Below are 288,358 nucleotides of genomic sequence, written 5' to 3' on the forward strand. Positions count from 1 at the left end.
TCAAACTTTTAAATTCACTTCGTTTCTCCTTTTCCCATGGTTCATGAATCTCTCTCATAAAACTCTGTGTTGAAACGTGCATCCTCACAAGAGAAACTCCTCATCGCAACCACGTGGTTAGTGGTAAGAGGACCCAGTGGATAGCCCTCTCAAAAACAGAACAAGGATCAAGCATGAAAACAGGAAGAAAGTGAACTGAACTATGAAAAAAAAAATAGAAACAGTCAACGGTCCAAGGACAAGAAGACCAATATACACTCCTGGAAATGGAAAAAAGAACACATTGACACCGGTGTGTCAGACCCACCATACTTGCTCCGAACACTGCGAGAGGGCTGTACAAGCAATGATCACACGCACGGCACAGCGGACACACCAGGAACCGCGGTGTTGGCCGTCGAATGGCGCTAGCTGCGCAGCATTTGTGCACCGCCGCCGTCAGTGTCAGCCACTTTGCCGTGGCATACGGAGCTCCATCGCAGTCTTTAACACTGGTAGCATGCCGCGACAGCGTGGACGTGAACCGTATGTGCAGTTGACGGACTTTGAGCGAGGGCGTATAGTGGGCATGCGGGAGGCCGGGTGGACGTACCGCCGAATTGCTCAACACGTGGGGCGTGAGGTCTCCACAGTACATCGATGTTGTCGCCAGTGGTCGGCGGAAGGTGCACGTGCCCGTCGACCTGGGACCGGACCGCAGCGACGCACGGATGCACGCCAAGACCGTAGGATCCTACGCAGTGCCGTAGGGGACCGCACCGCCACTTCCCAGCAAATTAGGGACACTGTTGCTCCTGGGGTATCGGCGAGGACCATTCGCAACCGTCTCCATGAAGCTGGGCTACGGTCCCGCACACCGTTAGGCCGTCTTCCGCTCACGCCCCAACATCGTGCAGCCCGCCTCCAGTGGTGTCGCGACAGGCCTTAATGGAGGGACGAATGGAGACGTGTCGTCTTCAGCGATGAGAGTCGCTTCTGCCTTGGTGCCAATGATGGTCGTATGCGTGTTTGGCGCCGTGCAGGTGAGCGCCACAATCAGGACTGCATACGACCGAGGCACACAGGGCCTACACCCGGCATCATGGTGTGGGGAGCGATCTCCTACACCGGCCGTACACCACTGGTGATTGTCGAGGGGACACTGAATAGTGCACGGTACATCCAAACCGTCATCGAACCCATCGTTCTACCATTCCTAGACCGGCAAGGGAACTTGCTGTTCCAACAGGACAATGCACGTCCGCATGTATCCCGTGCCACCCAACGTGCTCTAGAAGGTGTAAGTCAACTACCCTGGCCAGCAAGATCTCCGGATCTGTCCCCCATTGAGCATGTTTGGGACTGGATGAAGCGTCGTCTCACGCGGTCTGCACGTCCGGCACGAACGCTGGTCCAACTGAGGCGCCAGGTGGAAATGGCATGGCAAGCCGTTCCACAGGACTACATCCAGCATCTCTACGATCGTCTCCATGGGAGAATAGCAGCCTGCATTGCTGCGAAAGGTGGATATACACTGTACTAGTGCCGACATTGTGCATGCTCTGTTGCCTGTGTGTATGTGCCTGTGGTTCTGTCAGTGTGATCATGTGATGTATCTGACCCCAGGAATGTGTCAATAAAGTTTCCCCTTCCTGGGACAATGAATTCACGGTGTTCTTATTTCAATGTCCAGGAGTGTATAACTCGAAACAGCAACGGCGTCGTGCTTAATTGATCACGGTGTTGGACTGCAACGACGCGGATGAGTCGTGTTCAAACCTCACTTGCACCAATTTTTCTTCATTGTTCGCGGTATTCAAATTTGTGTTAATGTCGTGGTGTAACGTCCGTTTGCCACAGCGGAATGTAATGAAGGGACCTATAATGACACTTGACTCTGTACAAATACTCTATTAGCTGCCGAAAGGCACTTGCTTTCAAACGGGAACTGTAAACGATCGATGACAAGGTGACTAGTCAACCTAATCCTCCAGCGGAAAAAACGTCTCGTGTGTCACACACGACATTAGTGAGAGTACATGTGTCTTGTGATAGCAATCTCTTACCGACGCACGTAATTTGTACGACTGCTATGTGTGTGGGACGTGCCTCCTTGCCCGATTTAGGTCTTCGAATAAATGAGAATGTGATCACTTCCAAGGGAGTGAAGAAAACAGAATAGTTTATCAGCTAAACTGTAACAAATGAACGCAACAGTTTGCCGGCCGCGGTGGCCGTGCGGTTCTGGCGCTGCAGTCCGGAACCGCGGGACTGCTACGGTCGCAGGTTCGAATCCTGCCTCAGGCATGGGTGTGTGTGATGTCCGTAGGTTAGTTAGGTTTAAGTAGTTCTAAGTTCTAGGGGACTTATGACCTAAGATGTTGAGTCCCATAGTGCTCAGAGCCATTTGAACCATGTTTTGAACGCAACAGTTTCACAATCACACACTTTCTCTGTGCTTTGCCAAACCATGTTTTTAAGGTTTTTGAAGTTCCGTTCCGTTTTCGAAGTTCCGACTCCTGCAATTCTTTGTTGTAATATAGTTCAGACACATTTATGTGTTGTTTTCTTTTCTGTGAGACGTCTATGTGGTATCTCGCCTACTCTCACACCTCATCACGTTTACTTGCGACGGCAAAGTATTCTTATTAGGCGCTTCAGTCTGGAACCGCGTGACCGCTACGGTCGCAGGTTCGAATCCTGCCTCGGGCATGGATGTGTGTGATGTCCTTAGGTTAGTTAGGTTTAAGTAGTTCTAAGTTCTAGGGGACTGATGACCACAGGTGTTAAGTCCCATAGTGCTCAGAGCCATTTGAACCATTTTTATTCTTACTACATGACTCATATTCTATAAACAATGTATAGTGTGACAACTCCCAAGATTACAGATTCGTAGTTTTGCGAAAAATGAAAATAAATAAATGAAACGAGGGATGTTTGAACCAGGCTCGTCTACTTTGCAGTGGAACACCGTGACCACTTAATTACGACGCTGTGGCTCTTCCGAGTTCTTCGATGTTGTACTTGTTAAGCTTGGACCCTTCAGAGTTACTGTTTTGATTGTTTTTTTCACAGTTCATTGCATCTTCTTGCTGTTTTCATGCTAGATCTGTGTTCAAGTTTTGATGGGATGTCCAATGGGCAATCTTACCAATCTGAGGGGTATGCGATGTGGAATTTCCCTTCTAAATCATGCTCTGCTACTATAGAAAAGACTTGCGCCAGCCAACCCTAACATCACCGTCTTTGGCACATCAGTACAATGGACACTCACAGCTAACTTTATTGATATCATCCTCGATCGGCTGCTCAACAACAAACATCCATGGAACGCAGCCTATAAGTGTAGATATGTCTCTAGTCATTGCTACAGTAGCAGAAGAAGGCGTTGAGAAGGATCCGTCACTTCGCGCCGGACGGCCATTCTGCTGCCTACACGCGGAAGCATAATCACAGGAAGTGCTCCACAGATTTCAGGAGCAATATAAGGAACTTCAGCAAGCGCAACAAATTTTGGAGAGTGCGTTAATTCGCAGCCTTGGGCGACAGAATCCACGTATCGACCGCTACAAGTGCTCCGTGCTGCTACCAGTGAGACAGCAGTGCCATTACGGTATGACCTGATAGCCACAGGAGATAGAAAAACGAAGGGCTAATCCGTTTTTATGTCCTTACTTCACCCACCATGTGTTATTTTGCTTTTTAGAACAAGTGAATTTAGTCCACTCCAATACTTGTTTCACGGTGGAGGTGGAAAAGTATGGTTGTCTTCTCTTCCTTGGTGTAAGGTCAGGAGTAAGGTAGATGGTACGGTGACACATGCCGTTTATAGGAGGCCTACTCACACGGACTAATATCTGCAGGCTGATAGTTGGCACCATCCGGCTCAACGTGAAGGGGTACTTCGTACCTCGGTTCACAGTGCCCACGTCATCCCGAACCCTCAGAGTTTGTCGGCTGAGTTACGCCACCTCGAAATCACCTTTCGTCAGAACGGTTATAGTGAAAGAAAGATCAGACGTGCGTTGCGCTGTCGACCAACTGTGCACCGGGTGAGTGTTGATAATACCGAGGCTACATAAAAGTCTACGGCCTTTTGGCGTTTCGCAGGAGGCATTTCAAACAGCATTTTGCGAAAATATAATGTGAAGTATGTTTTTCGATCACCAACTAAGATCAGGGTGCCTTTAGGTTCCGTAGAGGATGATCCTGATTTGCGTAAGGTGGGTGTCTACCGTATTCCTTATAGTTGTGGCACGTCATATATGGGTGCTGTGGAGGACCGGCTTACAACAACTGAGCAAATCCGCCATTGCAGAAGATTGTCTTGACACCGGTCATCCTATGGAATATAGCAACACGAAGATTGTGGCAAGCACTTCTATCTATTGGGATGATTTTCCTTATTAAGGTAGCTGTTGAAATTAAAGTAGAAAGTAACCATATACATAGGGATGGTGGGTTTTGTTTAAATTATAAATATATAAATAAATGAGCTGTTGAAATTAAAGTAGAAAGTAACCATATACATAGGGATGGTGGGTTTTGTTTAAATTCTGCGTGGAATCCTGCTCTCTCCCTTGTCAAGAAACAGAAGGACACAGTTTATGCTAACTCACCATTCGATTATTAATTTCACTAACGGTAACTTCTGACGTCGGTCATCTTTGGTTTTTGATGGCGCTAGTGTTTACAGTGGTTAGTGTGGTGTGTGTGTGTGTTTGTGTGTGTGTGTGTGTGTGTGTGTGTGTGTGTGTGTGTGTGTGTGTGTGTGTGTGTTATATTTACTCTAGACGATAACATTTCTTGCAGAGACGTTACTCGCTACAGTCCTGCCTTGAAAGTGGCGGGGCGTACTCCTGTCGAAATATCGGCGGTTGTCGACGACGACAACCGGCTGCATTTCTCTAAGTTATTTCAACATTGTATGTGGCGTGAGAAAAAATCAGCACTACACCCCTTATTCTATTGATAATCCTAGCCCTTTGTTATTTTATCTTTCATGGCTACCAGGTCATACTGTAATGGCACTGCTGCCTCACTAGTAGCAGCACGAACCACTTGAAGCGGTCGATACGCGGATTCTGTCGCCCAAGGCTGCGAATTAGCGCACTCTCCAATATTTGTGTCGTGTGCTGAAGTTCCTTGGCTTGCTCCTGAAATCTGTGGGCCACTTCCCGTCATTATGCTTCCGCGTGCAGTCAGCAGGGGTAGGCGTGTAGCGGGATGTGAAATCTTTCTCGACGCCTTCTTCTGCTGCTGTAGGAATCACTACAGAAATATCTACACTTATATGCTGCGTTCCTTGAATGTTTGTTGTTGAGCAGCCCACTGAGAATGACACCAAGATACTTAGCTGTACTCGTCCATTGTACTGTTGAGCCAAAGAGGGTGATGTCCATTGTGGTTGGCGGAAGTCTTTTCTACAGTAGCAGAGCATGACTCTTACAACAGACACTCCCCATCAAATACCCCTCAGATTTACTGGTAAGATGGCCCATTAGATGGCGCGTCAAAAACTGAACACAGATCAAGCATGAAAACAGGAAAAAGGTGCACTGAACTGTGAAAAATAAAATCAAAATAGAAACAGTGAATGGTCCAAGCTCAACAATTACAACATTGAGGAACGCAGAAGAGCCAAGCCGTCGTGGTTAAGTGGTCACGGTGTTAGACTGCAAACTGCACGGACCGTGTTTAAACCGCCCTCGTATCACTTATTTACTTCCTTTTTTCACAACATTATGAACTGTCCATCCGGTCACTGGAATGTTTGTTCTCTTCCGTAATCTTGGCATTTGTCATTGTTTATAGAATGAGTCATGTGGTAAGAATACATTACTGTCGCTTGAAAATGTGATGAAGAGTGAGAGTAGGCGAAATACCACATAGACGTCTCACAGAAATGAAGCCGTTCGGTGTGGCCGCGTGGTTGGAGGCGCCATGTCACGGATCGCGCGACCCCACCCGTCAGAGGTTCGAGTCCACCCTTGGCATGGGTGTATGTGTTGTTCTAAGCGTAAGTTAGTTTAAGTAGTGTGTAAATCTAGGGACTGATGACCTCAGTAGTTTGGTCCATTAGGAAGTCACACACATTTGAACAGAAATGAAACGAACAAATAAACGGATGTGAATTCTATTACAACAAAGGAATTAAAAGTGTCAGTACATCCAATACGGAACGCAACTTCAAAAACGTTAAAACATATGTTTTGGCACAGCACAGAGAAATTGTGTGTTGTGAGGCTTTTGCGTTTTTTGTTGCAGCTTACGTGATAAACTTACAGAAGAATGCTGAAGATTAGATGGGTAAATCACATAACTAATGTGGACGTATTAAATAGGATTGGGGAGAAGAGAAGTTTGTGGCACAACTTGACTAGAAGAAGGGATCGGTTGGTAGGACATGTTCTGAGGCATCAAGGGATCACCAATTTGGAATTGGAGGGCTGCGTGGAGGGTAAAAATCGAAGAGGGAGACCAAGAGATGAATACACTAAGCAGATCCAGAAGGATGTAGGTTGCAGTAGGTACTGGGAGATGAAGAAGCTTGCACAGGATAGAGTAGCATGGAGAGCTGCATCAAACCAGTCTCAGGACTGAGGACCACAACAACAACAACAACGTGATAAACTATTCAAATTGCTCTGAACACTGTGGGACTTAACATCTGAGATCATCAGTCCCCTAGAACTACTTAAACCTAACTAACCTAAGAACATCACACACATCCATGCCCGAGGCAGGATTCGAACCTGCGACCGTAGCAGCAGCGAGGTTCCGGACTGAAGCGCCTAGAACCGCTCGGCCACAACGATAAACTATTCTGTTTTCTTCACTTCCTTGGAAGTGAACGCATTCACATTCATATGAACACCTATATCGGGATAGGAGGCACATCTCACACACTCACCAACGTATAAATTAGGTACATCGGCAAGAGATCCCTATCGTAAGACACACATACTGTCACCAATGCCGCGATGACTCATCAGACGTATTTTCCGGTGTAGGATCCGGATGACTTGTCACTTTGTCATCAAACGTTTGCGGTTCTCATTCGAAAACCACTTGATAACGTGTTAGTTGTGTACAACAAATAGGAGGTACGTAATATGGAGGTTGTCGCAAACTGACTTCACAACATGACACATACACAGTTTTGAATATAAAGAGGAAAAAATGAAGAAACTGGCGCGAGAAAAGTTTGAACACAGCTCGCTCCCTATGCAGTCCAATACCGTGACCACTTAACCAATACGCCTTGTTGTTTCCAACGTGCTCTATGTTGTACTTCTTATGCTTGGACCGTTCACTGTTCTATTTTGCTTTTCTTCTTGTTTTCATGCTTGAGCTGTTTCAGTTTTTGACAAGCTGCCCACTGAGCCCTCTCATCACCAAATCTGATGGCGATGCGATCAGGAGTTTCCTTTGTTAGCTGCGTAGAAGAAAATGCGGCAATCTGCCGTTCAGTTTTAGAAATTGCTACAGTCTTCTTGGAGGCGTCTCTGAATTCGTAGTGGCAGAGACCACAAAGCTTTTTTAAAGATCCTTCTCATTTTCTATGTAACGTGGGCTGTTTGAGTAATGATCCTTGTGGAATCAGGGACTTTGCAGCCAATTACCAGCTTGCAAAATCCATGATTGAATACCGGTGATCGCGAAGTATATTTCTTACAGTCAATTACTGTACGTCTAATATACGTTAAGCTCTACCATGAAAATACGGAGGAAACAACTGAATGTGATCGGTGCTCCCATGTTGCTGAAAACTGTGCATATTAACTAAGGCACCTGCAAAGGTTGCCTGCGAGAGCTGAAGTGGAGAGCGGATAAACAGCACTTGGCTTCACTGTGCACGCTAGTCTGTTTGCAGTTAAAACCGCTTCCTGGCGCAAGCCACGTGACGTGGCTGTGAGGCCCTGCACGGCAATTTCGCTGACCGTACATTGTCCTCCCGGGCGCTACTCGCTAGAGCTGCTGAGATCCTGCAGCGCATTGAATGTGGCCCTTTTGAACTCATCGATTACATATTCGTATGATGGTCGTTGCACCTAGAGGAGCATTAGGAGAAATTAACACGGAACGTTGGACAGCAGTGTACTACGGGAAAACATTCTGGCGCTGTCGAATTACGACACGCCTGACAGACGTTTCTGCTTTTTACAACAGGCATAAGACGATTTTCTCTCGAGTGACAAATATTCGAGTGCCATTCCTGAATGAAAAACCCGCCACGGAACTCTCCTTATATGCAGGATGTAGATGGCGTAACTCGTACCTGCAGTAGCGCTGAAAATTCGCGTATCTCAGCAGGCCTGTCTGACCTTTGTTGTATGCTGGCTACCCTCGTGGTGGTCCAATTTCAATTGCCAGCACTATACTTCTAATAAACGTTCACCCAGCCAGGAATAAGCACATCCCAGAATGTGGAAGATGGTTCAATGCGAGGAAAATTAATTTAATTTAAAAATGGACAGATGAGAATTACTGGTGTTTAATATTCTACAGACAACAACGTTACTACAAATCCTGCACAAACTATTGTTGAACAGCGGTGGTGAACTATATTCGCTGTGTTCTTATCAAAGAAACTAACCCAGAATTCGGCTTCAATAATTTAGAGAAAACCACGGAAGAAGCAAACCAGATTAGTCTGCTGGGGATTTGAAGGTATTTCCTCCCACAGCAAGAGAAACATTCAATCAAAGACGATTGTAGATGGGGCTCTTTTTCGCACTGTGCTGAGTGTCAAGCAAGATCTACCAACGAATTTTCATGAGGCTACAATGGGTAACATTATTTGCAGTAGTTATCCTGCAACTTAAAGTAAAGAAAAGAGAAAGGCCAAATGTTAATTTCGTTGTAAGCGTTCCAGGTGTGTCTTGCAGTTAGAAATTTTTAAGACATTTGTCGAGAGATTCTAGTTTCGTCGTATCAAAATAGTGAAGGTCCTCACAATCCAAGGAAGGTTGTACGAAGTCAGTTTTTTCGTCAAGAGACATATGGAAAAACTCGTAGAAAATGCTTACAGTTCCCACTCTGAGAATAAAGCAACACAGAATTTCGTTCGAAATTATGGAAAGGAAGAACACATTTTTGTCTCCCGTCGTCAGCAATGCCACCAGAGGCAAAAAATTTGGTACAGAATCTCATAAAAAATTTACCATTTTATATGTAAAACTAATTCATGGTAATGATATTACCGTTTGTTCACTGATACAGCGCCTCTAATAGTTCCTTCCATACAATGGATCGAACGTTCTTGGTGAATAGCGTAACAACAGCACGATTCGTGACATATCTTCGAGTGCTTGCAGTGGGGTTCTGTTAGTAAGCCAGTCCTCCTAGACGTTGCAGGGATGAGGTGAGGACGCGTTACTGAATCTATCGAAAAACATCAGTCGCTGGTTAACTTTCTTTAACTGACTGTGATCATACTTCCCATGAATTTCTATTTCTACCGACAGGTTTGACTTAGCTTCGCATAGGAATACACTTTCCAAATGTTCCATGGAACTCCTTCAAAGCTGAAGGAGTCGTCATCGCTTTTCCCCTACAACTGAACGGTGTACGCTCTATTTCAGGACTTCTCATCCTCCGCATTCCTCTTTTGCGACTATAGACTGGTCTCCACACTCCAATGGTGAATCCATATTTCATCTACAGAATACAGCCCCACGACAACATAAAGAGCCTTAACTTCTTCAGATTAAGTTTGGAAACGCCCACCTTTCAGCGGTCTTGATCTGATGCATGGAAACAAATTATAATTATCAGTACTGCACGTAGATTGTTCACACGCAGTACGCACTTCATGAGAAAATCTAATGAAAAATTAGGTACACCACATGCCGAGCATGGCTTCACAGCCTAAACACCCACTTCGTCTCGATGTTGTGTGTTGCTAATCGGAGAAAAGTGTTTCGATTGTGAAGCATTCCCCACATTGCTTGCTTCTTTGGTTACACCCGACCTGTCACGAGTATTGCCCTAGATGATAATGATGACGATGATGATCATCATGATACGATGGTGTGGGCTCACGATAGAAAGGTCTTTAGCATCCGTACGAAAGTGTTACGAGGCGAGTGTCGATACAATACAGTTGACAGAATTATAAAACTGCCGCGCGGGATTAGCTGAGCGGTCTAAGGCGCTGCAGTCATGGACTGTGAGGCTGGTCCCGGCGGGGGTTCGAGTCCTCCCTCGGGCATGGGTGTATGTGTTTGTCCTTAGGATAATTTAGGTTAAGTAGTGTGTAAGCTTAGGGACTGATGACCTTAGCAGTTAAGTCCTATAAGATTTCACACACACAATTATAAAACTGCAACTACAGCTAAAAATAGCGAAAAATCCGCAAAACATGTTGTAGACACGTACGCACATACACACAGAGTGTGGGAGCGTTATACGCCGACTTTAATGACGTTCTTATCGGACAATAATTACGAAATACACAGAACTGAGATTAACTGAGACGCTGAATCAACCAAGTGTCTCCTACCTGACGTTGGCACCTCGCTGTACTACAGATCGGTGTGACACCACAGTCTGTATTACAATAAATAAAAAAACTAATATTGCCACTGTTTTATTCTCTTCCCGTTTGCGCATGTATGACATCACAATATAACGAAAATTATGTATAACTGCCTTAGTTTATAGAAGAACAGTTGAATGCATGCTGTGTGATGTCAGATAGAACAGATACCATCTTCATATAGTTACGTCTAACCGGCCATTGACCTACTTCTTCTCTGCTGGAAGCACACGCATTGCCCGATCTCTTACGGAACTCGGTAAGATTGTCTGCCGCGAGTAATGAGTGTAATGGGCAGGGGTACTACGAATGTAGTGTGTGGACATTAAGTTGGGAATGTTAGTCTCACAGAGAGCGTGCAAGGGATAAATCCCTGCAGTCGCACTTTCCTCTGTGCCCTCGGTGGCTGAGATGGATGCCGGCACGGTAGCTCAGCGTGTTCGGTCAGATCGCTGGTTGGCCTCTGTAATAATAAAACTGAGTGAAAGGATCAACAACGAACTTGAAAGGATGTCATGTGACGTCAGCAACGACCAAACACAAAGATGAACAACGAACAAAATAAAAAAAAGAAAGAAAAATGATGGATAGAGCGTCTGCTACGTAAGCAGAAGGTCCCGGGTTCGAGTCCCGGTCGGGGCACACATTTTAAAATGTCGCCGTTGATGTATATCAACACCTGTCGACAACTTAGGGTCTTGATTTAATTATCATTTCATTTCTTTACCATGGTTGGAGTGGGGAAATGCACCCTGAAACCGTCGCACTATTCTCCTTAATGACAGACTGTCACACAGCACGTCAAACAATTGATTGTTTGATGGAAGACACACCGAATTTATAAATCATTGGCCGTATTCACCTGACTCACCACTTATTACTGTCCCCTTATGTCAAACGAAATGTCTGCGACTTTCAGCATTTCAAGAATTTATTGATCCTTTAAAAACCGTGCTTTTGTAGTACCAACACTAGAGTTAACAACAGAAAAGCACAAGAAGAAGCGTAAACAGTGTTAAAGGGGAGTATTTTGAGAAAACATACAAGCTGCTTATTTTTTAAATGTCTGGGTAAACACTGAACAGGGCGCTCTCGCATCTCACACTCGTTCAAATGAGATGCGTAACATCCCAAAAACCTCAGGAAACTTTCTGTGTAGCTCTTCTCTATGCCAGTAACAGGCGAGACTGTGCTGAGGTCAGGCGATGGACTCACTTTCTGCAGCACAGTAGTTCATATTCTGTCCATGTATCGGATTCCCGTGATTTCCCTAAATCGGCTAAGGCGAATGCCGATATGTTTCCTTTTAAAATGTAAGTACAATTTCCTTCCCATCCTTCCCCAGACCGCACTCGTGCTCTGCCTCTAATCACCTTGTCGTCGATGAGACAAACTTTAAGCATCCTACCTTTTTTCCAGTACAGTAATGTGAGTTTCATTGGCGATTTCCTCGGAACGTAACGAAACTGCGCAGTTCCTTCCTTCAATTATAAATTATTTTATCGCTTTATAAATAGTGCCTACTACACTGAAGCAACTTCTATATTTCCTACTACAGTTTCTTTAGATGTAGCAACATCACTGTGAACGTTCAAAAACTCAGTCAGCTTACGTGTTTTTGATATGACAGTTTTTCCCCGTTTTTATCTTTTGCTTTTAACATTTCACTTCCAGACGCATAATGTCGGTTGGTATCTCTAAGGCGACTGCTTATGCTGGTTACCTAGATCTGCATAGAAGGGAAAATAAATTACAGAATAAAATGGAATTCTACTATTTAATCAGATGGCGTTACACATCGGTATAATAATTTGCATTTGTTTTGTATTGCCGGCCGGGGTCGCCGAGCGGTTCTAGGCGCTACAGTCTGGAACCGCGCGACCGCTACGGTCGCAGGTTCGAATCCTGCCTCGGGTATGGATGTGTGTGATGTCATTATGTTAGTTAGGTTTAAATAGTTCTATGTTCTAGGGGACTGATGACCTCAGGAGTTAAGTCCCATAGTACTCAGAGCCGTGTTTTGTAATGAAACCAATGCCAAATGGTTGCTTCACGTTGCCAACAGAGATCGCGGATAAATGCAAGGTAAGTACGAGGCCAATGCTGCAGAATACTCTTTGTAAAACTGAACTTGGATTTAATTCAGACCCGGTGACTCATTTGTTTTCAACTCTTTCAGTTGTTTCTCAATGGCAGGATGCCTATTACTATGTCCTTCATACGAGAGTCTGTGCGATGTTTAAACGACGATATATTTGTACGATTCTCTTGCGTAAACGTTTTCCCAAGCGCGAAATAACTTCCTGTCTTCTACTTTCACACCATACTGGTCAAGGAGTGACTGAATAGTTGCCTTCGACCCACGTAGCAGCAGAATTTTCTCGCGTTCTGTGCGATGTTTAAACGACGATATATTTGTACGATTCTCTTGCGTAAACGTTTTCCCAAACGCGAAATAACTTCCTGTCTTCTACTTTCACACCATACTGGTCAAGGAGTGACTGAATAGTTGCCTTCGACCCACGTAGCAGCAGAATTTTCTCGCGTTCTCGGCAAGACTTTTACTGAAGTGGTAGTTGTATCCCTTGCGCACCTATCATTTTTACAGACGCACTAACTTTTGCCTGTCGTCATTCACGTGTTATGTTGTGAACCGAGAGCAGAGTGCAACAGTCTTTGCTTCCTAAGCATTTTCCAAAAGTTATTGTTAAACCACGGTGGGTCTTTCCATTCTTAATCTACTTACACCGAGAGCGCGATTTACCGTCTGTTTAAACTTTGCCCATAATTTCTCTCCATCAGTCGTACGAACTAAATGATGTCCATTCATTATGTAAGTGAGATACTACAAACTGCTTATGTGCTCCAGAAGGAGATTTTCACTCTGCAGCGGAGTGTGCTCTGATATGAAACCTCGCAGAAGAGTTTCTGTGAAGTTTGGAAGGTAGGAGACGAGGTACAGGCAGAATTGAAGCTGTGAGGACGGGTCGTGAGTCGTGGTTCGGTAGCTCAGATGGTAGAGCACTTGCCAGCGATAGGCAAAGGTCACGAGATCGTGTCTCGACGCGGCACCCAGTTTTAATCTGCCACGAAGTTTCGTTTGCTTATTTACTCTTTTCAGCAAAAATACTCTGCAAGCCTTCTTGATTGTTGTATTAATTCTAGCAAGCGTCGTCGCTATGACGACATCATGAACACTAAGCCCTGTGTCTATACTGACACCCTCGTTAAGGTTAGGCCTGTTTGCAGCTACAACGATTAAAATAATTCCATTGCACGTGGATTGCCGAACTACCTGCTCAAGGCAGTTTTCCGAAAACGTGTTCAAAGGTGCTTCGTAAGACTGTCTGTTCGTAATGAATCCATAGACATCCCAGTCTATGCCCGGTACGTTAAAGTCGGCTCCAACTAGTATTGCATGATCTGGGTATTAACGCGCTATTGACTGTAGATTTCCTTTGAATGACTTTAAAACTGTCACAACGGAATCTGGTGGTTGGTAAATCGTCCAGCAATTAAGATGATTTCACGTACATCTGTTCTACGCTGCCGAATAACTTCACTGTCACACTCAAATTCGAGGTCGATAGAGAGTCAGCTAGAATGAAGACTCCACCTCCGATGGCACCCTATGGCATCTAATCTGTCTTTCCAATTTACATTCTCTGGCTAGCTAAATATCTCAGTACTTTCTACTTTGGGTTTCACAAGCTCTTGGTCCCGAGAATAATTTGAGCGCGAGAAATTTCATCTAGGACAGTAGATTCTGGAACTTCGTCTCGAATACTTCGACAGCTCACTGATAAAAAATTTTGACAGTTGCAGTTTCTTTACTTTGAACGCGCTCTTATTCGCTACCTGCGTGTCCACTGGCGAGTGTTATCAGAGTACATCCAACTACAGCCTAGTCTAAAAAAACCTTGTGAAGTCCATGCATCTCATCTAAATATGGCTTCAAAAATTAGATTGAGATTTCGTTTTTCTGCACATGAAATTAAAGGTTCTGCGTTTGAGTCATTCAAGTTATACTTCCACCGGTCGAGGTGGCTGATGAAGTCACCCATGTAAATATCTGGACGTAGGTGTTTACGGGGAACATGAGATAGCCACTGAACTGCTGGAGGTTTGTAGATGTTTACAATAATTAAATCCCCAATTTTTGTAGCAGTTTCGTAGGTACCGTTAGACATTTCTGTAGAGATTCTCTACTGTATAGTGCACGCACACTGATCAGCCAGAACATTGTGACCACCGACCTACTATCGATATAAACCAGTCCAGGTGACAGCAGCGCCATCTGGCGAAGAACGACTGCTAGTTAGTACTATCGCAATTCGACCGTGGGCAGGTTGTGATGGCCCAGAGGCTTGGCACAAGCATTTCGGAAACTGCACGACTTGTCGGGTGTTCGAGGAATGGTGAGTGTCTTCAACGCGTAGAGAAAATAAGGTTAAACTGTGGTGTTGGCAGAAGAGCCAACACCGTGTTACTAGAGGAGGCCGAAATGCACGTGTTGTAGCTCACGCAGGCTGGCGTGAGGAGGGAAGAACTATGCTAATGTGAGGGCTGGAACATGACAAGGATCACCTGGATACCTCATCCCCGCTCCATCCAATCCAAAGCCCGCAACTGCCTCCGACTCCTCAAACTCCTCTCTGGCCGGACATGGGGTTTGCGCCCCTCTACCATCCTCCACACCTACAAATCCTTAATGCGTCCCATCCTCTGTTATGCCAGTCCCGCCTGGATATCTGCTCCCACCAAATTCTATAATTCCCTCCAGATCCTTGAGCGTCATGCACTCCGCCTCGCCTTCCGTATCCGCCTCCCGTCCCCCACGCGGATCCTCTATGATCTCATTCCTTTCCCCCATCTGCTCCTATTCCTCGAACATATCCGCATCCTCTACACCTCCCGCCGTCTTGAACCCCCTCACCCCCTGGTTGCTCCTCTACTCTCCCATCCCCGCCCCCTGCCACGTCTTCACTGTTGTGTCCCCCCTACCCTCCATCTCTACACCCTCCATCTCCTTTCCCAAGGTGGCTTCCGTCAACTCCCCCTCCCGGATGATGCCCTCTCTCCCTCCATTTATCCTTCCTATCAACTCTGATCCTCACTCCCCCTCCTTTCCTCTGTCCTTTCCCTGGGCTCCCTCTTCCCCCACCCCCTTCTGTCCTGTTTTCTCCCCACTAAACCTCTCCCTCCCTCCCTTCTCCCCCCAGTCCTTTTGTATTTCCCTCCTCTGCCTACCCCACTCCCTGTCGCGTCTGCCCCCCACCCCTCTTCTGGGTCCTCATCCTCCATCAGCTCCTTTCCCGGTTCCCCCCTTCGCTTTTACTCTCCATTCCCCCCTTTCTTTTGTTTTCCCATCTTCTGTCCAGTTTCCCCCCACCTGCTCTCGACTGTGGTGTCACATTTGCCAACTTTTTAGTGCAGTGTTCCAGTGACTATTCAGTGTTGTTTGTCTTTCTCGTGTTGCGAACAGAAACCATGCTGTCGCTAGGTGTGAATTTTATGTCTTTTGCGAACAGAATCCAGACTGTCGCCGTGTTTTTTAATTGTCTATTGTTTTCCCTGTCTGCTTCGTATGTATTTTTATTAGCATCATCATCCCTCTGTTGTTGTTTTAAGTTCCATGATTTCTTTTCGCCTTGTTACTCTCTAAGTCTCCGATTTTATCGCCTGTTTTGTTATTATTTGTTCTCTTGATCTTTGTCACAAAATCTGTCGGCTGAAGAGCGGCATACTAAGCTGCTGTCAGCCCGCCCCCTTCGGGGGGAATTGAAATTCAATAAAAAAAAAAATGACAAGGAATGAGAATTCAGAAAGCGGACGTAATTAGTTTGATACTTAACTTTAATCCATTAATGATGAACGTCGCTCTTGACGGTACATGAGTCACAATATTATCTCTTCAGAAGACATAGTAACTATGGCGCCTTGCTAGGTAGTAGCAAATGACGTAGCTGAAGGCTATGCTAAACTGTCGTCTCTGCAAATGAGAGCGTTTATAGTCAGTGAACCATCGCTAGCAAAGTCGGTTGTACAACTGGGGCGAGTGCTAGGGAGTCTCTCTAGACTAGACCTGCCGTGTGGCGGCGCTCGGTCTGCAATCATTGATAGTGGCGACACGCGCATCTGACGTATAGTAACGGACCGCGGCCGATTTAAAGGCTACCACCTAGCAAGTGTGGTGCCTGGCGGTGACACCACGGAAACCACGTCCAGACATCGTGGGGTTGGACGGCGACCACTCATTACAGATGTCGAACGTCGTAGGCTGAGGATAATAGGCGGAGAACTTTGGCGGAACTGACATCAGACGTTAATGATGTGCAGAGTACAAGTGTGTCTGAACACGCAGTACACCGAGCACTCCTAACGATGGGCGTACGCAGCTGACATCCCAAGCACGTGCCAATATCAAAACACCATGATATCGGCAACTATGACTGAAAAGGGCACATGACTATCGGCACAGGATGTTGGGGCAGTGGTAGAGCGTTGCACGGTCTGACGAATCCCGGCTCGCATTCGAGAGGACGACGGTTCAATCCCGCGTCCGGCCATCCTGATTTAGGTTTTCCGTGATTTCCCTAAACCGCTCCAGGCAAATGCTGGGATGATTCCTTTGAAAGGGCACGGCCGACTTCCTTCCCCATCTTTCCCTAATCCGATGAGACCGATGACCTCGCTGTTTGGTCTCTTCCCACAAACAACCCAACCCAACGAATCCCGATACCTTCTTCAGCATGTCGATTTGACGGCGTGAATCCGTCATCTTCCAGTGTAACAGTTCCATAACATCTGTATTGCGGGACGGAGACAAGCTGACAGCGACTCCGTTATGTTCTAAGAAGCATTCACTTTGGCATCCGTGGCTTCGGTGGAACTCGTGCACGGCACAGTGAAGGACAAGAACTATCGTACATTGGCCGCAGACCACGCACACCCCTTCATGACGATTATGTTTCCCAACTGCAGTGGCGTTTTTCAGCAAGATAACGCGCCATGTCGCAAGTCCAGGAGTGTGATGGAGTGGTTCGAGGAACACAGTGGCGAGTTCCAGTTGATATCCTGCCCCCAGCTCATTAGTTCTGAAGCCGATCAATCGCATCTGGAATGAGATTGGACGTGGTGTCAGAACTCATCGCCCGCATCACAGGAATTTACGGGAATTAAGTGAGTTATGTGAACAGATGTGATGACAGTTCCTCCCAGCGACCTACCGAGGCCTCATTGCTTCCAAGCCGCGACGCTTCTCCGCTGTTGTCCGTGGCAAAGGTGGACATACCGGCTATTAGGTAGGTGCTCATAGTGTTCTCGCTGATCAATGTATGTGGCAATCCCGTCAGGTGGATGGTAAGTTGGGCCAAGGAGGTGGTATCATCGTATTTTACCCCTTGTCTTTAGTTGATCCTCATCACACGGATAGCGATGACGCCACCATCATTTTCCAGGCATAGTTTTTATAAATATTGGCATTTATGTTTGTACTTCTCTCTATACGAGGGCCGTTTGAAAAGCCCGTACAAAGTCCGAGAGATGGCACTACCGGCGCGTATCGAGGTCATGTTTAGTCAGTAGCATCTTTGGAAAGAACGCACACCAAGTCTCAGCCATATTGGTCTATTTCTTTGTGCTTGACATTCGTGTGAATCAAGGAAGTCGAGTGATTGTCAAAAAGTGGATGGAAAAGAATTTCGTGTGGTAGATCTTGCTTGATACTCAGCACGGTGTGACACAGAAGCCCATCTCCAATCGTCTTTTTACCTTTTAGATATACTTCGCCATCGTCGTTCAATAGGAGTTTGTAATACAGACGTCGGCGGCGGAATGTCAACCGCCAAATCCAAATGTGTGTGAAACCTTATGGGACTTAACTGCTAAGGTCATCAGTCCCTAAGCTTACACACTACTTAACCTAAATTATCCTAATGACAAACACACACACCTATGCCCGAGGAAGGACTCGAACCTCCGCCGGGACTAGCCGCACAGTCCATGACTGCAGCGCCTTGGACTGCTCGGCTAATCCCGGCGTCAACCACCAGTAATTCTCTTCTGTCCATTTTTAAATTAAATTTATTTCCCTCTCCTAAAACCATCTTCGACATTCTGGGACGTACTTATTCCAGGCTGAATTAGAAATATACTGTTGGCAACTGAAATTGTGGTACCACGCAGGCATTCAGTCTGCAACAAACGTCAAACTGGGGTGCTGGGATACGCGGATTTTCAGCGCTGCTGCAGATATGAGTAACGCCAACTACATCTTGCATATAAGGAGAGATTCCGCGGCGGTTTTATCATCCAGAAATGGCACTTGAATGTGGGGCGTTCGAGAGAAAATCGTGTCATGCCTCGCATAAGAAGCAGAAACGTCTGCCAGGCGTGTCGTAATTCAAAAGCGTCAGGATGTCTTCCCGTGGTAGACTGGTGTCTAACGTCCCGTGTAATTTCTCCTAGTACTGCTCCAGGTGCGACGACTTTCATGGAAATATGTAATCGGTGAGTTCAAGAGAGCCATTTTCAATGCCCTGCAGGATCTCAGCAGCTCTAGTGACTGGCACCCGATAGGAGACGTACGGTCAGAGCAATTGCTGTGCCGTATCTCACAGCCACGTCACGTGACTTGAATCAGGAAGTGGGTTTGACTGCAAACAGACCGGCGTCCAGAGTGAGGCAAAGTGCTGCTTATCCGCTCTCCACCTCAGCTCTCGCAGGCATTCTTTGCAGGTATCTACTATAAATTGTGTGTATTTGAATTGTCGTTTAGTGTCATAATGTACCAGCTTGTGAAGTATTTTCCTGCCGATTCTGTGATTCCACACGGGTCAACACTCAAACAGTCCGCGTCACGTAGAAAATGAAAAGTCAGCTTCTCTGGTATTTTCCTGCCGATTCTCTGATTCCACACGGGTCATCACTCAAACAGTCCGCGTCACGTAGAAAATGAAAAGTATGTTTAAGAAAACTTTGTAGTCTGCAGCCACTACGACGCGATTCAGAGACGCCCCAAAGAAGCTTGCAGTGATTTATGGAAGTGGACAGCAGATTGGGACATTGGGTTCTACGCAGTTAACAAGTGAAACTCCCGATCGCACCATCATCAGATTTGGCGGTAACAGGGCTCAGTACACAGTCCGTCAATAACTGAAGACAGATCAGGCGCGAAAACAGGAGAAAGGTGTACTGAACGGTAAAAAAGAAAGCAAAATAGAAACAGTGAACGGTCTAAGCACAAGAAGTATAACATAGAGCAGGCTGAAAAAAAAAAACATGACGTCGTGATTAAGTAGTCACGATATGGGGCTGCAAAGGGGCCGAGCCGTGTTCAAATTCCCCTAGCGCCAACTTCTTTTTCTTCTCTTTATTCAAATTTGTGTCTGTGTCAAGGCGTAACGTCCGTTTGCAACAGCGAGGTGTAAGGAATGGACCTCCAGACGTAAGTACCTCGTATGTGTTCTGCGCGAGTAGAACGTTATAAAGTGGCTTTCGAATGAGAACTGCAATCGTTTGATGACAAGGCGATAAGTGAACCGGATCCTCTGCCGGAAAACACGTCTGATGAGTCATACACGGCATTAGTATGTGTGTCTTATGATAGGAATCTCTTATCGACGCTCTTAATTTATACGCGGATGAGTGACGCGCTATCCAATGCACCATATTACCAGTAAATCTGAGGGGGGTAAGATGGGGAGTTTCCCTTGTGAGAGTGACTGTCTTCAGATATTCGTATGAATGTGAATGCGATCACTTCGAAGTAAATGATGAAAGCGTAATAGTTTATCACACGCTGCAACAAAGGAACGCAACAGTTTCACGATCACACAGTTTCTTTGTGCTCTGCCAAACCATGTTTTTAACGTTTTTGAAGTTGCGTTCCGTTTTGGAAGTTTTGACTCCTGCAGTCCTTTGTTGTGATATAGTTCAGACCTGTTCATGTGTTGTTTTCATTTCTGTGAGACGTCTATGTGGTATCTCGCCTACTTTCACACCTCATCACGTTTACTTGCGACGGCAAAGTATTCTTACTACACGACTTATATTCTATAAACGATATATAGTGTGACAACTGGCAAGGTTACAGAAAGAGCACAAATATTTCAATGACTGGATAGACAGTTCATAATGTTATGAGAAAAAAAATAAAGACAATTATGCGAGGGAGGTTTGAACCCGGTTCGTCCACTTTGCGGTCTAACACCGGGACTGCTTAACGACGACGCCTTGGCTCTTCCGCGTTTCTCGATGTTGTTCTTGTTAAGCTCGTACCGTTCACTGTTTCTACTCGTAAAAAAATGGTTCAAATGGCTCTGAGCACTATGGGACTCAACTGCTGTGGTCATAAGTCCCCTAGAACTTAGAACTACTTAAACCTAACTAACCTAAGGACAGCACACAACACCCAGCCATCACGAGGCAGAGAAAATCTCTGACCCCGCCGGGAATCGAACCCGGGAACCCGGGCGTGGGAAGCGAGAACGCTACCGCACGACCACGAGATGCGGGCGTTTCTACTCGTATTTTGATTTTATTTTATTTTATTTTTTTTTATCACAGTTCAGTGCACAGTCATCCTGTTTTCATGCTTGATCTGTGTTCTGTTTTTTACGCTCTATCGAAGTACCATCTTACCAATAAACCTGAGGGGTGTTTGATGGGGAGAAAAGACTTCCGCCAGCCACACTGGACCTCACCCACTTTAGCACAACAGTACAATGGACACGCGCAGCTAAGTATCTTGGAGTCATCCTCAATCGGCTGCTGAACAACAAAGACTTCCATGGAATTCAGCCTATAAGTGCAGATATGTTTCTAGTGGTTGGTACAGCAGCAGAAGGAAGAGTTGAGAAAGATCTCACATCCCGCAGGACGTGCACCCCTGCTGCCTACACGGGGAACCCTAATGACAGGAAGTGGTCCACAGATTTCAGGAGCAAGCTAAGGAATTTCAGCACACAGCACAAATATTGGAGAGTGCGCTAATTAATAGCCTTGGGCAACAGAATCCACGTATCGACCGCTACAAGTGGTCCGTGCTGCTACTAGTGAGACACCAGTGCCATTACAGTACGAACTGGTAACCACGGAAGACAAAGAACGAAGGCCTCGGATTAGAAAGGGAATAAGACGGGGGGTGTAGTCCCGAGTTTCTCACGCCATAGATAATGTTCAAATAACTTAGAGGGATGCAGCCGGATGACGTCATCGACAACAGCCGATATTTCGGCGGGTACAAACTCTTCCATTTTCAAGGGAAAATTGTAGAAAGTAAGCAAGGAAGTTTACAACCTCAAGTAAAGATAAAAAACACACACACAAACTACTGTAAACACTAGCGCCTTCACAAACCAAAGATGACCGACCTCGGAAATTATCGATAATGAAATTAATAAGCGACTGGTGTGGTACCATAAAATGTGTCCCTCTGTTTTTTGACAAGGGAGAGAGCAGAATTCCAAGTAGAATTTAAACAAAACGCACCATCTCTATTTATATGGTTACTTGCTACTTTAATTTCAACAGCTTCCTTAATAACACCATCCGAATAGCTGGAAGCGCATGCTATAATCTCCGTGTTGTTAAATTCCATAGGATGACGGGACTCGTGACAAGAAAATGTTGTGCAATGGCGGATTTGCTCGCTTGTTGTAAGCGTGTGTAACACTTACGCTCAATACTCCGGTCCTCCACAGTACTGACTGTGCAATATATGACATGCCACAACTGCAAGGAATACGGTACACACCCGCCTTACACAAACCAAGATCATCATCTACGGAACCTAAAAGCACCCTGATCGTAGTTGGTGATCGAAAAACATACTTCACATTATATTTCCGCCAAATCTGTTCGACATGCTCCCTGTGTGAGGCAAAAAGGCAGTATACTTTGGTGCCACCTCGGAGTAGTCATCATTCGCCCGGTGCCCGGTTGGTCGATAACGGAACAGACGTCTCAGCACTCTTTCACCATAACCGATTTGACGAAAGACGACATCGAGGTGAGCTAACTCAGCCGACAACGTCTCAGGGTCCAAGATGACGTGGGCCCTGTGTTCACGTGTAGCCGGATTGTGACAACTACCAGCCTGCAGATACAAGTTAGAGTGAGTAGGCTTCGTATAAACGGCATGTCCCACCACTATACCATCCGTCTTCCTCCTGACCAAGGCATCAGGAAGAGAAGACAGCCATCGTTTTCCACCTCCATAGTAAAACAAATGTCTGGGGGACGACTGAATTCAGATGTACTGAAAAGAAAAATAGCACATGATGGTCAAAGCAAGAACATAAAAGCGGATTAGCACACGCAACAGTGCCTTAATTCAAGGGACAAATTCCTGAGAATGTACCTTTGGTACACAGAATTTTATGAAAGCCAATCATGAAACGTGAGAAGAGGGGGAAAAGAAGAGAATCGAAGTGATTGAGATCTGCTGCTACAGGAGGATGTTGAAAATTACGTAGACTGGTTAGGTAAGAAATGATGAGGTTGTTCGCAGGATTGCCGAGGTGAGGAATATCTGAAAAAACAGTGAGACGAAAAAGGGACAGGCTGATATGAGATGTGTTTAGAAATCGGGGAATGAGTTCCATGATAGGTCTAAGGCGCTGCAGTCATTGACTGTGCGGCTGGTCGCGGCGGAGGTTCGAGTCCTCCCTCGGGCATGGGTGTGTGTGTTTGTCCTTAGGATAATTTAGGTTAAGTAGTGTGTAAGCTTAGGGACTGATGACCTTAGCAGTTAAGTCCCATAAGATTTCACACACACAGTTCCATGACACTTGACGGAGTTGTAGAGGGGTAAAATGTAGAAGAGGGTACAGATTGGAATAAATCCAAGAAATAACTGAGAACGTTATGTGCAAATGCTACTCTCAGATGAATAGATTGGCACAGGAGAGAAATTTGTGGCGGCCGTATTAACTCATACAGAAGATTGATGAATCGCCCCAAAAAGTCAGCTAAAACAAGGCACGTGTCTCCGCTTAAACTTTTATTTACTAATGCTGGAGACATCATCGCAGGCTACTAAACCTCCGACACAAGTTTCAGACTTAAAATAAGCTCAACACGCCGAACTGTTCATACGTATCCGCGCAACGGTACGATTGTGACGTCATGAGAACGGCTGCCTGACACCGCGTAGTCGAGTTTGTTACTGAGCTTATAGCAGGGAAGAGTTGGCCCTGTTCGCTATATTTATTACAAATGCCATCGAAGTGTGGTATGTGTAAATGAAAGAAAATCAGCCTCAGACCGATATTTCAGGTGCGTGCAGAGCCTAGTATAATTGAATGCATGCCCCGTAGTGTCTTCGCGTATGGGTGACTGGCGCACGGACTCTGTCTGGCCTTGAGGTGGATCCGCCACCGTTATCGCAGGCGGCGTCTGACGCGTCACGACGCACGCCGCGTCCTCCTAGATTTAAACGCGGCTTCCGGGTGACGGCAGGACAGTCTCCTCCCGGCAACTGCGGCGCAGTTCAGACCCCGGACAGTGCAGCCGCCACCGCCGGCCCAGATACCAGACGCTGCTTGCCCGTTACAGGTCGGTGTGTGTTTGGCTACCGGTACCCTGTGCGCTACATCTAGCATGTCAGTATTTCACACCAGTGCTCTCACTTTTCATTCTATGTTCTCGTTACAAGTAAATTCGTCGAGCCGGCCGCTGTAGCGGAGCCGTTCTAGGCTCTTCAGTCCGGAATCGCGCTGCCGCTGCGGTCGCAGGTTCGAATCCTGCCATGGATGTGTGCGATGTCCTTAGGTTAAGTAGTTCTAAGTCTAGGGGACTGATGACCTCAGTTGTTAAGTCCCATAGTGCTTAGAGCCATTTGAACCATCGTTTTTGAAAGTCGTCCACGTCGAGGCGGAAGGCGATTATGGGTGAAGACAGTAGGACCCTAACTGGTAATGTCTGCTTTGGTGAAGGTCAGAGCAAGAAAGTAAGTGTGTACCGAGTGACAAATGCTCTCTCCCATCATGACGCTCACATATTTAGGATAAATGAGACAATGCCTCAGAGTATTTATACGTGTCAGTGGAAACCAGTTCGAATAACTGATAAGCCAGGAAAAATGCATTTAAGAATAGTTTACAAGAGACGTTCTAGGATAAAATGTATAATGAACCAAATGCTAACATAAAATTTAATTCATTCCATGCTAAATTCATGTCATTATTTGAAAAAGCTTTCCTTATAAATTAATCAGAAAGGACATGAAACAACAACTTAAAAAACCATGGATCACTAGAGGGATTATACACCGAGGAGCCAGAAGTCGAGGGGTACCTCCCAGTATCGTGTAAGACCGTCTTTTGACGGACTTTGTGCTCAAAACGGGGTGGAATTGCCTCAACAAGTTGTTGTAAATCTGCTATAAAAATGCTGCTTGTACAGCCGTCTAGTAACTGCGAAAGTGTTATCTGTGCAGGATTTTGTGCACCAGCTGACCTCTCCATTACGTCCCATAAACGTTCGATGGGTTCCATTCGCTCGAATTGTCCAGAATGTTCTTCAAACAAATCTCGAACAACTGTGGCCTCGAGACACGGGCGTAGTCCTCCATAAAAATTCCATCGTTGTTTGGGAACACAAAGCTCATTAATGGCTGTAAACGGTAGACGAACATAGCCACTTCCAATCAATGATCGGTACAGTTGGACCAGAGGACCCAGTCTATTCCATGTAAACATCGCCCACACCGATACGGAGCTACCACAAGCTTGCGCAGTGCCTTCTTGATAACTTGTGTCCATGGCTTCGTGGGATCTGCACCACACTCGATCCCTATAATCAGCCCTTACCAACTGAAATCGGGACCCATCTCCCCAAGCCACTGTTTTCCAGTCGTGTAGGGTTCCACTGATTTGGTCACGAACCAAGGAGAGGCGCTGCAGGCGGTGTCGTACTTTAAGCAAAAGTACTAGCGTCCGTGGTCTGCTCCCATAGCCCATTAACGCCAAATTTCGCCGCACTGTCATAACGCATACGTACCTCGTATGTCCCACATTTATTTCTGCGGTTATTTCTGTGCTTGTCTGTTAGCACTAACAACTCAACGCAACCTATGGATGACAGACTGAGAGGCATTGGCACCTATAGCAACATGACAGAAAGTTCATCCTTTTTGCTTCAAACAGACCGCCCTTGCAACATGTACTTAATTCAGATGCCGCAGTCTATGCGCCCGGTGAAATACAACGTCCACAAGTGATATCTACCATCTGTGTAACTCACTAGAAAACACTAGTGCACCGGTAATCACTTCCTTCTGAGGAGTTACCTAACACTGTAGTGCGCAACACAGCGAATACATAGCGAATGATTTTAATTGTTGTCTACAGTTAAAAGCGAAGATCTCACAGCATGAAGTAAGACCACAAGTAACCCCTGCGTCAAAATAGATTTAACATATCGCAAGTTTGTAGACGTTTTTCTCTAATTATTTTGAAGAGCAAATATTACGTATCTATTCACAATAGCTATATATTAAAAGTAGATGTATAAAATATGCCTGAATTCGATGCACTGTTGCGTCATAATTTCGAATCAATCGGTACAGAACTTTAACAGCTTTAATGTCTTGCACTAACCACATTTAAACTTTTATATAAATTTCCGCTGTAGTTATTACATATGGGGTGTAACAGGTATAAGTGCAGACATTTGTATTGGAGACTGAGGACTGTGTAGCACACAACATTACATCAGTATTTACATCATTTGCAGACTAATAATTATAGCTATTACAAGTTGTATGTTTTTAGGTTGGCTAGTATATCCGAGTACGTGTGGCATCAATAAGGCACTAATGCTTATTTTCCTCTGGGCAGCACGTCAGATGTTACAATGTGGACGTGTTGACGCAAAACGGTTTATCTATACTGGCAGGAGCAGTCCACTTGGTGGTGCAGTTACGCGGTGCAGAAAGCGTCAGATCGTAAATTTTGTAATGTGCTTGTGGGACGAGTGTTTGACGCAGAGAAACATAAACAACATATTGTGTGCGTATGTATCAGTGTACAACATGTAAAAATGTCTTTACTTATACCCGTTAGAGCATGTGTATTTATTTATGGTAGGCATCGTCTATATTATAGTATGCAAACACCATTTTGCGCTAACTGTCGTTTGACTGTCTAAGGGAACGCTCAAGGCATGATTAGTGTAATCAAAGGAACAGAGGTAGTCATTTTGATAGAAGTCTTGATAAGGGAGCACTTTTGTCAGGATCGGTTCATCTCAGAACAGCCAAGCAATTGACTGCTGTTTATTTTCCGGCTCGTACTAACACATACATAGATTCAGGTGATTCAACTTTATGGTGAGCTTATCACCAGGTATAAAGCTTGTCTAAAATTGTCTACAAGCGGAGCTGAAACGAGGATTAAATCTTTTTGACCGTTGATGGGGTGACAGTACGGGCATACTCTGGGCGTGGGTTGCAGCCAAGCAGTGTAGCGTTTCGTCAGACCGAAATCTTGCTCAATAGCGACCCAGCACTGTGGGAGATGAAGAGCCTTCGGGAAGTTTCCAAAGGGCTAATGTATGAGACAGGTCTTCCACGTTAAAAGGCCTCCTTCGGCCGCATACAGGAGTTAATTTTTGCCGTAACATACCTCCCAAGGAATTGTTTTTTGAAATCACTGGAACAAGTTGGCTCTGGTAATTTGAAAATAGAACACTTGTATTAAACCACAGTGTAACTATAATTTACCGCTGTACCTGAACGTGACAAAGGCTCAAATGGTTCTGAGCACTATGGGACTCAACTTCTGAGGTCATCAGTCCCCTAGAACTTAGAACTACTTAAACCTAACTAACCTAAGGACATCACACACATCCATGCCCGAGGCAGAATTCGAACCTGCGACCGTAGCGGTCTCGCGGTTCCAGACTGCAGCGCCTAGAACCGCTCGGCCACGAACGTGACAAAGGAAGATGAACGTCGGTGTGATGAGAAGAGGCATGGTAGTCTCCGTCTGTGTGTGTGTGTGTGTGTGTGTGTGTGTGTGTGTGTGTGTGTGTGTGTGTGTGGGTTTCTGTACCCAACATCAGTTGAGCTTCGTTCCAAAGTTGTGCTTGGTCGAAATCGGTAGCCTTCTTGTCAACAGCGTTTTGTTTATGATTGCCAGCAACATCAGCGATCTAGTAGCATGGCGACGTCTCGTGTCAAGTGTATCAATGCCGTGGTGTACGGTAAGGTGTCGAAGTTTAGTGACTGTAGGAAGTTACAAGACGATTTAGACAAAATTTTCAGTTGGTGGGATGAATGGCAGCTGGCCCTAAATGTGGAAAAATGTAAATTGATGCGGATGAATAGGAAGGTCACACCTGTAATGTCCAGATACAGTAGTACTAGTATCCTGCTTGAAACAGACATATATTTTAAATATCTGGGCACAACGTTGCAAAGCGATGTGAAATGCAACGAGCATGTGAGAACTTTGCTAGGGAGGGCGAACGGTCAACTTCGGTTAATTGGGAGAACTGCGGAAAATTGTGATCCATCTGTAAAGGAGACTGTATACAGGATAGTGGTGCGACCTGTCCTTGAGGATTGCTGGAGTGTTTTGGAGCCGCAACTGGTCGGGTTGAAGTAAAACATCGAAAAGGTTCGCTAGATTTGTCACCGGTAGGTTCGAACAACACGTAAGTGTTGCTCCAGGAACTCAAATGGGTACCACTGGAGGGAAGGTGCAGTTCTTTTTGAGAAACACTATTGAGGAAATTTAGAGAAGCGGCATTTGAAGCTGATTGCCGAACGATTCTACTGACGCCAACATAGATTGCGCGTAATAATCACTAAGATAAGATGCGAGAAATTAGGGGTCATACAGAAACATATAGATGGTCGTTTTTCCCTCGCTCTATTTTCGAGTGGAACAGGATAGGAAATAACTAGTAGTGATACAGGGTACCCTCCGCCACGCATCGTGCTGTGGGTTGCGGAGTGGCTGTGCAGATATAGATATGTAGATGTAAATGTAGATGTAATAAATAACTTAACGAGTGTTTGAACATGAGCATCTGTATAATTTGCTTTGACGAAATCTTGTTTATATTAAATCTTGTCGTTTTGATGGTTTCATTAAATGAGATAGTTTTTTAAAAACTTGACTTTCAGAACATTGCTTAGTAAAAATAATTTCGACACTCGACACTTGTGATTTTTAAGACCTGCATGTGGCAGAGGCTGGCGGGGTCGGGGAGGCGTCGGGTACGGAAAGGCGCGAGGCGGTTGGGTGGATGGAGGGACGGAAGGACGTAGGGTGTTGGGTGGTGGAAGGGGTGCGTTCTTGCACCTAAAATTTTATTGGTTACAAACAGTCTCGGTTGCAATTTTAGTTTTTTTTATTTTTCAACGACGCGTTTCGCCTTATTTAGGCATCTTCAGGTTATCTAAATAGAAGACAGAGAATAAGTACATCTATTTAACAATCGCGATCGCGTTGCGCAGACTTGGATAACCTATAAGCATGTATAAACAGATCACCTATTGAAAATATAAAGAGATCACCTATTGAAAGAGCAAATATCTTAATTTGGTATTTCTTAAGAATCCTTTAGTCAGTGTAGCAAAGAGCATCGTCGAATATGTCAGGCCTACATTGCCTTCGTTAAACTCGGTAAAAACTATAAATATAAAATAGTAAAATCATTACCTTTTCTAGATGGACGCGAGAGGCACCAAGGTCTGCATAACGCGTTCCAGTTCACAGGAGCCAGTAACAGAGTAAGAAGGGGGCTCAGGTAGTAAGCATAATGCGCCCCAGCGTCGTGTGCCAGTACTGAAGCCTCTAATACAGAATCACCTCAGGAGGTGGCGCTGCGACGCAGCAGTGACTAAAAATGAGAGATCGTAAACTGGATATACATATCCACTAAAACTTTATAAACGTAGTGCACATAAAACATTGATAAGATGGAATTACTAGGGGCAACAATAGCGCTTAACTTACCCTAAAACTTTGACGAAGTAAAATATAAATGAAGACGGTAAATTTAAAATGAGAAAACAAGGTGTATAATAGAAGACACAGATGCAGTACATAAACAGGTTTTTCGTATCATATACCACTAGAACGAAAACATTAAAAACACAGGACCGTAATTTCAAATAAAGAGGCGGCCCTTATAACACTCAATACTGCGTCATTCGGAGCTAGAACATCTAGCAAGAAAACTTTTTTGAATAAAATACAAGTAAAATTGTTAGGCTTAAAAAATACACACCAACGTGGAAGACGGACGTTATACGGGTAAACTTGCCCCCCCCCCTTTTTATAGCTACATTGAAATGTGCAACGTCATCATTTAAAGCGACAAACTCGCAAGTATCCTATTTGAGTAAAAAAAAAAAAAAAACCTAATGGCTTTGCTAAGAATACGACATAAGACCAGAGAGGAACAGGGCTCATATTTAGGCAGGACTACGAGGTCTCCAGGATTACATTAATAACACTGATTTCATAACTTCTAAAAAGGCCTGATTGGGGCTAATTATTTGGCCGTTAAGGAGAGACAAATCTTTGACTTCCATATGCCTAACTATTTCAGTTTCTTCCAAAACGTTTAACTTCTTACTCTTTTGCGCAAAATACAAAATCTTAAGATTTTGTACTTGCGGAGGACTGTGCCTTTAAGGTGTTAGGCAAAGGCAGAGCTCTGTTTTACCTGTCCCCATCTATTAAGATGATGTTCTTGCGATCTAATTTTGAAGGTTCTGGCTGTTTGTCCAACATATCCTGCATTACAATCGCGACACTCCAGCAGATATACCCCCGATGCCAAAAGGTTGTTCTTTTTAGGTGATTCATTATGTATGTACATAAACTGGAGATTGGTAGCCGCGGAAAATACTATACGAGAGCCCACTCCCCGGAAAAGTTTTGCCAGTTCATAACTAAAATTGCCCATAAATGGCAAAGAAATGTAATTGTGCTCCCCGACAGAAGGAGCATTGGGTGAACTCCGAAGAGGCATCGTTGTTTTGTCTTGGTATATCAACGAGCGCAACACGTATGGACTGAAAGACCTAAAATTTTATAAGTTAAGCACTGACCGTACATATACACCCCCTAGCCGGCGGACTGGGTTATCGGCAAGACACTATTGGGGTACGGACTGACACCTGCCGCGTGTGTGGGCTTGTCTCATGACTCCGCCCGCCACTCTGCTGACTCAAACAGGCTGCGTGTCAGAGACAGCTGTCTGACATTCCCAGCCACCAGACCGCCTTCAGTCCTTCGTCGTCTCCACGAGACTCCCCTCCGAGGATCCTGCCGTAGCGTCACGGTACAAAGCGAGGACCTCGCGGCGCTGAGCCGCTGGGGTCCGACGCCATGGGACGCAGCGCCACAGCCGTCGGTCCTGGGTTCGTCGCCCCGAAGTGACTGCCGCTCCCTCTGGGCCGGTCACCCGCCTGCTCCGCCACGGCCACCTCACTCCAAACGCTGTCAGGCAATGCTGACTCGGAAACAGCCGGCCGCCCGGAATGTGGTGACGGCCAAAGCCCCTCGCTACGGGTCTGCCTCTTCGAGAAGTGCTTACAGTGGACTGCTCAGAGCGGCGTGCCTATGTGTCACGTTCAACGTCCGTCGCCTCTGGGCCACTGCGATACGTCTCCTTAGGGTTAAAAATAAAGGCCTTTCACAACATTTGGCTACCTTCTGCACCTTCACCCATCTCCAGCAGAGCATCATTCGTGCACTCCATTCTCACCCACATCATTATAAGTTTCCACGTCGTACGTAGCTTGCTATAAGTCCAATGGACGTTGACGCCGTTCCCCGCTTTGTACTTTTTCTCCAGGCTCCAGATGGCGCTGCTCCTGGACTCGTGGATCGCCGAGTTGGTCGTCGTCTTGTCGGCGGCCGTGCTCGCCCTCTACCTCTGGTTCTCCAGTAGCTACAGGTACTGGAAGAACAAGGGGGTGCCGTACGCAGAACCTACAGTTCCATTTGGAAACTTCTGGAGAAACTTTTTCGGCCACGAATGTATTGCTCAGACCATGCAGAACATATACAATCAGCAGCCAAGTAAGAAATTAAAATTTTTGTCAGTGATAAACAGACTATAATTATATTCATTATTTGTTAAAAGAATCAGGGACATAATATGTGATGATGTAGACGTGCTCTGTGCGTTTCCAACGTTCCACTTCCTGTCCGCAACTGCGTGTTCGTTCTGCTGCTGCTGTGGACGCCACAGACTGGTGTCTGAGGCGGTCGGTAGCCTCAGAGTGACGGACTGGTCTCTCTTCAGTGTGCTGCTGTGGAGACCGAGGTGGCTGGCTCAAGGGCGAATGGTTCAGTTGTCTGGTCATCACCAGAAGCTGTTGGGGAAACCTTTCTGGAAGACCTGGCAGGTAGCAGCACCTCGCAGCGAGTGCAGTTAGCGTGTAGGAAGAAACGCGTGAATTCTGTTGCTGACCCTGCCTGGCTGGAAGGGCTCATTGTTACATAATTTCGTGGAGCTACCTGGAACTCGCCAAAGTCGACTGCAAATGCTTATGGCATGCAGGTGGTGAATACTGAACCCTCACGGACGGATTTCGGAAGTCGGCAGTCAGTCCCTAATGAAGCTGTTGGCCTCTGCAAAAGGTTGTGGAAGAGTTAGCAAGTTGCTGTGTATGGGCAACGCCTTCTTCATTCTGCTCTTTCCAAGGCGACTACGACGGTTTAGCCAACGCATACACAGTAGGCAGAAAGAGGCGGCTTAGCAAGATGTGGAGCCATCAGCGAGCTGGATGGGGTCTCACCGACGTGTGTAACACTTCATAGTAAGTTCCGTTATTTCCGGTGGATACCTGAAGCGCAGTGTTTAGTGTTTCTGTGTACCCCCCCCCCCCTAACTTTTTTGACTTTGGACCGTTATGCGATTTTGTTTATACAGCAGAGAGCGGCACGAGAAGCTGGTAACCATTTTCAAATGGAACAATGACGGTTTGTGGTGCCCGTTGTCCAATCCAGCGGACGGAATTATCATCGCACTGATTCGCGGTATGGTGTAGGAGAGGTGACTGTCTTAACCTGATGAAGCTGGCTCCCCTTTCTGTAGCACGAGTTTGGGATGTGCGCAATGCGGAATATGCGGTTGTCAGCGTCGAACAATTAAAAAATTCAGGAAAATTTGTAATTTCGCGTCAGTGGTGTATTGGAGAGAAATGCGGTTGGCACACCTGCACACGCCTGTCTTTAATCTGGAACTACCGTAAGTTTCATTGTTGTATGTCTGTTAGTTATTGTTGAGTACTGTATTGAGTAGAACGTTGTGTCGCACAGTTTGGGAACTTCGACATGTCAGAGATAGAGGAGCTCCGCGTCTGCATTGAATGTTGCGTGCAACTCGGAAAACCTTTACAGAGACTCGCCAAATGATGCAGGAAGCCTACAGTGATGAGTCCTTATGCCGTACCCGGTGTTAGAGATGGTTCATAAGGGGGGTCGAAGTTAAAAATGAGCCTCGTTCGCCGGCCGCTGGTGGCCGAGCGGTTCTGGCGCTACAGTCTGGAACCGCGCGACCTCTACGGTCGCAGCTTCGAATCCTGCCTCGGGCATGGATGTGTGTGATGTCCTTAGGTTAGTTAGGTTTAAGTAGTTCCAAGTTCTAGGGGACTTATGACCTCAGCAGTTGAGTCCCATAGTGCTCAGAGCCATTTGACCCTCGTTCAGGACGCCCTTCACGTCTACTGACGACGCTCAAGTCAGGAACTTCACGAAATCGTGCGTTCCAGTGGAAGACTGACTGTCCGAGAGACCGCAGAAGAATGGAACATTTCAGTTAGATCATGCCATGAAATCCTGACACAACATTTTCGAATGCATCGTACTGCAGCTAGATTCGTCCCACGACTGACTCAAGACCAGAACGACTTTGCCTCGCAACGTGTGAAGAGCTTTCGAATCGTGAAAATGAGAACATGTTCCTCAAGACAATCATAACTGGTGACGAGACATTGGTCTACGGTTATGATGTTGAGACCAAGGTTCAGTCTTCATAATGCGTCGGAAAAGCTTCTTCGAGACCACAAAAAGCTCGTCAGGTCAGGTAAAATGTCAAAGCCATGCTGATAGTTTTCTTTGACTTTGAATGATTAGTTCATCATGAATTCGTGCCGCAGGGACAAACTGTTAATCGATGGTACTGTCGGGACGTGTTAAGATACCTGCGAGAAACTGTGAGAAGGAGACGGCCTGAAATGTGGAGAGAGAATTCACGCCTCTTGCATCACGATAACACAGCCGCACATTCATCCCTGTTGGTGCGTGACTCTTGCACAAAAACCGAAATCACTGTGCCGCCTCCTCCGTACCCTCCAGACATGGCCCCTGTGGACTTATTTTTATTTCCAAAATTAAAAACCCCTGGAAACGATGAAGATTTTCAACGATAGACCAGGTAAAAACAAATTCGCAGACGGCGCTTCGCGCGATCCAGCAAGAGGCGTACCAAGACTGGTTGCGGAATGGAAACGGCACTGGGAGCGGTGTATCAGTGTATCAGTTGTGGAGGAGAGTATACCGCAGGAGACGATGCATTCGAAAATGTTGTCCCCTAGAACTTAGAACTACTTAAACCTAACTAACCTAAGGACATCACACACATCCATGCCCGAGGCAGGATTCGAACCTGCGACCGTAGCGGTCACGCGGTTCCAGACTGTAGCGCCTAGAACCGCTCGGCCACTCCGGCCGGCACCGAAGGAGATCACGGACAGTAAGTGAAAGGTAAGCTCTTCACATGACTATCTCTCCCTCATAAACACACACGATCTAAACATTACGGTCTTGAACATATACGTCGTTAGGTTGGCAACAAGTAGGTAAACACACCAAAGAGGAGGAAACACGTAATGATGCCGCAATATTTACGTTGTTAAAAGCGCAGTGTTCGAAGAAATAATTATATCGAGTGGCATAATAACAACAGGACACCACAGAAAAGAGGAAGAAACATAGTAAACAGTGTGAAAAAGGTAGGAACTTAAAATTATGCTTATATATCGGTAATAAAGTGGTAGACAATCTCCAGACCAGATGAGAGGAAATGTTGATCACAACAAATCGTAAGTAATTACTTTTTACATAAAAAATCGCGACGTGAACTGTTTGATAATCTAAAAATAACAAAACTGTATCGTTATAGATCTCACTGATGATGCCTTATAATAAGAAAAATGCGAAACGTGTCTTGGAAAAATAAATTAATTGTCAGCAGGAAAAGGCGGTTTTATTTACGAAACAAGTATTAAAGAGAATTAAACTATAGAGATAGTCATTGTAGTCTGTTACGTAATAATGACGCTATACACATCTTTTGCAGTTTATTTTGAGCTGAAATGAGTTTTCTAATAATCAGAATGAACATTCCGAACCATAACTCACATTTTACTGTAAACATAATGTCAGATAGTGATCTCCAAGTGCCATTGTTTGACACTTCATTTGTTAAGATTCCTTAAAGGGGAACGACAGGGTGACGGACGAAAACATTGCTCAAATTCAGGATTCTTTTTTGCGTACTGGAACGTAGTAGACAAATGTGGTTTGCTGCAATGAATGCGGCATAAATTGAAAATTTATTGGGTATTTTTTTAACGAAAAATATTAATGTCTTTACTGTGTAATGGTGATTTTCCAGAGGCAGCTCTGAAAGGAGGCAGATCGACGGTTGTTGCTGTAACTCCGGTTGTGGTTAACTGCAACCTGAAATTGTCACCCTGATCCTTACAGATGTAATTTTAGTTCATCATACGGATTCGGAAAAAAATTTGGTGAATTGTACATATTTAAAAAAAATTGGACATTTTTGGACCCCTCTTTTTTGGCCGAATAAAATACTAAACATCAATTTACAAAAAAACGGCTACGATAGAGTGAATAAAATTAAATTTGCTTCGAGGGAGTCGAAAAATTATTAAAATCAGATGAAAATTGTAGCGTGGGCGTAGTCTTTAGAAAACCGCGTTTAAAGTTAGACAAGTATTTATCGTTTAAAAAAACGGACAAATCTTGATACTTAAGGGATATCATCAATTCCTGGTCCGTAATAACGATCGCTCCAGCTAGTGGATGGCCGCTTGAGAAAACCGCCTTTAAAGTTTGACAAGTATTTATCATACAAAAAAGGGAGAAAGCTTGAAACTTAAGGGATAGCACCGATTTCTCGTCAGTAATAACTATCGCCCTGGCTAGTGAATGGCCGCTTTCTCCTACTTTGACCTAATAAGCCCTCACTTACGTCCTCAAAGCCCTCTTCGTCGCTGAGTGCATCGCCGCTGGCATCTCTGTCTTCACAGAATCGGCGAATTCCGTCGCCAGTTTTGATTTGAAGGTCATTTACCACGTTCATTAATGCGGAATGATCTACACTGAATAGACATACGGCCAAATTTGAAGCGACGTTGACAATTTCGCTTCGGCTTCATGTTATTTTTGGAGCGCATCTCCAAATAAGACTATTGAAAGTTTCGTTCACATTTCGAGTAAAACCGCACAAACAACGCTACAACCAATGAGGTTTACTCAAATCGGTATAAATAGGAAGCGTACGCGTGGAACCGGACCTCTTTCGCTGAGGCCTGCAGTGAATTCTGGGCTTCAAACGCTCACAGAATCGTAACTTTTTAAAGTTCACGCATAATATTTTGGGGAATAACTCTTCAATCTATATACCTTCTGATACCGCAATAAAAAAAATTCCAGTTTTTTCGACTGTCACCCTGTCGCTCACCTCAAGCCATTTTGAAGTTATAACTTTTAAAAGTAGCTGGCAGGTCTATAGTTTCCACCGTCGGTACCTAATGTATTGTATGTGTACAGAGGGGGTGTTTAGACGAACCTCCTCGTCTCGTTTCGTTTCTCTTTTTCGTGTGATGCTGCTGCCTGTTCCACACCCTTTATTAGTACGCACACTTGCGCAGCAACTGTGAAGTAACCTGCGACCTTTGAGTCTTTTACCCCCCCCCCCCCCCCCTGGCCCCAACCTCACACTGAATTGCAACGTCCACTCTCCTGGAGAAAATCGCCCGCTACAGACCCCTTGTTGTTGGCCACGTGACTGCCGGCTCACCTCGCGGTCCCCGCGTATTCACCAACAGCAACAGCACGGCCCAGGGGGCCGCCTGCTGCTGAGGGAGATGGACGACATCACACGCCGCCTCCTCGGGGACCTGTGATCACGAGCATAGAAGTAAGTGCACGGTTTTTCCCCGTGGCGAAGGCCCGGAGGGCGTCTTCCCAGTCTCCCCCAAGCCTTGGGTACCTACCGCGCTTAGCGCAGCACCAGTCTCGCTGCCGCTTTATCTGTGTCTGCTTGTTTACTCACTTCATCTCGTCTCTTTATCAGGTTAACTTTAGATTAGCTACATGTCAAGTTAGTAATAACCTCGCCTTACAGTAGTCGACGGCAGAAGGCAAGACCAAGCTTTGTTTAGTGCAGACCGGACAGAAGGTGTTTGACAGTACTCCACAGTACACGACCAACGCACGTGACACGGCATTGTACAGTCATACTCCGTTACTAACTCTGCATATTCTTAGCTTCTGAAATGGTTAGTCATCATGCAAATATACGTTATCGAAGAGTTTGCTCAGATGAATAAGTGTCAATAAATAACGTAGCTCAATTCTGTCAAGAAGAAAAACGAAAATGTTAGATTCCTATTAAAAAAAAATTAAAAATAGAACATTTCTGGTTGAGAGAGAGGACATCGCAGCATGGCGAACACACTTTCATAGAATGATGAGAAAAAAGAGGTGTTCGGGTAAATTTCAATTCCTGTCGGAACCCATCCAGTTCTTAATTCTGAAAACTTAGTACATTTCTCCTTCCACATCGCCCTGAGTCTCTCGACTTTGCCAGTCATGCCTACTGACTCTAGAACGCTGTACTCTGACGTTTCACGAATTGATTTTCCATTCGCAGTTTTACTTAGAGGAGCATGTGGCATTGCTTTCGCCATTTTCCAGTGTGCTTGTGTGGATACAGAAACTTCTTACATGCATTTTGTGACCGTATCTGTGAAAGAAATTGCGATGGATAGCGGCTGCAGAGCTTTGATGACCTTTCTAGCTCGAAGAAAGTAATATGCTGCAGTATTTTTCAGGACCTTAGATCTTTGTCTCCTTCGAGTAGGTGGCTAACTACTCACTTTACCTGTGTAGTTAAGATATTGTGCAGAAGATTAACAACACTTCACTGTTTTCGGAGCAGCCTGCTAAATTAATCACATGTAGCTTGATCGTTAGACGCCACAGTTGCTGTACTAATATTTGGCATTTAAAATATCGTAACGAGACGGAAACGTAGGTCCGTATTAAGAGGTGGATGGTATCTGCCGTAATAAATCCTTAGAGTGCCGTTATACGTAACTTTAACACACGTACAAGATTTCATGCTGCTCACTGTGTACTTTTATTCATACTTTTTTTTTTTTTTGCATCACTGATACTCGCCGACTACCATTCCTACTTCCGCCACCTGCATCAAGATCTATCATGTTCTAGCACAGCGGGTCTGCTTTGTTGTAATTCAGTGTACTGAACAACTTCATCACGATAGAGCAATTTTCCAAGCATTTAGCTTTTATAAGGACAATCGCCACATGGAATTCGCAGTTCGTGCTGTACTGAATGTTATTTATGTATACAGATACGAAATTTTTATAGATGTTTTTTTTGCACTCGTTTCACAACGTATAACACATTTTGACAGGTGACTTTCCATTATCATTGTTTTCTGAATTATACGAAAATTTTTCTGGCGGAAAACAGGCCTTGAGATTACATTTGTTGCACTGTCCAACAAGCCACCCGAACCTGTAACAGGCTTTCTAGAGGAAGTTATAGTACTTACTGTGCACCCAACTACCACAGTAAGCTTCTTAGAACAGAAATCAGCCGGCCGCGGTGGTCTCGCGGTTCTAGGCGCGCAGTACGGAACCGTGCGACTGCTGCGGTCGCAGGTTCGAATCCTGCCTCGGGCATGGATGTGTGTGATGTCCTTAGGTTAGTTAGGTTTAAGTAGTTCTAAGTTCTAGGGGACTGATGACCACAGCAGTTGAGTCCCGTAGTGCTCAGAGCCATTTGAACCATTTGAGCCAACAGAAATCAGGTTACTGGCCGAAGGGAATTCCATGACAACTGTTTGTCCTCAGCAGTCGCACGCTCCTCTGCCATTTAGCACTCATTGACATTTTTTTCTACGTTTGTAAAGATTTCTAGTGCTGACGCTATATCGATTTAGAAAAGATATCTGAATGGTGCGAAAAGTGGCAGTTGACCCTCAATAACGAAAAGTGTGAGGTAATGAGTGCTAAAAGGAACTCGTTAAACTTCGGTTACACGATAAATTAGTCTAATCTAAAAGCCGTAAATTCAACTAAATACCCAGGTATTACAATTACGAACAACTTAAATTGGAAGGAACACATAGAAAATGTTGTGGGGAAGGCTACAGAAAGACTGCGTTTTATTGGCAGGACACTGAAAATATAACAGACCTACTAAGAAGACTGCCTACACTGAGCTTGTCCGTCCTCTTTTAGAATACTGCTGCTCGGTGTGGGGTTCTTACCAGATAGGACTGACGGAGTACATCGAAAAAGTTCAAAGAAAGGCAGCACGTTTTGTATTAACATGAAATATGGGAGAGAGTGTCAAAGAAATGATACACAATTTGGGCTGGACATCAATAAAAGAAAGGCTTTTTTTCGTTGCGACGAACCTTCTCACGAAATGCCAATCACCAACTTTCTCCTCCGAATGCGAAAATAGTTTTTTGACACCGACCTACATAGGGAGGAACGATCACCACGGTAAAATAAGGGAAATCAGAGCTCGTACGGAAAGATATAGGTGTTCATTCTTTCCGCGCGCTGTACGAGATTGGAATAACAGAGACTTGTGAAGGTGGTTCGATGAACCATCTGCCAGACACTTAAATATGATTTGCAGAGTATCCATGTAGATGAAGATGTAGATGAAGCCAAGATTCCCGTTACCTGCCCACCTAACAGATGAAGCAGAGCTGATAATTCACCATTGACGGGATACCAGGGTCGCCGAACCCATGCCAAACATAGTCTTGCCAAGTTTACTGGGACTCTCGTCACAGAGCACGTCTGCATTTAGAAATGTCACGCACTCGTCATGTCGTCTTAGCTGTGGATCTACTTAAGACTGAGGGTCAATACGACAATAATTGTGGTAGGATCTACGTGTTACTACCCAGAGGTGATATCTGTCGTTAATTTAATTCGTAACTGTACTCTGTTTTCGTTTCAGAAGAGAGGTACGTCGGGTTTTACGGATTCCATCGACCACTGCTGCTTATCCGTGACCCTGAACTCATTCGCCACGTCCTTATCAAGGATTTCGGGACGTTCCACGACAGGGGACTGTTCATCGACGATGAAGAACCTCTCAACAAACATCTATTTTTCTTGGCAGGAAAGAAGTGGCGCCAGCTGAGAATCAAATTGAGCCCTACGTTCACATCCGGCAAACTGAAGGGCATGTTTAAGGTGAGCTGTTGTGCGACCCGTGGATAGCCCTTTTCTGTTATAGATCAAGAATCCTTGATGCAAAAACTGTTTCTTGAAAGCTTGAGAATTTTTCCTTGTGTGGGGAATGCTGGCAAAGCGCACAATTTGTTTGAACATTGTTGGAGCCTATAGGTTCAGAATCGATCATCGCTCCTTTAACCCTTTCAGGCCTGAATTGTTTCTGAAGGAAGGAAAAATTTTGTTTTACGTGGTAATGCTCTTAGGCGATTTTTTGATGGTTTTAGAAGGAAAATTTTTACAAAAATATGTACCCATTTTCAAAACATACTTTGTAGACTTGGCTTCATTTTATGGACTAAAATAACTAATCATGAAAGATTCTCTGTTGTAGTAAATAAAATGATCATTTAGTAGTTACCATGCAAAATAACAACAACAGTGGAATACATCGAACCAACCACATCTGCGTATTCCAGTGGTGACGAGCTGGTGCACATTGCTACTTTGACATGCTAATATTTTCATAGTAATGCCCAACAGCTGGCAGCGCTCGACCATAATGAGAGGGCTGAATATTCCCAAATGTGTGCCTCAGGATTCCACTGGGGGAAAGTACTTCTTTTTCAGCGATGACACATTAAACATTTAATGTACACAATGGAAGCCAATGGGTCTGAAAGGATGAAGACATCGTTATTTAATAATAATACCGTTTAGTTACCTTGGGTCTTCCCCTTACATATCCATATTTCACAATGTCTGCGTTTGAGCCTAGATCTCCATTTTCTGTGATGCTATTAGATGACATGGAGGTGATCAGCCACCATTCAACGGATAAAAGTATACAGTAACGTTTCAGCACACGTTGGAAGTCTATGTAGGATTACGACAGAAAATCACCCTCTGTCCCCTCACAGTTAGGTTGCCATATAGTGTGTAATTTTCCCATTCTATGCATGTACGAGACTCAAAAAGTCTTAACAGTCAATCGAAACGGATATGAGATGAGGACTGAACTGCAGTCCAGGATACCGGCTCAAAACACTACGCCATCTACTCGTCATAATAACGACGTGATAGCCTGCCAAAATATTATTTATATACTGTATGTTTAGGCTGAAGGGCAATTTAGTGTGCAGACAATTTAGTACAGAATATGGAGAGTCACTTCCTTTGCATGCAACTCTTTACAACATTTGAACTGGGTTATATGCTTGTACTAGCTTTAGGGTCAGCACAAGAAAAGTAATGTACATAATGTTTTTATAGCATGTTGGAGAATGAGTATCCGAAGTAGGATTTCAGCTCTATTGTCACATCTACATCCATACTCCTCAAGCCAGCTTACATTGTGTGGCGGAGAGTACCATTTGTACCCCTGTCATTTTTCCCTTTCTCTTTTGCATTCGCAAATAGTGCGAGTCAAGAATCGCTCACTATAAACTTTCTTATGAGCTCCGATTTCTCTCCTTATGGTCATTTCATGAGACATATGTGGGAGGAGGTATGACGGCCATCTCTTCTTGCACTGTACTGTACTGGTCCCTCTTAATACGAACAGTGATGCTCTCAGTGATACAAAGTATATATTCTGGCGCAGTTCACTAGCGCAGGTTACATACATTCAGGAGCAAACTCGATTGATTTATGACCCCTCACCCTCCCCTTAACCTATTGTTCTGTTAATTGATTTATGACCACTAGTTATCATCCATCATTCTGAGAAACCCTCTCCACCGCTTCCCCTCTCCCTCCACCTCCCCAACCCTCTCGAAAATCCCTCGACACTAGAAGCATACCTTTGATATCGAATACCTTAGTTGCACTAGGTGTTGACAACTGTACTACATACGTGGCGAAAAGTGATGTCATGAACACATGAGCAGAAGTGACACAAAATCGGTAAAATTACGAAAATTGTCGGAAAATACGCATGAATTGAGGGAAAATACGCCAAAATGCGGGGAAATGGTTCAAATGGCTATGAGCACTATGGGACTTAACATCGGAGCTCATCAGTCCCCTAGAACTTAGAAATACTTAAACCTAACTAACCTAAGGACATCACACACATCCATGCCCGAGGCAGGATTCGAATCTGCGACCATAGCGGTGTGCGCAGATCCAGACTGAAGCGCCTAGAACCTCTCGGCCACATTGGCCGGCTGTGGGGAAATTCAGAGAGAGTGAGGGAGTACTTACATGTCTGCTTGATGCTGGAAAATTGTTGTACTTAGGAACAGGAATGTGGCAGCAGGAGGAATAAGAGAAAAAGTTTACATGGAAGCACTGGGAACCAGAGAAACAGTTATTTTTCGTAGACAGCGATAAGACGGCTGGAATAGATTGTTTCACGTGGATGACCACTAAATGTTGAGTAATAAATTTATGTATGTCGGATCACAAGGCCAGGTGTGATCCCAAAGTTATTGGCAACCAGCATATAGATATTTATAACGTGACCTTAGCTAAAGTGCCTTGTATTACCTGGTGGGGGACTGTGATATACATCTACTGAATGGATTAATGTTTGACCTCGTGCAGAGACTGTTTAGGTGTTTTAAATTCTAAGAAACGATATTTATAATGTGTTTCTCTGCATTCTCCACCAATCACAGCTATTCTGTGTCAGCTAACAAAAACCTCACAAACAGTTTCTGTATGGCTTGTTTAAGTTGACTACTGTCTTTGACGTTTTCAAGGAAAATAGAATGATCTACCTCTAAACTGAGATGGATCTGCATTAAAGGATGATAGACAGTAGATAGTGTGATCCGTTGAGAGGGATTGTAATGAGGTAGATTTAATGATAGGCTAACGATGAATTCTGGAGAGAGGGAGATATTTCTGCAGGTCATTTATCTCGCATTTCTCTACTTTTTTCCATTGTTATCTCGGGATGCATTAGTTGTGGCTCAAATACAATACCATGTTCTACATGTGACTTAAAGAGCTATCTACCTGCTGTCGTTCACAGCAAACCTCTCCATACCACAGTCAGCTGAGAACTTCCAACACATGTGTGATGAATCATGTCCATCGATGGAAACCCTATTTCACACACCCTCCTCTAGATGAACGAAGATGTACACGAAGTACTCCATTTCTCTGCCACATCATGGATATAAATCGAGTCTTCAGTTTCATGACTGTAGTGATTCTAAGTTGGTGACAGGGGTTTGTGAGCTACTGCAATCTCTGTGTACACATTTGCTTGACAGATTTTGTTGGTGTTGAAGAGATTGTATTATGTTTATGGAATTAGAGTAGCATGGCATGTAATTTTACATGTTAAACAATGCTCCTACGCATTTGTGTTTATGTTCTGTGATCATTTCTCTCTTCCCAGTAGCTTCTTGATAATGAATCCAAACACTACAAAAATTCTACAGATTTGTTGGCACAAGTTATCTACACAAATGTTTCAAACTCCTTCCATCTGGAGTCCCATCATGCATAATTCAAATGTTTCTTCTTCTTAATAGTCTGTTATATCCCCACAATTCTCTCAAGTGTATCAGGCTCACATGTATTATATACCAAAAGTAGTGCTAAACTCCCTAACATGCAAGCATCTAGAGGGATTGTGTGTAATTGGATGAGTGATATGAGTATATACCGATTACCAGTGCCAGGTCTCCATAGGTGGCGAAGGGGGCAGGGGAGGGGGATGGTAGAAGGGTTGTGGAGGACATCTTGGTCTTTGTGTGTTTGCATACATTAGTTCACACAAACATGACATAACCACTTGAAATGGAGAGGGAGAGGGGAAGGAAATGAAGCTGGTATCAAATTTCAAAGGAATGCCACTACCTGATGCTTCATATGCAGAAGATTAGTGTGGTCCAGCAGCTTCGGTAGTCCCTGACCAGTGGCATTCGTGGTGCGTTGAAAGTCAGTGACATGATCAGGAGTTTTTTTTCACCAGATTTGCTTAGTGCGATCTGTAACAGTGTAATTATGTGTGGTGAGTCTTTCATGGCACTATTCCTTGCGCAGTTAGATTAAAAAAGCGCAATATATTTTTAAATATTCCACATTGCCTTGTCACTCACAATTTGTTTAAATAGAATTCCATAGTGTAGTCAATTTCTTGACAATTTCTTTAAATAAATAAATTATATTTCATACATTGCCTTGTATCCTCTATATTGTTCAAACAAACAATATATAATCTATTGCCTTGTCTACCAGAAGCTGTTTAAACAATATTCTATACACTGTAAATGATTTCCCACAAAATTCTTTAAATAAATAAACTATATTCTGTACCTCACTATGTATCCAATAAATTATTTTAATAAATAATATTCCACACATCGCCTTGTCTGCCAGAAATTGTTTAGACAGTATTCCATGTATTGCAATTGATTTCCCACCAAATAGCCAATCAATCAGTATTTCCAGAAGGGAGCGGTACCCACAAAGGGAATCTGTCCCACACAAAAGGTTATTGATTTAATTAATTAGTCAGTCAGCTTAATAGAGCAGAATGAGACTATTTGACTAACTCAGCCCTGAAAGTGTGCTTGTTTCAAAGAGGGTAAGGGGGTGAGGGATGGGGGATTTCCCATAGGAGGAGGGTTAATTAATTTACCATTAGTCATTAATTTAATATCAAAGGTGTGCTTGTAATGTGAGGGGATTTCCCAGAGGGGTGGGAAAGGTGGAGGGGGAGGGGAGGGGCTTCTCAGGAGGATGGATTATCCACAGGTGGTCATAAATCTGTTATAAGAACAATAGATTAAGGGGAGGTGAGATGGTCATAAACCAGTCAAGTTTGTACCTGAATGTATGTACCTTGCAATAACAGAGTGCGCGAGAACTTACATTATCCTACTACTCACATATCTGTCATGCACACACCCCAACTGAACGAGGCCCTGGAGAAATATGCCGCTCTTCTTTGGATCATCTCTCTCTCTCTTCTGATGATCCTACTTGGTAACGGCCCAGACCTATCAACAATACCTTAGAAATGGTCAAACAATAGTTTTGTAACCCCTACTTTCGTGGTTGAATTACGTTTCATTAAGATAGTCTCAGTAAATCACAGGCCTGGTGCCGGTTTATCCTACAATCGCTTTTCTATGGTCATTCCGTTATAGGTCGAACCACAATGGGTCTCTTCACTTAGTTCTGCACAATACGCTACATTTATTTACATTCAGTATCAAACTCCAGTCTCTGCACCAATCTTTGATCCTCTGCAGATCTTCCTGCATTTCGCTACAGTCTTACGGCATTACCATCTTCCTGTAGGCCACAGCATCGTTTGCAAATAGCCTCATGGAACATCCAACGTCATGCCCAAGACTAAATTCAGGGTGATTCTGCTAAAAGGCCACAAAGTGTAGCAAACAATACGTGAGAAATTAGGAAGTAAAAACGATTACGTGGGTATAGTGGAAATCTTAAACGATCTTTTGACTCTGTAGGTTTCAGTCATTGAAAGCACACCTAAGATACCAGATAAGTGGGAATTTCTTGTCTATACAGCTGTTTGAACTCCGCCACTAAAGAGGACAGTGGGGTGGAGCACCATCACGTAGTGGCAACATTGCCCTTCACACCACCAAAAGAACATCCTCCTGCAGGATCATACGCAGGAAGTGCAGAATTCTGTACACCTCGCCTGTGAAGCGTTGATTTAGGATCACAGGTCCAACAGGGCAGTCGCCAATTATCGCCATCCTTACAATGAGGCTGACCTAGTGCTGTTGCTCTTATTGCCACGGTACCATGGGGATTCTGTGTAGCCACAGGTGTGGACTCGCTTCAAACTAACCAGTGGATACTGTGGTGTCACTTTCGATCTCGCTGTCTCCACATGCTCAGGGACCTCGCTCATTGGTTGAGTCTACACAACACATTACAGGTGTAGGAAAACCATTGGCATTCGAAACAGCTTTCATTCGCCTTATTTCTACAAAATAGTATTATACCATTATTCCTAAAAAACCCTGGCAAGCTCAGGTAATAATGATCACGCTCTCTTCCCTCGAAAGCAGTCAGCAAAGGCTTAATACTATTGAGATGTGGCGACTGTGGTGGCCAGGGGAGATGTGAAATTCACCCCCCCCCCCCCCCCCTCTGCTCACAAAACCAGTTCTGGACAATACAAGCTCTGGGAATGGGGCAGTATCATTTAGTACAACATCATCATTGGGGAACAAGCATTGTACCTTAGGATGGATCTCATAAGCAAGCAGATTCTTTGCCTGTAATGCGACCTTGCAGAGGAACCATGGGGCCCATAGAGTAGGATGATATGGCTACGCAAATCATCGCTGAACATCCGCCAAGTTCCATACATGGGACACAAACTTGACCAGAAGTTGGAGGAGGTTCGAGTCCTCCCTCAGGCATGGATGTGTGTATTGTCCTTAGTATAACATAGGTTCAATTACTTTAATTAGTGTGTAAGCCTTGAGACTGATGACCCCAGCAGTTTGGGCCCATAGTCCTTACCACAAATTCCAATTTCTTATGGCTCCATGATGGTACATTGTGTGCCACTGGGAATGGGGATTTTGGCTTGACCGCACTCAGCAAGAGAGTCGTAAAAACCTCTATAAAACCCTCACTCTCAAGGTGTGCTGCGCTCTGCTGATGACATGCAACGTTGTTGAGGTGGAATGGTTGTCAGTGGGCAACCACTGAGGAACTGTCACACCTCAGTTGTATAAGGCTTATTCAGGCCAGTGGGACTTCATTTGAGAGGACCCTTACTATTCTAGTTGCTCATGTGACCGAGGTGGAACCCTTGAAATTTTCTCCTCCACCACCCCAGCAGAACGGATGGGCCACTTGCAGCTATCAACACCCAGTCTCTACAGCGGTCGTATGAGGTGAACCCCAAAATTCTAGATTTCTTCAGGGTGTGCCAGTCTTTTGTAGCAGAACATATGCTTTGGCTCAGAATGTGTTTTTCATACTTAAACGAAGAAAAGGAAGCTTTGAGAAACTTCTCACTCAAACCAGCTTAGAGAGCGTGGCAGATACTTTAAAATCTGTCAAGTGGATCCATAATGGGACACTGTTGGTCGAAACCTCTAGTTTCAAACAACTGAAAAATAGGCAGAACGCGAAAAGCCATGGATAATATGCCACTGAAACCGAGCTATACACCGCTCTGAACTACACCAAACTGTTGTGTCACGCAGGGATCTGATGAGCATTGCTAAAGAAACATTAAAAGCTGAGTAGACCCAAGAAGGTATTGGTGACATTCAGAATATCATACAAAGGATAGCTGGTGATCTCATCAAATCCACTCTTTCAGCCTCACTTTCAGTAGTATGAAGTTACCAATGTGTGTCAAGGCATGTTTTCTTCATGTAAATGTGCGGCCTTATCTATCCAAGCCAGTGCCCTGTTTCAAATGCCAGCGCTTTGGGCACACTACACTGGACCATATGTGAGAAGCTACTTGGTAGAACCACGCACGAAGTAGGAGTTTCTTCTCCTTTGAAATGGTTAATTGCTTTTGGGATCACCATGTCTGGAGTAGGGACTGCAGCATATATCTTGAGAAAAAGAAGCCGGCCGAAGTGGCCGTGCGGTTAAAGGCGCTGCAGTGTGGAACCGCAAGACCGCTACGGTCGCAGGTTCGAATCCTGCCTCGGGCATGGATGTTTGTGATGTCCTTAGGTTAGTTAGGTTTAACTAGTTCTAAGTTCTAGGGGACTAATGACCTCAGCAGTTGAGTCCCATAGTGCTCAGAGCCATTTGAACCATTTTTGAGAAAAAGAAGGTACAAAAGTTTAAAACTATAAAGCGCATCGCATATGGTGAGGCCAAAAGATGCCTAAGGCCTGCTGCCCCCCATGTCCGTTACCTCTTTTGCTTCAGCTCTTAAGAAACCTTTTCAGAAAACCAACGCTGCCATGCAAGGGGAGGTTGTTAGTGTCAGCACTAGTACTGCGTTTGTCAGCTCACTTCTGTTGAAACTCCTGTCACAGGAATTTCCCATGTGGTTGTTGACAGGAAACGCATTTTAAAGCATCATTCCCTGTATTACAGGGCTATATCCTCCATGGCAACGATGACTTTACTGGGAAATTAGACAGGGGTCTATGCTTGTCAATAACATGCACCACTCCTTTCCCTCTCTTGGCTGCTGGCCTGCAGGCAGTTACAGTTGAAATTTTGGTGTGTCAGAAGATCACTGTTTGTTTGCTGTATTTATCTCCACAAGATGCAACACACACTGAGGCTTTCACAGATCTTATACAAAAACTCCTCCGACCATTTTTCCTAGTGGGACACTTCAATGCCCATAATTTACTGTAGGCCTTGACTTCTGCCTGTTCTCAGGTGTGGGTTTTGGAGAGCCTCATGTCGTCTCACGAACTATGCATCTTCCACACAGGCACTCCCACTCATTTCCATGCTGCTACTGGATCATCCTCAGCCATCAATCCCTCTTGCTATTCTCCAGTCCTCGTGGACCCTGTTCAGTGGGAAGTTGCTGATGATCTTCATTGAAGTGACCACATCCCACTCTGGATTCATCTGCCGGATGGAGCTCTCACTGGAGGGATGTAGCCATGATGCATGAGCAGCAGAGTCAACTCGACATTGTTCAGCCAGCTAGCTATGTTTGAACACCGTGACTAAATACAGGAATGGGAGGATAAAATGACCTATTTGATTTGCCGTGTTGATGACTTCTCCATTCCGAAGTCCTTTGTCATCTTAGGAGGTAACCTGTCCCTTGATGAACTTATGAGTACCCTTCAGTGATCCAGGTCACACGTGTGACTCTGTGCTATGTAAGTGCCGCTCAACGGCAGAAAACCTCGCAGCATTTCGATTAGCAAAGGCCAAGGCTCGAGGCATCATCAGTGAGAGCAAGGCAAGGGTATGAGAGGTTTTCATCGACTTTCTATACAGCTCACATGCTCTGAAATAGTATGGGCAACCATCAGGAGTATTTCCAGTTGTAGGAACAGAAGTGTCTCCAAACAAAAGGTGGAGGCATTGTGCAGACGGTGGCAGAGCATTTTGCACTGATTACTGCCACTACCAACTAGAATACAGTGTCCCATTGTTACTGTGCCACCATTGAAAGGATCGAGTTAGACTTCTGGTCCACCAATTCAGAGTCCTACAACTGTGCATTTTCCATAAGCACTGACTGTCGCTTATGATACAGCACCTGGTCACCACCAAATCTAATATAGCGCGCTGCAACACTTACAGATGTTGTCAAAGGAAATCCTCTTATAATACTTTCATTCCAAATGTCTGTCATGCCAATTATCGACTAGTTGCGAGAGGAAATTTTATCTCTCCTTAAACCAAGAAAGAAACAAACGTGTACCAGCAGTTACCAGAGCATCACCTTAATGAGCTGTGTAGGAAAGACGCTAGAGCACATGGAGACCGGGCAACTCCTTAGCAATTCTCATTGTGGATTCAGGAGATCTCAATAAACGGTCGACTATCTGATCCAGCTAGGGGCGGAATCTAGCAGGCTTTCCTATGTACACAGCATTGTCTAGTGGTACTTTTTGACGTCAGTGAAGTCTGTGACACTACCTAGAGGCGCAATATTTCCAGTAGCTACACTAATGGTGCTTTTGTGGCCAATGTCCCTCTTTAATCAGTCCTTCCTCCCAAGACAACATTTTAGGTACAGCGTTGGTGAGATCGTGTCAGTTTTGTGCAGGAAAATGGTTTTCCCAACGCACTGTTTTAAGTGTCACCCTCTTTCCAACAGCTAACAGTGTAACGTCCAGAGCAAGAGTTCCCTCCCAATGCTCCTTATTTGTGGACGAGTTTCCGATTTCTGCTCCTCTACTAGTCGTCAGTTGCCACTCATGGTGAAGAGATTGGAGATATGGGCTGCAGAGACTTGGTTTATATTTTCTACAGAGAAGTGTATGTGTTCATTTTAATCGTTCTCCTCGTCTTTTTTTAATTTTACGTGAAATGCGTATGTGGGACATAATTCACCCTTTTAAGGACTCTCTGATGTTTCTGGGCCGCATTTTGTACTCCAAACTGTCCTGGTTACTACACCTCAACGACCTGAAGGCGAGGACCAGAAGGCACTGAATATCTTGAAGTGTCTTAGCCACAGGTCTTGGGAAGACCGACACTATGTGCACTATGTGTCGGACATAGTCGGATCAACCTTTACAAAAGTACATTTCCATCTGAGACTTGAATAACTCTTCAGTCCTGCTCGATAATGTTGACTGCAGCAAGTAGGGACACGAACTGGGCAGAACACTTTCATTCTCGGCTCTATATTGACCTCTGTGCAAGGGCACTGCTGTGCTGAGAGAGAGGGCGCGTCTTCGATAGCCTTTCTCATGTGTTATTGCCGATTGCAGTGAGACATCGCAAATGTGTGTGGTATCGATTTGTGTTGCCGACTTTGGTGTGGCGCCGGGAACTTTGGACGATAGCTCATACCGTACAGTTGCTCGTACAACTATTAATGTCACTTTATCAATCATCCATAGAGTACCTCTAGATTTACTGCAGTACAGGACAGGTTGTACTACTGCTTATGTTTTTAATACATTCTTTTATAACATTTTAAATCAACACCACAATTATGTGGCTGTATTTGTAAACAGGGAACTCCATTGTTTGCTCTGTAGCTTTCTCTGAGCGTGTCCTCAAGATCCGCCTTCCTGCACCCTTCACTGTTTTCAGCGTGGAATTATGCGCGATCTTGCAGGTGCTGGAGCAGATGAGATGTGTCTAGAGTGCTAAATTCCTCAGTGCCCTTCACCCTCTGCAATGTTTGTACCAAGCAGATAAGACAGTCGACAATATTCAAAATCCCCTCCTCCAACTACAAAGGCCTCCGCCACACACCGTAAGGTGGCTCGCGGAGTATAGATGTAGATGTATAGATGTAGAGGTGTCTTTCTGCTGGGTTCCAGGGCACAAGGGTATTTCGATGAAATGAAAGGACGGATGGAGCAGCTTCTGAAGGGTTTGAAGTGGCCCGCCACAAATTCCTCTCCTGTGCCTAGCTTATCATCTCTGAGAAGCACTTGTAGTGCATGTCCTCAATTATTTGGTAGATGTATTCCAATCTCGGTTTTCCCCTTCAGTTTTTACCGTCTACAGGTCCCTCCAGTACCATCGAAGTTATTCTGTGATGTCTTAACGGATGTCCTACCATCCTGTCCCTTCTTCTTGCCAAAGTTTTCAATCTATTTCTTTCCTCGCCGATTCTCTGTAGAACCTCCTCTTTCCTACCTTATCAGTCTACCTAATTTTCAACATTCCTCTGTAGCACCACATCTCAAATGCTTTCATTCATTTCTTTTCGGTTTTCCCACAGTCCATGTCTCACTATTATAGAATGCTGTGCTCCAAAATACAGTCTCAGGTATTCCTTCCTCATATTAAGGTCTAGCTTGTAACAAGCAGACTTTTCTTGGCGAGGAATGCCATTTTTGCCAGTTGGGTTTTTATGTCCTCTTGCTCCATCCGTAGTGGGTTATTCTGCTGCCTAGGTAACAGAATTCCTTAACTTCGCCTACTTTGTGATCACGATTCCTGATGTTATGTTTCTCACTGTTCCCATTTCTGCTACTTCTCATTACTTTCGTCTTCCTTCGATTTATTCTAAATTCATATTATGTATTCATTAGACTGTCACTCCATTCAGCAGATCATGTAATTTTTCTTCACTTTCAGTTAGGATAACAATGATATCAGCGAATCTTATCACTGATATCGTTTCACCTTTAATTTTAATTCCACTCTCGAAACTTCCATATATTTCCTTCACTGCTGCTTTGGTGTATAGACTGAACAGCAGGGGTGAAAGACTACATCCTTGTCTTACACACTTTTTAATCTGTGTACTTCGTCCTTGATATTCTACTCTTATTGTTATCTCTTGGCTCTTGTACATATTGTATATTATCCATCTTACCCTATATCTTACCCCTATTTTTCTCAGAACTGCGAACATCTTGCACCATTTTACATTGTCGAACGCTTTCTCCTGGTGGACAGATCCATTGAACGTGTCTTGATTTTTCTTTAGTCTTGCTTCCATTATCAGCCACAACGTCAGAAAGGCTTCCCAGGTGCCTTTAGCATTCCTAAAGCCAAACCGATCGTCATGTAACACACGCTAAGTTTTCTTTTCTATTCTTCTGTATATTATTATTGTCAGCAGCTTGGATGCATGAGCTGTTAAGCTGATTGTGCGATAATTCTCGCACTTTCTGGTTCTTACACTCTTCGAGAGTGTGTGGATGATATTTTTGCAAAAGTCAATGGCCAGACTCATACATTCTACACACCAACATGAATAGGCGTTTTGTTGCCACTTCTGCCAATTATTTTAGAATTTCTGATGGGGAAATTATCGATCCCTTTAGGCTTATTCGATCATAAGTCTTCCAAAACTCCGTTAAATGCTGATTCTAATACTGGATCATCCACCTCTTCCTCCATATCAGGCAATTCCCCCTTCCCCCCCTCTCCAGATAGAGGCCGTCAATTTAGTCATTCCAACAATCAGTTCTCTCCTCTACATTTACCAGTGGAATTCACATTGCAATGATAATGTTATCACTGTTGCTTCTAATTTCATCGAAGATTCTTTGCACTTTTCTATATGCTGAGTCAGTCCTTCTAACAATAATTTATTTTTCGATTTCTTCACGTTTCTCATGCGGCCGTTTTCCCTTAGCTTCCCTGCACTTCCTTCTTATTTTATTTCTGGGTGACTTGTATTTCTGTATTCCAAAATTTCCCTGAACACCTTTGTCCTTTCTTCTTTCATCGATCAACTGAAGTATTTCTTCTGTTACACGTACTTTCTTCGCAGTTACCTTCTTTGTGCCTATGTTTTTCTTTCCAAATCCTGTGACTGCCATTTTAAGAGATGTCAGTTCCTCTTCGTTTAAACGGCTTCCTGAGATGTTCATTATAGCAGTATCTATAGCCTCTGAAAACTTCAAGCATATCTCTACATTCCTTAGTACTTTCATATCGCACTTTTTTTACGATTCTTGCTGACTAATCTCTTAAACTTCAGCGTACTCCATCACTACTAAATTGTGATTTGAGTCTATATCTGCTCAAGGTACGCCTTACAATCCAGTATCTAATTTCAGAATCTCTGCCTGACCATGATGTAATGTAGCTGAAATCTTCCTGTATATCCTCGCCTTTTTCACGTGTATCTCCTGTACTTGTGATTCTTGAACGGAGTATTCGTTATTACTAGCTGAAATTTATTGCAGAACTCAATTAGTCTTTCTCCTTTCTCATTTCTAGTACCAAGCTCATATTCTCCAATAACCCTTCCTTCTACCCCTTCCACTGCAGCTGCATTCGATTAGCCCATGTCTACTTGATTTTCATTTCCCTTTATGTACTGCATCACCTATTTTCAGCATCCTTACATACTTTCGCTATCTCCTCATCTTCAGCTTGTAACATTGACATACATACCTCAGCTATCGTTGTCGGTTTTGGTTTGCTGTCGATTCTGATCAGAACAGCCCTATCATTGAATTGCTCACAGTAACTCATCTCTGCCCTACCTCCCTATTCACACGAATCCCATTTTCTGATACTGTTGATACTACCAGATATTCATCTCACCAGAAATCCTTGTCTTCTTTCGATTTCACTTCCCTGACCCTCACTATATCTACACTGAGCCTTAGCATTATCCTTTTCCGATTTTCTAGCTTTCCTACCACGTTGAAACTTCTGACATTAACGTTGACTTTACTCTTTCTCCCCCTTGGCAGTCCCCTCCCGGAGATCTATATGGGGGGGGGGGGGGGGGAGGGGTAGTCTGAAATCTTTTGCCAATGGAGAGATCATCATGACAGTTTTTCAGTTACAGGCCACATGTGTGGATACACATTATGTGTCTTTAATGCAACGGTTTCCATTGCCCCCTGTTGTTGATCTTTGCTCATTCTTCCACCTTTAGGGGCAGTTTCCTACCGCAAGAGCAAGATAGCGTCCTGAACCTCAGCAGTGGTGATGATGTGAGAACAATATAATGGATTGAAGGTTTGAACGAAGTTTGTGTAGGGAAGGCATTGGACCTAGGTAGTCCATCTAGCTGTGGTAGTCGCAACGCTACAGTGGTGTAATGGCTCGAAGGTCTGCCTAGCAAGCAGCAGACCTGGGTTCAAGTCGTGGCTGTGCCACAAATTGTAATTCATTGCATCGGCTTCCATCCTTATCGAAGATAAGGGAAGATAACTTGGGAGATGTAGCGCACGCTTCATGGAGAGTATCTGCGGCTCGCACCCGGGACTGGGCTGTTACCGTTCTTGAAAAGGTTGTCATGAGTTTTCAGGCACGCTGAATTTTGGATAACTCCAACTGTGTGGCGGGCGGGGGGAGGGGGAGGATCGTAAATTGCGTTGTGTAAGTAATTAGCAAACTGACGTCGGTAAAATGGCGTTCGCTCAAGAGCGGTGTGAGCGACTACAACATGGTACCGAAAGTCGAACTTGGAGTGCACATCATCACCAGTATCCACTGCACGAGTTGCCATATATCGTGCATTGACGAACATATGAGACGATGCTCATCAGTATCCTCACTCTGACACCGAATACATAACGGTCATTTAGTCAGTCCAGTACAGTGAAGTCGCTGGTTCGTCAGGTTTTTACCGTTCACGACGCAGTACCATAGGGCTCGTGCATCCGCTGGAAGGAAAGGTACATGGATGTTCTTCAACGCTCTTGTCCAATGAATAACTGGGCGGAGGTTCTCCAACATATTGCAGGGAGGGGAGGGGATGCATTGCGAAAACAATTTGTGAAACTGTTTCGCCCATGGTGCGCTCGTGTTCGGAAGAGCATCGTGTATGTGGCTGTGGATGGGTGACGTGGAAGAGCTGTGCAACACCTTATCGTAGTAGTTAATTATAAAGAGGATCTCCTGGCTTTAGCATCGACGGGACCGAGTCCTTCTGCTGAAGTGGGGAGGGTGAAAGTGTCGTAACGGACCTTAAAGATGGTTCCTGCTGATATTAAGTACCCAATAGCCACCTGAAATTGTCGCCCTAGGACCATTGGCAAAGAGAAGATTTGGGTAACGGGTTCTAGCTTGGGCACAAAACTGGTGTTGCTGTAGGCCACTGGCTAGACTTTATTCAAACTGCAGTGGCGATTCTGTTGTATGTGGGCTCATATTATCTGAAGCAAACGGCGGTAGGCCTACGCCGCCATACGATAGGTATTTCCAGTGAAGGTGATACCCATGTAATGGAATTTGTCCATTGCGAGGAACGACAGTGCCCCTTTGTCTTGGAGGCCACTACCAAAGTTCATAACCGCTGATTTGGCTACATTGAGGATGTTTCCTGAGGATCTTCCATACTGTCGGATCCATGTAATGGCGTATTGTATTTCTGTAGGTGAAAGTGCCAGGAGCAGATGGTCATCCACATATGCCTGGCGATGGAAAGTATGGCTGTGTAGGCCCCTAGACCACAGATGCACTACTCAGTTAGTTACGGGCTATTACCTCGCTGTTGAGGTACAAGTGTGTGGAAGAGTGACTGGGAGTAACAGACAAGAAGCTGCACCCGGTAGAGCCCACAACGTGGACACGGCATGCCTCCTTCCAGCCACACAGGTGGGATGAGGTTTTCCTCACTCATCTTCCTATAGGACACAGCTCTCTAAGCGTGGCTTCTTGCTGTGGTGAGAGGACCCTTTAATGTACGGTGCTTGTGGCGTTCAGATCACTGTACGACACTTTACAAGACTCTGTTTTATTTTCAGACCAAAAGAGAGGGGCAGATATGCCAACAGACCTGCCGTCTCTTTTAAGTGACAGTCAAACGAATGTGGTCAGAGATTTTATGTTTCCTAAACTTTTAGGGAGCTTTTTTTAAAGTGTTAAAATGGTGAATGGCTCACCCAGGTTTTCATGTGGTCAGGTAGTAACATTTCTCTAAGCTGTTATTTTATCTCTTCTCTCGTATTTTTTGTTTTACTTTCCGTTTTAGCATCTTTAAGGTATTTTACAACTAGCTCACCATTGTTTTTCGTATGTGGTCAGCAAGTCACAGTTCTCTATACTGTTATTTTAGCTGCTCTGTCGTTTTACCTAGGTGCTTCAGTCCGGAACCGTGCTGCTGCTACGGCGCATGTTCGAATCAAGCCTCAGGCATGAATGTGTGTGATGTCCTTAATTAGTTTTAGGTAGTTCTAAGTCTAGGGGACTGATGATCTCAGATGTTAAGTCCAATAGTGCTTAGAGCCATTTGAACCATTTCGTTTTATCTGTGTTTTCATCCGAGGTACACCACTTTTTACCTTTTCTCCACTATATTACGGCATGTAAGATAGAGTGATTGTGTGGATCAACACGAATAAGGTAGGAGTGAGTGATTGAGTGTCGTTTTGTGCGTTTACAATTTTAGATATTTTCCTCACATTCGTTTCTTTTAATATTTTAAGGAAGCTGATAAACTCGCCGCTGAGTGCCCTTGAACTTCAAACACACACACACATACATAAGCACACACATTTGCTTCACTGAAGAGTGATTTTTGAACTCCAGCTCGCACATAAATTCCATGCTTATGGAGTTCCTTCCGCATTTTTTTTTTTTTTTTTTTTTTTGTGCTAACAGGGTTTGCAAGTGCGCCATTCAATTTTGTAGCGACTTTTGGAGATGTTGTCTTCTTATTTTTCGTGAAAATCCTTCTCACGGCCTTCCGTCATGATCACTTAAACACACTTTATCCACGGTGTGATCTATCCGATGATGTATTTCCTTTTCCTGTGTGCGATATAAATCTTCAATATGATGCCTCTTGAAATACCAAACACTTCAGCCGCCTGCGTTATGGAGGCACCGACCGTGCAAGCACGACAGATTAGAATTCTCTTAGCTCCAACATAATGCACCCACAACTACACAGAACATTGTTCAGGCCACGACTGACACGTGCAACATGTTGGGGACATTACAAATGTGCTGTTAGTGGTCAAATACAGCAATGAAACCTGTAGGCTTCGCTAGCATCTGCATTCATGTTAATTATTTTTTCCACTCGCTTCGGACTTTGCGCTCGACGAGAGATTCGCGATACGTGCATGCTAAGTAAAAGGCTAAAGCTGCAGAGTAATTTCTGTAAAATCTAATTGGGATTCCATCCGCACCGGGCGATGTATTGGTTTTCAACTCTTTCAGTTGTTTCTCTGCCCTAGAGATGCCTATTTCTGTGTCCTCCACACGAGAGTCTGTTCGATTATCAAACGATGGTATGTTTGTACGATCCTTCTTATGAACGATTTCTTTCTTTTTGTTATCTTCTACTGTTACACCAGATTGACCAATGGCTGACTGGGTAGAAGCCATCGATCAGCTTAGCCGTTTTACTTAGGACCAGAGTTTTCTTGGGTTCTCGGCTAAATCCTTTGCTGATGTATGACGGTGGTCGTTGTCGTATGCTTCGTCCATAGCTCTTTTTACCCACGCATACCTCTATTAACTATTGCCAGTCGTCATTCGCTCATTCTTTTTTGAACCGAGAGTGTAACGATCTTCGTTCCTAAACATTTTCCAAAGCTGTTGTTAAACCACGGTGGATTTTTCCGTCCTTAATCCACTTGCTCGGCATTGATCTCCAGAGCGCGATTTGCAAAACCGTTTAAACTTTGCCAATAATTCCTCCTCTACTTTCATGATATCAGTTCTAAATGGTCTCCATTCATTGTCTAAGACGGATGCTAGCAACTGCCTATCAGCTCCTTCTACCAAAAATACTCTCTTGACCATCTTGACTGATTTATTAACTTTAGTAACCATAGTCGCTATGATGACATCACGGTCATTAATCCCTGTCTCTATACTGACACCGTCGATAAGGTCAGGCCTTTTGAAGCTACAGAGTCTAAAATGTTTCCATTACGTGTGAGCTGTCGAACTTGCTATTAACTGGTTTACTGATGACAGTTTTTGCAAAAGGTGATCGAAAGTATTTCGCAAGAATGCCTGTCCCCCCAATCTATATTTGGTGCGTTAAAGTCACCTCCGTCTAATATGAGATAATCTGAGTATTTCTGCGATACTGAGCATAGACAGTCTTTGAATGACTCTAAAACTGTTACGGCGTAATCGTATGAGCGGTAAAAACATGCAACATCTAACTTGGTTTAACCTAGATCTGTTACACGCATCCAAATAACTTCACTGTCACACTCAAAATCGACCTCATTAGACACAATATTTTCGTACACTGCAATGAAGACTCATCCTAATATGCCAACTAATCTCTCTTTGCGATACACCTTCCGTGACTCGTTAAAAATTTCAGAGCTTTCTACCTTGGGTTTCAGCCAACTCTTATTCCCGATAATAATTAGTGTCCGACAGTGTGGGAATCAGTAAATTCGCGTACTTTCCACGAATACTTCGACAATTTACTGATACAATTCTGACAGTTGCGTGTCCTTACCGTGAACCAGGTCAAATTTCGTTACCTGAATGTCCACTGGCGAGTGTTCATCAAAGTGCCTCAAATCACGACCGAGCCTAAAAAATCCACATGTGCACTCCATAAGTACTCTGCTGCTCGACTAGCTGCTTCGTCTACGTAGCACACCCCTGGTCTATCAGGAGGAGCCTAAAGCTCTCCACCCAATAACGCAGGTCCAGAAAATCTACAGCCAAGACCGTTACAGAGTCAACGAAGACTTTTTTTGGGACCCTCCACTCAGTTCCAAACCAAAAGATCCCGACCAACTCTGAGAACAACAGTGCTTGCACACCATGCGTGAGGCTAGCAGCCTTCACCACCTCTGCCAGCTGCCCATATGAACTGAGGACGGCCTTAGAACCCAAGCAGCAGACCTCACTGGCGCTGACATAATCGTCCTGTACTCTCGATAGCCGCAGGCAGGGCCTCGCATGCAACCCAGATGATGCCTCACGATAGACACACCGAGTGCACTCTGGCTTTCTTTTCGGTCTTGAATGTTATTTACTTAAGAGGCTTCATAACACACCAACATTGGAGCTCCAAATAACTGGCAAACGCTTCACCCCGTGTGCCTGATCAGACCCTCCTGAAGGGGCCAGTCACAGGGTGAATGGGCGAGGCCAAATGGCCAGCCTCCATACTGACCCTCCACCTGGAGCAACGTGAATGCATTACAGCCCGCCACTCAGCCTTCAGCGATGACGGATCACCCCGTTGGGTCCACTTGGAGATGCCTCAGTGGCAGAGCCTGTGAGCTAAACAAGAGACACCTGAAGTGTCCTATGTCATATGCCAGATGCTCCGCCATTGCTGCATCTCAGGAAGCAGCCTGAAGATGCCTGACCGTACCCAAAAGCTGCTTCAGCTGTGTACACACTACGGACAGCTCCTCCTGCATCCACGCACAGCATGCGGGCGTCCTTTCCATCCCAGCACTACTAAGAAAACACAGAAAGAGCTAAATACGTAACTTGATGTAGCAGGCGAGTGTAGGAACCTGACTGGGCTGAAACACACTGTTGCTGGCTCTTCAAAACAAACAAATGAATAACAACTGCGCCACAGGCAGCCTGAATTTACACTTTAAGCCTGTAACTGTCTCCTGCTATACACCTGCAGACAGCAAGCTACCTATTTAACTATTTCTGTAATTCCTTAGCAGTTTAACTCTTAAGTTGCAAGCACGTCTTTCTTTTATTTTGGGAGGTGAATATATACATGCACATATAAAGGCATTTACATGTATGTATTTATGTGTATCTGCATAAATATACACATGGCTATATGTATATGTGCTCTTTGAGGCAAAAAACGACGCACCATGAAGGAATTATCCAAATGGGATGGAAATTAGTAGATGTGATGCACATGTAGAGACAAACTTCGTGTTCTGCCTTACGGCAGGTCTTGTCAAGGGGGAAGCCTCGTCAGAGAGGTCCACCGCATGAGCGTCTAGGGAAGTAATTCCAGTGGTGGTTTCCCGTTGCCTTCCACTGATGATGATGAAATGATATTGATGACAACACAACACCCAGTCCCTAAGCGGAGAAAATCTCCGACCCAACCGGGAATCGAACCCGGGCCCCTTGCCGTGACAGACCACCGTGCTGACCACTCGGCTATCGGGGCGGACCATGTAGAGACAAACAAATAATTTCGGAAAAATTGGAAGATTTATTCTAGAGACAGGACACACTGAACAAGTCAATAACGCACTGGTCCGCCTCTGGCCCTTATGCAAGGAGCTGTTCAGCTTGGCTCTGGTCTACAGGGTTTTTGGGTGTCCTCCTGATGGATTTCAGGCCAAATTTTGTCCAATTGGCGCGTTAGACTGTCGAAGCCCCGAGATGGTTGGAGAGCCTTGCCTATAATGCTCCAAACTTTCTCAGTTGGAGAGAGATGGATGATTGAAGTTCCAGAACCATGGGTGGCCTGTGCAGCGAACCAACGACGAAACCGTGCTGCAGAGACAAGGCTGTTGGTAGTACCACCGGAACGTGATATCGCGGTCACTGTCAGAGATCCCTTCTCCACCTTCAAGTGAATATACCTCCCTCATAATGCATTTCCGACCTTATACCTACATTACTTTTTCTTGTTCCTTGTATTCCCAGGGATTATGTCCTGCAGTTTGTCCCCTCTTAGCAAGATCAGTCTGTACATTGTTAACAGTACTGGTCCTATAACATTCTTTAGGGGTACTCCAGAAATAACCTTCAATACTGTTGATCTTGTACCGTTAAGAATAAAGAATTAAGTTATTTCTTATAAAAAAATCTTGAATCCAGTCACAAAAGCATGCAAGTTTGCTGAAACACTCTTCTCTATTATGGACACTGACGAAGTGTATCTGTGTCTGTGACAGACGATCCAGGACTGCGGGCAAGAGATGGTGGACGTGATTGGTGAGATGGTGGACCGCGGGGAGTCGGTGGAGGTGCGCGAGCTGATAGCACGGTTCACCACTGACGTCATCTCCTCCGTCGCCTTCGGCCAGGAGTGCAACTGCCAGCGAAACCCGGAGCACGAGTTCCGCCAATGGGGGCGCAAGATTTTTGAGCCTTCTTGGCAAGCAGCCATCGCTTTCGTTCTGAACTTCGTCAGCCCAACATTAATGGAGTATCTAAGGTGAGACCTGCAACGCTCCGTTCCACCAGAGAAATCTCTTTGATATGAGGAGCCTCAAGGCGCAATGGATAAGAGTCTAGTACCATGCTCCAGAGGGTACCTGTTCAAATCCTCACCCAGTTACGCAGATTTAGCTTTTCTGTAGTTTCTCTATATCCCTTAGGGCAAACGTCAGAAAGATTCCTCTAGAAAGACACGTCTGAAATCGCTTCCCAATTCAAGATTTCGTTTCGTCTGTAGTGTCTTGTTTGTCAATAGAACATTAAATCCTAATCGTCCTCTTTCAGAGCTTGGATGTGATGGACAACATCCTGCATATGACAAACATGGCGCATCCCTATTGTGTTGCTGCCGAATTCACTTCTCAGGGTCTCAAAAGTAATGTTTTGAAGTTACGTCCATTCCACGACGTCTTCATGGACTATTAATGCTTCTATACACTTATCGTGGAGATACTGGACTTGCTCGAAAAAGTAAATTCTTATGGCTTTGCACTACTTCACTGTGTATCGCTGCCTACAGGGTGTTTTCATGACAGTGATCCAAACATTCAAGAATGATGCCAAGAGCAAGTCTGCCAGTCTGAGATTCTAAAAACAGCCAAGTCGACAGTTACGAAGTCAAAAAGTGTTGTGGGATAACTCAGCCTGTGGAACATGAGAACCTACAAATGTTTGTTTGTACAAAGCAATGAACTCAACTGTTCTATACTTTGTGGTTAACATCATGTAGTCATTGAATATATCAGGAGAGTGAAACAAGCAACTTTCACTCATTTTACCATTTCGTGCGCTCTTAGAATATGACCGTATTGATGTTCAGTGGGGTTCCTCACGTGAAATCTTTGTTCAACTATATGTAGTCGGTCACTTTGGTGCGCTAACTTCTTTGAAACGAGAGATTAAGCTATCTCTGGCGATTACCCCCATGGCGCCACGCGGGATTAGCCGAGCGGTCCAGGGCGCTGCAGTCATGGACAGTGCAGCTGATCCCGGCGGAGGTTCGAGTCATCCCTCGGGCATGGGTGTGTGTGTGTGTTTGTCCTTAGGATAATTTAGGTTAACTAGTGTGTAAGCTTAGGGACTGATGACCTTAGTAGTTAAGTCCCATAAGATTCACATACATTTGAACATTTGATTTTTGATTACCTCCATGGGCATCTCTGACTGGTACTTTCTTATCCATCTTCTGGGGCATCGTCAAATTCGCATCGACTGATGTGCAGCGCGACGGAGTGTTACGTTGTTGCAATTACCGTGCTCAGAGACGATTTACCTTTTTCATTTCGTTCTTTCCGATTACAAGTCACTAACTGTTCTTCGGCAGTGGTTCTGCTAAAACTGTGTTGAAACAAACAGCTGCAGTCTTGGGGCGTAACTGGTGAATGATCAGAACATGGCCCTCAAGCCACCCTGGTGTTACAGTAATTGCTTTTCTGTTCTGATGATTTTGTCTCACCACAGACAAGGCATGGCTGACGCCATTAACTTAACGAGCGAGAACAGAGGCGTTTGCGTAGAGTTGAAGTGATAACAGAAAAAAAACAAGACGGCATAAAATAACCGCAGAAATCAACGTAGGCCGTACGACGAACGTATCCGTTACGACAGTCCAGCGAAAAGTGGCGGCAGACGACCGACGCGAGTGTCTTTGCTAACAGCAGGACATCGTCTGCAGCTCCTCTCCTGGGCCTGTGACCATATCGGTTGGACCCTAGACGACTGGCAAACCGTGGCCCTGTCAGATGAGTCCCGATGTTAGTTGTTAAAATCTGATGATAGGGTTCAGGTGTGGCACACACCCCACAAAGCCATGGTCCCAAGCTGTCAATAAGGCACTGTGCAAGCTGGCAGTGGCTTCGTAATGATATGGACTATGTTTACATGGAATGGGCTGGGTCCTCTGCTCCAACTGATCCAATCACTGACTGACAGTGGTTATGTTCGGCTACTTGGAGACCATTTTCAGCCTTTCACGGACTTAACAAACAACGAAGAAATTTTGATGGACGATAATGTGCCATGTCACCAGGACACAACTGTTGGCGATTGGTTTGAAGAACGCCCTGGACAGTTCGAGCGAATGTTATGGCTACCTATCGAACGTTTATGGGTCATAATGGAGAGGTCAGTTTGTGCAGAAAATCCTTCACTAGCAACACCGTCGTAGTTATGGACGGCTATAGAGGCTTCCTCCTTACATAATTTTCGTGTATGAAGTCACGTTCATCTGGGGCAGAATGCTCAACGGATGCAGTAGTTATATGTCTCTACTGGTCTCGTCGCCCATGGGTTTTTAAAGCCTACTTTTCCTTCACAATAGAATGCACACGCTAAAGTCATATACATCCTCTGAGTACGTTTGCCATTCTCCCTGGTGATGCACTTTTCATGGTCAGTAATGTATTAAGAGATCGCTAAAGGAAACAAAACTGCCACATGACTTCACCATAATCGTCCATGAAATCTCAAACAGCCGACGTTTGTTTATTGTTATCGGCATTACCTGAACACTATCAACAGAAATCTGCTTGGATTGCGTTCATCTGCCGATTAGACTTTTCTTGACACCACACTATGCAACAAATGGACATGGGCTTGCTAGCAGTCATGTGCCAGCACACATCGTTCTTCCTGCCACTGTAGTACGAATGGTTCACAGTCTTTTCTCGCTTCTTGTTAATCTTCACAAACTAAGTAACTTGTCTCTTACATTGGCCACTGTGTATAAAATGTGGGATATGTTAGATAAGTAATCTCCTTCCACAGTGGAAAAGGAGGAATTGTTGATAGAATCTTTGCTTTAAGCCGGTCGGTGTGGCCGAGCGGTTCTAGGCGCTACAGTCTGGAACCGCGCGACCGCTACGGCCGCAGGTTCGAATCCTGCCTCGGGCATGGACGTGTGTGGTGTCCTTAGGTTAGTTAGGTTTAAGTAGTTCTAAGTTCTAGGAGACTGATGACCTCAGAAGTTAAGTCTCATAGTGCTCCCAGCCATTTTAATTTTTTTTTTGCTTTAATAATAAATAACTGTTATATTTCTTTTCTAGAATCAAAGGAGGAAGATCGGATGTCAGCAAATATTTCCAGCAGATGGTTGCAGACACTGTCGCTTACAGAGAGAAGAACAACTTTAGAAGGAAAGACTTCATGGACCTTCTCATTCAGCTCAAAAACAAGGGATACGTCGACCCTGACAAAGGAGAGACAGTGGAGAATGGACAGCAGAAAGGAGTAGGCACCACCGACAGTAAGTTCCTCTTCTTCTTTTTCTCGTTAGTGTTTACTTGCACATCCACAGTGCCCTCTCTTTCTGAGGGCCTTCTTCCTTTTGAGCCTTTGTCCCGATCGGCGCAGAGTCGGCACATACATTTACGGATTTAGAGCGGTTACCACATACCCTTCCTGTCATCATACCATTAGCGCTCCAAGACGAAATATTTTCTCCCCAACTGTCTGTTTGTAGTGATGTTCACATAAAAGTGAGCAACGTTTTCTAAATGTTTTAGAATCGTATAACTGAGGCGGGAATTGGGTACCAGCCCGTTATTCACCAAGACGAATGTGGGAAACGGCCTAAAAACCACATCCAGGCTCCCCAGCACACCTACCCTCGTCATTAATCCGCCAGGCAGAAACGATTTGGGTCCGCCGAACCTCCTATCCTGGTATCAACGCCATAACGTGCATGGCTGTCTGGACAGGTGCTCTCTGCCTGACAGTACAAAGACTTCGTTACATGATAGTAATTTCATCATATTCTCTGTGTGTCTACGAATCATATAATTGCTGATTGGGTCTTCTACTGTTTGTGAGTGGTGATTCTGTAGTGTGTATGAAAAGGTCAGTGAAATGAAGAGATAACCCTAAACCCTCAATTTAGTAAGAATTAGGGTCGTTACGTTATCTGTTGTGGTTTCGAATGCAGGACATGCTAGTAATGAGTACCACTATAAATTACTGCCTACTAGAAAAAGTCTTTTGTCTCACTGTATTTATGATCTTGACTTCGAATGTAACAAGACATATAACATGCAGAAAAGCAACATACTTTCTTGTGGGTTAGTACTTCCTTCTGCTGACCCCTCCCTATATGGAACCAGTTTAGCATTCAGTTTAACTAAAATTCGTCCGATCAGGCCTTGGAAGGCCCAACGGTACCGACCGGCCACCGTGTCATCCTCAGCCCACAGGCGTCACTGGATGCAGATATGGAAGGGTATGTGGTCAGCACTCCGCTCTCCTGGCCGTATGTCAGTTTACGAGACCGGAGCCGCTACATCTGAATCAAGTAGCTCCTCAGTTTGCCTCACAAGGGCTGAGTGCACCCCGCTTGCCAATAGCGCTTGGCAGACCGAATGGTCACCCATCCAAGTGCTGGCCCAGCCCGACAGCGCTTAACTTCGGTGATCTGACGGGAAACGGCGTTACCACGGCGGCAAGGCCGTTGGCGTTCGGTTTAACACATGTAGGAATCCTCCTATAGCAATAAGCAGACATCCCAGAATATCAGCTCAACTGTTGTTAATGGGTCGTTAATTCTCTCATGGCTCTGCGCACCTTGCAATCTCCCCAATATATTTGTATCTAAATTACTATTAATACCTTCAGCTGCCGACAGGCGTTGATATATATCAATGGGGACAGATGAAAATGTGTGTCCCAACCAGGACGCGAACCCGGGATCTCCTGCTTAGACAGCAGACGCTCTATCCATCTGAGCCTCCTACGGCACAGAAGACAGTGCGACTGCAGGGACTGTCTTGCGCACGCCTCCCGCGAGACCCACATTCTAGCCGTGTACACTACATTCGTAGTGTCCCATCCGAACACTCTCATTACTCGTGGATGACATTCTTACCAAGTCCCGTAAAAGTTCAAGGAATATGTGAGCATCCGCACAGAAGAAGAAGGCCATGGCCGGTATTGCCAGAACTATATACTTATATGGATGTGGTGTCTGTTCTTTCGGACATGTCCGAAAGAACAGGTACCATCTTCAGATATATATAAATAGGTAAGGCTCACCGGCCATTCGAGCATCTTCTTCTGTGCGGATGCACAAACAGTGCCTCAGCTCTTACGGGAATCGGCAAAAAGCCGCGAGTAATGAGTATAATGGGCAGGGGCACTATGAATATAGTGCGGGGCAGTAAGTTGGAAAGTGGATCTCACGGGAAGCGTGTCAGAGATAAGTCCCAGCAGTCGCAGACTTCTGTGTCCTCGGTGGCTCAGATGGATAGAGCGTCTGCTGTCTAAGCAGGAGATCCCGGGTTCGAGTCCCGGTCGGGGCACGCATTTTCAACTGACCTCCTTAACTTATGTCAACGCCTGTATGCAGCTAGGGGTATTCATTTCACTGTAATTCCGTTCTAACAAGCTGCATGGTCACTCATGGTATCTGTTCTTTCGTAAACGTCCGAAAGATCAGATACCACCTTCATATATATATATATATATATATATATATATATATATATATATATATATATATATATATATATATATATATATTGCAGAATCATTATAGTGTCACCAACATACAACTCGGACAAGGCCCACAAAGAAAAAATGAGTAAAATGAGACCTCGTACTGAGGCATACAGACAATTTTCCCCTGCTCAATTTGCGAGTGGAACACGAAAGTAAAAGACAAGCATTGGTAGAAAGTACCTTCTGCGCTGCACCATACTGTGTACGAGGGTCGTTCAAAAAGTAACGCCTCACATTTCTTTTTCTCAGAACATACTTATTATTAGGAGTCAGAATTTGGTGAGAATATACATCAACATGTGTTGTCCATGTCCTATTTTTCTACGTAATCTCCATCACGTTTTATGGCAGTACGCCATCGTTGTTCAAAAATGGTTCAAATGGCTCTGAGCACTATGGGACTCAACTGCTGTGGTCATAAGTCCCCTAGAACTTAGAACTACTTAAACCTAACTAACCTAAGGACAGCACACAACACCCAGCCATCACGAGGCAGAGAAAAATCCCTGACCCCGCCGGGAATCGAACCCGGGAACCCGGGCGTGGGAAGCGAGAACGCTACCGCACGACCCGCCATCGTTGTGGAAGAGCATGTATTCCCTGCTGGTAAAAGATCTTGTCCGGTAGGCATAGCCGTGTTTTCACTGCATGACTGGCATTCTCATGATCTTCAAAGTGTAGAGACAATTGTCGAGTTGTGACTCGCCGGTCGATGCGAATAATGGCATCCGCACGATTCAGCCTGTCTGGAGCAGTGGCTGTGACAGGACGTCCCGAGCGCAGCTGATAATGGAGCTCTGTTTCTGCATTCCTGAGTCTGCAACTCTCTTTACCCATCGCCCAGCTATACTCCAATCGACTGCAGCATCGCCATACACAGCACACAAACGTCTTTGGATGTTCACCACGGTTTCTTTTTCTGCACACAAGAATTCAATAACAGCACGCTACTTGTCACGTGAGTCGTATGTAGACGTCATTTTGACGCTGTAATACAGCTCTCCCACCTGCCAGAACGGTTCAGACCTTCACCGGCGCACAGACATCAAATGTGAAACAGCAACAAGGACGTTTGTGTATGCATATTAACGGCTTTTTAAGAAAGTGTAGGGCATTACTTATTGAACGACCCTCGTATGTAGATACAGAGAAAGAAAAGCCTTTAAAATCAGACAGCTGAAGCTACTACTTAGTGTCTCGCTGCCAACAATGCCAAATGACTACCCCATTCTTTATGGCTGAACACGTATTTCAAAGAAATTGTGCAAGTTTCAAGGGACTAATGCGAAATAATGAAACAACGGATACATTTACTTCCTCGCTGGCAGCGCTAGCATGTCTGATTTGGTTAACTAAATATGGTGAAGAGTACAATTTCAGAATCGAAAGACATTCCTTTTTGTTTTGGTACACAGTCTTCGAAACTAAAAAAAAAAAAACTCCTAAACTAAACTCCTCCCGCACAGGCCATGAAGGCCAAAAGCTACCGACCGGCCGCCGTGTCATCCTCAGGCCACAGGCGTCACTAGATGCAGTTATGGAGGGGGACGTGGTCAGCACACCGCTCTCCCTGCCGTATATCAGTTTACGAGACCGGAGCCGCTACTTATCACTCAAGTAGCTCCTCAGTTTGCCTCACAAGGGCTCAGAGCACCCGACTTACCAACAACGCTAGGCAGACCGGATGGTCACCCATCCAAGTGCTAGCCCAGCCCGACCGTGCTTCACTTCGGCGATCTGACGGCAACCGATGTTACCACTCCGACAAAGCCGTTGGCCTTCGGCACTAAAACTATTATGTAATTCAATGATATTCCCTTTCACATTCAGGTTTAAGTCTTTTGTGACTTTTAACTTTCTTTTATCTTTGTATAGAGTTGTCGATGGAAGACATGGCAGCGCAGGCGTTCGTCTTCTTCGGTGCAGGCTTCGAGACTTCTTCAACAGCGACGAGCTTCACGCTTCACGAATTGGCGCTCAACCCTGACATACAGAGCAAGCTGCACGATGAAATTGACGCCGTGCTCGAGGAAAACGGCGGTGAAATTTCCTACGACGCCATCGGCAAAATGACTTACCTCGACAAGGTTGTATCTGGTAAGGAAAATCTATCTTCAGTTTCAATTGGCTTGCTGTGCGAAACTTCCACATCATGGACTGTCATCATTCACGTTAGAAGAGTCAATGGGTTCACCCACACACTTATTAGATGGCGGAAGAAGGAAGGAGTAAATATCACTAGTTACAATTCTGCGAACATGGAATTCCTTGGAGACTGAACTTTAACTCCTATTGAAATTCTTGAGGAAGGGTTTCACCTTTGTTCTTGTTCGAGGAAGCATCCCGGCCACAAATTAAATGGATTAAGAGAAACAATAGAAGCTGATTTCAATAAACTGTCGAGATTTTCGAATTTACGGCTTAGTTAATCTAAGGAAAGTGGTGGTTACGATTGAGACTGTACTCGACCCATGTGAGAAAGTCAGCTAAAGCAGCTGCCGAATTTGGTTACGATTCAGACGGTGTTCGACCCAGCTAAGAGCTCAGCTAAAGAAGCTGCGGAAATTTTGCGTAAAATTACTGTAATCTTCGAAGCAATCCGGAAGTCTGAGAGTCTTCCGGACCGATATTTGCCCTCTGCCTCTATCCACAGATTCGCAGCGCTCAGTGCTAAAATCCCGTATCGATTACAATTACAGTACCAACTACAAAAAACCGACCTTTTCGAAAATTTACATTTTTCAGGAAAGCGGAAGAACGATGTAAATCGTTGTATGTAGTCGTGTTCTCAGTTATATTTTGACGGGCGTACCTAAAACATTACTATACTTTGTTCATCATAAGAATAAACATGATGTAAAAAAAAAAAAAACCACAAGCGCGATGATTGGTCAGCAACCGTACCTCTCGTACACTTATGTTCCGGTCTTGGAAGCTGGTCCAACTTATGTATTATTTATCTTATTGCTGTCACTGTAAGTGAAACTTCAAGACAATCTGATGTATTAACAGTCATCAACGTTTTTTCAATCATATGTTAGCTAAGTAATTTTTATTTAAAAATCGTGTACAGCCACAGTCTCTGTACTGTTGTGCTCTGATTGTTAATACGTACTATGAAAACGGATGACTCTGCTTCCTGGTGGGTGGATGATGGGGAAGTTATTGATGCAGCAATATGTTGGTTCTGACGTCGACCAGCAGGCTCCTACCATGCGGGTATACAGCCTCCCCCTCCCCCTCCCCCCTCACCCCCCCCCCCCCCCCGCGCCACACAGTAAGGTGGCGTAAAGCCGCCACATTGAACGGAGATCATGTTGAAGAATACGGTTTCGTAGCGAAAGGAGTGGGGAACAGTTTGAATCCTGAACAAAACCAACCTGATTTCAGAAAGAGAGGGTGCTGCACTACTTATTGAACACCCTACGAACTTAATTATAATGATAGCCAATGAGTGCCAGCAACAATCGGAAGCAATTCATAAGTCTCTCTCGCCAACGCGACACTGACTTTGAAGGCTTGAGCTCTCGGCTATTTCTCCTTCAGATGCTCAACTCCGCATAGGCCGGTGGTACTCGATTCGTAAGTAGCCGATTCGAGTACCTACCGCCCTCATACTGTTCGTGATCACTTTCTCGAATCAGTTCAGCGCATTTCTGCCTTTCAATATTTATATTTTTTTTCATTTCGGTTCCAGAGTCTCTCAGGAAACACCCACCAGCAGCAGTACTGAACAGAGAGTGCAACCAAGACTACAAGATTCCAGACAGCGACGTCGTTCTGGAGAAGGGAACTCCAGTAGTGCTGTCTGTGCTGGGCCTCCACCACGATCCCACGCATTTCCCTGACCCTGACCGCTTTGACCCTGAGAGGTTCTCCGAAGAGGCCAAAGCCAAGCGCCACCCCTATGTGTACCTGCCTTTCGGGGAAGGGCCGCGCATTTGCATAGGTGAGTACTTAGTCGTCTGATACCTGCATTAAGTTACATTGTCACCTCATGGTAGCACAGGCTGCCAGTATGACCATCTTATACCGACTTTCGTATGGCCGATCGTGTACTGTTGTGTTCTGTAATGCCGCTCGCTCTATGGTCACAGAAGAGATGTGATTCACTGCCCGGAGCCAAACTTGCGGACTGTCTCAGTAAGAATTTTGTTGCTATATACACCGTTTTCTGAGCTACCCTTACCTTACATCTTCATCCATACTCTGTGAACCTCTGTGAAGTGCATGGCAGACGGTACTCTGTACCAGTTTCCAAAGCTTTTTCCTGTTTCATCCACGAACAGAATGCGGTAAGAATGACTACTTAAATGTTCTGTGAGTGCTGTAAATTAGTCTAATTCTACACGAATCTTACAGGAGCAATTTTTAGGGGATTATAATGTATCCCCAGACTGATCATTTAAAGTTGGTTCTTGTAACTTAATCTTACAGGAGCAATTTTCAGGGGATTATAATGTATCCCCAGACTGATCACTTAAAGTTGGTTCTTGAAACTTAATATGTGGGATAATTAACTGGATTTTATAAAAGCTGGGTAGTCGCAAACAAACAGGTACTAGTTGTTTTTTGGTATAAATAAGGAAATCGGGACAATTGTACAGATCGGTCTGTCAAATGAGTAACATGAACCTAATGTTAGGAGACTAGGTGAAAAAGTTTTTGCTAAGATTGCAGCAAGCAAAATGGAACGTAGAGAAGAAGTAAAACACATAGCGTTAACTTTTTTAGGACTACTTTCACAAAAGATTGCAAACTTGTTCAAAAAGCTTAACGTTCAGGTAGGATTCCAAACGGTTAACAATTTGGGGAACCTGTTGAGGCACCGTTTGGAATCCGTGCAAAATAAGTTTTGTAAAACTGGAGTAAATAAAATAAAGTGCGGATCATGTGTATGTTTTTACGTGGGACAAACAGGGCAAGAGTTCAAATCCTGGTTTAAAGAACATGGGTATGCTAGCGATAGTAGCGCATTACGTCCCCATGTGAACGATAAAAGCCATACTCAGGCAGAATTAGAAAGTAGCATGACAGTCCTACACACAGAGAGGAAGGGGAACAAATGGGACATCTTGGAGAAATTTGAAATGGCTCGGAGCACTATGGGACTTAACATCTGAGGTCATCAGTCCCCTAGAACTTAGAACTACGTAAACCTAACGAACCTAAGACATAACACACATCCATGCCCGAGGCAGGATTTGAACCTGCGACCGTAGCGGTCGCGCGGTTCCAGACTGTTGCGCCTAGAACCGCTCGGCCACTCCGGCCGGCGAATTTGAAATACGTGCATTCAGTCAAGTGGCTCCAGAACTGTTAATCAAAGAACTAATCAGTAGTGGTAGGGAATGGGTTTTAGTCATTTTGACGATTTGTTGTGAGAGGCACGTAAAAACTATTATCACCTTCCTAACCACTTTTCTGAAATAGAGTATATAGACAACCACTTTTCCCTTTACTATTTTTCTTTGCGCCCTACAGTGATTAGCAAATACCACGTAAAAATATAATAAAAATATTTAAAAAGAATAAAAAAATTGAACCTTCAAATGTACAGTCCCTTCCCTATGTACCATTCTGACTAGTGAATCAAGACAAATTTTCTGAAATTTTGTAACGTTATTCTTTGAAGATAAATAATTTTTTAATTGTTGAAAGGTACAATCTCGTGCCCAGGTATTACAGTGATGCTTCTTTTACTGAGGTTAAATGTGGGCAGGCAACCACCGTCCCTTTACTATTTTTTTTTACGTGCACACAAACTACATGTGTTTTTGTTGTTTTTATTTCACTGCTTTAACGGGCAGTAAACATATTGGCATATGAACAACCGTAATAATAAATTATAGGGTGGGACAAATGTCTTCACATTTTACGTTTGACGAACAGTGCAGAAGTGTAATTACAAATCTAAACATTTCTTTTTGTAATTTTTGACAAGTCATGTCTGCCCAAAACGAAATACTTTTTTGTACAATTTTGTAATGTACTTTTCCAATTTAGACAAATCCTTTTTCTAATCTTCGACAACTCATGTTTTTCCAAGACAAAACATTTCTTCTACAATTTTGTAACGTACTTTGTACTACTGCAATGTGTGTTTGCCAATGTGCAGGCACATAAAATATACTTTTACTTGTTATTGGTTACTGTTTTGACTTTTAATAAACATATCGGCATTTGCACAGCCGCAATGCCGTAAGGTGATGCGCTCTTGCACCGAGTGGTTTCCACGGCAACTGCGAGCGCACTGAAGTAGCAGTATTCCGTAGGCCTTCTCACGACCAACATTCCATTTTTCCAGGTTTAAATTATTAGTCACACCTTTTGGTTCGTGAACGTCTGATTAAGGAACAAACTGTCAAAGTTATTTCTGGTATGAAGTGATATGTAGTGGTCCTAACACTTTGTTCGATTTTGCGCTTCCTTGTTAACATTTGGTGTTTTAAAACAATGTATAACTAATTATTTGTTGCAGTGTTTACACCAGGAAATCTGATGATGGGCAGAGCCAGAAACATATCAACTGGAATATATGCACAAAAAACCTAGAACCTGTTTGTATGCGACTACTCAGCTTTCTAAAATCCATTTAATTATATTAATAATAAGCTGCCAGTCAGTCATTGCACCACTTGAAAATCTTGCCAATATCTGACTGAATACTCGTGCAAGTTTTTCAGAGAGTACTCTATAATGGATAATTGCATCAAATATGAAAAGGCTGAGGTTATTGTTGATATTTTCTGCAAGGTCATTAATATACGTCATGAACAATTTCATGTTAATATCGCGATATTTAGATGCCTCTGAAGTAAGGTAATATTGAGAGAAGATGTAATACACAAATAACATGATTAGAGTCCAGAGTTCCATCAGACTACAGTGCACATGAGACAGATAATAACGTCAGTTGGGCTATACATTTATGAAAGTGTCAGGTGACATAGCTAGGCTCAAAGTTTACAGACAGTGCAATGTCCTCCGCTTCCCCACCCAATCATCCCACTTTTTAGCTGGTCGCAGCCGGCCGCAGTGGCCGAGCGGTTCTAGGTGCTTCAGTCCGGAACCGCGCTGCTGCGTTCGCAGGTCCCAATCCTTCCTCGGGCAAGGATGTGTGTGATGTCCTTAGGTTAGTTAGGTTTAAGTAGTTCTAAGTTCTAGGGGCTGGTGACCTCAAATGTTAAGTCCCATAGTGCTTAGAGTCATTTGAACCATTTGAACGTAGTACAGTTGCTAATAAGCTTGCTTTATTTGCCGATCCAGACATTGAACACACCAGCCTAGATGCTAAAACCAGAAAAGATCAACCCACCAGTGTATCAACCGTTATGAAACTTCGCGATAGTCTATGACATATCCTGTATGTTTTTTCCACCGTATACAAACTCTAGGGATTGATCGACGAGAGGATATGGAACAAAAAAGGGCCAATGAACTTATGTCTGCAAATGCATGGTTTCCATGTGAGAGAACATTTATTCAGTCATACTTTGTTACAGATTATACACAGTATGGCCATCCGATAGCAGGGTGTGACTACGGCGAATGCCCGGTGAACGTTATCTGCCAGCGTGTGTAGCGCCAACAGCAAAATTCGGAGGCGGTGGTGTTATGGTGTGGTCGTGTTTTTCACGGAAGAGTCTTTTGCGTGGCACTACCAGAGCACAGACCTACGTTGATGTTTTAAGCACCTTACTGCTTCCTACTGTTGAAGAGCAATTCGGGGACGGCGACTGAATCTTTCAACACGATCGAGCCTGGGTGGAAGGGCGGTGGGGAGTAGGGGGGGGGGGGGGGGGGATAGAATTCAACTCTGTTACCTTACCACCAACGTCACCGGCAGAAATCGAAACTGGCATTATATCACTACGGATTAAAACTTGCTACCAGATATACTGAGGTAGCATTTTTTTTTTTACTTCACTAAACACTGCAATATAAAAATTGCTTCTCTGTGTCACTGTTCTTCTATTTGCAAAGGTATCAAATACTGTAAAAATTTTGCGTTGATAATCGTATCGTAACTTTTCTATTTCCATGAATAAATAATTTATAGCATTAACCATGATTCAAAATGATCTGTTCTTTGCGTAATACTCTTTAAGCAAAAGTTTTATCTGGAGAACACGAGTTATTTATGTGATACGAGGCGTCGTAATTCAGTCTATTCTGCATGACACGTCTCGGTGATGTTGGCGTGTGTGGATTAAGAACGAAAAGGACTCCCTGTGGTTTTAATCAGATAATGAAAATGCTGAGGAAACATAGATTGTAGCACTCTCGGTTCAAAAAAGTGCGCACAGATGTTGATAGCCAAAAATTAATAGAAATTCGTGCTCCCGTAGCAACATCAGTGCGGTAAGCATACACCTTCCATCATTATACCTTAGCGAACGATCTTGCCAAGAACCCGAGAAAATTATGGTCCTGCGTAAAATCACTGAGCGGATCGATGGCTTCTGTCCACCCACTCGTCAACAAGTCTGGTTGTGGAGAAAACAGCAAAAAGGAAGCTGAAGTTTTAAATTTTACGTTTAAGCAATCAATCCTGCAGGAGGATCATACGAGGTGCATTCAAGTTCTAAGGCCTCCGATTTTTTCTCTCCGGACTGGAAAGAGATAGAAACATGCGCATTGTTTTAAAATGAGGCCGCGTTCATTGTCAATACGTCCCAGAGATGGCAGCACTGTACGGCAGATGGAATTTTACCGCCAGCGGCGAGAATGAGAACTGTTTTAAATACTTAAAATGGCGACGTTTTCCTTACTTGAACAGCGTGCAATCATTCGTTTTCTGAATTTGCGTGGTGTGAAACCAATTGAAATTCATCGACAGTTGAAGGAGATGGAGTGATGGAGTTATGGATGTGTCGAAAGTGCGTTCCTGGGTGCGACAGTTTAATGAAGGCAGAACATCGTGTGACAACAAACCGAAACAACCTCGGGCTCGCACAAGCCGGTCTGACGATATGATCGAGAAAGTGGAGAGAATTGTTTTGGGGGATCGCCGAATGACTGTTGAACAGATCGCCTCCAGAGTTGGCATTTCTGTGGGTTCTGTGCACACAATCCTGCATGACGACCTGAAAATGCGAAAAGTGTCATCCAGGTGGGTGCCACGAATGCTGACGGACGACCACACGGCTGCCCGTGTGGCATGTTGCCAAGCAATGTTGACGCGCAACGACAGCATGAATGGGACTTTCTTTGCGTCGGTTGTGACAATGGATGAGACGTGGATGCCATTTTTCAATCCAGAAACAAAGCGCCAGTCAGCTCAATGGAAGCACACAGATTCACCGCCACCAAAAAAATTTCGGGTAACCGCTAGTGCTGAAAAAATGATGGTGTCCATGTTCTGGGACAGCGAGGGCGTAATCCTTACCCATTGCGTTCCAAAGGGCACTACGGTAACAGGTGCATCCTACGAAAATGTTTTGAAGAACAAATTCCTTCCTGCACTTCAACAAAAACGTCCGGGATGGGCTGCACGTGTGCTGTTTCACAAAGACACCGCACCTGCACATCGAGCTAGCGTTACGCAACAGTTTCTTCGTGATAACAATTTTGAAGTGATTCCTCATGCTCCCTACTCACCTGACCTGGCTCCTAGTGACTTTTGGCTTTTTCCAACAATGAAAGACATTCACCAGCCGTGCTGCTATTGCCTCAGCGATTTTCCAGTGGTCAAAACAGACTCCTAAAGAAGCCTTCGCCGCTGCCATGGAATCATGGCGTCAGCGTTGTGAAAAATGTGTACGTCTGCAGGGCGATTACGTCGAGAAGTAACGCCAGTTTCATCGATTTCGGGTGAGTAGTTAATTAGAAAAAAAATCGGAGGCCTTAGAACTTGAATGCACCTCATATAAACATAACGTCTTTTGACTGTCTTACAAACTCCCGCATAGAGGACATGGAAATAGGTATCTGTGGCTTAGGGAAGCAGCCGAAAGTGTTGGAAACAAGTAAGTCGTCAGGTCCGGGTGGATACCCAGTTCGGTTTTAGAATGAGTGCTCTACTACTGCACTGGCGCCTTATTAAGCTTCCATCTGTCGTGAATCTATCCCCACCTCCCAGCGCAAAGTCCAAAGCGAATGGAGAAAAACGCAGCTGACTTCTGTGTATAAGAAAGGTAAAAGAACGGACCGCAGAATTGCAGACCAATAACCTTAACATCGGTTTGCTGCAACACTCTTGAACTCATTACGAGCTAGAACGTAATAAATTTCCTTGACACAGAAAAGCATGTGGCCACAAATCAGAGTGGTTTTAGAGAGCGTCGCTCCTGCTGGTATCCACATACCCTTTTTTTCGCATGATATCCTACAAACAATGGATGAATGGCAACAGGTAGACTCTATTTTCCTAGATTTCCGGACAGCATCTGACACGGCGCCCCACTGCAGACGAAGGTCGGAGCATACAGTTGAGGTTCTCAGACACGTGAATTGCTCAAAGACGTTTTAAATAATGGAACCCAGTTCGTTGTCCCTGAAGGCGACTGTTCACTAGAGACAAGGGCAGCGTGAGCAATGCCCTAGGGACGCGTGATAGGAGTGCTCTTATTATCTGTATGCATGAATAGTGATCTGACGGATTGGGTGGGCGGCAATTTACGGCTGTTTGCTGATGACGCAGTGGTGTACAAGATGGTGTAGTCGTTGAGTGACTGTAGGAGCAAACAATATGACTTAGAATTTCTAATTGGTACAAGGAATAGAACATTGCTCTAAATGCATAAAAAAGGATGTACGTTAATTCGGATGCGTAGGGAAAATAATCTTCTAACGTTCGAATGAAGCATTAGTAGCGCGCTGCTTGACATATTCTCATCGATTAAATACGTGGCCGGAACGTTGCAGAGCGGTATGGAACGAGCACGTCAGGTTGGTAGTAGGGAAGGCGAAGGTTCCACTTCGTTTTATTGGGAGAATTTTGGGGAAGTGTAGCTAATCCACAAAGGAGACGGCGTATAGAAAGCTACTGCGACCCATTCTTCAGTACTGTTCGAGTGTTGTGGACCCCTACCAGGCCAGATTAAAGAAAGACGTCGAAGCAATTGAGATGCACGCTGTTAGATGTGTTACGGTAGCTTTGGTCTGCACGCAAGTGTTACGGAGGTGCTTCGTGAACTCAAATGGGAGTCCTGGAGGGAAGACCATGAACTTTTCGTGATGCAACATTCGGAAAATTTAGTTAGTAGGCGTTGAGACCGACCGCAGAACGATTCTGCTGCCGCCAACGTACATTTCGCGTAAGGACCACGAAGATGAGATGCGAGAAATTGGGGTTCGAGCGGAGGTTTCTAGACAGTCCTTTTCCCTCGTTCTGTTTGCGAATGGAACAAGAAATGAAATGACTAGTAAGTGGTACGTGGAACCCTCATCCATACATCGTACGGCGGCTTGTGTAGCATGTCTATAGATGTGGATGTAAATCAGTTTTTTGGGTGTGATAGAAGACATGGCTTTTCTTACAACTTCTGAAAGAATTACAATATTTTGACTACATTTAACTACATGAAACGCTTTTTTGTCGTGTTTCATAAACGTTGTTATTATTCTACATCCTCGGTTCACAGAGAAGGCAACCAAGCACAGATAAACACGTCAACTTCTTAATCGACCGATCGTTGACTTAAAGTATAAAAATTATCTCTGTTGACAATTTTGCCATAGTTACATTTGCATCCAAAAACAATTCATAGAACACCTTTTACAATAATTACGTATAAACATACACTGAAGTGGAGGTATGTCCAGAGAAATGAGATTTATTGTCAATATCTTTTTATGAAAGAGGCGCCGAGGTTCTCCTCGCACGTAGAGTTTGTAACATTGTCGAAAAGGGTTGAATAATTGAACTTATTTTCCGCATTTAATAGTTAATGTGGGAATACAAACATCTGTTTTTCTAACTTATAATATTTTTAATCTTCACGCCATTTCCCTCTACATCTACCACATACTTGTATTTTTGGTTTAAGCAGTGTTCGGCAAAGGATGAATCTGGCTTCTTTAATCTCTAGCTTCCATATTGTACTTTTAGTCTCTTACGGATTGGTTTTCCAGTCTGACCAGTATACGAGAGGACTAACACTCTTGGTAGATGATCTTATAAACCACACTTTTCAGTTAAGGCCGTTTTGTTTCCCTTTTGAATTAAAGAAACATCTACCCAGCGTCTGTGGGATATATAAAGACAAAGAAAAACCCTTTGCCTTTAAAATTTTGCTCATTCTACTAGAAATTTTATCTGTAACAGGTAAATTACAAAATATCCTTTGCAGTCTATCTACAGTGTCCACTGGGTACTATAGTGATCTGGCTTGCTTTTACAAGTTTTGTAGAGAATTTTGTCAATAACGCTGAATTCAAATTCAGTATTTCTGGCTATTGTTTTTATTGTATTACGTCCCTGGTCATAGCCTTCTTGGGACATATATTGAGAGGATGGCTTGTTTATCTATGGTTGGTTGCCATTTTGGGGTCAGTTGTGTACTAAAAATGGGCTTTCGGTTAGTTAATGCAACACACAATGTTTCTTCAAGAACCCACTGTTGAATCAGTTAAATGATTGGCAGGTATGAACGAGCTACACTAGACTAGAGATAAAGAAAGCATTGTTTTCCTACTGTGTCAACTCTGAATTACGTGAAACATTGCTACTTCATTTCGGATTACTATTATAACCTCGCCTGACAATTAAACGATAGCAAGTTAATTACCAAGCTATGATGCTGTGAAGAAAGCAGCCTCTTTTACTTTTTACACATACTTCCTCTACTCGCAAACACACAACTCTCGAATATTACAGAACACACCTACCTTCGTGCATGATGAAGTGTCTTGGCAGGCATGGTGTGTGACTCTTTGCTTCCGGTCTGGCCGGGGGTGTTGGGCTGCCTGGGCCACCAAGAGGGAGCTCGGAACCAGCCGGTCTTCACGCTCCACTGGTCAGTACCCCAGTTGAAAAAGGATCCACCGCAGCTTTCTGTTGAAGTCATTCCATGTAAACACTAAAAACCAATACCGGGTTCCTCGGTGGCGCATTTCAGCACCAGTTCTCAATTAACACAATTATAGTTTCTCAACTGATTGAGAAACCTCCATCTCTGATGCAAAAGTCACATTGTAGAACGAGCATATTAATGCATAAGTCATGATAATATCCTATCCCGCAGTTACTTCCGCGATTGTCACCTTGAGTTCCTCAGATGAAGCAAGCAGGTGACATTTAACATTTTGGTTTCATACTGAAACTCGAAACACTTCATTCCATGTAAACACTAAAAACCAATACCGGGTTCCTCGGTGGCGCATTTCAGCACCAGTTCTCAATTAACACAATTATAGTTTCTCAACTGATTGAGAAACCTCCATCTCTGATGCAAAAGTCACATTGTAGAACGAGCATATTAATGCATAAGTCATGATAATATCCTATCCCGCAGTTACTTCCGCGATTGTCACCTTGAGTTCCTCAGATGAAGCAAGCAGGTGACATTTAACATTTTGGTTTCATACTGAAACTCGAAACACTTTAAAATCGGAAACTGATACCTCTGGCTTCTGTGATGTCAGTAAATATCGCCAATATTGTTAGAAAGAAAAGGAAAAACGAGAGAGAGAGAGAGAGCAAAAGAAGGAAAACGGAGCCTAGCATATGCCTACATAGCAGCAGCACATGACACCTTATCCGTGGATACTTATTCTGGCATGGATGTGTGTGATGTCCTTAGGTTAGTTAGGTTTAAGTAGTTCTAAGTTCTAGGGGACTGATGACCTGAGAAGTTAAGTCCCATAGTGCTCAGAGCCATTTGAACCATTTGAACTTATTCTGATATGCCTTGCGGACAAACAACAGTAACGTTTAGAGCTTACGTTTATAACAAGTCCAGGGAATTCATCGAGTAAATGTATCTATGTGTCAAAGTATACAAATAGCGGCATTTTACCTGTCTGAAACGTACACTATGTGATCAAAAGTATACGGACACCTGACTGAAAATAACTTACAAGATCGTGGCGCACTCCCTCGGTAATGCTGGAATTCAGTATGGTGTTAGGCCACCCTTAGCCTTTAATGACAGCATCCACTTTCGCAGGCGTACGTTCAATCAGGTGCTGGAAGTTTTCTTGGGGAACTGCAGCCCATTCTTCACGGTGTAATGCGCTGAGGAAAAGTATCGATTTCGGCCGGTGAAGCCTGACACGAAATCGGCGTTCCAAAATATCACAAAGGTGTACTATACAATTCAGGTCAGGACTCTGTGCAGGCCAGTCCCCTGCAGCGATGTTATTGTCGCGTAACAACTCCGCCACAGGCCTTGCATTATGAACAAGTACGCGATCGTGTTGAAAGATGCAGTCGCCATCTCCGAATTGCTCTTAAACAGTGGGGAGCAAGAAGGTGCTTAAAACATCAATGTAGGCCTGTGCTGTGATAGTGCCACGCAAAACAATAAGGGGTGCAATCCCCCTCCATGAAAAACACGACCACACCATAACACCACCGCCTCCGAATTTACTGCTGGCACTACACACGCTGACTGATGGCGTTTACCAGGCATACGCCATACCCACACCCTGCCATCAGATGGCCACACTGTGTACAGCGATCCGTCACTCCACACAACGCTTCTCCACTGTTCCATCGCCCAATGTTTACGCTCATTACACCAAGCGAGACGTCATTTGGCATTTACCAGCGTGATGTGTGGCTTATGAGCAGCCGCTCGACCATGAAATCAAAGTTTTCTCACCTCCCGCAGTGGATCCTGATGCAGTTTGGAATTCCTGTGTGATGGACTGGATAGATGTCTACCTATTACACATTACGACCTTCTTCAACTGTAAGCGGTCTCTGACAGTCAACAGACGAGGTCGGCCTGCACACTTTTGTGCTGTACTTGTCCCTTCATGTTTCCACTTCACTATCACATCGGAAACAGTGGACCTAGGGATGTTTAAGAGTGTGGAAGTCTCGCGTACAGACGTATGACACAAGTGACACCCAATCACTTGACCACGTTCGAAGTCAGTGAGTTCAGTGGAGCGCCCTATTGTTTTCTTTCACGATGTTTAATGACTACCGAGGTCGCTGATACGGAGTACCTGGCAGTAGGTGGTAGCACAATGCACCTAATATGAAAATCGTATGTTTTTGGGGGTGTCCGGAGACTTTTGATGACATGACGATACAGAAAAGCAGTTTCTTTCTAATGAGGAGGCACAGTTTATGCTGATTTAAAATCACTCCCCCCAGCTCTATAATTTGATGTGTATACATGTTTCAGGTATGCGGATGGGCCTGTTCCAAACCAAAGTGGGCCTCACGAACATCCTCTCTAAGTATAGCGTGCGAACCACGCAGAAGACAGTAGCAAACCTGGATTACCATCCACGGTCTCCAGTCCTCATGGCTAAAAGTGGAATCCATCTTCAGTTTGTAAGGCGTTTCTAGGAGGACAACAAAGAAGAATGATCTTCACGAGCAAAGTGATCAGTATTGGTGCCTGAAATTGTAATTACTGTGTTCTGCGTTGTCTATGTAATTAAGCATTGTAGGTCGTAGATAATCCTTACACAACGGCTTTACTCTTTGAATTACTATTGCGTATGAGATGCAGACAACTGACATTCAATATTGTACTTTTAGCACATATTTTGCACTTATTTTTAATAAATAAACACACTACTACGTATTTCACTTAGACTGTAAGATGATGATTGCTACTGCAACTGCTCTTCGTAATATTCTCTAAAAGGGAAACCACAGTGGCCATCTAATGGTTACTTTATACAACTGGCTCCCAGTTGAGTACCTATTCCATAGATGACAACAGCGATGCTGAGATGCCTCTATGGTATAGAAATTGTACATCAGGAAGACAGAGACCTATGCTTTCGTAAAAGAGCATTTTGAGGTGATTTTATGAAATAAACATTCAGACAGATGAAATAATCTAAATAACTTAACTGTTGTCTAAAATGTGTAGGATCTGAAGTTCGTATTTTCATACTTCCAAGAAGCAGTAATATTTCTGATGTTCTCAGTACCATGTGTGCTGAACTGTTGTTTTAATTTTTTTGTATTATTTGTTGCCGTTCTCAACACAAGCTCTCTAACTACAATGTTGGCAACCAGAAAGTGATTAGCAAAAACGTGATGCCTGTAATGAAATTTCACTGTACCCACTCTGATGGTGAAATAAAGTTATTGATCATTGAAGTTCGTTACTATGAGGATTTAGGATGTCTGGGATTCATAGTATATGCAGTTTACTATAATATTTTTCACTATATTCTGAAAACGATAAAGCGTAAAACTCCTATCAGAGCTGTTCAGAGTCTACTGCGTAAATCGTATTATCACTAGATAACGAAACTGTTCAATAATCTTTATCGATGTAAATGTTCAAAGTGAATGCTCGCCAAAATTTGATGTTAATACTCATCAAACGCCACGCTAGTAATGATGGAAGGTCTGTCCTGCGGCGACACGTGAAAATACAACACACGCAAACTGAGAATAAATCACTGGAGTCGTTCCGCAATTAACACTTTACCCCAATATGAACTCATTGTTACGTGCATACCGAGTCATGTAATATGGCATCCAAGGCTGTTCCTTGCAACGCGACGCGGCTTCCGACACTGAGTGCGCTCTGATACTAACCTAGAAGAGAACTGGAGACTGACTCTAGCTCACAGCGCTCTTATTTATATAGCCGCGCTGCGCACCGCCGAAGGCGCAGCCGACAACATTTGCCTTCCTGCCTAGCCGCTCTGCCCGTAAAGCACCACTTCAAGTCGTTGTTGTTGTTGTGGTCTCCAGTCCTGAGACTGGTTTGATGCAGCTCTCCATGCTACCCCATCCTGTGCAAGTTTCTTCATCTCCCAGTACCTACTGCAAGCTACATCCTTCTGAATCTGCTTAGTGTATCCATCTCTTGGTCTCCCTCTACGATTTTTACGCTCCACGCTGCCCTCCAATGCTAAATTTGTGATCCCTTGATGCCTCAGAACATGTCCTACCAACCGGTCCCTTCTTCTCGTCAAGTTGTGCCACAAACTCCTCTTCTCCCCAATTCTATTCAGTACCTCCTCATTAGTTATGTGATCTACCCATCTAATTTTCAGCATTCTTCTGTAGCACCACATTTCGAAAGCTTCTATTCTCTTCCTGTCCAAACTATTTATCGTCCATGTTTCACTTCCATACATGGCTACACTCCATACAAATACTTTCAGGAACGACTTCCTGACACTTAAATCTATACTCGAAGTTAACAAGTTTCTCTTCTTCAGAAACGCTTTCCTTGCCATTGCCAGTCTACATTTTATATCTTCTCTACTTCGACTACTTCAAGTTACTAACTAATTAATTGCTTCATTCGCTGAAGGCCAATAAAGCTGCCAATTTAATTGTGCTATCAGCACACCGGTAAGTATCTGTAATAAAATTCTGATGTGGCTAGGCTAATTACTTTTGGCGAGAGAATTATTTTAGTTGCACTGCACGCAGTAGATGCGCTCTGAACTTGCCCTTTGGAGAGACGCTACAGCTATAGTTTTATAGCTACCTTTTGGAAACTTCTCACATCTTTGCTATTACAGCGTATCTCCATTCTACCTAAATCTAAACATCGTAGCTTTATCTAATAACTTACTTAATCTATCTTGCTTCCTTAGTCTTAGGACACATAAACAGAAAATCATGAATTTCAACGACATTTTTACTTTGTCACATCCCTTTTCAATTAAACATCTACCCAGCGTCTGTGGGATATATAAAGACAAAGAAAAAACCCTTTGCCTTTAAAATTTTGCTCATTATAATGAAAAAGCAATCCGAATATAAATTTTGAAGTTTCTAGCTCCTTCCTGTTGCGCCAATGATTTTTATGTAAAACGTCCAAATTTCGAAAACTTTTAAAGTTACTAATCTGGGAACTTAACACATTATTATTTAGCATCACTCCTGTTATGCTATTAACTTTTCAGATCATTTACTTTACTTTTAAGGTATTGCGCAACATTTGTGACGTCATAGCTAGTTACAGTGGACTACGCTGGCACACAATGGAAAGCATATGAATTCCATATGGCGTGAACAGGCTGCTTCGCTACATAGTGTTAAAATATACTGCAAATTTATGTCTTATTATTTGTTTTAAAAAATCTATTACTACTTACACAATTCATTTTACTGGAGAGTGGCAAACGGCACAATTACCAGCAGTGCCCTAAGGGTTGAAATTACAATAAATAAACAGTATTGACAAAATGACACAGTTTGCATCGGAAATGCACGAAGTCCACCAAATGCCAAGATGACAATAGAAGCGATGTAAAAATTGGACTGTGTACCGTGCAAGGCACAGGTTCTACCTTGGTGTGCATTAACTTTGTGTACTTCAAGCTAGTGCCTCTTGAGTTAACCTACACAAGCAGGATGAAGGGTAGGATCTTACATTACCTTTAGAATAAATCACAGATGATTAAACACTCATTCTGTCTTGTTACGGTAAGAGATCAGAATTAACTGAAGACTGTTTTCTGACTATGACATAATGGGCCTTGCAATACTTCTGATCTTCCTTTGAAACCTAGACTAAACATCAAATTAATTTTTTTCAAGGATTTTATAGCGCCTCCAACACTGCAACAGTACGTAAGATAATGAAATAAAATTTTGTGCTGATTTGGTCTAGAGCTTTCTGAGCTTGTAGCTAACATTAATTTCAGCTGATCAGAAGCTGTAGCAGACATCCTATTTCACAGTGAGGGTGCGTGGGGACAGATGGTAAGGCTAAGGTCCCCGCTGAAAGAAAGCGAGATACATAAGAACAGTTGAATGAAATGAATAGCGTGCTTGACATAGGACAGAGGAGAAGCAAGGGGAAATCTGTAAAGAGGTGTAGAAAGTAGAATAGCGATTGCTAAGCTTCCAGTTTGAGGAAAGTACAGCAATATAACAATTAAAATAACCATATCAAGACAACAAGGTTGACATTAAATGCAGAACAGATGAGATATCATTTCCGACTGTTGGCGTGGCGCTACGATCAATGGCTGAAAAATGGAAATCAGTTATGATCAGTGTGACGAGGATTAGTATAAGTTAATAGTTTCGTCTTAGAAAATTATGTTTATTATATGAAGAAAGATAAATGAGGTAAATCAGCAAAATCTCAAGAGAGAGTACGAAGGTTGTTTATCAAATCTTTTATTTCTGTAGGTGATAAACAGATCAGTAGATCCACAGATCTCACCGGTTTCACCCTAAAACTCACAACCCCTACAGACAGGTCATTCATCAGTTCAAAACATACATTATGTGATCAAAAGTATCTGGACACCTGCCTGTGAATGACTTACAAGTTCGTGGCGCCCTCCATCGGTAATGCTGGAATTCAGTATGGTGTTGGCCTACCCTTAGCCTTGATGACAGCTTCTACACTCGCAGGCATACGTTCAATCAGGTCTGGAAGGTTTCTTCGGGAATTACCGACCATTCTTCACGGAGTGCTGCACTGAGGAGAGGTATCGATGTCGGTCGGTGAGGCCTGGCACGAAATTGGCGGTCCAAAACATCTCAAAGGTGTTCTACAGGATTTAGATCAGGACTCCGTGCAGCCCACTCAGTTACAAGGATATTATTGTCGTGTAACCATTCGTCCAGGGGTAGCGTCTTTGATTCATAATCCAAACGGTTCCGAGTTCGAATCCAGCCGCTGCTTAAATTTTGATTAATAATCAGCATTGGTGGCCGAAGACTTCTGGCGTAAGAAGTCACCCTCATTCTGACAACGGCCTTGTCAAAGAGGGTGGAGGAGCGGATAGAGGTTCAGGGTACTCTCTTGTTATAGGGGTGGGAAATTGCCCCTAAAGGCGGAAGAATCAGCAATCATAAACGGCATGAGGATGCAGAAGGCAATCGAAACCACTGCATTAAAGACACGTAACGTGTATCCACAGGAAATGTGGCCTGTAATTGAAGAAGTGTCATGACGATCTCTCCATTGGCAAAAGATCCCGGAATAGTCCCCCATTCGGATCTCTGGGGGGGAGGGGGGGGGACTGCCAAGGGGGAGGTTAACATGAGAAAAAGATTGAATAATCAACGGAAGGATAACGTTCTGTGAATTGGGGCGCGGAATGTCAGAAACTTGAACGTAGTAAAGAAACTAGAAAATCGGAAAAGGGAAATCAAAAGATCAATCTAGATATAAAAGGGGTCAGTGAAGTGAAGTGGAAAGAAGACAAGGATTTCTGGTCAGATGAGTATAGGGTAATATCAACAGCAACAGAAAATGGTATAACAGGAGTAGGACTCGTTATGAATGGAAAGGTACGGCAGAGAGTGTGTTACTGGGAACAGTTCAGTGACAGGGTTGTTATTATCAGGATCGACAGCAAACCATCGCCGACGACGATAGTTCAGGTATACATGCCGGCGTTGGAAGCTGAAGATGAAGAGATAGAGAAGGTGTATGAGGATATTGAAAGTGCAATAATGTAAAAGGAGATGAAAATATAATAGTCATGGGCGACTGGAATGCAGTTGTAGGGGAAGGAGTAGAAGAAAAGGTTACAGGAGAATATGGGCTTGGGACAAGGAATGAAAGAGGAGAAAGACTAATTGAGTTCTGTAACAAGTTTCAGCTAGTAATAGCGAATACCCTGTTCAAGAATCACAAGAGAATATTCTTAAGAATTTATTTTATTTGCTAGCGATACATCAAGAACATTAACACATTTAATCACACTAGGTAAGCATGGAAGTAGTTGCCAGGGAGAAACTGATGAAATCATAACCAAATTCCTTTTAACAAATGGGAATTTTATTCACTTTAATAGTGCCTAAAGCATTTTTTAAAAGAAACAGATTTAAAATTATAATCAGAAAGCACCCTCTAAATACCAAAGTTACAATTTATTCAGAGGCACAAAGAAAGAAGTTTTGACTGTGTGAGCTTTCGGGCAGAGAATCTTGGCGCTCCCTTTTCACACGGCCGTAGTTACGACTATTCACAACAGCCTCTGAAAGACTACACTGGTGCAAATCTGCAACACAACAGATAACTTTAAACTAAGAGTTTTAATAATTTACACAAGCACACAAACTATGCACCCCCCGTAATATGGATGGAAATGGTACAAAACACTAACAATTAAAATATTAACCTTGCCACCGAAGGTGCAACTTGATTTTAACTTCTAAGAAAAGTGTTACGGTGAAAGGATGGCAACTTTATATACTAAAATGATCATTTAAATAAAATCCCATGAAATGCAATATTATATAAAATTCTACAAGGTTGGCCAAACAATAGTTACGATGCTCTACAGTACACAGATACCGCCTCTCAAGATCATAGGCAATAATATGAAAGTTTACAAAGATCAAAACATATTTCAGGTATTAGGCCGTTACACTCCAAGCAATAAATTTTAACGCACCAAATCCGACAAGCATGACAGAGGCAGCTACTAACGTACGGTAGATTAATAGGGAGATTACCGAACAACCCGAACCGCAGGTTGCTCTAACCGCCCCTACTCCACAAGGGAAAAACGGACTACCCAATTTATAACAACCACCTTCCCGCAGGTGGGCAAACGGGAAAAAGTGGTGGGACGACCCCAAAGCAAAACGGCTGGTGACCACACTTGAGAACAAGTAGAATTTAACAAGAGCAAACCAAACAACATATCACCAATCACTTCTAATATACTGCGATTTCTCGAGAAGACCTGGCGCAGTACCCCCAAATCGCTCTCCCGAACCGTCCGCTGCCAGCCGCTTGACGCAGGAAGGCGCGCCAATCTCCCAGCTCGCACCGGCCAGACCGATGTCGTGGGTTGACTCCTGCTGCTCTCGTGTCGACCGCGAAGTCAGTACCCCTCGCTATACGCCGCGGCCCACTGGACTCACGTGGCGACCTCATATTCGCCGACGCTCAAGACGGACAGGTCATCTTGTGTCTCAGTGTGCGACCGACCAACCGATCGATCCAACCGCCGGTGACCATTGCCTGAGCAAACTCGAGCAGACTGGCGGCCTAACGCGCAGACTCAGATGTAGGAACTAAGCCCAGACCAGGCGACCACTCGCTGAGTTCTCTTACTGGCGGAGTGGAAAGACTCTCATTCTGCCGGCTTTAAAGGTTGATACGAACGAAAGACATACTAGCACTCCGAACGACAGACAGACACTAACTGCCTAACAAATGCGGATGAGAGACAGACTAGCAAGCTGGGGACGAGAGACTGACCCAGACTCACTTACTGGCGAGCTCATAGCGCCCCTTCAATGCACGTGAACAGGCAACCTTTCCCCTTTCCCACCATGGGGAAACACCAAAGCTGCGATTGCCACAGCGGCGCCACCGCCAGAAACGGAGGGCGACTGCTTCACGCTACGCGCTGCGGCGCGCTCTTCAAAACAGCAATTTTTACCACGGCTAAATGGGGGACTGGAATGTAGTTGTACAGAAAGAAGTAGAAGAAAAGGTTACAGGAGAATATAGGTTTGGGAGAAGGAATGAGAAAGGAGAAAGACTAATTGAGTTCTGTAACAAGTTTCAGCTAGTAACAGAGAATACCCTGTTCAAGAATCACGAGAGGAGGAGGTACGCTTGGAAGAGGATAGGTGATACGGTAAGATTTCAATTAGATTACGTCATGGTCAGACGCAGATTCCGAAATCAGATTCTGGATTGTAAGGCGTAGCCAGGAGCAGATATAGACTGAGATCACAATATAGAAGTGATTAAGAGTAGGCTGAAGTTTACGACATTAGTCTGGAAGAATCAATACGCAAACAAGTGGGATGTGAAATTACTAAGGAATGACAAGATTCGCTTGAAATTCTCTAAGGCTATAGATACAGCAATAAGAAATAGCTCAGTAGGCAGTAGAGTTGAAGAAGAATGGACATCTCTAAAAAGAGCCATCAGAGAAGTGGGGAAGGAAAACATTGGTACAAAGAAGGTAATTGCGAAGAAACCATGGGTAACAGAAGAAATACTTCAGTTGACTGGTGAAAGGAGGAAGTACAAAAATATGTCGGGGAACTCAGGAATACAGAAATACAAGTCGCTAAGGAATGAAATAAATAGGAAGTGCAGGGAAGCTAAGACGAAATGGTTGCAGGAAAAATGTGAAGACATCGAAAAAGAAATGATTGTCGGAAGGACAGGCTCAGCATACAGCAAAGTCCAAACAACCTTCGGTGACATTAAAAGTAAGGGTGGTAACATTAAGAGTGCAACGGGAATTCCACTGTTAAATGCAGAGGAGAGAGCGGATAGGGGGAAAGAATAGATTGAAAGCCTCTTTGAGGGGGAAGATTTGTCTGATGTGACAGAAACAGGAGTCGATTTAGAAGAAATAGGGGATCCAGTATTAGAATCAGAATTTAAAAGTGCTTTGGAGGACTTAAGGTCAAAAAAGGCAGAAGGGATGTGGTGTCACCGCCAGACACCACACTTGCTAGGTGGTAGCCTTTAAATCGGTCGCGGTCCGGTAGTATACGTCGGACCCGCGTGTCGCCACTGTCAGTGATTGCAGACCGAGCGCCGCCACACGGCAGGTCTAGAGAGACGTCCTAGCACTCGCCCCAGTTGTACAGCAGACTTTGCCAGAGATGGATCACTGACAAATGCGCTCTCATTTGCCGAGACGATAGTTAGCATAGCCTTCAGCTACGTCATTTGCTACGACCTAGCAAGGCGCCATTACCAGTTTATATTGAGATTGTAATTATGTATCATCAAGAGCGATGTTCTCCCATTATGGATTAAAGTTAAGTATTCCAGAAGCTATGTACTATTTTTGGCTACTATAATTACTTTACCTTGTTCCAGACCTCACGCCAGTCTGCGAGAGCTTAAACGCGTGCATTTCGGCCTCCTCTAGCAACACGGTGTTGGCTCTTCTGCCAACACATCAAGGGATACATAAAATTCCATCAGAATTTCTAAAATCATTGAGGGAAGTGGCAACAAAACGACTATTCACGTTGGTGTGTAGAATGTATGACTCTGGCAACATATCATCAGACTTTCGGAAAAGCATCATCCACACCATTCCGAAGGCCGCAAGAGCTGACTAGTGTGAGAATTATCACACAATCAGTTTAACATTTCATGCATCCAAGCTGCTTACAACAATAATATACAAAAGAATTAAAAAGAAAACTGAGGATGCGCTAGATGACGATCAGTTTGATTTTAGGACAAGTAGAGGCACGAGAGAGGCAATGCTGACTTTGCTTATAATAATGGAAGCAAGACTAAAGAATATCAAGACACGTTCATAGGATCTGTCGATCTGGAAAAAGCGTTCGACAATGTAAAATGGTGCAAGATATTCGAAATTCTGAGGAAAATAGGGGTAAGCTATAGAGAGAGACGGGTCACATACAACATCTACAATAGCCAAGAGGGAATAATAAGAGCGGACGACCAAAAACGAAGTATTCGTATTAAAAAGGGTGTAAGACAAGGATGTAGCCTTTCGCCCATACTGTTCAATCTGTATAGGAAGCAATGATGGAAATAAAAGGAAGGTTCAAAAATCGAATTAAAATTCAAGGTGAAAGAATATCAATGATACGATTCGCTGTTGACATTGCTGTCCTGAGTGAAAGTGAAGAAGAATTACATGATATGCTGAACGGTGTGAACAGTCTAATGAGTCCACAGTATGGGCTGAGAGTAAATAGAAGAAGGAGGAAGGTACTGAGGAATAGTAAAAATGAGAACAGCGAGAAACTTAACATCAGGATTGATGGTCACGAAGTAGATAAAGTTAAAGAATTCTACTACCTAGGCAGTAAAATAATCAATGACGGACGGAGCAAGGAGGACATCAAAAGCAGACGAGCTATGGCAAAAAAGGTATTTCTGGCCAAGAGACGTCTACCAATTTCGGCCTTAATTTGAGGAAGAAATTTCTGAGAATGTACGTCTTGTATGGTATATACCACTGTATTGTAGTGGAACATGGACTGTGAGAAAACCGGAACAGAAGAGAATCCAAGCATTTGAGATGTCGTGCTGCAGACGAATGTTGAAAATTAGATGGACTGATAAGGTAAAGAATGAAGAGGTTCTACGCAGAATCGGAGGACATCAGTTAAGACATGGGGGAATGACTTCAATGGTACCAGAGGGAACTGTAGACGGCAAAAATTGTAAAGGAAAACAGAGATTGGAATACATCCAGAAAATAATTGAGAATGTAGGTTGCAAGTGCTACTCTGAGATGAACATTTTAGAACAGGAGGGGAATTCGTGGCGTACCGCATCAAATCAGTCACAAGACTGATGACCAGAATAAAAAAAAAAAACGCTCCGCCACAGGCCGTGCATCATGAACAGGTGATTGATCGTGTTGAAAGACGCAATTGCCATCCCCGAATTGCTCTTCAACAGTGGGAAGCAAGAAGGTGCTTAAAACGTCAATGTAGGCCAATGCTGTGATAGTGCCACGCGAAACAACAAGGGGTGGAAGCCCCCTCCATGGAAAGCACGATCACACTCTAGCATAACCGCCTCCGAAATTTACTGCTGGCACTAAACACGCTGGTGGATCACGTTCACCGGGCATTCGCCATACCCACACCCTGCCATCGGATGACCATACTGTGTACCGTGATTCGTCACTCCACACAACGCTTTTCCACTGTTTAATCGTCCAATGTTTACGCTCATTACACCAAGCGAGGCGTCGTTAGTCATTTACCGGAGTGATGTGTGGCTTATAAGCAGTCGCTCGACCGTGAAATCCAAGTTTTCTCGCCGCCCGCCTAACTCTCATAGTATTTGCAGTGGATCCTGATGCAGTTTGGAACTCTTGTGTGATGATCTGGATAGATGTCTGCCTATTAGACATTACGACCCTCTTTAACTGTCGGTGGTCTCTGTCAGTCAACAGACGAGGTCGGCCTGTACGCTTTTGTGCTGTACGTGTCCCTACTCGTTTCCACTTCACTATCACGTCGGAAACAGTGGACCTAGGAACGCTTAGGAGTGTGGAAATCTCGCGTACAGATGTATGACACAAGTGATACCAAATCACCTGACCAAGTTCGAAGTCCGTGAGTTCCGCGGAGTTACCCATTTTGCTCTCTCACGATGTCTAGTGACTACTGAGGTCGCTGATACGGAGTACCTGGCAATAGGTGGCAGCACAATGCACCTAATATGAAAATCGTATGTTTCTGGGGGTGTCCGGATACTTTTGATCACATAGTGTACCAGGATGCAAACTCTCTCAGCTGCCTAACATCATCTGACAATACTGTTCATTTTAAGAATCATACTCCTTATATTGCAGAGAGTATAAAGAAATATATTAAAGCAATGTCATTTTTATTCAGAAATATGAAAAATTAAAAGAACTGAAAAAGGTAAAGTATGTTTTGATACCCCTGTCAACAGATTACTAACATTCTGCAGCCAAAAAGGAAGAAAATTATGGACAGTATCACAACCTCAAAATATACCAGCATAATGGCTGCTCCGATTAAATGTCTTACTTATTACGAACATGAAACGTGTGCATCACCTTCTATGCCATACAATAGTATACACAAATGAAAGAAATAAAACTGTCCAGGAACATAAGCCAGAGTGAAAACAATTTTAATGACTGTTTGAAAAAGTTATCTAGTTATATACAAGTTTGACGTGAATATAGAACTTGATCAGCTCAAATTGCAAAGAATAAATGTAAAAAGAAATGTGGTGCCGACTGAACTGAAAAACTAGTCAGGAACAAATATGAGGCCGGCCGCGGTAGTCTAGCGGTTCTGGCGCTGCAGTCCGGAACCGCGGGACTGCTGCGGTCGCAGGTTCGAATCCTGCCTCGGGCATGGGTGTGTGTGATGTCCTTAGGTTAGTTAGGTTTAAGTAGTTCTAAGTTCTAGTAGAGTCATTTAAGATCTGTTCTTGTAATTGTACAGCACGTTGCATGCACAATAATTATAGTATATTGCAGTAACTCTGTTTTTAATCAGTAGTTATTTGCAGAGATTTACATGAGGCATGATAAGAAATTACCGTATCCAACAAACAGATCTCAAATCCCATGCAGCTATAATTTCTTAATATCACATATGCCATGATGAAGTAAGAAACAAATCTAACCTCATCTTCAGAAATAGAGAATATGGATTATTGGAAAACGTTTAAAATTCAACATAAAAATATGTAGTTGTATTGAACTTCCTGGCAGATTAAAACTGTGTGCCCGACCGAGACTCGAACTCGGGACCTTTGCCTTTCGCGGGCAAGTGCTCTACCATCTGAGCTACCGAAGCATGACTCACGCCCGGTCTCACAGCTACACTTCTGCCAGTATCTCGACTCCTACCTTCCAAACTTTACAGAAGCTCTCCTGCGAACCTTGCAGAACTAGCACTCCTGAAAGAAAGGATGTAGTGTTGGCAGAAGAGCCAACACCGTTTTGCTAGAGGAGGCCGAAATACACGCGTTCAAAGCTCACGCAGACTGGCGTGAGGTCTGGAACAATTAAAGGAGTTGAGTCTAACAAGAAAAGAACGTAGTTCTTGGAATACTTAACTTTAATCCATAATTGGTGTACATCACTCTTGACGGTACAGGTTTTATAATTTCAATATTAACTGATAATGGCGCCTTGCTAGGTCGTAGCAAATGACGTAGCTGAAGGCTATGCTAACTATCGTCTCGGCAAATGAGAGCGTAATTGTCAGTGAACCATTCCTAGCAACTTCGGCTGTACAACTGAGGCGAGTGCAAGGACGTCTCTCTAGACCTGCCGTGTGGCGGCGCTCGGTCTGCGATCACTGACAGCGGCGACACGCGGGTCCGACGTATACTAATGGACCGCGGCCGATTTAAAGGCTACCACCTGGCAAGTGTGGTGTCTGGCGGTGACACCACAAAGGATACTGCGGAGACATGGCTTAGCCACAGCCTGGGGGCTGTCTCCGCAGTATCCTTTCTTTCAGGAGTGCTAGTTCTGCAAGGTTCACAGGAGAGCTTCTGTAAAGTTTGGAAGGTAGGAGACGAGATACTGGCAGAAGTGGAGCTGTGAGACCGGGCGTGAGTCGTGCTTCGGTAGCTCAGATGGTAGAGCACTTGCCCGCGAAAGGCAAAGGTCCCGAGTTCGAGTCTTGGTCGGGCACACAGTTTTAATCTGCCAGGAAGTTTCATATCAGCGCACACTCCGCTGCAGAGTGAAAATCTTATTCTAGTTGTATTACTATTGTTACTTTCTGGTCCCGTGTAGTGATTCAGCTAACAGAGCGGTAAGAGGGTGGAGAAATGCTCAGGAGCATAAAGGGTGCGGAAAAGTCACCATGAATAGAAAGTAGTCCTGCATTTTGGAGATATGGTGTTTAGGTTTTAGAAAAACAGCTACCAGTACTACATAACAATATGGTCAGAATTGGACTACTCATAAACTGTAACTCCATGACACAAAGGCAATGGCCTGATCAGCAAGGACAAGTGACAACGGCCCTGTTCAGTAATAACGCGGTAATGCAGGTGGCAGGAGTACTGTGCCGATTTTGTGGGTGGAAGGAAACAATAGTAGTAGTAGTAGTAGTAGTAGAGGGGTTTTTGGGCGCACGACAGCAAGGTCTTCAGAGCCCGTTCAGTAACATGGGGAGATGGGTGTCAAGAAAAATCCCAGAACAGGAATATAAAACGGAACATAAAACACGGGTAACAATCGTTGAAAAATATGTGCTCACCCGCACCGAAGCGTGGGATGAAGCAGGGTGTCAGCAGTAAAACATGGACAACACAGGAAGAAAATGATAGAGGGAGCTAAAACAATGTAGCAGCTGGAAGTGGCTTGCTGACCACAAGGAAAAAAGGGGAGGAGTCAGCCACTCTGCAATACACTAAAACCTCCAGCCTAAAAGTTTAGGCCAGAGTCCAGACACATCACAAAACTTAAAAACCCTAGACACACTCGTCTCATCATTAGCTAAAACAGAAGGCAGATCCCCATCAACTTGTGCCTCTGCCCTTGCATCACGGTATAAAATGCAGTCTGTTAAAATGTTCCGGACAGAGATGTGCACACCACAAGCATTACAAAACGGAGGATCCTCCCGCCGTAATAAAAAGCTATGTGTGAGAGGACAGTGCCCGATCCGAAGACGTGTGAGGGCCACCTCCTCCCGCCTCAGCAACCGGCAGGAGGAACGCCACGGCCGAGTGGTTGACTATACCGACCGCAGTTTATTGGCCGTCACCGCCAGCCATTCGTCCTCCCACAACTCCATGCACTTCCTGTGGAGTGCAGCAATGACTGACTGCAACGGGACAGGACACGACCACATCCTGCTCTCTGCAGGCCTCCTTGGCAGCCCGATCGGCCTGTTCATTGCCCCATATCCCGACATGACCAGGCACCCAGCAGAAGGATACCTCTTTACCCCGCCGTTGGAGCAAGTACAGTTGGTCATATATCAGCTGGACCATCTCCTCAGTCGGATATAGGTTCTGCAGTGATTGTAAGGCACTAAGAGAATCGGAGCAGAGAAGAAATCGATCGCCCCGAACACGATGCATCTGCTCCAGTGCCTTCAGGATCGCGTGGAGCTCCGCTGCGGAAACGGTATATTCAGCAGGGAGGATAATCCGGGGAACATGATCAGGGAACACCACAGAACAGCCAAGGAAATTCTCCTGTTTGGAGCCATCAGTGTAAACGACAGTGAAACCGTGATGTACATCTAAAATGTTAAAAAAACAGTGACTGGAATGTAAAATCTGGCGTGCCATCTTTCTTAAAATGAGTCAAATCTAAAATAAGTTTGGGTCTCCGGAGGAGCCAAGGTGGAGATCTGCTCCAACCGCGACGTAAAACACGAAGACCAGCCATAGACATCGCAGCGAGGCAATCCTGTGCGCGAATCCTATAGGGCTGCGTCGCACGTTGCCGGTTATGAAATAATCGTGCCAGAGGAGGCTGAGCAACGGTATGGTATTTAGGTGCGTATGGTGTGGTATGGGGCTAGTTCGGAATGCCCCTGTGGCCAACCGAAGCCCTTCATGGTGCACAACGTCCAAAATCTTTAAGTAAGAAGGCCTCGCAGACCCATACACCGTGCACCCATAATCGAGCCGAGATCGCACAAAAGCCCTGTAAAACTGGAGCAGACAAGTCCTGTCAGTTCCCCATGTACTGTGGATAAGACATTTTAAAATACTTAAAGCCTGAAGCGACCGCCGTTTCAGGTCTTTAAGATGAGGTAAGCACGTGAGCCTCGAGTCAAAAGTGAGCCCCAGAAATCTCACCGTGTCTTTAAAAGTAAGAATAGTGTCCCTCAACCGCAACTCAGGAAAGGTTAAAATCGAACGAGAACGGTTAAAAAGAACACATACAGACTTCTCGGTGGAAAACTTAAAACCACTCTTCTGCGCCCAGTCATCCAAACGCCTAATCGTAAGTTGCAACTGACGAGTTGTCGTTGCAAGGCTTGAAGAAGAGCAAAACAAAGAGAAATCATCCACAAACAAAGAACACTGGACAGGACTTTTCACTATGGACGTAATGCTATTAATAGCGATGGCAAACAGAGTCACACTTAAAACGCTACCCTGAGGGACACCGTTCTCCTGCTCAAAGCGATCAGACAGGACGTCACCAATTCGGTATCTAAAATATCGTGGCGAGAGGAAAGACTGAATAAAAAGAGGAAGACAACCTTAAAACCCCATTCGTGAAGCTGCTCCAGGATGAGACGCCTCCAAGTGGTATCGTAGGCCTTCTCGATGTCGAAAAATACACCTAGAAGGTGATGACGGCGTAGGAAAGCTTGTTGTATAGCCGCCTCCAGGAGGGCAAGGTTATCGAAGGTGGAACGAAACCTCCTGAACCCACACTGAAAGCGACTAAGGAGTTGCCGGGATTCTAACATCCAGACAAGGCGGCGGTTGACCATCCGCTCCAAGGTCTTCCCTATGCAACTAGTGAGGGCAACACTACGGTAGCTACTTGGACTCGTGCGGTCTTTCCCAGGTTTTAAAAAAGGGATTAAAACTGCCTCACGCCACGCGTCAGGAAAGTGACCCGACGCCCAAATGGCATTAAAAAGTGCGAGGAGGATTTCTCTGTTGCGCATTGTGAGGTGCCATAGAATACTGTAATGGTTCCTGTCGTGACCAGGGGATGTGTCACGAGCTCCAGACAACGCAGAATCCAGCTCTCACATAGAAAATGGGCAGTTGTAAACTTCATGAGAGGTGGACTGGAAGTTCAGACTACATCTCTCAGCAACCGCTCTATGGCGCTGGAAACCTGGATCCTGACTGGTTGTTGCAGTAACTGTGGCAAAATACGCTGCCAAAGTCTGGGCAATGTCTCGCAGATCCGTGTGGAGAGTGCCGTTAGTCATTACAGCAGCTATGGGGCACCTCCCTCCTCTGCCAGAAAATCTCCTGATGGTCTCCCACACAATGGAACTTTTGGTGGAACGATTAATGGCGTTCAGGAACTTTTGCCACGACCTCTTCTTGCTCTCACGAATAATGCGGCGACATCTTGCCCTCGCCACCCGAAAGGCTGCAAGATTCTCTGCAGTCGGCCGACACTTGAACCGACGCAGAGCCGCGCGCCTGGTCCTGATTGCAGAGCGGCATTCGGCACTCCACCAAGGCACAGGTGGCCTCTTCCGGTGGCCTGTGGACTGTGGAATGGATGCTGCAGCGGCGTGGTGGACCGTTTTGGTAATATGATCCACCCACACCTCAACATTCGCACAGTGTTCGAATTGGGCCAACTGGCTATAAAGTGTCCAGTCAGCTCCACTGAGAACCCATCGTGGTGGTTTCCTTTCGGGGCCCACGCCATCTGGCAGGTGAATCCAGATTGGGAAATGATCATTGCCGTGCAAGTCAGCGACCACTTCCCAGTGAGCACTGGCGGCAAGAGCTGGAGAGCAAAGCGAGAGATCAGTGGCAGAGAACGACCCAGTCGCCGTGCAGAAATGAGTACTTTGTCCTCCATTGAGCAAGGAGGCACAGGATGACAGGAGAAGCCTCTCAATTGCTCTAAACCTGGGGCAGGTAATTGCAGAGCCCCAAAGCACATTGTGGGCATTAAAATCACCACAAATAATGAATGGCTGGGGGAGCTGTGTAAGAAGGTCGGTGAGGGCCGCTTCATCAAGTACATCATGTGGGGGCAAGTAAAGCGAGCATACAGTCAATGGATGACGCACGTGCACGGACACAGCGACGGCCTGTAAAGTCGTCCGTCCTGACGAAAATACCTACGCCTCCTCTAGCTCTCTCTCCACGCAGGTCGTCCTTTTTGTGTATAGCCTCGTATCTCAGGGGAGTGTGATGGATGGAAATACGTCTCCTGGAGACAGAGACACAGTGGTCTACCCTGAGAGAGTAGACGAAGTTCCTCCACATGCGTCCTGAACCCTTGCAAGTTCCACTGGAGTATGGGAGCCATCTATGTTGGGGGTAGCACCTTCATCCTGTGTCTCCGACAGGGCGGGGAGACCGTAGCAGGTGGAGGGACAGGCGTGGGGCAAGATGATTGCCCCATACATACATCGTATTCCATCAACTCTGGGGAAGAGTCAGATGAAGCCTCACGTAAAACAACATCCGCATGGTCAGATTGTTTACCACGGGATTTGACCCGCTGTTGCTGCTGTACAGTAGCTTTCTATGGTTTGGTGGACTTTGGGGGAGCTGATGTGGGAGTGGTAATTGGCGCACTGGGCTTGGGAACAGCCTCAGCTGTTGGAGGCGCGAGGGGCTGGCCCAAGTTCGCCACTGTACCTTTGTCTGCCGTTCGAGTAGGGGCTACTGGCTCTGAAACACTGGCTGCGTTGCAAGTGCACTGTCAGCTGTAGGTGTTAGTGCCAACACTCACCACCTCAGTCTGCGTTGAGGCATCGACTTTTGGAGTAGGCTTCTGTACCAGGGATGCAAAAGATGTAGCAAATGTGGGAGGTTGCATCGACTTATAGATCTTCTTGGCCTCACCATAGGGGATACGCTTGGTTGTTTTTATTTCCTGGACCTTGCGTTCCTCTAAAAATATTCGGCAGTCCCTACTCCAAACAGGGCGGTTCCCAGAGCAATTAATACATTTAGCCGGAGACGAGCAACCAACTCCTTCATGAGCAGCCTGACCACAGTTTCCACAAGTCGCTTCGCCTTTACAGCCTAAGGTGGTATGCCCAAAACGCTGGCATTTAAAACAGCGCATTGGAGTCGGGAAATAAGGCCTCACACTAAGGCGAAGGAAGCCAGCTTTAACATGTTCAGGAAATTTTGTGCTACTGAAGGTCAGAATAAAGGAGTCGGATTTGACAAGATTGCCATCAACCCTCTTCATGATGTGTTGGACATCAACGATACCTTCCGGAGCCCACTCACGTTGCAGTTCTTCCTTGGGAATGTCAACTAGATCCCGGCATGTCACAACACCTTTGCTGTAGTTCAAGGTGCTGTGCAGTTCAGTGTCTATGGCATACTCTCCAAGGCATTTAGTAGATTGGAGGTTAGTTGCTTGCTGGGAAGTGGAAGTTTCCACTAGTAAGGTCCCATTACGTAAGCGCTTCACCGATTTTAAGGAGCCACAGATTCCCTCCAATCCCTTTTGTATATAGAAGGGCGAAACCTTCTCGAAACTACCCTCCTTCCGTTTCACAATGAGAAACACATTCGGATTACCAGAATGCATTCTGTTACCGAAGACTGGACTTGTCAAAGAAGTGCCGGAGTCAGGGGGACTGACTGCACGAGCCCTCTTAAGAGACTGGGTGTTAGAACCTTCCAGCGGCCCACCCTTCCCGCCGGGAGGAAGAAAAGAGGATTTCGAAGGATCCATCTCGGTCCCACGAGCAGCTAGGGAAGTCCACCTAGACAGAGCCCCGCGTGCCTAGGTAAGCCTTATACAACTGAGGTGCGGCAGATTCCCCAGAGGTTGCCCGCTAACGACTGTTCCACCTCAACAGCCATGCATCTCATCAGCGCGCAGCACACCTTCAGATTGAGGGGTTGTTTATAGAGGTTTATTCCATCCTCGCGATCCGGGCGGTCAAGCCAAGATCCCCAGTCCCTGAGACACACAACATTCCACCGCCGCGCCGTACGGTGGTCGTTGAAGTATGCCCAGAGCTTACGGTGACAGAGGACTGGCGGCGGTTAACAGTCCCCAGCTCAGGAACCCCGGGGTCGCCAAGCCCGTACCCATCAAATGAATGCTGAGCCCCTGGGGGCAGGAAAGAATAGTTCTTTGTGAGTGTTTGGCCGCTATATGGAGGAGGTGAAAGAGAATGCGACAAAGTTTATATTTGTGGAGAAGAGACGAAAGGAAAAACTGAAGATTAGCACATGGCTGACTGGACGGATAGATTTATGTACGGATTTCTTGGATCAGGTGGCGCGAGTTGGCAATAATCACCTTCAGAGAAGGTATGGGGTGTATGAAGGTAAGACAAAGAGGTTCGTCCAGGTAGTGGCCGAGTCTAGGTGATAAATGTGAGGACGGTGGGGATTTCCTGACGCAGTTTATACGTATTTACAAAGATGCAACTATGAAACATCTGAAGTCTGGGGACTTATTTTGCTAGTAAAATATTCACGTAGACGAGTGTAGGCGGTTGCACATCATACACAAGAACTTCAGAGAGTTTTAAAATATGTAAGATGCACAAGTACAGTAGCATTGGCAGAGATACGAATGAGTCAGATATGGCATTTGTAGGTGTGAGATGTAGTGAAACGGTGTGATCCCAAGGTATGGGCTGTTAGTAGTTGCAGTTAGTTGTTTTTGTTGAACTTCGAGTTTCCAGGATATCATGCGGAAGCAAATTATTTCTAAGTGTATTAGTGTTCTAGTGAGCTGCATGAGATAGTTGTACATGATGACAATTATTGAACTATATGAAGAAAACGTAAATTAGTCACAAAATACGGCATGCACACACTTCATTCAACATGTAAACGTCACTACAGATATTCAGATTTCGGTTATGACATTTTCGATATGGCTGCCATCATTGACGATGATGTGGCGCAGACGGATAGTGAAATTCTGTATGACCTGCTGAACTGTCGGAACATCGATGCTGTCGATGACCTCCTGAACGGGGCTGTTTCCAGCTCAACAATGATTTTGTGGTTATTTATGTACACATTGTTTTTAATATAGCTCCGCATGTGTTCAGATCCAAAGAATATGGTCACCAATCGAGGCCCATGCCACTGGCCACTGGGCACCTCAGAGCCAGATATGGTCCTCGAAGTGTTCCTCCAGGATATCACTTTCCTGCTTCGATGGAGTCGACCTCCGTCTTGCATCTTGTCGAAATCAGGGTCACTTTGGATAATGATGTTGAAATCATCTTCCAGAACCTTCACGTAGCGTGCTATCAAGGAGTATCACATGATTATTCCGTGACTGGACAATGCACACCTCAAAGTCACCTGTTGAGGGTGAAGAAACTTCTCGATCGCGATATACGGATTCTCAGTCCCCCAAATTCTTCAATTCTGCTTATTGAAGAATCTATCCAAATGAAAGTGGGCTTCGTCCGTAAATCATGCTCAGATGCATACTGATTACCATCATGCCCCGTGGCCAACCATCCAGTTTGAATGTCCTAACGCAAACCGTTCAAACGTTATGACCATTTTATTTCATACAGTTCAACAGTTATCACGCTGTATATGGTGTGGTGGAAGTTAGGAAGGCGAAATCAGTAGGTGATTTTCCTGCTATTAATGCCTTGGTATTCTTGGCAGTGATTGCTAGGTGCGATAGATTGCTGTATGACAAAAAATAGTTAAGGTGAAGTTGAAGATTTCTTTGGGAGAATGCAAGGTTTAAAATGAGTGACAAGTAATGCCATATCATCAGGGTACATGAGTATATTTGAGTGGAGGGGAGTAAGTGGGACAAAGTTCTTACCCCCTCACATTGCATTGTTGCAAAATTTATTCTAGATGGCGGATCCAAGATGGCGGCGATACATACGGCGATGTCGCAATGACGTCATGGAGGGAAGTTCAAATTTTGACGGGAAAATAGGTCAATGGGGCTACTTCCGCTAACCCAACCCCTACCTTCCCCCAGAAAACGGCGGGAAGTTAAAATTTTAGCGGAAAAAGGGCACTCGGGGCTACCTCCACTACCCTAAGAAAATAGCGGGAAGAAAAGCCACTTGCACTACCTCCACTAACCTAAGCCATACGACCGTCACCTCTTCCTAGGAGTTGGTGGGGCAAGGGCTGAGCCTGTGCTGGGCTGCTGGATAGGATCGAGATGTTTCTTTATTTTGCAGGCACTGTTTATTTAAACAATTTGAGTTGTCATAGGCAGTAGCTCCATCCAGTGTGCTCACTATGAGTTCCAGAGTCCAACTGACCAAGTGCACAGTATTGCCAACAGGTGGCGCTATCGTTCCAAGGCGGTCTGGGGAAAAATGGCAGGAAAAGGACGCTGCCCGTTCTGGGCTGCTGGGTAGGAAGGACTGTACTTTATTTATTTTGGAACAATTTATTTAGTGATGAACTTCACATGGTTCATTTATTATTCTGATACAAAACGCTCACTCTGATGTGCTTGGGGTCACACTACATAACCTTACAGACCTGCCAACTACTGGTAAATTACCGAAATAATTCAGTACACTGGTGTACAGACACGAAAACAACTCGTAAATTGTTAAAATAACGCATGTAAAAGAATCTGCAAACACGCTCACTGTCGAAATAATGCAGTTCACAAAATACAGACCTGAAAACTGCTCGTAAATTATCGAAATAATGCAGTACACTGGTGTACAGACACGAAAACAACTCGTAAATTGTCAAAATAATGCATGTAAAACGCTCTGCAAACACGCTTGCTAATTGTCAACTGTAGAAATTATGCACTGCACAACCTGCGCACCTGTTCTCAAAATAATGCAACAGACACGAAAACAATTCATAAATTGTCAAAAAATAATGCATGTGTAACGCTATACAAACATGCTCACAACGCTTAAACAGCTGCAAATTGTGCAGTGCACAAACACTCATTCCATGTAAAAAACGCTTTCGAACTATCGTCAACCGCAACATATCAGCGAACTCTTCCCTACAAAGGTCCCAAGGAACGCATGTCGGATGGCGTGCTCACGCTGGTCCCATATTTGAAACGCCTCTGGGCCACGCTCATGTGTTTTCCATTGTGGCACGATGCCTTTCTACCTGTGGTCCAGCGAAGGCCTAACTGCCGAGCGACTCACCATCGTAGGCACAAATAAAAAGGTTCTCACTGTTATACTGATGTCACATGTCTACACAATTAACAGCTACGTCGCTCTCTCTGAACACACTATAGAAATCCGTTGCAATGCCTCCCATAATAGCACTGGGTGCATTGTTCCTAGCGATCCAAACAGGACATGCGAGATGCATCTAGCCATGCACATGTTTACTGTGGCTGACATGTAGCTTTCAGAGTTGCGGGTCCAGTGAGAGACGTTTGCATAGCGGCTCACCTGTGCAGGTGCAGCTAAAAGGTTGCCAGTTTTATACTGCTGTCATATGTCTATGTAAATAAGAGCAAAGTCTACCTCTCGGAAATCGTAATCTGCGGCAGAAATAGTTAACAGTCGCTTTTGTAGGAGCTTTCACGATGTCTCAGCTTGTCTGCACGGAATTTCTTGTCTAAAAGGATCTATTTACGAAAATAGCCCAGAATAACGCCGAATGCATTCCTCCTGATGGTCCTAACGTGGCACCCCGTCCATCCTGGAAATCGTTAAGTCCTGCTTTCAACAAACATCTCCGAAATGCAAACATTCTCACTGCTATGTAGAAGCTCTTATGTTCCAGCACAAAGGATGTCTTGCAAATGAATGGAGCATTCTAATCGGCTCTTACTGAATTTACTCAAGAAATTACTAATGCTGCTGGTGTGGAAACACTGTCCGCCTTTTTCTTTCTGCAGACGAGACGTTCAGTGGCAAAACTATTTTCTACAGATCGCCACATTGCACTGACAGTTAAACCCTGCAAAAGTGGCCTAGAGATCGTCAAATACTGAAAGAGTCTTGCTCAATTACGCTGTTCTGCCACCGATGACGGTGCTTGAATATCTCAGCGTGAAACCGATCTTCACGTACCACATCGATGTAGTAAACATACAATTCGTATCCTGCGCCATACAAAATCGCCCCTTCTGCATCATGCATATAGCTATCGACCGCCAGACACTTGTACATATAACGCAAAGACAGACAGCATAAGCCCATGCAATGTATATACTCCTCACAGCACTAAATATTTCCCACAAGGTCAGGCAGTCACCCACTGCAGCTGACAGTCACAAGTCATCCACTACCGATGTGTGTCCAGAGCGCCCTCAGCGGACCAAAGTCACTGTCTGAACTGTTGTACAAAGGAGAGCTCATTACCTCTGGGTACAAAGATGTTACTGTGTCCGGTCCTAACCTGCTTCCCTATTTGCTTTTTACGCTCATCTCTAGATGCACAATGTACAGCATGTTAGGAATTAGATCCACAATTTACCACATACGAGTTAGCATTCAAATGTGGATCTGCCGTGCACTATTTATCCAGACCGATGTTCAGAGGTGGATCTGTCGCATGTAACATTTGGGATAGCACTTGCAGGTGGACCAACCATGTGTTACGTCCGAAGACATGTTCTATGTTCGAAGCTGCGTCCATCAGTGGGAGAACCTGTACTGCGAGGTGTCTGTGACACATGCACACCCACAGGCATACAGAAAACAGAGCAAATGCACTGCAAATGTGGAATATGTGGGTGGATGCGAATGTATGCAATCGACTACGGTGCTGTACTGTGCCTCCTGATCACAAAAATAGTGCATTTGCGCTACGTGTTGGCAGCTGTACTACAAGTTTAGAACATGGAACGAGAGGTCATGTCAGGATTGCATGGATAGAACTGACATAAAATCGACAGTATTGCGAAAAATGAGAGAAAATAAGTATAAATTGAGGGAATATACACCCAAATGTGAGGAAATTGAGGAAGTACTTGCGTGTCTTCTTGTTGACGCAAAACAATTTGTGCATGGGAACAAGTATGCGACAGCATGAGGAATCTGAGAAAACGTCAACATGGAAGCGAAGGGAACCAGGGAAGGAGTAACTTTTTTTTCTGTTGAGGTAGCATCCTGCTGTGTGTCTATTGCGGTAACAGTGATACAAGCTGACTACTGAATCTGACGTGTTTCAGGAAAACAGAGAACCATCTGCTTCTGCACTGAAGGATAACAGAGAGTGGACAGAGTGATCGATTCAGATGGAGCTGTAATGAGGTACGATTTAATGGCAGAGTGATGATGCATTCTAGAGAGGGAGGGAGATGATGTTGCAGGTCATTTGAACATTTCTTCCAGTGTTCTGTCAGGATAAATCAGCCACGTGACATAGCCTGCGTTTGACTTGTATACAACCACGTGTTCTGTATGAGACTTAGAGCACTGTCTACTGCGATTGTTAACAGCAAACCTCTCGGTCATCAGAGGACTTCCATCTCAAGTGTGATGAAATGTCCCTTTTTCGGCACATTCCTCTAAATGAACAAAGATTTATCCAATGAACTCCATTCCATTGTCACATCTTGGGTATAAAATTGACACTTCAGTTTCATAACTAAGATGATTATAAGTTAGCGATAGGTGTTTACAGAGTTAGTGGCGGCATGGTGTGTAATTTCACATGTCGAACGCTGCTGCTATGCACTATCTGTTTCCTTATAAGATAGCTCTGTTACAAACGATCATTTTATGTAGGACTGATGTGGGCATAGTATAATTTCTGAACTACGATCGGATGTGAACAGTGGACGCTATACATCTCTAGAAAGCTACATTGTGCACGTATCACACTGAATCGTTATTTTAAGGAAGTAGTTTTTTTTCATTTTACAGTCTGTTACAACAGTTTACCATAGAGAGACCTGCAAGAAGGATGTATGTCATGCGATGGAAATATATTTCTTACAATGGAATATTAACAGCGCTGCATTCCACAAGACTGATACGTCAGAAATTGAAGCAATGTAACAGTATAGCCTGTTTTAAGTGCGGAACCGTGTAGCCTTAGGCGTGTGTGTTTTTATGTTCTCTCGTACCAGCACCCTCCTGATACCGATCCCACATACCAGAACAATGCTTCAAAATTGATAGCGTAGGTGATTTACATAATGGAGAAATATTGTGCACTGAGACAGGTGAGAGCCCGGTAAGCTCCATTCATTCACAAGGCACGGAATGTAGCGGTCTACTTCTGGTCAGCTGCAGATTAAATTGGTAACGGTGCTGCAGGCCGGGTTGGTCAAGGATAGTGTGAGGGGATCTTTCAGTCTCTAATTTTATTCTACGACTGCGAGAATGCCCTGTGACTCCCATGCATATAGAGATCGATCATAAATTATGCACTATGCTCGAGGTGATAGAAATATGTAGAGCGCTGTCTGGTATACATTCATGATGTATATGTTCGACAATTAACAATGAATGGGCGTACTGCACAGTCATCTATCTACATTCACAATGATACTCGCAAAGTACAGAACGGGTGGTTTAGCGATGACACTGAAATTGGGAAACATGCTGTTGCATCATTGATCACTGTTGAAATTACTGTAAAATTGCTAAAATTGTCCACGCTATCAACTGTGATGCTTATTATTGCAGTACATCGATGGTGTCTTTTCCATCTCATCTGTCCACTGGTACGCTGTTGGTTACCACATAATGATTGACTGACATCGTTTGTTTGAGATGGAGTAAGAGTTTTGGTGGAGGGGCAACACCTTCTGGGGAATGGCTAGCACTGAAACGGCGATCGCGTACATGACTGCAATATGAGGAATCAGTAAAAACAGAATGCAGGGCCATCAGCTATTCCGCCACTGTGACAGATGAGTTTAAATATAGAGGTTGTCATCACCTTTGGACAGCAGTTTGGAAACGCTCCACAACCCTGCCAAACTCTTCCAGTTTCCTTATGTTGTAATTGTCTTTTATTTAAAATCATCCAGTGTCTGTGTGGTGTGTTACGTTAGCAGCAGCAACAACATGATTTACACTATGCGACGTTTAGTTTTCTGTGAGAAGCAATGGATCGGAACGTGTTAATGTCATTTTAGAACCTGACACAAATCTCAAAGTTGTGGCGGGGGAAAAAAAACGTATGGCAGTCTAGAAAGGGTTTCAAACAACAACAGATGGTGACAATGGGTGTCTCTTGCGACTTATAGTTTGTCGGATATGGTCACCCTCCAACAGTACAGGCGATGCAACTTTACACTGATCTGTACATTGGATCAATACCAGTATATTCAATAGGGCAGTATTTCTTTTCATGATACTAAAATGTAAACTTTCACGGCCGGAAATATCATGTCCATTATAATTATCCGGGCTGTTATGCCGTGGTCGGTTGATGAATTCTGAGGTGATTCCCAACGTTTCGTCTCCGACTGCGGGAGACATCTTCAAGGGGGTCCGTAGCTTGATGGTCCAACACACACACTGGCTCGCTACTGACTGCCGCTAAAATCCTTCGTGTCCGCGCGCCCTCGCGCCGCGGCGTGACGTCACGTGTTTTGAAAACGTCAGTGCAGTTGGCCGCTGTCCGTCGCCATCACCCAGTAGTGGACGAGTGGTACACATCTTCTTTAACACCGGCATCCATATACCGTTTAATTTGACGCCCTCCTCCTTTCGGTTGAAATTATTTGGGTGTTTAGCGATTTCGATTGCCTCCCTGTAGAGCCTTTCGTAGTATCCGCTCGTGGCCGCTAGTACTTGCGTCTCCTCGAAACGAATATTGTGGTTCCCTGGCTGGAAAGCATGCTCCGCAACAGCTGATCGTTCCGTTTCTCCTCTTCTACAATTTCCCTTGTGCTCTTCCAAACGTTTAGAAACAGTTCTTTTGGTGGTACCCACATAAACATCACCACAACTGCATGGGATCCTATACACTCCAGATTTTTCCAATGGTTTGCGAGCGTCCTTGGCAGGCCTAAGGTATTCCTGTATCTTCCTGGTGGGCTTGTAAATTACGGTAATATTCCGCTTCGTCAAGATCCTCCCTATTCTTTCCGTTACATTTTTAACAAACGGCAGGAAAACCTTAGATTTTGCAGTAGCCTGTACGTCAGTATGATTTCTGCGTGGCTGCCTGAACGCACGTTTTATTTCGGCGGACGAATATCCGTTCTTCGTTAGTGCATTATGGAGATGTTCCATCTCAGCGTCGAGCAACTCAGGTTCACAAATATTTCTAGCTCTGTCCGCTAACGTCTTGATAACACCCCGCTTCTGTTGTGGGTGGTGGTTCGAATCCCGGTGCAAATAACGGTCCGTGTGCGTGGGTGTACCGCAAATAGGGAGGATCTTGACGAAGCGGAATATTACCGTAATTTACAAGCCCACCAGGAAGATACAGGAATACCTTAGGCCTGCCAAGGACGCTCGCAAACCATTGGAAAAATCTGGAGTGTATAGGATCCCATGCAGTTGTGGTGATGTTTATGTGGGTACCACCAAAAGAACTGTTTCTAAACGTTTGGAAGAGCACAAGGGAAATTGTAGAAGAGGAAAAACGGAACGATCAGCTGTTGCGGAGCATGCTTTCCAGCCAGGGAACCACAATATTCGTTTCGAGGAGATGCAAGTACTAGCGGCCACGAGCGGATATTACGAAAGGCTCTACAGGGAGGCAATCGAAATCGCTAAACACCCAAATAATTTCAACCGAAAGGAGGAGGGCGTCAAATTAAACGGTATATGGATGCCGGTGTTAAAGAAGATGTGTACCACTCGTCCACTACTGGGTGATGGCGACGGACAGCGGCCAATTGCACTGACGTTTTCAAAACACGTGACGTCACGCCGCGGCGCGAGGGCGCGCGGACACGAAGGATTTTAGCGGCAGTCAGTAGCGAGCCAGTGTGTGTGTTGGACCATCAAGCTACGGACCCCCTTGAAGATGTCTCCCGCAGTCGGAGACGAAACGTTGGGAATCACCTCAGAATTCATCAACCGACCACGGCATAACAGCCCGGATAATTATAATGGACAGTATTTGTTTTCGATGTTTGGGAGGAGAGAGGTGTGGTAAAAATCTTATCAAGTTCCCTATCGGATGAAGTTAGTGAAATTTTTATAGGTCGTTATTTTTCTTTGTTGGGTGGTACATAATAACGATGGTAGCATGTTGGGGTGATAGACATGAATGGGCCATGAGGGACGTGTATCTGCAACGGACTGCAGTACCTGTATGTAGTTTGGGGACGCACCACAATGCAGTAGCAAAATCCTCGTCCTCCTCCCAGTTCCTGTATTGCCTTTTTTTGTACTACGTCATGTTGCAGGAGCAGGCTTCGTTTGGCGCTGACATTACACATTGTACACTGTTGGCGGAGCTATGACAGCATGTTCCCATTTCCACCAAATGGTCAAAATACGGACCTGTCGCACTAAGTCAGGTCATTCTGTTTCTACACAGGTTGCAGGAGGTGGCAGATATAGCTCTCTCCGACTTCTGCTCAGTTCTGACTTAAATTGGAAAGATCTCATGCGCAAAGCTACACAAATGGCAGCAGTTGCAAGAGGCGTAGGGACTATCTAAAATTTTACTGTAGCAGATAGGTTCGAAAAGGATGACTCCTTTCGAGATATGGGAGTGCCAAAGTATGATTCACTAGTGGCTGTAATCATTAAAAGAATTCTCCATAGGATCCAACGCAGGTATGTAGTGGAATGGAAAGACTTGATTCCATATCGCAGACAGCATTTCTACCGGAAAGCGTAGCACTAGCCATCTGAAAAGCCTGTATACACTTTACGACCTCAATCAGCACACCATCTGCCGTTTGTGATCATTCTCAATCAACCATCGCCTATAATCCAGTGGATATATTGCAGAACCTCTGACGTGGCACCAAGACAGAATGCATGACAAATACTGGAGGAATATCTAGCAGTGGCATGAGGGAGCTGCAAATACCGTCTTCATACTGCATTCCTTAGCCGAATCACTTTCTAAATTCGGTGATTTTATTACGAGCTTACACAGTCGGCGACTTGTGACCGACATTCGGTCTGTTAATATACGCTCCAGCGATCACCGTCTATATTCTGTGTAGCGGTATTTGCCTGGAAAATCCACTTCATTCGAAGGTAATGCCAAGCCAGTATAGGTTTTACCATGGATACTTGAGTGCACCTATAGAACCAGGAGCGATTGTGATAGTAACATTGTCGTTGCGATCGTGTTTTTTAACATATGGCGGTTTGTAAGACGATTAGGCACATCTTTCTAAGACACAGTGGTACCACTCGCAGGAAAAACTTATGAGACATGTCCATCCATCGCTGATTTTCGGTCAGTATTATTTCGTATCGCCGGCAATCAGTTACTGGTGAACTATTATACTTAGTAGTAGGGGGTGCGTGATAGGTTTGCCATGACTATCAGGCTTATAAAGTATGTGTGTGTTTCCCGACATGTGCAAAGGAAATGACTATAGGTTTATAATTTATATAAAAAACAGCTACCAGCCACATGTATGGTTTAAAAAGGTTTATTATCTTCAGACCATGGCAGGTTACAAGCATTCTTAGTTGGACCTAGTTTTGTTTATGTTATTCGCTTGCTGCACTGGGAAAGAAAAGAAATATTTTTGTTGTCATATCGGTAATGGTATTTTTACGAAAGATTTACTTCTTTTATAAAGTCTAATTGCTCATGAGATGGTTTATTATAAACATTAGTAAACTTGCAGGTTAGTGTACTTACGGGCTGTGTAGTTCTGCCCGACGAAATATTCGTGGGTTATGACTATGTTCAGTCATAAGGAAGGTATGGATTTAACGTGGAATACTGCGATAGCAAAGTGAAGAGTATGTCAGATCATAATAATGATACAGGTATCTCTATTTCCAGAGCCACAGCCGTCAGCAGGGTGTATTAACGATACTTCACGCATTGTTGAATGTTGTCCAGTTGAAAATGCGATCGTAATATTTAATTGTAAGTACAGTTATTAAATATGTATGTAGCCAGTTCTTCCTAAGACGATTCTGTCTAGGGGAGTGTGGCGTGCGGCGGCCATGGCCTGTGGCGGGAACGATTCACATTTCCCACTAACAGCAGGAGCCACTCAAATGGAAAGAGCGGTTGTGGTACAGGATAGATTTCTCACATTAAATATCACTTACGTTTTTTCTCGATAGTATTCGTCACAGAAAACATCCAATTTGAAGTCATTATTTTAAGAGACAGAAGAAAAGAAGAAACTAGAAATACTAAATTGAAAATCTTTCGAAAGAAGAAGAGAACAGAGTAGTGATGCACTGTTGTTTGGAGGACCCATCGGGCAGGTACTGCCATCTAACCTTGCACAACTGTGCCTTCACTTGCTTTGTGTGCGGGTCATGTCTTACGTTTATTGGCTGAGTATATGTGACTACACTTGGTCCTTGTGTGGGGTGAATTCGTGTTTTAGTTGTATGATGAAAGAAGAGATACGTGAAACTCTATGACAGCACACAGCTTAGTCGAACAGCACCAAACAGTGCTTAACATCCACATCTGATGGTCGAATCACCATAAAAGTGTCACACATCCTTACTTGATGAAATCCTGAGAAGAGATTTGAAGTCTAGTGCACGACATTGGCTAAAAATGGTTCAAATGGCTCTGAGCACTATGGGACTCAACTGCTGAGGTCATTAGTCCCCTAGAACTTAGAACTAGTTAAACCTAACTAACCTAAGGACATCACAAACATCCATGCCCGAGGCAGGATTCGAACCTGCGACCGTAGCGGTCTTGCGGTTCCAGACTGCAGCGCCTTTAACCGCACGGCCACTTCGGCCGGCTGCACGACATTGGCACAGAGTGTAGCAATCAGTAACTTCATGCAAATACTTTCCCAAAGGCTTGCCGGCCAAATACTAGCTGTGAAAATTCTTCCAACACCAGGTTTCGAACCGGTTACCTCCAATTCTGGCATTACCTCGCAGGCGTGCACTATAGACCTCTGTTTCAAAGGCGAACACCAGAGCAAAAGCATGGGACGAATCCTAGATGGACATCGATGACAGACTACAAGTTATATTAATCAGCAGTTCATCAGATATCATTCAACGAACTCTTAAGGTCAGCTGCGTGTCAAATGATAGTCAACAAGTATCCGACTACAACCCTTTTGTTAATTACATAATTCTTTCAGCAAAGAAGGTTAAGTAACTATTCCAGAATTCGAATCAAGAACAGCTCACAACACAAGGAACTTAGACGGAGATTCCTGCAGTTTAACTATGCAGCTCAAATCACTTCATAAAGGAAGCATTATGTACCATCAGTGAAGAAGAGCCCGAAATACTTGACATGGTTTACCACGTTGTATATACAACGACATGGTATTGATAGGTGGAACTTCACAAGACATGGCCTGCATTTTAACAGCAAAGGGAGGGGTAAATTGGCTGGGATGATAGTAAAATCTTTAAGGGGGTTCAAAAGGCTCTGAGCACTATGGGACTTAACTTCTGAGGTCATCAGTCCCCTAGAACTTAGAACTACTTAAACCTAACTAACCTAAGGACATCACGTACATCCATGCCCAAGGCAGGATTCGAACCTGTGACCATAGCGGTCGCGCGGTTCCAGACTGAAGCGCCTAGAACCGCTCGGCCACTCTCGCTGGCCTTTATGGGGTGGAGGGGGGGGAGGCAATGAAATTCATGGGAGTACTTCTTTTTTAGGCTAAGATCGGTGTCCAATCATTCAACATTGTTTGAAATTAAGCTTAATCAGTAGCTCAGACAGGCAGGTAATATAGATGTTAAAATATCACAAGAGTCTCGTAACAGTACAGTAAAAAATAATGTTAGGATGTCGCAAGACTCTCATAAAAGCACAGTGAAAAATAATGTTACTATATTGCATCAGTATATCAGGGGATTAGATGAGCTCATTGTTTGTTAGAAGATTTAAAAACTGAGGGTGGAACAGATGTATTATGCCTGTCTGAACATTATCTAGTCACAGGTATGGAAATGGTAAATGTAGGTGGATATAAGCTTTCAGCACATGTAAGTAGAGACACTATGAAGAGAGGAGGAGTCACATATAAGTTAAAATCTGTCATAGTGTGAAAAATTTGGAAACCAAAAATTTTGTGTAGATTACCATATAGAAGTGAGCTTAAACTAAATATTGGTACTTTTATAATTTTAGCCATGTATAGGTTCCCATTGGGAAATTTCCAGTTATTTTTGAAAAAATTGGATTGTTTGTTGTGCTATCTGTCAGATAAAGGGAAGCGAATAATTGTTTGTGGGGATTTCAATGCAGATTATCTTAAAGAATCTGATAGAAAGCATCACATTTAATTATTACTTGGTTCTTTCAATTTCACATCAGTTATTTATTTTCCTGCTAGGGTGGTACAGGAAAGCAGCATGCTGATAGATAATATTTTTATAGACCAAGATAAATTTAATCAAATAAACAAATTTCCTGTTAAGAATGGTCTGCCTGATCGTGTTGCACAGCTAGTTACAGTATATGACATAGCTCTATACATAATGCAAAATAGTCCTCCAAAACAGTGCATTCAGTTAAGGACTTAACAAATGAAAAATTTAGGGAAAGTTTATGACAGTTAGGCTGGGGTGAGGTGTACAGGGAACCGGATGCTAATTTAAAATTTAACCTATTTCATGGTGCCTTTGAAAGTATATTTGAAAACAGTTTCCCTAGAAAAACAGTGGAACATAATTGTAAGAAACCATCTCAAAACTTATAGCTTACCAAAGGGATAAAAATATCTTGTAAACACAAATGGGGAATGTATGTGATAGCTAGGATGAGTAATTATCCAGAAATAGTGAAACACTATAAAAACTACTGCACTGTATTAAGAATATTTATTAAAAAGTCCAGAAGTATGTGCATTATGTCTGAGGTTAGCACATCTAATAACAAAAATAAACCAATTTGGAATATTGTTAAAAGGGAAACAGGGCAACTGAGATCACAGGAAGACTGTATTTCTATCAAACTCAATGAAAAGTCGTAAGTAGAAAACATTTTTAATAATCATTTTATGTGTTGTAGAGAAATTAGGATGCAGCTATTCATTAGAAAACTCAAGGTAGTATATGGAGGAGGCACTACTTACGCAAGTCGATTGAAATTCAACCCACCTGTCCTACTGAAATTTGGAAAACAACAAATTCACTTAAAAATAAGAGCTCACAAGGAACTGATGGCGTTTCCAACAGAGTACTAAAAGCTTGTTCCCAACAGACAAGTAGGATTTTCAGCCACATATGTAGTACCCCACTGAAACAGGGCACTTTCCAGATAGACTGAAATACACTATTGTTAAATCATTGCATAAAAAAGGGGATGGGTCTGATACTAACAACTACTGCCCAATCTCACTTCTGACAGCTTTATCCAAAATTCTTGAAAAAGAAATGTATTCAAGAGTAGCATCACATAATGTATTCAAGAGTAGCATCGCATAATTGCAAAAATGAACTATTAACAAAATGTCGCTTTGGTTTTCAAAAAGGATCTTCAACAGAAAATGATATGTTTTCACTGATCAAATATTAAGGGCACTCAGTAACCAAACATTACCCATTGGGATATTTTGTGATCTCTGAAAGGCTTTTGACTGTGTGAATCATGAGATTCTTCTAGTTAAGCTTAAGTATTGTGGTATGAGTGGGACAGTGCGCAAATGGTTTGACTCATAATTAACTGGAAGAATTCAGAAGTTTGAAATTAACAGTATAGTTAGTCGCTAGAAAACTCAGCAGAGTCCCCTAACTGGTGAGGTATCGAGAATGGTATCCCACAGGGTTCAGTCTTGTGTCCCTTATTGTTCTTAATATGTATTAATGGCTTGCCACTCTGTATTCATGAAGATGCAAAGTTAGTTCTTTTTGCTGATGATACAATTGTAGTAATCATACCCAACAAACTAGAATCAGCTGAGGAAATTGCAAATGATGTCTTTCAGAAAATTATTAAGTGGTTCTCTGCAAATTGACTCCCATTAAATTTTAAGAAAACACAGTATATACAAATCTGTATAGTAAATGACAGGTTGTTGTTGTTGTGGTCTTCAGTCCTGAGACTGGTTTGATGCAGCTCTCCATGCTAATCTATCCTGTGCTAGCCCCTTCATCTCCCAGTACCTACTGCAACCTACATCCTTCTGAATCTGCTTAGTGTATTCATCTCTTGGTCTCCCTCTACGATTTTCACCCTCCACGCTGCCCTCCAATGCTAAATTTGTGATCCCTTGATGCCTCAGGACATGCCATACCAATCGATCCCTTCTTCTAGTCAAGTTGCGCCACAAACTTCTCTTCTCCCCAATCCCGTTCAATACCTCCTCATTAGTTATGTGATCTACCTACCTAATCTTCAACATTCTTCTGTAGCACCACATTTCGAAAGCTTCTATTCTCTTCTTGTCCAAACTATTTATTGTCCATGTTTCACTTCCATACATGGCTACACTCCATACAAATACTATCAGAAACGACTTCCTGACACTTAAATCTATACTCGATGTTAACAAATTTCTCTTCTTCAGAAACGCTTTCCTTGCCATTGCCAGTCTACATTTTATATCCTCTCTACTTCGACCATCATCAGTTATGTTGCTGCCCAAATAGCAAAACTCCTTTACTACTTAAAGTGTCTCATTTCCTAATCTAATTCCCTCAGCATCACCAGACTTAATTCGACTACATTCCATTATCCTTGTTTTACTTTTGTTGATGTTCATCTTATATCCTCCTTTCAAGACACTGTCCATTCCGTTCAACTGCTCTTCCAAGTCCTTTGCTGTCTCTGACAGATATACAATGTCATTGGCGAACCTCAAAGTTTTTATTTCTTCTCCATGGATTTTAATACCTACTCATAATTTTTCTTTTGTTTCCTTTACTGCTTGCTCAATATACAGATTGAATAACATCGAGGAGAGGCTACTACCCTGTCTCACTCCCTTCCCAACCACTGCTTCCCTTTCATGCCCCTCGACTCTTATAACTGCCCTTTGGTTTCTGTACAAATTGTAAATAGCCTTTCGCTCCCTGTATTTTACCCCTGCCACCTTTAGAATTTGAAAGAGAGTATTCCAGTCAACATTGTCAAAAGCTTTCTCTAAGTCTACAAATGCTAGAAACGTAGATTTGCCTTTCCTTAATCTTTCTTCTAAGATAAGTCGTAAGGTCAGTATTGCCTCACGTGTTCCAACATTTCTACGGAATCCAAACTGATCTTCCCCGAGGTCGTCTTCTACCAGTTTTTCCATTCGTCTGTAAATAATTCGCGTTAGTATTTTGCAGCTGTGGCTTATTAAACTGATAGTTTGGTAACTTTCACATCCGTCAACTCCTGCTTTCTTTGGGATTGGGATTATTATAGTCTTCTTGAAGTCTGAGGGTATTTCGTCTGTCTCATGCATCTTGCTCACCAGATGGTAGAGTTTTGTCAGGACTGGCTCTCCCAAGGCCGTCAGTAGTTCTAATGGAATGTTCTTCTACTCCTGGGGCCTTGTTTCGACTCAGGTCTTTCAGTGCTCTGTCAAACTCTTCACGCAGTATCTTATCTCCCATTTCATCTTCATCTACATCCTCTTCCATTTCCATAATACTGTCCTCAAGTACATCGCCCTTGTATAAACCCTCTATATACTCCTTCCGCCTTTCTGCCTTCCCTTCTTTGCTTAGAACTGGATTGCCAACTGAGCTCTTGATATTCATACAAGTGGTTCTCTTCTCTCCAAAGGTGTCTTTAATTTTCCTGTAGGCAGTATCTAACTTACCCCTAGTGAGATAAGCCTCTACATCCTTACATTCGTCCTCTAGCCATGCCTGCTTAGCCATTTTGCACTTCCTGTCGATCTTATTTTTGAGACGTTTGTATTCCTTTTTGCCTGCTTCATTTACTGCATTTTTATATTTTCTCCTTTCATCAATTAAATTCAATATTTCTTCTGTTACCCAAGGATTTCTACTAGCCCTCGTCTTTTTACCTACTTGATCCTCTGCTGCCTTCATTGCTTCATCCCTCAGAGCTACCCATTCGTCTTCTACTCTATTTCTTTCCCCCATTCCTGACAATTGTTCCCTTATGCTGTCCCTGAAGCTCTGTACAACCTCTGGTTTAGTCAGTTTATTCAGGTCCCATCTCCTTAAATTCTCACCTTTCTGCAATTTCTTCAAGTTCATAACCAATAGATTGTGGTCCGAGTCCACATCTGCCCCTGGAAATGTCTTACAATTTAAAACCTGGTTCCTAAATCTCTGTCTTACCATTATATAATCTATCTGATATCTTTTATTATCTCCAGGATTCTTCCATGTATACAACCTTCTTTTATGATGCTTGAACCAAGTGTTAGCTATGATTAAATTATGCTCTGTGCAAAATTCTACCAGACGGCTTCCTCTTTCATTTCTTAGCCCCAATCCATATTCACCTACTATGTTTCCTTTTCTCCCTTTTCCTACTGTCGAATTCCAGTCACCCATGACTATTAAATTTTCGTCTCCCTTCACTACCTGAATAATTTCTTTTATCTCATCATACATTTCTTCAATTTTTTCGTCATGTGCAGAGCTAGTTGGCATATAAACTTGTACTACTGTAGTAGGCATGGGCTTTGTGTCTATCTTGGCCACTACAATACGTTCACTATGCTGTTTGTAGTAGCTTACCCGCGCTCCTATTTTTTTTTATTCATTATTAAACCTACTCCTGCATTACCCCTATTTGATTTTGTATTTATAACCCTGTATTCACCTGACCAAAATTCTTGTTCCTCCTGCCACCGAACCTCACTAATTCCCACCATATCTAACTTCAACCTATCCATTTCCCGTTTTAAATTTTCTAACCTACCTGCCCGATTAAGGGATCTGACATTCCACGATCCGATCCGTAGAACGCCAGTTTTCTTTCTCCTGATAACGACATCCTCTTAAGTAGTCCCCGCCCGGAGATCCGAATGGGGGACTATTTTACCTCCGGAATATTTTATCCAAGAGGACGCCATCGTCATTTAACCATACAGTAAAGCTGCATGCCCTCGGGAAAAAATTACGGCTTTAGTTTCCCCTTGTTTTCAGCTGTTCGCAGTACCACAACAGCAAGGCCGCTTTGGTTAGTGTTACAAGGCCAGATCAGTCAATCATCCAGACTTTTGCCCCTGTAACTACCGAAAAGGCTGCTGCCCCTCTTCAGGAACCACACGTTTGTCTGGCCTCTCAACAGATACCCCTCCGTTGTGGTTGCACCTACGGTACGGCTATCTGTATCGTTGAGGCACGCAAGCCTCCCCACCAACGGCAAGGTCCATGGTTAATGGGGGGGGGGGGGGGGGGGGGAGCGGGTGAATGACATAACATCATTGATAAATGTAGACCATGAACAGAAGTCTGTTGCTAAGGCAGAATATTCAAAATTTCTGGGTGTGTGCATTGATGAGAAATTTAATTAGAAGGACCACATCGATGATCTTCTGAAATGGTTAAGTTCAGCCACTTATGCCATTAAGATTATTGCAAATTTTGGTGATAAACATATCAGTAAATTAGCCTATTATGCCTATTTTCATTCGCTATTTTCACGTGGCATCATATTTTGGGGTAATTCATCATTAAGGGAAAAGGTATTCATTGCACAAAAGCGTGACATCAAAATAATTGCTGGAGGCCACCCAAGAGTTATCCGGGAAAAACCGTACGTTTCGCAGTACATAAACATAGAGTTGTGCGATTAGCTCCCGCGATAACGAGCAGAGAAAGCGCGTGTCACGCTGACTTGGAGGATGCCGTATCGCTGACGAAATTCATCTGACACGCAGATGCAAGCCCGCCGGCCTTGAACTGCTACTTTATTGTCAGGGGACTTCCGGTCGCACGGGTGCTGAGTCACCGTCGCCTAACGACGGCTTTTGTTTTACCTCTTAACAGTAGAAAGCACTACGAGTTTCCGACTTTGATTGGTTTTCTACTCCCACGCTCTTGACATGGAGTGCACAAAATGGTGCGTTCAGTAGTAAACCAAGTTCGTTTCGAATTATTATTGGTTCAATTGGCTCTGAGCACTATGGGACTTAACTTCTTGGATCATCAGTCCCCTAGAACTTAGAACTACTTAAACCTAACTAACCTAAGGACATCACATACATCCATGCCTGAGGCAGAATTCGAACCTGCGACCGTAGCGGTCACACGGTACCCGACTGTAGCGCCTAGAACCGCTCGTCCACTCGGGCCGGCGAATTATTATTATTTTGCTTAGTTCTTAGACACGTTTAAAGAGTCAGGAAAATCTCTTTTAAATAAAGGCAAATTTTGTTGGCATTAATGACTTTTGATAAGCTTAATACTCGTAATAGTTACTTTTCCAGTTCTAGACATACGAAAGACAATGTTGCTTTTTGCCAGAAAGTTAATGTGATCGATATCGCAGTTTCATAGAAGTGGGAACAGAAAAACTCGTGTACAGGTAAGGTATTTTATATCCAGAGCAGTGGACTGATACATTTTGCATCTAATAAGGTGTGTCACTCCATAATAATAACAACAACTAATAACACAATTAAGTCAAATGAACAATCTACAAATTGTTATTAATATCTTACCACAGTGTATGTGATTCACAATTAAAGGCAGATTTCTCATTTTACTCAAGACGTATATACAGTTCTAGGGTCAACTGAACGTACCGACACCGTGACGTAATGATATTGAGATATCATACATACACACAGGGTTAGTCAACAAAAAACTGACAATATTATTTGTGCCTACATTATTTTTTGGAATGAAAGATGTAGTGACAAACTGATCTGTATCTTTGTTTAGATAGAAAGGTGACACTTTGTTTATTGAAATGTTAAGTTAATACCAGTTATGCGAACTTCGTAATTATTCTCCGATAAGAACGGCATAAATATCTGGAGGGCGCCGTTTTTGCAAGACTCCGAATAGCGTTTGTATGGAATCACTTGGATATACGTACGTAACCGATCGCAAAATGGGCACGAAGTCAGCAGGGATGTTACGTGGCGAATGCGATGCAGATTTTCTTTGAAGCAGCAGTACCTTAGACCCATGTGTGATGGTGGTTCCAAGGCTGCGCAAACATGGACAGTTGTCATTCTCTTCACGCAACTGCAGCGAATGGTATATTTCCACATAATCCCTTTCCCTATACCTGGGGAAGTCCCAAAATTATTTATGTCACACTTCCCTGGCTATAGCTCTTGGCCCTGTGTATGCAATCCGTAGCTCAGATGAAGTTTTTCGCCAGAGGCCTCTCTGGCCAAAACAAATTCCGTTTCGTTTCTCTTATTGTTGCAATTTGCCCTACCTCTGCAACAATGTTAGGCCACGTGCAGAAGAATTTCATTTCTTACACAGTGCGAATGCTTCATGGTAGAATGCACTGTTTATCTAGCGATAAAATAATTTATAATTGGACCAACGAACTGTGCAGTTTCGTAAAGTTCCAAGGAAATTGCCAATAAAATTCATATTAGTATTTTGGAAACAAGGCAGGATGTTTAAAGTATGACGTTTTGTCGATGATAAGGTCATTAGAGGCAGAGCACAAGTACGGACTGGGGAAGGATGGGAAGGAAACTGTACGCACATTTTAAAAGGAACCATCCCAGCAATCGCCATAACAGACTAGCAGAAATTCAGTGAAACTGACAGATGGAGGGATATGAACCGTTGCGCTCCAGAAAGCGAGTTCATTGTCAGAACTCAGCACCGCTTCGCAGGATACTGAGATTGAGAATAGCAACACAGAAAGTTTTATACGATTTATGAGCTGTTAGCCGGCTGGAGTGGCCGAGTGGTTCTACGCGTTTCAGCCTGGAACCGCGCGACCGCTACGGTCGCAGGTTCGAATCCTGCTTCGGGCATGGATGTGTGTGATGTCCTTAGGTTAGTTAGCTTTAAGTAGTTCTAAGTTCTGGGCGACTGATGACCTCAGATGTTAAGTCCCGTAGCGCTTAGAGCCAGAGCCATTTTATGAGCTGTTACGCATCTCATTTCAACGGGTACGAATTACGAAGGCGGCCTTTTTAGTGTTTACGTGAACACTCAAAACATAAGCAGTATGTTGCTGCCAATCGTTCTATGGTTTCTCAAAACTTTCGTCTTTCAAATTTTTTTCACTATTTCAAAAAATGGTTCAAATGGCTCTGAGCACTATGGGACTCAACTGCTGAGGTCATTAGTCCCCTAGAACTTAGAACTAGTTAAACCTAACTAACCTAAGGACATCACAAACATCCATGCCCGAGGCAGGATTCGAACCTGCGACCGTAGCGGTCTTGCGGTTCCAGACTGCAGCGCCTTTAACCGCACGGCCACTTCGGCCGGCTTTTCACTATTTCTTGTATTCGATTCAGTTCAGGAACCATGCCGTCTATTTTCATGTTTGCGCTACAGAAACATGGGTTTGAAAGGACCAATAACTCCTTGAGGGGATGAATGTTACATACGTTTTTGTCTTACAAAAGGGAAAAATAATAAGACGTTTGTCAGGTGAATACTGACGGTGATTCATAAATTCGATATCTTTATCCGTCAATTTATCGATTGCTTGACGTGTCATGTGACAGGCTCCCAATGGGATCAAGAACAATTATGCGACGTTTCCGGTTGTTTCTCCTGATTTCATCCACGGTAGAAAAGATGTGGTATATGATTCACCATGTTCAGTTCTTCGATTCTTCGAGGTAACGGTCGGGACACGTCCCTTGTAACCATAGAAGCAAGTGACCTTGAGAATGCTTCACAAACGAAACACATTTCCCGTCATATACCTCATACAGACAAAGAAGGTGTTAAGGCTATTAAGCCACAAGTTACGTGCCCGACTTGCAGTGCATCTAATTTTCCATTAGTGTGTGTCATGAACTGAAGAATCTGAGTGTAACAGTGATAACAACGAGTTTTTAATTACAGTAGCCGGTCGGAGTGGCCGAGCGGTTCTAGGCGCTACAGTCTGGAACCTCGAGACCGCTACGGTCGCAGGTTCGAATCCTGCCTCGGGCAGGGATGTGTGTGATGTCCTTAGGTTAGTTAGGTTTAAGTAGTTCTACGTTCTAGGCGACTGATGACCACAGCAGTTAAGTCCCATAGTGCTCAGAGCCATTTGAACCATTTGATTACAGTAGATACAGAACACTGAAAGAAGGGCATTAACTACTGAATCTGAAGAATTTGAGTGAAGGACTTTTGACGTAGTCGTGGTACTATAGATGAAAAGTGGATTCATCATTGTGTGCCGGAGACCAATTTACAGTTGAAAAAATGGACTAGAGATGTAGGAACGTCCTGAAATAGACCGTATAGCGTATAGTTCTAAGGGAAGAGCGATGACGGCTCTTTCCGCTCTCAAGGGGTTACATCATCACGGACAGTAAGGGTACACCTGCAGCGCAGAAAAATCGAGAGAGTTAAAAAAAATAGTAATTCACAGATAATAAGATCCCAGTCGGGTAAAGAACATTAATTAGACAATTCAATGATGTTCTTGGATAGATTCAGTTGTCCCCCCCCCCCCCCTCATTCCACGAATCGTCGTAACTCCTAGGAGGAATGGGTGAATAGGTGAGTAACAGCGCCACATTGCGTGCACTCACCTCAAGAAACGTTGCGGATCTTTCTGTTGTTGCGCTATTCATCAAAAACGAACAGCTCATTGTATGGATGGACGTTGTAAGACATACAGTACCGCTAAACTAAAACGAACATAATTACAATGTCTTTGTTTCGAATTCAAAATAGAAAAAATTTAGTGAGACTTCGTACTAAATTTTTCGTCTCTATTGACTATTTTGACGAGCGGGACATTAAACAGTATTCTTTGCGTTTCATCACTCCAAATGAAATTTTTTGTTTCTTGGTTCTTAGAGACGGAAATGAAATTCTCTTCCACGACATCTACACGCTTTGCTTTCATTGTCTCTGACATCCGCGATCTGCGAATATTTCAAAGATTTGTTATGAGCGTTTCCATATCTGTCTTGGAGTACATATTAGCTCCGTACACGCCAACTTTGTTTGTGACACCCGCCATCTTTACCTACATCTACATACATACTCCGCAAGCCACTCCAGACACACTCCGCAAGTCACTGTACGATGCGTGGTCAAGGGTACTCTGTACCACATCTAGTCCTTCGCTTTCGTGTTCCATTCGCCGATAGAGCGAGGGAAAAACGATTGTCCTTACGTCTTCGTGTGAGCCCTAATTTCTCGTATCTTACCTTCGTACATTACGACGGTACGTTTGTATGATTGACTGCGTGAACGATTTCTTAAACGTGGAATTTAAAACTTCGACCTTCCTGTTGCTATCTTCTACTGCCAAACCCGACTGGTCAACGAGTAACTGAAGTGGAAGCCAAATCTTTAGCCAAGGTATGTCGGTGATAGCTGTTGTATGCTTCACACGTAGACCTTTTTACAGACGCACAAATCTCTACTATTCTTTGCCTCTCGTTATTTGCGCGTTCTCTTTTGATTCGAGAGTGCAACAGCCTTTGCTTCCTCAGCATTTTTCGAAATTCGTTATTAAACCGCAGTGGGTCTTTTCCGTCATTCCATTTACTACGCACATACTTGTCCAGAGTACGATTTACAGTCTGGTTTTTCTTTTTTTTTTGCCCATAATTGCTCTGTGACCACATTCTGGAACTAAATGTTTGCAGTTCATTGTGGAAGTGAGATGCTAAAAACAGCTTCTCTGCTCTTTCTAGCAGAAACACTCTCCCAGTCCTCTTGACTGATTTATTAATTTTCGTAACCATAGTCGCTATGTTGACATCATGATTACTAGTCTCTGTCTTTATGCTGACGCCAACGATAAGATTCGGCCTGTCTGTAGTTAGAAGGTCCAAGATACTTACGTTACATGTTAGCTGCCGAACTAGCTGCTCAAGATATTTTACAGGTTTACTATCCTCGTACACGATATTGCAACAACCGTCATAAAATATTTCTAACGGGAAAAGACGCTTATTTCGTTAAAGACGAAATAAACAGCTAGCATTTCTCTTTACTTACCTTTTAGGCGGAGAATAATTACAAAAGAGCAGTGTTATACACCGCAGCTGTACGAGGACGCATCACACCCATCACCGTGTGCCACAGAGGCACATAGGCCTAGTCATCAAACATACGTATGCCTCGGCGAAACCTTACCGCTGTATCATTATCTGGAAGCCGTCGTGCATTTTTTTCTCTTCCTTTATGAAGGAAATAATGTCAAATCACGCCATCCCTAAATCTTATTGTTTCGTTTTTAAAATAGAGTTATTTCCCTTGCATGAAACCATCTTCGATATTCTGGGATATACGTATTCCGGGCTGGGTGATGTTTATTGTGAGCAGTAGACCGAAACTGCTGGGAAAGTAGCTTCTGACAATGGAGAAACCTCATCTACACTACTGGAAATTAAAACGGAAGCACCACGAAGGCAGAATAAGACAAACGTCTAAGTAACATGCTGAGATATTTTAGTTGTCACCGGAACTTCATTTAGGAGCCATCCATCTACATCCTCTATAGTAGGAACGTTCCCGAAGCGGGTTTTTCATTCAGAAATGACACTTGAATCTTAGGTGTTTGAGAGAAATCCGTGTTATGCTTCGGGTAAGAAGCAGAAACTTCTAGCACCCGCTGTCACTTGGACAGCGCCAAGATGGTTTCCTGCAGAATGTAGCCTTTCACCTCTACCGTTCAAACTATGCATCCAAGAAACAAAAACAGAAATGAAAGCAAGATTGAGCAATGGGATTAAAATTCAGGGGGAAAGGACATCAACGAGAACATTCGCTGATATCATCGCTATCCTCAGTGAAATTCAGGGAACATTGCAGGACCAGCTGAATGGAATGAGGCTGTAATGACCACATGCAATGAAGTGAGAGCAAACAGAATCAAGAAGAAAGTAATTAAGACTAGCAGAAATGAGATTAGCGGCAACATCAAAACTCGGGACTACGATCCAGATGAAGAGAAGAAATTCTTCTAATTTCGAAGTAAGAAAACAAATGATAGGCGAAGCAAGGACATAAAAAGCGGACCAGCACAGGCATGGAGAGCATTAGTCGTCAATTAGGGTCAAATATTGCCTTAGTTAAAGGAATAAATTCCTAAGAATGTACACTTCGAGCACAGCACTGTATGGAAACGAATCATGTACCGTGAGAAAAGAGGAAAAGAAGAGAACGGAAGCATTTGAGATGTGGTACTTCACAAACATGTTGAAAATTAACAAGAGTTGTAGGGTAAGCAATGATGAGGTTCTCATTTTACAAAGATTTGTAGCTCCTCTTGCTGTTCCTCCGTGTTTGCGATTTAAAAATTTGGTTCTTTGAAAATCCCCCTCACGCAAACACAATTAGTTTTTTTTTTTACTTTTTAATATTTACGCAGACATGTTTCGACACTTATGAGTCATCTGTGTGTCAAATTTTTATTTCTGTAAAATACAATAACAATTTTATAATAATTTAAATGTTGTAGGCCTAAGGGCTACAATATATGCAATTTGCTTTGTTTTGTTTAGACTCTCACCTTAAAATTACATCGCTAAATGAACTGCATTATTATACACCGTTTTTTGTGTTCTTTTTCGTCGTGTTTTGACAGCATGTCATCTGCAAGCTAGCCATGAAGAAAATTATAGCGTATTTGTGAAGAACTGTTCGTGGGTAGACGTTATGTGCATTTCTGTTGAGGTGTTGGCAGAAGAGCCAACACCGTGTTGCTAGAGGAGACCGAAATGCACGCGTTTAAGCTCACGCAGACTGGCGTGAGGTCTGGAACAAGGTAAAGTAATTATAGTAGCCAAAAATAGTGCATAGCTTCTGGAATACTTAACTTTAATCCATAATTGGAGAACATCGCTCTTGATGATACATAATTACAATCTCACTATAAACTGGTAGTGGCGCCTTGCTAGGTCGTAGCAAATGACGTAGCTGAAGGCTATGCTAACTATCGTCTCGGCAAATGAGAGCGTATTTGTCATTGATCCATCTCTGGCAAAGTCCGCTGTACAACTGGGGCGAGTGCTAGGACGTCTCTCTAGACCTGCCGTGTGGCGGCGCTCGGTCTGCAATCACTGACAGTGACGACACGCGGGTCCGACGCATACTACCGGACCGCGGCCGATTTAAAGGCTACCACCTAGCAAGTGTGGTGTCTGGCGGTGGCACCACATTCCTCCCCCGCAAATCGGCGAACGGTTGTGTTATAAGGCTTCCGCCCGCCGTGGGGAGGACCCCATGTTGGCGTATGCGACGAGGTGGGGAGCCTAACGACAGGCGAGGCTGTGCCACCCGCACCCTGCCATTTGGTCCGAGGGGAGCTAGGAAACGCCTGAAAACCTAGTCCAGGGTGCACGCCAACATGCAGTGTATGCACCCGAAGAGAGACAGGAGGGGCAGAAGATTCGACCTCCATCGGGGCGGGGCAGCCGACGGGCGAAGACGACACCTGGTCCGGAGCGGGCAAGAGTTCCATATCGGAGGACAGCTGGTCACGGGAAGCGATCGGCGGCGCGTGCCCCAGGGAGGCGCTTGGCGGTTGCAGCGACGCGTCCACTGCGGGCGGCGCCGGCGGGAGAACAAGCGGCGGCGGCGGCGGCGCGTCGCCATGGGGCAAAATGGAAGGCAGCGTCGATAACACCTGGGGATGAGGCGAGCCAGTAGATGGGTCCCCAGGGCGCTGACCGGACGGCACCGTCGCTGAAAGCAGACGGGGAGCGGCAGATCCCGTGCGACGACAGAGGCGCAGCTGATTGAGATGCCGACGCGCCTCAATAGAGGCCCCCAAAACCAGATACATAGCGCGGCCGAGGCAGCGAAGAATGCGCCCTGCGAGCCAACGCCGTGAACCTCGATAGTTACGATAGTAGACAACGTCGCCCGGAGCAAAAGCAGGTGGCTGCCGCTGCACAGGAACCTGATGCGGCGGATGTAGCAAAGACGTCAAGGTTCGATGAGGACGACCGTGGAGCAACTCAGCCGGCGAGCGACCATCTCGGGGCTGAGAGCGATACGAGTACAAAAAGAGCAATAACGCGTCCTCCCGAGAATGAGACTCTTTCAACTTCAACACCTGTGACTTGAAAGTCCTGACCAAACGTTCAGCGGCACCGTTTGACTGCGGCGAAAACGGCGCGGACGTCAGATGTTGAATACCATTGGCCTTGCAGAATGACTGAAATTCTGTGGACATGAATTGTGGGCCATTGTCGGAAACAATAGTCTGTGGCAGACCTTCAATGCAAAAGATAGCAGATAACGCTTGGATGGTGGCAGATGACGTCGTGGAAGACATCCTGACAACAAAAGGAAAATTACTGAAGGAATCGACCAGAACCAACCATCGAGCATTCCAGAATGGACCAGCAAAATCGATGTGTAAGCGTTGCCAAGGGGTAGTGGCTTTCGGCCATGCAAAGAATTTCCGCGGTGGTGCGGATTGTTGTTCGGTACACGCCATGCAAGAAGAGCACATATTCGTAAACGCAGCATCGATTCCGAACCAAGTACAGTGCTGACGAGCAAGTTGTTTCGTTCTCACTATACCCTAATGTCCCTGGTGGAGAAGCCGTAAGACAGAGGACTGTAACGAACGTGGGACCACGACCCTGGACTGATCATTATCAGAACGCAACAGCAAAACACCACGTCGAACAAAACAGTCTCTCCTTGTGAGCAAAAAATCGACGAACCAACGGATCCTCGATCCGTGACTTTGACAAGGGCCATTGCGTAGCAACAAAACGCAGAACGGTAGCAAGGACAGGGTCAGCAGCTGTGGCTGTAGCTACACGACGAAAATCAATCGGAAACGATTCGACCACGTCATCGGTTTCCGCATCAATAAACATGCAAGCAAGTTCGGAAGAATTGAAGGCTCTATCCTCAGCAACAGGCAAACGGGACAACGCATCGGCGTTTCCGTGCTTAGCAGTGGACCGATACAAGATATCGTAGCGGTACTGCGAGAGGAAAATAGACCAGCGAATGAATTTCTGCGCTGTACGTGGAGCTACAGGCTTGTTCGGATGAAAAAACAATGTCAAAGGTTTGTGGTCTGTGATGATGGTAAAGTGACGACCATACAAGAAATCATGAAACTTAGGAACACCAAATACGAGAGCAAAAGCTTCTTTCTCGATCTGTGAATAATTTCTTTGCGCAGACGAGAGCAATTTGGACGCAAAGGCAATAGGGCGATCATGCGATCCATCTTTGTGCGCAAGCACAGCACCGATCCCGAAATCCGATGCATCTACCATCAACAAAAGGGGTTTCTGGAGATCGAATGGCGTAAGGCAAGTAGTGGAAAGCAACGCCGATTTCAACTGGCGAAAGGCGCGTTCGCATTCCGTCGTCCAGACGAAAGGAACACCTTTACGGCGTAAGCGATGAAGCGGAGCTGAAATGGAAGAGGCATGTGGCACATATCTGTTATAGTAATTGAATTTTCTCAGCACACTCTGTAGCTGCTTCAAATTCTGCGGCGAAGGTAAGTCTTGTATGGCACGGAGGTGCTCTGGACTCGGATGTATGCCTTGGGAATTGAGTACATGGCCCAGGTAGGGTAAGTCCCGAGCAAAAAACACACATTTGTCCTTCCGCAAGCGAAGACCATCTTGTCGCAAGACCTGAAATAATGTTCGGAGATTGGCTAAATGTTCTTCTTCCGTCTTTCCGGAGATCACAATATCGTTCAGATAGTTTGCTGCAGTAGGGACCGAGGCACAAACAGTTTGCAGATATTGCTGAAACAATGCAGTCTTGTGAATCGGTACAAACCAAGATGCGTGTTAACCACCAAAACGCGCTGGGAGTCTTCGTCCACTGGTATTTGCAAGTACACATCTGCTAGGTCCAACTTCGAAAAATATTTACCCGGGCACAGTTTGTCAAAAAGATCTTTCGGGCGGGGTAAAGGAAAAGTTGCAATCACTAGTTGTGGATTCACTGTTGCCTTGAAGTCCACACAAAGTCTCAATTTTCCGGAAGGTTTTGACAAAATTACTAAGGGTGATGCCCAGAGAGAAGCCTGCACACGTTCAATCACACCTTGTGATTCCAAATTGTGTAATGTTCTTGCGACCTCATCACATAATGCATGGGGAACATTGCGCGCTCGGAAAAATTTCGGTTGCGCGTTTACTTTCAGTTCCAAATGTGCTTTATAGTTCTTAGCGCAACCAAGGCCCGGTGCAAAAATGTCTGCAAACTCTTCACATAGACGAGAAACTCTGTCTGAAGGCACAGTCTGGCTCACTGATAGGACCTGATTTACTATAGACAAGTTAAACAACTGAAATAAATCTAAACCACCAAGTTCACTGCAGAAGAAGAACGAAGGACGTAAAAAGACACAAGTTTTGTTTGTCCCTTGTATGTTGCAAGAAGGCTGCACTGTCCTAACACAGGGATATCCTGACCGGAATAGCTAGTTAACTTAACATTTGCGGCACGCAACGGAGATGTGCCCAGCTGTTTGTACATGTCGTGATTGATCGGAGAAACTGCAGCTCCGGTATCGAGCTGGAATGGTATCACGTTGCCATGAATATCCAAATCTACAAAAAGTTTATTGTCCTGCTGACGACAAGAGCGACTGTCTCGTGCAACGTGAACAGACACTGGTACAGAAGCACTTGCGACTTGACGTGATTTCCGGCGATGTCGACGCACACTATTTGTGGGACGAACACAGTCACTGTTAGAAAGAGGGGCACTGGGCGGAGTGGAATGAACTACATGAATGTCCATGGGCGAAGGTTCACGAGCCTGAGTATTCTTGGTTCGATTCCGGCGCGAAGCAAAGCGCCTGGAATGGTTGTTAGTGTCCGATCTGAGTTTTTTCTGGCAAACACTCTGAACATATCCTTTTATATTACAGAAAAAGCAAATAGCTCGGCGTGACGGGCAATTCTCACGCGAATGTCTAGTAGTGCACCGCGGGTATGATTTTAGCACTGCATTTGCTTGCTTGCGCGGCACACGTAGCGGAGAGCTTGGCGGCAGCTGCACGGATGGGCGCGAGGGCTGTTTCCTGTTCCGTGCAGCTCACCTGGCGGGCCGGTTAATGTGACACACGGCTGGCGAAGTTTCAAATGATTCCCGAGCAAAGTCAAGTGTATCCTGCCTATCCAATATGTCCATCACTTGTTGAAGGGAGGGATTGACTAGTTTCAAATCTGTTCCCGTATACGAACATCAGAAACGTTCTGTGCAATTGCATCACGCACCATAGTATCTGAATAAGGGAGTCTACATTCACACTCAAAAGCACAATCTCTAGTAAGGTCTTGCAAAGTTGCAACCCACTCCCGATTAGTTTGACCGGCCATACGTTTTTTACGAAAGAAGGTATACCTTTTCGCAACTACATTGACGGATTCTTTGAAATATGCATCTAATGCAGACAAAATTTCTTCGTAGGACAGAGTTGCTACGTCGCGTCGGGGAAACAATTTCACTATCACATGGTAGGTGGACACTCCTACACAAGAAAGCAAAAAAGGCTGCCGCTCAATACCTTGAATTCTGTAGGTGGCGAGATGGAATCCAAATTGACGTGACCACTCCGTCCAGCTTTCCAGTGCAGCATCAAAAGGACGAAAAGGTGGTGTAACAGCGTGTTGTGGCTGCGGTAGCAGTGGAGCGGCGGCTGCCGCATCGTTTTGCATTGCACGTTGACCCTGGACGAGCTGTCCAAGGGCATCCAATAAGGCCTGCGTCTGTTGGTTCTGCAAGCGATAAAATTCGGACAGTACATCTGGAGATTGTGGCGAAGCTATGGCACAAGTAACTTAAGCAAGTATAAAGAAGAAGATCGGTTTTACACTTGTCGCCATATGAGGTGTTGGCAGAAGAGCTAACACCGTGTTGCTAGAGGAGGCCGAAATGCACGCGTTTAAGCTCACACAGACTGGCGTGAGGTCTCGAACAAGGTAAAGTAATTATAGTAGCCAAAAATAGTACATAGCTTCTGGAATACTTAACTTTAATCCATAATTGGAGAACATCGCTCTTGATGATACATAATTACAATCTCAATATAAACTGGTAATGGCGCCTTGCTAGGTCGTAGCAAATGACGTAGCTGAAGGTTATGCTAACTATCGTCTCGGCAAATGAGAGCGTATTTGTCATTGATCCATCTCTGGCAAAATCTGCTGTACAACTGGGGCGAGTGCTAGGACGTCTCTCTAGACCTGCCGTGTGGCGGCGCTCGGTCTGCAATCATTGACAGTGGCGACACGCGGGTCCGACGTATACTACCAGACCGCGGCCGATTTAAAGGCTACCACCTAGCAAGTGTGGTGTCTGGCGGTGACACCACATCTGTACTTACATTTTCCGTCCTGTTTCGTGTCTCTGGTTGGTGTCTCGGTCAGCTGCTGTTCAGTGCACTGTTTTCACCCAGTTTTTCACAAAATTTTCGCTCACCAGTTCACCTCCCATGCACTTTCACAAAATGTGGTGAAACGTGATCTGAGCAGCCACTTCTGACTCCATACTCAGTGAGAGGTATTATGTTATTGTCGCTATTCACTTGTTCATCATTGGACTTGCGTTTGTTGTGACGCCAATTCTGAATGTTTCGTCAGAACTGGTGTAGTATGGCTGCTGGGAGAGGGCAGAATGTATGCACAGAATGTGTACACAGAATGTATACACAGAATATATAGACATTACATACATAGATTTGCTGCAAAATTCTAGAGCATATTCTGACTTCGAATAGAATACATTTCCTGGAGATCGAAAAGCTTGTGTCCCGTCTCTCTCGATACTAGGATAGAGAAGAGGAACACATAAAGTTCTGTAAGATTTATGGGCTGTTGCGCATCTCGTTTCAACGACTACGAGATACGAAGGAGCCTTTCAATTTTTTTACACTTTTTCTTGTATTTTATCCAGTTCAGGAACCATGCTGTCTCCTTTAATGTTGGCGCTACAGAAACATGGGTTTGAAAGGATCAAGAACTCATTAAGGGGATGAAAGTCACACACATTTCAGTCTAACATAAGGTAAAAGTCATTAGTCAGGTGAATACTGACAACGAGTCAGAACTTTAATAGCTTTATCCGTCAAATTATCGAATTCTTGAATTGCCACGTGACAGGCTGCCAATGTGATCAAGAAGAACGATGTGACTTTTTCGGTTCTTTTCCCAAGTTTCATTCATAGAAAATAGAAGTGGCATACCATTCCCCATGTTCGGTTCTTCAATTCTCCAAGGCAATGGTCGTGACACGTCCCGTGTAAGCGTAGAAACAAGTGACCTTGAGAATGCTTCACAATCGAAACACATTTCCCGTCATACACTTCATCGAGACGAAGTAGGTATTAAGGTTATGAAGCCACAAGTGAAGTGCACGGCTTGCAGTGCATCTGATGTACCATTAGTGTATGTCATGAAATGAATAGTGATTGTGAAAACTCTGAGCGTAATAGCGATAACAACGATCGTTTGCATACAGTAGATGAAGAACACGGAAAGATGAGGATTTAACAATTGAATCTTAAGAGTTTAGGGAAAGGACTTTTGACGTAGTCGTGGTACTATAGATGAAAAGTGGATTCATCATTGTGTGCCGGAGACCAATTTACAGTTGAAAAAATGGACTAGAGATGCAGGAAAGTCCTGAAACAGAACGTATAGCGTTTAGTTTAAAGGGCAGAGCGATGACGGCTCTTTTCGGTCTCAAGGAGTTACATCATCATGGACAATAAGGGTTCACCTACAGCGCAGCTGAATCGACAGAGTTAAGAAAAAATAGTAATTCACACATAATAAGATCCCAGTCAGTTAAACGACATTAATCAGTGAATACAATGATGTTGTTGGATGATTCAGTAGCCCCCCCTCCCTTCCATCCACCTCCAGGAGGAGGTAACAGGACCACATAGTATGCATTCACCTGAAGAAACTTAAAACATGGCTCTGAGCCCTATGGGACTTAACATCTGAGGTCATCAGTCCCCTAGAACTTAGAACTACTTAAACCTAAGTAATCTAAGGACACACACATCCATGCCCGAGGCAGGATTCGAGCCTGCGACCGTAGCGGTCGCGCGGTTCCGGACTGAGGCGCCTAGAACCGCTCGGCCAATCCGGCAGGCAAGAAACATCGTGGATCACCTTGTTATTACGCTATTCATCAAGAACGAACGGCTCATTATATGGAAGAAAGTTATAAGACATACAGTACCACTAAACAAACATCAACATAATTAACATGTCTTCGTTTCGCATTCAAAATAGATCAACTTCAGTGAGGTTCGTATTAAATTTTTCGTTTCTGTTGACTTTCTCGACGACGGGACAGTAAACGGTATTCTTTGCGCTCCAAATGAAATTTTGCGCTTCTTGGGTCTTATAAAGGGAACTGAAATTCTATTCCACCACACCTACGTGCTTTGCGTTCATTGTCTGTGACATCTGCGATCTGTGAATTTTAAGCATTTGTTTCCATGTCTGTGTTGTAGTACAGATTGGCTCCGTACACCCTAACTTTGTTTTTGACATCCGCCATCTTTATTTGCATCTACATACATATTCCGCGAGCCACCGTACGGTGCGTGGCGGTGGGTACTCTGTACCACTAGGCCTTTGCTTTCGTGTTCCACTCGCAGATACAGCGAGGGAAAAACGAGTATCTATATGTTTCCGTATGAGTCCTAATTTCTTCGTGGTCCGTACGCGAAATGTATGTTGGCGGCAGTAGGATCTTTCTGCAGTCAGCTTCAAACGCCGGTTATCTAAAGTTTCTCAGTAGTGTTCTTCGATACGAATGTCTTCTTCCCTCCATGGATTTCCACTTGAACTGCCGAACCATGTCCGTAAAACTTGCACGCTGATCGAGCCTAATGGCAATAATTCTAGCAGCTTGCCTCTGAACTGCTTCGATGCCTTCTTTCAGTACGACCTGCTGCGGATCCCAAACACTCGAGTAGTACTCAAGAATAGGTCGTACTAGCGGTCGCACTAGCGGTCTCCTTTACGGGTGAAGCACACTTTCCTATAATTCTCCCAATAAACCGAAGTCGACCATTCGCTTCTCTATCACAGTCCTCACATACTGGTTCCGTTTCATATCGCTTTGCAACGTTAAGCCCAGATATTTAAACGAAGTGACTGTGTCAAGCAGGGCACTACTAATGCTGTATCAGAACATTACGGGTTTGTTTTTCCTATTCATCCGCATTAATTGACGTTTTTCTACGTTAAGAGTCAGCTCCCATTAATCACACTAACCAAACATTTTGACTAGACCGTCTTGGATCACTCAACATTTGCTTACATTCGACACCTTGCTGTACACCACAGCATCATCAGCGAACAACCGCAGGTTTCTGCTCACCCTGTCTGCCAGATCATTAATGTATATAGAGAATAGTAACGATCCTATTACACCACTGATGTTTCCCCTTTCTCAGATGAACACTCGCCGTCGACAACAACATACTGAGTTCCTAACGAATCATGGACCGTGGGAAAAGGAGAAAATCAATTTGGAAATTAATAAGAGTGGTAAGTTAAGAAATGATGAGGTTGTCCGCAGTATTGGTGAGGAGAAGAACACGTGGAGAACATTGACAAGAAGAAGCGACAGGATGACAGGAAGTGTGTTTAGATATCGGGAAATAACTTCCATTATACTTGAGGGAGTTGTAGGGGAAGGAAAAATGTAAAAAAAAGACAGTGATTCAATAAATCCAGGAAATAATTCAGAACATTGTGTGCAAATGTACTCTGAGATCAAGAGGTTGGCGCAGGAGACGAATTTGTGGCGGGCCGCTTCAACTCAAAAAAGTCAAGAAAACGAGGCATGTTTGTGTGCCTTATATTTCGTCTCGTTATGCTGGAGACATCATTAGAGACTCCGACACCAGTTTTAAACTTAAAAGAAGCTCAACACGCTGAACTGTTCGTACGTATCCGCGCAACCGTGACGTCTCCATAACGCCTGACATCGCATAGTCGCGTGTGCTACTGAGCTTATAGTGGGGAAGAGTTGGCGCTGTTCGCTATATTTACTACAAAAGCCAACATATTGTCGCTTGTGCAAACAGAATAAAATTAGCCTCATACCGATATTTCAGATACTTGCGGAGTATAGTAAGGCAATGTGTGCCCTGTAGTGAGTTGCTGTGTGAGTGACTGGCCCTCGGACTCTGTCTGGCCTTGAAGTGATGCGGCGCTTTTATCGCAGAGAGCGTCTGACACGTCACGACGAACGCCGCGCCCTCGCAGATTTAAATGCGGCTGCCGTGAGAAGGCAACACAGTCCCCTCTCGACAGCTGCGGCGCAGTTCATATCCCGGACACTGCATCCGTCATCGCCGGCCCTACAGCTGCCAGGCGCTGCTTGCTCGTTACAGGTCGGTGTGCGTCTGGCTACCAGCGCCCTTTGTAGGTCAACTGAAGAATGGCTTTGATCAATGAGATCATAATTTACTCATGGATATTATAATCGCAAACTAAAATGACACGCGGCGCGCTGTCTGATGGCAGCAACTGTAAATGGGAAATACCTTTACGGTCGCACCCACCAGCCATCACACCCACTGTCAACTTAGTTTGCGCGTATAGTATTAATGTCTTTATTTTCGAGCCGTAGGTAATAAATGGATTATCTTCTGTGGCAAGGCGTCATCATTGTAAACTGAGATAAATGAATGTGTTCTTAAAAGACAGGGCTAGACACTGTGTACATCTACATCTACATCTACATCTATACTCCGCGAGCCACCTTACGGTGTGTGGCGGAGGGTACTTATTGTACCACTATCTGATCCCCCCTTCCCTGTTCCATTCACGAATTGTGCGTGGGAAGAACGACTGCTTGTAAGTCTCCGTATTTGCTCTAATTTCTCGGATCTTTTCGTTGTGATCATTACGCGAGATATATGTGGGCGGTAGTAATATGTTGCCCATCTCTTCCCGGAATGTGCTCTCTCGTAATTTCGATAATAAACCTCTCCGTATTGCGTAACGCCTTTCTTGAAGTGTCCGCCACTGGAGCTTGTTCAGCATCTCCGTAACGCTCTCGCGCTGACTAAATGTCCCCATGACGAATCGCGCTGCTTTTCGCTGGATCATGTCTATCTCTTCTATTAATCCAACCTGGTAAGGGTCCCATACTGATGAGCAATACTCAAGAATCGGACGAACAAGCGTTTTGTAAGCTACTTCTTTCGTCGATGAGTCACATTTTCTTAGAATTCTTCCTATGAATCTCAACCTGGCGCCTGCTTTTCCCACTATTAGTTTTATGTGATCATTCCACTTCAGATCGCTCCGGATAGTAACTCCTAAGTATTTTACGGTCGTTACCGCTTCCAATGATTTACCACCTATGGCATAATCGTACTGGAATGGATTTCTGCCCCTATGTATGCGCATTATATTACATTTATCTACGTTTAGGGAAAGCTGCCAGCTGTCGCACCATTCATTAATCCTCTGCAGGTCTTCCTGGAGTACGTACGAGTCTTCTGATGTTGCTACTTTCTTGTAGACAACCGTGTCATCTGCAAATAGCCTCACGGAGCTACCGATGTTGTCAACTAAGTCATTTATGTATATTGTAAACAATAAAGGTCCTATCACGCTTCCTTGCGGTACTCCCGAAATTACCTCTACATCTGCAGATTTTGAACTGTTAAGAATGACATGTTGTGTTCTTTCTTCTAGGAAATCCTGAATCCAATCACAAACCTGGTCCGATATTCCGTAAGCTCGTATTTTTTTCACTAAACGTAAGTGCGGAACCGTATCAAATGCCTTCCTGAAGTCCAGGAATACGGCATCAATCTGCTCGCCAGTGTCTACGGCACTGTGAATTTCTTGGACAAATAGGGCGAGCTGAGTTTCACATGATCTCTGTTTGCGGAATCCATGTTGGTTATGATGAAGGAGATTTGTATTATCTAAGAACGTCATAATACGAGAACATAAAACATGTTCCATTATTCTACAACAGATTGACGTAAGCGAAATAGGCCTATAATTATTCGCATCTGATTTATGACCCTTCTTGAAAATGGGAACGACCTGCGCTTTCTTCCAGTCGCTAGGTACTTTACGTTCTTCCAGAGATCTACGATAAATTGCTGATAGAAAGGGGGCAAGTTCTTTAGCATAATCACTGTAGAATCTTACGGGTATCTCGTCTGGTCCGGATGCTTTTCCGCTACTAAGTGATAGCAGTTGTTTTTCAATTCCGATATCGTTTATTTCAATATTTTCCATTTTGGCGTCCGTGCGACGGCTGAAGTCAGGGACCGTGTTACGATTTTCCGCAGTGAAACAGTTTCGGAACACTGAATTCAGTATTTCTGCCTTTCTTCGGTCGTCCTCTGTTTCGGTGCCATCGTGGTCAACGAGTGACTGAATAGGGGATTTAGATCCGCTTACCGATTTTACATATGACCAAAACTTTTTAGGGTTCTTGTTTAGATTGTTTGCCAATGTTTTATGTTCGAATTCGTTGAATGCTTCTCTCATTGCTCTCTTTACGCTCTTTTTCGCTTCGTTCAGCTTTTCCTTATCAGCTATGATTCGACTACTCTTAAACCTATGATGAAGCTTTCTTTGTTTCCGTAGTACCTTCCGTACATGATTGTTATACCACGGTGGATCTTTCCCCTCGCTTTGGACCTTAGTCGGTACGAACTTATCTAAGGCGTACTGGACGATGTTTCTGAATTTTTTCCATTTTTGTTCCACATCCTCTTCCTCAGAAATGAACGTTTGATGGTGGTCACTCAGATATTCTGCGATTTGTGCCCTATCACTCTTGTTAAGCAAATATATTTTCCTTCCTTTCTTGGCATTTCTTATTACACTTGTAGTCATTGATGCAACCACTGACTTATGATCACTGATACCCTCTTCTACATTCACGGAGTCGAAAAGTTCCGGTCTATTTGTTGCTATGAGGTCTAAAACGTTAGCTTCACGAGTTGGTTCTCTAACTATCTGCTCGAAGTAATTCTCGGACAAGGCAGTCAGGATAATGTCACAAGAGTCTCTGTCCCTGGCTCCAGTTCTGATTGTGTGACTATCCCATTCTATACCTGGTAGATTGAAGTCTCCCCCTATTACAATAGTATGATCACGAAACTTCTTCACGACGTTCTGCAGGTTCTCTCTGAGGCGCTCAACTACTACGGTTGCTGATGCAGGTGGTCTATAGAAGCATCCGACTATCATATCTGACCCACCTTTGATACTTAACTTAACCCAGATTATTTCACATTTGCATTCGCTAATAACTTCACTGGATATTATTGAATTCTTTACTGCTATAAATACTCCTCCACCATTGGCGTTTATCCTATCCTTGCGGTATATATTCCATTCTGTGTCTAGGATTTCGTTACTGTTCACTTCCGGTTTTAACCAACTTTCCGTTCCTAATACTATATGCGCACTATTTCCTTCAATAAGCGATACTAATTCAGGAACCTTGCCCTGGATACTCCTGCAGTTTACCAATATTACGTTAACTTTTCCTGTTTTTGGTCTCTGAGGACGGACGTCCTTTATCAACGATGCTGATGTTCTCTCTGGTAAGCCGTCAGCTATTTTATCGTTTCGCCCAAGGGGGGGGGGGGGGTCCCTCTAACCTAAAAAACACTCGTGTGCACGCCACACGTACTCTGCTACCCTAGTAGCTGCTTCCGGTGTGTAGTGCACGCCTGACCTGTCTAGGGGGGCCCTACAGTTCTCCACCCAATAACGGAGGTCGATGAATTTGCAACCATTATAGTCGCAGAGTCGTCTGAGCCTCTGGTTTAGACCCTCCACACGGCTCCAAACCAGAGGACCGCGATCGACTCTGGGCACTATGCTGCAGATATTAAGCTCAGCTTGCACTCCGCGTGCGATGCTGGTTGTCTTCACCAAATCAGCCAGCCGCCGGAAGGAACCAAGGATGGCCTCAGAACCCAAGCGGCAGGCGTCATTCGTTCCGACATGTGCTACTATCTGCAGCCGGTCACACCCAGTGCGTTCAATAGCTGCCGGAAGGGCCTCCTCCACATTACGGACGAGACCCCCCGGCAAGCACACCGAGTGCACACTGGCATTCTTCCCCGACCTACCCGCTATTTTCCTGAGGGGCTCCATAACCCGCCTAACGTTGGAGCTCCCTATAACTAATAGGCCCGCCCTCTGTGACTGTCGGGACCTTGCCGGAGAATCGGCCACTGGCCCAACAGGCGAGGCATCCTGTGGTGGCTCGGAAACGATGTCATCACCACTAGGAAGCACCCCGTACCTGTTGGAAAGGGGTAAGGCAGCTGCCACGCGGCCAGATCCCACCTTCGCCTTTCGGCCAGGCACGCGCGAGCCCACCACTGTCCGCCATTCACCCTGGAGTGATGGCTGACCGGTAAGATGCTCACTGCCGGAAGACGCAGCGACATCAGGGGTTCCATGTGATTCCAGGGCCACCGAAGTAGGCATAGGTCTCACCACAGTTGCCCCAACGCCACTACGAGCCGACGCCTGCGCCTCGAGCTCGATGAGCCTAACAGACAAAGCCTCCACCTGCCCCCGAAGAGTGGCCAATTCTCCTTGCGTCCGCTCACAACAACCACAGTCCCTACACATGACTATGTTTACCCTACTCTATACGGTGACAAATTCCCAAGATAATCTTCTGATGAGCTACTCTGATAATCAAGAAACACTCACTGAAATACGAGACGCGAAAACTACGCTAGGTTTTCCCAGAAAAACTATTTAAAAGCTAAGCGCAGCAAATAAGTACAAAATAAATTTCTCTCCTAACGATCAAGAACTGTTAGTTTCTATGCAGAGCATAGTGGAAGGTCGTAAACAAAATGCAAAATAAACGCTTTATACAAACAGTACTCGCTGCTGCTGGTGCTCTCGCTCTGGCTGTCACAAGACAACTGCTGATTCAAGTGACTAGTGGCTAACGGCCGCGAAACAAACAAAAGACGGTTTTTGGGCGCTTTCTGTTCTAAACGATCAAGAAAACACTAAGAAATCTAACACGAAAACTACGTAAAGTTTTATCAAGAACTGTTAGTTACTATGCAGAGCAGATAAACACTAATAGAATCCCTTCCTTAGTGGAAGGTCGTAAACAAAATGCAAAATAAACGCTTTATACAAACAGTACTTGCTGCTGCTGGTGCTCTCGCTCTGGCTGTCACAAGACAACTGCTGATTCAAGTGACTAGTGGCTAACGGCCGCGAAACAAACAAAAGACGGTTTTTGGGCGCTTTCTGTTCTAAACGATCAAGAAAACACTAAGAAATCTAACACGAAAACTACGTAAAGTTTTATCAAGAACTGTTAGTTACTATGCAGAGCAGATAAACACTAATAGAATCCCTTCCTTAGTGGAAGGTCGTAAACAAAATGCAAAATAAACGCTTTATACAAACAGTACTCACTGCTGCTGGTGCTCTCGCTCTGGCTGTCACAAGACGATTTTTGTCGCTTGCATTAATTTAAATCATTTGTTCGTTCCAATTCATTCGATACTTATTTTCGTTCTTAGTCAGTTTGAGATATTTTGGAAGAATCTTTTTTCATTCTGAACAATTTTTACTTTTTGATTTTCGTTTGTAGATATGGATTTATCTGTTCCTATGGATATGGAAGACTTGAAGCAAGATCCATCAACTGCAGAACAGAATACAAATTTTACAGTTGTCGCTATTTTTCGTCTTCGCTAGCACTAATATTACTACGATATTTTGCAATCGATACTAGTAGTACCGAAGGCTAAAAGGCCGACGTACGGAAAATTAGTATCCCGTACTTCAGTTGACCTAGCAAAGACGCAAAGCGACGTACGTAACATTGACACCCTTTACCTCAGCTGAACGATGAAGGTAGTATCCTATATAGGTCAACTGAAGAACCGAATACAAATCTTATTTATGTCGCTTTTTTTTCGCCTGCGCCAGCGCTAGTACTAGTATCCTATTCTTCAGTTGACCTGTATAGTCCAACTGAGGTACGAGATACAAATTTTACGTATGTCGAGCTTTTCGCCTTCACGAACACGAGTATCCTATTCTTCAGTTGACCTGCTCAGGTCAACTGAAGTACGGGACCCAGAAGAAGGCCGCTGCAATCGTGGCCGAAACGTTGGTTTTTCTCCAGCAGCAGTAATTTTTACATTATGACGCGGTACCATACCCAGAAAACTTTTATGTCGACTGACTCTGGCCGCGGAAGCCTATGCAATTGTACGGGATATAATTTTACTATTGTAGGTTTTTTCGCTATCGTTAGTACTACAATGACGATTTTCAGTCGATACTATTAGTATAGAAGACGAAAACAATTTGTATCCCATATTTCAGTTGGCCTACATTGGTCAACTGCAGACTAGGATACTAGTGCTAGCGAAGGCGAAAATGTCGACCTACGTTTGATTTATATCCCTTGCTGCAGTTAACCTACACAGATTAGCTGAAGTTCAGGATACAACTCATATATGTCTACTGAGGTATTCCATGCTAACGTTACTTCTGTCCCTTTTTCCCCTTTCTTTTTTGCACTACTATCCCATTCTTCAGCTGAGCTAAATAGGATAACTGAAGAATAGGATTCTAGGACTCAAAGAACCGATGCACTTAATATATGTTCCAAATATGAATGTACATGATATATGCCCACCATCTGTATCTCTGTCCTGCATTTCTTTGTTTCTCAACATTCGTCTGTTAAATCTGTGCAACACATCATCTCTGGTAATTTCTGACATCATTGGTCGAAGCCGACAGGTTGTATCCTATTCTTCAGTAATAACCCCTGTGCGGTACATCTAGCATGTCAGTATTTAACACAAGTGCTTCCACTTTCATTCTATGTTCTCACTACAATAAAAGTCGTCAACGTCGAGGCGTAAGGCAGTTGTTTCTTATGGAACGTAATCAGAGAGAGAAACACGTGCTTGACCTGGTCTTCTCAGGTAATGAGACATCACTCCACCTGAAATATTAATTTCCAACAGTTGGTGTCTAGTCTGCAATAGAAAACTTTCTGGTAGTAACAGCATTGCTCTGTCGTGTGAATTCATGTGGGACATGCCTCTAGGCACTATGTGACTTAACTTCTGAGGTCATCAGTCTCCTAGACTTAGAAGTACTTAAACCTAACTAACCTACGGACATAATCACACACGTCCATGCCCGAGGCAGGATTCGAACCTGCGACCGTAGAAGCAGCGCGGTTCCGGACTTAAGCTCCTAGAACCGCTCGGCCACAGCGGCCGGCTCATGTGGGACTCCTTGGGATAATCGTTATGAAGTAAGGATCCACAAATATAGCGAACTGGCATCTTAAATGTACGGTGTTATGCTTAGGTGCAGAACCACCTTTTTAGAAAACCTGTGAGGCGAGGTTACCGTCATGGTGGTGGCTTTGTACGCCACCATCTCGAAGGTAAGGGCTAATTTTCAAACAGAAAGGGCGCCATGTAACATGTCAATTCAGATATACACTCCTGGAAATGGAAAAAAGAACACATTGACACCGGTGTGTCAGACCCACCATACTTGCTCCGGACACTGCGAGAGGGCTGTACAAGCAATGATCACACGCACGGCACGGCGGACACACCAGGAACCGCGGTGTTGGCCGTCGAATGGCGCTAGCTGCGCAGCATTTGTGCACCGCCGCCGTCAGTGTCAGCCAGTTTGCCGTGGCATACGGAGCTCCATCGCAGTCTTTAACACTGGTAGCATGCCGCGACAGCGTGGACGTGAACCGTATGTGCAGTTGACGGACTTTGAGCGAGGGCGTATAGTGGGCATGCGGGAGGCCGGGTGGACGTACCGCCGAATTGCTCAACACGTGGGGCGTGAGGTCTCCACAGTACATCGATGTTGTCGCCAGTGGTCGGCGGAAGGTGCACGTGCCCGTCGACCTGGGACCGGACCGCAGCGACGCACGGATGCACGCCAAGACCGTAGGATCCTACGCAGTGCCGTAGGGGACCGCACCGCCACTTCCCAGCAAATTAGGGACACTGTTGCTCCTGGGGTATCGGCGAGGACCATTCGCAACCGTATCCATGAAGCTGGGCTACGGTCCCGCACACAGTTAGGCCGTCTTCCGCTCACGCCCCAACATCGTGCTGCCCGCCTCCAGTGGTGTCGCGACAGGCGTGAATGGAGGGACGAATGGAGACGTGTCGTCTTCAGCGATGAGAGTCGCTTCTGCCTTGGTGCCAATGATGGTCGTATGCGTGTTTGGCGCCGTGCAGGTGAGCGCCACAATCAGGACTGCATACGACCGAGGCACACAGGGCCAACACCCGGCATTATGGTGTGGGGAGCGATCTCCTACACTGGCCGTACACCACTGGTGATCGTCGAGAGGACACTGAATAGTGCACGGTACATCCAAACCGTCATCGAACCCATCGTTCTACCATTCCTAGACCGGCAAGAGAACTTGCTGTTCCAACAGGACAATGCACGTCCGCATGTATCCCGTGCCACCCAACGTGCTCTAGAAGGTGTAAGTCAAGTACCCTGGCCAGCAAGATCTCCGGATCTGTCCCCCATTGAGCATGTTTGGGACTGGATGAAGCGTCGTGTCACGCGGTCTGCACGTCCAGCACGAACGCTGGTCCAACTGAGGCGCCAGGTGGAAATGGCATGGCAAGCCGTTCCACAGGACTACATCCAGGATCTCTACGATCGTCTCCATGGGAGAATAGCAGCCTGCATTGCTGCGAAATGTGGATATACACTGTACTAGTGCCGACATTGTGCATGCTCTGTTGCCTGTGTCTATGTGCCTGTGGTTCTGTCAGTGTGATCATGTGATGTATCTGACCCCAGGAATGTGTCAATAAAGTTTCCCCTTCCTGGGACAATGAATTCACGGTGTTCTTATTTCAATTTCCAGGAGTGTAGAATTACACGAGACAATAAAAGGTGTCTCTCATCAGGGCACAGTTTCATTCATCTTCGAGTTGTTATCCGCTTAACACATTCCTCGCCACTTTAGCCAAGTTTCCTGCAAGAGGGGGCCAGTACGGCGCTCTGGACTCTCGTTGAATTGTCCAAGACGACGGCTGATGAGGCTTCATCCGTAGCCGCTTCCGATCGTCCCAGCTTTCCACGTGTCTCTGCCAGTTTCACGATGCGTCGCGTCAAGTTTTCACCATGGCAGTGTGAGTATGTGGTCGGCCTGTGAAGTTGGCACTGTTCGAAATCCTCTGAGATAACACGGGCTCTCTTCTGTCCTGATACGTGTATCGTCTCAGTGCATAAGGCTTGTGTGAACGCCACTAACTTTCACGTCACCTCTAACGAAAGAAATATCAGTCACAATTCTAGAATGACTAAAGCCATGCTCAAATCGTGTTACTGGCCACATTTCCCATATGTCACATGACCCCCTTTCCATGAAAAATTACGAGTTGCATCAAAGATGGCTGATTCCAAAACGGACGCCATGTCTGAAACATAACCGTACAGATTTTCCCCCTCTCCGTCTCATACTCATTAACTTTAAATTTCTGTTCATCCACATATTTTTGTTCTAAAGGAGTAATTCCACAGCTGATGGCCAGCCATTAATTGCGTGTCTACTCTGCATCCAGTCACGAATAACGTCGTCCACGATAAACATGACAGTTTTCGAGAAGGTTTTGTACGTTTCTCACAGACAGCTTCGTACCATTGACAAGAGACCTATGTAGCACCGAATTCCTATATTTGCTGCGGTCCACAAATTGTGCGATGGTAGCACTGTGGCGATACACGTGGAATGCCATCGCATGCCTATTTCTGAATCGAGCCTTAAGCAACTGCAGTTATTTAGCGTAACATAACTAACCGAACACGTATATACAGTCTAATGTTCCGGCTTATAAAAGCTGGTAGGTGCACATCAGTATGGCTAAAACAGCGAACACTCTTACAATCATGTATACATATTTCGTGACGCCTTTCAGATAACATCAGCAGGAAGAACATTTCATGCACTATCAGCAGTATTCACCAGATAGGCCTTTGCGCCGTGGTTCTCTTTATCACGCTTATCATGTGCGGATTCCTCGCCCACTTTGATATCGCCTGCTGTGTAGATGTGCATGTGAGAGAGTCTGTAGTTTTCGACTTACTGATGATGGCTCATCATGCTTGGTATGTGAGGGACAATGCGACACGGAAGGGCTACCAGTTCTATTCTAACTTTTATTCCAATGACGTTTAGCAGAATGACAAAAAAATCCTCAAATGTGTGTGAAATTTTATGACACTTAACTGCTATGGTCATCAGTCCCTAAGCTTGCACACTACTTAACCTAAATTATCCTGAGGACAAACACACACATCCATGCCCGAGGGAGGACTCGAACCTCCGCCGGGACCAGCAGCATAGTCCACGACTGCAGCGCTTAGACCGCTCGGCTAATTCCGCGCGGCTGCAGAATGACATATTTCACTATTTTTAGTTACCTTATTATGTTTCACTTTTACATATCACGCTTCTTCGGTCAGTTTTCACAGTGTGTTTTGAAATTATGAGTAAATACTTACAGACACACGAGCAAAATTAAAAGTTCCCACCATATTATTTAAACGGAGGTAACATCAAAAGCAGCTTTCTTTTATCTAGGTCAAGCAAATATTGATCTACGGAACAACTTTATTTATGTGGTATTTTCAATTACTCATTTCGTGTGTGTTTCGGTAAACCGTAATTTAGTGGAGTAATACAAATCTTTGTTTGAATTGTTAATGGCCAATATTTTACCAACAATCTGCTCCCCCGTTTTCGTAGCGAAGAAACAGGTGGCTGAATTTAAGTGAGACCCTTCATAGTTTGGAGATAGTCCAAGTGCAGGACGTACAAATAATAGAAATTCAGGTGAAAACCGGAGAGGAAATGCGCAACATTTTAATGGCCAGTAGACAGTCAAGGGTGTATTAAACATATGAAACTGAAGAAACAGAACAAATTTCGCGGTGCATTCTGCACCTAAATCTACCTGTGCAAAAGAATTGTGCCGAATGAGTGATGTTTCTGTTGAATGCTAACCACAAGGAAATGCGAGAAGGAATGTCTCAGCGTCGTGTGCACTGTTTTAAAAGGAATACCACAAATTTTGAGCAACTATACTTTTAGCTGAATGTGACCTGAGCTCCCAAAAAAAGCACTGCACACAAGGCGGTGGTCGGCCGTTAGAAAGCAGGAAAAAATCAATTTGGGCAACAGGAAGGTAATGGCCGTTGTTTTGCTGAATTGGAAAGAAGATCTTATACAGTTCAAAGAGAAAACAGTAACTGTCGAATACTTTGAAGCATAATAGACGAACGGAAAGACAGATGAGGTCTGGTTTAGAAAAGAACAAATGGTCGTTTTCAAAAGTGCTGCTCAGCTGGAAATACGATGCACTTGAATAACAACGTCGTGTGATGTCCACACAGTTCCAGTAGATATAGAACGTAGCGAGTTCTGCCTTATCCAGTGTAAAAGAAATTTGCGGATGAGAACGCTTTAAGTCCTAGTTGCAGTGTGTACAATCTGTTCGTTTTTACAAAATACACTAAGGCGAGGGCTGTCTTTCATTCATTTACAAAAACAATGAAAGAACAAAACGTATTGTACATATCGTGTTATTGTATCTCAAGATATTCTCCTTTAAAAAATGTACCCTTTTGCATGCGCTCAAACGAAATCTGTAAAGTGCGTTCCCCACTAATGTTGGTACTTCACAGGATTGCAGGAACTGATATAATTAAGATTGTAAATTTTTGTAGACATGTTCGACACGTCTATCAGCATTATGCTAAGACAACTGAAGTCCTTTTTGCAGAAGACATAAGCGCAGATTTATCTTCGTAAACATCGAACAAAGAGTGAGCGGTACTAATCATTGCTTCTTTAACTACTTCCCCGTCACTGAAAGGTTTATTCCCTTTTAGTTAAAGCTTGACAGACCCTTAAGAAGCCATTATCATGTTACTATTTTGCTTAGGTGTAAGCTTAGGGACTGATGACCTCAGCACTTAAGTCCCATAAGATTTCACACACATTCGAACATTTGAAATTTAATATCGGAAATTGTCGGAACAGAAATTTGCTTACGAAGGGCGCCAGGAGATCTAACAGAAGCGATTTGGGTGGCTTACGTAAGCTCCGCGGGACGAACTCATTTTTTATCTGCACATCTGTACATAGTAAAAAATACGAGTTGATATATATATATATATATATATATATATATATATATATATATATATATATATATATATACAGGGTGAGTCACCTAACGTTACCGCTGGATATATTTCGTAAACCACATCAAATACTGACGAACCGATTCCACAGACCGAACGTGAGGAGAGGGGCTAGTGTAATTGTTTAATACAAACCATACAAAAATGCACGGAAGTATGTTTTTTAACACAAACCTACGTTTTTTTAAATGGAACCACGTTAGTTTTGTTAGCACATCTGAACATATAAACAAATACGTAATCAGTGCCGTTTGTTGCATTGTAAAATGTTAATTACATCCGGAGATATTGTAACCTAAAGTTGACGCTTGAAACCTCCGACGTTCAGTTGCGTTTCACATTCGGTGAGCAGCATCTGCAGGGACATGTTTACGATGACGACCGTGTTTACGAGTGTGGCTGTAGTGCACTGTTGTGATTTGGTCTAGCTGTCGCAGTGTCCGCATGTAGCGCTTGCTGCTGTTGTTATTCTGCATTCGTCTCCGCACGCAGACCAACTGTAGTACACCGTGTTACCAGACGTCTGTGATAGTTTAGTGTTGTAGGAACTGTGACCATGGTGTATTCGAACTCTGAAAAGGCGGAGATGATACTCATCTATGGCGAGTGTCGACGAAATGCAGCTGAAGCCTGCAGGGTGTATGCAGAACAGTACCCGGACAGAGAGCATCCAACGTGCCGCACATTGCAAAACATCTACCGCCAACAGTATGCTACAGGTATGGTCGTAGCACGCAAACGGATCCGTAACAGGCCCGTCACAGGAGAAGCAGGTGCAGTTGGTGTGTTAGCTGCTGTTGCCATGAACTCACACATGAGTACACGGGACATTGCGAGAGCCGGTGGACTGGGTCAAAGTAGTGTCATGCGCATACTGTATCGTCACCGCTTTCACCCGTTTCATGTGTCGCTACTTCAGCAATTACGTGGTGATGACTTTAATCATCGAGTGCAATTCTGTCAATGGGCATTAACAGAGAATGCGTTGCGGTTCTACCTGTTTACCGATGAAGCGGGTTTCACAAACCACGGGGCAGTGAACCTACGGAACATGCATTACTGGTCCGTGGACAATCCTCGCTGGCTCAGACAGGTAGAGCGACAGCGACCGTGGACTGTAAATGTATGGTGCGGAATCATTGGCGACCACCTCATTGGTCCTCTCTTCATTGCAGGGGCCCAAACAGCTGCAACATACATCGCGTTTCTACAGAATGATCCGCCAACGTTGCTCGAAAATGTCCCACTGGAAACGCATCGACGTATGTGGTATCGGCATGATGGTGCACCTGCACATTCCGCAATTAACACTAGGCTGACCCTTGACAGGATGTTCGACGGGCGTTTCATCGGACGTGGGGGACGCATAAATTGGCCAGCCCGTTCTCCTGATCTTACACCTCTGGACTTCTTTCTGTGGGGTACGTTAAAGGAGAATGTGTACCGTGATATGCCTAAAACCACAGAAGATATGAAACAACGTATTGTGGCAGCCTGCGGCGACATTACACCAGATGTACTGCGGCGTGTACGATATTCATTACTCCAGAGATTGCAATTGTGTGCAGCAAATGATGGCCACCACATTGAACATCTATTGGCCTGCCAAGTCGGGACACACTCTATTCCACTCCGTAATTGAAAACGGAAACCATGTGTGTACGTGTACCTCACCTCTCATGGTAATGTACATGTGCGTCAGTGAAAAAGACCAATAAAAAGGTGTTAGCATGTGGACGTAATGTGCTGTTCCAGTCTCTTCTGTACCTAAGGTCCATCACCGTTACTTTTGGATCCCTACGTAATTCGGTGCTCTCCGATACACACGATCGAACAGCGGAGGAGTGGTACTCAATCGTCAACTTTAGATTACAATATCTCCGGATGTAATTAACATTTAACAATGCAACAAACGGCACTGATTACGTATTTGTTTATATGTTCAGATGTGCTAACAAAACTAACGGGGTTACATTTAAAAAAACGTAGGTTTGTGTAAAAAAACATACTTCCGTGCATTTTTGTATGGTTTGTATTAAACAATTACACTAGCCCCTCTCTTCACGTTCGGTCTGTGGAATCGATTCGTCATTATTTGATGGGGTTTACGAAATATATCCAGCGGTAATGTTAGGTGACTCACCCCGTATATATATATATGTGTGTGTGTGTGTGTGTGTGTGTGTATTTTGTAATCAACAATGTAGTAGAGAATGACATACACTTTAAATGACAAAAATGTCAGTGCTTACAAGTATATAGACAGAAAACACATTGCTGCCATATGTCCGCACCTAGACACAATACCTAACGAATGATATACCACACCTCAAAATTAGAGCGAATTAGATAAGACATGTCATATTTGGATTCAGCAGCCACAAAATAACCTTAAAATGTCGAAATATAGCAGGTAAGGTAAATAAAAGTCATTTGGTGACCAATGCAATCGACTGGCTTACAAACAGAATTCTGTTCATGAAGGATGACGCCATTTTTCGTAGGAAAATCCAGTGTAACCATTGGAATAAGTAGTCGTTTTCACGCGAGCCTCGAGAATGAAGCAGTTTCGCAGGAGGCGGTTCAGCTTGGAACACACGGAGAGTTGATTTTTGTTTATTTTCCTGCTTGCGAGAGTATATCCGTAGATTCGGGTGATTCAGCTTTGTTGTGAGCATGTCATTAGGTGTGAATCATAGTTAAGACAATCTATAGACGGGGTTGAAATTAAAGATTAAATCTCTTTTACTGGTAACAGGTTTCCATATCCATTTGAGCTTTTCCTGGCATTCCACCGGATGCTGACGCCGTTTCCCTATTTCCTTTTTCCAGACTGCAGATGGCGCTGCTCCTGGACTCGTGGATCGCCGAGTTGGTCGTCGTCTTATCGGCGGCCGTGCTCGCACTCTACTTGTGGTTCTCCAGTGCCTATAGTTACTGGAAGCGCAAGGGGGTGCCGTACGCCGAACCTACCGCCCCGTTTGGAAACTTCCGGAGAACCTTTCTAGGCCAGGAACCTGTCGGTGTGACACTGATGAAGATACACAACCAACTGCCAAGTAAGAAATTTTAAACTGTCGTCAATGATTAGGAAACATACATTATTAATTAAGTGAATCTGTCCTGCAAGCTGTAATGATGTAAAAATGTTCTGTGCGTTTGTAACACACCATTTTCTCGCCGCGCCTGTGACTTCGTCCCGTGGCTGTAGCAGCCAGCATTCTGGTGTCTAGGATAATGAGGCCCTCTGCAGCCTGAAAGCAATGGGTAAGTCTGTACCTGATACTCCTCAGTGGGTTGCGGGGAGGGCTCCGGATCAAGCTCAAGAGCGAGTGACTTTCCCAGGATGGGAGGCGTCCGTAGCACCTGACGGCAACTGCAGTTAGACCGGTATTACACTATCAAATTTCTTTGTCCAATATCTTTGTCAAATATCTTTGTCAAAGAAATTTGATGGTGTAATAGGGAACTTTGTCAAATGTCGTCAAATATTTGATCAAATCTAGGGCATCGCTGTATATTTGATCAAAGAAGTCGCTTGTCTTCTGTTCACTGTAATGTGACATGTTACCACGTGGAGCACTAGCATCGCTGCAGCGTTTATAAACATTGCCGGTAAATACAATTGGTTATACCGACAACTACAAAATTAATAGAGATGTATAAAGCTGATGAGGCGCTTTGCAACGTGAGGCACCCCGAATGCAAAAATAGATTAAGAAGATTGGAGACCTAACCTAGCCCTCTCCTGTAGCAAGAAATCGGAGTGTTACAGTGGGCCTGTCTTCTGCAAATATAGCAGTTACAAAATGGCTCTGAGCACTATGGGACTTAACTGCTGTGGTCATTAGTCCCCTAGAACTTAGAACTAGTTAAACCTAACTGAGTACATCACACACATCCATGCCCGAGGCAGGATTCGAACCTGCGGCCGTAGCGGTCTCGCAGTTCCAGACTGTTGCGCCTAGAACCGCTCAGCCACCCCGCCCGGCAACAGTTCTTAAGTGAGTATTGTGCTTTGTGATATGAGGATACACTTCACTGAGCACATACTGAAATGTATGCTCATCCATTCTTAAGTATTTTAAATATACGACTTGACGTCCTCCATTATAAGCTCACGTAACAAGGTTTGTTGAACGCTTTTATCGTGTCGTCGTAAAAAAAATGGTTCAAATGGCTCTGAGCACTATGGGACTTAACATGTGTGGTCATCAGTTCAAAATGGTTCAAATGGCTCTGAGCACTATGGGACTCAACTGCTGTGGTCATTAGTCCCCTAGAACTTAGAACTACTTAAACCTAACTAACCTAATGACATCACACACACCCATGCCCGAGGCAGGATTCGAACCTGCGACCGTAGCAGCAGCGCGGCTCCGGACTGGAGCGCCTAGAACCGCACGGCCACCGCGGCCGGCTTGTGGTCATCGGTCCCCTAGAACTTAGAACTACTTAAACCTAACTAACGTAAGGACATCACACACATCCATGCCCGAGGCAGGATTAGAACCTGCGGCCGTAGCATGTCGTCGTAAAACCCAGTGCTTCACCCAGGTACGTTTCCTTTTTTTTCCCGCTGCTCTTCCGCATGTGCACACAGTACAATTGTGGTACATGCAACTGCTGTTGACAACAAGTTGTTGTTGTCAGCTGTCTTGAACTTTGACGAAAAATATGATGACAGTGTAATACCCCTTTTTAGCGCCACGCCAAAGATCTTTCTCAAATATATTTGACGAATATTTGATTACATCTTTCATCAAATCTTTGACAAAGAAATTTGGTAGTGTAATACCGGCCTTAGCGTCAGCAGGAAACATGCAATGATAAAGCCATAATTCTGTTTTGGCTGTAAGGACTAAATGTCAGTACTCTCTAACACAAAAAACAGCACATCAAGAAGGAATTACCTCAATGGGACTGAAATCTTACGATAATGATGGAAGCTGAAGAAACCACGCTCGGGACGCAAACCCAGGTCTTCTTGCTTACTAGGCAGAAATGCTAAGCATTACACCACCGCAGCACTACAGTCAACATCGCTGTACAAACTATCCAAGTCGTATGCCCTCCCCAACACAAACTTCAATTCATATCTCCAGCTTATTGTCCCCCTACACTGATATGAATTGAAGTTTGTGTTGTGAAGGGCACGGAAGTTCGTACAGCGGTGTTGACTGTATTGCTGTAATGGTCAGAATTTCTGTTTCGTAAGACGGCAGGCTCATATTCGAGTCCTGGTTGTAGCATGAATTTTAAATCATTTCTTCAGCTTCCATCATTGTCTTAGATAAAGGTGATACTTAAATGTCTCTGGGAAAATATAATTATAAGGTCAATAAGGGATGTTATGTACATATACAAAGAAATGATTACAATTTCAGAAAACTGGATTATTTATCCGAGAGAAAGAGCTTCAGAAACTCAGCAACTGACTAATCCATTGGTCCACCTCTGGTTCTTATGCAAGTTGGTATTCGGCTTGGCATTGATTGGTAAATTTGTTGGATGCCCTTCTGAGGGATATCGTACCAAATGCTGCCCAGCTGGCGCGTTAGGTCGTCAATGTCCCGAGGTGGTTCGATAGCCCTGCCCATAAGCCTAAAAACGCTCTCAGCAGAGTATAGATCCGACGACCTTATTATTCAAGGTAGGGTTTGATAAGCACTAATACAAGCAGTAGAGACTCTCTCGCGCGTGTCAGCGAGTATTATCTTGCTTAAACGTGTGCTCAGGATGGCTTGCCATTAAGGACAACCAAACGAGGCATGGAATATCGTCGACGTAACGCTGTGCTCTATGCTGGTTGCAGATGACAGCCAGCACCTGCTATGAAATGAAGTGGCACCCCAGACCATCACTCCAGTTTGCTGAACTGTAACGCGGACGACTGGTACCCCACCGCTGTCTGGGGCGTCTCCAGACGTCTTTACTGGTGATTGGGCATCAGTTCGATGTGGGATTTATCGATGAAGACACTTGTACTGCCGTCAATGACATTCCAGGCCAAAGACGTGTCTGGGGACGCCCCGCGTAGTGATGGGACACCAACCTGACTGTCGCCCACCATTCATCCCGACAGCCCGGAGTGACAGAATACCAAACTGGCTGTCGCCCACCATTCATCCTGACAGCCCGGAGTGACAGAATACCAACCTGACTGTCGCCCGCCATTCATCCCGACAACCTGGAGAGATAGAATACCAACCTGACTGTCGCCCGCCATTCATCCTGACAGCCTGGAGTGATAGAATACCAACCTGACTGTCGCCCGCAATTCATCCCGACGGCCCGGAGTGACAGACTACCAACCTGACTGTCGCCCGCCATTCATCCCGACAGCCTGGAGTGATAGAATACCAACCTGACTGTCGCCCGCAATTCATCCCGACGGCCCGGAGTGACAGACTACCAACCTGACTGTCGCCCACCATCCATCCCGACAGCCCGGAGTGACAGAATACCAACCTGACTGTCGCCCACCATTCATCCCGACAGCCCGGAGTGATAGAATACCAACCTGACTGTCGCCCGCCATTCATCCCAACAGCCCGGAGTGACAGAATACCAACCTGACTGTCGCCTGCCATTCATCCCGACAGCCCGGAGTGACAGAATACCAACCTGACTGTCGCCCACCATTCATCCCGACAGCCCGGAGTGATAGAATACCAACCTGACTGTCGCCCGCCATTCATCCCAACAGCCCGGAGTGATGGCCTGGGGTACCATTTCTATTCATAGCAGGACCCCTTTGGTTTTCATCTGTGGCCCGCTTAGAGCGCAGCGATACGTCGTCTATACTTGACACCTCGTTTTGTTGCCCTTCATGGCAAGCCCCTCTGGACTTGCATTTCAGCTAGATAATGCATTCCCACACGCGGCGAGAGTTTCTACTACTTGTCTTTGTGGCTGCCAAACTCTACATTGGCCAGCAAAGTAGGTCGATCTGTTCCCAATTGAGAGCGTTTCGAGCATTATGTGCAGGACCTTCCAACGATCTCGGGAGTTTGACGCTCTAACGCGCCAGTTGGACAGAATATGGCATTACATATGTAATGATGACATCCAACAACTCTGTCAACGAATGCCAAGCTGAATAACCGTTTGTATTAGGGCCAGAAGTGGACCAACGCGTTATTATGGATTCTTTAATTTGCGAAGCTCTTTCTCTTCAATAAATCATCCAGTATTTCCGAAATTGCAAACATTTGTTTGTCTGTACATGTACATTACATATACCGATTTACGTGCCATTGGGAATAATTCCGTCGTCGTGTGACATTTTTTTTTTGCCTCACTGTGTAATTTTAGGGAGCTGTTTCGAACGCTGTCTGCAGAAGGTGCTGTTATGGTGTGTATTTCGAAAGTCGGCAGTTAGTGGCAAAGAAAAGTTGACAAGTCCCCATTGTGCGGGCCTGAGGACCGGAACAGTCGTTTGCACGTCTTATAGGCGAGGCCGGCAGTTTAGTGGCCGCACTCATTATCGGTAACAATTGGCTGGATAGATGGCCGTAGGGCCACTAGCTAGCAGAAGTTATCGTTCACGAAGGAGACTGCACTTGGCGTAGTCTAATAGAACATAGTAAATTCGTTTCTTCCCGGTGTAAACTTGAAGCGCTGTGTTTCTGTCTTTATCTTTTCTGGCTTTAGACCGTTGTCTGATACTGCTTGCGGAGGAGATACTCTACATGATCAAAAGTATGAAAATGACTTACAAGTTCGTGGCGCCCTCCATCGGTAATGCTCGAATCAATATTGTGTTGATGACTGCTTCCACTCTCGCAGCCATACGTCCATCCAGGTGCTGGACGGTCTCTTGGGGAATGGCAGCCCATTCTTCACGGAATGCTGCACTGAGGAGAGGTATAGATGTCGGTCGGTGAGGCCTGCCACGAAGTCGGCGTTCCAAAACAGCGCAAAGGTGTTCTATACGATTCAGGTCAGGACTCTGAGTAGGCCAGTCCATTACAGGGATGTTATTGTCGTGTAACCACTCCGCTACAGGCAGTGCATGTGCTGAAAGATTCAATCGCCATTCCAAAATCGCTCTTGAACAGCTGGAAGCAAGGTGCTTAAAACATCAGTGTAGGCCTGTACTTTGATATTGCCAAGCAAAACAATAAGGGTGCAATCCCCCTCCATGAAAAACACGACCACCCAATAATACCACCGCCTCCGAATTTTACTTTTGGGACTACACACGTTGAAAGATGACGTTCACCGGTCATTCGCTACAACCACACCGTGCCATCGGATCGACACATTGTGTACCGTGATTCGTCACTCCACACAACGTTTATCCACTGTCCAATGTTTACGCTCCATACAACAAGCGGGGCGTCGTTTGGCATTTACCGGCGTAGTGAGTAGCTTATGAGCAGCCGCTCGACCGTGAAATCCAAGTTTTCTCACCGCCCGCCTACCTGTCATAGTACTTACGGTGGATCCTGATGCAGTTTGGAATTCCTGTGTGATGGTCTGGATATATGTCTCCCTATTAGACATTACGACCCTCTTCAACTGTCGGCGGTCTCTGTCAGTCAACAGACGAGGTCGGCCTGTACGCTTTTCTGCTGAACGTGTCCCTTCACGTTTCCACTTCACTATCAAATCGGAAACAGTGGACCTATGGATGTTCAGGAGTGTGGAAATCTCGCTTACAAACGTATGACACAAGTGACACCCAATCACCTGACCACTTTCGAAGTCCGTGAGTTCCGCGGAGCGTCGCATTCTGCTCTCTCACTATGTCTAATAACTATTAAAGTCGCTGATATGGAGTACCTGGCAGTAGATGGCAGCACAATGCACCCAGATATGAAAAACGTATGTTTTTGGGGGTGTCCGGATACTTTTGATCACATAGTGTATCACTAAGATCGGGCAGAAACCAGTTTGAAACGGGGTAGTGGCTGCTTTCGGCGCTCGTTTTCCAATCTAGTGGTCAGAAATGATCATCTATTGAGAGCTGCCGTCAACTTGTCTCCATCTTGCAGTACAGGTGTCAAGGAGCTATACCTCTGGAAGACGACGGATTCGCTCCATCCCATCGGCGTGATGAAGAAGGTGTTGGGATTCATCAGACCATACAACGCTCTGCCACTGCGTCAATGTCCAGTGGCGATGGTCACGAACCCATTCCAGTCGTAGCTGCCAATGTCGTGATGTTAAAATTGGCGCTTACATGGATCGTCGACTGCGGAGGCCCATCATTAGGAGTGTTGACTGCGCTGTGTGTTCAGAAACGTACTTTTCCCAGCACTGAAGTCTGATGGCAGCTCCGCCACAGTTCGCCGCCTGTTCTATTTTACCAGTCTATCCCAAAACGTCTGAACGTGGTTTCATCTTCGTTTCACCACGTATTGAAGAGAATCACCACAGAACTCCTCGAACACCATGCAAGTCGTGCAGTTTCGGAAACACTCGTGCCGAGCCTCCGGGCCATCACAATCTGCCCTCGGTCAAACTCAGGTAGATCGCGCGCCTTCCCCATCCTACACGCGGACAGCACGCTCACTAATACTACATTCACCGTGCGTGTGTCTGACTAACAGTCATTCCTCGCCAGGTGACTCTGCTATCGCCTGGACGGGTTTACATCGGTAGTAGGTCAGGCGTCATGATGTTCTGGTCCATCAGTGTATTTCGGAAGTGAAACTAACTATGAAAAATGCAATTGGCAGTGATGTACCTACAGTATGCCAGGGGCTCACACAGTGGGCTGGAATGCATAATTCGTAAAGATCAACCAACACCACTTTCAACACAATGTATGATCTTTTAAATGGTACACGTATGTTTCTTTCTACAGAGATGAAAACCTGAGGTGTATTTTGTAGTGTCACCGCCAGACACCACACTTGCTAGGTGGTAGTCTTTAAATCGGCCGCGGTCCGTTAGTATACGTCGGACCCGCGTGTCTCCACTATCAGTGATTGCAGACCGAGCGCCGCCACACGGCAGGTCTAGTCCAGAGAGACTCCCTAGCACTCGCCCCAGTTGTACAGCCGACTTTGCTAGCGATGGTTCACTGTCTAGATACGCTCTCATTTGCAGAGACGACACTTTAGCATAGCCTTCAGCTACGTCATTTGCTACGACCTAGCAAGGCGCCATATTCAGTTACTATGAATGTATTCTGAACAGATAATACTGTGAATCATGTACCGTCAGCGAGCGACGTTCATCGTTAATGGATTAAAGTTAAGTATCAAGCTAATTACGTCCGCTTTCTGAATTCTAATTCCTTGTCATGTTCCAGACCTCACGTCAGTATAGTTCTTCCCTCCTCACGCTAGCCTGCTTGAGCTAAAACGCGTGCATTTCGGCCTCCACTCGTAACACGGTGTTGGCTCTTCTGCTAACACAAAATATTTAGTGATGGCAGACTTGGTTTTAACTGTTATAAATCTTATACGTGGTGGCAACGGCACCGCAATTTCTGCCGTAATACGCACAGCAAGAGTTGGCTGCACTGTTCTGCAGTCTGCTCTCAGGGGCTCACAAAATGGGGAGCAATGTACAGACCATAAAAGTGAACAAACGCCACTTTCAATACAGTGCTACGTTTATGTAAATGGCACATGTACGTTTTTTCTACACAAATGAAAACTAGATGTATAATTTATTGATGAGACATGGTTCTTATTAGTGGAATACTGCCCACATATACATCAAGGTTGTGCATGACATCTAGCATGGAAAACGCGATTACAAATAACGGGTAACGTCACGTCCGGTGAACCTGCGTCACCTCGACAGATGTTCGAAAAGCCTGCCATTTGCATCGGTACAGTTGTGGAGACGGTGAACATGTGAGCTTTGCACAGATTGTAGTGTTTCCACAGATATTCACGTACACGCAGCGGTAACACTTTGTTGCGTAACCTCTTTTGGCGATGGAGGTTCGTGGTACACACACCTTTTCACTGCGCTCCGGAGATGGAGGTCTAACGGCGTCACGTAGGTGGGCCAGGCTGGCCAACTCAAAAACCTCCCCGTCCTATCCATCTGTATGGAAACATTACGGCCACAACTTTCCTGGAAACATGTGGGTAGCGTGCTGGGCATACATCGTGCTGGAACCACACTGATAGGAGCGGTTCCAAGCACACGTCCTTCATGAGAGGGGCTTGAGTGTCTCGCAGATATGATGCATATCGGCGTCTGGTTAATGTCCGCTGATAGGAAAAGGGACCCACAGCGGTGGGCAAATTATTGTGGTAAAGCTGCGTTCGGTACAGTACCGCACTGTCGCCTGATAAACAAAGTAAGAGGCTACGGAATATCAGACCAGGTGTGTGGCTGGACTGAAGAGTTTTTAGCAAACAGAACAGAGCATGTTGTTCTCAATGGAGGGACGTCTATAGACGTTAAAGAAACGTCTGGCGTGCCACAGCGGACTGTTACGGGACAATTGCTTTTCACAATATATATAAATGACCTAGTAGATAGTGTCGGAAGTTCCATGCGGCTTTTCGCGGATGATGCTGTAGTATACAGAGAAGTTGCAGCATTAGAAAATTGCAGCGAAATGCAGGAAGATCTGCAGCGGATAGGCACTTGGTGCAGGGAGTGGCAACTGACCCTTAACATAGACAAATGTAATCTATTGCGAATACATAGAAGGAAAGATACTTTATTGTATGATTATATGATAGCGGAACAAACACTGTTAGCAGTTACTTCTGTAAAATATCTGGGAGTATGCGTACGGAACGATTTGAAGTGGAATGAGCATATAAAATTAATTGTTGGTAAGGCGGGTGCCAGGTTGAGATTCATTGGGAGAGTCGTAGAAAATGTAGTCCATCAACAAAGGAGGTCGCTTACAAAACACTCGTTCGACCTATACTTGAGTATTGCTCATCAGTGTGGGATCCGTACCAGTTCGGGTTGACAGAGGAAGTAGAGAAGATCCAAAGAAGAGCGGCGCGTTTCGTCACAGGGTTATTTGGTAAGCGTGATAACGTTACAGAGATGTTTAGCAAACTCAAGTGGCAGACTCTGCAAGAGAGGCGCTCTGCATCGTGGTGTAGCTTGCTGTACAGGTTTCGAGAGGGTGTGTTTCTGGATGAGGTATCGAGTATATTGCTTCCCCCTACTTATACCTCCCGAGGAGATCACGAATGTAAAATTAGAGAGATTCGAGCGCGCACGGAGGCTTTCCGGCAGTCGTTCTTCCCGTGAACCATTCGCGACCGGAACAGGAAAGGGAGGTAATGACAGTGGTACTGAAAGTGCCCTCCGCCACACACCGCTGGGTGGCTTGCGGAGTATAAATGTAGATGTAGATGTAGATGAAAGCCAAATTTTTACTGAAAATTAAGTTAAATGTATAGCAGTTTACAATTGTTTTAACAGCTTGTATGCATCCGTTTAGCTTTTATTAATATCCCTGCTCTTTTAGTCACACTTTCTAATAGATTTTACAGCTGTTTTGAATATGTAGCTCATGTAACTACGTTTTGTCTCGAGAATTCAATCAAACCGTCCTTTACTGTGACCTTCCGTATTCTTATTTTCTTCTTAACTACTGTCGACAGATTTTCGATTGGGTTTATGTCTGGGCTATTCTCAGGTCACGAGAGGACAGTAACAACATTTCCATCCAAAAATCTTCCCACATACTTAGCCTAATGTATGGCGCACCATCATGCATAAAAACATAATCTTCACCATTAAACAATTCCTTATCAGGAGACAGACGTCTCTTTTTTAACACGTTGAGGTACTGTCCTTGATTCATAGAACCTTCAACAGTGTACAGGTTAATTCCTTATCAGGAGACAGACGTCTCTTTTTTAACACGTTGAGGTACTGTCTTTGATTCATAGAACCTTCAACAGTGTACAGGTTCCCTGTACCCTTCCATGAAAACTCTCCCCGACCGTAACTGAAGTAAGATGTGTCACAGTTTGGCGTGCATAGTCGTAATAAAGGTACTTCGATTCCCTACTCCTCACATACTGGCTGTTCTTAGACAAGTTTTGATAGTCGTTTGGACCATACCCACAAAAGTTCGAGATCAACATTTGGAAATGAGTTTATTTAATGAAATGTGTACTAATGCATAAATTATTAGTAAATACCCGTTGTCAGTCATTGAAAATTCAAAAGTTCTGTATGGATTTCCCCCAATTTAACCACTTCAACTCCCTTCCTGGGGTGATCTGGGGCGTAGATCGGGATCGACGTTCTGGTAGGCCAATTTGTACAAAACGCTCCTTGTAGTTCCAGCTTACACAATCGCACCATTATCCTTCAACTGCACAGACATTTTTCGAGAACAGCAGAGAGTCGGATCCAAAGTACATCCTTCACGGCAGTTGCTGTGACTTCAAGCCCGACTCCGTCGTTGTTGATATCACATAACAACAGAATCATTATCCTAATAGCAGATAAACAGAGACGAATTTCATAGACATTGATATTAATTATTTAAAAAAGTAAGTGAGTGTTAATCCGTAAGTCAGTTGTATCAGTAGCACTTAATTTTTCCTTCCAGTGAGAACTTCAAGTCAGATAATACAACCAGAGTGACTATATGTTGCCTCAGGGTTTGTATGTGGAGTAACATTTTCTTCCTTTCTTTTGTCACATCTTGACGTTACGTGACTTATTTACATAAATACGGTTTATGAGAGCTACAAATGAGAGTAAAGACTATAATAATTTACTCAGGTAAACAAAATGGAAACTAGATCTGCTGAAGCGTAACAGACGATTTTCGTGTGGTTGAAAGTCACTTTAAGTTGAGGGTATCTCGTTTCGTGTTATCGCGCAATAGGGGTGAGAGTGTCACTGATATGATACAAGATTTGGGGTGGCAGTCACTGAAACAAAGGCGGTTTTCTTTACAGCGAGATCTATTTACGAAATTTCTATCACCAACTTTCTCTTATGAATGCGAAAATATTTTGTTGACACCGACCTAGGTAGGGAGAAATGATCATCATGATAAAATAAGAGAAATCAGAGCTCGAACGGGAAGATTTAGGTGTTGCTTTTTCCTGCGCGCCATTCGAAAGTGGAATGGTAGAGAAGTAGTATGAAAATGGTTCGATGAACCCTCTTCTAGGCACTTAAGTGTGAATTGCAGAGTAACCATGTAGAAGTAGATGTAGAGATTGCATGTACAGGTGACATTTATTTCCACGGCATCTAAGTGCTAACCAGTATTACCATTAATCTAACTCCAGTTAGGAATCAGACCTTCACAAGTTAGTGGCATTTCGCTATTGCGATCGATCTGAACTTTTGCTGTACTGATCTGCGAACGCACGTCAGTGAGTTTATTCTGTTCTGTTTTCTGTACCGGAAAACGAGTTTGAGAAATTCTCCCACAGAAATACTTTTGCTCCTTACTATTAATTATGTTACTTACACCGAAGAGCCAAAGAAACTGGTACACCTGCCTGATATCGTATAAGGCCCCCTCGAGCTGTCCATAAATCGTAAGAGTACGACGGGGTGAAACAGCACGATGCGAGGTATCCCAGATATGCTCACTAATGCTCATATCTGGGTAGTCTGGTGGCCAGCGGAAGTGTTTAAACTCAGAAAAGTGTTCCTGGAGCCACCCTGTAGCAGTTCTGGACGCGTGGGCTGTCGCATTGTCCTGCTGGAATTGCTCAGGTTCGTCGGAATGCATAATGGACATGAACGGATGCAGGTGATCATACAAGATGCTTACGTAGTTGTCACCTGGGCAGAGACGTTTCAGGGGTCTCACATCACTTCAACTGCACACCATTACAGAGCCTCCACCAGCTTGAACGGTCCCCTGCTGACATGCAGGATCCTTGGATTCATGAGGTTCTCTCCATACCCGTACACGTCCATCCGCTCGATACAATTTGAAACGAGACTCGTCCGACCAGGCAACATGCTACCAGTCATCAACAGTCCAAAGTCGGTGTTGACTGTCCCAGGCGAGACGTAAAGCTTTGTGTCGTTCAGTCATCAAGGGTACACGAGTGGGCCTTCGGCTCCAAAAGCGCAGATCGATGATGTTTCGTTGCATGTTTCGCCCGCTGACACTTCTTGATGGACCAGCATTCAAATCTGCAGCAATTTGCAGAAGGGTTGCAGTTCTATCACGTTGAACGATTCTCTTCAGTTGTCGTTGGTCCCATTCTTGCATGATCTTTATCCAGTCGCAGCGATGTCGAAGAGCAGAGGTTTTACCGGATTCCTGATATTCACGATACATTCGTGAAATGGTCATACGGGAATATTCCCACTTCATCGCTACCCCGGAGATACGGTGTCCCATCGCTCATGCGCCAACTGTAGCACCACGTTCATTCTCACTTAAATTTTGATAAACTGCCATTGTGGCGGTATTAATCGATCTAACAACTGCGCCAGACACTTGTTGTCTTATATAGGCGTTGCAGACTGCAGCGCCGTATTCTGCCTGTTTGCATATCTTTGTATTTTTATGCCTATATCAGTTTCTTTGGATCAAATGGTTCAAATGGCTCTGACCACTATGGGACTTAACATCTGAGGTCATCAGTGCCTTAGACTTAGAACTACTTAAACCTAACTAACCTAAGGACAGCACACACATCCATGCCCGAGGCAGGATTCGAATGGTGGTTCAAATGGCTCTGAGCACTATGGGACTCAACTGCTGAGGTCATTAGTCCCCTACAACTTAGAACTAGTTAAACCTAACTAACCTAAGGACATCACAAACATCCATGCCCGAGGCAGGATTCGAACCTGCGACCGTAGCGGTCTTGCGGTTCCAGACTGCAGCGCCTTTAACCGCACGGCCACTTCGGCCGGCTGAAGGATTCGAATCTGCGACCGTAGCAGCAGCGCGGTTCCGGACTGGAGTGCCTGGAACCGCTCGGCCACTCCGGTCGGCTTAAAGCAAAGATTATATCAACAATTGTATTCTGTGTTTTGTATGTGTGGGTGTGGGTGTATCTGTGTGTCGCTTGGATCATGTCAGTCAGGCGTAAGGAGATAATTTAGCTGCCTGATATTTAGAATAATTACATTCGCTCAGGTTGGAAGTTACACCTGGTAAGTGGAATTTGACGGAAGAGAAGTGGCATCTTTTCTGTCTACATTCTGTTGTGGTGCCCACGTGGGGGTGGTGATACAAAATCATTAAGTATCTGTGACATATGGTATACTCCTGCTGTCGGAGTTAAAATACATGGTGCCAGGAGAGGATATTGATTCTAATCATGTTGGTTAATTTCCGTCGGAGCTACTGCAGAACATGTTAAGTGGTAAGAAGCGCCATGAACCTTCATGACACTGTGCTAACCAACATGGAAGCAGCAGTGGCGACTAAACAGTCAGCAGTCAGAGAAGTGAGAGACACTTAAGACTATTACAAGAATATTGAACTGAATGTGTACTGACTTTGTTTTTTCTCACACCACGGAACTTGAAAGTAAGTGTCTAACAGCTTGAACTAATTACTGTGCTTGGAGGATATTGGGTTGCCTTGTGACCTGTGTTTTTCTCATACGGTTTCACAGAATGTATATGTAAATAATTGTGTAAAAGTTTTGTTTAATTAGCTTATGTAATGCAGTTTCGTTTTTTCAGTCTTATTTCGCTCCAGTGAGGTTAGGCCGGCAGGTAGTTGGATTTCACAAAAACTAGAAAAACAAATCTCGCCAAATTGTTAAACTTTGTGACAAATCATTTCCTATGTATGAATAAAACAAAACTCATAAAACTGGACAAATTTGTAAAATATTTATAACTCGGCGTCTGAAAAAAGTACTAGATCAGCCCATCATTGTGGAAGATGAACTTACACCTACTTTCTGTGTCTTAGACTTAATGTAGCATTGTTGTCCTGAGCTGGCGGGTAACTTTGTGATAATTAATGTGTATTCCAAACTCCTAGTACCTAACTGCACATAAAAACTACATTCCTATCAAAACTGAAGCTATAAAGTTCCATATATGTGGAATTTAAATGTCACAGTAGATATTGCAAAAATGTCCTTAAGTTGCCCACTTCTACGCTACCACTCTTTTTCTCATTCCTAGATAATTTTTCTCTCTACAAACTGCCCAGCTGAACAGTTTTGTTGCGTTGTTCAAGAGGCCACCTTTCCCCTGAGCGTTTTTAGAGGAAGTAGTAGCAGTCATTTAGCTCCATGATTGCCTGGGGATATACTACTCACAAGGGAACATCCCCATCGCACCCCCCTCAGATTTAGTTATAAGTTGGCACAGTGGATTGGCCTTGAAAAACTGAACACAGATCAATCGAGAAAACAGGAAGAAGTTGTGTGGAACTATGAAAAAATAAGCAAAATATACAAACTGGGTCGTCCATGCGTAAGATAGGCAACATTAAGGGAAATGTGAGGCGAGGAGCGCCGTGGTCCCGTGGTTAGCGTGATCAGCTGCGGAACGAGAGATCCTTCGTTCAAATCTGCCCTCGACTGAAAATTTTGCTTTCTTTATTTTCGCAAAGTTATGATCTGTCCGTTCGTTCATTGACGTCTCTGTTCACGGTAATGGCTTCAAATGGCTCTGAGCACTATGGGACTCAACTGCTGAGGTCATTAGTCCCCTAGAACTTAGAACTAGTTAAACCTAACTAATCCTAAGGACATCACAAACATCCATGCCCGAGGCAGGATTCGAACCTGCGACCGTAGCGGTCCTGCGGTTCCAGACTGCAGCGCCTGTAACCGCGCGGCCACTTCGGCCGGCCTCACGGTAATAAGTTTAGTGTCTGTGTTTTGCGGCCGCACCGCAAAACCGTGTGATTAGTTGACGAAAGGACGTGCCTCTCCAATGGGAACCGAAAACATTTGATCGCAAGGTCATAGGTCAACCGATTCCTCCACAGGAAAACACGTCTGATATTTTGTATACGACACTGGTGATAGCATGTGCGTCACATGACAGGAATATGTTGTCGACCCACCTAACTAGTACACTTGGCGAATGGGTGAAAAGATTCTTCTACCTTGCCCGATTTAGGTTTTCTTGTGGATGTAATAATCACTCCAAAAAAAGTGATGAAAACATAAGAGTTTTTCACATAAACTGAAAATAAAAAGTTAAAATTTGCGGTCGAGGGATGATTTGAACTGAAGACCTCTCGCTCTGCAGCTGTTCACGCTAACCACGGGACCAGGGCGCTCCTCGCCTCACATTGCCCTTAATGTTGCCTATCTTACGCATGGACGACCCAGTTTGTATATTTTGCTTATTTTTTCATAGTTCCACACAACTTCTTCCTGTTTTCTCGATCGATCTGTGCTCAGTTTTTTAAGGCCTATCCACTGTGCCAACTTATAACTAAATCTGGGGGGGGGGGGGGGGGGTGCGATGGGGATGTTCCCTTGTCAGGCACAAACCTACATTTCTGAACAAGCCTGTTGCAACTGACTTGTGGCTGCTGGATAGAGGTAGTCCACTAACGATAGTTGGCTCTCAGCGTTCGCACACTCCACCGCCATGTAGCACACCTTCGGTTTTCTTACATTTTTATTCAGGTTTTTAGCGCTCTTCCAGTATCAGCGATTATCCAGTTTCCCCATTATATGCGCCGCCATTAGATGGCTAGCGAACATCAATACCATACCAGATTCGCCTAAACCGCAGCAAGCACAGAATGGTCACGTTTTCTGGGATTCGCGTTACAGAGAGCGAGTGGGTTTTGAAATGTCAGAGACGCGTCGCGCCACACACGACTTTGTATTTGTCTCACAAGGGGAGCAAACCGCAAGTGGACTTTTGTAGTTTGGTGTTGTGAAGTTCAGAACTCAAATACACCTCTCCCAAAAAGTTCGATGCAACTCTCAAAAATTCTCGAGAAAATCGTTTTTTAAGTTTTCCGATCACGTCTAATATTTTTCGACAAACAATGTGGCTCTGTGGTAGAGTGCTCGCTCTCTTGGGGGAGGGGGGGGGAGGGGGCGGATGAATTCAAATCCTGTCAGACCCAGCTTTTAAGTGAAAATACATCTTTTATGACTATTTGCGTGAGGCGTAAAATAGTAAAAGACAGAAAAAATAATTTTTATTTTTTTAGTTACACAATCTTCGTTAAAATTCTTTTACACGGCATCGGTAATCAAGAATTTTTGTTTGTAATGAATACTGGATTTCTGTGCCCAATATACAATTGTTGTTGTTGTTGAGGTCTTCAGTCCTGAGACTGGTTTGATGCAGCTCTCCATGCTACTCTATCCTGTGCAAGCTTCTTCATCTCCCAGTACCTACTGCAACCTACATCCTTCTGAATCTGCTTGGTGTTTTCATCTCTTGGTCTCCCTCTACGATTTTTACCCTCCACGCTGCCCTCCAATGCTAAATTGGTGATCCCTTGATGCCTCAGAACATGTCCTACAAATCGATCCCTTCTTCTAGTCAAGTTGTGCCACAAACTTCTCTTCTCCCCAACCCTATTCAATACCTCCTCATTAGTTATGTGATCTACCCGTCTAATCGTCAGCATTCTTCTGTAGCACCACATTTCGAAAGCTTCTATTCTCTTCTTGTCCAAACTATTTATCATCCATGTTTCACTTCCATACGTGGCTACACTCCATACAAATACTTTCAGAAACGACTTCCTGACACTTAAATCTATACTCGATGTTAACAAATTTCTCTTCTTCAGAAACGCTTTCCTTGCCATTGCCAGTCTACATTTTATATCCTCTCTACTTCGACCATCATCACTTATTTTGCTCCCCAAATAACAAAACTCCTTTACTACTTTAAGTGTCTCATTTCCTAATCTAATACCCTCAGCATCTCCCGACTTAATTTGACTACATTCCATTATCCTCGTTTTGCTTTTGTTGATGTTCATCTTATATCCCCCTTTCAAGACGCTATCCATTCCGTTCAACTGTTCTTCCAAGTCCTTTACTGTCTCTGACAGAATTACAATGTCATCGGCGAACCTAAAGGTTTTTATTTCTTCTCCATGGATTTTAATACCTACTCCGAATTTTCTTTTGTTTCCTTCACTGCTTGCTCAATATACAGATTAAATAACATCGGGGAGAGGCTACAACCCTGTCTCACTCCCTTCCCAACCACTGCTTCCCTTTCATGCCCCTCAACTCTTATAACTGCCATTTGGTTTCTGTACAAATTGTAAATAGCCTTTCGTTCCCTGTATTTTACCCCTGCCACCTTCAGAATCTGAAAGAGAGTATTCCAGTCAACATTGTCAAAAGCTTTCTCTAAGTCTACAAATGCTAGAAACGTAGGTTTGCCTTTCCTTAATCTAGCTTCCAAGATAAGTCGTAGGGTCAGTATTGCCTCACGTGTTCCAATATTTCTACGGAATCCAAACTGATCTTCCCCGAGGTCGGCTTCTACTAGTTTTTCCATTCGTCTGTAAAGAATTCGCGTTAGTATTTTGCAGCCGTGACTTATTATACTGATAGTTCGGTAATTTTCACATCTGTCAACACCTGATTTCTTTGGGATTGGAATTATTATATTCTTCTTGAAGTCTGAGGGTATTTCGCGTGTCTCATACATCTTGCTCACCAGATGGTAGAGTTTTGTCAGGACTGGCTCTCCCAAGGCTGTCAGTAGTTCATATATATGTATATAATATACAATTAGAAACAAGAATATGTGTATTTTTCATAAAAATGACTATTAGATACGAGCACATATTAGATGAATACTCTATTTGAAAGACAAAGGTATTCGAGCTAAATGGAAAAAAGGTAATGACCCAAACGAGCCTCGAATTAAGAATTACCAGACTTGAAACTTCCTGGCAGATTAAAACTGTGTGCCCGACCGAGACTCGAACTCGGGACCCTTGCCTTTCGCGGGCAAGTGCTCTACCAACTGAGCTACCGAAGCACGACCCACGCCCGGTACTCACAGCTTTACTTCTGCCAGTACCTCGTCTCCTACCTTCCAAACTTTACAGAAGCTCTCCTGCGAACCTTGCAGAACTAGCACTCCTGAAAGAAAGGATATTGCGGAGACATGGCTTAGCCACAGCCTGGGGGATGTTTCCAGAATGAGATTTTCACTCTGCAGCGGAGTGTGCGCTGATATGAAACTTCCTGGCAGATTAAAACTGTGTGCCCGACCGAGACTCGAACTCGGGACCCTTGCCTTTCGCGGGCAAGTGCTCTACCAACTGAGCTACCGAAGCACGACCCACGCCCGGTACTCACAGCTTTACTTCTGCCAGTACCTCGTCTCCTACCTTCCAAACTTTACAGAAGCTCTCCTGCGAACCTTGCAGAACTAGCACTCCTGAAAGAAAGGATATTGCGGAGACATGGCTTAGCCACAGCCTGGGGGATGTTTCCAGAATGAGATTTTCACTCTGCAGCGGAGTGTGCGCTGATATGAAACTTCCTGGCAGATTAAAACTGTGTGCCCGACCGAGACTCGAACTCGGGACCCTTGCCTTTCGCGGGCAAGTGCTCTACCAACTGAGCTACCGAAGCACGACCCACGCCCGGTACTCACAGCTTTACTTCTGCCAGTACCTCGTCTCCTACCTTCCAAACTTTACAGAAGCTCTCCTGCGAACCTTGCAGAACTAGCACTCCTGAAAGAAAGGATATTGCGGAGACATGGCTTAGCCACAGCCTGGGGGATGTTTCCAGAATGAGATTTTCACTCTGCAGCGGAGTGTGCGCTGATATGAAACTTCCTGGCAGATTAAAACTGTGTGCCCGACCGAGACTCGAACTCGGGACCCTTGCCTTTCGCGGGCAAGTGCTCTACCAACTGAGCTACCGAAGCACGACCCACGCCCGGTACTCACAGCTTTACTTCTGCCAGTACCTCGTCTCCTACCTTCCAAACTTTACAGAAGCTCTCCTGCGAACCTTGCAGAACTAGCACTCCTGAAAGAAAGGATATTGCGGAGACATGGCTTAGCCACAGCCTGGGGGATGTTTCCAGAATGAGATTTTCACTCTGCAGCGGAGTGTGCGCTGATATGAAACTTCCTGGCAGATTAAAACTGTGTGCCCGACCGAGACTCGAACTCGGGACCCTTGCCTTTCGCGGGCAAGTGCTCTACCAACTGAGCTACCGAAGCACGACCCACGCCCGGTACTCACAGCTTTACTTCTGCCAGTACCTCGTCTCCTACCTTCCAAACTTTACAGAAGCTCTCCTGCGAACCTTGCAGAACTAGCACTCCTGAAAGAAAGGATATTGCGGAGACATGGCTTAGCCACAGCCTGGGGGATGTTTCCAGAATGAGATTTTCACTCTGCAGCGGAGTGTGCGCTGATATGAAACTTCCTGGCAGATTAAAACTGTGTGCCCGACCGAGACTCGAACTCGGGACCCTTGCCTTTCGTGGGCAAGTGCTCTACCAACTGAGCTACTGAAGCACGACCCACGCCCGGTACTCACAGCTTTACTTCTGCCAGTACCTCGTCTCCTACCTTCCAAACTTTACAGAAGCTCTCCTGCGAACCTTGCAGAACTAGCACTCCTGAAAGAAAGGATATTGCGGAGACATGGCTTAGCCACAGCCTGGGGGATGTTTCCAGAATGAGATTTTCACTCTGCAGCGGAGTGTGCGCTGATATGAAACTTCCTGGCAGATTAAAACTGTGTGCCCGACCGAGACTCGAACTCGGGACCCTTGCCTTTCGCGGGCAAGTGCTCTACCAACTGAGCTACCGAAGCACGACCCACGCCCGGTACTCACAGCTTTACTTCTGCCAGTACCTCGTCTCCTACCTTCCAAACTTTACAGAAGCTCTCCTGCGAACCTTGCAGAACTAGCACTCCTGAAAGAAAGGATATTGCGGAGACATGGCTTAGCCACAGCCTGGGGGATGTTTCCAGAATGAGATTTTCACTCTGCAGCGGAGTGTGCGCTGATATGAAACTTCCTGGCAGATTAAAACTGTGTGCCCGACCGAGACTCGAACTCGGGACCCTTGCCTTTCGCGGGCAAGTGCTCTACCAACTGAGCTACCGAAGCACGACCCACGCCCGGTACTCACAGCTTTACTTCTGCCAGTACCTCGTCTCCTACCTTCCAAACTTTACAGAAGCTCTCCTGCGAACCTTGCAGAACTAGCACTCCTGAAAGAAAGGATATTGCGGAGACATGGCTTAGCCACAGCCTGGGGGATGTTTCCAGAATGAGATTTTCACTCTGCAGCGGAGTGTGCGCTGATATGAAACTTCCTGGCAGATTAAAACTGTGTGCCCGACCGAGACTCGAACTCGGGACCCTTGCCTTTCGCGGGCAAGTGCTCTACCAACTGAGCTACCGAAGCACGACCCACGCCCGGTACTCACAGCTTTACTTCTGCCAGTACCTCGTCTCCTACCTTCCAAACTTTACAGAAGCTCTCCTGCGAACCTTGCAGAACTAGCACTCCTGAAAGAAAGGATATTGCGGAGACATGGCTTAGCCACAGCCTGGGGGATGTTTCCAGAATGAGATTTTCACTCTGCAGCGGAGTGTGCGCTGATATGAAACTTCCTGGCAGATTAAAACTGTGTGCCCGACCGAGATTCGAACTCGGGACCCTTGCCTTTCGCGGGCAAGTGCTCTACCAACTGAGCTACCGAAGCACGACCCACGCCCGGTACTCACAGCTTTACTTCTGCCAGTACCTCGTCTCCTACCTTCCAAACTTTACAGAAGCTCTCCTGCGAACCTTGCAGAACTAGCACTCCTGAAAGAAAGGATATTGCGGAGACATGGCTTAGCCACAGCCTGGGGGATGTTTCCAGAATGAGATTTTCACTCTGCAGCGGAGTGTGCGCTGATATGAAACTTCCTGGCAGATTAAAACTGTGTGCCCGACCGAGACTCGAACTCGGGACCCTTGCCTTTCGCGGGCAAGTGCTCTACCAACTGAGCTACCGAAGCACGACCCACGCCCGGTACTCACAGCTTTACTTCTGCCAGTACCTCGTTTCCTACCTTCCAAACTTTACAGAAGCTCTCCTGCGAACCTTGCAGAACTAGCACTCCTGAAAGAAAGGATATTGCGGAGACATGGCTTAGCCACAGCCTGGGGGGATGTTTCCAGAATGATATTTTCACTCTGCAGCGGAGTGTGCGCTGATATGAAACTTCCTGGCAGATTAAAACTGTGTGCCCGACCGAGACTCGAACTCGGGACCCTTGCCTTTCGCGGGCAAGTGCTCTACCAACTGAGCTACCGAAGCACGACCCACGCCCGGTACTCACAGCTTTACTTCTGCCAGTACCTCGTCTCCTACCTTCCAAACTTTACAGAAGCTCTCCTGCGAACCTTGCAGAACTAGCACTCCTGAAAGAAAGGATATTGCGGAGACATGGCTTAGCCACAGCCTGGGGGATGTTTCCAGAATGAGATTTTCACTCTGCAGTGGAGTGTGCGCTGATATGAAACTTCCTGGCAGATTAAAACTGTGTGCCCGACCGAGACTCGAACTCGGGACCCTTGCCTTTCGCGGGCAAGTGCTCTACCAACTGAGCTACCGAAGCACGACCCACGCCCGGTACTCACAGCTTTACTTCTGCCAGTACCTCGTCTCCTACCTTCCAAACTTTACAGAAGCTCTCCTGCGAACCTTGCAGAACTAGCACTCCTGAAAGAAAGGATATTGCGGAGACATGGCTTAGCCACAGCCTGGGGGATGTTTCCAGAATGAGATTTTCACTCTGCAGCGGAGTGTGCGCTGATATGAAACTTCCTGGCAGATTAAAACTGTGTGCCCGACCGAGACTCGAACTCGGGACCCTTGCCTTTCGCGGGCAAGTGCTCTACCAACTGAGCTACCGAAGCACGACCCACGCCCGGTACTCACAGCTTTACTTCTGCCAGTACCTCGTCTCCTACCTTCCAAACTTTACAGAAGCTCTCCTGCGAACCTTGCAGAACTAGCACTCCTGAAAGAAAGGATATTGCGGAGACATGGCTTAGCCACAGCCTGGGGGATGTTTCCAGAATGAGATTTTCACTCTGCAGCGGAGTGTGCGCTGATATGAAACTTCCTGGCAGATTAAAACTGTGTGCCCGACCGAGACTCGAACTCGGGACCCTTGCCTTTCGCGGGCAAGTGCTCTACCAACTGAGCTACCGAAGCACGACCCACGCCCGGTACTCACAGCTTTACTTCTGCCAGTACCTCGTCTCCTACCTTCCAAACTTTACAGAAGCTCTCCTGCGAACCTTGCAGAACTAGCACTCCTGAAAGAAAGGATATTGCGGAGACATGGCTTAGCCACAGCCTGGGGGATGTTTCCAGAATGAGATTTTCACTCTGCAGCGGAGTGTGCGCTGATATGAAACTTCCTGGCAGATTAAAACTGTGTGCCCGACCGAGACTCGAACTCGGGACCCTTGCCTTTCGCGGGCAAGTGCTCTACCAACTGAGCTACCGAAGCACGACCCACGCCCGGTACTCACAGCTTTACTTCTGCCAGTACCTCGTCTCCTACCTTCCAAACTTTACAGAAGCTCTCCTGCGAACCTTGCAGAACTAGCACTCCTGAAAGAAAGGATATTGCGGAGACATGGCTTAGCCACAGCCTGGGGGATGTTTCCAGAATGAGATTTTCACTCTGCAGCGGAGTGTGCGCTGATATGAAACTTCCTGGCAGATTAAAACTGTGTGCCCGACCGAGACTCGAACTCGGGACCCTTGCCTTTCGCGGGCAAGTGCTCTACCAACTGAGCTACCGAAGCACGACCCACGCCCGGTACTCACAGCTTTACTTCTGCCAGTACCTCGTCTCCTACCTTCCAAACTTTACAGAAGCTCTCCTGCGAACCTTGCAGAACTAGCACTCCTGAAAGAAAGGATATTGCGGAGACATGGCTTAGCCACAGCCTGGGGGATGTTTCCAGAATGAGATTTTCACTCTGCAGCGGAGTGTGCGCTGATATGAAACTTCCTGGCAGATTAAAACTGTGTGCCCGACCGAGACTCGAACTCGGGACCCTTGCCTTTCGCGGGCAAGTGCTCTACCAACTGAGCTACCGAAGCACGACCCACGCCCGGTACTCACAGCTTTACTTCTGCCAGTACCTCGTCTCCTACCTTCCAAACTTTACAGAAGCTCTCCTGCGAACCTTGCAGAACTAGCACTCCTGAAAGAAAGGATATTGCGGAGACATGGCTTAGCCACAGCCTGGGGGATGTTTCCAGAATGATATTTTCACTCTGCAGCGGAGTGTGCGCTGATATGAAACTTCCTGGCAGATTAAAACTGTGTGCCCGACCGAGACTCGAACTCGGGACCCTTGCCTTTCGCGGGCAAGTGCTCTACCAACTGAGCTACCGAAGCACGACCCACGCCCGGTACTCACAGCTTTACTTCTGCCAGTACCTCGTCTCCTACCTTCCAAACTTTACAGAAGCTCTCCTGCGAACCTTGCAGAACTAGCACTCCTGAAAGAAAGGATATTGCGGAGACATGGCTTAGCCACAGCCTGGGGGATGTTTCCAGAATGAGATTTTCACTCTGCAGTGGAGTGTGCGCTGATATGAAACTTCCTGGCAGATTAAAACTGTGTGCCCGACCGAGACTCGAACTCGGGACCCTTGCCTTTCGCGGGCAAGTGCTCTACCAACTGAGCTACCGAAGCACGACCCACGCCCGGTACTCACAGCTTTACTTCTGCCAGTACCTCGTCTCCTACCTTCCAAACTTTACAGAAGCTCTCCTGCGAACCTTGCAGAACTAGCACTCCTGAAAGAAAGGATATTGCGGAGACATGGCTTAGCCACAGCCTGGGGGATGTTTCCAGAATGAGATTTTCACTCTGCAGCGGAGTGTGCGCTGATATGAAACTTCCTGGCAGATTAAAACTGTGTGCCCGACCGAGACTCGAACTCGGGACCCTTGCCTTTCGCGGGCAAGTGCTCTACCAACTGAGCTACCGAAGCACGACCCACGCCCGGTACTCACAGCTTTACTTCTGCCAGTACCTCGTCTCCTACCTTCCAAACTTTACAGAAGCTCTCCTGCGAACCTTGCAGAACTAGCACTCCTGAAAGAAAGGATATTGCGGAGACATGGCTTAGCCACAGCCTGGGGGATGTTTCCAGAATGAGATTTTCACTCTGCAGCGGAGTGTGCGCTGATATGAAACTTCCTGGCAGATTAAAACTGTGTGCCCGACCGAGACTCGAACTCGGGACCCTTGCCTTTCGCGGGCAAGTGCTCTACCAACTGAGCTACCGAAGCACGACCCACGCCCGGTACTCACAGCTTTACTTCTGCCAGTACCTCGTCTCCTACCTTCCAAACTTTACAGAAGCTCTCCTGCGAACCTTGCAGAACTAGCACTCCTGAAAGAAAGGATATTGCGGAGACATGGCTTAGCCACAGCCTGGGGGATGTTTCCAGAATGAGATTTTCACTCTGCAGCGGAGTGTGCGCTGATATGAAACTTCCTGGCAGATTAAAACTGTGTGCCCGACCGAGACTCGAACTCGGGACCCTTGCCTTTCGCGGGCAAGTGCTCTACCAACTGAGCTACCGAAGCACGACCCACGCCCGGTACTCACAGCTTTACTTCTGCCAGTACCTCGTCTCCTACCTTCCAAACTTTACAGAAGCTCTCCTGCGAACCTTGCAGAACTAGCACTCCTGAAAGAAAGGATATTGCGGAGACATGGCTTAGCCACAGCCTGGGGGATGTTTCCAGAATGAGATTTTCACTCTGCAGCGGAGTGTGCGCTGATATGAAACTTCCTGGCAGATTAAAACTGTGTGCCCGACCGAGACTCGAACTCGGGACCCTTGCCTTTCGCGGGCAAGTGCTCTACCAACTGAGCTACCGAAGCACGACCCACGCCCGGTACTCACAGCTTTACTTCTGCCAGTACCTCGTCTCCTACCTTCCAAACTTTACAGAAGCTCTCCTGCGAACCTTGCAGAACTAGCACTCCTGAAAGAAAGGATATTGCGGAGACATGGCTTAGCCACAGCCTGGGGGATGTTTCCAGAATGAGATTTTCACTCTGCAGCGGAGTGTGCGCTGATATGAAACTTCCTGGCAGATTAAAACTGTGTGCCCGACCGAGACTCGAACTCGGGACCCTTGCCTTTCGCGGGCAAGTGCTCTACCAACTGAGCTACCGAAGCACGACCCACGCCCGGTACTCACAGCTTTACTTCTGCCAGTACCTCGTCTCCTACCTTCCAAACTTTACAGAAGCTCTCCTGCGAACCTTGCAGAACTAGCACTCCTGAAAGAAAGGATATTGCGGAGACATGGCTTAGCCACAGCCTGGGGGATGTTTCCAGAATGAGATTTTCACTCTGCAGCGGAGTGTGCGCTGATATGAAACTTCCTGGCAGATTAAAACTGTGTGCCCGACCGAGACTCGAACTCGGGACCCTTGCCTTTCGCGGGCAAGTGCTCTACCAACTGAGCTACCGAAGCACGACCCACGCCCGGTACTCACAGCTTTACTTCTGCCAGTACCTCGTCTCCTACCTTCCAAACTTTACAGAAGCTCTCCTGCGAACCTTGCAGAACTAGCACTCCTGAAAGAAAGGATATTGCGGAGACATGGCTTAGCCACAGCCTGGGGGATGTTTCCAGAATGAGATTTTCACTCTGCAGCGGAGTGTGCGCTGATATGAAACTTCCTGGCAGATTAAAACTGTGTGCCCGACCGAGACTCGAACTCGGGACCCTTGCCTTTCGCGGGCAAGTGCTCTACCAACTGAGCTACCGAAGCACGACCCACGCCCGGTACTCACAGCTTTACTTCTGCCAGTACCTCGTCTCCTACCTTCCAAACTTTACAGAAGCTCTCCTGCGAACCTTGCAGAACTAGCACTCCTGAAAGAAAGGATATTGCGGAGACATGGCTTAGCCACAGCCTGGGGGATGTTTCCAGAATGAGATTTTCACTCTGCAGCGGAGTGTGCGCTGATATGAAACTTCCTGGCGGATTAAAACTGTGTGCCCGACCGAGACTCGAACTCGGGACCCTTGCCTTTCGCGGGCAAGTGCTCTACCAACTGAGCTACCGAAGCACGACCCACGCCCGGTACTCACAGCTTTACTTCTGCCAGTACCTCGTCTCCTACCTTCCAAACTTTACAGAAGCTCTCCTGCGAACCTTGCAGAACTAGCACTCCTGAAAGAAAGGATATTGCGGAGACATGGCTTAGCCACAGCCTGGGGGATGTTTCCAGAATGAGATTTTCACTCTGCAGCGGAGTGTGCGCTGATATGAAACTTCCTGGCAGATTAAAACTGTGTGCCCGACCGAGACTCGAACTCGGGACCCTTGCCTTTCGCGGGCAAGTGCTCTACCAACTGAGCTACCGAAGCACGACCCACGCCCGGTACTCACAGCTTTACTTCTGCCAGTACCTCGTCTCCTACCTTCCAAACTTTACAGAAGCTCTCCTGCGAACCTTGCAGAACTAGCACTCCTGAAAGAAAGGATATTGCGGAGACATGGCTTAGCCACAGCCTGGGGGATGTTTCCAGAATGAGATTTCCACTCTGCAGCGGAGTGTGCGCTGATATGAAACTTCCTGGCAGATTAAAACTGTGTGCCCGACCGAGACTCGAACTCGGGACCCTTGCCTTTCGCGGGCAAGTGCTCTACCAACAATTACCAGACTTGCCCACCTTGTGTATTCTTCAGTGCAGGAACATGTAACTGTGTTTAAAACTTGCTCAGTGTGGAATCGAACCCAGGTCTCTCACACAGCGAGAGAACACTTTATCCACTGACCACCCACGCTACTAGTCGTAAAATACCTACCTTATTTCATTGTAGCAAACGTGTTCGGAAAATGTCAAAGTCGATTTTCTCGATAATTTTTTTAATTTGCAGTGAACTGCTTTCGAAGAGGTATATTTGAGTTCTGAACTTGACGTACGATAAATGCAAAAAATTACAAAAATCCGACTGCTGTGTGATTCCATTCTCAGCTGTAGATATAGTTAACACCGAGAATCAGTAGGGCAGCTGTGGCGGCATGTGTGCATTATTACGTCTGATAGATCTGTGCCGTTAGTTTATGTCGTAGCACTAATTATTCTGTTTTAATGTTTTTATTTCAGGAGAGAGGTATGTTGGGTTTTACGGATTCCGTCGCCCACTTCTGCTTGTCCGTGACCCTGAGCTGATTCGCCACATCCTTGTGAAGGATTTCGGGACATTCCACGACAGAGGACTTTTCATCGATGACGAAGAACCTCTGAACAAACATCTCTTTGCGTTGGGAGGAAAGAAGTGGCGCCAGCTGAGGATCAAGTTAAGCCCTACGTTCACATCCGGCAAACTGAAGGGCATGTTCAAGGTGAGTCGATGCGCGACTCGTCAGCTGTTGTTTTCTGATGTAGGTCAAAGAGCTTTTCTGCAAAAACTGTTCTTGGAAGTTTGGAAACTTTCCCTTATGTAGAGAATGCTGGCAAAGCGGTCGATGACAATAAAAGCCTGTTTGAGCACTGTTTGGAGCCTATAGGTTCTGGATCGATTATCGCTGCCTTAGGATATGGTCTTTTCAAAACCTTACCGTTCAGTCGTCTTACTTTTCTTGCTGGTATACAGCTGTTTCGCTTTAGCGCTCACTGGTGTTCCAATGGGCATTGGAAACTTCATTTACGTTATGCGCTTCAAAGGTGTAAACGGAATATAAATGGAACCTCGCCAGTGCGGAATTACGTCAAAAACTCGCCTACTGTCCGCTCACAGCTAGGTCCTCTCAGAAGGTTCAAAGTCTCACACAAATGTCCCATTCTACTCGTGTGCTGTCATCAAAGTCTTAACGGTCAGTCCAAATCACTGTGAGTTTAGGAGTGAAATGCGACCCAGGGCACCAGCACACAGTCTGCTGAGCAGAGCTGTGCGCCAAAATATACGTCCTAATAACATAGTAGCTCGTTAAAATGTTAGTATAATGTGAGTTTCGGCATTAGGTCAATTCGGTATGCAGATATTTTATTATAAATACACAGTGCCACTTACTTTTGCATGCAGTTCTTCTTTATAAAATAACGGTTGGTCTGGGTTATAGGGGGATACGAGTACTGCTAACATAACGGGCTATTACTGAAATCAAAATTAAATATGGTGCAATCGTTATTAGTGTCACACGTTATAATGTGACCCTCACGTAAAAAGTCTGTATTCCGTAGAGCTGCATATAGCGTTGTGTTTTGACACCCTACATCGATTGTAATTACAGAGCAGCTCTTTACGGCATGCTACAATTACAGATATACATTGTGCAACATCGGTATATGTTTTAATACAGCGTAATTACAGGATTGCTGGCCGAACGGCGTTTTGTCAGAAGCAGTCGATGAGCTATGAACTCGATACAGGTAAAAGAAATTTAATGGTAGATAAAGGTGGAGCTACACAATTATACGGCAAATATGAAGAAATTGAAAATACATCCCTTACAAAACTTTTAACGAACACTGTTTCTAATGCTGTTATTGTGTGTTAGAGAATGAAGTGGTAATTTTTGTAGCCGGCCGGAGTGGCCGTGCGTTTCTAAGCGCTCCAGTCTGGAGCCGAGCGACCGCTACGGTCGCAGGTTCGAATCCTGCCTCGGGCATGGATGTGTGTGATGTCCTTAGGTTAGTTAGGTTTAATTAGTTCTAAGTTCTAGGCGACTGATGACCTCAGTAATTAAGTCGCATGGTGCTCAGAGACATTTGAACCATTTTTGTGATTTTTGTTCTGTTTTCCGCTAGAGAAAGTTTTGATCATATGTTTCTCAAAAGATTATAACATGGAAAATATTTTGCGCTCACAATATGTATTGAATTGATTGCTGGATAATTTTTTAAATACTTGTCCGTAGTTCGACGTTACATTATTTGCAACTGTATCATCTAGATCACTATGATCTTTGCCGACTACGTCTTCAGTTGAACTATTTACCTATTTTGTTCCTCTTCGATCTCGGTTCTGAGTTGAAATGTTTCTTTTCACTTGCGCTAATATTTTTCCACATCGCGTGTATCTTCTTGTTTGTGTGTTCTTTAAAAACCAGAACACTCTCAAGACACATTGTTAGCTACCATCCCGTTTTAGCACAAGTAACTCGCGAACGTAAAACACCATCACATTTTGACTGTAGTGACCAGTCGCACACAGCTGCAAAACAATTTCAATTTTTAAACGATTACAAATTGATCATGTCTTTGCAGATTTGTTAACTATGATTTCATTAAAGAAATGTGTTTTTACAACAAACAAGCTAACTGACACAACGAATATCTTTGAGTTTCAATGATTTATTCTTTAAAAATACAAGTCTACTAGTGGCACTAGTTATTTCAGTACACTTTAACTGGTAGCCAAATTTATTGCTGACTCAAAATATCTCCACGACAGAGGGTTAGTACTTCAAACTGCTAAAGAGTATTAACACATTTCAAAAATGGGTCTGAGCACTATGGGACTTAACATCTATAGTCATCAGTCCCCTAGAACTTAGAACTACTTAAACCTAACTAACCTAAGGACATCACGCAACACCCAGTCATCACGAGGCAGAGAAAATCCCTGACCCCGCCGGGAATCGAACCCGGGAACCCAGGCGCGGAGAGCGAGAACGCTACCGCACGACCACGAGCTGCGGACAATACATTTCACTACAAAACTTTAAAGCCCATCTACGTTCACATTTTCTAACAAATTATAAGCCAAGATGGGCTCATTAAAAGTCCCAGAAATCGACTAGTAGGCCTACATGTCCATTTGCCGTGAATGAATCAATCACAAACTTCACTACTTGTGTCTTGAAGACAGAACTCATCCTTTCGACGCTAAACACTAAGTCGTCAACACCCTGGAGTCTGCACCATTGGCTACTCTCGTCTGCCATCAGTAGAAGCAGCCGTAAGTGCCTAGCCCCCCACCATTTCTCACTACAAAAAGTCTCCAGTCTCCAAGGGCGCAGGGCAAACAGATGACGAGGGTACACCTAGGAACCGTCGATATTATACTTGCACAGCGTCGTAGCTGTGTTAGGAAAGAATCAGAGATCCAAGCACGAATAGAAAGCAAGAAAGATCAAATCGTTATAGGTGCTGAAAGCTGTCTAAAGTAGGAGATAAGTCCAAGCGATATTTTTACAAAGGACCTAACTGTGTTCAGAAAGGATAGATTAAATACACAGTTGTTGGTGGCGTGTTTGCTGCTGTTAGCAGTGTTTTATTTTATAGAGGAACTGAATCGGATAGTTCCTGTGAGTTAGTATGGGTAGAGGTTATACTTGTCTGCCGGGATAAATTAATAATTGGTTTCTTTTACTGACCCCTAACTCAGGCGGATCTGTTGATCCAAAGTTTAAAAAACCTGAATCACATTTCAAATATGTTGGTGGTGACTACAGTCTGCCCTCGACGCGTAGGCGAAAACATATATTTGAAGTCGGTGGTAGGAATAAATCATCGTCCTATATTGTACTAAATGCTTTGTCCGAAAATTGTTTTGAACAGTTAGCTCAGGAGCCCTCTCGATTTGTAAATTTGGTTGCGATAACTTACCTGACCTCTTCGCAACAATACATTCTGAACAAATAGGGAGCATCACTACGGACTCAGGGATTAGTGACCACAAGGTCGTTGTAGCGAGACTGAAAATCACAATATACAAACCTACAATAAATAAGCACAATATATATGTGTTTAAAAACGAAAATGGAGATTCGCTTGACGCCTTCCTAAGAAACAATCTCCTTCCAAACCAGCTATGTAAGCATATATCGTCCGCCCGGCGAGCCGCGCTGTCTAACGCACTGCTTCCCGGCGGATTAGCGTCGAGGTACGGTGTTCCGGCCAGCCTGTGAGTGCTTTTTAGGCGGTTCTCCATCTGCTCGGCGAATGCGGGCTCGTTCCCCTTATTCCACCTCAGTTACACTATGTCGGCGAGTGCTGCACAAACACTGTCTCCACATACACGTACACCATAATTACCCTACCACGCAAACATTTAAGGTACACTTGTCTGGTATGAGACGTTCCCGTAGGTTCACTGGGGACCGAGCCGGACAATAACCCTGGTTTTGGTGTGGTTGGACTGCTGTGGCCTGCTGTGGGGTTGTGAACCACGGAGGGCAACGGCGGGACGAAACCTCTCTGTCGTTTCTAGGTCCCTGGTTCAATATGCAATACACAAGCATATGTCAGATGTGGGTTAAATTCAGAGAAATAGTATCGACGGCAATTGAGAGATTTGTACCACAATCGTACGCAAAACAGCTCACAACATATAGCAGAAGCAACGACAAAAAACATGAAAAATTTAAAAGAATGCAAAATCTTCAGAATTAGTGAAGTTTTATATAAGCTGGAAATTTTGCACTGACTTCAATGCGATATGTTTTCAATAGTTTTCACAATAAAACCATATCTTGCAAAAACAAAACAAAAAAATCCATAGTCATTCGGGTGATGCGTAAGAAAGATACACCAGCGGCAAACCATAATCAATACCTTCACTCCGCAATACAAATAGTAACATTACCGATAGCAGTGCCACTAAAGAGGAGTTCACCAACAAGACAAAGTAAATATTCCAGAATTTGAATCAAGAACAAATAACATCATCAATAACTGAGAAGTGGATATCTTCGGAGTGGGAAAGCAGCTTAAATCACTTAACAAAGGCAAGTCTCCCGATCCAGATTGTGCACCGATTACGTTCCTTTCAGAGTATGCTGATAGAATAGCTCTATACTTAGCCATCCTATAAAACCGCTCGCTCGATGGAAGATGCGTAGCTAAGGACTAAAAAGTTTCATAGTTCACACCAATACCCAAGAAAGAATATAGGAGAAATCCCACTAATTACAGACCCATATCCCTAAAGTCTATTTTCAGTGGGATTGTAGAACATACACTGTGTCCGAACCTCATGAATTACGAGGCGTGTTTTTTAAGTAAGTACCGTTTTGAAACTAGAAAAAGACGTGCTAAGATATCTCAATAATTTTATTTTTACGTGAAAGCCTGTACCTTAATCTACTTTTCTACATAATTTCCGTCAATATTGAGGCACTTGTCATAACGTTGTACCAGTTTTTGAATACCCTCCTCATAGAAGTCTGCCACCTGACTTGTTAACCACTGCATCACCACTCTTTTGACTTCGTCATCGTCTTGAAGACGCTGACCGCCCAGGTGTTTCTTAAAGTGCAGGAACAGATGGCAATCACTGGGCACAAGATCGGGCTGTACGGAGGATGATCTAGAGTTTCCGATCGAAAAGATATTATGAGATCTTTGGCCTGTTCGCCACATGCGGACGGGCATTGTCTTACAGCAAAACGATGCCCTTGCTCAACTTGCCACGTCTTTTGTTCTGAATTGAACGGCGCAGATTGTGCAATGTCTCGCAGTAAGCTGCTGCATTGATTGTCTCATTGCGAAGCAGAAATTCCACAAGCAATACTCCTTTTCTGTCCCAAAAAACTGTGCACATGATTTTCCGGGCAGAAATTGTTTGCTTAAACTTCACTATTCTGGGTGAATCTGAATGCCGCCATTCCATGGACTGTTGCTTTGATTCTGGTGTGACGTAAGCCACACATGTTTCATGGCCCGTGGCAATTTGGCTTAATAAATCATCACCGTCGTTGTGGTACCGCTCAAGGAAAGTCAATGCAGTGTCTAAACGTTTGATTTTGTGCACATCCGTCAATATTTTCGGTACCCAACGTGCGCACAATTTTCTGTAATTCAAGTGCTCGGTCACAATGCCATACAAAACACTACGAGAAACATTAGGAAAGACATCCCGCAACGAGGAAATCGTAAAGTGTCTGTTTTCTCTCACCTTATTGTCCACTTCCAAACTTTCATTAACGACCGAAGGATGCCCACTCCGTTGTTCATCATGCACATTTGTGCGGCCATCTTTAAATGCTCTCATCCACTTTCTTACCATTCCATCACTCATAATGCTTTCTCCGTAAACTGCACAGATCTCACGATGAATATCAATCGCTTTTAGGCCTTCAGCACTAATAAATCTTATAACAGCCCGTACTTCACAGTCGGCGGGACTCAACGATTATCGGAGGCATCTCAAACACTCGGTACACAACGTAAACAAGGAAGAATCAGATAGTAATGGCGTCAGTGCGTAGATTAAGGTACAGGCTTTCATGTAAAAATAAAATTATTGAGATATCTTAGCACGTCTTTTTTTAATTTCAAAATGGCACTTACTTAAAAAAACACGCCTCGTACGTCTAAGGCAACGCTCTAATGGCATATAGAACTATCTTTCTTGTCAAACACTGCTATCTCTAAACAGCTAGTTATCTTTCACGACACGATGTAATGAGGGGATCTTAAATTGATTCCACATTTCTTGATTTTCGGAAGGCTTTTGATACCGTTCCTCAGAAGCGGCGTCTAATCAAATACATGTATTTGCAGTATCGTCTCAGATGTACGACTGAATGTCTGATTTCCTATCAGAAAGGATCCGAAGAAACTGCCGGAAGGTCATCGAGTAAAACGGAAGTGATATCTGGTGTTCCCCAAGGAAGTGTTATGAGCCCTCTGCTGTTCCTAGTCCATATTAAGGATGTAGGAGACAATCTGAGCAGTCCTCTTGCGTTTTTTGCAGATAATGCCGTCTAGCAAAGTCACCATAAGATTAAAAACAGCTGCAAAATAATTTAGACAAGATGGCTGCGTGGTGCGAGAAGTGGTAATTGATTTTATATAATGAATAGTGTTATTCCATCCGGGTGAGTACTGAAAGGAATTCGGTTCCTCGATAAATCACGCAAACTTAAAGGCCGTAAATTCTACTAAATACGTAGGAATTACAGAAACGAACAACTTCAATTGGAACCATCACATAGATAAAATTGTGAGTCAGGCGAACCGAAGTCTTCATTTTATTGGCAGAACGCTTAAAAGATGTAACAGACCTGCTAAAGAGAGTGCCTACACTACGCTCGTCCGACCTCTTCAGGAGTACTGCTGCGCGGTATGGGATACTTAACAAATAGAACTGACAGAGGGGATCTAAAACGTTTTGCCGGCCGGTGTGGCCGTGCGGTTCTAGGCGCTTCAGTCTGGAACGCGTGACCGCTACGGTCGCAGGTTCGAATCCTGCCTCGGGCATGGATGTGTGTGATGTCCCTATGTTAGTTAGATTTAAGTAGTTCTAAGTTCTAGGGGACTGATGACCACAGACGTTAAATCCCATAGTGCTCAGAGCCATTTGAACCATTTTCTAAAAAGTTTAAAGAAACGCAGTTCACTTTGTATTATCGGGGAATAAGGGAAAGAGGGTCACAGATATGATGTGCGAGTTGGGGTGGCAGTCATTAAAACAAATGCGTTTTTGGTTGCGGCGAGATCTTTTCACGAAATTTCAGTCACCAACTTCTCTTCTGAATGCGAAAATAGTTTGTTGCCGTCCACCTACATAGGGATAAATGATCGTCGTAATAAAATGTGAGAAATCAGAGCTTGCATGGATGTATTTTGGTGTTCGTTAATCCCGCGCACTGTTCGAGAGTGCAAAGGTAGAGAAATAGCTAGTGTGGAGGTGGTTCGATGAACACTCCGAATGGCACGTAAGTGTGAATTGCAGAGTAATCATATAGTTGTAGTTTGCTTCCCACTGGCCCCCGCTATCGTCTTCTCCTTAGCATGGTCACACCATCCCAGTGATGAGCTTTATTATTACAATATTTTTCAGAACTGTGATCCAGTTGGCATACGCTAATGAAAAAGAGCTGTGTAATAGTTCGCACTCCAACACTGACTAAAAACACATCAAACTCTAAGTATTAAAAATGCATGACGCTTCATGAAATATAATACCAACAAAAATGGTTCAAATGGCTCTGAGCACTATGGGACTTAACATGTGAGGTCGTCAGTCCCCTAGAACTTAAAACTACTTAAAGCTAACTAACCTAAGGACATCACACACATCCATGCCCGAGGCAGGATTCGAACCTGCGACCGTAGCGGTTGCGTGGTTCCCGATTGAAGTGCCTAGAACCGCTCGGTCACATCGGCCGGCTTATACCAACAACTTTTATATTGTTACTAACCTATTACATATTTATTCGCGCATTTTTAATGTTAAGAACTGTTAGTTAATTGACGAAAATAAACTTAGTTATATCTCCATGATGTTATCTGTGCATTAAATGTTGGTAAGTGTGAAATGGTGAGCGGTGGGAATTACACCCCAGTCATACTTGGTACGCCTCTTGTGTTGAGACTCGCTGTTGCCTGCTGCGAACGCTAAGCGTTTCGGCCACTGTTAATGGCATAACATAGTCTGTCCGAACGATGGCAACGGCTTTTTTTTTTTCAGAGAAATTCACCAAACATCTACATCTACATCTACAAGGTTACTCTGCAATTCACATTTAAGTGCCTGGCAGAGGGTTCATCGAACCATTTTCATACTACTCTACAATTACACTCTCGAATGGCGCGCGGGAAAAAGGGACACCTAAATCTTTCCGTTCGAGCTCTGATTTCTCTTATTTTATTATGATGATCATTTCTCCCCACGTAGGTGCGTATCAACAAAATATTTTCGCATTCGGAAGAGAAAGTTGGTGATTGAAATTTCGTAAATAGATCTCGCCGCAAAGAAAACCGCCTTTTTTCAGTGACTGCCACCCCAACTCGCATATCAAATGTTGAAATGTGTGTGAAATCTTATGGGACTTAACTGCTAAGGTCATCAGTCCCTAACCTTACACACTACTTAACCTAAGTTATCCTAAGGACAAACACACACACACACCCATGCCCGAGGGAGGACTCGAACCTCCGCCGGGACCAGCCGTACAGTCCATGATTGCAGCGCCTCTGACTGCTCGGCTAATCCCGTGCGGCCAACTCGCGTATCATATCAGTGACACTCTCACCCCTATTGCGCGATAAGACGAAACAAGCTGCCCTTCTTTGCACTTTTTCGGTGTCCTCCGTCAATCCTACCTGGTTAGGATCCCACACCGCGCAGCACTATTCCAGCAGAGGACGGACAAGTGTAATGTAGGCTGTCTCTTTTGTAGGTTTGTCGCTTCTTCTAAGTGTTCTGCCAACAAAGCGCAGTCTTTGTTTCGCCTTCCCCACAATATTATGTATGTGGTCTTTCCCATTTAAGTTGCCCGTAATTGTAAAGCCTAGGTATTTAGTCGTATTGACAAATGGTTCAAATGGCTCTAAGCACTATGGGACTTACCACCTGAGGTCATCAGTCCCCTAGACTTAGAACTACTTAAACCTAACTAACGTAAGGACATCACACACATCCATGCCCGAGGCGGGATTCGAACCCGCGACCGTAGCAGCAGCGCGGTTCCGGACCGAAGCACCTAGAACCGCTCGGCCACAGCGGCCGGCTCGAATTGATAGCCCTTAGATTTGTGCGATTTATCGTATACCCAAAATTTATCGGATTTCTTTTAGTACCCAGTGGATAACCTCGCACTTTTCTTTGTTTAGTGCCAATTGCCACTTTTCGCACCATACAGAAATTCTCTCTAGATCGTTTTGTAATTGGAATTGATCGTCTGATGATTTTACTAGACGGTAAATTACAGCATCATCTGCAAACAATCTAAGGGGGCTGCTCAGATTATCACCTAGACCATTTATGTAGATCAGGAACAGCAGAGGGCCTATGACACTACCTTGCGGCACGCCAGATATCACTTGTGTTCTACTCGATGATTTACTGTCTATCAATACGAACTGTGACCTCTCTGAGAGGAAATCACGAATCCAGTCACGCAACTGAGACGATACTCCATATGCACGCAATTTGATTCATAGTCGCTTGTGAGGAAAGGTATCAAAAGCCTTCTGGAAATCTAGGAATATGGAATAGATTTGAGATCTTTTGTCGACAGCACTCATTACTTCGTGGGAATAAAGACCAGAAGAACGATATTTTCTGGATCCGTGTTGGTTATGTATCAATAAGTCATTTTCTTCAAGGTGATTCCTAATGTTCGATTACAGTATATGCTCCAAAACCCTACTGAAAATTGAGGTCAGTGATATGGGCCTGTAATTCAATGGGTTACTCCTAGTTCCTTTCTTGAATATTGGTGTGACCTGTGCTACTTTCCAGTCTTTAGGAGCAGACCTTTCGTCAAGTGAGCGGTTGTATGATTGCTAAGAAAGACGCTATTGTGTCTGCATACTCTGAATACTCTGAAAGGAACGTCATTGGTATACCATGTGGACCGGAAGACTTGCCTTTCATAAGTGATTTGTTTCGCAACGCCTAAGATATTTACTTTTATGTCATTCATGCTAACAGCTGTTCTGGTTTCGAATTTTGGAATATTTACTTCGTCTTCTTTCGTGAAGGAATTGCGGAAAACTTTATTTAGTAACAGCCGTGCAAATTGAGAAATTCTCTCTTCGAAGACTTGACTGCAGCTTAGAGTCAGTCAAGTCTTCGAAGGAAGCCGCTGAGAGTTCACGACAACCGGAAACCGATGGCCCCAGCATGCTAATATCGATAATTTTTGAGAGGTGCATATGGGGCCTGAAGACGGCGAATTAAATTGCTGAAACTGCTAGCGGAAATAAAACAAAACAACATCTCAATCTGCAGAGCTTGGAGAATTTCTTTGTTAAGTGTTTGACCAGCGGCTGTCCCACGTCCACAATGGATCAACAGGGATAGCAATATGTCGCCCCATTTGCACACAGGAACGTGCTGTCCTGCAGTTGTTATGCTCCAGTATTTTCCAAAGCTTGGCTGCGAGCTTTTCTGTCATCGTGTCTAGCTGGCATTCTGCGACACACTAGTAAATCACACTTAGGAGTTGGCCAGGAGCCACCTGCTTGGATTGTCTGTTCAAGCTACTCAGAACCTCATTCAAAATATTACAATTAGCATCCCACTCAAAGCGAATGCAGGTGTCTTTAAAAAAATGGCTCTGAGCACTATGGGACTTAACTTCTGAGGTCATCAGTCCCCTAGAACTTAGAACTACTTAAACCTAACTAACCTAAGGACATCAAACACATCCATGCCCGAGGCAGGATTCGAACCTGCGGCCGTAGCGATCGCACGGTTCCAGACTGTAGCGCCTAGAACCGCTCGGCCACCACGGCCGGCGCAGGTGTCTACTCTGTTATATTTCAACTACGTGAACAGCACACTGAAGATACATTTTTTGAATGAAAAGATTTGCAAACATGTTCATAACCTTATGCTGTTTTAGTTCTCTGAAGCGTGCTGTTCCGCTACGGACGCTGGTAGTGACGTGGTACGTATTTCTGTGACAGACGATCCAAGACTGCGGGCGTGAGATGGCGGACGTGGTGGGGAAGATGGTGGACCACGGGGAGTCGGTGGAGGTGAGGGAGCTGATAGCGCGCTTCACCACTGACGTCATCTCCTCCGTCGCCTTCGGCCAAGAGTGCAACTGCCAGCGGAACCCTGACCACGAGTTCCGACAGTGGGGACGCAAGATCTTTGAGCCTTCTGCGCGTTCGGCCATCGGTTTCCTTCTGATCTTCCTCAGTCCAACGTTAATGAACTACCTAAGGTAAGACCTGCAACACTTAATTCCTGTAAACAGATCCATTTGATGTAAGGGGAATGGGAGATCCTCATGGTAGAGTGAGTGAGAGGCTGTATTCACGCTGCAGAGAGCGGTATTTAAGTGTCCGCTCAGTCTTCCAAATTTAGGTTTTCTGGGAGTTCCACACGTCGCTTTCGGCAAATGTTGGAATGCTTCCTTGAGAATGACACCTCTGAATTTGTTCCCAATCCTCCTATAATCCGAGCCTCTTCGTCGACGGAATGTTGGATATTAATAGGGCATGTATGTTACAGAAAACATTCTGCGTAGCACCAACTTGGCTCACAGCCGCTGTCTTGCTACTGATTCTGCTTTTCAGATCCTTGAACAGGAACTTCCGCATGCTCTCTTCCCCATACCTGGATTTTAAAGTTTTCTCCAACCTAGGAACTTTCAGAGAGCCCTCACTGATGAACAAAGTAAGCGCATATGGACTATGAGACCAATTGCGTGATTGGATTGAAGAGTTCCTAGATAACAGAACGCAGCATGTCATTCTCAATGGAGAGAAGTCTTCCGAAGTAAGAGTGATTTCAGGTGTGCCGCAGGGGAGTGTCGTAGGACCGTTGCTATTCACAACATACATAAATGACGTTGTGGATAACATCGGAAATTCACTGAGGCTTTTTGCCGATGATGCTGTAGCATATCGAGAGGTTGTAACAATGGAAAATTGTACTGAAATGCAGGAGGATCTGCAACGAATTGACTCATGGTGCAGGGAATGGCAATTGAATCTCAATGTAGACAAGTGTAATGTGCTGCGAATACATAGAAAGAAAGATCCTTTATCATTTAGCTACAATATAGCAGGTCAGCAACTGGAAGCAGTTAATTCCATAAATTATCTGGGAGTACGCATTAGGAGTGATTTAAAATGGAATGATCATATAAAGTTGATCGTCGGTAAAGCAGATGCCAGACTGAGATTCATTGGAAGAATCCTAAGGAAATGCAATCCGAAAACAAAGGTAGTAGGTTACAGTACACTTGTTCGCCCACTGCTTGGATATTGCTCACCACTGTGGGATCCGTACCAGATAGGGTTGATAGAAGAGATAGAGAAGATCCAACGGAGAGCAGCGCACTTCGTTACAGGATCATTTAGTAATCGCGAAAGCGTTACAGAGATGATAGATAAACTCCAGTGGAAGACTCTACAGGAGAGACGCTCTGTAGCTCGGTACGGGCTTTTGTCAAAGTTTCGAGAACATACCTTCACCGAGAGACAAGCAGTATATTCCTCCCTCCTACGTATACCTCGCGAAGAGACCATGAGGATAAAATCAGGGAGATTAGACCCCACACAGAGGCATACCGACAATCTTTCTTTCCACGAACAATATGAAACTGGAATAGAAGGGAGAACCGAAAGAGGTACTCAAAGCACCCTCCGCCACACACCGTCAGGTGGCTTGCGGAGTATGGATGTAGTTGTAGATGTAGATGTAGATGAAGATGTGCACTTAATGTGGAGATGCTGAACATGTTGGAAAAGTTAAGTCATACAATCTCGCACTACTTCACCGCAATGGCCGCACTACGTATGGAGTGTCTCCATGTAATGATCCAAAGTTTCAGTAATGCTGCTGAAGAGCAAAACTGTCATTTTCAGGCTCCAGAAGTGGCCACGTCGGAAGTTATGACGTCAAATGTGTTACGGGATATCTCAGCCTGTAAGAAACATGAGAATCTAAAAGTCATTCTTTGTGTAAAGCAACAAACTGTACTAGGGTATGCTAATAGTACATACTTGTCAAACAATTCGGGAGGGTATATATCTTTCACTCCCGCCGTCGTTTCGTGCTTCCTTATACTGAAATTGTGTTTTTGCTTCATGGGTTCCCTCCTCGCTATTATGTGTGGAAAATATGTGCTTGGTCGCTTAGGTCCACCAACTTCTTTCAGGTTAAAGTCACACGGTGGTTAAGGTATCTCTGTCGATCACGTCCATGGAAAACTCCGACAGAGAGATTTGTCATTCGTTTTCTGAGACCTGGTTGATTTCGCATTGCCCGCCATGCAGCACAACAGAGTGTTATGGAGTTTCAAGTATTGCCTGCAAAATCGGTCACAGGATCCAGTAATGGATATTCAATAGGGTATTTGCTAGCCACGTTAAAACAAACATTGAACCATGAACTCTTAGTGTAACTGGAGAATTATCAAGCCCTGAGCAAGAACCAATGCTGGTGTTAAGGGCTGCTGCTACACTGGTCCAATTATTTAGTCTAACCCAATGATGGTGTCTGCCACCATTATCATACGCCATGTGATATTTTTATTTTATTTATTTTTGTGACTTCTCATTTGTTCAAGCAAATGAAGAATATGCGATGAATTCTGACTTTTCCAGCTGAGTTTTCCAGCGAGCTGTCCGCTGGACAGCTGTGGCGGTGGTGTCCATTGTCTGCGAATTTCTCCGTAACACACGGTACGAGCCAGTGTGCAGAGATTGTAAGGGTGGTTTTACGCCGTCGTTGAGGAGCATGACATGCGAGCAGAGATCTAGGTCCTTATGCATGTAACAAAGTGGCGTCCCGTGACGGAATCCTTTGGAGGATGGATGCGCGCGACGTGGTTCTGCAGTCGACGTAAGAAATCCGTCTGGTCTTGCGAGGGAGTTTGCAGTGTATCTGCGTCGACGAATTAGCCAGGAAGACGCAATGTCTCCCCGTAGACCAACTCCGCAGCCGAAGAATCAATATCGGGCTTATAAGCTGTTTGTAGGCCAAGAATAACCATTGGAAGAGACAAAGTCCATCTGTTTCCATAGCAAATGAACACCGCCTTCAAGGAAAAAATCCACAAATCTGGCAAGCTCCGCGAACAGTTCCTATTCAAACTGCCGTCCACAGCTAACCATGATGACCCAAATGTACACTACTGGCCATTAAAATTGCTACACCAAGAAAAAATGCAGATAAACGGGTATTCATTGGACAAATATATTGTACTAGAACTGACATGTGATTACATTTTTACCCAATTTGGGTGCATAGATCCTGAGAAATCAGTAACCAGAACAACCACCTCTGGCCGTAATAACGGACTTGATACGCCTGGGCATTGAGTCAAACAGGGCTTGGATGGCGTGTACAGGTACAGCTGCCCATGCAGCTTCAACACGATACCACAGTTCATCAACAGTAGTGACTGGCGTATTGTGACGAGCCAGTTGCTGGGCCACCATTGACCAGACGTTTTCAATTGATGAGAGATCTGGAGAATGTGCTGGCCAGGGCAGCAGTCGAACATTTTATGTATCCAGAAAGCCCCGCACAGGACCTGCAACATGCGATCGTGCATTATCCTGCTGAAATGTAGGGTTTCGCAGGGATCGAATGAAGGGTAGAGCCACGGGTCGTAACACATCTGAAATGTGACGTCCACTGTTCACAGTGCCGTCAATGCGAAAGTGAGGTAACCGAGACGTGTAACTAATGGCACCCCATACCATGACGCCGGGTGATATGCCAGTATGGCGATGACGAATACACGCTTCCAATGTGCGTTCACCACGATGTCGGCAAATACGGATGCGACCATCATGAGGCTGTAAGCAGAACCTGGATTCATCCGAAAAATGACGTTTTGCCATTTGTGAGCCCAGGTTCGTCGTTGAGTACACCATCGCAGGCGCTCCTGTCTGTGATACAGCGTCAAGGGTAACCGCAGCCATGGTCTCCGAGCTGATAGTCCATGCTGCTGGAAACGTCGTCTCATTGTTCGTGCAGATGGTTGTTGTCTTGCAGACGTCCCCATCTGTTGACTCATGGATCGAGACGTGGCTGCACGATCCGTTACAGCCATGCGGATAAGATGCCTGTCATCTCGACTGCTAGTGATACGAGGCCGTTGGGATCCAGCACGGCGTTCCATATTACCCTCCTGAACCCACCGATTCCATATTCTGCTAACAGTCATTGGATCTCGACCAACGCGAGCAGCAATGTCGTGATATGATAAACCGCAATCGCGATAGGCTACAATCCGACCTTTATCAAAGTTGGAAACGTGTTGGTACGCATTTCTCCTCCTTGCACAAGGCATCACAACAACGTTTCACCGGGCAAAGTCGGTCAACTGCAATTTGTGTATGAGAAATCGGTTGGAAACTTTCCTCATGTCAGCACGCTGTAGGCGTCGCCACCGGCGCCAACCTTGTGTGAATGCTCTGAAAAGCTAATCATTTGCATATCAAAGCATCTTCTTCCTTTCGGTTACATTTCGCGTTTGTAGCACGTCATGTTCGTGGTGTAGCAATTTTAATGTCCATTAGTGTGGGTAATGGTATCAATTGGCGCTGTCTGTGACCAAAGGGCACAACGAATGATCATTCAAAAAATGGCTCTGAGCACTATGCGACTTAACGTCTGAGGTCATCAGTCGCCTAGAACTTAGAACTAATTAAACCTAACTAACCTAAGGACATCACACACATCCATGCCCGAGGCAGGATTCGAACCTGCGACCGTAGCGGTCACGCGGTTCCAGACTGAAGCGCCTTTAACCGCACGGCCACACCAGCCAGCGAATGGTCATTGTGAAAGGGTAACATTGACTGTTCGATGGAGTAACTGGTCGCACAACATCTAGATTTACATGGGAGAAATCTACTGTTCCATCTACGTCTTTGGCACTGTAAACATGTCCTTGTCCATTCTTGACAGTGCTTTTCCGTGCCAACCCACACAAAACGTTGGCGAAAGAGTCGAAAAGCGGGACATACTCCTCGATGGCACAAGTTATGGATGCTGTCAAAAGTTTATTTTCTGAACGCTGGTGAAAGAAACAGATAAGGTCGTCCACGAGAGAGGTCGCAGTAGAGCTTGACATCTTCTCCCAGAAAGTTGACGAGTTGCAACTTTTATGGTGTCACATCGTCTTTCGGAGTTCCTAGTCTTCTTTTTGTGCTCGGGCCAGAGCAGAAAAGTCGATTGAACTCGACGCACAGTTGACGCGTGAAAAACAGTCGGCCACTACATTAGCGATTCCCGAAATGTACTTGATGGCAGTACTGGACTGAGCTACGAACTCTAGACGGTTCAATTGGTGAGGAGAGCAGCTGGCACTGTTGAAAGCAAAAGTCAACGATTTATATGGTACGTGGACATCTTGAAAACTCGCGCTTCGACTAGATTGCTTCATATACTGCCAGAAGCTCACGATCGTAGACGCTCCACATTCTTTGAGATTCTGACAGTTTTCGAGAAAAGTATACCAATGGTTGTCAAGAATCGTCTCACCGCTACTGTAGCGCCGCGCCGATAGCCGCCTGGCATCCACCACTAATGCAAGACGTGCGTCGAGCATAGAATGAGTTAGGAGCGTTGCGTCAGCCATGCTCGGTCTCGCGGCCTCAAATTCGGAACACATAGCACCAGTCCACTGCACTGGGTAGTTGCCTTTCGTCTTAGGACCAGTCAGCATCGCATGTTGTTTGCACACTCCTTGTGGATCACAACCTGATAGGAGCTTCATTTTTTCTGGAACAGCGCCATCTTTCATTGGCCGCTACATACAATATTTTGGAAATGTTAGACAAGTAATCGTCTTTCACAGTAGAAAGGGAGAACTGCTTTTAGGAGTCGTTGCGTTAATATTAAATAATTATTATCTTTTTTGTAGGGTCAAAGGAGGAACAACAGATGTCAGCAGATATTTCCAGCAGATGGTCGCAGACACTGTCGCTTACAGAGAGAAGAACAACTACAGTAGGAAAGATTTCATGGACCTCCTCATTCAGCTCAAAAACAAGGGATATGTCGACCCTGACAAAGGAGAGACAATGGAGAACGGGCATCAGAATGGTGTTGGCACTCCTGACAGTAAGTCCCTCCTTCTCTTCTTGTTCTTGCTGGTGTTTAGCTACACTCACAGTGTCCTCTCTTCCAAATGGCACAAAGCCATCGTGTAGGAATATAATGTTATTTGTGCGCCTACGTATCATATAATCTCAGATTGCATGTTCTATGGTTTGTAAGTTGTGTTTCTTTGGTGTATGTGAAGGGGTCGGTGGAAGAAAGTGCTGTCACTAACTTTAGTAAGAATTAGTTTGATCCCATTATCTCTTTTGTTTTCGAATGCACCACATGCTGGTAACGTGTGCTTGGATAAGTACTACTAGAAAACGCTGTCTACTAGCTTAATTGCTTTGTGTTACTACATTGCTGTTCTTGACTTTGAGTGTAACCAAATATATAACGTACAGTAGTGCAAAAATACTTTCTTCTGTATTAGTACATGCGTATCTACACAATGTGAAGCACGAGCTGTGAGTTACCAGAGCAAAAATGCTTCTGTCGCACCAAAAAAAGGGGAATATGTTTTTCTTTAGAGACTCTGACAGAAAAGTGAGCAATTGGTTGCCTCGATCCTTATTCAGCCTTTCTCACCACAAATTTTGGCATGTTAACATATTTGCACCCTTTGAATACAGAACATTCTGATTTATCCAGTCTCTCTTTGTAGTTAAGCCTTGATATTCAGCAGTTCCCTCTCATTGCCATCATCTATACAGGGTGATAGTGACCGGGCCAAATATCTCACGAAATAAAAATCAAACGAAAAAACTACAAAGAACGAAACTCGTCTAGCGTGAAGGGGGAAGCCAGATGGCGCTATGGTTGGCCCGCTAGATGGCGCTGCCATAGGTCAAACAGATATCAACTGCGTTTTTTAAAAATAGGAATCCCCATTTTTTATTACATATTCGTGTAGTACGTAAAGAAATACGAATGTTTTAGTTGGACCACTTTTTTCACTTTGTGATAGATGGCGCTGTAATAGTCACAAACATATGGCTCACAATTTTAGACGAACAGTTGGTAACAGGTAGGTTTTTTAAATTAAAATGCAGAAAGTAGGTACGTTTGAACATTTTATTCCGGTTGTTCCAATGTGCTACAGGTACCTTTGTGAACTTATCATTTCTGAGAACGCATGCTGTTACAGCTTGATTACCTGTAAATACCACATTAATGCAATAAATAATGGCCCAGTCACGATCAATGGACCACTCTGTATACGTCTCTCATCGTTTAAGTATATCCCACCGCCATTGTATAGACTGTCTCTCCTTATCTTTCTTTACTTCCACTCCTTCACCATACCTTGGCAGCTCACAAATTTTGGGGGTCCAACTTGTGTTTAAAATATCAGGGCAGAATTCGCCCTCCGCTATACCTACGTGTTGAAGCTTGCCGGTCTGGGAGGGTCCAGATCCCCTGAGCCTATGTATGGTCTCCATTCATCTGTATTTTTCATTTCCACTGTCTCCTCTCTCCTTTGTTCCCACTGTTTCTTTCTCCATCCTCCTCCATCTTTCTTTATTTTTTACTACCACTGCCTCCCATTGACCATCAATATTTCTTCTCTCTTTGGCTCCCACTGCTATTGTCTTCATCCATCTCTCTTTCCCTTTCACTGCCACTTTCTCTCTCCCACCATCACTGTCCCCTCTCTCTCTCTCTCTCTCTCTCTCTCTCTCTCTCTCCCTCTCCCTCTCCCTCTCCCTCTCCCCCCCCACCCCCCACTGGCACTGTCTCCTCACCCTTCCACCATCACTGTCTCTCTCTGCTACTCTCTTTTACCCCCAAAAAGCGTGAATACGTTTGCAGGACTGAGGCAGCTGACTCCCCACTTTTTATTCAGAGTCTTTTAAAGAGGTACGTATTCGTCTTTTCATGCTAAGACTGAAACATTTTTCTGGCTGATTCCCTTTTTTTTCACTGTTACAGGAGGATGTGCTATTCATGTAAAATTAATTCTATAGGTCAGTAAAATTCTGACACTTTATATACTTCAACACATAAACAGCACATCAGTATGCATAATACAATGGTAACATAAAATTGCTTACGTTACCCTTTTTCTGGTTGCTTTGCTTATTGCTCGCAATTTATCGAAAACGCCTGGCTTGTGTCTTACAAGAGAAAAAATGTTACTAGAAATATTTGCAGTCTTTACAGATTTATATGATTTTTGGCAGTCAAATAGTTCAAATGGCTTTGAGCACTATAGGACTTAACTTCTGAGGTCATCAGTCCCCTAGAACTTAGAACTACTTAAATCTAACTAACCTAAGGACGTTACAAACATCCATGCCCGAGGCAGGATTCGAACCTGCAACCGTAGCGGTCGCGCGGTTCCAGACTGTAGCGCCTAGAACTGCTCGGCCACTCTGGCCGGCTTTGGCAGTCATTTTATTTTTTCAGACTTATTAAGACACTTTTTAGCGCATTTTTTTGTCATTATAGTACCGCTTTGGGCATATTTGTATAGGTGTGAATTGGCCATTATACAGAGACAGTGCCCCATAAGTCTTATTCGTGAAGAACTGCAAACTAAATAATTGTGTGGTCTAAGAACTCTTACAATGATCCTAGAACCCTTGCCCTCTGATCACTGCGCCAGTTCAAACTACATTTACTTCTCAGACGGATATTACGTTCATTTCTTATGCGCTTTAGTAAGGTAATTTTGAACCTCTGGACCTTGGTAACGGATAATGATATCGAAAACAGTTTCGAAGTTGCCATAGAATATGATCTGAAGAAGTTATGAAAAGAATGTCGACGATATGTCATGAACAGAAATTACAGAAGCGGCCATCTCCACAACTAATGGTTTTTCGTAACCAAAAATCATGGTCTTCTGGGGTTTTCTCAGAAACCGCCCGTGAAAAAACAGAGCTTTTATAAGCTGTCTAAGGTTAACCCTAGATCACACCTAATGCGACAGAACCGTCCGATTAGCTTAATTTGCCTGGGCTGGAGGGAGTCTGTAATATTTGTCTTTGTGATCAACAGAATGGGGGATATGACGCCCTCAAATATCGCATTTTCGTGCACGGCCGGATAAAATCAATCTTTGTGACGTAATGTCCTTATTGTGATAGGACAGCTCTTGCTCTCCATACACGTAAATGATCCTACGGCTAGTATGAATAGCAATCTGCGATTATCAAAATATCCACGGGTGTACTGCCGGTCTACAGTGTCCAACGGGCACAATATTTCGGCGGTCATACATGTCGCCATCATCAGGTGAACTGACGGACTGAGCTCCTGTGAACGTGCCGGCACGGAGATCCGTACACTATGGCTGCTCAGGTGGAACTGGGTTCGGTCGCGGCGGCGGCGGATTTAAATACCCTCCGCCCGCGGCGCGCTCACTCCGCCGTCCGCGCCCCGCGCCACGGTCGCGCGGAGGAACAGATTGCGACGGCGTCTGAGATGACGTCGGTGTGATGGCTCCGTCCGCCGTGGTCGTCACAACTATACATTTGCTCGATTTACTCTTGATTAACCCAATCGCTGGTTCCCAAGCCTTGCTAAGATTATAGCCACAGTCACGATTTATGAGGTCGTCATTGGTGCGAATTTCGATGGCCTCTCTAACAACGCTGTCCCAGTATCTCGACGTCTGTACCAGAATCCTCGTGCGTTCATACTCCATAGCGTGATTTTCCGACAAACAATGTTCAGCGACCGCCGACTTGCTCGGATACATCAGTCGAGTGTGCCTCTGGTGTTCACGGCATCGATCCTCGACGGTACGCATCTTCTGACCAATATACGACTTGCCACATTGACACGGAATCTGGTACACGCCGGCCTTCCTCAAACCGAGGTCATCTTTGGCGCTCCCCACCAGTGCACGAGTTTTATTCGGAGGACAAAACACCGTTCCGACCCGGTGTTTCTTCAAAATGCGGGCGATCTTTCCCGAGAGTGCGCCTGTATATGGGATAAACGCAGTGCCTACCTCCTCCCTCGTGACTTCATCCATATCCACAGGTTGTGCTGTAGTGGTTGGGCGGAGAGCACGTTGAATCTGCCACTCTGAGTACCCATTTTTTCGAAATACAGTTCTCAGATGTTCCAATTCCTGGGGTAGACTCTCTGCGTCAGAGATAGTGCGCGCCCTATGTACTAGAGTCAGATATCATGGTGAGTTTTGACGTCGTTTCCTTGTTCACGAGGGTACCCCTGCGAGAATCACTAGAATTGATTAGTCAGAAGTTTGACGAGAAGACCACTGAACTTTTTAGGCATGTCTTGACTTCCACGTATTTTCTTTTTAATGGAGAATACTACGAACAGACGGAGTAGCCCACTCTCACCGGTGGTAGCGAATTTGTACATGGAGAACTTTGAGGAGGAAGCCCTGTCGTCATCCGAATGGAAACCTACTTGCTTTTTCCGTTACGTGGACGACACTTTCGTCATCTGGCCACATGGTATGGATAAACTCCTTGACTTCCTTACACATCTAAACTCCATACACCCCAACATCAAATTCACTATGGAGACTGAAACGGAGGGTAAACTACCTTTCCTTGACGTCTTGGTCAAGAGAAGGCCTGACGGCACCCTAGGTCATGGGGTGTTTCGGAAGACAACGCACACTGATCTGTATTTGCACGCAGACAGCTGCCACCACCCTTCACAGAGGAATGGGGTACTTAAAACTCTAGTACATAGGGCGCGCACTATCTCTGACGCAGAGAGTCTACCCCAGGAATTGGAACATCTGAGAACTGTATTTCGAAAAAATGGGTACTCAGAGTGGCAGATTCAACGTGCTCTCCGCCCAACCACTACAGCACAACCTGTGGATATGGATGAAGTCACGAGGGAGGAGGTAGGCACTGCGTTTATCCCATATACAGGCGCACTCTCGGGAAAGATCGCCCGCATTTTGAAGAAACACCGGGTCGGAACGGTGTTTTGTCCTCCGAATAAAACTCGTGCACTGGTGGGGAGCGCCAAAGATGACCTCGGTTTGAGGAAGGCCGGCGTGTACCAGATTCCGTGTCAATGTGGCAAGTCGTATATTGGTCAGACGATGCGTACCGTCGAGGATCGATGCCGTGAACACCAGAGGCACACTCGACTGATGTATCCGAGCAAGTCGGCGGTCGCTGAACATTGTTTGTCGGAAAATCACGCTATGGAGTATGAACGCACGAGGATTCTGGTACAGACGTCGAGATACTGGGACAGCGTTGTTAGAGAGGCCATCGAAATTCGCACCAATGACGACCTCATAAATCGTGACTGTGGCTATAATCTTAGCAAGGCTTGGGAACCAGCGATTGGGTTAATCAAGAGTAAATCGAGCAAATGTATAGTTGTGACGACCACGGCGGACGGAGCCATCACACCGACGTCATCTCAGACGCCGTCGCAATCTGTTCCACCGCGCGACCGTGGCGCGGGGCGCGGACGGCGGAGTGAGCGCGCCGCGGGCGGAGGGTATTTAAATCCGCCGCCGCCGCGACCGAACCCAGTTCCACCTGAGCAGCCATAGTGTACGGATCTCCGTGCCGGCACGTTCACAGGAGCTCAGTCCGTCAGTTCACCTGATGATGGCGACATGTATGACCGCCGAAATATTGTGCCCGTTGGACACTGTAGACCGGCAGTACACCCGTGGATATTTTGATTATCAAATACGCCGGGAGAAACTCAAGAATCAATCTGAGATTGTTTGCTGATGACGCTTCAGCTTATGGGAAAGAGTCATCGTTGAGCCCCTGCAAGATACAGGAAAGGTTCTAGAGAATTTTTGTTTTCTATGGTGAATGGAAACTTGCGCTGAAAGTGGAAAAATCTTAGTTAATGAGGATGAGTAGGAAAAGTCCGCCCCCGTAGCTGAGTGGTCAGGGCGACGGAATGCCGCGCACAGGGACTCGGGTTCGATTCCCGGCAGGGTCGCGGATTTTTCTCCGCTCAGATACTGGGTGTTGTGTTGTCCTCATCCTCGTCATCGTGTTGTCTTCCACATCATCTCATCCACCGCGGTGGCGACAGGAAAGGCATCCGGTCACCCCTTACCAAATCAAACCATAACCGTGCCGACCTTGCGCAAGTGCGGGACAAAGGCACAAGGAAAAGAAGAGTAGGAAAGACAATCCTGTAGCGTTAGAATACAATATTACTGGTGTGCTCCTTGACATTGTCGTGTCGATCTGATATTAAGGCATGACATTGCAAATGAACATGAAATTGAACGAACACGTAAGATCGGTTGTAAGAAGATGAATAGTCGACCTCTGTTTATTCGAAGAATTTCATGAAAGTGTAGCTCATCCATGAAGGAGACGACATACTGAGCACTTGTTGGACCCATTCTCGAGAACTGCTCAAGTATTTGAGACTTGCCCTGGGTCGGATAAAAGGAAGGCATTGAAACAATATCAGAATCGTGTTGTTAGATTTGTTACTGGTAGGCTCGAGCAAGACGCGAGTATTACGGAATTACTCTGTGAGTTAAGATGGGAATCCCTGGAGGAAATAAGAAGTTCTCTCCGCGTAACGCTATTGACAAAGTTTAGAGAGTCGCCATTTGCCGCTGACTGAAAAACAATCCTATGGCCACCAACATGCATGTCGCTTAAGGACTGCAAAGACAAGATGAGTGAAATCAGGGCTCGTACAGCAGCATATAGACAGTCGTTTTTCCTCCACTCCGTTTGTAAGGTGAACAGGATAGGGAATGACTAGGTACTCTCCGCCAAGTACCGATGGTGGCTTGAGGAATATGTTTGTTGATTTAGGTGTTACACAAACTATAGTCACTGAAGCACTGTTAATCCGTATCTATATGTACCTGTATGATGCAGTCTTCCTTCAGACCCTTTTAATGACGCTTCGATGCATATGGCTACTTTCATCTTCCTGGAGTACAAGATTTTTCAGTGCAAAAGTAATATAGAAGCTGTAGTGTCCAATCTGATGAATTTAACAATTTATGAACAGGACTTTTACTAAGCTTTAATTAAATCTCACTTTTTCTCCTTACATTTAAGCACAAATTAATTGTGCTAGACACGCGGAGTGGCCGCGCGATTAGAGGCGCCATGTCACGGATTGCGCGGCTCCTCCCGCCAGAGGTTCGAGTACCCCATCGGGCATGGGTGTGTGGGTCGTTATTAGCATAAGTTAGTTAACGTAATGTGTAAGTCTAGGGAGCGTCGCCTCACCAGTTTGGTCCCGTAGGAATTCACACACTTTTGAACACTTTAATTGTACAAGACATTTAACAAATATTTTTGGCTCAAACTAAGCAGGTCACTGAGTCAAATAAATGCCATGTAACCTACAATTCATCCTCAGCTTTGATCTGGTTGCGGACACCGAAATACTTAATCAAAATATACAGTAGTGATTTCACAGTGGGAAAATGTCCCACGGGAAAGGAAGGGCTGGATTAATGTCTCGTGACGACGTTGTGTTGGAGACTGAGTGTGTGGTGTCACCGCCAGACACCACACTTGCTAGGTGGTAGCCTTTAAATCGGCCGCGGTCCGTTAGTATACGTCGGATCCGCGTGTCGCCACTATCAGTGATTGCAGACCGAGCGCCGCCACACGGCAGGTCTAGAGAGACTTCCTAGCACTTGCCCCAGTTGTACAACCGACTTTGCTAGCGATGGTTCACTGACAAAATACGCTCTCATTTGCCGAGACGATAGTTAGCATAGCCTTCAGCTACGCCATTTGCTACGACCTAGCAAGGCGCCATTATCAGTTGCTATTGATATTGTAAGTAATGTACAGATAAGAGCTACGTTCAACATTAATGGATTAAAGTTAAGTATTCCACCAGCTACGTCCGTTTTTTCTAAATTCTAATTTCCTTGTCCTGTTCCAGACCTCACGCCAGCCTGCGTGAGCTTAAACGCGTGCCTTTCGGCTTCCTCTAAATTTAGTGGGTTGGTCTCCTGCCAATCCACAACAGAGTGCTAGGCGTGATCAGCACGGTTATGACAGGATATCGTCACGACATTTGATAAGGAAACATTATTCACTCTTGCTGTTCAGCGTCATACACGAAGTATTTTATCATGTACCGTATTTGCTCTACTGTTGCCATGTCGCCAGATATAATTTTCTGGATTTCCCGCCACAAATATGCCGCACCCCTTAGGACCTGTAGTGGAAAAGGAATTCTATACCTGCCCTCGTATCTGGAAATCTTCAACGTAAGAAGCATGTAGGGTGGGCATAACATAATGCATTCCGCATACACAGTCGACTATGTCAGCATTAGTTGAGTTAGTAACACTTAGAGACCTGAAAAATTTGCAATTTGCGATAAATGCGAATAAAGATGCGAAAATAAGAAATTACGTAATAAATTCTATTTCACAGCGAATTGCGTCCAGGTGGACTATTTTATCACAGGTAGTTTGAAATAGCTTTATTTTCTGTCCATAAATACCGAAAATCCACTCTGTTTTCGATTACTTGTACTGCAAAATCATTTAATGTAGCCCAGCTTATAAAAATAATGTACCTGACAACGTGGGTACAAAATGAAAAGTACACGAACGCAACGATATATCAGTGCGCTCGGTGCTCTGGTCACACTGATTGTGGCCAGTGAGATACATGCTGCGTAATCCAACACAGGACTCAGTCGTGGGACATAGCATCTTAGGACAAAGGAATGCTTACGTTTGTCTGCTAGCTAAAGTTCAAAATTTGGTATAATGCGGACACTTTAACGAGGCAGTTTTAAGTGGCAAGGGTTTTTGTAATTGTGGTTGCGTTACAAAACACAAAATATGAGAGCTGCAAAGCCTGTAGGGATACAGAGAACGACAGCAGCACTCCTAGTGGCATGGCAGTAAACTTGGAGTACGAGAAAATATGGCGTGGAAAATATTTTTAATCCGAAATACGCGATCAGATGACAATATTCTTCATTTATACCTCACGGTTGGGCCTCATAGTCTAGCAGGGAAGTGCGTACCTGGAAACTGAAAGATTTTTGTGACCTCAGTACGGAGAAATAATTCCACCTTAGCACATTTCAAAATTTAAAAATTATCTGAAATGTCATGACACAGAAAGTGGTTTCACCGCATTGTGGTCCTTATTACTCTCTCAGGCGTATAGCACTCTTTGAATGGCACTGTCAATATATTCCTTATTACTGTATGGATAAAATGATTTCCTATCTGCAAATGCTAAAAATGAAGCAGTAGTTATGCAAATGTGTTCACACATTATTAACAGGTACTCAGGTACTACAGACAATACATTTTAGCAAAAATCAGTGCAGTACACTCATCCTCCCACTCCAATGAAAATTTAAAAGCAAATAATACACACTCTCATGCTTTCATCATTGTATCTACTACTGGTTTCTGTATAACTAGAGTTTACTAAATGCAATAGCATTCAGTACAGTGGAAGTAAGTTCACACTACACCACACAATCTCATGTACAGATATGCACTCCATGTTTTTTGTGCATAATAGTACCTGGCACGATGGCTATTGTCAGTAATACCACAAAGCATACTCACAATCAGTGGCAAGAAGCAAAACCATTCAATGCAGAAACACCTATTCATTCTGTGACAAGATGTGATACGGTTGAGTACCATTTCTGTCAAAAGCTCTAACATGGAGTTCATTAAATGTGAGAAAGTTCGACAAATGGATGCAAATTATAATAAAGTAGTCCAACCCCGGTAGCTGAGTGGTCAACGTGACGCAATGTCAATCCTAAGGTCCCGGGTTCGATTCCCGGCTTGGTCGGAGATTTTCTCCGCCAAGGGACTGGGTGTTGTGTTGTCCTGATCATCATTTCATCCCCATTGATGCGCAGGTCGCTGAAGTGGAGTCAACTCGAAAGACCTGCACCAGGCGAACGGTCTACCCAACGGGAGGCCCTAGCCACACGACATTTCATTTCATTTTTCATAATAAAGTAGAACATGAATAATGTACCAGTACTTACAACACATTTAAATGTTGTAAGACAAAAACAAACATGGAATGATTTATACCATGCACTGTTATGGACGCAAGCAAAAATCAAGCAGATTATGAGCAACACATTCACAATGCAAGTCAGAGTCCAACACCCCCCCCCCCCCACACACACACACACAAGCGAGGTCGTAATTAGGAACACAATGATATGAAACCAGCTTTCTTTTGAAAGACACCAAAACAAAAAAGGGCTTTAAGTCATAAAATAAGAAACCGAGATGATGAACTGATAAACTTGAAACAGTCCAAATCGCCTGTCAGCGAACCAACATCATATTGCCAGAACTTGCTCTACAACTTTCGCCCCCCTCGGATACATGAAATGCTGGTACTTGTCGGGCCTGAACTACCTTATTTACGCCGGCCACTGTGACCGAGCAGTTCTAGGCGCTTCAGTCCGGAACCGCGCTGTTGTTACGGTCGCAAGTTTGAATCCTGCCTCGGGCATGGATGTGTGTGAGGTTTTTAGGTTAGTTAGGTTTAAGTAGTTCTAAGTCTAGGGGATTGATGACCTCAGATGTTAAGTCCCATGGTGCTTAGAGCCATTTGAACCCTTTTTTTAACCTCTTTTATGACACTGCCAACATGAACAAGCAATTGCGTGGTAGCCATTACGGAATGCTTTGTGTTGCATGTTGCTCATTGTTTTCTTATTTTGATATCAGTGAATTAACTAATCCTGCTCCATCAACGTGTTCTCTTATGACCATCAAAACTGAAGAGTGGGTTGGGGATCCCTATGACCACGTGCCCAGTTTCTGCAAAGACCATGTGTCAAGTTCTACATTTGCAGATGTATATGAATATAACCTGGCTGCTCTGTGAGAGGGCTTGTTTCCATTCACCGCTCCTCTATAACTCTAGTTTGTTTATGCTCGCTGTCTTCTGCTGGTTTATAGTGTTCACTGTGTGTAGTATAGTGCTGTGTAGTGTAGTGTTGTATAGTAGTGTAGTCCAGAACTATAAATTATAAAATTTGTTATACATCAATGCTGCATAGTGCAATAGCCCCCTATATGTTGCATCTGGATGAACAGATATCTGTGCACCAGAAGGCCATATAACAGTATATAATTTTTTCCTGTTATTACTATTTTCCTTTTATATAGATGTTCTATGTAGATTCCCCTGTTAAAGAGCATAATATTTAGTTATTATTAACATATTTGTTTTAATTACATTAAAATATTATGTACTCTTTTTCATGGCAGTTCAAGTGCACCTTCAGTCTGTTCCTTTACATCCAATCATCCAGAACATTATGACCACCTACCTAATAGTCAGTATGTCCACCTTTGGCATGGATAAGGCAGTGACACATCAGGGTGTGTAAGCACTGCGGCCCTGGTAAGTCGCTGGAGAGACTGGCACCATATCTGCAAACACAAGTCACCTAATTCCCGAAAATTCTGCGTGGGGGGGAGCAGGGGGTGATGAGCACATCCCAGATGTGTTCAGCCAAGTTCAGACATGGCGAGTTGAAGGGCTATCACACCATTTTAAACTCGCCACTGTGTTCCTCAAAACCACTCCATCACACTCCTGGCCTTGTGGCGTGGTGCATTATCTCATGGAAAAATGCCACTTCCATTGGGAAACATGATCGTCATGAAGGGGTCTACATAGTCTACAACCAGTGTACAATACCCCTTGGCCATCAAGGTACTTGCACGAGCTCTACTGGATCCATGGATGGCCATGTGAAGGTCCCAGAGCATAAAAAATGGAGACACCGGCAACTTTTCTCCATCCTGCAGTACAAGTTGTTCACCTGGAAGATAACAAATTTGCACTCTCCTATTGGCATGATGAGGAAAGTATCAGGGTTAATCAGACCATACAATGCTCTGCAATTGCGCCTACATCCAGTGCCATTGGTCACATGTCCATTCCAGTTGTAGTTGCCGATGTCGTGGTGTTAACATCAGTACGTGGATGGGTCGTCAGCTGGGGAGGCCCATAGTTAGGAGTGTTTGGTGCACTGTGCATTCAGACACACTTGTGCACCGCCCAGCATTAAAGTCTGATGTTAGCTCCACCACAGTTCACTGCCTGGCCGGTTTTACCAGTCTGCCCAGCTTATGACGTCCAACATCTGTAATGAGATGTGGCCGCCCAACCCCATAGTGTCTGGATGTGGTTTCATGCTGGTTTCGCCACATGCTGGAAACACTCACCAAAGCACCCCTCAAACACCTGACTAGTCTTGCAGTTTCCAAAATGTTCATGCTGAGTCTCCACACCATCACAATCTGCCCTTGGTCACACTCATATACAGGATGGAGAAAAACTGTGTCACACCTTTTTAACCCCGGGTAGATGATGCCAGAAGGAATCAAAATTACTATTGTTGTGTGGATTGACAATGGACAGTTTTTAAACTATGGAAAATTTGCACCACATTCTCCAACTGGCCACATGATAGCCCTGTTGCCGGATGCTCTGGACAACACATGACCACAAATGCTTTGCCTGCCAGAGATTGCGGTATAGCCAAGGTGGTCCACATGCTCAGTGTTAGTGTGCCAGCCTTCCACTCTGGGGGCAAATCTTCCGGGGTCCTCACACATCCATTTTAGTTTCATGATAAGACTTACTGGGAACAAACCCATCAACAGCTGTTAGTTTGTGTTCAGAAAGACTTTTACAAATTGTGTTGGTCCTGAAAAGGGCTTTTTCGTAGCTAGGACATTGTTTACTTAAAGCAGGTGCTCAAACGTGCAGGCTTCTGACGTGACACGAGCTTGGTGACATCGAATGCTGTTTTGCCAAACTCTTTCAAAGATTTCTGACATTGCCCTGATGTGATTGGTGGCATGTTGAACGTGATCCATTAAATACTCTTTGTTTCTAGGTGGTTTGCATCCGGGTGGGTGAACTAGAAACTTGAAGGATCACCACAGGACAAAGCACGGTGGCGTGAGGTCTGGTGATTGTGGGGGCCATGTCCTACGAGCACCTCTACCAATTACCCAGGCACTAAAGAGTTCATTTAAATATACATGCAAAGCACAACTGTTATGTATGGGCGCTCCATCATGCAGCAACCACATATGTAGCCATATGTCCAGGGGAACATTTTCCAGCAGGCCACTTAGAGCTTCTTGCGAAAAGTGGAGGTAATTTGCCCCAGTAAGTCGAGGAGGTCATCCACAATGCCTGCCCAAATGTTGAGCGAAAATCGTTCCTGGTGTCTGTGGACATATATGACTTGAAGATTTCCCCTTGCCCAGTAATGAACATTTCAAATATTGTAAAGGCCATTCCAATGGAAGGTGCACTCCTCGGTAAACAATACAATGGTGGGGAAGTCGGGATCTCATGCAACACATCGCAGGAACCGCTGACAAAACCCTAGTCTGTGTTCATAGTTCGCCACAGGATTAGGTCTTGGACAGGGTGAAAAGTCAATGGATGATGGCCGTCATCCTTTAAAACCCCCCAGACTAACCGATGAGTGACCCCCATGTCATGTCCAGCTGCTCGAGTACTTGTTGTAGATGTTACCTGAACTGCTCGAGAACAGTCTCTTCAAATGCTGCATCCCATCATGTTCGAGGTCTTCCAGCATCACCATGATATTCCACTAATGAGCCTATTTGCCAAGTCGCTGGAGAATTGCTGTGAATGTTTGTGGGTGTGGGTGGCATCCTGCTGGGTACCATTCCCCATACAAATGTCGAGCTCCATGTGTATTACCATCGCCCAGTCCATAAACAAAAACAATGTCTCGTTGTTCTTCAAACAAATACTGTGCTGCTATGCTTACTGTATGACTAAATCGCAGGTGATGTGTGTGTGCTCCAAAGTCAATCTTACGTGTGAATGCCTCTGATGTGAGGTGGAGACGAACAACAAGACCTATTTGACAAGAGTGCATATCAATGTGGAGCAGTGACGGGGCAAGGGACGTTCGTATGTGTGAACCAACAACCATAGCGCTGCCCGTCAACCGACAAATGGCAACAGGCAATCCCGCGGTCAATCGGAGCGTGTGGCACCAGGTTTCCATAGTTTAGAAAAGGTGTGTTGTCGACCTACACAAAATTAGTAATTTTGGTTCCTACTGGCATCAGCTATCTAGGGTTAAAATTTCTTGACAATTTTTCTCCACCCTGTAGATCATGCACCTTACCCCTTTCTACACATGGACACCACGTTCATTATACTACATGCAGGATAGTAAGTTGGTGGTCATAATGTTCTGGCTGATCAGTGTATAGATTACAGACTAAAAGGAAAAAGCAAATAAACAAAAAATAATAATGTCCACATTCCGCACTGTAGAGCATCAGGAAAACAAAACCTGTTAATGCATTTCGACATTTCCCGAAAGTCTTCCCCTAACGTGTGAAGAGTAATTTTCAGCTACACTTCCACACTACATACTTTGTTGATTCTATCAGTAGTGTTGTCAAGTATGTGTCACACAGCCATCAATGCCCACGAAAGGTCGAAATCAACACTCTGCAATTTTGTAACCATCGAATTGGGTGGGAAAAGTAAAATAATGTCGAAAAACACTTTAAATCAGAGGCGTGAAAATGATGCTGCTTCTCAACAGACATAATCATTAAATGAAGGCTTAAATAGACCCAAAAGAAGAAAATAAGCAATGACCATTTTGGGAAATAACTGTTAAAGGCTTTGCAAACACAAACATTCCAGTTACAAACCCTCAAATCACCATTTTTCTTTCTTTTCAATCAGTTTCATAGCTCTCCAGGAACGTAACATAACAACCATTACATTTTTACATATAATCATCTGTAAATAAAAAGATGTGAATTTTGTCAAAAAATATTCAGATTTCCCAAAAACAGATGCGAATTTTGCCAAAAATGGCTGCAACATTTTCAGTTCCCTAGACTAACATCTGACTTGGCTACTGAAAGGCAGTAATCCCTGATAAACGAAATAGTATAACATTTATGGTTGCAGACCTGCTTCTGTAGACATCATTGCTGACACACGCCTATGAGATGACATTGTACTCTGAGGTCGACAGCTCATATCTTAGTGGTGCGAAAAATTTTCAAAGCTAATATATAAGTGGCAAGAAGAGTAAAGTTTCAGATGACCAGACTTGGTGCAAATGTCCTGGAATTTAACTCCAAAAGTCTCCATGACACTGCATGTAATGAGGACATGTAACATTGTTGATGTTGATCTGTTTATTGAATGGGGCACTAAACCTGCCAGTTCCCTTGATGCTATTGGATATGTATAGGCTGTGTGTCAGCACTGAATTTCAGCCTCTCTCTTTTCTCATCATCGTACAACACAACCACAATACCACCCTCTACACTCAACAGACACACTGAAGACATAACTCTCACACAGCGTGGAAAGGTGCCAGTCTGCAACAAGGAAAATATGTCTTCCCAACTAGGCTCAGGTCTCCCTCTGCTAACAATGCCATATGGCTCTCTCTTTCTAACTGGCTGCACACAGATTTAAAAACTAACTTTTTACCCATGGCTACATCCATCTATGCACCTTATTCTCTGCTGTTTTATACCATGCAACTCCCGGGCAGATGTTTACTCTATCTCAGGTACTCTGTTGTGTGGCATGATCTTTGATGTGAAACAGCCTGAAAAACTATTGCCTTGCTGTGGCGTCATTCTTGCAACCTGGTCCATACACTAACTGACATGTGTACTCCTAGTCAACTAAGTGCAGAAGAGAAATATCAACAGGTCATTTCCAAACTTTACATATGGCACACCACCTTGTTTCCATGCCCACCCCTGTTTTCATACAAGTATCTTACTCCCATAACATTTTTAAACAAATAGTCACATATGTACAAAATTTGGTTGAAATTGTTCCAGGGCTTCTAGAATAATGCTTTTACCCCAACCTTTCTCACCCACAGTAATTTGTTTTCAAACAGCAAGTGATAAGTGTGCCAAGTTTGGAAGACATTGTTTCACAGAGATGGCTGATATGTTATTGTCCATGCACACCCATCCCCTTCCTAACAAAGGGGTGCAACACCATCAGGACTGCCACGAATCACCACAGTGACCCCAATTGAATATTTTTTTTATATTTTCTCATGGCTTCTCATCCCTGGAGGTATTACGGGTATACTTCCCACATAGTATTACCATACAAATAATGAGTCAGTTACATACAAAATTTGGTTGAAATAGCTCCTGGCTTTCCTGAGTTATGCTCATATATCTCACTCTTTCCACCCCCCACCCCACTCTAAGGGAAGCAGGTGACTCTTACACCCACAATGTTTCTCTCCACAATGTAAGGATAATGAATACTAACTGTTGTTGAAATTGATCCAGTAGTTTAGGAGATGTTTAACATACATACTAATATTTTTGTACTACACTAGCTTTTTACTCATGGCTACACCTACATCCAAATATGCCTGAGTCTCTGTTGTTACATTAAATTAATAAGGAAAAATTTAAATCTCTTCCCTAATCTACTTTTTCCCTACTCTTTCTCACTCCCTTCTTCACACTCTGTCCTCCTTCCTCTTCTCATGCTGTGCTTATTACATCTGCCTCCTTACACACTTTATCCTTTCCCATCTGCCCAGTAGACCTCCTCATCTTCCACGTCTCTTCTATGCCTCCTGCTCTTCACCCTTCTCTCTGTCTATCCCCTCCTCCCCCTATCCTGTGCATTCCTCCTCCCCCTCTCTTTGTCCATCTCCACCTCCCCTCTCCCTTTCCATCTTCATCTCCCCCTTTCTCTGGTCGTTTTCCCCTCCTCCATGCTTCTGGTCTCTCTCCCTCCCCCTTACCTCTGTACCCACCTCCTATGTCATCAACATCCCAATGAGACCCACAGTATTTCTTCATAGATGTGTGTATAAGCTTGTTTGAAATCAATTCTGTGGTTTAGGAGGAGATGTGGAATACACACACACACACACACACACACACACACACACACACACACACACACACACACACACCCAATACACAGTGATCTGTACTAAAAGTTCAGTGTTTGATTTGTGGTGATATAAGCCAGTACCCTGCACTGATGAAAAGGAATCAGATCCACACATTTTATGATGTGGTATGAAACAACGTTTTTTTATCTGTACAAATATTGTATTTGCACTTTTAAAATGATCAGAAAAACATAAAAATAACATTTTAAGAAGTCTAAATTGCAAAAACAGCCACCACAAGGTCACAGTACCAGAACCTCTGTTTTTCCAAATCAAGCACTGACTAAAGCCATTACTTAACTGAATAATATCCTCTATCACATTTTATGACATAGTCAGCTGTGACAGAAACTTTTATCTGTCTTTCTATAGAACTGTCAATGGACGATTTGGCAGCACAGGCATTTGTCTTCTTCATTGCGGGGTTCGAGACATCATCAACAGCGACAAGCTTTACTCTGCATGAACTGGCGCTCAACCCAGATGTACAGAGCAAACTACATGATGAAATTGACACTGTGCTGAAGGAAAGCAATGGTGAAATTTCCTACGACACCATCGGAAAAATGACTTACCTCGACAAGGTGGTATCTGGTAAGGAAAATCTATCTTCAATTTGAATTCCACTTTTAAGTAAATGTACTACACTCTATTCAGATGTGTTAGAGCAGAACCTCCTAGCCCAGGTTTCCATAGTGATTAGCATATTGTGCATACCTTCTTCATCATGTACTGTCATTATACAAGTCAGAATGAGTGGCAGGGTTCACCCATGCACTTATACAGTGATGAAGGAAGGAAGGAAGAAATGTCACAAATTGAGTCCTCCGATACTGAACATAAACTCGGTCTGCAATTATGAAAGAGAGGATTCATTTGAGGTGCCATACTGGCCTCAAACTAAACAGATTCAGAGAAATAATAGAATCAATTTCAAAAAACTGTCTAAAGTTTCGAATCTACAGCCTATTTACTGTAAACCAACTATTGGTTACGATTCAGACAGGGAGCATATGTATCTGCCCTGCACCCATACAAGAAAAACATCTAAAGAATCTGCCAAAATATTGCTTTAAATGACATTCACAACTCACTTACAAATCCATAAATCTGGGAAGTTTTGCTGACAGACATTTGAACTTTGCCTCTGCCCACTGACATTACTCAGTGCTAAATCCCCACCATTTTCTTGAAATTTGGCACTGGTGTACTGTTGGTATAAATGTAGAAAAATATGAAATTTTACTTAGATATGTCAACTCATTTCTGAATTACAGAGCTGTGAAATTATCATAAATGATCCCAAAAACGAGGAACGGCAATTTCTAGAATTGCTGTAGAAGCTACAGACCTAGGATAAATACCATTTTACGAATTTTTCACATGCTTTCACGTGGTATACAATAATACATAGGTTAATATAAGTTCTTTTTGAAAGAAAGTTTAAAATTTTAATTTCATTTTTTTTCAAAAATTTCCCAGTTTATTCCATGAGTAGCTTGTACTGTTGTAAATTAAATATGGTTCTAGGAGACTTTTCTGAAATCTATGCCTTTTGCTAGACCCATCCAGTCCTTTTCCTTCACTCCTCTTCCTTCCCCTTGAGCCCTTCTGGTGGAAAAAGGAGTCACTGGCTCTGGGGGCTTCCATAATTATAACCTTCTTTTATGTGTGTATTATGCTGCCACTTAGTGAGTAGATTTTTTGTCCGTCCAATTGCATTATAGTGTCAAAAATTGATAGATTTTGTTGTTAGAAATGTTTTTGAAAAAGATTGTTTTCATAGGAACACTCTCTTTTTCAGTTGCAATAACTCAGGATTCAACATGTTTCAGCAAGAATTAATGAATGCAGATGGTGGATCTTGGGCATGGCTACCATAATGTGCTGAAATTATAAAATGACAAAAATAACAATGGTTACAACAAGGGTTATTTTTGTAATGAATCCCACAGTTAGAAGAAATGATCTTACATTTGTGGAATATGTCAGCTCCACATTTTGCTCTCATTCAGCCTATGGACTCTGATATTTATCAAGAATATTCTACTGAATGAATTACTATTGACCTCCAAAACTCTCAATGGTTGACTGTAGACAATGATAAAGATAGACAATGACCACCAGGACTTGTCAGAGGCAATTAATAAGCCTGGCTCACCAACATGACACTAGCAATTAAGGGTTATACAGCAAATGATAACCCCACTATATTGTCTCACAGCAGTTAGCTATGTAAAGCTACAATGACTAAATGACAGGTTTAGCAGAATCATGGGAAACCAATTCTAGAAGTCTGTGTGGATTCTGAAGTGAATAAAAGCTCTGTTCTCCACATTCCTGTGGACAGTTCAAAGTAGTTCCTCTTCCTCCTCTTCAGACACCTACACTTGAGCTATAGGATATTTTTCTGGCAGACAACCACCTCTGCACACAACACTGGTCTTGATTACAAGTAGCCAATCTGAGTTCCACTTGTTGACTTTCAACTGAATGAATAATGACATATTGTTATCTATGTGCTTGGGCATCTGGCACTGTGGAAGCAATGACCTTCCCTCCCCTAAAGAGATATTCACTGCTCCTCAGAAAGGAAAGGTGATGAGGTGGCCTAGTCACTGTCCCCATCACAACCAGGTGTAATGCTCTCTGAATCTCTATTTCATGATCCCAACAGGAAATAAACTGGCTGTTTACTAACACTGCAGGCAGTTGCGAGTCAGATCCATCACTTACATACAGGCATGAGGGTTTTGTTCCCGACTATGACTACAGCTGCATGCCAGCACAGTAGTGCAAGAACAGCAGCTGCAACAACCTAGCATAATATGTTCTAGACATGAAGAAACCAATACAGTCGTGTTGTTCCCCAAACAATGAGACTAATCCAGAAAGAGATCATACTGGCTAAATGTATAACAGGTACTGCAGTATGATTCATGGGAACTGTTACCAGGAAATTAATCATAAATTGAAAATAGTATCTACCATTATTTCTAGCTAGGTATTTAGCACAACAATCATTGTTTCAGGCCATAGTCTACATCTAACATGAAGAACACTTGAACACACTGAAAATATAATTGACATGATCAAAGTATTGGTAAGTTGTTGGAAAGAGCAAGTGTGGGCATACTAAAAACGAGATTTGACATGAAAAAATGACCTACAGACAGGTTACTTACCTGGCTTGAATAGACAGCAGCATCTGGTGTTGCACCAGCTATGGCGGCAGTGAAATACAAATAAAATCATGATGCGGTTGTTAAATTGAACATTGCTTAATCAGCATAGGAACACCTGATTTCCTCTGCTTGCAACACTTGCTAAACATATGTATCAGTCTGTACCAGAAAGCAGTCCAAGATGGATGCCCTAGGGTGAAACTACATTTACTAATGATGTATTTGCCCTATAAAAGAAGACTTGTCTCCACCAAAACCTAATTCAAACAAAGTGCAGGCACAGAATGAGAGTGAGGTGAGGTGTACTCATATTTTATTAGCTTTCTATATGAAAGAACTACCAAAGTTGGGTATACAGCTTCCTTGGATCTAAACTTATTAGTATATCAAAATTTAATTCATATAACTGCTTCCTTTTAATTTTTATTAATTAAATGGTCCTATTATTTAAGGGAATGCTCTCGATGTTTGTCCTCTGATACAGTTCATCATAATTTTATCATATGAAACTATAATTTTGCTCTCCTTTAAATATGTTTTTTCTTTTCTTTTCTGTTCCAGAGTCTCTCAGGAAATATCCACCAGTACCATTTCTGAACAGAGAATGCAACCAAGACTACAAGATTCCCGACAGTGATGTCATTCTGGAAAAAGGAACTCCAGTAGCGCTGTCTGTGCTGGGCCTACACTATGAACCCAAATATTTCCCTGACCCTGATCGTTTTGATCCTGAGAGGTTCTCCGAAGAAGCCAAAGCTAGGCGGCACCCCTATGTCTACCTGCCTTTTGGAGAGGGACCACGCATTTGCATTGGTAAGTAGTAAAGATCAGAAACTCTGTGAGTGTAAGTCTGATGTTGAGGCCTGCACACATTAGAAATCAAGGCCACTACTTCCTTTCTTTCTACTACATTCCATGACCTGATGAGTCTAAGAACAGTGGCACTGTGGTTGCTTCCTACCTATTCAGTCATTCTCTCTCAGTGAATTGTGCAGGAGTGTAAGGCTAGCTGTAAAGTTCAGTGTACGATCTTGCTGTCATAAAGTAGCACTATCAGGGCAAAAATAACCAGTTATCATGATCAGAAAGGTCTAAAGAAAGCTGTGTTTTGTGAAACTGTGGAAGGTTTGAGACACAAATGGAGTGATGCAGTGTATATGACTGCAAATATTCTCCATATGAGTAAGATGCTCTAGTATAGTCCATGCTTCAAATGGAAAACACACAAAGTTTTTCCGTTGCAAACAAAATGGTTGTGTCCTTATACATTCCACCTGCACCATGTATAAGAATGTGATCTGTCAAAAGAAAACATGACTCAGAGCAGAACTACTGTTCTTGCAGCCAGAAACAAACTACTCATGATTCTTTCGGTCATGGCATCTTGTATTTATGAGCTAGTAGTGTGTTGTACTGATTATCATTCATTTGTGTAACTTTTCCAATGATGACTGCAAGTTTATTTTAATGCTTAACCACCATTTAGAGAATATGTTTGTACACAGATGTTCATAAATGTATAATATACATACATACATACATACACACACACTACCCATAAATACACATACATATATAAATTTAATATACATATATGCATTTGTGGAACAGAACGTGAAAAAGGACATCTTGTCTGAGAAGTACAATTTTCAGTACAAGCAAAAAGTTTGATAATGTTTAAAACATCTATTTTCATTTTTTGTATAGTACAGTAATTTACATCATTCTGTACAGTTTGAAACTTGTTTGAATCCAACAGGGCTCAATAATACAATTAAAAGCAGTCAATATTAGTCTTCAGAAAACAGACCTCTCGTCATTATGGAGAAATAACATTGGCCTGACAAAAAGCCTCTTTTCTAAATCTTCAGCTGCATATGCAGTGCTTCACAGAATAGCACCTCCTTAATTTTAGAAGCATTTTAAGGACTTCAAATTAGCTTTGTGTAAAAGAAGAGCATTTTGTGAATAAAATAACACCAGACAAGAGAAGTGGTCCATTTTTATATGAGAACTGTAAATGCCTACAAATGCTACCAGTTTGCAGTTGACAGACCTAAAGCAACAGCTGACAGTTGTCATTACTGTAGCATTGTAAGCCTACACCTACAACACATGTTGATCCTGCTGGTTCCATTGGAAATGAAAATGGTGAAGTTGCTGTGAACAGATGTTGTTCTAGTGGTCTTCAGCCTGAAGACTGATTTGATGCAGCTCTCCATGCTACTCTATTCTGTGTGAGTCCTTCATCCCTGAATATTCTGAATCTGCTTAATGTATTCATCTCTTGTTCTCCCCCTATGATTTTTACCCTCCATACTTCCCTCGAATACTAAATTGGTGTTGTTCCCTTGATGTCTTAGAATGTGTCCTATCAATCAGTCCCTTTCTCTAGTCAGGTTGTGCCACAAATTTCTTTTCTCCCCTCAAAAGGCTCTGTTCTCTTCTTGTGTTCATTTTGTGTGTGTGTGTGTGTGTGTGTGTGTGTGTGTGTGTGTGTGTGTGTGTGTGTGTGTGTGTGTGTGTGTGTTAACAAATTTATCTTCTTTAGAAATATTTTGCTTGCCATAACCATACCAGTCCTCTCTACTTCGGACATCATCAGTTATTTCACTGCCCAAAGATCAAAATTCTTCTACTACTTTAAGTGCCTTGTTTCCTAATCACATGGTTTAATTTGAATACATTGCATTAACCTTGTTTTGGCTTTGTTTACGTTCATCTTACATCCCCCTTTCAAGACACTGCCCATTCCATTCAACTATTCCTCCAAGTCTTTTGCTGTCTCTTGCAAAATTAGAATGCCATTTGAGACCTCAAAGTTTTTAGTTTTTCTTTCTGGACTTTAATTCCTACTCCAAATTTTTCTTTGGTTTCCTTTACTGTTCATTCGCTGTACAGGTTGAATAACACTGGAGATAGTCTACAGTCCTGTCTGACTCCATTTTCAACCACTGGTTTCTTTTCATGCCTTTCAACTATTATAACTGCAATCTGGTTTATGCAGAAATTGTACATAGAGTTTCATTCCCTGTATTTTACCCCAGCCATCTTCAGAATTTCAAAGAGAGTATTTCAGTCAGCATTGTCGAAAGCTTTCTCCAAGTGTACAAATGATATATGTGTAGGTTTGCTTTCCATAAACTATCTTGTAAGACAATTCTTAGGGTCAGTATTGCCTTGCATATACCCAAATTTCTCCAGAATCCAAACTGATCTTCCCCAAGATCAGCTTCTATCAGTGTTCCCATTCTTCTATAAAGAATTAATGTTAGCATTTTGTAACCATGGCCTATTAAACTGATAGTGTGGTAATATTCACACCTGTCAGCACCTGATTTCTTTGGAATTGGAATTATTGTATTCTTCTTGAAGTCTGAGGGTATGTTGCCTGTCTCTTATATCTTGCACACCACATCGCCCTCCAAAGGTTATCAATAGTTCAAACAGAATGTCATCTAGTCCCGGGCCTTGTTGTGAATTGGCCCTTTCAGTGCTCTGTGAAATTCTTCTTGCAGTATCATATCTCCTACCTCATCTTCATATTGGTCCTCTTCCATTTCCATAACATTGCCTTCTAGTAGATCTCCTTTGTAAAGACATTCTACATACTCCTTCCACCTTTCTGCTTTTCCTTCTTTGCTTAGGACAGGTTTTCCACCTCAGCTATAGTTATTTATACAGATGGTTAATTTTCCTGTAGGTGGCATCTATCTTTCCCCTACTGATTTATCCTTATAAATTCTTTGGAATTGGAATTATTATATTCTTCTTGAAGTCAGAGGGTATGTTGCTTGTCTCTTATATCTCTAGCCATTCCTGCTTAGCCATTTTGCACTTCCTGTTAATCTCATTTCTTAGATGTTTGTAATTCCTTTTGCCTGCTTCATGTACTGCATTTTTATATTTTCTCAACTCGTCAATTAAATTCAATACATCTTGTGTTTCCCAATAAGAAGAATTCACTGAATTCAAAGAACAACTAAAATTTTACCTTCTGGATAACCACTCCTATTTTTTAGAGGAATTTTTTGGCAGTGTGTGATACTTTGTGTTGCGTTTGATTTTACACATTATTCTGCAAACTTAATCTGAAGCACTGGTATATAACTTCTTGATAGAATGCCTTATGTATCAATTAGAGTGTAATCCTTGTATTTTGTTTATATGACTATTATTACTACAGTCATCTGGCTTATAATTGTAGCAGTTGGACCTGACTTTCCTTGTACCTGTCTACGCGTGATTGAGATTGTAAGCTGTATGAGTTATGACCATTTACAAATGGTTATTACTGAAATCATCTGACATGTTCTACATCCTAGTGATATATTTGTGTGAGGGATCTATGGAAACTAAAAATAAATAAAATAGGTAAATAGATGATAAGGGATCTCAAATCAATCTATTCTGCATGATAGAGCTTGGTGATATGCAACATATGTAAAACCTTAGTTGCTTTATATTCTTAGAGGTATGTATTGCCTATGCAACCAACTAAAGGCAGTTTGTTTGTTGCCATACGTGTAAAAAAGGAAACACATATTACAGACCACTGATGATTCTTCCCAAATAAACGAAGCAAAAGGCATATGACAATAAACAAACTACCATTAATTGGTTGCATAGATGGTACATACCTCCCAAGAGTTAATGTGTCTTCTTTACAGTAAGTAGCAATCCATCTTTTCCTATATTGCTGATACTCCTAGCTAGAGTTTGAAAGCTTACCTACCTTCTCCTATGTAAAACTGTCATGGCAGGCATGTTTTCTGATCTTTGCTTCAAGTCTGATGGTGGAAGGTTGGTTGCATAGGCCAGTAGTGGATCAGCCCCCTACCAGAGAACTGGGATCTGACCTCCCTTCACACTCTATTAGTCTGTAGCACTCTTGTAAAGGCATCTGTCACAGCACATACCTGAAGCCATATTCTGCAGCCACTGAAGACATGTAGCTGGACTGTACGTGACATATTTCACTGTCATTTCTCAATGAACATGAGTATAGTTTCTCAATTCACTGAGAAACCTCTGATACACATATTACATTGTTGGTTGGGCATATTAATGTTGAGGTCATGATATTGTCCTGTTGTCCCACAATTGTCACCTGCGTTTCTTCAAATGAAGCAAGTGACATTTTTGTTCATTACTCAGGCTCAAAACACTTGGAAATTGAAAGTTGATAGCCCTGGTCTCTGTGCCGTGGGAGTTGATATTGTCATTAAAAGAAACACTAGAAGTTTGGAGTCTCCTGCAATAGCATATTGAACAACACCTATCTGAAATATATATATATACTATTAAAGGGAGATTTTGATGACATGATAAAGAGAGGCATTGTCTCCCTGATGAAGAGGTGCAGTATATGTTGATTCAGCATAACATGATCATGCTTCATACTTAAGATTTATATACATGTTTCAGGTATGAGGATGGGCCTGCTGCAAACCAAAGTGGGTCTTGTGAACTTACTGTCAAAGTACAGTGTGCAGCCTACACAGAAGACAGTAGCAAAACTTGATTTCCATCCTAGGTCTGGAATCCTCATGACCAAAAGTGGAATCCACATTCAGTTTGTAAAGCGTTCCTAGGAGGACAACACTGAAGAACAATATCATGTCCAAATTCACCCATTTTAGTGTTGTTTATATATCTAAGCACTATGATTCATAGATAGTCCTTACACAGTGGCTTTACTGTATGGAAGACTATTGTGCACAGTTGTGTTGCCCACCAATCTTCAGTATTGTACTTTTAACAGCACATATTATGTTTATGTACTTATTATAAATAAACACAGTTTATTTATTTCAGTCATAACTACTTATTTAATTAAAGAAAATTATTACTGCAACTGTTCTTTGTAAGATTCTAAAAAAGGGCAATCACAGCAGCCACTATCAGATGCTGCCATTGAATAGCAACTTTAAACAACTGTCTCCTGGTTGACTGTCCTATCTGACAGATACTGACAGCAGTGCTCTCTTTTATTTTCTCGATGTGATGAATTAATTGTGTGCTTCTGGGAGTTCTGATGAATTTTTCCCTCTTTTTGCTTAAAAGCATACCAATCACCAGTTGCAATGTTGAGGTGCTGCTATGGTACACAAATGGCACATCAGTTGAACACAGCTCTATGCTTTTGTAAAAGAACATTTTGATGTAATTTTATGCGATAGATATTTACAGAAATGAAACTATTTGAATAATGGAGCTATTTGCTAAAAAAAACTATGATGACAAAGCATGAAGTTAGTAGTTTGATAGTTCCAAGAATTAGTAATGTTTCTGATGTTCTCAATACCATTCACGTATGACTGTCATATTAATAGTATTAAAAATATATTGATATGTTGTATATTATAATTTATTTTTAAAAAATTGCTGCTGCTTTCAAAATACATTTTACTGTGGAATGGCAAATGGTGTCTTTACCATCAGGGCCTGTAGGATGAAATTACAACAAATAAACAAACTTTATCATGGTTTGTGGACACAGCAGTGCTTGGAAACAGACAAAATCTGGCATATGCCTGGATGGCAGTGGAAAACTATGTAAAAATTACACTCAAGTCTGCCAGTGTACAATGCATCATGCAGATTCTACCTTCTTTCCTTCTCATTCCATCTGGTAATTCACCCTTGACAAGGGTTTTGGGTAACTTTTCTGAATACTCTCCACATCCTAAAACTCATCAGTCCTTTTCCTTCACTCCTCATCCTTCCCCTTCAACCCTTCCACCAGAAGGAGGAGCCACTGGCTCTGAAAATTAGGAAATTTCAGCACCTATTTATACATGAGTTCTCCTGTCATCACTGGATCATTAGATTGTTTATTGATCCAGATGCTTATAGATTCTACTTTACAGTGATTCACCTTCTTGTATTGCAAGTTAGTGCCTTTTGTATTTAGCAACATAAAGGGTAGGATCTTACACCACTTTCAAAATAAAACAATACATATAATTAAACATTCATTCATCAGATTACATCTTGTTATTGCAGAAGACTAGATTAAATTGAATACTTGTTTTCGAATAACCTATAACATTTTCAACCTTGGGCGGAGGAAGTCATCTAATATTTGGACATGGTGATCCCTAATTAATGTTACTCACTGCCATAGAAACCTCCAAAAACATATAGCTCAATGATGCCAAAATGAAGCCATGCAGCCCCACACAGTCATACATCCACAGTGCATGAGTTTCTTATGCAGTTGACAAGGATTACCTTCTGTGTGGTTCTTGACGTTTTTGCATTTTACTGAATACTCTATGAGGTTTTGGGATTGCAACCAGATCATGATGACTTCTTGCCAAAATATTTTGGCTCACAACCATTCAGCCATCTTCTCAGGTGTCCTTGGTGTCCAGTGGCAGACACCTGTAGATGGCTGAATGGTTGCAACCAAAGTATTGTGGCAAAAAGTCAATGTGATCTGACTGTGGATTACGTTCATTGAGTGGTGTCTAGCAACCATAATTCTGTTTATGTACACCATAATCTAGATTAAAATGAGCCTCACCCAACGTTAGAGTGTTTTTTCACATGTGTGGCTTGCCTTCAAAAAGTTCCAAGAAGCACAAAGTGAAGGCTCATCAGGCAACTTTATTTTGTTTCTTTAGTTTCTGTACAACCCGCAATTTGCTTGAGTGAAACTGCATGTTATCATGTATTAAGTGAAACAGGGAATGATCTGATGTTGTTAGCAGCACCAAGTAATGTCTTATAGCAGAACAGTGAGGTCTTCAGATGAGTGCTTCATATGCTGCCCCTCCACTTCCTCCGCAGACTGCTGCATCCTTTGCTGCCCTGGGATATTCTTTTCTGCACAAGATGCAGTAATCCTGAATTGTTGCACCAACCATACAATCATTTTTAATCATGTCTTTTCAACCTGAAATGGGGATTATAGAGTTGTTGAACACTGAAGGGAGACTTGTTATTTTTTAAATACAGCAATGGCAAATGCCTGATGTCCAGAATCCCACAAGCCCATAATCAAAAATGGCCATTATTCCTTATTGTAGCAGATGTATACTAATGTATTCTAGCAGACAAAACAGTAATGACATATTATGTGACTCAAATCTGCTATTCATTCTGTCTCACCATGTACTACTGATATCCCTTTATCACCTAGACTCAAATGAACTTGTTGCAAGGTTTTTGTAACTCTTCAACATTGGAATAATATGTGAAATATTGAAATGATATTTTAATTCTATTTGCTCTAAATCTTTTTGAAATTGCAGCTAATATTAATTTCATCATATCCAACAATGTGGTAGAATTCTTACAGGGGAATGGAAGAGCAAGGGGACAGATGGTAATGCTTCCTGTTGAAAGTAAGATCCAGAATAACAGGTGAAAGAAATGAAATTCCACTTGACATAGATTTGGGATTAAGGTAAAGTAAAGCAAAAGTGAAATATGTAAACAGGTGTAGAAATTAAAACAGTGATTGCACTGTAGCAGAAGAATTTAAATACCTGTGTCAAGAAAAAAAGGTTGACATAAAAGGCAGAATAGATGGAAAAAACCTGGTAACTGTTAGTGTGGCACTGAATTTAAAAACTCATGAAGACAACTCCATTATGATCATGCATGATGAGGGTTAGTAAAAGTCAGAAGATCTCAAAATATAATAGGTATGCTATGAAACAAGATCAAACCACAAAATTTGAGAGAAGAATACGAAATTTGTACAAAAAATTTAACTTTTATTACCAGATGTGATTAGCAGATCAGTAGATCCATGAGTTTCAGAGCTTAGGTCACTCTAAAATCCACACCTTCTTCTCTGTCATAAGATCAATTGACAATACAAGGAGATATCGGGCTGCAGATTCCCTTATTACTTAACATGAAATTTGATCAAATTACATATTTGAAGCATTTCACTTGTCATGCTGCACAGAGCATATGCAAACGTGATGATGATGATGATGTTTGGCTTGTGGGACACTCAACTTTGGCCACCCCATGGGGCCCCAGCCTTTGCAGCATCTTTTCACTTCCATGTTGCATGTCTATCCTCTTGCTATTCGCCCCCTCCCCTCCCCCCCCTCGTACCTTGGGTTTGCATTGTCTGTAGCGGACATAAGAACAGTCCCACCACTGTTTTTCATTTTCATTCCCTTTTCCTTTCTTCGTTCACCTTCTCCTATCCTTCCTCCACATTGGTGTATGTGGCTCCTCTTTTCCTTCTTCATCCCTGTGCACTCCTGAAGTCTGGCCCATGTGTCTGATGCATAACAGGTGACTGGGTAACACTTAATTCCCAGCCCCAGGTCGACAGGCAAGGTTCGCACGTACCCTCTGGTACATACCAGGCCCTGGGAGCTGCTACCTTCCCAAATTGCCAATTGGTCCCTCTGTCAGGTGTTCGGAGGGGGGGGGGGGGGTATGAACTGAGGTGTGAACAATCACCTAAGGCGGGTGCACCCCATTGTGAAGGGGGCCCCAATGGGAAGGAGCACACCCTCGGAGGCACTGGCGGATTTTCTTGCAATGAGCCAATCATCTTCACAGTTAACATATACAAACTGTAAACAGAAAGAGGCTCACAATTCAAAGACCCTGCCAGCTGCATCATGGTTCCTCTTGGTTTCATGTATTGAAAATGGACAGTCTCTCACAAAAGTAAATCTGTTTATTATTCAAAAGGTGTTGATGCAATTGCCGGCCCTGTGAAATGCGGCTCTGGTTTATAGAATGGCATTTTGCTTTTGGGGACTACTTCTGACTCTCAAGCACAACCAATGCTTGCCACTTTGCTTCTCCACAACTATCCTGTTTATGTCAAAGCCCATAAAACTCTGAACTCTTCCCATTGTGTTATTTACACTAGGCTGCTTGATGGTCTGACTGAGGCCAAAATCCAAACATACCTCTCTGATCAGGGTGTCATTGCCATCCATCTGGTGATGAAAAAGGTAAATGCATCCTTAGTGCCCACACACTCTCTTTTTCTCATCTTTGATAGAGTGGTGCTTCCATCCAAGATCAAAGCAGGCTATGAAGTTATCACAGTCCGACCGCACATTCCGAACCTAATGCACAGCTACCACTGTCATCGTTTCAGCCACACTCGAATGTCTTTTCAGCACCTGGCCAAATGTGTAACCCGTGGTATGAATGCATACAAGAGTGATCATCTACCTCCTTCTGCCTGCTGTAGCAACTGCAATGGCTGCAATGCCACCACCTCTCAAGATTCACCCACTTATCCCAATGAGGGAGCTCTACAGGAGATCTGGGTAAAGGAAAAAGTTCCTTATTCGGTCACTCGAAAGTTCTTCACTAGTCAGAAACCCTGCATTCTACCATCTGGCACTTATAGTACTGTTCTTGTTACATCTCAATCCATGAAGGACATGGCCATGCAGACATGCAACCTCAAATTCAGCTCTGACATCGTGAAATCGTGCAGTGTCATGAAAGCATCACTGTCCCCTCATCCAGCTCTGCAACAAGACATCAAACCTGGCAAGCTGGAAAGGACAGAAGAAATACTCCCATAAGGACTTCCTGCATCCCTCCAGCCAGCCAACACCTGAGTCTTCCTCTGCTAACCAGAAAGGCTCAAAGAAGTCCAACAAAGGCAAAAGGTCTTCTTCTCCTTCACTGACTCAAAGATCCTCTTCGATGGTGTCACTATGTGATACCTTTGCCTGGCTGGCCTCTGTGTCGCCAGTGCACACCACCAACCATTTTTCTGTGTTGAAATCCACAAGCCAACAGCACAAGAAAGCCAACACTTCTGTGGACCTCATGGCACAGGATCCTCCTTCCTCTGTGCCCTGTAGCAGCGAGTCTTCACAAACTGGCTCTCGGCAGCCCCCAAGGTGACACCCCTTCATTTTTTCCTCATCATGACTCTCCTCCAATGGAACATTCATGACCTTTGATCCAACAAAGAGGATTTATGGTTGCTTTTAGAATAGCAGCATCCACTTGTACTCTGCCTTCGGGAAACGAAATTGCATCCTCACAACCACTTTGAGCTTTTGCACTTGTTTCCATTTCGTTTTGACCTTCCCCTCAAGGTTGACATTCCATCTCATCGGGGAGTCATGCTGCTTATACAGGATGATGTTCATAGTCAACCCATCTCCTTAACTACCCATCTTCAAGTTGTTGTAGTTCGCCTTTTCCTTCCTCACTTGACCTTTTCCATTTGTACCATTTATAGCCCTCCATCATTTGATGTAACCAGGGCAGACTTTCTCCAGTTTACTGGGTAGCTACCTCACCCATTTATGCTGCTTGGTGACTTTTGAAGTGCACAATCCCTTTTGGAGTTCTCCCAGAACCTGTCAGAGAGGTTCCCTCTTGGCTGACCTTCTTAATCAACTTATCCTCTTCTGCCTTAACACTGGAGCACCCACGCTCCTTTCTGACTCCTCACACATCTATTCCCATTTTGACCTACCTTCTGCACTGTGTCCCAGCTTGCCCATTGTCTCAAGTGGTCCATTCTTTCTGACACCTACTCAAGCAACCATTTCCCATGTGCTACCCATTTGCTGACTCCTACCCCACCAGCATATACACCAAAATGACATCTAACTAAGGCCAACAGATGGCTTTACTCCTCCCTGGTGACCATCAACGAACAGCATCTCCCCAATTGTGATGAAGAGGTAGAATATCTTACAAATGTTATCCTGAACACCACAGAACGTTCCATTCCTTGCAATTCCTTTCTATCACGCTAGGTCCCAGCCCCTTGGTGGACTGAGGCATGCCACGGTGAAATTTGTGAGTGGAGACACGCTCTCCACATTTTTAATTGTCATTATACGATGGCAAACTGCATTCATTATAAACAAATGCATGCACACTGTCCTCATGTTATTCGGGATAGCAAAAAGCTAGCTGGATTTCATTCACTAGTTCTTTTAACAGTTCCACCCCCTCCTCTGTTGCGTGGGCCAACCTCCAAAGCTCTCTGGGATCAAGATCCAGTCCCCAACTCCCATCCTGACAGTGGCTGATGATGTCAGTGTGGACCATATTGCTATCTTCAGCACCTTGGGCAGCCAAATTGCGGAAATTTCAAGCTCTTCCCACTGTCACCCTGCCTTCCTCCATCAGAAATAAGTGAAGGAGGCTCCAGCGATACCCTTCTCTTGTCAGAATCATGATTGCTACAATGCCGCCTTTACTATGAGGGAGCTAGATCATGTTCTCACTTCATCCCAATTCTCTGCTCCAGGGCCAGATGCTGTTCTCATTCAGATGTTGCAGCACCTTTCTCTTGTGGGCAAGCACTTTCTGCTTAATACGTACAACCACATCTGAGCAGAGGGCACTTTTCCCAGACGCTGGCATGAAGCCACTGTCACACCCATACCTAAGCCCGGTAAGGACAAACACCTTCCTTCTAGCTACTGCCCCATCTCTCTCACCAGCTGTGTTTGCAAAGTGATGGCACATATGATTCATGCCCGGCTGGTATGGTAACTCAAGTCTCACAATTTACTAACCACTGCACAGTGTGGATTTTGAGGGCACCATTCTGCAGTTGACCAACTCATCACTTTGTCCACCCATGTCATGAATGATTTTCTGCTGAAATCCCAGATTGTGGTAATGTTTTTCAATTTGGAGAAAGCCTACGACTGCTGCTGGATGACTGGTATCCTCTGTACTGTCCACACGTGGGCTTCTGTGGCTGCATGCCCCGTTTCCTTGAGGAAATTTTAAGAGACCGAGTTTTCAGGGTCCATGTGGGTTCTGCCTGCTGTTTGCATGAATTTCTGGTGAGGCAATTGGTCTCTCCCACCATCTTTACATCTCGGGCCTATTGCTCTTACGTTCATTGAAACTATGAAATTCCTGGGCTCATGCTCGATAGGAAACTCTATTGGTCCTCCCATGTATCTTACCTGGCAGACTGCTGTACATGGTCCCTCAATGTCCTACATGTCCTCAATGGTACTTTCCAGGGTGCAGATTGAACCATTCTCCTCCATTTGTACAGGTCCCTTGCCTGTTTGAGACTAGACTACAGGTGCTTTGTTTATGCATATGCATGTCTGATCCTCTTATGCCACCTCAATACTGTCCACCATTGTGGCATCTGTTTGGCCACTGGTGCCTGTTACCTAGCCTGGTTGAGAGTCTGTATGCAGAAACTGCTGAACTACCACTGTCCTACTGCCATGACTTTCTTCTCAGCAGGTATGCATCCCATTTGTCTGTCATGCATAGCCACCCATCCTATGTCTCCTTCTTTGATGACTCTGATCACCAGTATGGGGCACATCCCTCTTCTCTGTTACCTCCTGGAGTTCACTTTCGGCTCTTGCTCTGGCAGCTTAACATCACACTACATATCCGCCCCCGGTAGCCGAGTGGAAGACCACGAGGCATATATTTGCACGGTTAACCTTGGTAGACAGCAGGTATGGTAGACGGAGGGGTAATTGGAAGATGAACGTCTCCCAGCTGCGAGATACAGAATGCCGACACATGGTGGAGGACGCGTGGCATGGCTGCCTCCGTCGACAAAATTCGTTCAGTTCTGTCCTGCAGTGGTGGATCGAGTGCGCAAAGCCAGCTTTACAGAGGACGTTAATAGGTTATGGGAAGGAGGTTTCTCAATGGCAGCGCACAACCACTGAGTTTTACTTTATGGCTCTCCGGGAACTGTTAGCTCAACCACCTACACCAGAACGCCAGACGGCCGTCCTCCGAGTTAAGGCGAAGCTGGTACAACTTGCGATGCAGAGGATGGCAGGTACGATGATACACACGAGGTCGCAGGATTTCCTGCCCAACGATGTTCCCTCAATGCATTATGTGATAAAGGAAAGAAGAAGAAGACGCAGGAGTTTAATACATGAGATCGATCTCGGCGATGGCCGTCGTTTTACAACACAAAGGGACATAGCACAGGCGTTCACGGATCATTTTAGCAGATTCTATGCGAGCAACAGGGAGGGTCAGAGGGATCTGGAAAACGTCCTGGAAGAGATCACAGACGCGATGAGTGTGAATGGGGAAGCGGACGGGTTATCTGAAATTACGTGTGAAGAGCTGGAGGAAGCGATTACACGAGGTGCTTGCAACAAGTCCCCAGGTCCAGACGGATTCCCGTTGGAATTTTACTGTCCTTTGTGACCCTTATAACACCAATGTGGCTATGTATGTTTAATGAGCTTCTGTGGCAACAAGTACTGGTTCACATTCAATTTACGGAAGGGCTCATGATACCGATACCGAATCCCCATGGTGGCAAACGGCCTAGTGATTATCACCCCTTGACTCTCCTTAATAGTGACTACAAGATCTTCATGTGCATCCTGGGAAGTCATATCATGCCGATCAGACTTGTCTTGGCAGCATCAGTAATATCCACACAGCCTTGGGAGACTATCGTGACGTCGTCGCCCTCACGGCTGCATGCCACCTCCAGGGGGCGATGGTTGCAGTAGATTTTGATCATGCTTTTGATTGTGTGGATCATCTGTACCTCGCGGCGGTGATGGACAGGATGGGTGTCTCACCATTATTGACCAATGCTGTGATACGGCTGTTGCATGGCGCCAGATCAGCGATGGTGGTCAACAGAGGGAGAACTGAGTATTTTAAGGTCTTAAGATCAGTGAGACAGGGTTGCCCCTTGTCGATCCTCCTTTATGCGATCGCCTTAGAACCATGCCTCGCAGGCCTTCGCCGCCGTCTTACCATGATCTCCCTACGGCATTTATCATTCAAATGCAGAGCATACACGGATGATATTGTGTTCCTCGTACGGAATGAGGGGGAGACTCAAACAGCACTGGATTGGCTACAGACGTATGGGATGGCAGCTGGAAGTGTGGTCAACTACCGAAAATCACAATTCATGCATGTGGGACGTGGACTAGAACCAGGAACGGAAGGACCCTTACCTGCGGTGGAAACCCTCCACTGTTTGGGTATCACTTTTCATAAAGAGACAGCGAGAACGGCTGCGGACGACTGCCGAAGACTGTTACTCAGAATCCACACGGCAGTATGACTAAACACCCTACGGTCGATGGATATGCTGCAGTGAGTGTTACTCGTCAACTTTTATCTCGCGCCCATGATGTGCCACCTGACACACCTTCTCCCCTTGACGCACACGATGGCTATAAGGATTCAGACAGCTTTTGGGTACTATGTGTGTCTGGGACAACTCTTTAAGGTACAGTACAACACGCTTACCCTCCCAGCGCGAGAGGGGGGAGTTGGTTTAGTGAACGTGCACGAGAAAGTGCGTGCTATGTATATTAATACTATGCTCAAATGGTGGTGCAACAGGAATCACTCGCTTATGGGGACGATCATCAAAGAACTAATACCAACATCGCATCTTCCTCCAGTCAGTGTCGGCCATATATCGCCCCCTTTAACGTATGTGCGCACGTTCATCGTGGAACACAGTTACGTCCGAGAGCATTTACCGACGACCTGACAGTCAACATCAAAGGACGTGTACCATCTGCTTCTTCGACAGATCGCCCGGAATAGGGTGGAACGGAAACATCTAGCTGTTAATTGGCACATGGTGTGGCGCACGGTCCACCATCCCCACCTACCTACATCAGTCAGATCAACATGGTACATTGTTGTCAACCCAAAATACCCTACAAATGATAAAAAGTACACAATACATTTGGTGGATTCGCCCTTGTGTCAGCAATGCAGCGTGCTGGATACGGGTGACCATCAGCTGGTCTGCGGTGAGGCATTGGCTGTCTGGACTCTCGCAAGAAAGATAATAGCGTTCATGCGGCGCACTATCTATACAGCAGTCTGTTCTGACATAGTATTTTTTCCAGAGGAAACGTATTTTCTGTGTCATAAGACAAACGCAGTGGCATGGATCACAGGTATGATGGTCCATTACATCTATAGAGACACACATACGAACTTACTGAACGTCCTGGATTACTGGTAATACTTGCAAGCCCACACAAAACTATTATGGCTACAAAAGTACAAGGACTGGTATGCCAATTTCCTAGTAATGGTTTTTGCGGACCCGCCATATACTTGGGGTGTGCCGGGTGCACAAAGATGAGCGGCGGTGCTTTCGTTGTGAAACCGACCAAGCAAAGTGATCGATTAAGAACACTATGCGAGTATGCGACCTACGAAAAACTCACTCTTGCACAGTTAGCAAATGAATGTACATCAAATTTTGTTTTCATATCTATAAATACTTTCTTTAGGGTGCCGGAAGTGGCCCCACTTTCATTTTGTTGTTATTCCATGCTGCATGGTAGGACGGCAGCGAGGTTCCTTCCAGGACAGTTATCATGTGTCAGGACGTACTATGTTTATTTTGTGAATAATAAAGGTTTCTGTTTCTCCTAACTTCCTTCATATTAAAAAAAATGAATAACTAAATAAAAACCCCTCACCCCCGACAAAAAAAGTGGTCAGCGTGACGGAATGTCAATCCTAAGGGACCGGGTTCGATTCCCAGCTGGGTCGGAGATTTTCTCCTCTCAGGGACTGGGTGTTGTGTTGTCCTAATCATCACCATTTCATCCCCATTGACGTGCAAGTTGCCAAAACGGCGTCAAATCGAAAGACTTGCACCAGGCGAACGGTCTACCTAACGGGAGGCCCTCGTCACATGACATTATTATCACACTACATGCAACTTTTCCAGTGGGTGTGAACCCTTCACCACCTTGGTTTTGTGTGGCAGCCCATGTTCATCTTGGTCTTCATTCACTTCCTAAGGACACTACTCCACCCTTGCACTATCGCCTTTAGGTTCATGACTTTTGCATGGAACTTCATGATAGTACCTTTGAGTACACTGACGGCTCTCGGACTGACTGTGGTGTTGGATGTGCCTTCATCACTGGCGCTGACGTTTTTCAGTATCGACTTCCAACACACTGCTCAGTATTTACAACAGAGCTCTTTGCCCTGTATCAGGCCAAGGAGTACACCTGGCAACACAGGCTTTTCAATTGTGCCCTCTGCTCAGACTCTCTCAGCACCCTTCAAAGCCACTGTGTACTGTACACCGCCCATTCTGTAGTGCAATGGGTCCAGGGAAACTGTCACTTGCTCACTCCTGATGGAGCCGCTGTGATATTTATGTGGGTTCGTGGTCATGTCAGTCTGCCATGAAATGAAGCCACTGATGCTGCTGCCAAGGCTATAGTTCTCATACCTCAGCCCACTAGTTCTAAATTCCCTCTGATGATCTCTGTGTTGCCATCTGGCAGGAGTGGTGTCACTTTGGCATCACCACTGGTCCCCTCTGCATGGGAATAAGCTCCAGGTTATTAAGCTCCTCCCAGTGGCTTGGATGGCCTCCTCTTGGCCCTCCCGCTGAGAGGAGGTCATTTTAACTATGTTGCATATTGGGCACTGCCTTCTTAGCCATCACCATTTGTTAAGTGGTGCTCCCCCACCACATGGTGCACATTGCGCCCAAGTTTTAACTGCGTGTCATTTCCTGATGGAATACCCATTTTTTAAGCATTTATGTTCCCACATGGGTTTGTCGTTTGAGTCATCAGCTGTTTTAGCAAATGACACATGGGCTTTTGACCGCTTTTTACTTTTCATCTGTTGTAGCAATCTGGTGAAGGAAATTTAGTTTTTAGTTCTGGAACTCTGTTTCTCTGTGGTGTATTTATAGACCTTTCTCCACATTTCTGTTTTTAGCTGTCTTCTTTTACATCGATTGGGATTCATGTGTAGTTGTTTTCTAACTTCTTTCTGTCTTTGTTTTCTATAGTTTGTACATGGGAGCATATGACCCTAGTTATTTTTGCACACTTAAACAAAACAAACAACAATACATTGTGATACACAAATCAACAGACTACAATCTAAGACTCAGCTGTCAATTTATTGACAGTAACACATACTCTAAACTGCCAACATTCTGCTGCTCAGCAAAATTTCTGAATAAGTAACTTACTTATTCAGAATTTGCAAAACTTGCATCACCTTTTATATAATAGAAGTACATACAAATAAAATAAATAGCACTGTATATGAAGATTCATTATAATCTTATTCAGCAACATAAGAATTTGAAGAAGAAATTTCTAGAAGTTATATTTTTCTGAATTATTTTCTAGTTTGAGGCAAATATGAACTCTAATTAGTTAATATCACACAGCATAGATCTGAAAAGAAAATGTGGCTGCAGACTGAACTGAAATAACAATCAAAAACATATATCGAATTAACAGAGCCACTTAACATTTGATCTTGGAATGTTACAACACACTGCATTCACAGCAAACAGAGTATATTATTCTGTTTTTAATGGCAGCAATCTGTATACATTATACTGAGGTGACAAAAGTCATTTGATACCTCTTAATATTGTGTTGGACCTCCTTTTGCCCAGCGGGGTGCAGCTACACGATGTGGCAGCTACTTGATGTGGCAGCTACTTGATGTGGCATGGACACAACAATCATTGGAAGTCCTCTACAGAAATACTGAATGATGATGCCACTGCAGCCATCCATAATTGTGCAGGTGTTGCAAGTGCATGAGCTTGTGCGCAAACTGACCTCTTGATGATGTCCCGTAAATGTTTGAGGGCTGGCCAAATCATTTGCTCTAACTGACCAGAATGTTCCTCAAACCAGTTGTGACTCAGTGACATGGTACCTTGTCATCCATAAAAATTTCATTATTGAAACCTTCATGGGTTTTCAGCCAAGTGGCGTGGTCTTCTAGCTGCAACGTTTCAATGGATTGCGTATCCAACATCTTCAGGCAAAGTGTCGGCGTGCTGTCTGTCACATGCCTTTGTAGCTGCTGGAATGCTATCAGATTCCGGCCACCAACCAATTATGTGCCAGTGGAATCGCACCAGGCGATTTGCACCACCGGTGGTGGGAGGGACGCTCGTGCGGGCGTCAATTCCCAGTGTCTGTTCATATCAGTGCCATCCACAGTCCCTTTTGTACTGGAGCATTCTTGATGAATTTTCATAACTCCAGTATCCCAAGCTGTACTGAGATGGTAACCACTGTCTTGATTAATTAAATTTTCATGCAGATGAATCTATACCGCTTCTTTTGTCACAGAATCCCAAAATCTGAACTTCTTTGTTTCTTCAAATTCGAAGGTATGCTTTTCATTGATGCTGTGTTCTGCCACTGTGGACTTGTCAACCTGTCCAAGATGCATGTTTCTTATATGTTACGTATGGCGCTGTGTAGTGCAACATTGCGTTTGCCCTGTGAATTGCATTCCACATTCACATACAATTCTGTAAACACCCAGTGTCATTAGTCCTAATGGGTCTTTGGTCGATCAAAGAATATCCTTGATTTTCTTTCCTGCATGAAAGACGGTCTTCACTTGGTGCTTCTTAAGGATTCTTGCAATCTTCACCGTTGGTGGTCCCGCACACGGCAGGAATGCACATCATCTTGTGTTGTCCTCTTCTGGTCTCTCTCCTCTTCTCTTCTTATTGTTCCTCAAAGCTCTTTCTATTAGTTTCTTGCTGTGGCTGTTTCTTCTGAAGGTTTTTTTAGATGTTGTAACTCACTCGGTAAGCTCTTCTTGTCACAAATGGACCTTGTCCTGTGTACCAAGGTGTTAAGTACAGAGCTGCATTGTACTGGATGGTGGCAGCTCCTTGTGTTGAGATATAGGTCTGTATGTGTTTCCTTCCTATATACCGAATGTCCCAGCGTGCCTCCTGCATTTCTAGTAACCAGAATGTCCCAGATGGGTAGGCTTCCGTTTTTCTCTATCTCCTTGGTAAACTTGATGTTTTATGTATATCATTGAGGTGCTGCAGGAACTCGTAGTTTATCTTTACCATGTGGCTATACCACAAAGGTGTCATCCACATATTTGTAAAATGCTTTTGGTTTCAGTGGATCCATGTCCAATGCTATCTCCATGAAGTTGTTGTTGTTGTTGTTGTTGTGGTCTACAGTTCTGAGACTGGTTTGATGCAGCTCTCCATGCTACTCTATCCTGTGCAAGCTTCTTCATCTCCCAGTACTTACTGCAACCTACATCCTTCTGAATCTGCTTGGTGTATTCATCACTTGGTCTCCCTCAACGAGTTTTACCCTCCACATTGCCCTCCAATACTAAATTGGTGATCCCTTGATGCTTCAGAACATGTCCTACCAAACGATCCCTTCTTCTAGTCAAGTTGTGCCATGAACTTCTCTTCTCCCCAATCCTATTCAATACCTCCTCATTAGTTATGTGATCTATCCACCTAATCTTCCGCATTCTTCTGTAGCACCACATTTCGAAAGCTTCTATTCTCTTCTTGTCCAAACTATTTATTGTCCATGTTTCACTTTCATACATGGCTACACTCCATACAAATACTTTCAGAAACGACTTCCTGACACTTAAATCTATACTCGATGTTAACAAATTTCTATTCTTCAGAAACGCTTTTTTTGCCATTGCCAGTCTACATTTTATATCCTCTCTACTTCGACCATCATCAGTTATTTTGCTCCCCAAATAGCAAATCTCCTTTACTACTTTAAGTGTCTCATTTCCTAATCTAATTCCCTCAGCATCACCCAACTTAATTTGACTACAATCCATTATCATCATTTTGCTTTTGTTGATGTTCATCTTATATCCTCCTTTCAAGACACTATCCATCCCATTCAACTGCTCTTCCAAATCTTTTGCTGTCTCTGACAGAATTTCAGTGTCATTGGCGAACCTCAAAGTTTTTATTTCTTCTCCATGGATTTTAACACCTACTCCAAATTTTTCTTTTGTTTCCTTCACCGCTTGCTCAATATACAGATATACTCCTCAAAGTATTCCATGTATAAGTTAGCCACACTTGGTTCTAAGGGGAAACGCATAGCAACTCCATCTATTTGCTCATAAAATTTCCCACCACATTTGAAGTAGGTGGTGGATAGTACATGCTGAAAGTGTGTGACTATATCCTCATTGAAGTGTCCCTCAAGCAGTGCTAGAGAATCTTCCAGTGGCACCCGTGTGAATAATCGAAGCTAACAGATATTCTTCATCCAAGTGCATTTCTTTCAGTACCTTGACTAATTAAGCTGAGTTTCTCACATGGTGGGGACAGTTCCCTATGAGTGGTATCAACCGAAGTTCCAGGTGTTTGGCAATGCCGTATGTCGGCACATTTATCATGTTTAAAACTGGATGTAATGGAACCTCCTTCTTGTGAATTTTTGGTAGGCCGTACAGGTGTGGTGGTGCTGGTGCCCTCGGGCACAGTCTTCTGATAGTGTGCTAGTCCTGAGTTTCTGAGCAACTCAATGGTCTTACATTTCACTGATGCAGCCATGTCCTTTCCCACTTGGTTGTAAGCAGGATCTTACAGGAGGGTGTCGACTTTCTGCCAATAATCGTCTGACTTCAGCAGTACCATTGCATTCCCTTTGTCCGCTGCTAGGACCACTATATCCTTGTCTTCCCGAAGTGCCCATAGTGCCTTGGGCTCTACAGCTGAACTGTAGTTCTTCAGCATTTTTGCCTTCTTAAGTACTTTGCAAATGCCTCTTCTTACTTCTTCTGCAGCCTCTGAGGGGAGTCCTCTTATGTTCTGTTCCACACCACTGATGATTTCGTGTTTTGGCAATGTCTTTGGAACAAGCATGAAGTTTAGGCCTTTTGACAGCACTGAAACAGTTGGCTCATCAAGTTCTCTTTCCGTGAGATCAATGACCACCTTGTCAGTGCAAGTTTTATCTCCTTGTTGTCGCACACCTGGAAGGCGAAGGAACTTGTTGCACTGCGAAAGGGACCACAGCTGGCACTGATACGAACAGACACCGGGACTTCACGCCTGCACGCGCGTTCCCCCCACCACTGGTCATAGGTTGTTTTCCAAAAATGAACAGCATAGAGACAGAAGTGACGACACTTTCTGCAGGACCTGACCATCATTTTGCAGGACAATGCTCAAACACTTACAAGGCAAGCTGTTGTTTATTTGTTTGACTGATGGGTCTGCTAAGTGCTATACCACCTACTGCACTCCTCTGACTTAAGTAAGCCCTAGTGGGTTCAACTTGATTTCTAAACTGAAGGAAACACTTCACAGCATTCACTTCAGAAGTTCTACAAATTCGTCGGGCAATAGATCGCACCGCTCTTACTGTCAACACAACTGGCACTGCTAAGAGTATCCTACAACTTCCACATCACTGGCAACAAGCTCTACACAATGCTGGTGACTACTTTGAAGGTCAGTAAAACTTTGGAACCTGTACCTATTTTGTACAACCTGTAAATAAATAGTTGCTACTATTAAAGCTCCAACCCTCGTACTTCATTACGTTTGAGCTCAAAATATGTTCTAAGATACTACAACAAATCGATGTTAAGGATTCTGAATGGTAGTTTTGTCGATCACTTCTATTACCCTTCTTGTAGACATGTGTGTCCTGTGCTTTTTTCCAAGAACAGGGCACAATTTTTTAGCTTCAAGGGATCAATGATAGATTATAGATAGAAGAGGGGCTAATTCAGCAACAAATTCAATATGGAATGTACAGGGATGCCATTAGGTCCTGGGGTTTTGTTCAGTTTTAACGATTTCATTTGTTTCTTAACACCACAGACACTAGTACTGATCTCAGTCATCTTTTCTATAATGTGAGAATTAAATTTGGATCAATTCTCCTGGTTTTGCTTTGTAAAGGAATATTTGAAAATGGAGTTCTAGTATTTCAGATTTGCTTTGCTACTCTCAGTTTCAGTACCTGTCTCATTTTCTAGGGACTGGACAGTAACTTTGGTGCCATTAACAGTTTTCACATATGACCAAAATGTCTTTGGGTTTTGTTTAAAATAATTTGAAAGTATTCTGCTCTGGTAGTTATTGAAGGCATAATGCATTGCTCTCTTGACAGCCAAATGCATTTCACTCGCCATTCTCTGTCTGTAGTCCTACACTTTATTTTACACCTATTAAGCAGTAGTCTCCATTTCTTTAGAATATTCTTTACATTGACTGTATACCATGGAGGTTCCCTCTCATTATGAGCCATTCTACTAGGTACATATCTATCCAGTGCATGGTTAATTATTCTTTTAAGCTTGAGCCGTAGTTCTTCTACGTGCTCCTGGCCTGGGCTGAAAGTTTCAAGTTCCTTATTGAGATATGACACTAATGATTTTGTATAACATATATATCTTTCTGCTTGTTTTAGTTGTTCTTTGTACTTTGGTAATCATTATCCCACAACTGTGTCATGGTCACTGACACCAGTTTCAGTATGCACATCCTCAAAGAGGTCATGTCTATTTGTTGTCATTATTGTACCTGATGTGTGAAAAGAAATCAGTCACTCCAAGAAACACATATTATATCCCATGTAGCTATAATTTCTTAATACTGCATATTTTATGATGAAGTAATATAGAAGTCTGTCATGTTCACATATTCACATATAAAGAACATGGATTATTAGAAACAAGTTAAAATCAGAAAAAAAGTTTTGGCTAAATTAAACCATAAAGTACAGCTCAGATGTCAATCCAAAACCCATAAATCAAACTGTCTCATGAGGCTCATTGTCTATTAAAGGAACACATCAGGTTAAAGACTCAGTAACTTTATGGATAACATCCACTTACAGTAAGTATGTGAATTTGGCTCCGTAAAAAAAATAATATGGATCCAACTGCCTTTTCTACTTATGATTTTAGAGACAATAAATTCCTCAAAATAAGTATCCATTGATCAGTAATTAAGATGAAATGTGAGTTAAATCATACAAAATAGGGAATAGCAGAATTACAGATGTGTAGATAAACAGAAGATGAATTAAAATTTAAAATCAAGACATATTTCATACCGCAAAGGAGCAAGGCAGGGAAGAAATTGAGAGATAGGGAGTTTTGCAAACAAACAAGTTGTAAATGATAGAGTCGCTGAAAAGAGACTTTGACTTAAATGAGCAAAATGTGTAGAAATCGTTGAAGTATATGTACCACCACACTGTTTCTGATGAGAAGATACAGGTAGTAGGAAGTTACAGAGCCTGATGACTGACTGTTTATCAAAGATAGACGAGATTGTTGGGTTTTGCACTGGGTTTCTCAGTAATACCTGGATAATTAAAAAGTACACACTTTATTTTGGTATCTAAATCTTGAATTCACGAAGACTACAAATGAAGATAATAACAAAGAATGTAGGAAGGCAACTTAAACTAATGTACCACAGCTAACTATATACAGGATGGAGAAAAACTGGACAGCCGGTGTGGCCGAGCGGTTCTAGGTGCTACAGTCTGGAGCCGCGCGACCGCTCCGGTCGCAGGTTCGAATCCTACCTCGGGCATGGATGTGTGTGATGTCCTTAGGTTAGTTAGGTTTAAGTAGTTCTAAGTTCTAGGGGACTGATGACCTCAGAAGTTACGTCCCATAGTGCTCAGAGCCATTTGAATCATATTTTGATAAAAACTGAGTCACAAAATTTTAACCCTGGGCAGCTGATGCCAGTAGGAACCAAAATTACCAATGTTGTGCAGGTTGACAACACACAATTTTTAAACTATGGAAACTTGGTGCCACATACTCTGATTGGCCACAGGATTGCCCTGTTGCCAGATGACCAACACACCCACACACACACACACTATCATGAATATTGAGTTTCAGGATCATAATGGGTTTTAATTACACCATCAATTGTGGGCATTATATTTTTTTCAGAGATAGCACTTTTATCACTAGAAATTAATGACAAGAGTTGGTCTACATGTTTCCTGTAAATAGTGCAACTAAAGTACTTTACAGAATTCATAACATTTCCTTTTTCAAAACTACACCTTTTTCCATGCATTAGTCTTAATGCTGTTTCTCATGCATGCACAGTATCCTACATGAATGAATGACACTTATCAAATACTAACAAGGTTCCGATCTTTGGTTGGCCATCAGATGATTTGATTATTCTTCATCAAATTCTTACATACCTTCCAAATATATGCGTGGCTGGGCTTTGGCTTGTGAATGTTTGTGCTGTATTGTTTACCTTTCAGTTAACACAAATAAATGGAACCAATGTTTTGCTGGAGAGAAGCCTGTGATGATACTATCATCCAGATAGCCATATATTTTCTTAAGTCCAACATGAGTATTATCCATTTTTGACTGCCATATAGCTGGGGCACAGGCCATTCCAAAAGCAAGTCTATTAAAATTATTCAAGCTCCAATGCGTGCTAATGGTTTGCAGATCTTGAGATGATGCATCGATTTCGAATAATTCAAAATTGTAAAAAGGCAAAGTTGGTGAATTTCTCTCCTCCTCCTAACTCAGCAAAAATCTCATCTACCTTTGGTAAAGGGTTGTTGCAACTATTGATAAGTGAAAAGTGTGTTTCATCTGTGAATGACTTTCTTTGTTCAGTCTGATGCCAGCTTTCTCATGTGTTGTAACATTTATGATTTCTGCTGTTTTGTGTCTAGTTATTCAGTGTTTAATAAATGTACTTCCATCAAAATGTGTGTTATTAGTGACATACATTACCTTAACTGCATTAATAATCACAGTGGTGACCCTGACAACTGTTAGTAACATGAAAAAACAGCAAGTGTTTATCACTTGTGTTTTGTGTGCTTCAGTTCCCGTTATTCACCACCAAAATGGACCATAATTTTCTTTTGCATTTGGACTTCTTCTTGCTGACTATGGGTCTGCTATCATACTTAGCTTGATACTCACGACCAAGGTTGAACTATATGACTTTGTTTCACAGGTTTCCAATTCCACTGAGCCAGCCTCACACAGCACAATACGGCCAATCTTGACTGCTGCCTTGCAAGCCAACCATACTGAACTGAGCAGCCTGCTCACAGACCTTGTCCCTGTAAAGGATGTCATCACACCATTCCATACCACGTCACCTGTCCATGGACTAGGTTGGATCTACCTGGCCCATTTGGTGAGTCTGCAGCATGCTGCCTCATTCCATTCAGCTCCTAATTCTACAGTGCTCTCACAATTTGTGTCAACAATGCCCAAGCCACTGCCATTACAGGACCCAGTAACATGGTTTTGTTTCCACACAATTACTCAGCAATGCCGGTGGCCTCTGCATCCATTCACCTGCATGCATGCTCACCAGTTGTCACATTTCGCCTCTTCCACATCAGCTCTACCTTCTGCTTTAGTGGTGACAGTGGTCGCCACCACCACATTGAATGCTCACACCTCTGTGCTTGTCACCTCCAACCCACATGGATTTTTAGTGACAGTGATCGCGTATGCAGTGCCAGTTGCCTTCACTCTCATGCCTTCCTTTCATCTCGCCTCCCACCCGCACAGATTTTTGTTGATGTCAGTTTACCTGCCACACCAGATGCCTTCACTCGTGTGCTATGCTTGCTGGCTTCTGTTGCACTGACCTATGGCGCCCATACTCTGCTCTCAACCACTTCAGATGCACTGGCCTACACTGGTCTTTGCCAAAGACTTACTCGATGTGGGTATCCTATGGCTCTCAGACAGCAACTGGTCCTCAGCAGTATATCTCGGGTTAAAGAAAGATGGTAAGTTCTGTATGTGCGGCAATTACAGAACCTTAAATTCTCACACGATCATTGATAACTACCCTATTCCCCAATACAGGACTTTACACAGTTGCTACATTGTGCCCAAGTGTTTACAGTGCTCAACTGTCATAAGGCATGCCACCAAATTCCCATGCATCCACCTGACATATCTAAGACTGCTATTATTATATCACTTTGGATCTTTGAGGGGCAACTCATGCTTTAGAGCCTTAAAAACACTGTCCAAATCTGGCAACATTTTATTGACTCAGTGCTGTTTAATTTTCCCTTTGCCCATGCATATAACAATATTCTTGTTTTCTCATCATCTGTCAGCAAGCATCAGCAGCACATTGAACAAGTTTACATGGCCTTGGAACTCTACGATGTCAAGATGAATCATGAAAAGTCACAGCTTAGTAGAACCACCATCACTTCTCTAGGTAATATTGTTTTGTCTGATGGTATGTCCCAAACTTCAGACTGGATCAACCTCATTCTCAGCGTTCCTCTCCTGTAAGATTATTCTGATCTAGGACACCTACTAGGCACGTCAACTTTTGTTGCCAACACCTCACCCATACAGCTTCCATACAGATATCTCTAACTGATCAATTGACCAGGAAGAACACATCTGGTAAACTGTGTTTCCCTTGAACAAACATGATCACACATTGAGCAATCTGAGGACCACACTTTCCAAGACAGTTACCCTTGCCCAACCCATTCTGGAAGCACATGTGTCCCTCACAGCAGGTGCCAGTGATATGGCCATTGGAACATTGCTACAACAGCAAGTGGGTGATACTATGGAATCACTCTGCTTCTTCTTGAAAAAACTGACATCATCTCAATGCAAGTGATTGGCATTTGATTGAGAACTTTTAGCAGTTTATGAGGTGATTAAATACTTCCAAAATGATATCGAAGGACACCCATTCACTATATACATGGACTGTAAACCTCTTGCTCACGCCATTTGCAGCCTGCCACATAATCTCTCTCCCCCCAGTTTTCACCACTGTGACCTCACCTGCCAACATTCCACAGACCCACACTAAATCTGCAAGTGACCTCAAAGACCTGGCATGCCGGCAGGCTGCCAACACATCAGTCCTACAGCTACACACCAACTGATCAAGTTCACTCACGTTTGAAATATACTACATTCTAAGAGTGAGGCTCCTAGTGCTCTGTAGCACAGTGACAGGCAGGATCCAATCAGTCATCCTGATTGAACTGTGATGTGTCATCCTCAGTGTCTTACACAACTTGGCCCACCAAGCCAGGCGTAAGAGCAACCATCACACTGGTAACCGAAAGTTATATCTGGCTGGGAGTGAAGCATGACTGGTGCACATGGATGAGTGTGTGCACCCCCCGCCAATGTAGCGAGGTTGACAGCCATGCGACCACCTGCCTCCCTTCGCACCTTCACCATCACTCCCAGCAGGCTGAGGCATGTCCACGTCACTCTCATGGGTCCACTCCCTCCATCTGAAAGATTCAAAATTCAAATACATACTGTCTGCGATTGACCGGGGCATGCAGTGGGCTGAGGCAGTTCCTTTGGAGGACATCATGGCTGACACCATTGCCCATGCATTCACCAACATGTCAATATCTTGGTTTAGCTGCCATTTGTCCCTGATGAAGAAACAAGGCCACCAGTTCGAGTCTAACCTTTTTGACCAGATGTGTGTTCTCTATGGCGTGGCAAAGATTGCAAAGTACCACACCACAACCTATCACCCACAGAGCAACACCAGCCGAGGACACTCAAGGCTGCTCTCATGTGCCATGGCAGGCTCTAGTCCAAGGCACTTCTCTGCATACTTCCAGGTGTACATGCAGTGCACAAGGAGGACCTGGACACATTGAAACGTCCCCTTAGAAAAATTATGTAAGACTGTGCTTAAACTGACACACAATATTCTTTTAGCGCAACACAATCTGACTTTCAATAATGCCTACAAAAGAATGGCCCTGACTAACATTAACCTATACCTTTCACAAATCACTTACCTCACAAAAATCTTCATTACTCGAACTACTGCGATACAGCGAGCGCCACTACTGCCAGCTAAATAAAAGATTCAAACTACGGAAGGCACTAACTACTGATAGTCATAGTCAGCAAATGAAAGATTTTAATAGAGAACAAACAATGTATTTACCTTAATAGTCATAATATATATAGCAGTTCATGACATCCATTCTTACAAATGTACTGTTTCTGATGGACACACCTCCAGATTATCCATTCTCAAAAATCCGCCATCTCACTTCCCCACATCCACCACTGCTGGCGGCTCACCTCCAACTGCGCAACGCAATGCGCTATTACATCCAGCTTCTCAACACTACAATAGCCAACAACAATGCAAACCAGCCACAGACTGCACACAGCACAGCCAGTGATTTTCATACAGAGCGCTACGTGGCGTTACCAATATAAAAACCTAAACAGCCTACCTAAACAGCCTACTTACATAGCCCCCATGCTCCCCACAAAAAATTTTACAAATTGTTTTGGGCAGTGGCCAATATAGATTTGAAATTTTTTTTCGTAATTGCAATAGCAAAGAAATAAAATGCACACACTTGTTGATACAATGTTGGCCAAAAGCTAAAATTTTCTCACAATCCATAAAGACAGTGCTGATCATTCATCACAGTAAAATTGCAATGTTTTTTTTTTTTCTCGAAGTCTAAACAGTAAAAGACAATACACATGGAAGTAGTGGATTTCAATGCAGTCTTGAAGAAGTAGTGTTGTCCTTCCAACAGAAAGACAGTGCTGACTCTTGACATGCAGACAGGTAATGGGTCACAACAGAGCAAACCCACCGCAGAGTCAGTCGAAGTTTTGAAGAATATTGGTAGGCAGGTCATCACAGAGCAGACCAACTGAAGTCCTGGTAGAGATTACGGTATTGGTGGGCCACCAGAGGTGCAGATCCACTGCAGTCCTTGGAGAAATAATGGTAGTGGTGGGTCATCAAAGGTGTAGACCCACTGTAGTCCTTGTAGAGATAATGGTATTGGTGGGCCATCAAATGTGCAGACCCACTGTAGTCCTTGTAGAAATAATGGTATTGGTGAGTCATCAAAGATGCAGACCCACTGTAGTCCTTGTAGAGATGGCCAGCAGCCATCTGTTGCAATTGTGCAGGTGCACAATCACCATCGAAGAGTCTTGTGGACAATATAGCAAGTCCATAAACCACCACTTGTGCACTCACAAAGTTTTTGGAATTGTCCTTAGAACCAGCAGTGCTGTTAACCAGTCCCTTGCTGAATTATTAACACATGTGCAAACATTGTCAGTCCCTACTTCTCACATACTGTCCATATACTATGACCAACTGAAACGTATGCAGTGAAATGTGACTTACAAGTTACTTAATTTGATGAACTGGTGTCAATTACAATTTTATAACATAAGAATACAATAACAAAGGTACAAAATACATCATGAAAGAATATAACAATACAGATAACATTTCTAGTAAAACAGGCTTTACAAAATAATAGAAATAAACATGTACATCAGTGTTTCAAGAATTATGAGATAATTAAATATATAAAATAATGAGAATAGTTTTCGAAACATTAATTTCACACATGAGCATTGAAACAGAACTGAATTAATAATGTCTAAACTTCTTTACAAAGTAAATAACATAGTATTAGAAAAATTCTACAATGTAACTCTCATCAGCTAAACACATAAAGACAGGAAAAACACAAATACACAAGGGTACATAAACACATAGCAGAATAACACAAGAGGAAAGGGTAGGGTTTGTTTTCAGTGTAACATTTGGTACTACAGTCCAACCCAAAACTTCATTCCATAGATCTTTCGTCTCATTTCAACATTTGTTTCCACCAAAAAAATCCAATCCAAGCATGCTTTCTGTGTTTATATTTTCACATATTTCTTACCTCATTATTTATTTTCCATTATCTTACCTCATCATTTATTTCCAAGAAAATCCTACCTAAACCTGTTGTCCCTAAACCCTACTTTTTTGTTCATATCCTCTTTCAAAATACTTTTTTGGCCAAACCATTTTCTTATAGCTTCTCAATGCATTTCTTTCCATTCATCACAACTCGTTCTCTTATATAGCCTACCCCATCTTAAGCTAACTTAAATCTACTGAGCTCAGATGCTAAACTAAGGGACGAGGCAATGTAGCAGCACAAAACAATTAACACAAACAGCAATGACAAAAAAAATTCAAATTGGCAAAGCAAGCAGCAAGATTACAACTAATATAAGGCAATGAGCAGCAAACAATAAAAATAAATCATTAGTAAAACTGGCTTAACAGAGTAATACAAAGTCAAATTTAGTAGAAAATGCTGTAACTTATACCTAAACATGACAAAGCTCAAGCAGAAAAAATATTACAGTAAAAATAGGAACTGTCTAATAACTATGTCACATCTTAACACTAGAGTGATGCATCACCTTGATTTGTCTACGAAACAAGTTACCCAGTCATTGACAAAAGTTATGTATGGAATTCCTGTGAAGGGAAATGTCTTTTTGTGCTCCCTCATTTTTTTTTTTTAAGTAGATCATAAAATGGTTATTTACTAGTTCTGTAGGCATAAAATATCTATATTAGTACATCTATTAAATTTTATTTTAACCAATGCTGCAGTGCAGCTAGAAACTAGATATTAAACGAAATGAGCAAATATATATATATAAAGCAACATATGAAACGTCATTCACTAGGAAAATGGCGTCTCCAAAGGCAAAAAAATATCTCTCAACTAGAAAGACAATAGATGTAAAATGTTTCTCATTAGGCATTTTAATAAATATCATAAATCAAGAGCTCCACAGTGTAATCATATATTTTCAAGTTTGAGCGTGTCGTATTTGCGATGCTTTCTACAAAGAAATGTCAATAGTGAGGATAATGGCCTCCTTTTTTCTCCACCTGTGCCTCTGAAAGGCACACACTAATGGCTTTTTTCCAGGTGACTGTCCCGCAGGTGGGTGCCCATGACGCATTACGTGAAGGTCACTTAACTTTCTTACTGAAATATTTACGACACCAGTTTGCACAACAGTGACAGTCTCATATTAAAAATTTCACAGGTTGAGAATTTGCGTTGCAAATATGTAGAAACAAAATCCTATGAATATAACAGTGTCCAAAAATTTTTCGCCAGCATAGTGATACATTCACGCATATACACACATTTCATAACTCTTAAAGTACGATTCTCAGTTTCCAACATCCTTTATCACAAACCAGAGTCCCTAACCTCTACTCATTATTCCTTGCTTTATTACATATATACATATTCGTAGACACTTCTTCAATATTTCATCATAATAAATACGTAGCATAATCAAATTCCTCATATAGCATCAGCTTATTGATCATAAACATACCGCAACAGCGTAATACACATCGTCATCATAACATCACAAAACCTCAGTCAAATCTCAAAATCGTCGTAGCTTCCTCCAATAATTACAAAACCTAAAAAAAATTCTCTGCTCATGTCAAAAGTGTCATCTACCTCAAACATACTATAAAAATCATGATCCCATACCAAATACATCATTCAAAGCTCTCATAGTATCACAATGGTTCCGAAAAAATATGAACAGTTCACAAAGTACAGACGAAATACAATGTCATAAGTGTGAAGTTATCCAACTGTGTAATTGCGTAAACATGTGTCACTGACATAGTAAAAAAAATGTTTGTCTCTCTCAGTTAAATGATCAGATAGCTGTGTAATTCTGTGTTACAGAAACATGGTACCGATGTGTAAAGTTGTATAAGCAAATACCATATTAGCTAGGGCTCCTTGTGCTTGCCAAACACATGGTACACAAAGTAAGCGTGTACCCCCTGAGGATTAATGTAAGTATACCCTCAGGTGTTACAGATTAGAGCAATGGAATGAAATGTATCACGGAATACCTTTGTATCATTGTAAATCAAAAATCTTTAAACATAAATGTTTTATGTACAAAATCAATCACCCAAATACGTGTACTGTAGCGCTAAACTGTGCGTCTTGCTGTAAGACAATCTCTGTCATTACTTAAGGGTAAAAAATGTGCCAAGTGTCGTAATTATCGTCGTCCATAAACAAAGTTCTGTAGAAGTCAATGTACTTACCTCCTAATAAATAAAGTAAATTGCTATGCGTATAGATATCGTAGTTGTTATGCTTATTGCCATGATGAAGTAAGTACTGTACAGTAATATATTGTTGTGCTACAGAAAAGGCTGTCTCGTTGTAGCTATACCACAAAAGTTACTACTAAAACATGTTTTACTTTCCAGAATAATTCAGAAAAACCATGCAGTTATAAAACAGATACACCGCAAAAACAACCATGTAAATTGTGTCACACATTAGTAGTGTCGTGATATAGTCATGTAGCTGTCAAATAAACTAACCACTGTGTCATCTGGTATCTCTCAGAAAGCACTTTAAATTCATAATGTATTTTCAAGTAAACCAAACTGTTGCAGTAATATCTCATTAGCAGTACTGGTATATGTTCTAAGTATGTAAGCCTTATAGTCATTACGTAATCGTGCAACTAACAAGAAAGAATGTACACACACAATAACACTGCGTCGTCTGTTCACTATAACAATGCATTCGTAATTTCTGTTTAAATATGTTCTCTTGGTTCATGACTGGATATTTAACTTCAAACATTGGTGCATGGTAACAGTTTCCAAGTCTGACAAAGCATACTAGTAATGTGAAGTGAAAAATTTTATGGCAAAGACTAAGTTAAAAAGCAGATTATCTCTCAATAGACGGTTTAACATCTGAAATGTGGTGCAGTCTTTTACCCTTTCCAGTGTGCAGAGTTTCAGCTTCAAAGCAATTATTATGTTGTATATGTCGGTAAAGAATACTAGAATTTTTCTCAAGGTTAGCTTATGTTATTTCTCCCTGAGCCATATGGTGCATGTGGCTGCCTGCGGTGCGAGTCATTGTCTGTTACCTTTGTTGTCGCGCGTCGTTACTGGGATTAGGAGACCTAACTTCTACAAATTCACCTTGCTGAGAGGGCCCAGCCCTGCTAGAATCCCGCCAGTTCTGATGAAATTCAGGTCTGTCGTTACGATTATATCGTCTGTTGTCATGTCAGTAGATTCCATAGTTTCTTTCTTGTCGGTCACGTGGTGGAGAATTTCTCCCTGAATCATAACTGCGCGCTGGACCGTTGCATCTAAAGTTATTCTGTCTCCCTTGATAATAATTATTTTGGTTCCCATATTGTATGTTTCTCTGATTGTCTCTGTGACATTCATTACTACGGAAATGCAATCTTTCTCTGTAACTATTACTCTGCCAGTGGTTGTCATACGGGTGGTGTCTGTTTTGGTCACAATTTACGTTGTGAGAATAGCCTTGTCATGTCCAGTTATTATTTCTTTCATCGCGGAATCGTGGCGGATGTAACCTGTAATTGTTATATTCCTGTTTTCGCGTCCCTCGATTGTCAGTGTCGATTTCCAATTCTTGTAAGAGTCCCTGAAAAGCTTCAGTGTCGTCTTTGCAACGTCCTGCCAAAATAATGTGTTGTAAATGTTCAGGCAATTTGATTAAGCAAATGCGGATGAGTTCTGAGGGGCTGTATGGGTTCGAAAGATACTGATTCTTATGTAATATTTCTTTGAAATATTTGACAAAACTAGAAAATTCAGATTGTTCAAAATGTTTCATCATTATGATGCTATGTTTTACTTGGTCTTGTGTAGCTTGAGAGCAGTATGCCGAGAGGAAGGCATGATAAAATTCTCCTTCACTGTAGCAATCATGAATGACCGATCACATTCTTACAGCTGGTTCATTCTCTAAATAGCCACACATAAATTCTAATCTGTGCTCTAATGACCAGTTGGGAGGAAAACAATGAGAGAATTGATGAAGCCACGCTTGTGGATGAATGTCGTTGCCGGAATTCTTAAATGTTTTGAATTTATGTGTAGTAATGAACAGCTTATAGTCAAAATCATCATGTCGGCGAGTCGCATATTGGTCATTGTTACTTCGTTTCGGCGGTTTCATCTCAAAATTCAGTGTACCTTGCCAATTTCTTGCATGATTTCCAAAGTACCCCGTGTTATTATTTTGTGGCTGTTCCGTATTTCTATGTCCCTCTTCCCGTATTGGAGCGCGAGTGTCCTCTGAAATACGTAATTCTTGTATTACCTGTGTCAGCTGATCTTGTACTTCCTGGATTTCTCTTTGGTGTTGCGTATTAATTTGATTCTGATTTTGTTTAAATTTCCTAATTTGTTCGCACTCTTCTGTGTCATTAAAGACTACCGGTTTTGTGTCATTCAGATTATCATCTGCATTCGTAGGAAAATTATTTAGCTGATCCGAAGGTTCAACTATTTTCTCTGATAATGAACTAATTTCCTCCACGTGTCTTTCTGAACCAATTTTCAGAGTATCTACTGTGTCCTTTACGTTTTCCTGAGTTTTTGCAAGTTGCGTAACTGAATCGGTAGATGCAACTGAGTCAATTTTAGCTTGCAAGGTCTCATGATTTTCATGAACAATAGTTTGCAGTTCTTTTATGGCTGCTTCATGATTCTGTAATGCATTTTCATGCTGTGAAAAAATATGTTGAAAATGCTCACAAATTTGTGTTTTTACGTCATTTCAGACTTTTTGACATTTCGATTCAATGTTATGTAACTCAGTAGTTAAATCTTCACATGTTTGCTCAAGCATGGTGTCTAACTTTTGAAGCTTTTGCTGTGTTTGTCTCTGATTTTGTTCCATTGTGTCTAACTTTTGAAGCTTTTGCTGTGTTCGTCTCTGATTTTGTTCCATTTGTTGCATTAATTGCAATAATAATGTATTAGTGTCTGTAATCTGTTTCTCTATGCTTTTTGGCAGTGCATTTTCACCGGCAACATACACATTTTGACAAGCAGAAAAAGTGTCTTGACTCATTTGAGAAAACGGTGAGGACCCAAAACCTAAGTCTATAGTATTTGCAATATTGTGTTCTGTCATTTCGGATTCCTGAGGCGAGCTGTTGCCGACCGATCGATCGATAATACTTCCCTGTTCACTACTTGTTTCATTGTCTACACCATTACTTGCCACCCACTCCATTTCCCTATGCACAGTTACCAAATTACTACTTTGAATGTCTGTTAATTCATTACACAGTGGTGCTGATAAGCTACGCTTGTCATCACTATTATTTCTCAGTTTACTTTGGAGCCTAGTGTTACGTTTTTCACACGCCATTATTGTCACAATATCTCACACAATAACACAGAAAAGCACAATTTGAAGAGCAAACATAAGAGAACACATTAACATAGCACTGAAAATAATATCTAGTTAATTACAAGCGCAGCTGCGAAATACTTGGTGCAAATCTACCTGCATGCCACAACTGTTTTACTGTACAACAATGAAAGACTGCAACTACAAAGGAGATTCTCTCTGCAATTATGCACTAGCAATAAACAATAGCTACACTAATTACACAAACTATAAGTAAAAATCAGAAGATTGCAGTGAGGTATCCTCGCCTAAGGGTCGACATATGAAACGTCCCCTTAGAAAAATTGTACAAGACTGTGCTTAAACTGACACACAATATTTTTTTAGCGCAACGCAATCTGACTTTCAATAATCCCTACAAAAGAATGGCCCTGACTAACATTAACCTATACCTTTCACAAATCACTTACCCCACAAAAATCTTTGTTACTCGAACTACTGCAATACAGCGAGCGCCACTACTGCCAGCTAAATAAAAGATTCAAACTACGGAAGGCATTAACTACTGATAGGCATAGTTAGCAAATGAAATATTTTAATAGAGAACAAACAATGTATTTACCTTAATAGTCATAATATATATAGCAGTTCATGACATCCATTCTTACAAATGTACTGTTTCTGATGGACACACCTCCAGATTATCCATTATCAAAAATCGGCCATCTCACTTCCCCACATCCACCATTGCTGGCAGCTCACTTCCAACTGCGCAATGCTATGTGCTGTTAACATCCAGCTGCCCAACACTACAATAGCCAACAACAATGCAAACCAGCCACAGACTGCACACAGCACAGCCAGTGATTTTCATACAGAGCGCTACGCGGCGTTACCGATATAAAAACCTAAACAACCTACTTACAACATCACTCACAGAAATCCTGTATGTCGAGCGTTAATACTGCCTACTGAGTTTGTGGACAATGCCCCACCTTCCTCTCAAGACTCAATACCCGCCCTGGTCGAGCATGTCCACGCAAACATCTCTAAGTTTTGGACACTGCCACCCAAGCCTCACGCCTCTCCACACGTGTTCCTCCATAAGGACTTTAAAACATGCCCCTGCATTATGTTATGGGATGATTCCATATGTGCAGCTCTTCAACCCCCTACTCAGGACCACAGAAAGTGCTCACATGTGGCACCAATACTATGCGCATCATGCTCCTCTGCACTGCATAAAACCCTCTTGGATCCTGGAAGACACCCCCCCCCCCCGCTCCCCCCCCCCTAAGGCACACAAGACAATCCCCCCTTTGGCCTCTGCTCAGTGTTTGAACATGACAGTAATGCTTCCGTTGAACCAACGCAAGCTGATGCGCCCTCCACCTAGAAAGCCAGACACCATATTCAACTGTCCTGCTGGCACCGAGACTACTACGTCTCACTGCAGCTGGTCTCCTATGCACCCCCATAGGGCCTCCAGACAACCTCTCCACTGTGATCCACATTTCCAGGGTGAGGGTCTGTGGGGACCATCAATAAGCGAGAAGTTATCACAGTATAAGTGTATATGGATGTGTATGGCACTTCATCAAGGGATAATTATCAATTTTTATTTTTATAATTATATTTTATGATTTTGGTTGGGGTGGCTTTAAATATTGTGGGCTAGCATGAGCCTTTTTTTTAACTTATACCATGATAACACCCATACAGACGTTGGCTACTCCAAAGTATGTACGATATAATATTTTTCAATCACAACACGCAACTCTCTGCCTTCTAAAAAATAGTTTGCGTGAATGCTGATATTTAGAAAAGAAAAAATGTGTATTCTTATGCAAACTGTAATTATTAATATGGGTCTCTGGGCCTACTGGTTATTTATGTACCAAACTACATAAAGATTAACTGAGATATTGCAGAATGTAATGATGTTCAATATTTCTTGTTCATTATTTGTAAGGAAAAACTGGAGAGAATCCCATCTGCTGTTAGGTGGCCAAATTGAAACATACCGAATTCATTCAGTACTGTGGATTTTAGTAAATGCCATTTATTACTATGCTTTTTAACCTTGAAATTATTGAAAGATCAAAATTGAGAAGTCTCTCACATTTACATTTAATAACATGAATCGTCTAGCGTAATGGCTGACTAAATCCTGTTAGGGGAGATGAGCTCCCTGCACTACAAAGTTCTGTAAACATTATGTTAATTATAATTAATGGTTGCGATCATGAGAGGTGACAACTAAGTCAATAATATACTTTTTCTAATAACAATTATAAGTATATTTTACTAAATTACAACCAAACTTACATTAAATATTATCCAGCACTACAATGCCGGCCTTCCTCTAGACAAAACAAAAACAGGAGTATTGGTTCAATCAAAGCATTGTCTCTGATCTTCATGGCCTATGTTACACAGAGATTATACCAAAAAACTGTGTTTTGTTAATTACATTCTCAATTTATATGTTTGGCTTTCTCCCATCCAAATGAAAATTACAACAGGTGTAGCCAATCAGGCTCAGGCTAATTTGGCAAATTAACCATTAGTTTAATGATGTAGTTTTATGCAGTGGTACTTACTTTGCCATAATGGAATACATATCACCCTATAACGTCCCTTGTGCACAGTGACATTTTCTTCATTTAGATTGCTTTCTTGGTACATACTTGTTTCGATGCATGATTTCCTAAGAATGGTATTTTTTTAATGTTACTTGCTTCTCTTCCTTCTCACTGTTTAAAATTTATTCCTCTGCTGCAGAGTCAAAATCCTCCAACACCAGCTTGTACACATTCCTGGGTTTTTCTTATTCCTTAGTATGTCACCCTTGTTCTCCCACTGGTTTCCTTTTGGCCCCAAATTGTTAACTATTTGCCTTTTCTGCATCACGTTTTTGGAACAAGGCCTTGGCTTCAACAAATTTTTACAAATGGAACCTTTAAGCAAAGATTGCAGCATCATGTGTCTTTGTTTCCCACAAAAATAACAGAGTGAGTTTTCAGACTGCAAGTTAACTTGATTCTCCCTGCTGGAATGTTTTTATACCATTGTCCAACCATTGCAGTGTCAGTCAGAGTAGTCTCCGTAATCACTGCAGTTTTTGACATTTACTTAAAATAGATTTTTTGAATGGTTTAACCACACACTAATCTGTCTCATAGCACTACTTGCAGGTTATCTTTGTATCTGTAGTGTTGTGACAAAAATTCCAACTGAGATGCCAGAATGAACTGTAGAATATATTCTTCTGTTGGTCACTCACAGCATTCTCAAATAACTGAAGGTGAATGCTCTCTATAAGGTCTTTTAATAGTTTCACTATTTCATTGAAAGTCATATCCCCTGGATTCTGAGGTTATGCTAGGCCCATGATGAGGGCTAGATACTCAGATCCACTGAAATCCACTAAACAGTTTGTAGGTTGTCTGGAATCCAGTGCACAATGAACTTGCTTTTCATAATGGAACTATACACACCACACTGCACTAATTTTTCAAATTACTGGGGATATCAACAGACACATGACTTTGTTTTGCTCCTCCTCCTCCTCCTCCTCATGTTCATGTCTGATGCCTTGAGATGCCACGGTCAACAGTTAATTCAGTTAATTGTTAAATTTCTTCAGACACACTATCTCAGCAAAAATTGATAAGCACAGGTACATACATTGAGTTCTTCTTTAATTTATAATTACCAGTTGTTGGGTTTTGTACTATATTGTTCAGTAATATACGGATATGAAAAACCAAACAGTATTTCATTATAAAAATTTACATGTTGGTACACACAGATAAAGACTATGACACAGATAACAGCAACATAACAAAGGATGTAGGAAGGTAACTTAAACTAAGGTACAAGTGCCAACAGATATAACACACAATACTGCAAAAGTTGATGATGCGCCCCCCCCCCCCCCCATTCCCAAAATATATATATATTGGGGGGGGGGGGGACATTATCAACTTTTACAGTATAAGAATTGAACTGCAAAATGTAGCCTATGTAATAATGTCTTTATACAGAGCTCCCAGTGATGATTTCAGTGTGTTTATAAAAAAACCTTGATAGGTTGCTATCAAAATTTTGAAAGAACAAGTTAATTTTATGTGGAGACTTGAATATTGACTCCCTGTCTGCATCAAAATATAAAACAGAACTAGAGAGGTTCTTATAATGTATGGTTTACATAACACAATTCAAAACTATACGAGAATAGGTATGAACAATCAAACTGCCATGATTACATAATTACAAATATTCAGTCTGGCAGATATAATTACCTCATAGAAGACATGAATTTATCAGATCACAACTCACAGACAGTGATAATAAAAGAAGTAGAGAAATTAGATTCACTCAGCTTTATCCCTTACAGAGGTATGAGAAATTCTAGCATAACATACCTAAAGATAAAACTACAAAATGAAAAGTGGCCAGAAATGTACTTATCTAATAGTCTTAATGATAAATATAACAGTTTCCTAGATATCTATTTAAAAATCATTGAAGAGTGTTTGCCAACCAACACTAAACCAATAAAGAAAAAGCGAGGAAATCTGCCATGGCTAACAAAAGGTCTATTAGTATCCTGTAAAAAGTTGAAACTTCTTCATGCAATTTGGAAAGCTCCAGATAGGTCTATTCATTTTGTTGAATATTATAAAGCCTATAAAAAGATTTACAGTAAAACTTTAAAAGCTGCAAAAAAACTGTATAATGGAAATGTTATTACACAAGCTCCCAACAAAGTCAGAAGCACTTGGAAGATAATAAACAGAGAAACAGGAAAGTCATCTGGAAATAACAATTCAATAATCTTGTAACAGAAGATCCAATAATCATTAGCAACACTTTCAACCAATATTTTACCAGCATCTGCCAACAACTTGCACAGGGTAACAATACTGATTCTCTGCAAGCCCAAAAACTAGTTGAGAATAAACAAAAGTCACCCAGTAACTCATGTCACCTGTATCCGGTAACTGAATAAGAGATAAGAAAAATAATAGAGAAACTAAAAAATAAAGCATCCACAGACATAAATGACCTGTCAAATAAAATTTTGAAGCTAACTACTAGGGAAATTGCTAAACCCATCTGTCACTTGGTCAACTCATGTCTCGAAAAAGGAATCTTCCCAGATAGAATGAAGACTGCCAGAGTACTACCACTATTCAAAAAAGGTGATCACATGTGTCCATATAATTACAGACCAGTTAGCCTCCTTCCCATTTTGCCAAAGATCCTAGAAAGGTTAATGGCATTTTTTTATAAAAATTCTATCATAAATGGTAGACAGTTTGGATTCCAGATGGAAAAATTGACAGTGTCAGCTGCCTTTGAACTTATTAATATAATCTCTGCAGGCCTACATCAAGGCCAAATCCCGGTTGGTGTCTTTTGTGACTTATCTAAAGCTTCTGATCTTGTCAATCACCACATATTAATAATGAAGCTACATCAGTCTTGATATCATAAAGTCATTTCTGCAGAACAGAAAACAAGCAGTGGGAGTGTCACACAATCAAAGGAAACAGCTATCAGAACTACAAGATATAAAACATGGGGTGCCACAGGGTAGTATTCTAGGACCCCTCCTTTTCGTTATATATGTAAATGATTTACCTTGTAACATAAACAGTGAGTTGTACTCTTCGCAGATGACACAACAAGGATAACTGTGAGACCGAGCTTACAGGAGGCCATAAGTAAAAGTAATCAAACAGTTGAAATGATCACCCACTGGCTTGAAGTGAATAGGTTAATTCTCAATTATGAGAAAACTAACACAATTCTATTTAGTAACAACAAAAGAAAAACAAGTGAACTAACAAATTTGCAAGAGCCAGATGTAAGAGTAGTTGAAAGTGCTAAATTTTTAGGGATTACTGTGGACAGTTGTTTAGGATGAAAAGATCATATTTCCAATATAAGCAATAAACTTAGCAGTGCTGTTTCGGCTCTGACACAAACTAAGCTACTAATAACTGAAGATGATGTGCGCATGGTTTATTTTTCATACTTCAGTGCTATAATGAGCTATGGTATAGAAATCTGGGGACACCCGACTGAGGCAATTAAAATATTCAAATTACAAAAGAGAGCAATTAGAATAACAGGAAACAAAAGAACAAGAGATAGTTTCAAGCCTCTTTTCAAAAAATATATGATTCTAACATTCTACAGCTTGAATTCTACAGCATAACACAACTCAATATGAGAGAAGCAGTGGTTACATGGCAGTAAAGTTGTACAACTCTTTACCACCACAAATCACTAATGCCAAATCGAAGGATAAGTTTGAACAGTCAATCAAACAACTGCTATTAGAAACCCCTTTATATACAATCAGAGAATTTCGTTTAAACGAAAATAACTGAGGCAAACATGCATAGTACATGAAAAGAAAAATGTACACAGGTATGGAGAAAAAGAAAAAGTAAAATGTGTTAACTTCTTAACAGCACTGTTTTATCTAAAGATTTTGTTTTTATACAGTATTTTTGCCGTTAAATTTTTTTTATGAATGTAAACAAAATGGGATCTAGAATATGTATGTGCTATGTGACTGTATTATACCATATATATAAAATGATGGACCCATAGCATAGAATTGTTGCAATTAAATGTTATGTAATGTAGGTACATAGAGTATGTATGCCTCATAAAATCCGTTCAGTTCACAGTATCTAAAATTTTGTAACCATGATGCTAATTTTCAGAAATGTTGTGGCTAAAATTTATTATTTATCTTAGCAAAACTATAGTTACAATCAGTAACAGTAACATATTTTATTGGAAAACTGACAAAGCAAATGTGTACTTGGACTCACTCCATAGATGTGCATGATAAGCTGCTAAATAAATAAATAAATAAATCTACTAGGCTGCATACTAGTGCACAAGTTCAGAGGGTCCTGATCAGGATTTTTCCAATCAAATAGTTGGTTAAAAGTTAATGAACTATCTATATTCAGTACACAGGATATGTATTTGTGTGCCCAGGTTGGCCTGTGAGGCCATCAGCCATTGTGGTGGTCATGAGAACACATTAATTTTGGCATTGGAATGAAGTCTGAGGAACAAGGGTGTAGGAGAGAATTCAAATCATTATTAGTTCAAAGCCAGTCCCAGAGAGAGAGAGAGAGTCCAGTGTGGAACCAATAGTCCAGGCCTCAGTCAGCAGTTAACGCATGATTTTTCTCCCATGCTTCCTGCTGGCAACCAACAATGTCTGCATAGTGAGTACATTGGCAGCAGATCATGTTCCACAGTAACAAATGACCTTTGCTGGAATGACAATCCTATGCAGCATGTAGGTCACAAGATACTGTACTTGGACATTACAGAAGAATTTTAAAGTTAAAAAAGAACCAGAACGAAGTTCTTAAATACCAATGAGACTGTCTAAGCAATCTGCACACTCCTTCCCATCCATAAGGCCCACGTGTAGTGGGGAGTGAGCTGTTGCATGGCTTATAGCTAGAGGTAACAAGGACCAGACTGGCTAAGGTTGCCAGATGCGCCTATAAACAAAATTTTTAACTGGCTTGAGCATGACTGGATGGTGCTGTGGTTGTACCTGAATGTGAGAGGTGGTGATATTGGCACTCATCATCCACAGAAGTTGAGTAACACAAGCAACAGGCACAGTTAGTGATCTGCAACAATTGGTATGACTAATAGTAGAGGAAGCCTTGAGGAAAATATTACTAATTAATGTGACATTTGGATAATGAAAGTTAAATTTAACAGTAAAAGTTTTGCATTAGGTGTGCTTCCTTGTGTGAACGTTGTATGTGTTCTTCGCTGAGGAAGGCTATGGCCAACAACTATATGTGTGTCTTTTAGTTGTTCCTGTCTGCAATTAAACAGGTCATCTTTATGGCAAGTAGCAATCTATCCTATTCCTAATATTGTTGTTATTTCAACATGGAGTTTCCATTGTTTGTTTTAATTGTGTCAGTTAACAACAACCGAAATTCTAAGTAGCAAAGCCCACACAAAAGATAACTGAAATAAATCCATCAATGCTTTCTGCATGAATGCATACAAATTTATAAAGTAGTTAGAACTGGCATTCTAAAATCAGTTACGCCTCTGCTCTTACATTGCAAAACACATTTTTACATCATTAAAATCCTTCAGTATTATAGCTACCATAACAAACATAACATGTACAACTCTATAAAAATGTAAAATATTAGAAGATTACAATTAATTTGTTTTTCTCTTAGGATTAACAGAAAGCTTAAAACTAATATCCATTGTGGCTAATTCTGAAAACGAATTCTCTAAATGAGAAAACTACAAAAAAAACTCAAGTATTATGCAACAGATATCAAACAAAGAAAAACATAGCATGTACTCTAAATGTCATCAAAACTCTGAGAACATCATATCACCCTGAATCATTTACGCAAATACAGATGATCAAACTCAATAAAAGTGTAATATGAATGGCATGAAGTGCAGCAGTAGTTACAGTAGAATTCAGATATTAATTTGTCATGCAGTAAAAGACATGAAAAAAATCAATTGTCTCTTCCAACATTGGTTCAAAATTAAATTTGGCTGCATAGACAGTTTAGTTATTGGACAGAGTGTGGTGTTTAAATCTTGAATAGAACTTCTAAACTTGAAGAACACTTAAAATGGATGTTTCTCCTTCAAGTGGGAAATCAAGGTGCAAATATGAGTCTAAAATACACATTAAAAAGGAAAGTTTAAGAGCAGGCTAACTTAAGGATCATTTATGTCTCATTGAAAGATAAATTGTAAAAACAATATTTATTACCCAAAATCATAGGGAAAGTGACAAAATATTAAGATAAACCCCTATAAACATTAAAAAAAGAAAAGTAAACAAATGTATTCAGTTATAAAGAGTACACACAATATTAAAGTGCTATGTTCAAGTGACATGGCTTGTGGCAAGAATGCTGTCAGATACTGCCAAACATCATTTAAAACCACACCAACAAAAACCATGGGCACATAAGGGGGCAGAGAATATGAAGTAAGGCTGTGATAGTCAATCAACTCATGATGGTTGCTAAAGCAAAGTGGGAGTGGTGGGGAAACAGTTTGTAACAATGGCCTATTGTCTCCATGGAAGGGGTGAATGTGTCCTTGTGATTTTTGCACCAGGCTTGATATTACTTGCTTGAAGAACTGCAAACTATCAGCTAGGAAGTGTGTGTGCCATTTGTGGGACACACAGCTAGTAACACATACTGGCTGCCAGGTACAGTCCACAGGCCATGCTTGGAACAGTGTAATACAATGCTAATTCTGAGAACAAACAACTTTCTGTCCATGCATGAATACTAGATCACACAGCAGAGATGCACCAAAATGTCAAAGGTTTCCCTTTGAAAAATATCAAGTGTGTCAAAGAGTATTGAAACTTGAATTTCAGACAAAATTATGCCATTTAGATAAATGGGCAGGGATGGAATACATGTTACTTTCATTGAACACATATCCAGAAAAGCTTATGCTGGCATGAACATTCAAAAGAAATGCAGAAGGGAAATAGGGGCACATTCAAAAGCATGTAGTGACACAGAATAGATTCTGTGGAAAGACAGATTTCATGTTCCACACTCAGCAACAAAATGAAACACTTAACATAAGACATAATTACATATTTAAACTTTGTAATTCCTCTGGCACGCATTGTTCTGTATCACTACTTGCAGAGATAAATAGTACATTTCAAACATTCATAGATTGCAAGGCAAACTCAAAACATACTTTTAAGTCACAAAGTGCACATAATACAGATAATATAAAAAAATCAAAAGAGTGTTCTTGGTGATTAAGAAACATACATACTAAAATATTGTTGCCTTAGGGACTTCACAAAGCAGCTGACCAACATTACAGAGGTTGGAAAAAGCATACTGTGCTTCTTGTGTTTAATAGCATATCATACATTCCACAAAAATCCTGTCAGAAGAATGATTGTAGAAGATACAAAGAGAACTCCACTTGACATCTAAATTACATTAAACTCATACAAATGTTACATCTATACTTAATACAGTACAATAATGGCATTCAATACGTGATTGGCATGTGGAATTTGCACCAGATGATGTCACACTTCTTAAAAAAGAACTTAAAACAGAGTAAGCTCACATATCCATTCCATAGTAAGTGGAATAACCTGAGAGTTAAATGAACAAAACAATCACTTCACCAACTATGTAACACACTACGACATAAAATACGTCTTTAAAGAACAATAGGCCTAAGCATAAATGGTTTTAAGTGGCGGCTCAAGTATTTAAGTTGTTATTTATTGCTACATGGCAGAAACTCACTCTAAGCATTGGCTTCATTGGCCTGCGAAGGTACCAGTGGAAGGTTCACTTTTAACTCATAATGAAAACTTCATAAATACTTTCATCAGTATGTTCAGCATAATCTTCATGATAAAACTCTTAAAATACCACAGTTCGTGATAAAACTTTAAAAATATTGTCGCAAAAGAAACTGAGTAGCACACTGACGATGGTGCAGTGGTTATGATATTAGACTGTTGCATGCAGGATTGTGAGTTCAAAACTCACCTCAACTGTAAGATTTTAATTTCTATATTTGGTTCAAGTACATTTTAGAAGCATCAACAAATGTCAAGAATCATTGGACTGGAATGTTCTGTAACTGTATATATACTGTATGTGTTCTGGCCGGAGGCAGTTCACTCCACGCTCTTGTATGTGCAAGTGCTGAATAAACCTTCGTAAAGTGACGTTAGTGTTCGTCATTCACCTAATTACACCTTCTTCTACATGACATTATTCTGGTGGAGGCACTGGGTATTGGAACTTGTGATAGCACACATCATCGACGACAAGTGGCTCCTATCAGGACATGACAGAACTGTCATTTACATGGTGAGAAACCCGAGTTTGGTCCATATTCAACAGATCACAATCTATCAGAGACAGAAGAAGAATTGCACGTTATGATGACAGCAACTGTGTGCCACCATGTGAGATATCCTTCCAGGTTCTCTGGTGACAATGGCCAAGATCCAAACAAAGTATATGAGCATATAGCCAAATTTAACAAATGGGATGACACCGTGTGTTTGGCTAACGTATTTTTCTACTTGGAGGGCACTGCCAAGCAATGGTGTGAGGTCAACAAGGAGAAGTTCACAAGCTGGGAAATATTCCAGGTGGAACTATGCCAGCATTTCAAAGACACACAATGACAGAAGTGCATGGCTGAAAATAAATTAAAGTGCAGGGCACAGCATCCAGGACAAACTACAGCATCCTACATTCAAGACGTATTGGATCTATGTAAAATAGTGGATCCTAGAATGAAGGCAGAAGATAAGGCTGCACATCTCATGAAGGGTGCTGCTGAGGACACGTATCAAGCCCTACTCCTGAAGGACGGTTCGACAGCAGACGACTTCATAAAATGGTGCCAGTACATCGAGACAATACATCAAAAAAGAATTACACACAAGAAGTTTGAATGGCTTCCAAATCTTGTATCAATGTCTGTGATGGAGAAAGAAACTGATTTCACAAGTATTCTTTGTCAGATAGTGAGAGAGGAAGTTCAGAAGGCACTTGGATTGCACGGCGAGCAAAAAAATGAGATACTTGAAGAGGTCATAGGGGAGGAAATGGAACAGACATTGAACCCAGTCTCCTGCCTTCATTTCCCTTTAAAATGATGAAAAAGTCGAGACCCCAGCGATATTACGTTCCTACAATGACGCATGAGGAACCTGTTTGGGCACCAAGGAAGACTGAGGTCCACAGGACACCAGTATGTTTCCACTGCAGACGACCGGGACATATGGTGTGCTATTGTCGAGAAAGGTGTTGGATATTTGATGATGCCCTCGCCAGAAGATGGCAGACTGATCTTAGCTGATGTCAACCCTGGGACGACAAAGAACAAGAAGATGTTGGTGCAGGGCGACATAGGTCACCACCACCACAAGCTAGCCACTGGAGAGGACATCTACATCTACATCTACATAGATACTCTGGAAATCACATTCAAGTGCCTGGCAGAGGTCTCTATTGTTCCAATCACGTATAGTGTGCAGAAAGAATGAACACCTATATCTTTCTGTACGAGCTCTGATTTCCCTTATTTTATCGTGGTGATCATTCCTCCCTATGTAGGTCAGTGTCAACAAAATATTTTCACATTCAGAGGAGAAAGTCGGTGACTGGAATTTCATGAGAAGATTCCATTACAATGAAAAACACCTTTCTTTTAATGATTGCCAGCCCAAATCCTGTATCATTTCTGTGACACTCTCTCCCATATCTCGCAATAATACAAAATGAGCTGCCTTTCTTTGAACTTTTTTGATGTACTCCATCAGTCCTATCAGGTAAGGGCCCCACACCATGCAGCAGTATTCTAAAAGAGGACAGACAAGCTTAGTGTAGGCAGTCTCCTTAGTAGGTCTGTTACATTTTCTAAGTGTCCTGCCAATAAAACACAGTCTTTGGTTAGCCTTCCCCACAATATTTTCTATGCGTTCCTTCCAATTTAACTTGTTTGTAATTGTAATACCTAGGTATTTAGTTGAATTTACGGCATTTAGATTAGACTGATTTATCATGTAACAGAAGTTTAATGAGTTCCTTTTAGCACTCATGTGGATGACATCACGCTTTTCATTATTTAGGGTCAACTGCCACTTTTTTCACCATTCAGATATCATTTCTAAATCATTTTGCAGTTTGTTTTGATGTTCTGATGACTTTATTAGTCAATAAATGACAGTGTCATCTGCAAACAACCAAAGACGGCTGCTCAGATTGTCTCCAAAATCGTTTATATAGATAAGGAACAGCAAAACGCCTATAACACTACCTTGGGGAATGCAAGAAATCACTTCTGTTTTACTGGATGCCTTTCTGTCAAATACTATGAACTGTGACCTCTCTGACAGGACATCACAAATTGAGTCACATAACTGAGGCAATATTCCATAAGCACGCAATTTCACTACAAGCCGCTTGTGTGCTACAGTGTCAAAAGCCTTCTGGAAATCCAGAAATGTGGAATCGATCTGAAATCCCTTGTCAATAGCACTCAATACTTCATGTGAGTAAAGAGCTAGTTGTGTTTCACAGGAACGATTTTTTCTAAACCCATGTTGACTGTGTGTCAATAGACCATTTTCTTCGAGGTAATTCATAATGTTCGAACACAATATATGTTGTAAAATCCTGCTGCATATCAAAATTAATTATATGTGTCTGTAATTTAGTGAATTACTCCTACTATCTTTCTTGAATATTGGTGTGATCTGCGCAACTTTCCAGTCTTTGGGTACAGATCTTTCTTCAAGCAAATGTTTGTATATGATTGTTAAGTATGGAGCTAATGCATCAGCAAACTCCAAAAGGAACCTAATTGGTTTACAATCTGGACCAGAAGACTTGCTGTTATTAAGTGATTTAAATTGCTTCACTACTCTGAGGATATTTAATTCTATGTTACTCATGTTGACAGCTGTTCTCAATTTGAATTCTGGAATATTTACTTCGTATTCTCTGATTCTCTGGTGAAGGCATTTCGGAGGGCTGTGTTTAGTAGCTCTGCTTTGGTAGCACTGTCTTCGATAATATCTCCATTGCTGTCATGCAGAGAAGGCATTGATTGTTTCTTGCTGTTAACATACTTCACACATGACCAGAGTCTCTTTGGATTTTCTGCCATGTTTTGAGACGAAGTTTCATTGTGGAAACTCTTATAGGCATCTCACATTGAAGTCTGTGCTAAATTTTGAGCTTCTGTAAAAGATTGCCAGTCTTGGGGATTTTGCGTCTGTTTAAATTTGGCATGTTTGTTTCATTCTTTCTGCAACAGTGTTCTAACCTGTTTTGTGTACCAAAGACGATCAGCTCTGTCGTTTGTTAATTTATTTGGTATAAATCTCTCAATTGCTGCTGATACTCTTTCTTTGAATTTAAGCCACATCTGGTCTACACTTATATTATTAATTTGGAATGAGTGGAGATTGTCTCTTAGGAAGGCGTCAAGTGAATTTTTATATACTTTTTTGAATAGGTATATTTTTCACTTTTTTTTCAAAGATTTGGGGACTACAATATTCAGTCTCGCTATGACAACTCTGTGTTCACTTATCTCTGGATCAGTTTTGATGCTCATTAACTCAGGATTATTTGTTGCTAAGAGGTCAAGTGTGTTTTCACAACTGTTTACTATTCACGTGGGCTCATGAACTAACTGCTTGGAATAATTTTCAGAGAATGCATGTAGCACAATTTTGGATGATATTTTATGTGTACTTCCAGAATTAAACATATATTTTTGCCAACATATCAAGGGTAAATTAAAGTCACCACCAACTATTATTGTATGAGTTGGGTACGTGTCTGAAATCAGACTGAAGTTTTCTTTGAACCTTTCAGCAACTGTATCATCTGAATTGGGAGGTTGGTAAAAGGATCCAATTATTATTTTATTCCAGTTGCCAACAATGACCTCTGCCCATACTAACTTCCAACACACCAATCAAGGTCTCCATCGCCGTTTAGAAGCTCCAGCCAATCACCTAGCTGTCACAACCCGGAAAACTAAAAGGTGTGACCTTCCTTGGAAGTAAGACCACTGAAGAGAAAAATTCTCCGCCATTGATCACTACAAAAATGATAGGAAACTACATCAATATCCTCATAGATGGCTGATTGGCCCAAGCTCTTGTGGACTCTGGAGCATCATATTCAGTCATTTCAGAGAAGTACCATTGCCAGTTGCGGGAAATTGTATCCATCTACAACAAAACATCTCTGCTGAAAGTGGCTAATGGGAAATATGTAAATCCTATAGTAAGATGTGTCATTCATGTGAGTATACGTGGCCATACACAGCCCTTAGAATTCATCGTCTTACAAAAGTGTAGTCATGACGTCATTCTTGGATGGGACTTTTTGAAAGCTTCTCAGGAACTTATAGGTTGTGGTCGCTCGAAGATTATGCTAGACGGGATTAGATACTGTAGACAGGAAGATGTCCATCAGAGTGTGTAAAGACTATGTGTGCTGGATGAAGTGATCAATCCTGCAGTCAGTGCTAGAAAGGTAACTGACATGTGTCATGCCGTGTGTCAACCCATGGATCTTGTAGTGGAATGTAAGAGAGTAACTTGGTCATCCCAGCCTCTATCATCTTGTTTAAGAATGGATTCTATGAACTGTGGATAGTTAACTGTCGCCGAGAACCACAGATCCTTCAAAGACACATGTGCTTAGCAAATGCTGAGCTGTTAATTGCAGAACAGCTGAGCATCATAGAAACCTCCCATGCCAAGTCTGTGGGCGAAGTTAGCTCAACCACTACGAGACAAGATCTTCTAGCCTAACTATCGCCAGATCTCACTAAGGAACTACAGAAGAAGCTACTTGCCATTCTTCAAAAGTTCTCTGACTGCTTCAGTCTACAGGTGAAGAGCAAATTAGACGAATTGATTGTGGAGCACCGGATTAGCACTGGAGACCATCAATCAATAAGCCAGAGAGCATACCATGTCTCAGCAACAGAATGTTGAATAAGTCACGATGAGGTAGAAAAAATGATGAAGACTGACATCATTCAGCCTTTGCAGAGCCCATGGTCATTGTTGTGGGTTGGCAGGAGAGCCAACACCGTGTTACTAGAGGAAGCCGAAAGGCACGCGTTTTAGCTCACGCAGGCTGGCGTGAGGTCTGGAACAGGACAAGGAAATTAGAATTTAGAAAAATGGACATAGCTGGTGGAATACTTAACTTTAATCCGTTAATGGTGAACATCACTCTTGACGGTACATTATTTACAATATCAATAGTAACTGGTAATGGCGCCTTGCTAGGTCGTAGCAAATGACGTAGCTGAAGGCTATGCTAACTATCGTCTCGGCAAATGAGAGCGTATTTTGTCAGTGAACCATCACTAGCAAAGTCGGTTGTACAACTGGGGTGAGTGCTAGGAAGTCTCTAGACCTGCCGTGTGGCGGCGCTCGGTCTGCAATCACTGACAGTGGCGACACGCAGGTCCGACGTATACTAACGGACCACGGCCGATTTAAAGGCTACCACCTAGCAAGTGTGATGTCTGGCGGTGACACCACAGTCATCACCATTGGTTCTCCTCAGGAAGAAGGATGGCAGTTGGAGCTTTTGTGTTGATTACAGGAAACTTAATGAGATAACTAAAAAGGACATTTACCCTCTTCCACAAATTGATAATACACTAGATGTCTGAAGGGGGCTATGTTTTTCTGAACCATGGACATGTACTTGGGATACTGGCAAATCGAAGTAGATGAGGCTGATCGTGAGAAAACTGCATTCATCACCCCTGAGGGACTGTATGAGTTTAAGGTAATGCCATTTGGTTTGTGTAATGCACCAGTAACTTTTGAACAGATGATGGATAATCTTGTAAGTCACCTGAAGTGGACGATGTGTCTTTGTTATTTAGATGACATTATAGTGTTCTCAGAGACATTTGATGAACACATAAAAAGACTGAGGGCATTTCTTAAGTGTCTCCAACAAGGCAGTCTGAAACTTGTTCCCAGAAAGTGTCTCTTTGGACCAAAAGAAATCCAAATACTTGTGTCAAATGAAGGTGTGTGGCCAGACCAGAAAAGATGAGATCTTTAACGGAATTTCCTATTACTAAAAGTATTAGAGATGTGAGAAGCTTCCTTGGATTATGTTCCTATTACTGTCATTTTATCAAAGACTTTTGTATCAAAGCCAGGCCACTCCAAGAGTTGTTGAAAGCCAATGCTAAATTAATCTGTGGTGGTGCTCAACAAGATTCTTTCAATGTGCTGCGAAAAGCTCACACGACTGACCCTGTAATTGGTCTGTATGATGAGAGAGCACCAATAGAACTACACACAGATGCCAGTGGGTATGGGATTGGTGGTGTTCTGGTGCAAATTTCGGATGGAAAAGAGAAGGTTATAGCCTATGCTTCTAGGACACTTACAAAAGCCAAGAGAAACTACTCAACTACAGAAAGAGAATGTCTTGCTGTGATATGGTCCATGTGCAAATTTCGACAGTATATCTATGGAAGGCCATTCACATTTGTTACAGACCACCATTCACTTTGTTGGCTGTTGGATCTTAAGGATCCAACAGGACAACTTGCCTGGTGGGCACTATGTCTTCAAGAGTATGACATTACCATAGTGTACAAAAGTGGAAGAAACCACCAAGATGCCGACTGTCTCTCAAGAAACCCTGTGCAAGACCATCAAGACTTTGATGAAGACAGTGACTGTCTTGCTGCACTCCAGGATCTTTCTGCTGAGCAGAAGGATGCCAAGATGTCTCAAATTATACTTGCCTTAACTTGGTCAGAGCATATGAAAGGACAATTTAAGATAGTTAATGGATTACTTTGCAAGAAAAACTTTTATCCATTTGGAAATATGTGGCTACCAGTGATTCCTAAACACATGCGATTAGATGTTCTAGAGAAATTTCATGACACACCTGAGGCCAGACATTTAGGATTTATTAAGATTTACCATAGGATATGCAAGAGATTTTTCTGGCCAGGTTTATTTAGGAGTGCCCGTCACTATGTGTTGCACTGTCAAGAGTGCCAGAGGAGAAAGGCAGTCCCTCAGAAACCACCTGGCTGACTCATACCAATTCCGCCAGCTGAAACGTCTTTCCAGCATGCTGGGATTGACCTCCTCAGACGATTTCCAACGTCTGCTAGTGGCAATAGATGGATTATTGTTTGCACTGATTATCTGACATGCTATGCCATTACAAAAGCCATGAAAACAACCAAAGCATTCAAGGTAGCCAAATTCATCATGGAAGACATTGTATTAAAACACAGTGTCCCAAGGTCATTAATTATGGATCAAGAGAAAGTTTTTCAGTCGAATTTTTGCAACAGAGGTAAGCCGTTGGTGTAACATTACTCATCACATGGCGACTGCCTACCATCCACAAACTAACAGGCTTACTGAACGCCTTAATAAGGCCTTGGCCAACATGCCATCAATGTTCATCAATGTTGAGCAGAGCAACTGGGATGAGGTGCTACCTTTCATGACATTTGCCTGCAGCACCGCCAAACAAGGCACCACAGGATTTACGCCATTTTTCCTGGTGCATGGGCGTGAGGCAACTACAATGATGGACACTATTTCCATTACATCATGATGACACGGACGATGACTACACTCAGGTGTTAACCAGAGCCAACGGAGCTCGGTAGTTAGCTCGACTCCACACTCTGCAGGCTCAAGAAAACAATCGCCAAAGGTATGACGTGAGCCACAGCCCTGTTGTCTACCAACCTGGTGACCTCGTCTGGATCTTCACTCCAGTTTGGGAGATTAGTCACTCTGAGAAGCTCCTCAGGCGCTACTTTCGACCTTCTAAGGTTGTAAGACAGTTGTCTGATGTTACTTATGAAGTTGAAGATTTCGATCCTGACACAAGATAACGAAAGATCAGAGATACGGTTCACGTCCTTCGAATGAAGCCCTATAATGATCCTACAACCCAAAGTAAATTTGAAGCTCCAGTGACAGGCAACAAGCAGAAAGGTGATGAAGAGCATACCAGCAAAGGTAGTTCTAAGAAGATCACCGCCAGGACAAACATCCATCATCGGGAGTTGGAGTATGCAGGACCGATGACTCATTCCCAGAGTAGGAGTACATGACACTGAGACACTGTTCTCTTAAGGAGTGAGCAATGTCAGAGGAAAAGGTGAGCAGCACAGTTACCATGCTGTAGTGGTTATGATACTAGACTGCTAAATAGAGGGTAGTGAGTTCAAAACTCACCACAACTGCAAAATTTTAACTTCTGTATTCAGTTTGAGTACATTCTGGAAGTATCCACAGATGTCAAGAATCATTGTACTGGAATGTTCTGTGACTGTATTTATACTGTACGTGTTCTGGCCGGAGGCAGTTTGCTCTGCATTCTTGTAGGTGCAAGTGCTGAATAAGCCTTCGTGAAGCGAAGTTACTGTTTGTCATTTATCTAATTACACCTTCTTCTACGTGACAATATCATCAACATATATTTCATCATAACACTCAAATCACTGCTAAAAGCAATTTCAAGTTTCCGTCCAGCACACAACAAATTTGACATTTTTACTCCATGATCCAGCAGGTCTCACAGCATCCCAAGGACTTCAGAAACTGCAAGTGCAAGCTGTAGTTTTACAGCTGTGTGAACTTTTTATGCTTACTGTTGCTTACTTCACACTTGTAATCTGAAAGGTTCTACCAAGATTGTGGCCTGTAGTGGTAAAGTAGATTTTAAGTATGGAAATATGCGGCATTTCTTTCACTGCCTTGATGCTTGCATTGTGTCGGTTCTGATACTCCTGAAATAGAAGCTCACTGCCACCAAGATTTAATGTGACTTGTGCACTTCTTGACACTCACATGATTCCAGTTTTGGATGCAAGACATGCTTTAGTGAGTATAAAAAGTGGTGCACATGTCCTTTAATCTTTCACATTGGTAACATAAAATGTGCCTCTTGGGCAGAAGCCTATTCTCATCAGTTGTGCATAACAAACTAGCACCAAATTCATACATCTTTTTTTTCTTCTTCTTCTACAATATTCACATGATTTAGAAACTTTCTCATTCTGCAGAGATTTTTTAATCCACCAATGTTAATTACCCAGATGAAACATTTTCCAAATCACTGAGATCAAAAACATTTATGTGAGTGCTTCTTATTTTAAAATTTCTGTTGTGTGAACCAAACCATCATACCTTTAATTTTGAGTCACTTTTGACATGAGATGTCTGTGGAGGCACTCTCAGTTGACTATGGAGTTCATGATTCAATGTGAAATAATATGAGTTAGAAAAATAGAGGAAGAAAGTGTATATGATCCGGTGTGATACTAGAAAGAAAGCAAATGAAAGAAAATCTCACACATCTCAGGTACCAAAAGGTCATCAACCAATGTATATGAAATCAGGAGTTCCTGAAGGTGAGGTGTTAAAATTTGTGGATTATATACATATGACAAAATGGATCATACCATACATTTGAAGCTTCCTAATAAAATGGTGCAGCAGCTGAAATAGTGGGGTGCTGTTCCTCAGTATCTACACCTACGAGATCCATAATCACCCCACTATGAAGCACTCCAATGGATCATACCAATGTAATGAATCTTACCTCCTCAGAACTTTCGTACTTCAATTGAAATTTTCAAGTCATATAAATTTCAGCCTGACTTAAGTTAATTTTTATACTTAAATTATATATTGCACACCTAAAGATAATTTTGCACATATTTGACTACCAAAATACTGATTTTCTGATAATATAACGTTATTTTAGCAAAATAAATCTAGAACCATGAAAATTAGTAATCACAATTGTTAACTTATATGAGTTAAAAACCACTTTACACTGAAACTAAAATTATGCTTTAGTTTTCATGTAAACAAAATCTGTTTTAATTTTTAATTTTTCTAAGTTTATTATCAACATTTCAACTGATAATTATGCAAAGAGAGGAAGCTGATAGTTTTTATATGGTAAAAGCTTCATCCTTCATTATTAATTATTAAGTGCATAAATCTATACATAAATAATTATTTCCAGAAAAAAATATGTAAATTATACTTGAAAACTAATTTTAATTAAGACAGTCATAATAAAATTCATTTCAACAGCATCTACTTATGGAAGGATCTGAAAGCTCTGTATGTAATACTTATAGAACTCTTAGGTGACAAATACACAAAATAGTTTCAGCTGTTTGTTGGTCAATGTAATTACCAAGTTTGTTACAGTGTGTTGAAATGTTGCACAATGCAGTTACTTAACAAGTGGTGGTGTGGAAGATACCAAGAATTTATGAATAAATACTGATGATGCCAAACAGCAACAATATTCCAGTGTTTTAATGGCGTTTGCAATAGTTGTCTCATTGTTGAGGTGGCAGTGATACGGTGAGGTGTTAGCAGCTCATGTGAGGAGACAGGGACCCTATGGCTGCAGCGTGTTGGTGACTGCATTTTGTGACAAGTAGCAGCCTGTGTGCATGTGAGACAGTGTGAAATGTGGTGACGGAACAGCAGCTGGCAGTGGAAGACAGCGAGGCAGCGGCAACTCACTGCTTTGCAGTAGGCAGTGGTGAGCTCGCATTATAATAACTGAGGCTATCTCTCGCCAGCCAAGCTACCTTTAGAAGTGTTTATTAAAGTAGATGTTGCATCAAAGTTAGAGGCTCAATTATAGACTGAAAGGTGGAGGAACCCACTTCAGACACCAGTTTGTAAAGGCACAGAGGGGTCCCAGTCAGGCTAGTGGATATGCAGGCTTTTGAAGAGACTTTTTCCAGTGAAAGAGTTGGTTAAAAGTTAATAAGCTCTCTAGAATCAGTATACAGGATGCATAAAGGCATGCCCAGATTGGGGCCCTCAGCCAGTCATGCCTGTCAGGAGAACATATTAATTTCAGTGTTGGAACAAAGTCTAAGCAACAAGGATGTAGGAGAGAATTAACATAATTACTAGTTGGAAGCTGGTGCCAAAGAGAGAGAGAGAGAGAGAGAGAGAGTTGATTCCAGAATAAAATGCAGTGTGGTTGTATGTCTGTTGAATAATCCCCTGTACATTTAGACAATGTGCCCAGATGTTAGCAAACTGTTTCCAGGATTCTGGCAGCATACCAATCCCAGTTCAAATCCACCTGGTGGATTAATGATGAGGGTTGGTGTATCAGTCATCATGGATGTAGTTTGTCAGTTTTCCACAGCCAACTAGGTGAGTAATGCATTGTCGTTACACATATACTGCCTCAGTTACATGATTCGCAAACATTAGAAAAGTTTCACAGTCTTTTATGTGGGATAACACTAAACACAGACAAGTAGGGTAGGCTACACACATTCAGTCCAGCGGGATGGGGGGAGGGGGGATTGTGGGAGGCAAGTGTGATGGTTGTGACAGGGAGGGCATCTAGTCGCACACAACCACTAACATTTCCAAGAAATCCAGTAATTAACATCCCAACCACACAAAGATAAAGACCAGGAAAAAGAAGAAGACATCACTTTGGTGCCTTCACTGCTCTTACTTTTAAATACATCTGTGTCACATGCTGTCTGATCTAGTGTAGTATACACATCATCCATAGCTCATATCTTTTGTTAAGGTCTTAATACTTTGTTGGTCCAATGCACATATGGAAACTAGAAATATTTTAGATTAATGGACTTAAATATATGATCAATTTTAAAATTAACTACAAAGTTTGATACTGAATTTTATAGTGATTATGACATTATGTTTACTACACTGAGGAGCCTGAAGATGCAAATAAAAGAAAGACCTATAAATACAGCTGAAGATGTCATCACTACTACATGAAGACACAGCAACAACTGTGGTCCCATTAAGTACTGGAAGACTGATGTATGGAGACTAAACTTGTAAGTCTCTTCAGCTATCATCTGAACTGTGTGCTGAGTTTGGAACTTTGATTGATATGATTATGTCATCAGCAAACGTTGCACATTTTGAACAGTCTTTTAAAGTCATTGGAAGGTCATTTATGTCAATTTAAAAAACAAGAGTGTTTCCAGACCCCATCCTTCGAGAGCCCACGAATCATGTTCCCCCATTCTTTGGTGATTTCAAGCCTGTGAAACAGGCTATCAGTGACCTTCTGCTTTCTGCTATAAAGTTAAAGACTCCATACAAGCAAGATGGATGACATTAATGCCAAAAAACTTCAGTGCTATTAAAGCACTCTATCAGAACTTCATTTGTGAGATCTTGTATTGCATTCTCTGTACAGAATTTTTTTATTTAATGCAATTTGAGAGTTCCACTCACTTAAATGAGTCAGCATTGTGTCTTGAGAACACTAGAAACAGTGGTCTAGGTTTGCAATTAGAAATGATTTGTTATCATCACTTTAGTAGACAGGTGTTACTACTGCATATTTAAGTCTGTCATAAAATATGCTGCATGTCATTGATTGATTACAAAGAAAGCTTAAGAGTAATCCCACCACATCTTATTATTCTGCTAAAAACAATGATGTAACCAGCAAAATTACTACTTTTTTTACTTAATGAATTTTGTAATCTCCTTACAGCTTGTATTTCAGAAACTAAATTACATAAGTGGTGCCATGCAGTGTCTGCACAAGTATGTCTAAAATATCTATATTTGGGTGTTTATTAGTGGGTACAACATTTTATGCCCCTGTGAGGATGTAATCATTTAATTTAGTGGCCAGTGATTTAGAGTTGTCATCATTTCTGCCAAAGTAATTGTCACTATTTTTTAATATTCTTGTTTAATAATGTTCCAAATTGTTTATTCTTCAAATGTGATTAAGAGGTTTACCAATGAATTTCATGACAAAGTGGATTGGGTAAGTTACTAGAAAGTGACAATATTCTGCTGATTCATGTACGATGTTTGCAAAAAGCAGTGTGTAATATCTCCACAGAATTGACAGGTGTACTACAATTTAGATTTTGTTTGGTTATAATTAATTTATTCATTTTTTTTTAAATTCCAAAAAACAGTTCCAGTTATCACACATATTTTTTACGATTACAAACTCTAATAATAAATCAAACAAAAGAGCAGTTCAGTGCAACTCATATTTTCTCTGCGAACATAATTTTTCCACAAACACCCAAAAGCTACTCTGCAATATTTGCCTTCTGTGATGTCTCAGTAGGAAAATATTTAAATTCCCCTTTCAGATCCCATATTAGCCATCCTGACAATCATCTGACTTGGATGATGGGTAGTTGCTAGGTCAGGGATCCACAAATTTGGTGCATGTAGTCTAGTTATTTTGATGAAAATAACAAGCTATAGTACACAGCCTTCTTGCATTTCATAGATAACAAAGCCAACAGTTTTTTTTTTCTTTTTTTAAATCTAACAAGGGGAGGACTGCATTTTAACTGCTTTACATAGATTTTTTTAAATTTTTTATTTCTAATCCTTTGCATGTCATTTTAATCAATGGATTGACTTTTTCATTTGTTCTCATTTTTTCTTCCTATCATTATTTTTTCAACTACAATCCTTGTATATGTGATTTTAACTATTTTTATGTATTAACTTTGGTTTAATTTCTTTCCTATAATCTTTTACATTTTTGTCCTTGTTGCTGCAATCATTATTTCTGTTCCTCATCTTGCCTGAATTTCATTTCATTTATAATCCCTTCTTTTATTTTAATCTTCTGTTGGGTTGCTTCATCCATAGTGCAACAAGAATATATGTTTTAAATGTCTGAATGACATTTACCATTCAAAAAATATACATCTTGAAATGAAAAATATGTTTTTGACACCGTTGCACAACCAACAGAAATAGACTATTAAGTCTTTTGTATTTAACTGATAGAACAGCATTTCAAAAATTTAAATATTATGGTAATTAAGTAACAATAATTAAAATCACATATGGCAAGATTCCAAATGGAAAAAGAATGATAGGAAGACAAAATATGAGCAAAAAGAAAAGTCATTACAATGATGAAAACAATATGGCAAAGGATTAGGAGTAAAAAGTCACACTTAATCCAGTTAATAAAATAATGATCATAATCATTCAATAAAGAGTTTAAAAAATTTCAAAGTGACTGATGGGATTCAAACCCACCACCTTTTGCTAATCAGGAATGTATCTCAACCACTACATTATGCTGCCGCTCTGGATAACATACATATCTTTAAGGCTCTAAAGTCTAAGGTATCACACAAATTTCTTTTTTAGCAGTTAATCAGAAACAAGGGCCCACTTTGATGAAGAGCTGCAGGGTGTGTTACTTGGGACCCTAAATTACAATCCTATACAGACGGTTTCAAAAAACCAGTCCCACTCCTAGCAGCCATTCCTTGTAGGATGAGGGCCCTTTTAGATTCTGCAAAGGATGATCTATTGACTGACAGAAACTGGCCCTCAGATGTGATCCAAAACCTTTAGATAAAACCTCAGTGGACTAGTATGTGTGTCAACAAATCATTCTGTCATTATCAAAGGAGATGCCAATCATTCATAAAGCAATAAGGATTGTCATGGTCATGACAAGACATTCTGCAATACAGTGCTAAATACCTTCTTTGAAAACTGCCCAGAACAGAGGGCTTAAAAGCCTATACATGATGGAAGTATATCACATCTAATGGCAACAACAGATCTGGCCTCTATGAGGATGTCTACATTGAAAATGGTGCCAGAGACCAAAAGTAGAAAGATTTGTATCTTCAGAAAACTAGTTGAAGAAGTGGTGGTATCATATATCAATGAAGAACCTGAAATATTTAGCTCTGGACAGGAATATGTAGAATTGTGACTCGAGTTTAAAACAATAACTGACCATGTACTGGATAGATATGTACCTACCAGAACAGTTCATGACTGAAGATATCATTCATGGTATGCATTTACTGCAAAGAAACTTCTAAAGAATCTGAGACTACTGCATAACAGGAATAAAGCAGCTTATAGGGCTACAACAAACAATGGAAAATACAGGTTGGAGTAATTACAATATTATGAAAAGAACAGATTGCTACTCACCATATGCTGAGTCATAGACAGGCAAAACAAAAAAGACTGCTGAACACATATGCTGTAGATGTAAATTCTGTACTAGTTCTGATATCCCTTTCCATGAGTACTCCCTGGTGGAAAGATCTTCTGGCTCTTTCTAATCCTCTGGCTACTTTAAGCCTTAGTTCATTTTTTGCCTTCCTTTGTCTGACTGTTCATTAATTCTTGAGTATTTTTCAAACTTTTTCCCATGGTCCTCATGTCAGTGAAACATGTGTATATTATTTGTAAATATGTTTTAGTTAACTGAATATTAGATTATTAAATAGTTTTCAATGAGAGCTCTATTCCATACATGCTTTAACTGGTACCACAGCAGAGACTCAGTTTTCTACCCTACTCTGTGTAGGCAGAAACACAGTTTATGATAACTTGCACTGATGCTAATGTAGAGACCAGTGGAACAAAGGAGACAGTTCCAGGGATGAATGTCAGCAGAGGTGTCAAGGTGAACTAGTAACCTACACAATTTCAGACTGTAACCAAGTCATCTAAAGCATGTACAACCATCCAGCAAGATAAATCAATTAAAAATGTAAGTCAGGCAAGGTTGAAACTCTATTATTCAGTTGCACATAACTAAAGCTTCAATGACTTGTGAGAGACTGGCTCTAATTGCCAGGCAGTGTTATGTCAGTAAACACTCATCAGAAGGTGGTGCCACCTTAGGTGCTCGCACAGCGGCGGTGCTCCCTCCCAGCTGCAATGTGTGGCTGTCACCTGGAGCCCGAGTATCTCTGACATTTTCTCTCTATCGATACTCAGACTAGGTGTTAAATCTAAATCATCCTGTGATACTAAATCCCTCCCTCCAGCCAGTATGCAGGGGCAAAAGTGGCCAGCCTCTGTTGACTTTGCCGTGGAAGGGGTGAGAGGAAAGTAGGAATGCCTGAAAAAGATACCAATGGAGGTTCCCTGTTGTAACTGGCTGGTGTGGGAGGCAGTTCCTTCTGCGAGAGTCCTGGCTGATGGGCAGAGTCTGGGGTGCAGTTTGGGCCAGTCTGTAGGGGAGTGGTGCTGGAAATGGTTGAGATGAGACCAGTGGGTCAGTCTCCATGGGCATCACAGGCTGATATTGTTCAACATCTGGTGATGGCAAGGGAAGGGGGCCAATGATGGTGGGACTGGAGCCAGAAGTGATAAAGTTGAGGGAGGGATTTAATTCCCATTGGATCCCAACACTTGTCATTGTCTAATTGTTGCTGCCACCTAATATGCCAGTGGAGATTGTAGTAGTAAGGAGCTGGTCAGTGGGCTAGCTATTACCTGGGGTGGTTGTGGGTAGCAAGCTCATCTAACAGTAGCAAGAAATGGGGTGAAGGGGAGGTAGGGGAGTGGGGGTGGGGGACATCATGGTGCAGACACAGCTGATTTTAACTGAAGACCAGCTGCTCCTGGCCAGTCTCAACTTCAGACATCTGCCTCCCCTACTGCTGACACTAAAGTCTCAGGTTCGCCTGGGGTTCCAGCTGAAAGTAAGAGCCCACAGAGGGGCAGCCATGTGTGGTACTATGGCTGTGTGTATGGTTGGTGGGCTAGTGAAGGCACAGCAGCAGGAGATGAAGAAACTGGTGAGTGCTTCTCCAGGGTCAGCTGTCATTAATAAATTACACATCTGTATCTTTCAGATGATGATGATTCACTCAGCTTCCAAACCAGTTGCAGGATAGAAAGGTGTGGTGGCCAGGAGCTCAAGCCCACTGCACCGACAGAAATCCTGGAGCACTGAGGCATTAAACTGAGAGTCATTTTCGGAAACTGAGGTGAAAGGGGCCCCCTCTATAGCAAATAGGATGGACAAGGCTCAGATAATATCTGCTATATTAGATGTAGCAATCTGTGAGACATATGGATAGTTAGTGAGGGCATTGACAACAAGCAGCTACACCATTCCCCGCAATAGACCAATGAAATCAACATGCACCCTTTGCAGGGTTAGTTAGGGTGCAGCTAAGGGTTGATTCACTATACTGGGCAGACTGATTGTGGGCACAGGCATGGCAGTTCTGGGCAGTGTGTTCAATGGTGGCATCAGCTATTACCTTCATTCTGTATACCCCCAATATTCATGAGGAGGAGCTGCAGTATGCAGAGGTGACATTCAGTGGCATCCATAGATAACAAAATGACCCCTTTGTGACTTTAAGCTTGTGGCATAAGGAAAAATATGTGGACCAATGTGGGCTGGTATTCTTAGGCAAACGCTGAACGCTGCAGTACAGCAGGCAACACCACTTGGAGGAGTGGTTCATGGTCACAGGCCATTTCTGCCACTAATTTCCATGGCATAATCAGAAATTTGTCATGGGAGTCCTGCTGGATTGTGTCTAAGGGAAAACACAGAGCCTCACACCTATCAAATTCAGCATCTGGGTCACACGGCAACCAGGAAAATACATCCACATTGGAGTGCTTCATAGTGGGGTGATTATGGATCTCGTAGGTGTAGATACTGAGGAACAGCACCCCACTATTTCAGCTGCTGCACCATTATATTAGGAAGTTTCAAATGTTGTAAGAACAACAAAATACAATGCTTGTGATCAGTGATCAGGCAAAATTTTGCACAAAAGGGGAGCATGTGAAACTTCCAGTGCCATATATGAAAGTCATCACCTCCTTCTAATATTCAATGTTCTACATGCAAATTGAATGGGCTGTTGTGTGCCGTCAGGCAGCACAGCACCCAGACCACAATCTGATGTGTCAATGACAATCATCAAACACGTGATGGGGTGCAATGTAACTAAACAAGGGGCCAACATATGGCACTTTTTAAATTGCATAAAAGCCTTCTGGCATGGCTTTGACCACACCAATTTAACACATTTTTTTACACAACTAACCGAACAGATGGGAAATGAGGGACACATATGAAATGAAACTGGTCTAATAATTTATTTTGGCAAGGAATGCCTGTAGTTCTTTGAGGAAATTGGTGTTGATGACCCCATGAAGGAGAGACCCAGTGACTGGAAATAGTGTTGAAGGGTCTGCCCATGGAGTCATTCAACTGGACAGGCACTCTCCTGCATGGTTGCCCGAAGAGCCCAGAAAGATGTAGATTGCATCATCCAGTGGGTGGTGATGGCAGAGCATCAACAGCTGATCTTTAAATGTTTGAATGAACCACTCTTCCAGACCATTGGATGCAGGATGAAATGGTGCCATGTGGACAAGAGCGATTCCATTGGAATCACAAAAGGATGTAAACTCAGTGGACGTACACCAAGGCCCACTGTCTGTGACAATTGTTCCAAGAAGACCTTCAACCACAAATATCCATTTCAAAGCTTGGATCTCATCTGATGAGAATGTAAAGGACATCTGGAAGATGTAGGGAAAACCAGATCCAGCATCAACCATGATGAACCATTAATGGCCCAGGAAAGAGCCTGTGAAAACTAAATTAAGCCACGACCACAATGTCAATGACTCTGTTGTTGTGGTCTTCAGTCCTGAGACTGGTTTGATGCAGCTCTCCAAGCTACTCTATCCTGTGCAAGCTTCTTCATCTCCCAGTACCTACTGCAACCTACATCCTTCTGAATCTGCTTAGTGTATTGATCTATTGGTCTCCCTCTACGATTTTTACCCTCCACGCTGCCCTCCAATGCTAAATTTGTGATCCCTTGATGCCTCAAAACATGTCCTACCAACCGATCCCTTCTTCTAGTCAAGTTGTGCCACAAACTTCTCTTCTCCCCAATCCTATTCAACACCTCCTCATTAGTTACGTGATCTACCCACCTTATCTTCAGCATTCTTCTGTAGCACCACATTTCGAAAGCTTCTATTCTCTTCTTGTCCAAACTGGTTATCGTCCATGTTTCCCTTCCATACATGGCTACACTCCATACAAATACTTTCAGAAACGACTTCCTGACACTTAAATCTATATTTGATGTTAACAAATTTCTCTTCTTCAGAAACGATTTCCTTGCCATTGCCAGTCTACCTTTTATATCCTCTCTACTTCGACCATCATCAGTTATTTTACTCCCTAAATAGCAAAACTCCTTTACTACTTTAAGTGTCTCATTTCCTAATCTAATTCCCTCAGCATCACCCGATTTAATTTGACTACATTCCATTATCCTCGTTTTGCTTTTGTTGATGTTCATCTTATATCCTCCTTTCAAGACACTGTCCATTCCGTTCAACTGCTCTTCCAAGTCCTTTGCTGTCTCTGACAGAATTACAATGTCATCGGCGAACCTCAAAGTTTTTACTTCTTCTCCATGAATTTTAATACCTACTCCGAATTTTTCTTTTGTTTCCTTTACTGCTTGCTCAATATACAGATTGAATAACATCGGGGAGAGGCTACAACCCTGTCTCACTCCTTTCCCAACCACTGCTTCCCTTTCATGCCCCTCGACTCTTATAACTGCCATCTGGTTTCTGTACAAATTGTAAATAGCCTTTCGCTCCCTGTATTTTACCCCTGCCACCTTCAGAATTTGAAAGAGAGTATTCCAGTTAACATTGTCAAAAGCTTTCTCTAAGTCTACAAATGCTAGAAACGTAGGTTTGCCTTTTCTTAATCTTTCTTCTAAGAGAAGTCGTAAGGTTAGTATTGCCTCACGTGTTCCAACATTTCTACAGAATCCAAACTGATCTTCCCCGAGGTCCGCTTCTACCAGTTTTTCCATTCGTCTGTAAAGAATTCGTGTTAGTATTTTGCAGCTGTGGCTTATTAAACTGATAGTTCGGTAATTTTCACATCTGTCAACACCTGCTTTCTTTGGTATTGGAATTATTATATTCTTCTTGAAGTCTGTGGGTATTTCGCCTGTCTCATACATCTTGCTCACCAGATGGTAGAGTTTTGTCATGACTGGCTCTCCCAAGGCCATCAGTAGTTCTAATGGAATGTTGTCTACTCCCGGGGCCTTGTTTCGACTCAGGTCTTTAAGTGCTCTGTCAAACTCTTCACACAGTATCTTATCTCCCATTTCATCTTCATCTACATCCTCTTCCATTTCCATAATACTGTCCTCAAGTACATCGTCCTTGTATAAACCCTCTATATACTCCTTCCACCTTTCTGCCTTCCCTTCTTTGCTTAGAACTGGGTTGCCATCTGAGCTCTTGATATTCATACAAGTGGTTCTCTTCTCTCCAAAGGTCTGTTTAATTTTCCTGTAGGCAGTGTCTATCTTACCCCTAGTGAGACAAGCCTCTACATCCTTACATTTGTCCTCTAGCCATCGCTGCTTAGCCATTTTGCACTTTCTGTCGATCTCATTTTTGGGACGTTTGTATTCCCTTTTGCCTGCTTCATTTACTGCATTTTTATATTTTCTCCTTTCATCAATTAAATTCAATATTTCTTCTGTTACCCAAGGATTTCTATTAGCCCTCGTCTTTTTACCTACTTGATCCTCTGCTGCCTTCACTACTTCATCCCTCAGAGCTACCCATTCTTCTTCTACTGTATTTCTTTCCCCCATTCCTGTCAATTGTTCCCTTATGCTCTCCCTGAAACTCTCTACAACCTCTGGTTCTTTCAGTTTATCCAGGTCCCATCTCCTTAAATTCCCACCTTTTTGCAGTTTCTTCAGTTTCAATCTGCAGTTCATAACCAATAGATTGTGGTCAGAATCCACATCTGCCCCTGGAAATGTCTTACAATTTAAAACCTGGTTCCTAAATCTCTGTCTTACCATTATATAATCTATCTGATACCTATTAGTATCTCCAGGATTCTTCCAGGTATACAACCTTCTTTTATGATTCTTGAACCAAGTGTTAGCTATGATTAAGTTATGCTCTGTGCAAAATTCTACAAGGCGGCTTCCTCTTTCATTTCTTCCCCCCAATCCATATTCACCTACTATGTTTCCTTCTCTCCCTTTTCCTACTGACGAATTCCAGTCACCCATGACTATTAAATTTTCGTCTCCCTTCACTACCTGAATAATTTCTTTTATCTCGTGATACATTTCATCAATTTCTTCATCATCTGCAGAGCTAGTTGGCATATAAACTTGTACTACTGTAGTAGGCATGGGCTTTGTGTCTATCTTGGCCACAATAATGCGTTCACTATGCTGTTTGTAGTAGCTAACCCGCACTCCTATTTTTTTATTCATTATTAAACCTACTCCTGCATTACCCCTATTTGATTTTGTATTTATAACCCTGTAATCACCTGACCAAAAATCTTGTTCCTCCTGACACCGAACTTCACTAATTCCCACTATATCTAACTTTAACCTATCCATTTCCCTTTTTAAATTTTCTAACCTACCTGCCCGATTAAGGGATCTGACATTCCACGCTCCAATCCGTAGAATGCCAGTTTTCTTTCTCCTGATAACGACGTCCTCTTGAGTAGTCCCCGCCTGGAGATCCGAATGGGGGACTATTTTACCTCTGGAATATTTTACCCAAGAGGACGCCATCATCATTTAATCATACAGTAAAGCTGCATGTCCTCCGGAAAAATTACGGCTGTAGTTTCCCCTTGCTTTCAGCCGTTCGCAGTACCAGCACAGCAAGGCCGTTTTGGTTAATGTTACAAGGCCAGATCAGTCAATCATCCAGACTGTTGCCCCTGCAACTACTGAAAAGGCTGCTGCCCCTCTTCAGGAACCACATGTTTGTCTGGCCTCTCAACAGATACCCCTACGTTGTGGTTGCACCTACAGTACGGCCATCTGTATCGCTGAGGCACGAAAGCCTCCCCACCAACGGCAAGGTCCATGGTTCATGGGGGAATGACTCTGGCCATGGGAAATTGCAGCACACCTTCATTGCTTGCTTGCTTTGGCAGATGTGCTGGTTGACACCAGGGGAGCAATGTTGGCATCAGTCCATTTCCAATACACATGTCAGCATTCAAGATATTTCATTCCCATGATGCCCCAATGTCTGTGGTGAAGCAGGTGTAGGATCTGGTGTTGGAGGATGGAATGACCCAAGTCTTGACACTTTTGCCCTTGAGCAGCAGGAAACCACTGACAGCAGAGAATTCATGCCTGTGATGTGAATAACTATGAGTGTCTGGGCAGAGCATCTTCTGGCAATTCGATGGCTATCCCTGTTGGACCAGGAAAATCAGGTCTTCTGCTGAACATTGAGGAACCAGTTAGGAATCGATAGGCAGTAATGTGACGGCTTCTTCATCACTGGTATCCAAGTGGTAGCACACTTCTGGGTCAGATTATCGAAACAAAAAAGTGCACAAAATGACCAGCAGAGGGTGCTTATTTGATACAAAATCAGTTATTAGCATAATAAGTGATTGTTTGTGAAGGCTATTTTATTTATAACAAATGTTCCACATGACAGCCATTATTCATCAACAATACTTGTAGTCAAGGGACAATATTGTAAATTGCAACTTCAAGTAACCTCACAACTAATAGTCTCACAGATTGAGGTCTGAGGACCGGGGAGGTCAAGCATGATGGAGGTGGAAGCTCAGCACGTGACTGTCACCAAATGATGCATGCAAAATACCTTTCACATGTCTAGCAATATGGGCTCATCCTGTATAAATGTTGTGCCTTACAGCAAGTGTTTATCAATCAGGACAGGGATGATGCAATTCTTTAACATATTGATGTGCCTTTCACCCCTTTCATTACAATTCATGTTATATACGATTCTCATGCAGCATTACTCATTTGTTGCTGTGGAGCGCCATCTGTTGGCCAATTTTTTCATTTGTTATTGGTCTGAATAAAAACGCCTGTCATGTTGGGCATGTTCATAAATTTTTACCTGTTTACCTGCATTAATTTGTGAATTACTGCATTTTCAAATGTTACAGGTCTTCTGAGTCACCCTGCATGTGGAGGGTATCCTGTAATTGACTCTTCCTGTGGAGAGTATTAGTATTAGATTGATGCTGTGCAACCTCTCTCTAGTTGGTAATTTCCCATAGATTAGAATCAACCAAATGGGTTTTCGTATCTGACGGTAGGAACTTTTATGAACATTTCGCCAAACTCTGCTCCCGTTTCTCGATTGGTAGCTTCTGTGAAGTGGGTGTACTGGTGAATGCTGAAATGCTTGTTTGCATAAGAAAGCTGTGGAATGGTGGAAAGGTTCCTTTCCCATGTAACTTTCCATAATGAAATATGGCTGCACATAATGCAGCAGGGTACTAGTGTCAGGCATGAATATTGGCAGAGATCTGTCAACTGGACCGCAAGACCGTAAGACCGTGAGCTATTGAGCTACATCAATTGATTTGTTATGAGTGATGACGGTGGTACTAAAATAAAATGTGTCGTTTCTAAAATTAATAAGTAGCATTAAACTGATGAAAAACAAAAATAAACAATTTATAATTTAGTGCAGCACAAACTTTATATTTGTACATAACGTCAGCTAATTCTAAATTAATTTGTACATATTTATGTATATTTGGAGAAAATCAGTTATTTTGAATAAGTCACTGCTCATCTTCTTCTACTAGCCAGCTGCTGTTTTATCTAATGCTTCAAAGCATTCATATTACTTTGCACAGACCACCACCAGGGCTGGGCTGGGGGCTCATTCAACGTGATGAACAGGCTATTCCAGCAGCTAATGAGAAAACAGGATGAAGCCAACAGCAGATTGTGGTGCACATTGGAACAAATAATGCCTGTCATCTGGGCTCTGAAGTCATTCTTTGGTCATTCCAGTGACTGGCAGTGAAGGTTGAGAAGACCAGCCTTGCATGTGGAGTTTCAACGAAGCTCACAATTTGCAGTATTGTCCCCAGAACTGATTGTGACCCTTTGGTTCTAATTCAAGTTTAAGGACTGAACCAGAGACTTCTAAAGTTCTCTGACAAGCTAGGCTGCAAATTCCTGGACTTGCACTGTATGGTTAAGAACTGTAGGGTCCTCCAAAATAGGTAAAGTGTGCACTACACATCAGAGGCTGCTACTCAGGTAGCTGACTTTTATGTGTGGGGTGTGCACACAGGTCTTTTAGATTAGGTGACTCTCCATCCAATCCAGATAATGATAGCTGTAGGAAACCCCAAAGTATCAGTGTAAGATCAAAAGAAATGCTCCTACAGGTGAGGGTATTAAAATCCTAATGGTAATCTGCCAAAGCACATGCAACCAAGTGCCAGAGTTTGAAGTGCTCATGAAAAGCAGTGAAACTCACATAATACCAGGTACAGGAAACTGGTTGAAACCTGAAATTGATAGCAGTGAGATTTTTTAGGAAAATTAAGTGTATATCGAAAGGACAGGCAAATGAGAAATTAGGGTGGTGTATTTGTCACAGTGGACAAAACAATCAAATCCACCAACACAGAAAGTGATTTGCATGTGAGATTGTTGGGTGAGGCTTGGTATCAGGGGTGGGCATAAAATGATAATTGGATCCTTCTATTGCCCACCAAACTCATGTTCTGATGTAACTGAAAACTTCACAGAAAACCTCAGTTCACCTGTATGTAAGTTCCCCAGTCATACTTTAATCATTGGTGAAGACTTTAATCAGCCAACAATTAATTGGGAAAATTACAATATTGTTTGTTGTGGGCATGATAAGACATCCTGTAAAATTTTACTAAATGCCTTCTCTGAAAACTACTAGAACACATGGATAGGAACCCCACTCATGATGGAAACGTATTGGATGTAATGGCAACAAACAGACCTGACCTCTTTGAGGATGTCCACATCAAAACTGGTATCAGTGACCATAACGCAGTTGTGGTAACAATGATTACCAAAGTACAAAAGACAACTAAAACAAACAGAAATATATAGATGTTCAGAAAACTAGATAAAAAATCAGTAATGTATATCTCAATGAAAAACTCAAAACTTTCAGCACAGGTCAGCAGCATATAGAGGAACTCTGGCTCAAGTTTTAAAGAATAGTTGACCACATACTGGATAGATATACACCTGGTAGAACAGTTCATAATGGGAGGGAGTCACTTAAAAAAAAAAAAATACACCATCTAAAGAAACAGTGATTACTGCATAACAGGTATAGAACAAAGCGTAAGGCTATACATAGAGAGATGCTGAATTAAATTCATTTAGCTGTCAAGAGAGCAATGCATAATGCCTTCCATGACTACTGTTGCAGAATATTGTCAAATGACATTCCACAAAATCCAAAGAAATTCTGGGCATTTGTGAAGGCTGTCAGTAGCACCGAAGTTAGTGCACAGTCCCTAGTGAATGAAATAGGAACTGAAACTGAGAATAGCAAAGCAAATCTAAAATACAGTACTTTAACTGTTTTCAAATGTTCCTTTATAAAGGAAAGCCTAGGGGAATTGTCCCAATTTAATCCTCATACCACAGAAAAGGTGAATGAAATAAATATTAGTGTCAGTGGTGTTGAGAAACAGCTGAAATCGTTAAAACTGAACAAAGCTGCAGGTTCCAATGGAATCCCTGCCAGATTCTACACCGAATTTGCAGCTGCGTTTGCCCCTCTTCTCACTATAATCTATCATAGTCCCTCAATCAAAATACTGTGCACAGTTCTTGGAAACATGAATGGATGGAAGCATAGAGATTGTGACAAAGCAAGCTGGACTCTCTTTACTTCATTTCTTGTTGTGCCATCTGCCTCCTTAATTTTTTTTTTTTTTTTTGACTGACTAATGACCATAATCTGAATTTTTTTATAAAAGAGAAAGTTTGGCACTCAGTCTTAAGAAATATAGCACCAGATATAATTTTGTGCTTAGTTTTGGGTGCGCAATTAATTTTCTGATTTATTTCGATTATTCTAGTTAATATCTTTCGTATAGGGTGATATCAGCAATTGCTTCATGACTTAGATTCTATTGTTGACTTATAAACAAATATAAATTCTATACTAATTATAAATATTTGGAAGAAAAACTACAAGGATACTTAAAGTATTTATTTGGCTCCATTTGAATCCCTCCGCCCTCCTCCCTCCCTCCTTCCCTCCAGCCCTTAATTAATTCCAAAATAATTACAGGGTTTGTCAAAAGTATTGTTTGTATAAGTATATCTGTTAACTTCATTATTTAAACAAATAATTCGCCCTAACCTTTATGGTAGAAGAAAATGTTAAAAATAACCAATTTTTCGATGTATTCAGTTAATTGAATGAATTATGTTTTAATTGTAATTTCTGTAACTTAAACATCGAACAATGTATAGTTTCAGCATATTTTCAGATGGGTAATGCAGTAGAATTAATGTAACACCAATAGACACTGTGTTAAAACAATGAGTGTCTGTTCAATTTATTTGAGAAATAGTGTCACATGTACCATATTATTCTGAAAGAACTGTGAACTGTGTGGTTAGGTTTTTACTGCTCGTAGATGGTCAACAGCAAACTATTGTAGCAGTATGATGATGTTTGCCTGCAAGCTATTAATGAGGCTTGTCTAAATTTACCACTAGTGAACTGGCCATGTATCTG

The 288,358-nt window shown here is 43.4% G+C and overlaps 2 protein-coding genes and 1 non-coding gene across 5 annotated transcripts; all 3 read left to right on the top strand.

The window, feature by feature from the left end:
* The first annotated feature begins 24,000 nt into the window (after nucleotides 1-24,000).
* Nucleotides 24,001-221,334, top strand: LOC126262817 (cytochrome P450 6k1-like). Of its 2 annotated transcripts, XM_049959663.1 has the most exons (9): nucleotides 24,001-24,082; nucleotides 31,349-31,427; nucleotides 150,991-151,138; nucleotides 178,100-178,338; nucleotides 189,305-189,567; nucleotides 195,235-195,434; nucleotides 212,706-212,927; nucleotides 216,080-216,331; nucleotides 220,946-221,334. In XM_049959663.1, exons 2-9 carry the CDS (start codon nucleotides 31,356-31,358, stop codon nucleotides 221,110-221,112), a joined length of 1,563 nt encoding a protein of 520 aa, XP_049815620.1. In that variant the 5' UTR covers nucleotides 24,001-24,082; nucleotides 31,349-31,355; the 3' UTR covers nucleotides 221,113-221,334. The 2 variants fall into 2 exon arrangements, with proteins under 2 accessions (XP_049815620.1, XP_049815619.1); XM_049959662.1 differs by lacking the exons at nucleotides 24,001-24,082; nucleotides 31,349-31,427 and adding an exon at nucleotides 136,069-136,201 and having other exon boundaries at nucleotides 150,912-151,138.
* On the top strand, nucleotides 31,435-82,253 carry LOC126262818 (cytochrome P450 6k1-like). Of its 2 annotated transcripts, none has more exons than XM_049959664.1 (7): nucleotides 31,435-31,575; nucleotides 39,826-40,064; nucleotides 60,881-61,143; nucleotides 64,190-64,389; nucleotides 68,508-68,729; nucleotides 70,330-70,581; nucleotides 81,938-82,253. In XM_049959664.1, exons 1-7 carry the CDS (start codon nucleotides 31,548-31,550, stop codon nucleotides 82,102-82,104), a joined length of 1,371 nt encoding a protein of 456 aa, XP_049815621.1. In that variant the 5' UTR covers nucleotides 31,435-31,547; the 3' UTR covers nucleotides 82,105-82,253. The 2 variants fall into 2 exon arrangements, with proteins under 2 accessions (XP_049815621.1, XP_049815622.1); XM_049959665.1 differs by having other exon boundaries at nucleotides 39,829-40,064.
* Trnar-ucu (transfer RNA arginine (anticodon UCU)) lies at nucleotides 66,360-66,433 on the top strand. The gene has a single exon. It is a non-coding gene; the product is annotated as a tRNA-Arg (tRNA).
* Nucleotides 221,335-288,358: the final 67,024 nt, after the last annotated feature.

The sequence above is a fragment of the Schistocerca nitens genome, chromosome 6, assembly GCF_023898315.1.
Source record: "Schistocerca nitens isolate TAMUIC-IGC-003100 chromosome 6, iqSchNite1.1, whole genome shotgun sequence".
Lineage (NCBI taxonomy): Eukaryota > Metazoa > Arthropoda > Insecta > Orthoptera > Acrididae > Schistocerca > Schistocerca nitens.

Coding starts and splice junctions, on each gene's coding strand:
- LOC126262817 (XM_049959663.1), top strand. CDS start 31,356: ATGGCGCTGCTCCTGGACTCGTGGATCGCCGAGTTGGTCGTCGTCTTG. Junction 212,928..216,079: donor CCTCGACAAGGTGGTATCTG/GTAAGGAAAATC, acceptor TTTCTGTTCCAG/AGTCTCTCAGGAAATATCCA. Junction 216,332..220,945: donor GGGACCACGCATTTGCATTG/GTAAGTAGTAAA, acceptor TACATGTTTCAG/GTATGAGGATGGGCCTGCTG.
- LOC126262818 (XM_049959664.1), top strand. CDS start 31,548: ATGCAGAACATATACAATCAGCAGCCAA. Junction 31,576..39,825: donor CATATACAATCAGCAGCCAA/GTAAGAAATTAA, acceptor TTTTCGTTTCAG/AAGAGAGGTACGTCGGGTTT. Junction 64,390..68,507: donor AGGAGTAGGCACCACCGACA/GTAAGTTCCTCT, acceptor ATCTTTGTATAG/AGTTGTCGATGGAAGACATG.